The 288,358-nt window shown below is 42.5% G+C and overlaps 2 protein-coding genes and 3 long non-coding RNA genes across 7 annotated transcripts; 3 read left to right on the top strand and 2 right to left on the bottom strand.

Moving 5' to 3' along the window:
• Nucleotides 1-3,674: 3,674 nt before the first annotated feature.
• LOC121137244 lies at nt 3,675-31,100 on the top strand. Of its 2 annotated transcripts, XR_005874487.1 has the most exons (4): nt 3,675-3,912; nt 18,537-18,644; nt 28,157-28,216; nt 30,820-31,100. It is a non-coding gene; the product is annotated as an uncharacterized LOC121137244 (long non-coding RNA). The 2 variants fall into 2 exon arrangements; XR_005874486.1 differs by lacking the exon at nt 28,157-28,216.
• A 22,582-nt stretch (nt 31,101-53,682) lies between these two features.
• LOC121137170 lies at nt 53,683-64,898 on the top strand. Its single transcript, XR_005874404.1, has 4 exons — nt 53,683-53,740; nt 58,222-58,685; nt 63,967-64,111; nt 64,373-64,898. It is a non-coding gene; the product is annotated as an uncharacterized LOC121137170 (long non-coding RNA).
• Nucleotides 64,899-78,111: 13,213 nt separating this feature from the next.
• Nucleotides 78,112-83,236, bottom strand: LOC121137234. 2 transcript variants are annotated; one of them, XR_005874471.1, is made up of 3 exons: nt 83,079-83,236; nt 80,850-80,974; nt 78,112-78,937 (listed from the first exon to the last, which is right to left on the bottom strand). It is a non-coding gene; the product is annotated as an uncharacterized LOC121137234 (long non-coding RNA). The 2 variants fall into 2 exon arrangements; XR_005874472.1 differs by lacking the exon at nt 78,112-78,937 and adding an exon at nt 79,153-80,401.
• A 19,875-nt stretch (nt 83,237-103,111) lies between these two features.
• Nucleotides 103,112-236,216, top strand: Acbd6 (acyl-CoA binding domain containing 6). The gene is made up of 8 exons (XM_040737808.1): nt 103,112-103,881; nt 108,572-108,636; nt 111,236-111,332; nt 139,727-139,809; nt 153,923-154,028; nt 164,196-164,285; nt 221,955-221,985; nt 235,088-236,216. Exons 1-8 carry the CDS (start codon nt 103,660-103,662, stop codon nt 235,240-235,242), a joined length of 849 nt encoding a protein of 282 aa, XP_040593742.1. The 5' UTR covers nt 103,112-103,659; the 3' UTR covers nt 235,243-236,216.
• A 13,948-nt stretch (nt 236,217-250,164) lies between these two features.
• Lhx4 (LIM homeobox 4) lies at nt 250,165-287,539 on the bottom strand. Its single transcript, XM_040738988.1, has 6 exons — nt 287,464-287,539; nt 270,442-270,613; nt 257,826-258,028; nt 253,641-253,795; nt 253,134-253,305; nt 250,165-251,079 (listed from the first exon to the last, which is right to left on the bottom strand). Exons 1-6 carry the CDS (start codon nt 287,537-287,539, stop codon nt 250,685-250,687), a joined length of 1,173 nt encoding a protein of 390 aa, XP_040594922.1. The 3' UTR covers nt 250,165-250,684.
• Nucleotides 287,540-288,358: the final 819 nt, after the last annotated feature.

The following is a 288,358-nucleotide window of genomic DNA, read 5'->3' as shown; positions in this document are numbered from 1 at the left end:
CATCAGCGACAGCCCAAGTGTCAGCCAGTGCAGTGTCCCTTGTGCTTGTGTGTCACCACTCTGAGCTAGGAACCGCGGTTTAAAAGAGCCAGCCACACAGGGTCTTCCTCCTGCTCTCCCTTGTCATTCTGATCGTCTTACAATAACAACAAAGCGCTAACCACAATCACAATCACCATGTGAACCATGTAAAGGTACAACCTCTGCAGCTATCTGGAGCAGCAGCCAGATAGCCTCCCACACGCTGACTGCTGCTAGCCTGGGATGGGGTGGGGGGATGTTTCTTGTGCTCTAAGCAGCGAGGGAGGAGGCAAAGCAGGGCAGGAGGTAGAAGCTTGTGTTTGACAGGAGCATTCCAACTGAGAAAATCATTTCACACACTGGGTAAGAAGCAGGTGTAACACTGAAGCAGACAGGAAAGTGCTGGTGACCTCTGCCAGAAATTACAAGGCGATCAGGACACTCATCAGGAGGGGCAGTGCCCTGCACGGCAGTCTCCAGCTTATTATTTTTTTTGTAAAGAAGACACTTTTAAAAATGTACAGTTAATATTTCTACCGTTCTCTTGTCTTGTTATTGTATATTGCATGGATACTCTGTAAGGAAAATTTGATCAATATATTAGATTCCTGGCAGGAAGATTCTATCAGACAATGCATGTATGCCTTGACACAGCTCAATTTCCATCTATCCAAGAGGGTATTGATTTTCCACTCACAGAAGCACACACGCACATACAAAGAGCGCTTATGGAAGATGGGGGTTGGGCAAGCACTTATTCAAGAAGAGATAGCTCTGCCATTCCCCAAATGCAGTCGGAGTACCCTCTGGCTTGGTGACTTAACATTTGGATGATCTATATAAACTCCTCACATCAGGAATAAATCAATGGCTGATGAGCAACACTGATAATTCCTATGTGCACTCTGAATGCTAAGAAGTGTATTTGAATCAGTGACTGAGGCCCCCACTGAAATCCTGGTCCATCTAGTTCATGTAAAATGCTTTCCTGAAGTCATACCCTCCTGACACAATATAGAATTAATCCTATATCACTGCATCACATAGAGAACTCTGTCTTTAAAAAAATCAGGGGTAGGGAGATGGCTCAGTGGTTAAGAGCACTGACTGCTCTTCCAGAGGACCTGGGTTCAATTCCCAGCACCCACATGGTGGCTCACAACTGTCTGTAACTCCAAGATCTGTAGGAACACCAATGCATGTAAAATAAAAGTAAATAATTTTTTGAAAAGCAAAGAGAGAATCTAATACATGAATAAATTAAGTTTTAGAAAAGTTCATAATATCTAGAACATAATATGTAAACCTTTAAAATATCAAATATATGAATAAAATTAAGGTACACACTATATATGACATTTCAAATAATTAAGGAGAAGTGGATTGGAACAATAACTATTTCCATAAAAAATTAAATTCTAATCTTACACAAAACTCCACCTAGGTTATAAAAGTCAAATGTGAAAACAGAATTATAGAAATATCAGGAAAAATAGAGTATACTTTTGTACTTAAATTTTCTTAAGATTCATTTTATTGTGGGGTGTGTGTGTGTGTGTGTGTGTGTGTGTGTGTGTGTGTGTGTACCAGAATAGGGTCTCAGATAGCTTGAAGCCAAAATTACAGACAGTTATTAGTCACCTGACATGAATGCTGGAAACAGAGATAAGAGAAAATATTTTAAATGTAAAATGAAATGCTAGTAATTATATATAAAAAGAACCAAAGAATCAACAGAAAAGTTTGTCTCAGTCATAGGATTTTCATAGTAGGAATAATATATTTTGTCAATAAATATATCAAAAAACACAACCTCAGGAATAACTAGAGAAATAGCATAGCAGCAAGGAGCTGGAGACACTGTACCATTGGTGAAGTGCCTGCTGTACATGTAGAAGGACCCAAGTTCAAGTCCCTAGAACTCACATAAAGCCTGAAGCAGTGGTATGTAGGCAACCCTAGCACTGAGGGAGGGAAAGGGAAGGGCACAGGCAGGCAGATCCCTGGAGCTCATTGGCCAGTCATCCTAGCCAGTTGGTGAATTCTAGACTCAGTAAAAATAAGGTAGAGAGCAATTGAACAAGATTTCAACATCAACCCCTGGTCTCCACACACATGTGTGGGCACCTGCTCACACACATGCACAGCCGCACACAAACACTCACATGTAACACACACACACACACATGCACACATATACACACAGAGAGGCATATATAGCAACAAGATGCCATTCTTAACTGAGGCAGATAAAATAAAAATCTTAAAACCTTAGTAGTTTCCATAATCAACTAAACTGTAGGGAAACAGACATTTTTCTTCTTCCTAATGTTATAACTTTATTTGATAGCAATTATTATCTTTAAAAATCACAAATATGAACACTTGACCCCAAATTCTATTTCTATAAACCTAACTAAAGAAATAGCGATATATAATATTAACATTTGAATATATATCATGCACAAAGTCCCTTATAACTACTTTGTTTACATTAACCAACCTTGCAAGCCAAGTTTTTTCATGTCCCATTTTATATATAAGGAAACAAGTAGAGCCTAAGTGAGTCACTTTAGTAACAGAACCAGGAAGCAACAGTAGAATGACTCAAGTACAAAATACTCTCTTTACCCTTGTACTGCCTCTCTCAAATAAATAAGCAGAGGTACTTATTGCATTATTGATTATAACAAGTAAAAAAATGAATAAAATACAAATATTTACAGACCTGAGAAATGACTATACAACAAATTCATATCATAGAACACTAGAACATAGAAGTAATTAAAAAAGAGTGAAGCCAAAGAATTTAAAGCACTAACCACACATGCTATAGTAGTATTATTCATAAAAGCCAAAACTGGAATCAAATAATGTCCACAAACAAAGAAATGGATAAAAAAAAACTGTGGGCAATGGATATTAGCTTCTTATAAAAGGGCCAGCCAAAGAAACACACCTTGGCACTGAAACCACAGCCAAAAGTTTAAAAAGGACCCGTGAAAGAAACACAGTTTTGACCCAAAGAAACATACTCTGCCCCTTACCAACACAGTATAAAACCAACCAACCCTGAGCACAAAACCAACCAATCCTTGAGCACCAAAACTAGCCAATTTCTGAGCTTGCCTAACCCGGCCACCCCCAAGAAATCCTATATAAGGTCTGTACCCTGTTAAATTTGCTGCTGTATCTCACCTGAGGCAATCAACCTCCTGGATTCTTCCCTCACAATAAATCTTTTGAGTGAGGTTTGTTGTGTGGTGTGACAGTTTGCTAGAGTGAAGTCCAGCTGTAACAGCTTGCAGGAGCTGGGGCAGGGCTGTAGCTGCTATGTGTACAGTGACTGTGGTATTCCTTGGCTCCCAATTACCAGGATACTTTTCCATCTGAGCCGTAATGCTTACACATACAGGACATCGATGAGTCTTGCAAACTTTATGCAGAGTGAAAAAGTCAGACACAGTGGTTGTCAGTTGAGAATAGGGACCAGCAGCTAGTAGACACAAGGAATGGTTAATTTTATGTGTCAACTTGACTGGGTGTGACAGCACAGCTTTTTCATCTAGTCATAGCATCATCCTATGGCCATTCTAGAATAGAGACTTCCTCAGCCTGGTAGCCACGGCAACAAAATAAACAGAACAATTCAGTGTTAGCCAAGGCTACTGTAGAGAAGAGTCACAGGATCCTCACCTGGAAGTCCAGTCTTTACTCCCTCCATCACTCCCCTCCCAACTAGTAGCAAATGATTTTGGGAGGCTGTAGACTATATAGGAAGTGGCAGGTTCACTGACGGTGTGATTCTATGATTCAGCTTCCATGAGCCCTCAACTGTGTTGGGCTGGAACTTTGTGAAGATGCATCTGTTTTGGTATCATCCACATTCCTGTAAGTAATCCCTCACCTATGCTCCATAATAGGCACTGGTTTTAAGATGAACTCTGGTGGAATCTTTATCTTGGTTTGTCATGTCTTCCCCCCTCAGGTAAACAGAAATTTGTTCACATCTCTCAGAAAAAGTTACCACAGCACTGGTTAAGTGGTTCCCCCTGGCCTTCCTGGTCTGCTAGCTTACCGATAGTACATTGCAGGACATCTAGTTCTTCAGGGGCTTTCTGAGCTGATTCCTGTAATCCCTACATCTACCCACAACCACATCTGTGCTTATCTTATTGGTTTTGCTTCTCTGGAAAAATCTAATCACACTATGCTCTTCTTCTGGTGTGTGTGTGTGTGTGTGTGTGTGTGTGTGTGTGTGTGTGTGTGTGTGCTCAAAACGTTCTGGAATTAGTGGTACTGACTGAACAGCATACTAAAGGCCATTGATTGCTCATCTGAAAACAAATTTTATGTTGTGTGAATATGTAAGAGCCGAAGTTAACCTGTAAGTCCCACTTGTGTGAGGACAAGATAACTTCCTGATTGCTGGGAGTTGTAGTTCTTGGGAACTAATAGCCACATGGTTTCATTCCCCTAAATAAGTTTGTCTGAACCAACTATACTGGATATGAGTGATCACATGTGGGCTGTAGGTCCAGAGGCGGGCAGGAAATATATCAGGATGTATGTTTGATCCTCATTGGACCTGATGGGAAACACAATGAATTGTGAATTTTGCCTTTTTAAGACCCTGAAAAAAATGAGAAGACTCCCTGGGAACCCAAAGAGGGACCTAGCCAGAGTCCATTTCTCTGGTCAGTACTTAATTAAAACTTGCTTCAAATTTGACTCAAAATCATGGAATTGATTTTTCTCTGGAGAATCTCAGGATTAACAAATAACACCTCAATTTAAAAAACAATGAGGAACCAGGCCTTGGTGGTGCACACCTTTAATCCCAGCACTCAGGAGGTGGAGACAGGGAGTCAGGAGAGAGGGAGGCAGGGAGGCAGAGAGGCAGAGAGGCAGGGAGGGAGGGAGGCAGGGAGGCGGGGAGGCGGGGAGGCGGGGAGGCGGGGAGGGAGGGAGGCGGGGAGGCGGGGAGGCGGGGAGGCAGGGAGGCAGGGAGGCAGGGAGGCAGGGAGGCAGGGAGGCAGGGAGGCAGGGAGGCAGGGAGGCAGGGAGGCAGAGGCAGGAGGATCTCTGTGAGTTTGGGGTCAGCCTGGTCTATGGAGAAAGTTCCAGAACAAGCAGGGCTACACAGGGAGACCCTGTCTCAAACAAGAGCAACAACAGAAGAGGAATGTGACTGTGTGCTGATATAAAAAGTAGTAAATGAAGCAAGCCAGCCCTCAAATGATGAGCGCTTCCCTTTAGGAAGCTGAAAAGGTGAAACTGTAAACGGACAGGGAGACTCAGGAAGAGCACACACTAGCCCACAAACAGAAGTTTCTACTGGAAAGAAAAACAGATTTGGGAAACTCACATTTTCTCTCTATATTTCTGTTCTCAATTTTTTTTACAGTAAGAAATATATCACTTCCGTAATTTGAAATCAACAAAATGAAAACAAAAGCATTCCAACATAAATAAACTAGTGAATATACAAACTGAAAATAAACCATAGGCAAGTTTCCAGCAAGCTTAGGAGGTGGGGTCCTAGCTCAACTTTGCTTCAAGGACCCCGTGTCTGTAGAAAATCCATCTGGCATCTCTCGTCAAGAGTTTTCTTGTCTGTCAAAGGAGGGCACTGGACCACATGGCTCCACTGGGCCTCTTTCAGCTGTAAGAACTTTGGATTCAACAAGCCATTCTCTTTCCTTGTTTTGTTGCCAAGGTTACTGGCAGCTCTGTTCTTTCAGAACACATTTTAGACAAGACATCAAATATGGCCATGAATTTATACACATTCCAAGACCTAAAGGGATAAGAGCCTAACCTCCTTGCTCAGCTGCTGCTTAATTGTGACCTGTTCTGTTGTATCCATTAGCCATCACACACACAGATCATATGGCTAAAGGGAGAAATAAAATAATTCTTGGGCAAAAAGATGATTGGCCAGACAGCTCATTTTTTTTTGTTTAATACACCAAAATCTCATTTCAGAAAGCATGTTATCCTGAAATAACTTATTTTCCTTTCACCATATGCATAACCTCTAAGTTGCCTTTTCATTATATTCTGCTGGCCCTTGGTCAGATGAAGAAGATTTTTATAGACAGGGAAAATGAGGGAGGAGGATTTGCCCTAGGAATTCAGGGGTGTAGAGGAGGAGGGGTTGATTAAACACCTTACACGGATGGACAAACATGGGTGAGAAAATGAAGGACACTTCTAGTCCCTTCTCCATCAGTTTGCCAGCTGCTCTGCCTAATAGTGAGCCAGCTGGGGTCCACAGTGGAGATTATGTGTTTCTTTGAAGGGCCAAGAGAGGATCCTGCCGAAGCTGGGGTTCCTTCTCCAGCAGCTGGACCAACACCCTCAAGCACGCTGTAGATGCTCAGAACGTGTCAGTATTGTTTCTTTCTCCATGGGTAATGAGATAAATGCATGGAGAAACACCAAGGCTGCAGCCTGCAATTTCTACCTCTCTGTGCTTTCTGTGTGATCTTATAAAAGTTACCAAAAATCCACTGGGTGGTGGTGGCACATGCCTTTAATCCCAGCACTCGGAGGCAGAGGCAAGTTACCAAAAACCCAACCAGTATTGACATGAAGGCTAAGCAGAACAACATGTTCAAAATGCCCATAGCCCTTGAACCATTGCAGACAATGAATGAGAAGCATACTTGCTTTTCATCTCTGAGTGCCTTGGAATTTTGCCAGAACTAAGTCTCAAGGCTAGAGTTTATTTCTAAGAGTAAACACCCATCTTTTTTGTTTGTTTTTTTTACTAATTTCTTACTTTTAATACCATTTTCCCCCGTCTGCTTTTCAATCAAGGGTTCCTCAAGTTTGCATTTTCCCCTGGGCATCACAAATCAGCCAGTCATCTATCAGAAAGCATCAGCCTAGCTGTGTTCTTCTGAGGCCTCTTCCCTGTGCCCGAGGCCAAGAAGACTGAGTCCTGGAGTGGGTGGAAACATATCCCACCACCCATCCTCTCACAGTCAGACATCCTGGCCACCAAACCCCCTCCACTCCTTTCCAGGGTGGAGATGGTTGATGGCTGGGCTGGCACTTTGTTTTGGGATGTGTGGGTAACTTGACTGTCTTTTAGTTAGGGTTTCTTATTGCTGTGAGACACACCAGGACCACAGCAATTTGTACAAATTAAACCACTTCACTGAGGCAGCTCACTGATAGTATCAGAGGTTGGCTCCATTATCATCATGATGAGGAGCATGGTGGCGTGCAGGCAGATGAGGTGTTGGAGCTGAGAGGCCTACATCTTGATTCAGAGGCAACAGGAAGTTGACTGACTATCACTGAGGGAAACTTGAGAAAAAGAGACCTCAAAGCCCATCCTCACAGTGACATACTTCCTCCAACAAGGCCACACCTCCTAATAGTGCCACACCCTCTGGGGGGGCAATTTCTTTCAAACCACCACATTGACATTATTCATTTTTTTCACCCTTTCCTTGCAAACCTTGAACCTGTGACAAAAAAAGAATTCCATTTTAAATATCTTGTGTCTCCTTGGTATACAGAAACCCCTGCATATGTATAAGATTCTAAAGGACTTGAACTCTGTAACTTAGTATACCAGAAGTTCTAGGCAAGGTGTTGCATGTTTGTAATCTCAACACTTGGGAGGTAGAAAAGGAACGATGGTAAGGTCAGCTGGGTTGCATGGTGAGTTCCAGGCTTATCTGGACAACATGGCATACCGAGGGGAGGGAGAGAGAAGTCAGAGAGATGGAGATGAAGGAAAAGGAAGAGAAGGAGAAAGAAGAAACATTTCAGGATGCTTTCTGTGTATGTGTATATAGGATCTGATGTAGGTGCTGGAAACTGAATCCAGGTCCTCTGCAAGAGCAGAAAATCACTCTTACACTGCTGAAGCATCTCTCCAGGCCCCACTATCATCTTTTGGTATTTTGAGGCAAGGTTTCTCTATGGAGCTCTAGCTGTCCTGGAACTCATTCTGTAGACCAGGCTGGCCTCAAACTCAGAGATCCACCTGCCTCTGCCTGCCAAGTGCTTGTATTAAATGCCTGTGCCACCACCTCCTGGCTGTGCCGGGGTTTTTAACATGGGTTCTGGGAATTGAACTCTGGTCCTCATTTTTGTGTGACAAGCACTTTTTATATGGAGCTATCTTCCCAGTCCCCAGATACTTTCAAGAGTCAAGCTTCCTTGGCCTTTTGTTCATCACTTAACTCAGGAGCCACATCAGTCCCGATGGGATTTATGAACTGTGTCCCTGACTGCTCAGGATACAGGATATGGCATGTCCAATCACTAGAAGCCATGCAGGCTCAACAAAACTTTAGAACACTGTCAAAAATATGACTATTGCATTTTGGTCTTCCAGCCTGACCACCAGAGTGAACAAATCCCCCAAGGTAGGAGTGATAAATTCTGGTAAGCAAAGTTTATATCTAGACTAGCATGGGTCTGCAAACAGCAAAAGGGATCTGTGAGCTCCCTGAGTTTGACTGTACAGAAACTTTGGGCCTCTACAACCACAGGAGTGGCATTCTTAGCAAGCTTTGTGGACAGACAAAAGAAGAAGACAGAATCCCTTCAGTTCTGGTTGGTTCCTCTTCCCACTGAGGAAACCTGGTATTTCTAGGTGGTCTACGTGGGTTTTCCCTAAACAGGGAACCCTTGTATAGAGTAGCCCTTTGTCCCAGAAAAATGACAGCAGCCCCTGAGCATTCTCAGACAGTTCATCACAAGGGTTCAGCCAGGCAACTGGGAATAACACTCAGCAGTTGCTCTTCCAGGCAGGTCATGGGCCAGGAGCCAGAGTCCTGCTGCAGAGCAGCTGACATGGGTTTAACCTGTTGGAGCTTGTTAATAGTCTGGCCAACGCGTGGCAATTGAATCAAACTTCGCACTTGGCTTATGCATGATGCACCATGACCTTTTGTGTGACAGAGAGACCAGGAAAACCATATATCTAACCTCATTAGGAAAGAAACATCTGTGTCATGAGAATTTCCAGTTGTAGCAGGAAGCAGGCTGGGTTAAGATTTGGAATGGAACTGATTATGTAGCAAGCAAGGCCTTGGTCATGTAAAATAACAATTCCTACCCATCATGAACTCTATTCTCAAATTCATGTATGCTGCCTGCAGGGTACCTATGTCTTTCCCACAGTACAGAAATGAGTTGCAGGGACAGAAATATCTCTTTTATCTGGACTGCTGCAGAGTCCTAAAGACAGTGTGCCTGGGCCTTGGGCAGGCCCTGTGAACTCTGACTTTAACCATCAGAACTGAGCTGGCCAGGCTCTTAGGATCCGGTCCTCCAGTCCATAGAGCAGGGACCACCACTGCAAATGTTGAGTCTCTGGTCTCCACCAGCCTCCGGGTGCTACCCTATCATCTTGTTTCTTCTTAGGTCATTTCACCTTTCCCATGGGTGGCTGTCCAAATCTGCCCCAGCCTCCCATAGCCCATTCTCAGGAGAACCCTCACCTACAAATCTAACTCTTCCTCCCCTCATTGTCATCACTTTTGCTCTTCTCTTTGACACACTCACCTACATCCTGAAACCTGCTCCACTTTCTCTGGACACTTGCCCATCAACCCTTGCTCCCCTCTTCCATTCCTCATCTGGTGTTCCTTTCACGTAACTGGTCTCTCAAGTGGACCCCTTCTTTGGCTCGTCTTCACCGTGTGCCCTATATGTTCTCTTGGGGACCAAATATGCTTTGAGTTTGGGTAAAGTGAAGGAAGGCTCAGAGGTAGATCCTCAAATGCTCACATGGGGAGGTAATAACACATAGCATCACACATGGAACGAAAAGGGAATTGAAGGAATTGAAGGCAGTGTCCCAAGCAACAGAGGATGAGAACACGGCAGTCACATACTGTCCCAAAATGTTCTAGGCAGAGGGGGGAAGACATGGTTTAAGGATCTATAAAGACAAAAATAGATCCCAGATGGACCTGGGTGAGAGCCCCATCAGAAAGATTCCCAGCCTGCTAAAGGGTAAGGTCAAGTCTCCATTTCAAGGTGCATGACACATACCTTATAGAGAGAGAAAGGATGAGGGATTGAAAGCCTGTCTGGCAATTTTAAATTGGTTATCAGTGATCACTGTTCTATTAATTCTGCTTCTACCTTCCTACCAAGTGACCATTACTTGGCGTGTGTGTGCATGTGTATATGTTGTATAATTGTACTCTATGAGTATGTACAGTTATTGTGTCACTCAAAAAAATTTAAACGCATAAAACAATAGAACTCAGCTTTCAACTTCTGAGATACTTACTCTTTCCAAATACCCTTGTGTTAAGATACCATTACACTTACATCTGAGTCTGTTCTTTCCTAACTGTGAGACCAAGTACAGGCGTGGCTCACAGAATGGCCACCCCGGGGCACTATCATTAAGGGAACTCACTCTGCAGTGGGTTTCTCTGTCAACAGCAAATCATATAATTCTGTTGGTTTGATTTCCTCTGAAAGAGAATCGGGTTGGCCCTGATGTCTTCACATACCAGGCCCTCACTAGACAGGCCACCTTGGGTCATTGACAGGCTATTTTGTTTAAGCCTTATAAAAGCCCTGTGTAGTATCACTTACCATAATGTATTGGTTTCAAAAAACTGAAACTCAAGAGGCTAAGAATTTGTCCAAAAGGAAATTGCAAGAATAGTGGGGGAGAAAGCAGGTTCAAGTCTTTAAAATCAAGTACTACTCCACGCTGGGATAAATCACAAACCAGAAAGAAAAAAAAAACCAGTATGTTAGACCAGATATAATTAATTGAACTATACCTATCAATTAATTGTCATTAGGTACTACTGATCAATATCCAGCATATTCTAATTTGATACTTTCCTAAACAGAAATTAGATTGAGAAACAAAAATAAATATTCTTCCAAATTCTTTTTACGCATACAAAGTGCCACTACATATGTGTGGAGTCAGAGGACAAATTTGTGGAGTTTGTTCTATCCTCATCAAATGAGTTTCAGGAATCCAACTAAGATCATCAGACTTTCACACTGTGCCATTTCACTGTCCCCACAACACACGCACATGCGCGAGCGCGTGTGTGCACACACGTACCAAATGAGTTAAAATGCTCCTTGGGACTGTGGTGCTTGAAATGGGTCTGGGATCCTAAGAAGGTGACCACAGAATCCAAACTATGTCAGCATGCCCAAAAGTTTTGCTTCCGCAGAAGGGCACATAGCTACACCAAATCAAACCAGCAAGCACACCCCGCAGGAGTCCTGTGCCGCTTACTCTTAAGTGCAACCTCGCATTCTTTTTCTTTTTTTGGTTGATTTCACATCGTGAATCCTAATCCACTCATCTCCCCACCCCCTTACTTCCACCCTCTGCCCTTACTACCTCCCCACCAAAACAAAACAAATTTTAAAAATAAAACCAAAACCAACCAAACAAGAAATCTCAGCATGGACACTGTAGTGAGTCACAGAGTTTACCCTTTGGTCTATACATCCTTACTTGCACATGTTCATTGCAATGAGTCCTGGGTCTAGTTGGAGGCCTCTGGCTTCTGCTATGCAGTCAATACTGGGCCCTCACTGGGACTCCTCTTGCCTATCCTGTTGCCCTGTGTCATGGAGATCCTGCTGCTTTGGACGTGCAGGTCTGCCCTCTTTACATACTCCAGCAGACCACAGATGGGGTGGATGTTGCAGTGGGCCAACTCATAGCCCTGGTTCTGGGACTAGGAGGTAACTGGGTTGGTTAGCCCACCAGCTTCCCTCATGGTCACCACCCACTGAGCTCTCCAGCCCTGCCCTGGATAGTTCACCAAATGCAGCAGGCAGCAAGGAGCAGCAGGCTGGTTCTTCTGCTTTCACAGCCTCAGTCCAACCCACTGGAGATCACACCACCGGGCCAGCTCTGCTGTTTTGCGCAGGCAAAGGTACACGGTCCGCTCTCCAGATAGCTGCCGTTGGTGAGTGGCATGAGCAGCTCAGCACACTCAGTCTTATGCCCCCTCCAGACCAACTCTCTGGCCTGCTGCAGGTGGCTGGGTGGGGGTGGGGGACATATTTCCCCCTTGCCATGCCACCACATGGCACATGAGGTAAGGGGCAGAGACCGCTCTCTTGCTCTTATGCCAACAGAGTCAGCTCTCGTGTGCTCCCGGGTGAGGTGCAGAGTCTGCACTCCTACATGCTGCAGCAGTGCACAGCAGGGCGAGCTCTCCCATTCTATGACGGAGGTGTGGGGGGGTGAGGGGTGGGCATGGGGGAAGTGCAGGTGGCAAGGCAGAACATCTTTCCCTCACCCGTGCACCCAACATAGGAGATGGGGGCGGGAGGGAGAGGACGACGACAGGGCCAGCTCTTCTGCTATCATGCCCTGGGGACTGTCTCACCTGCTTCCTCCCCAACTGGGTCATCTAGTGCTCCCCAGGTGGGGTGCAGGGCCTGCTATTCCACTCTCCCCCGTGCTGCAGCTGGTGAGGGGCAGGGTCTCCCACTTTCGTTTTCCTGCCCTCAGTAGGTGATGAGGGCTGAGGGCTGAGAGGAGTATCTCTCCCTCATCATCGACACTGCTTTGGCAGACAGTGGGGCTAACATTCCTACTCTCATGCCCTCATGGCTGGCTCACCTGCACCCCCTCCCCCACTGGAGCCAACAGGGACAAACAACTCTACTGTTAGGCCCAGGTGAGGGGCAGAACCTGCTCTGCAATTAGTGAGGAGCAAAGCAAGTTCTCCCCAGTTCAGCCTCACATTTTTTTTTTTGCATCTTCCAACAATAGTTTTTATTAAAATTTCCGGAGAACCAAATTGCTCACATCAGGATAAATTACCACGTTGGATGATTTTTAGTGCATACATCTTCTCCATTTAAACAGGAGAGTGAGGCTGTGAATCACTGACAATCTACAAATTCACATTGAAAACAGTACCCTTAAAACACAACCCAGAACTCTCTGTGCATTTTTATGTAACAATTTATATGAGTAATGACAGTTGATTTTTGTTGATTTACAGTAGATTTATGCCAGGTTGAATATGCTTACCGGAGAAAATCATCACCATATACGAAGTTGAATGAAGTAGCCACTGTACTTACTCTTCTGAGAGCTAACAGTAGGTTCAGCTGATTCTTTAGCAAGAGTCCAGAAGTCTGTTTTGACGCAGAGAACCCAACAGCAAAAGTACATATGGAACTTTCTAGTTTCAGCATACCTACCCGACTTCCTCTCTCATGCTATGGGAAGGCCTAGCCCTACAGTTCCTCCACATTTTCTCATCTCCAACACAATGAGCAGATTTTCTAATCAGGGCTTTGGCTCCCTTTTTATCTTACTTATACATTCTAGTGAATACTATGTACTTTTCAACATCCTTTTATATTTTAAAACACTCTTAGTTTGTCTCATTTTCATTAGTTCTTTGAGAATTTTGTACAATGTATTTCAATCATATTCACCCCTTATCCCTCCCTCCCATACCCACCCAACTTTGTGTCTTGTGTTTGAAACCCATCAAGTACAGTTTGGGCTATTGGTTAACTTAAAGTAGCACAGTTGATTAGCAGAAAGCAATTTTGAGCACCAAATGCACCCGAGTACATTTTTTTTTTGTTGCTGACCCCAGAAGAATTTGAAGGCATGCAATGCAGTTTCTTTGCAATTTTTTAAGATGAAGTTTTGCCTTATTTAACCTCTTAATAAAAGACAGCATATTTGCTTCACATTTTCTACAGTGGGAGAGATGGTTCAGCAATTAAAAGCACGTGCTGCTTTTCAAACAGCCTGAGGCAGGCACGTCAGATGGCTCTCAACTGCTGTAACTCCAGCTCCAAGGGGTCCTACACTCTTTTCTGGCCTCCTTGGGTGCACACACGTAGACATAGACACATACATGCAAATAGATCTTTTTAAATTAAAAAATACAAAAGTTCCACAAACAGACTAAACAACAAACACACTTATTGTCTTAGATTTATTGGTTCTATTTTATGTGTGTGAATGTTTGTCTTGACTATTTGCATGTTCATCGGGTGTGTGGTTAGTGCTCTCAGAGGTCAGAAGATGGCACTGGCTCCCTAGAACTGGAATTATAGACAGTTATGAGACATCGGGTAGGTGCTGGGAACCAAACCCAGATCCTCCTGCAAGAACAACAGAGGACTCTTAATCCCTGAGACATCTCACCAACTCCAAGTTTATTTTTAAACAAGAATTTGTTTTTCATGAGAAACCTAGAGAAAATTCTTCTATGACATTTGCCTCTTCCCCTGCCTGGATAAGCATATACATAGTAATCATAAACATATACGTAGTATTCTTTAATGGGTAATCATGCTGCCTTCCGCATCATGTACTGTTCATGCTCCACTGGTGAACTGTTTTTTATTGAATTTTGTTAGTTCAGCCAGTTTGGTTATAAGACTAAGAAATCAGTTGACTCCTTCTGAGTAACTTTATTTTGGTGTCCTCTTCCCTTTTGGATTAGAAAAATAACAGACGTTTATTGTGAAAAAGGCAAGCATTCCAGCTGTCTTAGGAAGTAAAAAGCCCTGACAATACCACCCCCAGAATAACAGCTATTAATAATATGATGCATAGTCTTTTACAATTCCTCTACTCATAGACTAACACGCACTGTATTTCCACATATTTTATATAAATGGCATCTGCCATGCATACTATTTGGACATTTTTGTTTGTTTGTTTTTCACTTAGCAGCTCAACCATCTTTGTCAGGTCCTATAGACTGACCTCAGCTTTTTGACAGAGGAAAATACCCAATTTACAAAAACAGGATTATGTCTAGTATTTTACCAAAGAACGCCTTAATGAAAGCAAAGTCTAGGTCAGAAACTAACGCTCCTGGGGGGGTCTAAGAGATGGCTTGGTGGATAAAGGAACCTGTCTGCAAGCCTGGTAAGCTGAGTTCTGTCTCTGGAACCTGCACACACATACACTATGGCAAGCATGGGTATGTGTGCACGCAGGCAGGTACGTACGCATGCATGCATGCACACACACACACACACACACACACACACACAGTCAGACAGAAAGAGACAGGGAGGCAGTAAATAAATACCAATGTAGCAAGAATGGAAAAGAAAGTGATGGTATTGCTCTCTATTGTGCCAGTCACCATTTCTGAGGGAGGAGGCTCAAAGTAGCTAGCTGCTACCTCAACACATTAAACTGTAGTAACTAAGTCTTGGAGAACAATTAGGCAGTTAAATATGCCTTCTAAATGAATAGCCAGTGGACAAAGCTGATATGAAGACTGCTTTGGAAAACACCCTCCTGTGGAATTGCCTTTAGGTGGTAGGGTGACAGGCCCAGGCAATTTCAACAGCTTGCTATCAGCTAGAAACACGCTTCTCAACACCTCAGCCCTGAGCTGTTAAAGCTTCTCATTTAGTGAGAAACACAAGACAGATGATTCAGTATGCCCGGCAAGGCAATTCATTAACCCATCAAGGGCTTTTCTTCTTGAGCAGGGGATAACCCGTAGAGAAAAGAATCCAACCCTTAACAAGGAATGAAAACGCTGCTGTGGGGAACACACACACAGACCAGGCTTTCCTCTTTCATCTGGAGTGACCAGTTGTCCCTTGAAACCACACAGATTTCAACAAGAATTGATCCTTCCTGCCAGCCAGTCAAATAAGCCCACCCACCCTCTCTGCTGTCTTGGAAATGAGAAGCGACCGATTTGCTAGAACACACTCACAGACGGCCATGAGACATCTAGTATCCCAGAGCTTTGGACTGTCCACAAAGAACCAGAGAAAACAAGCCAACCCTTGGCAGAGCTGATGGCAAACAGAATGCAGGTTCTCAATTGAGCCACAAAAGTCACCACCAGTCCAGGGAGCTCCTGAAATCTGGCCTGCTAGCACCTCCCCAGACCTTGGAATCAGGATCTGTAATGTTCCTGTCTGCTGCTCTGGAATGTGCTTATGGGGACGCTGAAGGTAGCTGCAGGGGGGAGTTAATTTTTTGAGGCACTGTTCTATTACTATTTTCCAGAACATCTCCCCTTTCATTATTATGTTTTTATTCCATGAAAAGTTTTATATCCTTGGTTTGAGAATTTCCCTTCTCCAAATGAGAAGTTTAATAGTACAAAATATTTAGAAGCTAATTATACCCACTCATCACTAAATGTTTTGTTTGTGCCATTAACACAAGTTCCAACAAGCAGATTGCTAGAAGGTTCTTACACTCTGTCAGTACAGTTCTGTGGAAGTGAAAGTGGGTTTGGAGGCCAGAAGGGAAATACTTGAAGTTTCTTAAGCTGTTTACAGAGCCATTGGAGTTTTCAGAGACTTTTATTTTCATTAGTGTTTGTATTAATAATTATTAGGAAAAGAAATTGTTCCACTCTCCTCTACATTGTCCTGACTTATGCATGTAGACCCAGTATAATAATTAATGCCATCTACCTTCTCTCTCAAACATGTTCTGGGTTAGCTGTTATGTGATCATACTACAAAAAAAGAGCAGGGCTCATCAACATAAACCACAGGTGGAGATTAAAATTTCTAATAGATTTAAGCACTGCCTTTCATGGAAAGTAGCTGCTGAGGTAAAGAAAGTACAAAGTTAGAGATGGGCGTGGCTGCTCTCACAAGAGCAAGGCACATAGCATCTTAACAGCAGCCATATATGTGATTTTGGTTGCACTGGTCACAAGGTTTCTCACTTGATCACAGGGTTTCTCACAGGTACTTCAGGGGGAATTGAATGAGATCAGAGGTTGGTAAGGTTAAACCACAGACACTAGATTTACACAAGGGAGTTAAGACAGGACTTCATAAATATGAAGTTTATAGTGAGTGTCCTGAGATTTCCAGAATATTGCAGGTTTATAGCCAAGAAGGAATGTGGCCATATGTATTTGGGTCTTAAACATGGCTCATTGCTATTTTAACATTAAAAAATGTATTTGTGTGTGTGTGTGTCTGTGTGTGTGTGTGTGTGTCTCTGTGTGTGTGTGTGTGTGTGTGTGTGTGAGCTAGTCTGTGTCTGTTAGCTACAGAGTCATGGCTCCAGTGTCAAGGTGCAATGGTACATGTATGGAGGCCAGGTTTTCAGGAGTTGGGGCTTGCTCTCTATCGTATGCAGACAGCTTACCTTGTTTCTGCTGCTGCGCTGTGTTCTCTTGGATAGCTGGCCTATGAGTTTCTGGGCAATTCTCCTGCCTCTACCTCTCATTTCACCACAGGAAAGCTGGGTTACAGATTCACACCACTACATCTGGCTTTTTACATGGGTTCCAGGGACTGAATTCAGAGTGTCAGGCTTTTGAGACAAGCACATTTACCTGCTGAGCCATCTCCCTGGATGGATTTGAACATTCATAGTGAAACATGTAAAAGGAATATTTCTATGAAAGCAAACTTCATGGCAAATGTATTTATGATGGAATTTAACGATTTATTTTCTTGAATGTATGAGTGCTTCCCCTGTGTGTATGTCTGTGCACCACACGCATATCTGTGTATCACATACACGCCTACTACCCACACATGCATAGCTAGTGCCCACAGAGGTCAAAAGAAGGCATTGGATGCCCTGAAACTGAAGTTACTGGTGATTGCCAGCTGCCGTGTGGGACACAGGAACAGCCTGTGTCTTCTGCAAGAGCAACTCGTGTTCTTAACCACTGAGATATCTCCTTAGTCCTGGAGAGTTTTGACTTTGAGTCCATGCAAAGATCAGACATGAGTTCCTTTCCTTTCCATGTACCCTTAATTTCCTGACTTTCTGTCCTGCCTCAGATACTGAGTTGCACAGACACACTATTCATTGCACAAGACAGCACTCTGCCTTCACAACTACAGCTGTACATTGGGCTGCACATTAATAGTGTATTAAACAATGACAGTTTTCTGTCTAGACTTTAAGAATTCCCATCATTCATCCTAGAGTTGTCCCTCCTATGAGTCTAACTTACAGAAACTCTCTTTTTATAATCAGCACACACACACACACAGGCGTGCGCACAAAATGCTTAGAGGAAATGGGGAAATCTAAATGTCATCAATATAAGATGAGTTAAATGTAGTAAAAGTTATATGTAATTATCAAAGAAAGTGACTGATGAGCGTGCAGATGATGCAATGAAATGTTCAAGATACTTTTAAATAAGTCAGGCAGTGGAGGCCAACACCTTTAATCCCAGCACTCAGGAGGCAGAGGCCAGCCTGGTCCACAGAGCAAGTTCCGGAACATATGGGTCTACACTCAAACACACACACGTCTACACACACACACACACACACACACACACACACACACACACACACACACACACACACACACACACCTTGTCTCAGAAAACGAAATAAAGGTACTTTATTTTGTCTGCGGCCGTGCACCATGGCTAGCATCTTCCTTCTTCCATCATTTCCTCCAGCCGTATTCCACAAAATTATGCCAAATAAACATCAACTTAAATACTTAACTGCTTACTAGAGGAAGCAGTTTTTCCCTAAATCTTCCCATCTACCTCTCTTAATATATCTTGTCTCTTAAGCCTCACAGATACTTTCTCGAGATGCCACAAGATACAATATATCCTGTTGTGTCGTATTTATATTGGAAGAGGATTCATAAATCTGTTGACTGGGATTACTTCTGAAGAGTGAGTGTGAATGCCTTCTGTATTTTAATCCATAAGCATTTAGCATTTTAAAAATTAGTTCTAAAGGAATACATGGAGAGTCAGTTTGATTTGTGCAGTGTGTGCGTAAAGCCAGCTCTCTGGTATTTTTCCTGCATGGGTTCTTTGAAGTGGGTGTAGCATGTTCTACTTTATCTCCCAATTATCAGGCTAATTGAAGAGCGAAGCCTAAGGAAATGGTGGAAATGCAGCTTGTCTTTTCCAACCTCTTCATGGCCATTTTAACCCAATCAGTTCAACAGATACATTAACTGTTTCCTCTAAATGTCTTTGGAAGTAGATTATAAAAACATAAACCAACTACTTAACGGGGGTTGGCTTTAACTTTTTTCTTTTCCTTTCTCTGATCTAGCTTGTAGGACAAGGACAAACCAAAAGGCTAAGAAAACTAAGATTCCAGGAAATAACTGTGTGAAAGCCATGGGTCAGGTTGTACCATTTCCACTTTCAAGGGCTACAAAATGTGGCTTCCACTCAGTTCTCATTTTAGAGTAAAACGAGAAATGGAACACCAAGATATAAAAAGTAGAATTGGCTCTTCCTTCAGTGGGAACCCTAGCTGCCTGCTCATCGTCCCTGCCCCTCTAGCACCTTACAGGCTCTGTCCCTAATTATCCTTGAAGACCTCACTGCCTGCCCCTCCCTCCCTGTCAGCTTCCCTCTTCTGCATCATCCTCTGCCCGCCTCCCCTTAGTGAGGCATGAAGATAGAGGCACTCTTCCTTCTTTGTTCTCCGCCACCCTCTCACAGGACTTCATTGATGAAGATTGTGTTTATCATTTGCACCAATTCCCCTTGCTACCTAGATTGCAACTTCCCTCACAGTAGGAACAGAGCATATAGTGTGTCCTCACAAAGATTTGTTTAATGCACAACGCCTAGAGATGTCTCAATATGTCTTCATATCCTTGGATGCTTATATAAACCTTGCATTTACTTTCTGGTGTGAGATTGGGGGGGGAGATAGGAGGGGACGGAGAAGCCTTCAAATTGTTATACCAGTCCCTCAGGGAATGAATTCCCTAGCACAGGAGCGGCCTTGCTTTGAGTTGACTCAGTGGCTAGAGCTCAGAAGCTGGTCCACATTTCTGCCTCTGCTGAATGTTTGTTTGCAGAGCCTCTTGTAATTGGTTCACTTCGCAGTTTCCTTAGCTCCCTTCCTCTTTCCCCACCCCCTGCTTAACTAGAGTAGATTTTTGGGGACATCATAGATTCCACATGCACCTATTGTTATTGTTGTTTGCTTTGTTTTGTTTGCTTAGTTGTACACACCATTCTGGATAAGCTGGCTTAGGAGACATATTGACTCTTGCCATTTTTCTGTAACCAGAGTGACCTGGAGCACTTCAGGCCAGGAGGAAATTGGTTTCTCCGCTCAGTCACTCCCACGGCAGGAGTCTGGGCACCATCTCAGCATCCATCAACATGACTGAATTAGTTGCTGCTCTATCTGATATTAATAGTGATGGCGCCTGGCTACAGGCAACTTTTCCTGCTTTGCTAAAAGAGGTTGTGACCTATTCGCACACAAATTCAAGCATGTAAAAATCTGCATTTGATTGTACCTTTAGCATCACTAATTAGAGACATGGTAATGTGAACTGGGCAGCCTCTTTTAAAAACCCAGTGAGTGCGAAGCTATTAACTCCCCAAATATTGTGAATGCGTTTACTGTGTATCGGCTCCAGTTCTAACATCAAACTGATATCTGCTGGGGAAGTCAGGGGAGAGTGAGGAAATGGAAGAGTACAGGGAGTACCAGACAGAAAGTGAATCGAGACACAGGAAATTAGTTACTAAAAACCACAGCCCACCCCCCAAAGGGAGGGCTGGAGGAAGATGGGGCCATGGTCCAGGCTGGACACTTGGAGAATGAGGTCAGTAGTGGAGAAACGTTTAGTAAAGAATTCTGAAGGAATCAGAAGGGAACCCAGCTGTGTGGAAAGGGCTCCCTTATTGGGTCTGTGACCACCTAGGTAAAATAAAGAATCACCAAGTGACCCAAGATGGAAGCTACAGGAAACACTGCCAAGTATGGTCAGAATGGATGAAATTTTGGACACAAAAACCACAGCTCTCATCAAAAGGTGTCAACAAGAAAGTTTATTCCAGAGCCATTTTAGGGTGACCATGGCCCAGGATTCCATAAGCAGTTTCATAAGCGTTTTCTAGTTTTACAAAACAAAGAATGTCATAAATCAAGGCTAATTTAAAATGCATTAATTGAGTTCAGCAAGCAGAGGTGGCACACACCTTTAATCTCAGCACTCAGAGGCATGAGCAGGCAGATCTCTGTGAATAAGAGGCCAGCCTGGGCTGCAGAGTGAGTTCCAGGACAGTCAAGGTTACCCAGAGAAACCCTGTCACAAACAAACTAACAAGCATTGTGAGTACATCAGAGAGACAGGTACAACTTTTGGGTTGGTGGAAGTTAGTGGTCTACTAAATTAATAGATTCCAAAGGGTTTTTATCTATTAGTCAAAAGATAACAATTCTGATACAGAGGTGGTCAAGGAATGGCTGTTCCAGAGGGCTAAAACTAGTCCAAGACATGGTTACTAGCCTTGGACCTGTAACATTCCAACCTCTCCACAGTATTGCAGTTCCAATCAATCCATCTCTGCAGAATTTCCAGCAGGACATATTTTGTTTGTTTGTTTCATTTTCTCATAATGTGTATGTGGAAAACATAAACAAGCACAAGGGACTCAACAAAGCAGCAAAAATAGAAGGTCGAAATCTGCCTCTGGTCTTTTCTTAACCTGTATTTGTGCACGTGCAAATAAATCGCTTTATAGAATGTAAATCATATGTCACACACACATCGCCTTATAGCCTGCCATGATATATCTTAAAACCTGCTAGTAAACTGGCTGTGAACAATTGTTTGTTTGGTTTTTAATCTTTGTGTGGTGTCTGTAGACTCTGTCCTTCCCACCCCACCTGCCTGCTGGGCTGCAGGAGGCCAGTCTCACCAAGGCTGACCAGGAGTCCCTCGTTCATTGACAGGGTAAAATAATAAGGTTCCTCTTCAAACCTCACTTTGCATTTGTTGTATTCCTAAGATTGAGGCTTTTTAAGTAAGTATGTAAGATAAAATGAAATAGATTGATTATTATAATCTATATCCTAACATTCAGAGCATCTCATTTGTGAAACTAAACCATGTACTCACAGCCTGGGGTAAGAAAGCCAACACCACATGTGGACACACACACACACACACACACACAATGCTGAGACACGTGTGGAGGGAGTGATGCATTCACAGACCAAACGAAAGTTCTTGCCTTAGAGCCTAGTCTCCCACATTTCCCCTACCTTTTGAGATGGGAATCTAGCTATAGATCCCAAGCTAGGCTCGAACTCATGATCCTCCTGCTGAGCTGTAAGGATGTGCCACCATGGCCACCAGGTTTTGTTTTGTTGTGTTGTGCTTTGGAGTCAGGCTCTCGTGTAGTTTAGGTTAGTTAGTTCAGGTTAGTTTTTAGCCTGGTCCTCCTACCTCCGCCTCCCGAGTGTTTAGGTTAGTTAGTTCAGGTTAGTTTTAGCCTGGTCCTCCTACCTCCGCCTCCCGAGTGTTAGAATTTCAGACATGTGCCGCCACACCTAGCACGCTTCATACTTTGCACGTGGGTCAGGAGTACCAGTCTAAATACCTCTCCATAGGTTCTCTCTCGCTCCTCCCTACCACCACTGCCTAACTTGACCTTCGTTTCACCAGCCACCTTGTTTTCCTGCCCCTAAGGTTGTTCTCCTCTCCTCCCTCTTCCCGGTTGCAGGTACAGGAATGTCTTAATGTGAATATCGATGTCTGTTTCCATTTACAGTCTCTGTGTAACAATCCACCCTAAAACACATTGACTCAAAGCAGCCACCAGTTTGCTGTACTTGGAGATGCCATGGGCCACCAATTCTGAGCAGCTACAGCATGGGTGGCTTTTCTCTGCCCTTGGTAACTGGGCTTTGTGTCACCTGAGCTCTGAGGAGGAAGCACTGGGGTTGGATGATGCCTCTCCCTATGCTTGAACTGTCCCCTGATCTGCAATGCTGAAGTGGATCTTCAGGGACACCCCCAATATCATGGCTTCAGGGTAGTCATGTCTGTTCTGTGGTAGCTCCAGGCCTCAAGTGTCCCCCAGGGAACAAGCTGAACGCCTCACAGCCTCTCCTGACCTTGCCCCAGAAGTCACAAGCCATATTCCAGTCTTCAAAGCAGTCACAGCATGCCATGCCCTAGTTCCAGGAGAGGGAGTATAAACTCCACCCTTAATGGAAAAATGTCAAATTTTTGTTTTGTGAGTCAGCATGGCCTATTATCTTCTACTTAGTAGTTAGACTCTTCTACCTATTTGTGTAAACATGAAAGGCAGCTTAAAGGATGCACACCAAACTGCTCAGGATGAGAGCAGATGCTCATTCTTTATTCTCCCCACTTCCAAAGGGAGAAAGAAAACACAAAACAAACAAAAATGATGGGATTTTTGGGTGCTTTTCATTTTCTAAATAAAATTGCATCTAATGTTTTCTAAACTGCAAAGCCAAATGCGCTATGGTGGGTTGCGGATTGGCAGACTAAGGAGTACTAGTGGGATGCAGAGTGAGCAGAGAGGGCTGGAAGCCCAGCACCCACCTTCAGTACATGGAAGAGAAGCTGGTAAAATTCTTTGGAAGGTTTAAAAAGTCAGTGTGGGGGCTGGAGAGATGGCATAGCCATTGAGTTGTGTTCTACTTTTCGAGAATGGCATTCCTAATGCCCCTGTTAGGTGGTTCACAACCAGTAACTCCACCTCCAAGGGATCTAAAGCCCCTGCTCTCCATGGGTACATACACCCCCAGACATACACATGCACACATATTCATAATTTAAAATAAAATAATCGCACACATCCTCCAAGAAAAGTCAAAGACAGGTCCCTTACAGGGAGTGGCTTGGGGTCTACTATAACCTGTCCATCACTACATTGTCATGGGCAATACGTCCTCATTTAAACCAAATAAGGACATCTAGTGGGATCGTTTGGAGACACTGACCTGTGTCTCCTGGAGTTTGAGGGAATAGGGCTAATGACTGGTTGTCTTTAGAGAAGCTAGAACAGACAGGGCTTAATGTTCAAGAAGGAAGGAGCCCACCACAGGCCATGTAAAAAGGATATGGCCAAAGAGAACAATCCTCAGGAAGAAGCAACCTGGGAGAAGGCCCTGGAAGGTTCAGGTGCCACACCATACAACCGGATCAGTCACATGACTCCACCATTCTTCTCAATCCTTCCCCTTGCCCAAGAGACTTGAGTAGGGACAGAGCAGCTGGTGGGTAGAAGAGAAGGAGGAGAAGAGCTGCTGAGTGTCTCTTCCCCTCTTCAGGCTTCCACAGGGCTTTAAATGAATGAAACACTGCAAGTTCAACTTCACCTGCCTTTGTCAGACTTAAATGAGAGCGTTCTTAGGAGCGCTGATTTAAACCTGAGAAGCTAAGGAGTTCACATTGGAGCAGCAGGAAGTAAACATAAAAAGTTAAAATGTGTCATTTACATTCAATAAGTATGACATACATATACAAATGTATATATGTATACATATGTACAAATATACAAATGTATTATCTGTATACATATATACATATATACATACACACACACACTTTCTGATTAAAAAAAAACTTTTTGAGACATGGTAGCTGGCCAGGAACTCACAGGGACACATCTGCTTCTGCCACCCATCCTCCCAGCAAGTGCTAGGATTAAAGGCATGTGACACACATCTAGCCTGATTTTCTAAATTCTGTTTTGACCATACATTGTTCTTGAATATTTAAATGTACATCCGAAACTGGGCATGATAACTCACAACTGTAACCCTAGTATTTGTGAGGCTGAGGCAAGAGGGTTCCCGTTAGTGCAAGGACAGGGTGGGGGGTTACACAGTGGTTTCCAGGCCAATCGGGGCCGTAGAATGAGACCCCGTCTCAAGAAACAAAAACAAAACAAAGCAAAAAAACTAAGCTACATGTGGTTGGTGGTGTACACCTTTAATCCTATCATTCCAAGGCAGAGGAAGATAGATCCCATCTCAAAAATAAACACTCGAACAAACAAAACAAACAAAAAGCCCATCTAATCGAACCACATCTGTACTCAAAAACTTTTGATGTCTTTGTCTTATCCTAACGATCAAAGCTTTTTTTTTAGTTTTTATTTTTAGACAATCTTGCTACATAGCCCAGTCTAGACTGGAATTTATAATCCCCCTGCCTCAACCTCTCCATTATTCATTGTGATCCTGGCCTATCCTGTAGCCTCCTCTCTAAGACTTGCCTAGCCACACAAATTTTGTGGCCCAGTGATGCTGACAGGAATGCTCCAAATGCGTCATGGCCTCCCCTGCATTCCCTAACCCAGGCTTTTCTTCAGGCTTGGAATACCTAACTATCCTCACTCTTACCCCTCACCTAAAGGACAGGCTGCAAGCCAGCCTTCAGCTCAACGAACCATCTTTCCAGACCAGTCCTAGTCCAACAGATCCTGTAGGTCAGAGAGTGAAATTTCCAGATGAGAATCTTAGAACTTGGAACCAAGTAATATCCTGGACACTCTGCTTCCATAAACACCCCAGCATTCAAGCAGTGGGCAGTATGCAGTCAATGTTTAGTAAGCAGGAAGGACCAAAAAAGGCCCAAGAAGCATTGCCTTGGTTCATCAGGCTAAAGATGCCCAAAGGTGTTTAGATTTTTGTGCCTTCGTAAAGCAAGGTAAAATCCCAGGGAAGGTTTTGGAGACCAGATGAGCCACCAGTATTGTATCCTTCACCAGGCCATGGGCCTGACCACTTGTCTGTCCAAACAGTGACCACTCAGCTTTGTAGTTCATCTTGAAATCTGAAGGTCCCGGACCTTCATGCAGGTTGGTGCTGTTTTAGTTTGCTCTTAATTACATTGTTCTTTATGTTATGGTCTTTCTCCTGAAATTGCTGCTGTTCGTGGAGACAATTTGATCAACTTGGGGTGCTGGACATAAAGTACTGGGAACCCCTTAGTGTGCCTTGTATGAGATAATAAATGAAACAGACAAACCAAATGCCAAAACTCCCTTTGTTGAGAGAGTAAGACCATACAGTGTTTTGTTAACGGATTATTTTGCTTAGAAGTTCTTGTCACACCTATATCACACTCTTGTTTTGAATTTCAAGCCAATAAAATGTTGGTGTTCTTTTGCTGTGTTTTATGTGTTTGGTTTGGTGACTAGCCATTATTTCCTTATTAAACAGACAGTTGCTACCTAGTCAAAATCAGCCATTGATGACTTTAGTTCTAACTCAATTTGTTACAGAGTTGCCTTGTGGTTCCCTGATAAAATGAAAAGGCAACTGGGGACTTCTCAGATTCCTGGATTGGGATGATTGTAAAACATCATATTTGTACAATGCTTTAAAAGACTACTAGTCACTGGGCGGTGGTGGCGCACGCCTTTAATCCCAGCACCCAGGAGGCAAAGGCAGGCGGATCTCTGTGAGTTCGAGGCCAGGCTGGATCGACAACTTCCAAAACAATACAGAGAAACCCTGTCTCATAAAAACCAAAAAAAAAAAAAAAAAAAAAAAAAAAAAAGACTAATAGTCACATCCTCTGTATTTCACAAGATCTTACAGGGAACATAATCTTAGAGATTTTATAGATGAAAAAAGCAGTACACATCCTAGAAACCCAGCATCCGGGAGATGGAGGCCAAAGAATTAGAGATCCGCTAGCCTGGGATACATGAAACTTCAACTCAAAAACAATTATTTTAGGGGCTGAAGAGATGACTCAACAGTTAAAAGCAATGGCTGCTCTTCTAGAGGACCCAGGATCAATTCCCAGCACCCACATGGCAGCTCACAACTGTCTGTGACTCCAGTTCCAGGAGAGCCAACACTCTCTTCTGGTCTCTGAGGACACCAGGCACTTGCATGGTACATAGACATACATACAGGCAAACCACCCATACACATAAAACTAAATTAGATATTTTTAATAGTTGAAGAAATTAAGAATCCATAAGGATAGATGGTTTGTCTGAGCCTCTGGTTATTTAACAGCCACTACTAACTCTGCTGGTTCCATAGCTTTCCTCTATCTTGATCAGTACAAATCAATATCATAAGGTCATCAATAACTGACTTATAGATGATTGTGGTTAAGAATTCAGAACAAACTCAACAGTGACTACATCTCTAAATGACTGTTTCAAAGTCCTTCCAGGAGGCAGCTGGGTCCAAATGAAGTGTCTGAGAAGATAAATATTGCATCAAGAATTCAGCTAATGTATTACTTTTTTTGAAGCCCGCACAGTGTTTGGTTCAAACTGTCCCAGAGATGGATTTAAAAACACCCTCTGTATCTTTAGGAACATCTATCTACTTGCTCTCTCCCCTGGCAGTATAACTTGGCCAGTGACTATTGGAAAGACAATTGTGTCTCCTTAGAGGGTTTCTTCTAGCCTGCCTCCTGGAACAAATTCACAGGACAAGTCACAGATGATTTTCATTATGGAAAATTTGATTCATTTACTCTAATTATGTATTTTTGTTTTCATTTAAAGATCAAACAGATTTCCTCTGAATAAATGGAGCAACAGGTGTAGGTTGTTAAATATATAAATACGATTCATGTCTCTGTCCTGAAAATTTCTAGTAATAACCTTTGGTGAGTTATGAAAAGCCCCTGAGCCAGTATCTTCCCTCTGTCAAATCCAGCCTAACATGTAGATGGGCTGTGCACATTTATTATTGCCCGTGTCCATACTTCCATCTGGGATCCTCTTCCCTTCATCTCTATGTATCCCCTGGTCCGGTTGTGGCTCAATCACCTTCATCTGGGGATGTAACTCATGACAGGACAAATCCTGAGAGTCCCTGGCCACAGGGCAGTTCAGAGCTAGACCCATGACTATTTTTAATTAGAAGTTTTCTGAGCACTCAAGAGGAAGTCAAGGCCTTGAATGCTGCTCTCTGTTTCCTACTGAAACACAAACTCTTGGGAACAAGTTGGCTAGACAGCCACATGTCCCTACAGGGAACCTGAGGACAAAGCCAGCAGAGGAAGGAAGATGGATCCCAGGGATACAAGGTTCTGGGGATGTTGTTCAAGTCCCACCATCAGGAGCCATCCCTGTGTTTGGACCTCCCAGTTTGTTATTAGCCCATAAGTACTCTTTTTAATTATGCCACTTCAATTCAGATTAGTCAAGAGAATCCTGAATGGTGTTCTACACCTATGTGAGGATAAAAGGATAATGGCTTGTATAGTGCTTGGCACACAGTAAGTGCTCAATAAAAGTAGATTTGATTGTGCTTCTAATAGCTCGGTCCTGAAAACAGGAGATTCTCTCTCTCTCTCTCTCTCTCTCTCTCTCTCTCTCTCTCTCTCTCTCTCTCTCTCTCTCTCTCTCTCTCTCTCTCTCTCTCTCTCTCTCTCTCTCTCTCTCCCTCTTTTAAGATCGACAAACCTTTTCCAAGACTGAGAAAGAACTACTCTGAGAAAGAACTACTCTTCTTGGTAAGTTGAATTCTATGACATATATCTTAGATTCTAAGATGTTTCCTGTCCCCCCAAACCTTCCTCTCCTCTCCTTCTAATCTCCTCTCCCATCCCCTCCTCTCCTCTTCCCTTCTCTCTCTCTTTCTACCCCTACCCTGCCCCCTGCCAGTACTCATTGTCTTAGATAGACAAAATAACCCTAACTCTCTTTAGAGCTTTAGAGGCAAGTTTCTTCTTTTGCCACTGCACCCGTGTGAATGAGTTCGTTATTAACTCTGTTCTGGAAGGCAGATTTTGATGGTGGCCTATGATGATAACAGACTCCATAGAGAATTAAAGAGGAATATAGTCATACCCAGAGACCACAAGGCTGGAAACCCAATAATTTCCTTGCAGGTTTGTTTTAACTGCATTAGGCATCCTCAGAAGTCCCGTTCTGATGTTATAAAAGGGGTGTGACACTTTGAACATAGAAAAAGATTCTTGGCTAAAACAGCCCTGCAAACCTTTGTTAAATAAACACATCCTCTTGCTCCATCCTCCTCTGCCCAGGCATCCCCAGATCTTATCCTTAGCTGCAGTTCCAAGGGAACCAAGGACCACAGGGAAGTGGCCAGCCAAGGGAGTGCAAGTAGTCTAGTGGGGGGTGGGGGAGAAAAAACTACCTGCAGGAAAAGATGAAATCTTTTCTCTTGGATGTGTGCAAGGCAGTTAGTTACCTTGCTTCTATAAAGCAGATGGCCCAAGACAAAGAATGGAGAATTTGCCTGAACTGAGTACAGAGTAAATATTTTAAAGTTCTGTCAGAACAAGGACATATTGCTCCTGGGTAAGGGCCTGAGTCATATTTCAAAGAAATGAGGCAGGGCTTCCTAGAAACCACAGTGTAAGCAACTTGAGACTCCATTTAACTCTGCAGATTGCAGTTTCTTCCTTCTCTCCCTCTTTTCCTTCCTTGTACCCTTTTCTTCACTTACAGCCTTCGTTTTGCTTTGTTTTACGATACATGCCGCACTCTGCTATTCACTAAAGCCTTATTCTGTGGATATGAGTAGTTTCTACCCTTGAGTCACATAGACATTTCCATCTCTTTTGGGGTGCTAGCTGACACCTGTCAGGCAGCAGAGGGCCAGAGGTCCCCACCACCTATTTGCCTCAAAGGGCTCTGAGTTGTAATCAGTCAGACCAGGGCACATTGCTCCAAGGTGGGATGCTACTTGCTAAGCCTGCAACTTGGAGAAATGGATTTTTTTCTTTTTAGCCAGAGTTTAGAATGGACCAGAGAGGGTGTAAGCTTTTTGTAAATTAACATTATTTAAGTCTAAGTCTAAATACCTGCTCTACCTGAGATTATCCTGTATTTGCTTCCCATGCTCTGGGGTAAAATGCTTCTACATTTTATCTTCTACTTAATATTCTTTTATCTCTTTCCTCTATCCCGCTGCTTATATTTGAATAATTTTCTGTACACATACCCAGCTAGTATTAGCCTAATACAAATTAGCATTTCTAAGTGTCCCTATCACTATACTGCACACATGATCATTTGACAGCAAGAAAATGTATGCAAAATGCCCAGAAGCAAAAGAGAATTATTTATCATAGATACCATGGGACAGGATATTATGAGATTAAATATCAAGTTAGGGTTTTTGAGCCTGCACAAAATTGCATTCCGTATAAGACAGCTTCTGGCTCAAATTTATTAGCAACTCAATCCCATTATTTAGATATATTTTATGTACTAAGGACTCCTTTAAACGCCTCTATGAGGAAAGACATTTTTTTCGGATGTTTTTTAAGGCATGAGTAGTGACAAAGATCTGAGGACTCGAAGAAGCAGCATATCTGAAGAAAAGGTTCATGCAATCAGTGGTTTTCATTCAGTCACTGTTTATTGAGCAACTATCTACAAGGTACTACTAGGACCAGGACAGGTCAGAGGTGACTGACCCAGGTTGCATTGAGGGGATTGGGGAAGGTTTCCCAAAGCTAGAAATCCAAGAAGGGTGGGAGATACGGGGTTAGCAAGGGGACGAGGGTATTCCAAATGGTAAGAAGAGCAACTGCAAAGCCATTGAGGAAACTCAATGGCTTCTGTCAGGGTAGAGCTAGAGGCTAACTTGAAGTGGCTGGCAGTAAGCTAAAAGAGGTGGTGGAGGCCCACTCACAGAGCCATCATAGACTGAGGTACATGCTGCAGACAGCCTTCCCTTAGCCGTAGTTCCCAACAAAACTTTGGGTTTTGTTCAGATGGAGTTATTCAAGGCAAGACCACAAGTCGTAATTGGGCTAAGTCTATTGTCAAAATGTATTTTATGATGATATAACACAATACCAGACGTAGCAGTGCCTATTTTAAAAGAGAAATATTCCTGGGGCATGGTGGCACAGGCCTTTAATCCCAGCACTTGCAGGGCAGAGGCAGGAAGATCTATGTGAGTTTGAGACCAGCCTGTTTTACCTGGTAAGTTCCAGGCCAGCCAAGACTCACTAAGTAGTGAGACCCTGTATCAAAAAACAAAACCCCATAAAATTAGCACATTTTATATTTCTAGAGGCTGGGAAAGACGAAGGAGGTGGCATTTGCTTAGTGCTTTCTTTCTTTTCTCTTTTCCTAGTCTGCCTTTCAGATTCAGTTGACATGATCCCCAAGTCTGTGGATTAAAGCCACCGAACATCATTTTCTATATACTGTCAAGGGTTTTTTGAGAGCTGGAAAGATGGATTACTGGATAAAAGCCCGTGGCCATGCAAACCTGATGACCTGAGTTAGACCCCTGGACTCTACATAAAGGGGCAGCGCCACAAGCTGTCCTCTGCTCTTCATACGTTTGCTATGGTATGTGTGCACACAAACAATACAGATGAAAAGCGCAATAAAACATTTTTACATGTAAAAGTGTTGTTTGTTTAAATTAAAGCACTCAGAATGGAAGCATGGTAGGGCATACCTGTAATCTCAGCCCTTGGTGAGTTGGAGGGGAGTGGGGAGCAGGAGGGCAAGTTCAAGGCCAGCTTGGGCAACAGGAGTCTGTGGCTCAAACACTCATACACACACACACACACACACACACACACACACACACACACACACACACAGAGACAGAGAGACAGAGACAGAGAGACACAGAGAGGAGAGAGTGCTCATATACATCTTCATCTACATCCCCTTGAGTTTCCTAATGGACGTGGAGGTCTTTATCCCTAGGCTGCTACCTGGGAAGAGGGTCCCTTTGCAAACAAACAAACCTTTTTTTTTTTTTTTCATGAGGGTAAGAAACACTGGAGCCCATTAAAAGTGATGCTCTTACCCTGGGGAAAATGATGCAAACTAGGTGGAAAGCCCAGAGACTGTTGCCAGGATACATGGCTGTCAGGTAGCAGAGGTCATAGAACCACAGAGAGGGTTTCATAAATGTCTAATTTGTTTTTGTTTTATTTGTCCTTGTAAAAGGATTGCCTCAGGTTCTCTGAGAATTACTACACCTCAAATATTACTCCAGCACATGGGATAGACGCTCCCCACATGATCTCATCTAATGAGGGAGAGGTTGAGGGAGCAGAGGTCCAGACCCTGGCTTACTCAAGGCTACTCTGAAGGACCACTCCAGCCCTAGAATTCCCCCCCACCCAGAGACCCCTGCTGAATTTACATCACGATTCAACATCTTTCTTTGCCAGTTATGTCACTCTTAGAGGTACTATTGTTCCTCTGGTGATCCCAGTAGCCTTCCTGCACATATCAGAGAAAAATCAGAGCTAGACAGTTATGTGGTATGAACAGATTTTATTCAGGGATTATGTTAATGAGTAGAGGTGACAAATGAGGACAAGTGACAAGGAAGAAGGAAGAGGGTCAGTGGGTGGGACATTGTTAAGATGAAAACAGGGGCTGGGTTGGGGAAACTCTGGCCAAATCAACTTGACAGGATTTTTTTTCTTGTCTGGGGGGCAGTTGCACACATGAACCCAGAGCCATGTGACAGTGTGGGCAAGACCTGGGAAAGCTCAGGCTACATGAAATCCCAGCATGGAGTGGGGAGGTGGATACAAAGTCTCACCCCTTGCCGATTACAGCTGGTAGTTGACAGCTGCCAATAGAGGGACAGTTACTTTCCTTTAAGGCTGTGGACCCTGGTGGGTCACCCATGCTCCATTGTGTAGACATGCACCCAAGAGTATATGAGCAGGACAAACTGGACTTGATAGTTTAAAAAAGATGAAGACATAAAGTTGGATAGGTAGGATATGTGGAGTGAATCTGTGAGGTGTTACGGAAGGGATGAATACAATTTATGAAATTCTTGAAAAAATAATATTTTGTAAAAAAAATACTACCGTGTGTGTGTGTGTGTGTGTGTGTGTGTGTGTGTGTGTGTGTGTGTGTGTGTAATATGTGTAGAGGCCAGAAGACTTCTACCTTGGTGGGTCCTAGGAATTGAACGACAGGTTTGGTGGCAAGTTCTTTTATCTACTGAGGCATCTTGATGGCCTTAATTTTTAAAAATTTATTATTGGAGTGTGCATTTTCTTCAAACACATTAACAGGATTCTTCTTACTGATACAAGTGGGTGACACAGGCTTCCCAGGTAGGAACCCTTAAGTCCACAGTCCAGGGAATGAGAAAAGTGCTGAGAAGTGAGAGTGGATAGGCAAGGAGTGATGGGGTAACCAAGGAAACTGCACTGTATCTTGGTAACTGTGTCATCTGGTGGTCAGAATGCCTCTTTGTTAAACTTCCTTGAAGCTGTTCTTAGGTTCTTCCCATTATATCAGAAACTAAGGCTCCATGAAACTTTCTCAGTTGCCACATATACACACTTGCAAAGGGTCTGCATCCTCAAAAAGTTCTGACTTCATACAAAATCACCTTCATCGTGTTTTTTTAATATACCTCACCCTCTACCTATTGTGGGCCTCTCTCTCTCTCTCTCTCTCTCTCTCTCTCTCTCTCTCTCTCTCTCTCTGTCTCTCTCTCTCTCTTTCTCTGTCTCCTTCCTTCTTTCTTTCCTTCCTTCCTTTCTTCCTTCCTTCTATTCTGTTGTAGCTCTGGCTGTCCTGGAACTCACTATGTAGATAAAGTTGGTCCCATACTCCTGTTTCCACCTACCATGTGCTGAGATTAAAGGCATTTGCCACTAGGACCTGCCCCTGTTGTGGATTTTTCAAGAGGATCATGAAAAAAATAACTTTAACTAGGAATCCTGTCCAACATGACTTGGGAAGGGAAAGGGGTCAATTTAGCCCTGTGAATATGCTACCTACTTTATAAATATACACAAGAAGTTCTTTAATCCATAGTAGTACAAAACCCAGTGTGTTTCCACACATTCCTCCCACCAGCCCACTCTGATTATGTATTAATTTCCTTCATTTTCCTAAATAAATTTCTGCTGTAGTTTTTGGTATTTTTAGGACCACGTGCCAATTTAACAGGCATTTATGTACACAGGGGCACAGGTACACACACACACACACACACACACACATTTATATCCTAATGTCATCATCTTATTAGGCTTTAAAATTGTATTAATTCTCACAAAGAATGAATCTAAATATTGGTATTAACTTTAAATGCTTTGAATTAAATATATTTAATTTTCAAAAAAGCAGACTCATTAGTCAAATGAAGATTTATTGATAGTAGCTGGAGAGATGGCTTAGTATATAAAATCCTCTCCACAAAAGTGTGAGGAACTGACTACAGATTTTCAGAACCCATGTAAATGCTGGGCAGGTTTGGCAACCTACCTGAATCCCTGTAAAAGATGTGTAATAAAAGACTTAAAAACACGAAACTTTGTGAGTTCCAGGCCAGCTGGGACTACATAGTGAGACTCTATCTCAGCAAAAACAAAAACAAGAAGTAAAATATATCTTTTTTAAAAATCTAGGAAATAGATGGCTCAGCCTGGAGTATGAGATAAAACCCTGCCTCAGAAAGTCAAAAACAGAGAATAGGTCTGGAGAAATAGTTCAGTGGTTAAGAGCATTGGCTGATCTTTCAAAGAACCAGGGTTCATTTCCCAGCACCCACAAGGCAGCTCACGATCACCTGCAACTCCAGCTCTAGGGAATCCATTGCCTTTGTCTGACCAGGAATACACATGGTGCCAGAAAGCTATGCAGCCAGGGCACCCATACAAGAAAACATTTTTTTAAGAATATAGTCAAAAATAATCGTAAAACAAAGGAAGAGCAAGGGGGGAAGAAGAGGTTAGAGGAAGGGAGGGTCTCCTCCACCAGTGTGGTTGGTAGAGGCATCATCCAATCCATTAAGGCCCAAACAGAACAAAAGGCAGAAGATTGACTGCTTTCTCTGGCAGCTTGGAGCCCCTCTGCTCTCAGATATTCGTGTTTTTGGTTCCTGGGTTCTGGAACTCCAGCGTTTGCTCTGGTAGTCTCCTAGTCCTTAGGTCTTCAAATTGATCTGGATTGTATCTGTTTCTCCAGTTTGTAGGCAGCTGGTCATGGGGCTTCTTGCTCTCCATAATCACGTGGGCCAAGTCACATGATAAATATACAAATATTTATTTTTGTATTTCCTTCTGGATATGTTTTCCTGGAGGTCACTAATATGACTTATTTTGAGAGAGATATGAACGAATTAAAGATGGATGAAAGGTAGCAAGATTAGGGTTTGTACTGGGAGATAAAGGCAGTTAGGAAAATTGAACCATTCACAGCTATATCCTTTGGTTTTTTTTTTTTTTTGATGTTTTGTTTTTGTTCATTTGTTTTCTTCCATCAAGTAAAAAGCAGGGCCTTTTGCTGAAAGTATGTAATCACGGGCAAAAGCAGGAGACTTGAGAATCATGAGAGGTGACAATGGACTCAGGGGAGGAACAAATACAAGGATTGTCTGGTTATTCCAAGGTAGGAGGTAGTAAAATATTCTTCCCATATTCTATTCAAATACATGTCCCATAAAATCGTACACTACTGGAAGGTATGGCACCCTCCTCCAAGCTTCTTGGCATTTGACACCCCTCCTTACAGTTCGTATCTTGCTGTACAGCTAGAACCATCCTGCTAGCCACCTCACTCAGTTCCAGGTTTGGAGACTGGCAGAGTTCAGGAACTGATTTTCTGAGGATCCCATGTTTGGGGAATCAAGTAGCAGAAGTTGGGGTAGAGACTTCTTCTAAACATGTCAGGATACATTTGGCTCCTGAGGTTACGTAGCAAAAGTTTTGATAATGACTTTGTGAGTGACTAATACAGGTGTGTGTGTGTGTGTGTGTGTGTGTGTGTGTGCCCCTGTGTACACAAATGCCTGTTAAATTGGTGGCCGTATTATACTCTCCTGAGGACAGATCTCTTGTGTAATTTTCACATTTCTACAGGGCCTAAAGTTGCCTTTTAATGGGCTGTGTGTCCAGTGTTTGTTGAATGAATAAGTAATCCTAGTGCTTGGAAAGCTTGAGGCAGAAGAGCAAGGCCAATCTGGGCTAAAAAAAATGACTACCAGGCTATCTAGAACAATATAGTAAGACCCTGTCTCAAAACAAAAGCCCCCCCTCCCAAAACAACAGAAATATTCCACTCCTTCCTTCCCCCACTTTCCTTGGTTTCAACTAGCCTATTTTGCTCCATTCAGGTAATTTAAGGAGAACCTAAAAGAATAATTGAGACCACTTTTAACCACAATGATAATCACCTACTTTCTCTTTTCTACCTTTCCTTTTGGAGAAAAACCTGGCTCCATCTCCGGAGATGGATACTGTGGCTTATATAACACATTCTGGCTTCGAGTCAAATGGGCATTGCAGGAGCGTGTAAAAATGGCTTTGCTAACCGCGTGAGAGCATTCATTTAAGCAGCACATGGTTTCAATCTCTTAGTACCTTTTGGGAGGGTAAAGCATTAGGGGACGTAAAGGTATCATTACTGTAGGAAAGCTGCTGAATAAGGAATGCCTGCGTGGTAAACAACTCCTTGAAACTGCCCTGGTGAACGAGAGATAAGGGAGTCCATTGTTCATTGTACCTGCAACCTGTTTCCAGTACAAGGATTATACATGCCTTGCTTAAAGCAGGAACAATAATGACATGTAACCTTGCAAGAACGCTTACAGCTCTGCCACTTGTTCTCCATTTGTAACTGTATCTTTAGACAAGGCTGCAGCACCTCCATTCCAACTAAAAGATTAAAAGATTTCTGGAGACGTTTGCAAAGCCTTTGTTTCTGCATGTTTATGTTTAATTAGGCTGACATTAACACAGAGTCGGTGTCTAATAAATATTCATCGAAGGAGTGGGTGAGTAGAGACAGACTCCACTGGTAAGGATTAATAAAAACATTTTCCCAGGAGGAGGCAGAGAAATAATGTCTCTAGACTGTCTTTTTCAAGCACCCAAGAATTGTGTTAATCATCTTGGGGATTTGGAGAAAGAGGAAGAACACACCTCTGAAGATGGCTCAGGATGGAGGTTAACAAATCAAAAGTAGGTACAGTCGTATTTCAGTTCAAAACTGCTGTGTTATTATTCGTCTAGCAGTGAACAACACACCAGTAGGCAAAAACATCGGATTTAATTTTCATGCGTGCTGCTCATTAGCTGTGGGTTTTGACTCGTCCCACCATTCCGAGTCTGTTTCCCCATTTGTAAAGTGCATGTATCTCATAGGGCCTTTCTGACAATTACATACTTGGTGTACTTGGACCTTAAGTGCCTACTAAAGGTCTGTGGAAACTTTTAACAAATGAGACCTACTGAGAGGTCTTTACTAATTGGGACTGTGCCCTCAAGTGGATAATGGGACTCCTGCCCGCTGCCCTCTCTCGTTCTTACCCATGCAGTCAATGGTTTTGCTCTGCCACAGGTTTGCACTATGATGCACCACCACAGGCCCAAAGACTGAAACTCCAAAGACTAAGACTAGAGTTTGGGGCAATTTGATTGATTAACAAATGGATTGTAAGTGGGTGAATGCCAAATGCCAAATGCCATAGTGCATGTGTGGAGGTCAGAGGACAACTTTCAGGAGCCCGTACTCTCTTTCCACCTGCAGGTCCTGGGGATCAAACTCAAGTCACCAGGCTTGGCAGCAAGCACCTTTACCCCTTGAGATATCTTGACAGTCCCTATAAACCTTTGCTCTTTATAAGCTGATTATCTCTACTATTCTGCTACAGTAATGGAAAACTAACATGATGCTATATGTAAATACAGATAAGGTTGAGCCCAGCATATTCATTCACTCAATGAATATTTATGAGTCAGGTACTAGGGACACAAGAACAGAAAACACCCCAGGCCTTGGAGAACTTATAGTTTTGTGGGAAATATAAATAAATAAATGAATACTGAGGCTATTATGGATGTCATATTAGAGAAGAGGAAGAATGTCTAAATTGGACTGGTTAACTCAAGAAAACTTTTATTTAAGGAAGCGGTCATCAAGCTGAGATTTGAAAAAGATAGAAATGGGAAGTTCATTTCAGACCAAACAGCAACATGTACAGAGGTAGCTGGCATAAAACAGCTGACTATTTAGGGAACTACAGTTGGCTGGAGCAAAGGTTGAGTGTGGGAGAGAGAGAGGCAGGAGCTGGGGGGGTGGGAGGAAGGCTGGCAGAGGCCAGATCTTGAAGGGTGCTGGATGCTAGAAAGTAAACCACGAAAGGCATGCAGAAACCCTGCAGAGGGCCAGTCAAAGACAGATTAGCATTTATAGAGAACACTCTGACTGTAAGGTGAGTGAATAATGTAGGGGTTGTGGCCTGGATGTAGAAGGCCCAGTGTGAAGCCCCTAGGACAATCTAGATTAAAGAGAAACAGGACAGGAAGAAAGATTTAAAGCAAGTCTAACAGTGCATAGACCAGGCAGTGAAGAAACAAGGAGAGTCTAGAATGGTCTCTAGCCAACTAAGGGGATAGCTAGCATTCACCAAGACAGAGCTGGGAGGGGGTGAGCACAGGAACACGGCGCTTCCGGGTAGTGGGGTTCAGTTTTACAATCTGCGAGCTATCTGTATAAACATGCAGGACACCCTTGGCTGTGTGAATCTCAACCAAAGGTGTGGACAAGACTTCCTGTCCCCTTACAGATCGTCTTTGGTTCAATGGGGATGGAATTTCCCCCTTCCCTTTCCCATTTGGTTTTCTTTGCTGGCTTGCCCACCCCCCACCTTTGGTTTGTTTGCTTTTCTGGCTTGCTGAGTACATGGACATAAAATCTGTATGACCCAACTTCACTTGAAACTGGGCATGGTCACATGACTAGGATGTGTTCTAGGCAATGACGGAAAATGGAAAACCATGTGGGAAGTTCTAAACCCTCGTTTAAGGCTTGGCCCATGTGGACCCTGCCCCCTTTCCTTTGATACTTTCCCACCATCATTTTCCTGCCTGGAAGGCAGATGCTTCCATCTTAAACAATAAGGTTGAAACAACTTAAAGAGAATGGGGTCGTCTCTTGGCTCCACTCCAAAAGGAACTGGCCGTATGCAACAACCAACAGCACCTTCGGGAACTGTGGCTCATAATGAGGAAGGCTACATACAGATGCCCAGGGATTTATCTCTGACCCAATAGAATTTCGGAACTACTTGTTCATAATATTTGTTTATAATCCTTTTATTTTTTATTTAAAATTACACATATTTCTTTTGTGTGTAGACATGCAGGTCACGAGCTCTCAAGGGTTAGCACTTTACCGGGTGAACACCTCTCTGGCGCTGCTTCAAATTCTTTTGTGAGGAAGAAAAGAATTCAAGTCTTACCTTTTGTTTACATTTTGTTGTTGTTGTTGTTGTTTTTGTTTTCGTTTTTGATAGCTCTAAGGACTGAACCCAAGGCCCTACACATGCAAGGCTCCACCTGCATTGACAATCTTTTCTGAGCTTTTATTTTGAGACAAGAGCTAAATTGCCCAGGCTGGCCTTCAACTCACTCTATAGCTCAGTCAGGCAGGTCTCCATCCTGCCTCAGACTCCCCGGTAGTTAGGATTATCTGCTTAAGATTTTTGTTTTGGTTTGGTTTTTTGGTTTTTTGGTTTTTCAAGACAGGGTTTCTCTGTATGGTTTGGAGGCTGTCCTGGAACTGGCTCTGTAGACCAGGCTGGCCTCGAAATCACAGAGATCTATTTGCCTGCCTCTGCCTTCAGAGTGCTGGGATTAAAGGTATGTGCCACCAAAGCCCAGCTGCTTAAGATTTTTAAACCACCAAAATCCTAGCAGAGTCTCAGTTGTAGCAAAATCTAATCCTAAATTATTACACAGTGCATGGGATGGAATTAAAGCCACCAAAAAAAGACCAGGTCACCCGGGGATCGTATGTAGAAACAAAGAAAGGAGAAACAACAGAGCAGAGAGGGCAAGACTCCTGTCTGTGTTTCTTCCAGGTACTTCAGAAGGGCTTTTGTTTTTCCAATATGAAACAAGAATATCTTCTCTACTCACCAAGCGGTTAGGTCATTGCCCCCGCTACCAAAGGTTTTCTTCCTCCAAACAAAGAATCAGGGCTGAGTGTTGAGTGAGGAAAGAAACCACAAGGATTTCCATGGCTTTGTTGAGATACATGTCATATACTATATAATCCAATGTTTCCTTTCACTGTTGTCGTGGGGCCATTCAGCAGTCCCCACAGTCTACTTTTGAAGCAGTTTTGTCCTGCCAAAAGAAATGATATTCAGTGTCCATTAGCAGTGACTGCTACTCTATAGTAATGACTCTTTAACTGTCGTCATTATGAGTTCTCTATAAACAAGTGAGCCAATAGCACTTTCCCATAAGCATTCCCTGAGCACTCTTTTAGGTGACAGGGGACAGTGGGAGAATAATATTGTGCTCTTTTCAAGTTTTCCCCTCAGAAGTAATTTCAAACATTGCAAGAACACCTGTTTGACCGTGACCCAGATTCCTCAATTGTTAACATTTTACTACCTTTTTTCTCTGCATATTTGTGTGAATTGTTTTTCTGAACAATTTGGGAAGAATTTACAGACAGACATAATGTCCTATCATCTCCTAGAACGTTAATATACACAGGAACATTCTCGCTCATAATTACAATGCAAACATTGATACTATCTAATTCTCAGATCACATTACATTTTTTCCTAGGTATCTCCATAATATCTTTTATGGCTCCATGGTTCAATCCACGACCACACAGTGCATTTGGTTGTAATGCCTCTGCCGTCTCCTTTAATCTGGAAGTCTGTCACTCTTCCCTTGTCCTGCATATCGCTGGCATTTTCAAGTTCAGCATTTATTCTGTATACTATGCCTCAGTTTGGGTTTGCCTGGTGTTTGCTGGTAACTGGTCTTATGTCATGTGTTTTGGGCAAGAACAACATAGGGTCTTGTTTTGTTCTTCTCATTAGAGCCTGTGAGAGCTTCACCATGGTAATTGTTGTACTGATGCTGTTGGATATGGTCACTTAGTTAGGGTGATGTCTGCCAAGTTTCTCTTCAGAAAAATTAATTAGTAAGCATTTTGTACTTATTAATAAGGAAATAATAATCACAAGGTAACATACTGTTTCTCAACAAATTTTCCTCTGCTGAGTTTTAATCTATTGAGGATTCTTACCTGGATTAATTAATTAATGGCAATTTTCTAATTCTATCATATTTCAATTTCAGCATGTTTTCTATGCTTATTAGCTGGCTTTATACTGTGAGGTATATATTTTTCTTCATTTTAAAAAATAAAATTTGCTTGTTTATATTGTTTTGGACTCTTATTTATAGCAGAGAGTAATATAGTATTATTTATATTTATTTGATTCTTATTTCTCCTTGGTTGAGCCAATGGAACCTGTCCAGGTGGTCCCTGTATCATTTTGACCTTGCATCCCTGGACACTACACTTTCCAGTGAAACAAGGTGCCAAGACCTGTGTATTACCACAGATCTTGTGACTTAAAAGAATATAAATTTATTTAAAATTTTTTGTAACCAGTACCACTGGTTGAAGTTTACGTGTTGACAATGCTCCCTCCACGGACCTAACAGAGAAACTGTTCCTTCTGGAGGGTAAGTGCTGGCATCCAAAGCTTGTGACTGAATGCTTCAATCTCTGCCTCCAGGGTCACACTGCCATCACAGCCCTCCAGGGCCATATCGCCACTATAACCCTCAGGACAACGTTGTAATTACACCACTCCAGGGCCACACTGCCATCACACCTTCTGTCTGTAATTTCCCTGTACCTTTCTTACAATTTTTGAGATGACATTTAGGACCCACCCAAATAACCAAGCTAATCTCTACATCTTATGACCTTTAATTCAATCACATCTACAGAGACCTTTGTCCCCCTAAATAAAGTGACCTTTACAGATTCCAAGAATTAGGATATGGTTTATTTTTATAAGTGGGCCAGTTTTGAGCCTGTCACATCCTAGAATCAACCAGGTCTTGAAGGAGCCCTGTTTTCTTCTACTGGAGAAGGATATTTAGATGAAATGTAAATTCAAGGTATGGCCATTACCATCAGTGCCTCTGCATCCAGTATACACAGAGCTTGAAACTTACATAGATTATACATTCGTGTAGAGGTAGGTATTGTAGGTATACATCTAGGCACATACACAAACAAAACTACGTTAAATTTTCTATTCACATTTTAAAAATCAAGAGCTCACACCATTGCCTTTAACTCTAGGTCAGTATCATGGAAGCTACCGTAGCCATTCTCCTCTCCCTACTTGTAATTCAAGTTACAGAGACTCCGACAGTAACAGACTAGGCTCTTGTTCTCTCAGTGCGTGTACTTACTGGCCTGGTTCCCCTATAACCAATTTCCGACTGCACCACCTGAACCCTCTCAGTCCTAAGGAAGGGCAGATAGATAGTACAGTGCAGAGAAACGAGGCACAGTGCTATGTTATTGGAGAAATAAATTGCCCGTGCTGAAGACAGACCTCTCTGCCACTGAGCCCCAAGCACCTCCATTTGTGGTCTCACGTTTGTTATGCCCAGAGAGATGTCATCAAGTCCCAGAAACAAGAGAGTGGCTTTTATAACCCACTATCCTCAAGTGCTCCTGTGTGACTGGCTTCAGGATGACAGAGAGAGGTTTTGAAGCCCCAACATGGCTAGAATATTCACATTACGCAGTGTACTTTCTCATCCGTTAAAACATGTGAATTGCTAGACATGCTGAATTGCACATTGCTTACAGGCATGAAATGTTTTCAGTTTGATGAACACCTTAAAAACCTAGGAGCCCCCCACCCCCTACGCCCCCTACCCCGTGGGGAACAGTTTTAAAATCCACTCAGAGACAATAACAGGTGATTTTGACCCACACTAACTCTCTTTCCGCTGCTGTTAAGGGGAGGAAGGGTGGAGTTCTGCAGGATTTCTACACAAACACAGGATTTCTCCATCTACTATGGAATGGCACTGTCTAGCCTGGGGTGGTGGAAGGCTAGCCAAGAGAAATTGGGGAATTGGAATGTATTTGAATGCTGTCTCTGGACAAAGTGCTCTTTGCTTTCTGAATTTAAAAAAAATGTGTGAAGGGGGGAGTGACTCTCTCTCTTTCTCTCCCTCCCACCTCCCCTCCCCCCTCTTTGCTACTGCAGTTCTTGGACTGCTTAAGCATTAATAACGTTCCAAAAAATGCAACAGATTTTGTTTCTGCTGCTACCGCGTATGCCAGGCATCTGGGGTGAGATGGGGGAAATGGAAACCTGAAAGCCTTTGAAACTGTGATCATCATGGAAGCTTCTGGTAGCAGAGACGAGTCTCTTTTCCTGCATCAATTACAAAGGTTTAGAAATCAAAGGGGGGAAATTAAGAAAGGAAAAAGTGTATTCCTGGTTACTGTGTACCACTGTTGTGAAAGGGAGCGCTTGGATCTGGGCACTGACAAGTCAGATTTATGAAAATTAAGCTGCATTTGTAGGGCTCATATATGTAATGGGACCACAAAGCCAGGAGATTTTTCTCTAATTCTACCAATTGACTAAAATATTCAAAGGAGTAGAATCTGTTTCTAATGGACATCCAATGAACCTATATATAATTCCAAGGACAGTGTGATCCTGGAAACATTTTGGAAATATCTTTGGAATTAACTTCAGAGTCAACGAGCTGCTTATAATTTTAGGCTTGTGACTATAGCAACGATTTTCCCCCTACCCAAACTAGGATTGTCAACCCTTTATTACCCACTGTTATACCCTTAATTTGACTTTAAAAGATTTTAGATTTTTTTAAATCACTCTAGAAAATCTTTCAGTGCAATTCAAAGGGACATGTCATTAGTGATCCTTATGACACTAATAGCTCCTTACTGAGCCACCTGGGAAGTGCAGACACTCTGCATTCATTTTCACTTATTATTCTCTCTCCTTCTTTCTCTTTCCCTTCAGACACAGTCTAGGATAGCCCAGGCTGGACTGGAGCTTGCTATATAGCCAAGGATGGCCTAGAATTTTTACCTCCTATTCTACATCCCATGCATACAGCATGCGTCATTGTGCTCAGTTTTATGTGGTGCTGGAGCTCAGATCCAGGGCCCTGTGCAGGCAAGGCCGGCTCTCTACCAGCTAAGTTTCATCTCCATCCAGATCTTTTTATTTATTTATTTATTTTTATTTCCCAATAATGACACCGAGAGAGGCTCAAGGTGACAACAAAACAAACCAGACAACGCGCAGCTTGCCACAAGTCACGTATTTTAAAAATTCAGTCTTTATTTTTCTGGACTATGCTAATGAGTACCCCCACAATTGTTTTTTGAGGGATAACATTAACCCTAGAAATATGTCTTGCTGTCCAATAAGGGCATTTCAAGGCACAACGCTTATTTACCGCATGAATTTCTGTTCTGTTTGTTTAAAAGCTGTCCGTTATTTTGTTGGCCTCATCTCGCATTTTATTCACAAAGAAAATGTTTACAACTGAAATGCTAATGGAAAGTTACCCATGAGTGAGCATGGCAAGTGTTAATATTACTGTTTAGAACAATGATTCTCGGGAACTGGCGGCGGAGGGGTGGGTGTTCACCCACAGGCAAACGCTCCAGAATCCCAAGGCAGCATGGGAGGGTGGCTCTGGCCTGGTGTAAAAACAAAGCGATGCTTTCTTTTTGTGCTTTTGTGCTCCCTCATAATTCCCATTGAATTTCAGAGAGTGAAAAGAGAGCATAAGGTATTTGAAAGTTTATCACACAGTACGGGGTTTTGGAATCGAGTAAAATACAATATTCTTGCATAATCTGCTTGTGGTCTACAGCACCTTTGCTTCAGTACAGGAAGACTCTGGCTGGTAAAAGCTGGACATACCAAGGTTAAGGAAAACATCCTGTGATGTCCATTGTTTAATAATTCAATGCAAGCCCTCCTTATTATGTCTCTAAGAAGATTTTTTTTAATCATTGTTGTTCCAAGAGGAGAGCTGGGGAAAGAAGCCGTTGCCTCTGGGCACAGACCGAAGACTCAGCATGCAAGCTGCAGGAGTGCACACACCGAGCCTGCCTGCAACTCAGGCTGTGAGACACACTGAGACCCACTGCCCCAGCCCATCGGCTCCACGCACAGTTCAACCGCAGGATCTCTGAACAGATTGATAGCTACTGTGTAAACAGTCAGGTGTAAGAAACCGTTCCGTTTGCACTAGTCTATTGTTTGCTTATGGAATTTGAGTATGTGGCCTTGCACCTGACAGAGGTCAGGACATTGCATGTTGGAATAGTGAAATGCTACATTTAAAAAGCACTGATCAAATGCCCAGGGTGCTTTAGGCCCATCCTGGTTTATTCAAATATTTCTAACCCTGTTTTCTTTCATGATCTCCTCCTTTTCAATTATTCATGACTTGATGGTACAATTCATAGGCTTCAGGGACCACATCTGTTTGATTCAGCAGTGTACCCTCAGCAGACACCACAGTAGGTGGACTCAGTGGCTCAAGAAGCCAAAAGCTCCACTGTATTGGGCTCTGAGCCAGCCCTTGCCTGAAGCTCCTCTGAATTCATCAGGTTGAGTTACTGAGTGGTATTCAGGAAGTGTCACCACCTGAGGCCCATTTGGAGAGCCATGTGGGGAGAAATCGGCACTTCAACACATGACCGTGAAAGGGTTCTCATGCCACTGCTTTGGGAATGTAAAAAGTGAGTTGTTTTGGGTTTCATTTCCAGTGGCTAGATGTCTGGAGCTTGGCCTCAACACTACCACCACCACCACCACTGAGGCAGAAGCCAGGGTTGGTGCAAGCCCTGCATAGCTGCCAAAGCCACCAGTAAAGTTCTCCAGAGTCCTTGATCCATGTCACAGGAACCAGCCACTGGCATGGGCTTGAGGGGAGGAGCCAGTTGTCCTGGAGATGAGTGTGCCCAGAGCAGTGGAGCAGGTAAATGGAATCCCAAAGCTTAAGGGGGCTGGAGCTGGGGATGGAGGGACAGAGCCTAGATAGAGTACACGTGAGACACAGTCCCACACGGATAAGGAAACCCTTTTGGCCAGCTCCATCCATGTCACCATTCTGATGTAGACAGTATGCGTCGGTCATATTTTCTGGGTTGTAAAATGACATGCTATTAGCAAAATATTGGAAGGATGGAAGTCAGACAAGCTTTACTGAGAACATATCAAGGAAGTTGATTCCCGTTAAAACATACAAGTCATGTCACCTGAGGAGCCACGATCTGTCTCTAGAGGTCTCCATTTAATTGATCTGGAGGGCAGCCCAAGGCATTGGTAGTTTTTTACAAACTTCCCAGGTGATTCTAGCATGCAGCCCAGGGTGAGAAACAGCGTGCATGGGAGTCAAGCAAGGATGCAAGTCGAGCTGGAGAAGTTGTTAACCCACTTAGTTCTGTGTCCCATGGACCACTCTCACCCGCTGGTTCTGCTCATTTCAGGCCCTGGGACCTTGTCCCAGCCTATTACTAATTCAGAGAAATTTAAGGACACTGAATTTGGTAGCTCAGGTAACTTGGCTAACTGAGATAGACTCCTCTACGCTTCCCCCTGGCAACTCACCATGCCCTAAATGAATTGAAGTTTAAAAGCTATGCATTTTAGGTAGGACTTAGTGGTGTAACACAGTGACTTAACTTTTGACTGGGATTACCAACAGCAAATAAAAATACAAGATGCTTGGTTAAATTTCAACTGTGAATAAGCGATTGTTAGATTTATAGTATGCTTCATGAAATATTTAGGACCTATTTATACTAAAATGTACTTGTTTATCTGAAATCCAAACCCACAGAGCATCTGTAGTTCTTCTAGAATCTTTAGGCCTAAATGCTGAGTTCAAATTTAAGAGTATGATAGTGGGTTTTTTTTTATTTTGGTTTGTGTGTGTGTGTGTGTGTGTGTGTGTGTGTGTGTGTGTGTGTGTGTGTGTGCTGAAAATGAAAGAATTGCATTACTGGGTATGAGTTGGCAAATGTATTTCTCAACTGTCCATAGTATCCAAGTTAACACTTTACTTACATTGTGCCCCTTGCACTCTCAAAATGTTCAGTTTGAGTGACTATTTGGCGAGTACCCTAGAAGTTTCTGGTTTTCATGAGGTGGGGTCTTGAAATACCAGAATGTGGACCCCTGAGCTGCTGACCCACTGTCCCCTTCCATGACTGGATGAGGTTAACACAGACCATCTAGGAGCCCAGAGGAGGCTGGGATGACAAATCTTTTCTTTGTCGTGAGCATATGCCATACCGTGAGGGGCATGGAACACCCTGGCATGCCCCCCCCAGCTTTCATTCTGTTTGGGGTTAGGGAACTCCTCCTTGCCCTCTTGGAACTAAGGGACCCAGCAGTGGAACAGTGTTGGTGCTTACCCCTGACTGATGACTTTCTTCCTGCGAAGGGCCACTTGGAGAGATAAACCACAATATGACCTTGGTTTCCTTTGGAAACTAGGGAGCTCGTTTTTCACTAGAGGAAAACCGTCAGTGTTGAGCTGCTCTGCTCTTTGTTCTAGTCTGCTACAGTGTGTTCCTGTCACTGTAGTGGCCTAGCCATGCGTCCTGCTTCAGGCAGCTGAGAAAACTCAGCCTTGATTCGTGTTGATCCAGCTGCATCCCTGTGAGCAAATCCCATCTACCTGAGGCCTTGGTTGTCTACTCAACACCTGCTGTCTGCCTCAGCTGTCCCTTGCATTGGCCACCATTCTTTCTTCTCTGGGATTTGATAATTTGCATCTCCTTCCACAACTCTTCTGTTTAATTTATGATTATTGAAATCCTGAGTTACAACATCATGTTTAAAAAGCCCACGTTTTTTATTATATTGTGTATATATATTGAAAGTTCCGGAAGATAACTTCTGGAGTTGGTTTCTCTCCTTCCACTATGTGGATCCCAGAGACTGAATACAGATCGTCAAATTCAGGGGAAGGTGCTGTACCCACTGAGCTACCACATCAGCATCTCTTTGGAATTTTTTCTCTCAATTTTTTCCTGAGTTACAACATTCTTAAATCTCTGGACACAGAAGATATCCACCTCCCATCATCCTAGTTCCTGTGTGATGCCTCGGGACCACATACCTGAGACCCTCAGCACTCAAGTTCTGTTCCATTTACCTAGTTTCGAGCCACCTTCTATGTGGAAATGACGGTCACAGTATAGTCACAGGTCACACTATAGCCACAGTCCTCAAGTGTCTTGGATCTTGCCAGCTTTGCAGTATGATTCATAGTCACATTTCTTTCCCTGATCAGTGTGTCCGCCTCCAGGTAACAAAAGAAGAATTCTGGCGAGTCCTACCTTGGAGGCCTGTCTCCAAACCTATTGACCTCCAAAGGGCCAGGCAGCCTTGCCACCATGCTTAATGTGGGTGGCTGATCTCTTTGCTCATTCCTGGACAGTGTAAGAAGGCCATGGAGGAGAGAAGACACCTAATTCAGAAACTGTTAACTATTATAGCTATACCCACTCACTGATCTTTTACTTTCCAGAATGATTTGTGATTTCATCCTGCTGCTTAGCCCTGGAGAGACATACAGCTTTTCACACATCAGGATAGGCAGAAAAGGGGCCCCCGGACAACCTCAGCAAGGCTGACTACCCAGTCACACCATATGGCCCATGCAGGGCCCGTGCTCTGAGCTGTCAGACAACCCAACTCAGAGAAGTGTCTACATGTCTGCATCTCTATGGGTCTCTCCTTCCCCAAACCCCCGCTGTGTGCTCCACCTGCTTCCTGTGACACCACCTGTTACCCTGACTGGGGTATCCTGACAACAACTACCAAGTCCCCAGGCCCCACTTGGCCTCTGTGATCAAGGACACTCCCCAACTCGGCCCCACTCCTTGCCATATCTGCAGCTGGGACTGCCATTGGGCACTTGGTCTACACTGAAGTTTAGGTTTGGTCTTTGAAAACATCCCTCATCCGGATGTGTTCTTAGCTCCCCATCAGCCATGTGGTGGGAAAGGAAACAACAGAAGAAGGGGAGAGGGAAAGAAGGGGATAGGAGGAGGGCAAGGGGTGGGGGAAGAGGAGGAGAAGACAACAAACATGGACGAAAAGAGGAAAAGCAACCAGAAAGGGGTGCCAGGGAGAGCAGGCACATATGCCAGAACACCTAGACACTAAGAACCTTCTTTGCACCTCTTCTTGTTATCATTAATTCATGGAGGCTGGAACATAGTGACTCAGACCCCATTGTGGCACTAAAAATAGAAAAGCCAATACAGATTTTCTCTACCCTAAGATGACTCACAATATTGTACTGTTTAAAAAAAATGGCATAATGTTCTTGCAAGACCAAGTTGGGATAAGCAGATTATTTAATATAATTTAATTTATCAAAAATGTTAATGTATACACTTTTAAGAAGGTGATTAACTACAGTGCAACCTAGACACTAACTTACCTTAATGGAGGATAAAGTCACTTCTTGTAAAATAAGAAAATAGTGGATTTAGTGAGGAAAAAATGTTCTGTTAATTTATCCAGTAAAAGTATAGGTTATTCAAAATTATCCTAAAGTATGCCAAACACATAGAGCTATTTAAAACAAAAACAGCATTTTCATTGGTTTGAGGGCCAGGCCAGAAACTTATCTTCATTCTTTTCAGACTCTGGGTTGTAGCTTTATATCTAAATGCCAGGTATGTCTACATGTAGCTTCGCATGTTTCTTTACTGTGACACCTTTGGAGGAATGTCTGGACACTGGCCTGTGACTGCCTCTGCAGTCCGGATAGGTGAGACTAACAGGGATGTGATAATCATCGTTTCCTTGGAAACTGCAGTGTAGTTAAAATTGGCAAGCCCTCCTCCATGCGGTGTTTTTGTTTACTATTCTAATAGAGGGATGGTCCAAAACACTCTAGTCGCTCTGTCACAATAGCCAGGGTGACAATCCCACCATTATCTAGCATATCTACTCCAGTTCAACATGGAGGAGATTGGAAAGTAACCGTATGAGGGAATCTGGAAACTTTGGGGTTCACTGTAGGATGTACTTGGGTTAAAATGTCACTTTGTCACTCACTGTGTGGCCTGTTTGATCTCCCTGGTGGGTTTTCTGGTTCTTTGGGGATAATCCTCAACCATAGGTGATCTGAGTTTCCTAACACTGCCAGGATAGGTTGGCATGTTAATTGTAACAGTAGAAATAGATTCTCTCATAGTTCTGGGTCTCAGAAGGGCAAAATTAAAGTATTGGCAGCATTGTTCTTCCTCCAAAGTCTCTGGAAAAGAGTCATTCTTGACACCTTCTAGTCGCTGGGATTCCAGTATGGGTTGTATGGTGCCAATCTTCACAAGGTCGCTTTCCCTGTACATCTGTTGTTTGTAAAGACATTTCTCCTGGATCTGAGTTCCATCTTAAGCCAGCATGGCCTTTCTCAACTCCTATATCTGCAAAGATCCTACTTCAAATAGGTCACATTCTGAGGTTTCCGGTGAACATGATTTTGGGAACACATATTCAATATACAACAGAGCCTTGGTCTCCTAATTCCACAAAAGGTTTGTTTTCCCATTTTTCTTAATGTTATAGACAACCTAGAAAATGATGCAGATCTTCTGTGGAAGGCTTGTAGAGAAACTATGAATTATCTTTTTGTTGCAGTATTGTAGTCTTCTTCAAAATGTCCAATCTCACCTTCACTTAAGGGACTATGGGGTTATAAATGGGCTTAGGTATGGCAACTGACTGAGGGAGCATATAGAATCAGTTCTAGGAAACCAAACACTAAAGTAATGCAGCACATTCATGAAAGACCTGGAAAATGAGTTTTTACAAAAATCTAATGGCTTACAGAATTTTCCAGTATATTTAACAATGGTCCTGTTAACTGTCCATGTTGGTATGAGTATGTATGTATGTATGCATGTATGCATGTATGTATGTATGTATGTGTGTATAATCACTTTAAAAAAGTGTAATAGTTAAAAAACACAATAACAAAGAAAATAAAGAATTGAAACAGATGAATCAAAAAGGCCTCAGCATTTGTCTACCAGGCTTTCTCATATTTTACTACCCTGAGCTCCTAATTGCATTTTCCTTTATCCTGTTGGAAATCTGGATTAAGGGATATACCAGCTGGGTAGATGCCCAGAGCATCAATTAATAAGTAGGCAGTAAGACATCAATAGAATACATTGCTTATATGGTATCAATTAATGCAGGTCTTCACGAGAGAATGTTTTATACAACCGGCTAAAAGGTAATGCATTTGTACTCTCATCAAACAAGATAGCATCCTCAAATGGGAACTTAAAAAATATTTTCTCGCACTAAATAAATATTGGATAAATATTTAAAAAGCATTGATTTGAAGAGCAGCTACGTTACTAGGTTTCCGGGCCGGTCTGGACCTAGCCCTGCCTACCTGTCCTTGTTCACATCCTGCTTCTCAACTGGTTTTCTCCCTGTCTCAGATGTTCTCAAACTTGCTCTGAGTAAGCAGCCTCCTTTACTGTTGCTGCAGTTAATACTCATGGGACAGTTCAAGGAACAGACCAGAGATGATGGGATTGGCTGAGATGAGTTCACTGGTATATCCCTTTTTCCTCTTTTAGAGGGCAACAAAGCAAGTGTTTAATTGTCTTATATTATCTCATGGGACTCAGATGGCACACATACTAAAAAGCCATTAGGTAGGATTTCACATTTTTTCAGGGGCTCCCTGGGGCTTTCGATGATGTCTTAAAGCACGCCGACTTCCATTCTACTTGGGGTTTTTGTTTTATTCTGAGCTAAGGGCCAAACCCAGAGCCTTGTACTTGCTAGGCAAGTGCTCTACCATTGAACTAAATCTCCAGCCCCAACTTCCATTTTTACTGACCTATCTGAATACAGAAGGAAAGAAATCTTCCCGATTCCTGTTTCATGACCAATTGATCATGGACCTCAATGGATTGTCAAAGCTGAATGTTTAGGTCCAGTCTAAAGCCCTGTGAACAAGATCAAGAAGGGCAGACAGTGAGGGAGTGTGGTGATGTTTTGTTTATGATCTAACAAATAAAGATTACCCGAAGATCAGAGAAGCAAAACATCCAGCCACTAGCTCTTAGCTCTACCTCAGACCAAAGGGGAATCCTGTCCTCAGATTGCCGCCTCAGACTAGACCCTCAGACTGCTTCAGACTGACGGCTGCTCAGACTGACTGCCTAGACTGCATCTGTCTCTACAAATCCTAAAACTGCATCTCTCTCTTGTCTCCTCTGTCTTACATTCCTCTCTCTGCCCAGCCATATCACTCCTGTCTCCACCTCCCTAGTGCTGAGATTAAAAGCATGTGGTCCCAAGTGCTGCAATCACCTTTGTGTGAGCTCTGTTTCTCATTTAGACAGATTCAAACTCTTAGCCCAGGGTGACCTTCAACTAACAGAGATCTGTCTGCCTCTGTCTCCCAAGTACTGGTATTGAAAATGTGTATCTCCACTGCCTGGCCGCTATGGCTAACTAGTGTGGCTAGCTCTGCACTCTGATCTTCAGGCGAGCTTTACTTGTTAGATCATAAACAAAATGTCACCAGAAGGGAGCATATGACTAAGGCAGGGGTAAAGTCAGAGAAACAGAAAGGAGATGTTTCCTTGAGCCACTCTCAGATACACTGAGTAGCATAGAAGGCAGTGCCCTGACTGTGTTAAGATGTAGGAGCAGGGCCAAGGAGAAGGCTCAGTCAGTAAAGTGTTTGAGGAACATGTATGAGGACTTGAGTTTGAGCCCCGGAAACCATGTGAAATGGCCAGGCATCACGTTGAGACAGAGATAGGGAGATCCCTGGGGCTCCCTGTTTAGCCTAGTTCATGAACTCCAGGACCCAGAGAAAATTTGTCTCAGAAAATGAGGTGGGTGACTTCTGCAGTACAGCACCTCTGGCCTCCACACATAGTCACACATGCACATGTACCTGAACACATATGTGTAGTCACGCAGGTACAAACATGAATACACACATACAAAAATATATGTAGAGTAATGGCTTATGAAAAGTAAATGATGGATGCAGTGGTCTCTTGCTGGCATTAATAACATGCATCATCAGAGAGAGGTCCCGATGTCCCTGAACTCCACGTGTATGCCATGGCACGTACGTGTGTGTGTGTGTGTGTGTGTGTGTGTGTGTGTGTGTGTGTACTTACACAGGTGCAAAATAAATAAGTGTCATTAAAACATTTTTAAGTAAAAACAAAAAGCAAATTTGAAGCCAGGAGTAATGGTGCTGGCCCGTCATCACAGAACTCAGGAGGTAGAAGCTGTAGGATTGAAAGCTCAGGATTGCTATGTAGTATCTGTCAGGTCTGGCGGTGGTGGCGCACGCCTTAATCCCAGCACTCGGGAGGCACTCTCTGTGAGTTCCGACCAGCCTGGTCTCCAAGAGCTAGTTCCAGGACAGCCTCCAAAGCCACAGAGTAACCCTGTCTTGAAAAAAAAAAAAAAAAGCAGATTTGAAATTAACTACAGAGTTTGAATTTCATTAATTCTCATTTTAACTAAGATTTTGGGGCCTTTACAAGTTGTGCTTAAAATTTTTAAAAAGTGAGACAGAACAAATTGTAAGGTCTAATATTGTTATAAATGAAAATTCTCATCATACATGAAACATATTACTGATTTTGAATATCTATAAAAGTAAAATATATTTTTCTATAACCTGTGCTGGTTATTTTTTGGTTTGTTTGTTTTTGTTCTTCGATGTCAGGGTTTCTCTGTGTAACAGCTCTGGCTGTCCTCGAACTGTGTAGACCAGGCTGGCTTTGAACTCACAGAGATCTGCCTGCCTTTGCCTCCAGAGCACTGGAGTTAAGGGCATGCGCTACCACCACCTGGCTGTGCTGGCTAGTTTTGTGTCAATTTGTCATAGGGTTATCTGAAAGGAGGGAAACTCAATTGAGAAAATGTCTTTATAAGATCCATCTGTAGGTCATTTTCTCAGTTAGTGATCAATGGGGGAGGGCCCAGCCCATTGTGGGTGGGGCCACCCTTGGCTGGCAGCCAGAAGAAGCAAGCCAGGCTGAGCAAGCCAGGGGAAGAAGCCAGTAAGCAGCTCTCTGCCATGGCCACTGCCTCAGCTCCTGCCTCCAGGTTTCAGCCCTGCTTGAGCTCCTGTCCTGACTTCCTCCAATGATGAACAGTGATGTAGAAGGTAATCAAATAAACCCTTTCCTCCCCAAGCTGCTCTTTGGGAAGGGTGTTTTCATCACAGCATCGATAACTCTAACTAGGACAAAACCTAAAATGAATTGAGAGAGCAAAAAGTAGTACATTTGTGCTATGATTTAGTAGTTGCCTCAATTGGACCCTTTATAGACATCTCAGTTTTACTAATATTTACTTATTAGTTAATAGAAATTATGTACTTAAGCTGTTATCATATCAGACTGTAGCTAAAGGATCAAAGTTCAAACTACAAGGTAGATATGAACACCATTGAGTAAATAATGTGCCTTTTTCTTTTTAGGGCTATGTTTATTTTAGGGCATTCATTCATTTTGAGTCAGCCTATGTTGCCCAGTCTGGTCTTGAATTCCAATGTTCAAGAGATCCTCCTACCTCAGCTGCCGAGTAGCTGGAACTACAGAGGGCACCACACCCAGGCTAGTTTTTACTGACATGATTATGCAGCTCTTTTGTGTGTGTGTTGATTTGTTTCAGCTCTGCCTTCAGAGACAGAGTTTCCCCAGGGCTGAGAGACAGGCACACACCATGACGCCTGGCTTATGTGCAAGGGGTATAAGAAGGGAGAAAGTCCACCTTCTGCACTTCTGTTGCAACTATTATTGCCATTTGTATGGGTGTGGCACTGGAGTTTGAACACGAGGCCTTACATGTGCTTAGCAAGTAATGGGTTAAGTCCCAGCCGCTGTCTGTTTTTCAGTTCACATGTATTACCAAAACATATAAAATATGAAGGAAAGGAATGTTTAACATGATCTGTTCTGAACTTAAACATAGTTGGAATATCAAATAAACTGCTAAAGGTAAATTCAATGATAGATACTGGAAATTTGTTAATTATCCTCTCAATATATTTTTCTATAATAAAATGTTTAAGAGAATAATTATGAATGTCTGAGATGATAGATATGCCAGTTACCCTAATCTGATCTTTACACACACATATAACACTATAAATATATAATATATATACATATATACACACACACCTGCACATATAACGTACTGAACTGACACGCTGTACACCATATTATGTACAATTACTATATGTCCATTGAAATCCATTTTAAAATTTTAAATTACATTTTATTTATTGGCCTCATGTGCATGTGTGTGTGCACACAAACACACGTCACAATCCAGGTATGAAGGTCAAAGGTCAGCTTGAAGGGCTCAAGGCTCTCCTTTGGCCACACGGGTCCTGAGAATTGGGCCTGGGCTGTCAGACTTTTGCCCACTGAGCCATCTTACAAGATGTCAATGCAAGGCACAAAGTGCTTGTGTCTAAGGGATTAGAGTCAGACTGGAAAGGTGGCCGTCCCTGGGGTGACACGGTGCACAGAGACTGGACCTGCGCACATTGAAACAATTGTCACTAATGGACCTGCTTAAGGATAGGACTGTGAAGGTCACTGTCTTTCAGGGCTCAGGGATGGAAGAGACTTAATTGTCCAGATGAATTTTAAAATGGCAAAAGTAGTTTCCAGATCTTTATTACTATTGTGCATACCCTTGGGGACCCTAGGATAAAAGAATCTAAAATAGACCTCATACTAGCCAAGAAATTAATTAGAGTGAAGGGAATTATAATAATTGAGACCTACCAATAGCAGCAGGAGCTCAAGCATTCAGTGGTGGAGGAGCTTCCCCTGAGCCTGCTTCACTTAATAAGAACTTTTATTTTTAATTTTGTTCAATTCTTTTTAAAACAAAGTCGTACTCTGTCGCCCATATTGGCCTGGAACCCACTGTAAATCCCAGGATAGCCTGAGACTTACCATTAGCTCAGGTTAACCTCAAACTCAAAGTACTAAGGGCCCGGATTATAGCTGCGAGCCACTACACCCAGCAGTAAGATCCTTTATGATCACCGGGTGGTGGTGACGCATGCCTTTAATCCCAGCACTGGTGAGGCAGAGGCAGGCGGATCTCTGTGAGTTCGAGACCAGCCTGGTCTACAGAGCGAGTTCCAGAACAACCTCCAAAGCAATACAGAGAAACCCTGTCTCGAAAAAAAAACAAAAACAAAAAACCAAGCAAAAAGGATCCTTTATGGTCACAGGAATGATCAGATCCCAGTCATAGCAGAATTGCTAGATCCTCCAAGTTGAAGAACAAAGGGCCAAGGGAGTAAGGTTCACTGTGAAAGCGACCCATGTGACAGTGAGGAGTCCAGCTTCGTTGCTTCTCCCTAGAGAAGCCAGGCCGTGTGGAGTAACTGTCAAGAACCTGCATTTGCAGGATTCAGTTGCTAAGTTCAGAGTCTCCCAGTGACAGCTATGGAAATGCAGTTATTCTGTTTGTAAGAAAATAAGCTATTTATAAACCCCAATGTAGCAGGTTTCTGAGCTGCTTCCTTAGAACCAGCTAATGTTACCTCTCCTTTGGCTTCATGATTGCTTTTTTTCCTTCACGTGGTTTCTATTCTCAGGGCTTGTTTGGTTGTTGGCCAGCCCTTTGAGGGTCTCGTGCTGGCCACTCTTTCCTTTAAATTAACTAGTAATGGGCTCCGTTGTGGCATATCCACTTTTCCTTTCGGGGTCTACTGAGTCGGTTCGCTGTCTGTCCTCCCTAGAATTGTGCTTCACAGTCAAGTGAGTGTTACTCTTTCATTTGACAGATTAGAAAAGAGAAGTCCCGTGAAGCTGGGCAATTTGCCTGAGATATCTCAACAAGGTCAAGGCAGAACTGGGAGTGGGGGTGGGGTGGGGGCTCTGATCTAGGAGAGTTGCACAAACAATACTGCTGCTGCTGTGGTTCTGACAGACGGGTGCCTACAGATAGATGCTCAAACACATAGCACCAAACAATAGCTCTCTCCACAAAGAGAAATCCTGACCGGTGCTTGAGACCTCTGAACCGGAAGCATTGAAAGAAGGAAGAGCCCTAATGCCAGGCTTGGGGCGGGGGCAGGCGGAGTGGAGAGCGAGTGGACAGGGACTTGGGAGAGTCTCTGGCTCTATCATGTCCCAGCCAGCTTCTGTGGGAAGCCCTTTGGTTTCATGACACTGTTGTAGGCATTCTGAGGATTTTACATCACCCAAAGCTATAAATGGTTTTGCATGAGGGAAAAGAAGGCAAAAAAGGAAAGAAAAAAAAAGAATTACAGGTCTCCCACAGCCCACAAAAATATGCTCCACCTAAAAAGAAGGCCGTAATTTTGCTGCATCCAGCTGGGTTAAACAAAATTGGAGCCAAGGTTGTCCTGTATTGCCCCGAGAGGTGGCCCAGCATTAGCAGGAATGAGAGAAATGCAAAATTGCTCACACAATAGACTACATTTTCTTCACAGAGACGGCATAGCAATAACACAGCAAGACCTTGGCATCGGCCAGGTTGGGCCTCCTAGCTACATTAAAATCACTTCCAAGCTATTATTTATAATTTTATAGCATCTCACATTTGCAAATTGCCTAGTGATGAATTGAAGCAGCTTGTTGCAACAAGGCGAATGGGAGCTTGAGTATTTTAACCCCTTTTTATTCATACACCAAGAAATGGAGACAAACAGTATGCATCTATAGTCACCTGCATGGCCTATTTATTTTGGCTTCAGACAGAGATTTGTGCTGGGCCAACTTTAGGCTGACCAGATGTTCTTGTTTGCTTGGGATAGGGGTTTTGGGGGTAAAGCACTCTTAGTATTAAAGCTAGGACAGTACTGGGAAATAGAGAGATGGTCACACTATATACTTTATGTAGACCTAATCTTTGTCCCTATCTGTCTATCTGTCTGTCTGTCTGTCTGTCTGTCTGTCTACCTATCTATCTACATAGTTATAGATAGATTTTTTTTTCTGGAGACAAGGTCTCCAGTGCTATGTGCTATCATACCTGATTTTGGTGTGTGCAGTACTGGGGTTTGAACCTAAGGCTTCAGGCATGCTGAGCTACACCCCCTATTTTTTTAAACGTTTCTTTCTCTGTTTTATTTTGCTGTGTTTCAAAAAGCAGAACCTCAAACTGAATTTTTGTTGTCTTTAATATAAAAACACTGTAAGTGATATTAACTAGTTGACTGTTTATTGTTGTTCAATTTCAGGGAATTCATGTGCCTTCTTCTGACCTCTGAAATGTTTTTGATATTAGGTGTCAAAAAGGTAGCTTAAAGGAAAATGCAAGTAAGAGAATTTGATTTGATTTTTTTATATTAAGCAATCAACTTTGAAACCATTCTGTCTCCCAAGAATAACTTGGCCAAAGGTCACACTTTATATCTGGTTTATTCTCTTTGACAGAACATTTAAACGTATAAATTCAGATGGCCAGCAGGACAGATATAATGAAACAATTTACCTCTGGCTGAGGAATCCCTTGAGTCAAAATTGTTCCCAACTAGAATAACAGACTATTTCATCGCCAGCCAGGAGGATAAGAAAGGGGAACGCATGCCAACATTTTTATAGTGGGACGTCATAAATTGAATGGGGCTTTCATTATCCGTTACAGGCTTTAGAACCCAGAAGGGACTAAGTGAGGAAGTACAGGCACCAGCAGGGCCTGGCAGTATGAGACCTCAAGTGACAACTCCGTACGTGCTGCGGGTAACGGTGACAACTGTTGATTAGATATGATCGGCAGAACTGTTGTGCATTCCTTTGCCCTCTGGTGGGAGACAGCAAGACCTATTTTAAGAAAGTGAAGACAGCAACGGTGCAAAGAAATAGTCACACCGATACAGGACTGGATGGGAGGCTGGACAACTGCCCTAGATGCCAGTATCTAAAGAATACTTTCAAGACCAAGGAAGAAGCATGATGCTGGGCCAGTGCAACCCACATCCACACGTGGAAGCAGTGGAAGCGGAGCGCGGCCTTCCTCCAGTGAAGTACACTGTGTCTCAGAGCAAGCAAAAGCACAGCCTCCCAACAGCCACCTCCCACCAGCTCTAAGTCACTTCCAAAGGCACTGAGGTACCAACTTACTTGGAATTCCCTTATTCCTTCTTCTGTCTCAAAGTGTTTCAAATGCCAAGTACATGTTGTTCCCGAGTACCCTGTCTCTACCTCTGAGTAGGCAGTTCTTTTTAGTGAGACTGTTAATTTCTGAAGCATCTACACAGAAAGGGCTGGGATAAACACTGTGGGTCATGAGAGAGGTACTTAAGAGTTTGGACAGCCTATCCCAAGCCTAGAGGTAACTAGAGGTCATATTTTTCCTCTCCTGCAGTGTCCATCCCTGAGTGACATAAGCCTCCGTTGCCTGGGGAAGGGTGATATGAGTCCTTTTGTGATCCGTCAGAGCCAATCAGCATCCCTAGTCCAAGGCTCTTTGGGGCTTGGCACAGCTCAGGTCTTCAGCCCTCTCTCCTTTTTGTACTGGAGAGTTTATCTTTATAAGCTATTAAGAGAAATCATTTTATCTACATCACACTCAACACATAATGCCTCTGATACCAGAACATGGGACATTTTCCCTATACCAAACTCTTCCCCTGCTTCTCACCAGCAGTTATTGATTGGGTCATCTGCAGTTTCCCTCAATTCTGACACTGTCTACCTGATCAGCATTAGCTCCCCCAGTCTCAGTCACTGGACAGATGCCCTCCCCTACCCCAGGCTTCAGTCATCAGTTGGAAGTGTGGATTCCCCGTCACCCGCAACTTCTGTTTGACTTGGTTACAAGTCACAGGATCCCACAGTTCTCTTCTCAGATGGGATCACTTGCCATGATAGCTCATATAACTAAAAGGAAAAAAAAGTGTTTACTTGCTCAATCACTGTTTATTACCAAGGATAATAATTTATTTTATTTATCCCTTTATTGCTGTTTATTATCAAGAGGCAGAAATACAACCACCCGAAGAGATATCTAGAAGGGGCTGGTATGGGAGCCTCTGTCCTTGTAGAGTTTGGTTCTCTGCCTCTCTCAAGGCACATGGTTGTATTTTTGTTAGCCAGCCCAGTTCTTCAAACCCTATATTTTAGGCATTTCTATGGAGAAATTTCTGTAAAGCATGATTGATTGATTGTTATTAACTCAAGCTTCTGTGCCTCTCCTCTTCTTCCTGGAGGGAGGAGGTGGACTGGAAGTTCTAAATTTCTAATCATGGAGGGATTCTCTCTCTCTCTCTCTCTCTCTCTCTCTCTCTCTGTCTGTCTGTGTGTGTGTGTGTGTCTGTCTGTCTGTCTCTGTCTCAGTATGTGTGGATCCATCTATGTGAATATATATATACATATATATATATATACACTTACATACACATAGACATTTATGATAACAATGATAATGTCACAAAAGCACAAACTAGTGAGTGAAACTGATTGACAAACCATAGGAGGTTCCATTTTCTTATAACCCTGACTTCCTGGTTAGCATCAGACCCAGGCAGAGTCCCACAGGATGTAGTAGTTCTTCACTATAGAGCAGAGAAAGTGTGCATATACCTAAGAGCCAGGCCAAGGGCCATGGCTGCAGGGATCTGAACCAGCAAGAAGGACAACTGCTGCAGAGAAAACAAGTTCTGTTGAGTTGTACACTGCTAAATTTGACTGTGGCTGACCTGTTTGTGTCATTCGGAGTTAATGACAATGGCCAGAATGATGGTGCGCTTGGTAGGCTTGTGTGAACATGCTCCCCCAGGAAAAGAATGGGGTGATGTGATTGACAGCTTTACCAGGACCTGTGTGCATGAAGAGGGCTGAGACTTCAAAGGAAAGAGGGACCGTGTTATCAAAATATAAGGGGAACTGACATCTCTGGCTGAGGTAATGTTCTTCCGATGATCTCTCCATGGCTTCACAAACCCAGTGTTGTTGCAAGACTTTCATTTCTTGCACCCAGTACATAAAAGGACGGTGTACTGTCTCTTTCTCTGTGAAAAAAGATTATTTTATTGCAACCCACTTTCTATTAGGAATTGAACTAGCATATATATTTCATGTACATACATACACACATATATTTGGAATAGACTGCTTCCTACTCTTCTAGAAGACTCTTTGGGTCCCAGCACCCATATGAGGCAGCTCCCAACTTTGTGTAATTCCAGCTCCATGGAATCCAATACCTTCTGCTGGTCTTCATGGGCATGGTTATGTGCATACATACTCACACATAGACAGACACATATTCCACACAGAATACATGTTTGGTCATTATTTTAAAAATTCCTTAAATGTCCCATCAAAACATGGTTCTCTTACTTTCTCTTCCAACATATTTCAGAAATTCAGGGACCAAGGTGGAACATTCAGCTTAGTTGGTACAGTGCTTACCTAGTGTGCATTGAAGCCCTGGGTTTGAGCCACAGCATCACATAAACCAGCTTCCAACCCTAGCATTTTGGAGGTGGAGGCAAGAGGATCAGAAGTTTGAGGTCATCATCAGCTATTAAGCGAATTTGAAGCCAGGCTGGGATACATAAGACCCTGTTTCAAAACAGCAACAAAGAGAACAAAAGCAAAACTCAGAAATGGAGGTTGAAGTGGTACCTGAGGATGTTCTAGATTACTACGGGTGTTCCAGGAGAGAAACCTCTTGGAAGTTTTATGGATGAAAGTCCTCTTTCACTGCCACCATAGTCATCAGTGTTGCTGAGCATAGACTTGGCTGTCCTATCTGCTTACTCCTACTTGAACATTATGTTTAGAGACAGTGCTCAGCCACATTATAGAGTAGATAATGTACTAGTTTGTCTTTATCCTTCCATTTCTTGGGACCCTCTCCTGTCTCTGATTTTCCCCAACAAGAGAGAAAATAGTGTGGCTTTAGCTTTTTCTGCTTTATGGTGCTGATCCCTAAAATTGGAGTCACAGGAAGCTGTGAGATGCCATGTGGGTGCTAGGAACCAAATACGGATCCTCTGTGAGAGCAGTAAGTGCTCTTAAGTGCTGAGTCATCTCTCCAGACCCTAGACAGAATTTTATTAGGAGCCAAGACAGCCTGTTCCTAACCTACCACAGTCATAGTATGCTGATTCCTAGAAAGGATTAAGGGAGTCTTGTCATTTTAGGGCATGCAGACACTAGGGCAAAGGGAATCCTAATTTTCTCCTTACATATTTTCTGTTTCAAAAGGAAAATCTAGACAAGGACCAATTGTACTCCTCTGGAAAGAGGCTACACCATTCCTAGTGTCTTGGTCAGTGTTCCATTGCTGTGAAAATACACCATGAGCTCAACAACTCTTACATTGGGGCTTGCTTACAGTTTCAGAGGGTCAGTCCACTATCATCACAGTGGGGAGCATAGCAGCATGCAAGTAGACATGGTGCTGAAGAAGTAGAAGTAGCTGAGAGTTCTGTATCCAGATCTTCCAGCAGCAGAAAGAAAGAGACACTGGTGCTGGCTTGGGGCTTTGAAACCCCAGTGCCCACCCACAGTGACACACTTCCTCCAACAAGCCACGCCTACTCTAACAAAGCCACACCTCCTAATCCCTCTCAAGTAGTACCACTTCCTGATGACCAAGCATTCAAATATGTGAGCCTATGGAAGCCATTCTTATTCACACTACCACACCCAGGGATACCACAGGATACAAGGACCTGCACGGTACCTGAAAGCACTATATGTTTCCAATGCAAAGTTGTCCTGCTCCTTCCCTAGTCCTTGTCACATGCTAGTCTTCTCTTCTTACCCCTAGACTCCAGGGATCCAGAATTTAGTCTCACCAGAACTCATCCAGCCCAGGACATTTACCTCTACTCTAGGTTTCAGTCATCCTCATTGCATCCTTTGCTATCTTCTGAACAGTCTATCACAGCCTTGAATTTCCACTGTTGAGATCTTTTGGTCAGCAAAACCAACTTGCTCATGAAGGTCTCAGTAGAGACAGTAACAATAAACTGTCATATCCCTAGCGGGGCAGTGGTGGCACACACCTTTAATCCCAGCACTTGGAAGGCAGAGGCAGGCGGATCTCTGTGAGTTCAAGACCAGCCAGGTCTACAAGAGCAAGTTCCAGGGCAGCCTCCAAAGCCACAGAGAAACCCTGTCTTGAAAAACCAAAATAAATAAATAAATAAGTAAACTGCCATATCCCATCACCAATTTCCAGTAGTTAGGTTTCTGCCACGTTGATTTGACCTAGTACTTTTTTTTCTTCTGACTGTGTTGGAGTTTGAACCCAGGGCCTCATGTATGCTGAGCAAGCACTCTACCACTGAGCAATATGATCAAGGACTTGTGTGTCTTTTTTTATTTTTATTTGCTGAGCTACCTTAAAGCAAATCCCAGACATCACACTATTTCACCTCTGACACTCTCAAAATATTGACCTTTAAGAAAACGTAATGTTATATACCATTATCCCATATAACAAAATTAACAATTGTATTTTGGCATCATAGTCTACCCAGTCTGTAATTAAGTTTGCCTGATTGTCTCCAAAGTGTCCTTTTATAGTTGGTATGTCTGAATCGAAATCCAAACAAGCTCCCCACAATGTTTGGTTAGCATTTAAGATTTAATATTAATTTTCCCACCCTTGAGTAGTTTTGTTTTGGGGGAGAGAACTAAATAACATATTGTGGCAATTACTGATTAAGGTGCTCAGGATGTGTGTGGCGCTGTTTATTTGCTGAGATCTGAGCTAAGACCTAGTGTTGAATGTGTGTGGCAGAGGTGGAGGCAGGTGTTAAAGTTTTAGCGTCTGAAGGTACAAATGGTACTGAGCTTGTCCACAGGCCAGACATAAACATAATAATTACAGTTAGCATGTATTAGGGCATTATATTGTTTACCTGGATTTCGTATAGCTATGTCATTTTCAAAACATAGCTTCATTGGGAGGGTTTTATGGGGGTCTGCTGGGGAAGCAGAGGAAAGGTGCTGCTTGCTTTAGTTGTGGGCAAGTCACAGACTTTTATGAGCCTGAACTGTCTCCATCATTGCCAAATATGTTTTGGTCTTACAACCCTCAGGGTGGGCAAGGAGTCCTGGTGACTCTTTAGTCCTTTGTTCTGGACATGTCTGTGTCATTCTTCCTCCCTTCCCACTCTCTGTCTTAAGTCATATGTGTCTAGTTCCAAAATGTCACATTCGTGGTGGCAGGCTCCGTGATTCATCGCTAGTGGCAGCAGAAGGCTGCCTGGAGTTCAGGAGCCTGGAGGGACTTTCTCAAAGCTCTTATGAGTAAGCGGGGGTGTTAGTCACCACCTGTCATGGTTTCTGACTCCTGAAATGGGATCACAGGGTGTATTACAAGGCTTGGAGAGTCCTGTGTTGTTAAATACTGCTTCTTACACTTAAGATGCTGCAAGACCTGACCTTGAAATGATGAATAGACCCAACCTTAAACATATAGGTGGAAATCTCAGCTGGAGATATTGCATAAGGACACCAGGCAGAGGCATCATGGGAGATGGGCCTAAGCAAGGAAACTTCTGTGATTTGAGGTAAGTTTGGGTGAAGGGCTCACAGAGGACCCTAGCTATTGAGACACTGTAAAGAAAAAAAATCAGGAACAGACCAAGACTAATTCTGAAAAATGCTAGGCTGGTCCATGAAGCCAACACAGTGTGGAAGCCATCCGAGATCTGGTATCTTCTTCCTAAATTAGAACCCTGCATGTATTTTCCCAGAGTATATATGAGAAACAAGCTGGAAGAAGATCAGGAAAATTAGATATAACACTTGGGTGACACTCTCCATCATAGGTCAATTAAACACTTTCCTGTTGGGCCCTGTTGAAGATCAGAGACCTGACCTCATGGCTGGTCTGCATCCACGTTAAAGACATGCTCTCCGAAGAAAGGCCTTCCCAAGGACCTGCCTTTCTGAAGCCTTCTCCAGTCATCCTCTGCAAACTCTGCACAGAACTGAGCACTGCAGGACAGACAAATGGGTGAAGGTGAAAGAAGAGCTGTTTGCTGTCTATAGTTTCTAAGCATCTTGAATAACTGAAGGGTTAAACGAGGAGTCATCACCCAAACAAAGTATTTGGGCTCCAGCTTTCACAATTTAATGTAGCTCTAGTTGTTCTAGCCCTTTAAATGTGGAGATTTGTTGGGCTGGGAGCATGGCTCAGTGGTAGATGCCAGCATGTGCAATGATGCCCTTGGTTCAATCCCATGCACAATAAGAAAAGATAATCAGAAATGTCATTATCTTTTTTATTCCTGCTTGAGGGGAACAAATCTATATAGATATTCACAGCCAAAATAAATACAAATTTAAATCCTATGGACTTGCACTCCTAATGACCTCGTTCAGTGGTAAGAATGTTTAATGATAGTTTAGCTTATGGAAGCCCCAGCGACCAGGTTCCAAGCAGTCTCAACTGGGAAACCCAAGTCTTTTTCTTTTGGAAATTCTCAATGATAGGTTTTCAAAGTAGCTGATAAAACAGTTAATTATAGTGAGGTGTTTGGCTCCTCCGCCATAACATACACTTTCCCTACTCTATGATTGGAGCCTCTTGTCACGTTCCCTAAGCTGGGTTAGCCCGTGTTACCATCTAGTTTTCCTCCCCTTGGGTGAGAGCCTAAATTACACCATAGGTGGAACTTCAGTTCCAAACACAAAACGTAGCACAAGAACCTCCAGTTGAGCCTCTCCAGACCTCACCTCCTCGGCTACTTGCCCTCCCTCTGGCTCATTTCACTCCAGACAAGCCTGGTCTAAGCTTGACACAGGTCAACGAGACTCTCACTTTGCTTCATAGGCTCTTCAATTGAGGGAACACTGAGGTGCACTGAGAAGGCACTGCTGGGCCCATCAGAATAATAAATGCGTGTTTCTGGGGGCATTAATGCTGCAGATAAGAGTGGGGAATGGAGGCTCTCCACCTGTTTATTCTGCCTAATGGTCATCTCTGTGTGTCTGCTTACCTCACTCCTACACCTTCTGCAAGCCTCCACACAGATGTCGCCTTCTCAACATAACCCCATCTGGCCCCTCTAGTCTATATTTGCTACCTACAATCATGCCCCTGCCACTACAGATCACCCTACATACTCTGCTGTTTTCCCCTGGGCACTGGACACCTTATAACCTCCTGTGTAATTTGTTCATTTACTGCATAAATTTGTTCATTTGTTGTATTGACCAGCAGTTTCATCACCTAGAAACAGGTTTCTCAATCTTTTAACTTACACACTTGCTACATCCCTGGAACACTGCCTGATACGTAAGAGGCTCAGTGGATATTTGCTGCACTCAAGAGTCAATGCTTGCCAGGTGTGGTTTGTGGGGACACCAGACCTTGAGCAGAAACCCACTTCCCCTTTGGCCTGGGAGCAGGCAGCTGTGAGATAATGTTTACTGAAAACATGTTTACTGAAAACAATTCAGTGCCATAAAGCTCTTGTTAGGGCTCCGATAAGGGCTAGCTCACTGAAACACCATGACTTTGATCCCCCCCTACGGCTAGATGTTCCTTCCTGCTCCCTGCTGTTTCTCCTGGATTCTGGGGCCGGAGATTAAACCACCAGCCAGGAGGGTGAGAAGTCTGTGAGAGCTGTGAGAGGTGTGTGAGAGCTTGGTTGGAGAATTGTATGTAGATGGATGGCAGAAGTCTTTAAAAAGGGAAGCGTTTTTTCTTGGGGAGTTCTCCTAAACCGACTTGGGGAGCATAAAGTTTTCTTAACGCAACCGACCAGTCTCTGTGTCATCTATCCCGACCACCTCGCTACATTCTCGGATGCAGGCTGCACAGGCAGGTGCGACAGTGGTTGGCACATGCCTTTAATCTCAGCATCCAGGAGGCAGAGGCAAGCGGATCTCTAAGTCCAAGATGGCCTGGGCTATAGAGCAAATTCCTGGACAACCAGGGTTACACAAAGAAACCCGATCTCAAAAAAAACAAAAACAACCAAACAAAATGAATCAACACTTAATGCTCCTGTAAATTATAAAGGTGAGAATTCTCATTTCTTCCTGGGCTTTAGAAGAGTTGTGTTGTTGATACTGATTTTGCTGAATGTGGTGGTTCATGCCAGTAATACCAGCACTTCGGAAGCTGAGGCAGGAGGATTTTCATGAGTTCCAGGACAGCTTGAGATTTTTTTCTTATCTGTTTCTATTTTCATGCTTATTTCCTCTGCATAAAATGTTTCCCCTAGTGCTGGAATCATGGCTCAACAGTTAAGAGCACTGGTTGCTCTTGCAAAGGACCTGGGCTCAGTTCCCAGCACCCACATGGGGGTTCACAACCATCCTTAACTCCAGTTTCAAAGGATCCAGCATCCTATTCTGGCCTCACAGGAGTGCACACATGCAGTGCACATAATGCATGCATTCATACACACACACACACACACACACAAGCACACACGCACACATGCACACAAGACACACATAAGATTAAAAATAGACAAATTTTATTTAAAAATTTCTTCCTATTTTTTCTTCTTCAATTGATGCTTCATCTGTCTACTACAGCTTGATGCTTTCTAATTGTCCTCACAAACTTCCTGGGAGTTATTTTGGTGTCCCTGGTAATAAAGTCTCTGAGCAGAAACCTTATTTTGGATATACAGACAAATAGAACGAGAATAAGTGTTTGCAGGATGATGGGAAATTCTTTTCAAGCTACAACATGATGTTTCTTAAGACAATAGCTATTATGTTCACATTTATAGAAAAATGGCAATTTGCAAAGTCCTTTCATGCATAGGTCTTTTAATCCTCGTAAGAATTCTTCAAGCTAGGTAGCAAAGGTATTATTATGTTCATTTTACATCTGGGAAAAGAGAATTAGGTTAAATTTAGATAACAGTACTTGCTTCATCAAGATTAAATGATACAGTTTCTGGAAGTTTCTGGCACAAAGGTGGAACTTGAGATATGTTAGTTCTCCTTCACTTTAGAGAAGGTGCTGAGATAAATTAGCATTTGTGTTCTTATAGTGTGCCAGGGTCTTAACAAGTTTTGAGCTCTGTGTCTCTAAATCACAAGCTATTGACCAGTAGTATGCTGTTTATTCTCATTTACTGATGGGGTAACAGATTCAGAAAAGTTAAGTAACTTGCACAAAGTCACACAACTAGCAAGTGAAATCAAGATTTGAACTCAGCTCCATAATAATCATTAATTCCCCCAATTACTTAAGATTGCAATGTCTCTTTGGTAGTATTAGTCACCCTTCTGTTACTGTTACTGACTGAAAAATGAGGGAATGTTTATTTTGGGTCAAGGTGTCAAGGTCTCAGCCCATGGTCACTTGGCACAGTTGCCTGTGACAATGTAGTACATCATGGGAAATGTGCACTGAGGGAAGTGCACTGAAATGTGCATTGAGGGCGTGACCCCAATGACGTAATGTCATTCCACTAGACCCCACCTTCTAAATGTTTTAGCAAAACTCAATAGAGCCATGAGCTGGGAACCAAGCTCTCAACATATGGATCTTTAGGGACTTCAAGAGCCACACTGTAGCAGTTGTCTTAAAACACATTTTCTGATCCAGAATCCACAGCTTTTCTGCATATATCAACTACTCAATGTTATTTAAAAACTATTAGCATTAATTCTTAATTCAGCTAGAGCACTGACTCAATAACAATTGCTTGAAATCTTAAAAATCATAAAAATTAGCACCGAAATCATAAAAATTAGGGACATGTGAAAACAATTTTGTTTTGCATATAAGAAAAATGAAGTTCAAAGACTTGTTAGGCTAGGGAGAGTGGGAAAGTGAGGTGTGCTCTGGTCTCTCCATGCTCCTGGATCTTGCAGGGTGCTCCTTGAAGGCTTGTGAGTCAAGCTGGATAGACACCTGGACTGTGTCTGCATGGAAAACTGTTGGGCAATGCTGATGGTGGGGCTAACTACTGAAGCACCATTTAGTAGCCTTGCTTTGACTCCTTTAGTTACTGTTCCCATCTTTAGCCATAAACACTGCACTATGGTGAAGAAGCCTGGATCTGTATCACAGTCCAAAATTCACGTACTGAGAACTGATTGCCAGAAATAGCCTAGTATTCACTGGAGTCCCATCCAACCAGAAAACCAAGCTCAGAGGGTTGGGTCCTGCAAGGGCAGACAGAGCATCAGCAGAGAACTTGGCAGGATCCTTCCAGCAGCAAAAGCTTCATGTGCTAGTGGCATGGACGGAATGTGTGAGCCTGCAGTCTCCTAGGAATGCCTGGGACTCTTCAAGAATTCCATGGAGGAATTGTTCCTGCCAATAACCAACCAGTAGTAGATGGAAACCTGGAATCCACAACCACATGCGAGAATAGTCCTGTTGTTATTTTATACAGCACCATCTGTGCTTGAGTCTTTTATTTGGCTTTGACTTTTATAAAGCCACTGGGATATATGATGGGGATATCTTCTGTACATATGTTTCTCTTATTGGTTAATGAATAAAACAGTGATTGGCTGATTGGTCAGACAGGAGGTGACATAGCTGGGCAGAATTAGGATATAAGCAGGGACAAACAGGAAATCGTTCTCTTCTCTATGGAGAAGCTAAACAGTCATCATGTAGTAGGCAACGGAGTTACAGGTCTGACATTCCCTGGTTAGCCAAGACCACATGGAAATACATGGATTAATAGTAATGGGTAAATAATTAAGACAGAGCTAACCAATAAGAAACCCTAGCCTCAGCCAACAGTTTCATAATTAACGTAAGTCTTTGTGTGGTTATTTGGTGCTCAAGAGCGGCAGAACCCATCCAGGAAAGAAAACTCATGCTTACAGTGGTGCAAGTCTCCCAGATGAGAACAGAGCAAACTTAATTCACCCAGAGTCTGAGCTGGGGCTTGTCACCTGCCTGAACCTTTTTTAGGAAGCCAGAAAGTTCCTGGAACTCTTTTCTGACTCATTGAGAATAATCTTGGGGAATTTAAAAGCAGTGCCCCTTAAGGCTACCTTAAATGCCCTCCCCTGATAATGAGATTGATGACTACCTTATACGCCACCCTAGAACTCTCATCCAGTAGCTAACGGAAGCAGAGGCAGACACCCACAGCTAAAAACAGAACTGAACTCCTGGAACCCAGTTGCAAAGAGTAGTGATGAGCAAAGGAATGAAGACCGGGCTAGTGAAACCCACAGAGGCAGCTGACATGACAAGGGGGAGCTCATGGACCCCAGACTGATGACTGAGAGACCAGCATGGGACTGATCCAGACACCCCTGAACCTGGGTGTCAGAGAGGAGGCCTTGGCAATCTATGGGACCTCAGATAGTAGATCAGTATTTATCCCTGACATACAAATGGACTTTGGGAGCCTATTCCACATGGAAGGATGCTCTCTCAGCCTGAACACATGGGGGAGGGCCTAGGTCCTGCCCTGTAGAGTGTAGTCTTCCTTGCTAGCTGCCTAGGCCCTGCCACAGTTGCAGTCCCCAAATAACACACAAGACACTATATTAATTATAAGGCTGTTGGCCGTTTGCTTGTTTCTTACTGGCTAGCTCTGACTTAAGTATTCAACCCATTATTGTTAATCTAAGTATTTCTCTTACCAGAGAAAAGGGTCCGGACCTCTTACTCTGGCGGTCTACATCGTGTCTGACTCTGCCTCTTTCCCAGAGTCCTCCTTGACTCCTAGTCCCACCTATCTTGCTTCCCTATTGGCCAACAGTGCTTTATTCAACAACCAATAAGAGACAGATTTACAGAATGATATCTCCCATCACTGCCCAGATGATGTGACAGACTTTGAAAATCCCCCTTGGAAGGCCTTACCCTCCTGGGGCATGGAGGGAGAATGGAGTAGAGGGTTGAGGGGATTGGGGGGTAGGGGAGGAGGGAAGGGAGAGGGAGCTGGGAGTAACGTGTAAAAAGTTAAATAAAAAATTATTATAAAGAAAAAATAAACAAAAGCAGTACCCCTAACCCTTACCTCTTCTGTACTATCTGTGTAACCTTTGCCAATAAATTGGGATCTAAAAGCTGCTTCTCAACACTATAATATGTTAGTACTTCAGCTGGAGCCTGGAAGCTTGGCAGTCAATCTTGCTGATCAGGGTAGAAGTACAATGCACATTTGTTAAACAACTTCTAAAAAATAACCCCAAATTTTCCACATTTGAAATGGACACTTGCCATTAATGAAAGTGAGTAAAATAAGGCCCCTTGTTTAAAATTCTATAAAAAGTTATCTTTTATGCTCTTAGGCAAAACTCTTTGCTCAGTGTTGAGCACACAGTAGTCATCGTGCATCTGATAGCTAACAAATGAATTGTCAGAATAGACTATATTCAATAGAGGAAGCAGTAATGATATATGGCCTTGCTCTAATAGGTCTATGTTCGCTTGACATTTCCTCCTTCTCCTCCTCAGGCACATTAAACAATCCTATATCCCTTCCACACACAGCCTCTGTCATCTACCCCATGCCCTGGCACAAGTTAGGGCCACCTGAGTACTTTCTCCATGTGGATTCATGCAAGGGTAGATCCCTGCCAAATAATTACTTTCCAGGAACCATATGATTTGGTTCCGTTTTTGTAACACAGCCAGGGTGACATGCCAAAGAGTTATGTGCAAAGAGGGATCTTATTCATTTCATGTCATTGTATCAGAAAAATCCACCAACAGGCTGTTTGCCCATTAATTAAATTGCCTAGTGAGGAGGGAAAGGATTCGGCAAGCTGTTTCTTCCTGTGTTTAAATGAATTTATATTAAACTTCGAAAGATATTATGTTTTTTTCCTTCCTTAATGTTGAAGCCATTTTATGAGTCAAAAATGGAAAAGAAATGTGATTATGTGATTTCCTTTTCTATTAAATTATTTGTACTGCTATTTGTCATTCCAATATCTTCATTAAAATGTGATCATCCTTTAGAATAAATATTGGATCTTATTTCAGGATGACTGTAGAAAAGAGCACTGGCCAAAGAATCAGAGAACCTGCTGTTTCAGAACCATTTGAGGTTTAAACATGCAGTTTTTCTTCCCAAGCCAATGAGTTTTAAAAACCGTGGTCTTGGCGGCTGCCTTAACTGCCTGCCTGCCTGCCTCTGAGCCTTGATACTCCAGAAGAATGTAGAATGTAGTACATTACAACTAAGACATTTCGTTTTCTTTTTAGGAAACTTCTGAGATTAGTAATGAACATTCTATTACAAAAGGCACTAAAAACCAGGTCAACAACCTCAGACTGTATGGAGAAGGCAGAGAAAATGACGATGAGGAGGGAAGGAGACGTCAGACTGCCCCCAAGTGGCAGCCTGGGCATGACACCTGGAAGGTGGGAGGAGGGGGCCACCAGGTAACAGGACCTACAGAGAAAGAAGTTGGGGGGAGGGGGAAGGAGGAAGGGAGAGAGGGAGGGAGGGAGGGAGGAAGGAAGGAAGGAAGGAAGGAAGGAAGGAAGGAAGGAAGGAAGGAAGAAAGAAAGGACCTAAGAAGAGGTCACGATCATCTCTATAAGGGCATTTAAATACCATAGAGGAGGAACAGAAAATAGTAACGTATTTCATGCAAATTGGACTCCAGCTCATTGGCTTTCTTTTTAAGGCGTGCCACTTTATATTCAGTTCACTGCTCTGGTGAGCACAATGAAATGTTGCAATTCCATTAAAAACCCCAAAGAAAACAAACCCAGGTCCTTCAGAGTGAGCGGGAAGGCACTTTAAAAGCCTCGCACAAGCTATCATTTGTGCGTTCAGAAAACCATTAGGACTGTCTCCTTTGGAAGTATGTGTGATTCTTGTCTTCTAATTTTAAGCATTTAGATTTTCTTACAGTGACCCTTATCCTCAAGCACAAATTTCTCACGCCTCACCAGACAAATGCAATCAATTTCTAGGATGCTGAGATTCTGACTGGATTTATTATAGTAAAGAGAGACATGTCTGTCAGGAGGAAAATTAGAATTTGGAGTTGGATAACTAGGATGCATTTGAACACTAATAAATACAGCAGGGTACACGTGGGTTTCAGAACAGCTACAAGGTTGAAAAAGGAAGGATAATGGAGATGTCAGAGGACACGGCTGAGTCACACACCTCCCCTCCCCTCCCAAGACTTGGACTTGGGCATGCAGGGGCTGGAAAACCCTGGGGCAGGTTCTTTGACTTGAACCTCAACTCTGTTGCCCACTTAATGGACTTGGGCAGTCAGAGACTGATGTCCTTCAAGAAGCCTTGAGAGCGAAATTCAAGGTAACTCACAGTAAAGTACACACTCTTTCATTAATCAATACCAACATCTCCTGTTTGTGCCCACCAAAAGTGGTTTAATTAAGTTCATGAAGTTGATGTTTCCAGGCTTCCCTTATAAAGGGGAAAGTATGTTTGTACACAAAGATGAGGGATGTGGGCTTTGGAGCCAGGTTGTTGGGGTTCAACTAAATGCCAGTCCCATCACTGACTAGCTTGTGTCTTGGTCTCCTTAAGATCATTTTCTTCATCACTATTTGCAGTAGAACCAGCAATAAATGGCAGGTTATTATTTCCATCCTTGATATTTGAGATACAGTGCTACAGGGAGCCTGTCAGAGATGACCACTCCCACAGTTTATAACCAAGTCAAAGACTTTATTCCAGCTGACTGGGACTACACTCAGGTATTCAGTACCCAAATGTAGCATTTAGTGTTTAGAGCAAGGGTTTTTGTTGTTGTTGTTGTTGTTGCTTTTGTTTAAGGCAAAACCTGCATCCTTGTATCCCACTCAGCCACTGCAGGGAAAGTTTTATACAAGCAGGCAGTTTCACAGAAGCTAAGTTAGCTGGGGCATTGTGACTCAGGATCCTAGAATAGAGTTGGGTAGTTTTCCTCAGGGCTTCCCATCAAGAAGATCAAATTCTAGCTAAACCTAAAATGACCTCAGTAAGAATGCAAGATGGAGCAATGGTGCTGTATTGTCTGGTTAAGTAGAGCAAGAATCAAGTATAAACATATCACTTGGTATTAGGGACATAGCTTGGTGGTTCAGCCCTTGCCTAGCAAACAAGAGACCCTCAGTTTAATCTTCAGCTGTAGGCAGAGTTTTCTCTCCCGACCTCCCGGTCCCAAATAACCACTTAAGAGGTTTAATATTACTTGTAAATGCTTGGCTGGTGGCTCAGGCTTATTGCTAACTAGCTCTTACATTTTAAGTTTGCCCATATTCCTGATTTATGCTCTGCCATGTGGTGGTACCTTTATTAGTGTGGCATGTTCATCTCCTGCTCCCTCTGTGTTTACCAGCATCTCCTCTGAGTCTGCTCTTCTTCATCCCATTATTCTTAGGTTGACTTTCCTGCCTAATTTTATCCTGTTCAGCTATTGGCCAGCCAGCTTGTTCATTAAACCAATCACAGCAACATATATTCACACAGTATACAGCATCCAGCAGAACACAATAAAAAAAATCCAGATAGCAAAAGAAATCACTATTTGTTTAATGTCTTAAACTGGGAGGTCCTTCACAGAATATTTGGTCTTTCTTTCTCTTTTAAATTGTTTTATCTTTGTATGTATCTACATATATGCCATAAGACACATGTGGGGAGGTCAGAGGACAACTTGGATGAGATGGTACTAACTCCAGTTTTCAGGCTTGGCAACAAGCCCCTCTAGCTACTAAACCCTCTTCACAGCCTCCACATCTCTTTTTAAAGAACAGATTTATTGCGCTTGATATGGTGCCATGCACCCTTGATCCCAACACTTAGGAGGTGTAGACAGGAGGATCAGGAGTGCAAAGCCATCCTCAGCTACATAGTAAGTTTGAGGTCAGCCTGGGTTACAAGACCCTATCTCAATAAACTAAAAGCAAAAAGAATTACTGCTTTCATTAGTAACCACAAAGGTGATATGTAGCTCTGGATATTTTATATTCAAGCATATACATATATACATATATATATACACAATTCACATCTATAGTCACACATACAACACAGTATGAAATTTGAAGATTTTAGAAGAACACAGAAACAGCCACTGTTAATAATTCTATATGCAACAATCCTGAGATATATGGTTATATATGAAACTTTTGAGCTCATACTATGCACAGTTGTATAGTCATCTGCTTTCCATTCAACAATATGGTGTGAACATTATGAAATTTGTTTTTTGAAAACATGGCATCTAATTTCTGCACACATTTTACTAATGAATATTCAATAACTCAGTCAATGCTGTATCACCGAATGTTTGGATAGTTTCCAGTTTTGCCTACTATGAAGTATAATGTTTGTTTCTTAATTGTGAAAATTCCAGTAGAGGAAGTTATGAACCTTCTGAGGACTTTACTTTCTGTTGCTGGATGTCCTCTTTGAGAAGTCACACCACTTTACACCCCTCTAGGGACATTAAAAATGCCTGCTTTCCTGAGGATACAAAGGGCTCATGAGTCCCACAGGTGAACAGGAGCTCTCTCTCATCATTTCATTTCCTGGGTTTCTACTGAATTTTAAATATGCTCCATCAACTCTTGCAGTCCTTCCTTTCCTCTGTCTGTGTTGTGTGTGTATGCTTGTCTCATATGCATTTGTCTCTGTGTGTGGTGGCCAGAGAGAGCCTTCAGGATCCCCCAGTCTTTGACCCTATCCATTTCTAGGGTTACCGGTCACCATGCCTGACTTCTGAAATGTAGGTGTTTGGGGGACAAAACTCAGGTCCTCATGCTCCCATAGCAAGTATTTTACCCCCAGCCCATGAACTTTATTTACTTTTTACATTTACTCGTGTGTGTTTGTGTGTGTGTGTGTGTGTGTGTGTGTACACTGTGCATTTCTAGAGGTCAGAGGTCATAGGTCGATTTGGAGGGGTTGGCTCTCTCCTACCATGTGTTTAAACAACAATTGTAAGTTCCCAGGGGACAGGGATACTTTTTGTGAGCATTATAGTTCGAATGGAAAGGTATCCTGGTGTGAACATTCTAGTCCGGATAGAAAGGTGTCCTGGCAGCTGGGAGCCAAGGAATGCCACAACAAACCTCACACGAGAGATCTATTGGGAGAAAAAAAAATCCAGGAGGGCAGCTGTATCTGCTTGGGAGTGAAACAGCAGCAAACTAAACTGGACACAGGGCTTATATAGAGTTTCTTGGGAAGGGTGTGGAACTTTTCAGGATGGAGACTGGTGGGATTTCACATCCAGAGATTGGGCTTTTTACTCTGTAGGGTAGGGGCAGAGTCCAACACAGAGTATTCTGTAGGTGGAACCTGGCAGTCGGAGGTCCTTGGGGGAGGGGCTGGCCAGCTTTCATTTTGTCTGCCATAGTTAGACAAATATCTATAAAACAAATTATTGGAGCAATATTTTTATTTTATTTAGTCATAAAAGCTTTACTCTGGGAGAAATGTTTCTGTGTAACCATCACTGCCATCTTGACTGCTAACTGAGTCTTTGAGAAACTAGATTTTTAAAAAGTTTTTAAAAAATATTTAATACAATTTCTTTTTTGATTTTTTCACATCATGCACCCTAATTCCACTCACCTCCCAGTTCCCCCATATCCTCCCCTCACCCCTGCAGCACCCCCTGAGAAAGAAAATTTTAAAACAAACAAAAAATCAAACCAAACCGAACAACCAAACATAAACAAACCTCTCCATCTTTCCCACACCTCCATTCCTCCTAGAGGTATTGGGAGCCCCTGTGTGTCACACAGTGCTCCCTTCTGTCCAGTCAGCTCTGCTAGCAAGTGCTCATCGTAGTAAGTCGTTGGTCTTACTCAAGGCATGGGAGAAATAATATTTCATTTAGCAAAATCAAGGGCCCACTTGCCAGCCTGTTAGCATCAACTACAGTAGTGATTTTGCCTCAAATGGAAATGAGTTAAAAATCAGGCAGTTTTAGAATAAGCTCCAGATGGGGACCGAAAGCTATTGGGCATTTTGAGCACGGCACACTCCAGGCAGCAAAGCCAGTCATTGGGAGATTGGGCTATTGACTTGCCTTGAAGGGCTCCCTCTTTTTCCTGAATAACAGATCATGGCCGCCTTAGAAAAGGGCTCTGTGACATTCTTATTGATCAGGCTTCAAAAGGAGCTGGAGAGGGGGTTGGGCAGCCTCCCTCTGTTCCTCCCTGGGACCATGGAGTCTTAATGAGTTCAGTTCACTCCAGAAGACCCGGCTCATCTGACCATAATTCTCAAGGCATTCCAAACGCTTGGTTCACAGGTTCTCCTGGCTGGTGGCTCTCAGTTATTTTCTCCCTCTTCCATACCTTCTCTATATTGTCAAATCAGCTGTCATATGGGGTATAAAGTAAGCCCTTGCCTCTAAATAGAAGACACTCAGAAAAATGTCACCCCATTTCCTTCCAGGTCTTTCTAATACTTTCTTCCGTGGAGAGAATCCCAACGACAAGAACAAAGAGAAACGGCCCATTTGGAAGACAAAGTAACAGTAGAATAACCACTTTCTTAGGGTATTGATTAATGATCTGCTAATTGTTGGATTTAAATCACTTAAAATGGCAGATACAGGTGCCTTTCTGAAAGAGGCTCTGAGGCTGGGGAGATACATAGGTTGAGAAAGTGTCTGCCTCACCGGCAGGAAAACCTGAGAGAAATCTCCAGATTCTGTTAAAAAACAAACAAACAAAAAACCACACATGCAAATGGTATACACAAAATAAATAAATATTGGGAGAGAGTCTGATAAGCTGAGTTCAGTTCCTGGAATACATGTAAAAGTGTATAAAGATGGAAGGAGAAAAAAGACTTCACAAAGTTGTCCTCTTACTTCCACACATTCCTCCCCCAGATATCACACACACACACACACACACACACACACACACACACACACACACCATGAATGAGTCATTTTTTAAAGCAAAAACCTACATTGGAGATGGTTTTCAATCTCCACACACATGCTGTGGACACACATGCTGTGCACACCCACCGAGGAATAAGCTTTGCACTATCTTACATCCCCCAGTCACCTCTCTGATGTCACCTCTGTGATGTCACAAGTGTTACAGACAAAACCCAGAGGTTTACACAGGGCTTTTAGATTTTTTTATTTGCTCACCACAAGCAGCAGCACAATGGGTGTTTCCCATTCGCTTTCTGAAGGGAAATGGGGGGAGGGGGTGTCGGGTGCTCAAGGCCACCTAGCTCCCTCCCTGCACCCTCGTTTGCTCACTGCTGTTTCTGAGTGTGTCACAGTGTCACAGTTCCAGCTATGTTCTGTTGTGGGCCACAGTATGTGGCATTCTTGTGGGTAAGTTTTGCTTGCCTTAGTTTTGTACCCAGGCACCCTTTGAAAAGTGGTTTTGAGCTGGGGAAAAGCTGTTTTAATGTATTCTAGAGAGGATTAGCTAATTTTCCCTTAGCATGTGCCCATGACTTGGAGAATATAATGTCTCAAGCAATTGTTCCTTCAGTCCCCTGACAAGTTCAAGTTCTGTTTTTTCTTCCTTCCTTCCTTCCTTCCTTCCTTCCTTCCTTCCTTCCTTCCTTCCCTCCCTCCTTCCTTCCTTCCCTCCTTCCTTCCTTCTTCCTTCCTTCTTCCCCCTCCCTTCCTCCCTCCCTCCCTCCCTTTTTGTTAAAAGTATGGTATCAGAAACAATTGCCTCTCCTGCTACACTAGAGATACACAGTAACCACTAGGAAAGAGAGAAGATTAAAAGTTACTTTTGAAACAATGGTGGTAAATAAAAAAGAGTAATTCTAGTGTGAGTTAGAAACAGAAAGCCATCCTGGAAAAAGCAGTGCATCTTTGATGGAAAAGACCAGAGTGATACAGAGAAACCCTGTCTCATAAAAACAAAACAACAACAACAAAAAAAAACAGAGTGTCCCTGCATTGTCTCTAACTTCTCCCTACTTGGAGGTGAGGCTGCTTCAGTACTGGCTGGAGAGAAGAGCTCACAGCCCAGTCTCTATGAGCACATACCTGGAAGTCTGAAGAGACAGGCAGAACTCATCAGAAACAGCGCTCTAATCCTAGGAAGCACATCCTAAAACACAAATGTCATAGCAACGGCTGATGTGAAGTTGCCATGAGGTTTGTGTAGTAATATGAACAGGGTTAGTTTCTGTAGGCAAACATTTCCTGGCATCAGGTAGCTTTAAAGTATTTAAGACATTGGGAAAGTTTGTGATCAGCTAGGAGAATGTTGAAATCATCACTGATGTTCACTAATTAAAGCAAGCTTTGACCAGGTTATTTTTAGGTTTTCCTAAAGCAGAATCCAAACCACAGCATTCAATAAATGGATTTTCCAACAAGTGAGAGTGAGAATTTTGTCGGTGTTCAGGTTCATCTTCAGCTCAGGAATTATCACCTTCGAAGCCTCTGAGCACTGACGTCACGAGCGAATTTTCCAAATTGAGAATTTGGATCTCTTGTTTTATTTTTGAGGTCTTAAAAGAAGAAATGATAACCTGTTACATGCCTACTATTATGTGGCAGCTGTTGAGAGAGCAGAAAGCCAAGTGGGTGACTCATTGTCCCTTGAACACATCGCTCACATTCTCCCCACCCCACCCCCACCTTTCCTTAGGCTAGACTCCTCTTGGAGCCTGCTCACCCGCCCCACTGTTGTAGGGGACCACAGGCCATCATCATCCAGGCTCAGTTTTCTCCCAGGTCAACTCCGCTCTTCCTATGACTGCCTGGACCACTTATCATCACTCAACACTTAGAACTTGGCTGTCCCTGTCTGCTTTGGATAATTATCTTTCATATCCTATTGTTGAGTTCCATCACTGTCAGCTTGGCTTTCTCTCTTTCCTTCTTAAAAAAAGGGGGGGCTGACAGTGTGCCTCACAGCAAATAGGTATCCCCAGCCCCCGAAATCTGCTCACTAGTTTGTGACTCATCCTCTCCTGGTGCTTGGAGATAGGACTGTGTGTTCCTTAGGACAGTGAAGCTGTTTCTTCCCTCGGGTTCATACAGACTGGGTTCTTGGGTCTCTCCGAGCCAAGGTCATGCCAGAGGACCACAGTACTCTATTTGAATGTCTGCTCCCTCTTATCTGGGGCTATTATCCCAGCCAATGGCAAAGACATAATTTAGAATTACGAGGACTCAGGAAGGCAGACTGTCCCAGCTTAATGGAATGCCAAACCCAACCTTGAGAAGGTCAAGAAGAGGAAGAATATACAACTTCAGCTTGGGAGGCCCCCACCCTGCCCCAAGTGGGAGAAATACCTAAGAGATTCAGTGTGGGGTCAAATGGCCTGTGGTTGCCTTATGGATTCGTCTGCTTTTAAAAAAGGGAGCAGAACACATAGATACTAGTTCCTCAGGTGAGCTGACAGAGCAGGAAAAAGGAGAGTAGGGACAGAGACAGCTGAAATGCTATCTAGAAGAGTCAGAGAGACGCCTCTGGAAAGACCAGAGCCGGCGTGAAAGTTCTAAGGGGGCGGGTGGATTTGCCAAAGCAAAGGATTCAATTGCATGGGAGAAAATGTTAGGGGAATTTTTGCCTGACTCTACAGAAAACTTTGCTGAGTTAAGGGGTAAGGATAGGCCTGCATTCTGATGATCTAAGGAATGCAGGGCAGCAGCATAGCAATTAGAAGCAAGGGCTTGGAGAAGAAGGAGCAGGGTCCAGATCCTAACTCTGTGTTTCTGAGACTCAGTTTCCTCAACTGCAGACAAAGAATGTCTCCCACAGGGAATTGCACAGAGAGGATTAAGTGAGATACTGTAAGTGGTTAGTGTAGTCTTGCCTCTTAATAAATAGTAGCTCCATCCATAGAGACAGATGGGGTATTTCTTGATCTCTTTTTAGACAACTTTGGCTTCGCAGTGCCCTGGAGATGCCAAGGAGGGACACAAGCAGGCAGAGATTCTCCACAGAAGGAATAGCCAACGCATTTCTAGGAACAATATCATCTGATGTTAAATTTGGAATCATTTCCTGCTCTAGGCAATAATAGCTCTGTCTGTTCTCATTAGCCACAACATCTTTGGGAAAGTCTGTTATGTACAACTGCTTTGTGTTAGCGGTGTTTTACGACGGAGAGGAGACAGGCGATGTCTGTGCTTTGCCTGTGTCTCAAGTGGGAGGAAAGAGATGGAGCAGGAAGCAGCTTGTGAAAGCTGGGGTGATGGATGCACCACCACAGGCACCGTAGAGCCTGGCAAAGGGAAGCCTCTGAAGAGAAACGGAGCCCATCACATCCACAGCCATCACAGGTAGAAAAAAGTCCCGGATGCTGTCGGTTACTGAGCTAATCAGCGCAGAGCTGGAAATGGACAGAAAGTCTGTCTTGGGCTCTTTGCCCAGTAGCAGTTTATTACTTCTGATTCCGTTCAGTGACTCACCTGGAGTTTCTGTAGCACATTCCAGTTAGAATGTTTGTAAGGCCAGCAACACTCTCCTCTGTGGCTTTGTGCACTGATCTTCCTCCCTGTGACTGGAGAGTCCTCCGGTCCCCTGCCTGATACAGCTGGAATGCAAATTAACAACACAAGCATTATTTGGCTCCAGATGAGATAGTTTCTATGATGTAGCAAATATTCTTGTGCTGCGGCTGCAATGACTCACCCTGACTGGCTGCCCAAACACTTACCCAAGAACTAATTCAGTAAACTGAGGCCCAGCCACTGTGGCAACTGCCTCACTCTTGGTTTGCTTTTAGGGAACAATTGCCCTTTTACCTTTTCCCACCTCTTACATGAGCCCCACAAGTGCAGAAACCTGTCTGAAGTTTCTAGAATTTCTTCAGGTCATCTCTCACTTGCTCACTTGTGAATATCTGTTCTTCTGAGCCTCCCCATCCTCTCTCTACTCTTCCCTTCCCCTAATTTTGACTCTACATCTCAACTTCTGTCTGTGTTGGAAGGGACCCCCATCCCAGTCCCCTTGGTACAAAGATCCAGATTTTTCTCTACCCCAAACTTCTAGGGATAGACAAAAACCTGTGGAACTCTGGGCAGTGAGAAACATGAAAACTATTAAATTTATGTTTAGAAAACCAAAAGATAGCCGGGCAGTGGTGGCGCACGCCTTTAATCCCAGCACTTGGGAGGCAGAGGCAGGTGGATCTCTGTGAGTTCGAGGCCGGGCTGGACCGACAGCCTCTGAAACAATACAGAGAAACCCTGTCTCGTAAAAACCAAAAAAAAAAAAAAAAAAAAAAAAGAAAACCAAAAGATAAATATAAATGCCAACAAATTATCACTTAAAATACTTTCATGAGTGGCCAGATGTTCTTCCTGCCCTCAAATTTTGGAGGCCTAATTGCTGGTGCTGAGTCCATGGTGGTCGTCTAATGGCTTCGATCATTCACCTGTTCCCTGCCCCACGGCTCTGATCACTCACAGGGGCCTGTGGGGACAGAACAGCAGTTGTTGCCCAGCCCAGTGCCCAGCCCAGCCTGTCAGGGTGTTCTGTGTTGCCTGGGTCGGTTGAAGAAAGAGGTCAGGTCAAGATGAAGTTCGCAGGCCTGTGTGTGGCTGCAGAAAGCTGAGGCTCTGACAACTGAACCCTAAGCGCCATACAAAGATGTAGGCATTGATTGTTACACAGAGCTGTTTATGGGTTAAGTATTTCCTCATACCGAGGTGCCTAATCTAATCTATATGTCTCTCTAAAGGAGAGCACCACAAATCCACATGACTCTAGTCCTCTATTATGTATCGTTTGCAATACACAATAATCGAAAAGCCTCGGGGGCATCTTGTGACCGAAGTCATGGAAGGCTGCAACGCCCCTTCAGTAAAACAATTCAACAAATTGCAGGAAACAACCACTGTTTTCCACAAGGATGCGTTACTGTTTACCACAATGATTCTTCAAGGTCAGAGTACTTCTAGAAAACAACTATTCATTCTAATGTCGACCCCTATACAGGACTCTGCTTACTTTCTACGACACCAGCCTTTCTCTTGGAAGGGCCAGCAGAGGGGACAGGCTTCGTTCAAGCCTTGCTTTTGTTTCTTTCCCTCAGCACACCCACCTCTTCCCTCTGCTCCCATCTCCCGGGGACCTCGAGTGTGTTTGCAGCAGGGAGGCATTGAATTGAATGCTCTTACTGCTCTTCTGACACAGAAGACTAAAAGCTCTCAGTGACAGGCTACACTAGAGATGTGTGCTGAAATCTCAATGGCTACCCCTTCCTCCAGCCAGGCTCAACCCTCCAACGGAGGGTAGGGATGGTGAAAGCAATTTAAGCAACAGGCTGAGACAATTGTTCTGAATCCAAACAAATTACGCGGGTCACCAGAACATCCATCATTTCTCCCTGCCGGGTCCGAAGGCCAGTGGAGATGGTCATGCATAATTTATCAGCTAATCGATGGAAGTCAAAGGCCACGAGAGAATAACAGGACCCCCGAGGAAGACCTCTTTCTTGCCCGCCTCCCTCCTTCCTCTCTTCCTCCTCCTTTTCTTTCTTTCACTTTCTTTTTGTACAGGCGCTCTAACAAAGACTTGCTTTTTTCCGCCTTCCTCGAAGCCTTTCCTCATGATGTCATTCTTCCTGGCACAACCTTCTCGGCATTCCTTCCCAGACCGTCTTTGCAATCAAAGGCAGCTACCAGCCCACTTACGGTTCTGGCTTTAATTATCAGTTGCTCCCACCACACCCGGCCTTTTCACTGTTGTCTCCTAGGCATGTGGAGGAAGCTTGGTTGCCAGGAAGCTCAGGAATGGTCTCTGCTAACCTGAGTGCAGCCCTTCCCATCCCTCATGCTTCCTGTCACCTGCCGTTCCAGAGCCCTCTCCTAGTTTGCTTATCCGGTCTCACATCCCTGATGAGTGACTGGGTCTTGTGTTCCTCTAATGCCTCGTTTTATTTCTTGTAATTAACCGTTGATCTCTTCGTATCAATCTCTTCAGAATCCCCTGCCTGTTTACCCATGTTTTGCCTCCTAGTAGACACAGGCGCAGCAGAAGGCAAAAGGAACCAGCCAGCCTACTAATTAGAACTCCAAGAAGAAACATGTTCAGTGTGTCCTCCTGGGGATGGGTAGATACAGGAAGCAGAGCTTGTGGAGGTGAGGAATGTCACTGTTTTTTTGTTTTGTTTTGTTTTGTTTTGAGACAGCGTTTCTCTGTATTGTTTTGGAGGCTGACCTGGAACTCACTCTGTAGACCAGGCTGGTCTCAAACTCACAGAGATCCACCTGCCTCTGCCTCCCGAGTGCTGGGATTAAAGGCGTGCACCACCGACGTCTGGCAGAATGTCACTGTTTTAAGGGTGCTATAACGTAGCACCAATGGCTTCAAACAACAGAAATGTATCACCTCACAGTGCTGGCAGCTAGAACACCAACATCAAGGCATAGGCAGAGCTGGGCTCCCTTATCACCAGGAGGGGGAAATCTTTGCTGCTGCTCCTAGCTCCTGGTGATTTCTTAGCAGTCTCTAGTATTCCTTAGCTTGCCCCTGCAGCCACCCATGGAATTGTCACGTGATCTGTTCTTTATAAGTCATTCTTCACAAACTGTATCAGCTTAGGGCCCACTCTAATCCAGAACGACTTCATTTAATACCTACACTGACCCTACTTCCCAGTAAGACCACATTCTAACATACTGGGATTTTAACTTCTCTTTTTTGAAGAGATACAGTTCACCTCGTAACAAGGAGTATGCCCATTCCAAGAATAATCAACAGATAAATTTGCTGGGAAGATGGATACGAGCAGGGATGGGTATGAGATACAAACAACTTAGCAAATAAACTAATTGGAAAATAAAACTACAAACTCATTCCCTTAGTCTAATGTGCCAAAGGTCTTTATGTCTCTCAGATCAGTCTAGTACCTTATAGTCTTTTGCCATTGGTCAAAAGTAAGTGTGTTACTAGCTAGTCTTGTTGCTTTGACCAGCTTAACTGTTAGGAAAGAAAAGGAAAGATTTTTTGGGGGGGGCTCAAAGTATCAGAAGGTCACAGTCCACCATGGCAGGACAGGCAAAGCAGAGGTCTACGGTGATAGCACAAAGCAATGGCTTGTTCACGTGGACACCAGCCAAGTAGCAGAGAAGACAGGCTAGGACTAGAGTCAGCAGAACCCTCAAAGCCTCACTCTTAATGACCCCCTTCCATACTCCAGGTCCCACCGCAGAGGTTCCTAAAACAGGGCGTCCAGCCTGGGGGGAACCAAGTGTTCAAACAGATGAACCTGGGGGGGTACTTGACATTTGATTCACAGTAACAAGATAGAAAACCACCACCAAGATGAGCTCATCGTGTTCTCGTTCATTCGACACTATGTTCTGAGTGCCATGTACAAGGAAGAGTCCCGTACAGTGGGGAATATTACAGGCATGACCTCTACCATCCCAAGAAACAGCTCAAAGGGAAGTCTTCCTCATCCCCAGTCAAGGAATTGTGTTTGGAAGGAATTCCAAAACAGAGACATTACAGGCAGATGGGGTAAAAGTGCCAAAGCCAAACGGGAAATCACTTGACAAATGGAGAGTGAATGGATGGCAAGCCTTTGCAAAGTCTCCCTGTGTAAAGGCCATGCCCTTTGTGGTGTCAGGGAACCAAATCCTGCAGACTGCTAAGGCATACTTGTTATTCTTGTAATGAAAACAGAAAGCCCTGAAGTGACCCTTCTGGAAGCAATAGCCCAGTTCCCACGCCGGCAGCTGAAGTTCAAGAGACACTGGGAAATTCAAGTTATGTCTCCCTTGAATCACAGAGAACCCCACCAGGCCTGGAGAAGCACAGTGACTTGGAAGTGAGCCTTCACCTCTAATCTGGGCAGCACCCTTGTTGGGAAATTGCAGACTGTCTCCTGTTTCCATGGAAAAGAGGTGCCACTGATGTGTGACTCAGTGCCGTTGCAGTCACCTAAGTTCACATTTTCCATAATCTACAGATGGTCTCTGAAGCAGGCTGCATTTGCAGGATCTGTGTTCCACCCCTATAAAATACTGCATAGAATGACTTTTCAAAGTAAGCAGTGGTTTCAAGACATCATCCTGAATAAGGCAGCTCAGCTCTTGTCATTCATCAAGTGACTTTACCTTCGAGGGAATTTCCCTTAAGAAACATGATGTGCTTGTGTACAGTTGGGAAGAATAATAAGGCAGTGAGAGTGCCATTAGGGATGTTCCCAGCCTTGCTCCCTCCTCATTTCATGAACACAGTAGGATCGCACTCAGATGCCCTGTTCGAAGCTAGGAAGGACCTCGTCAGTTACTTGAGCTCATGAGATGTGTGTGAAAATGACCTGTGCCAACCTGACCAGGTAACCGTGCCAGCATGAGGCTTGCTCATTTCCCTTGGTTGCTTCTTTAAAGGTTATGGAAGCAGCAGTCAAGATGGGTCTGCCAGCATAGCCGACCTGCAAGTGATGAGTTGGACAAGAGTGTGGGTGAAAATCAAAGATTTGTGAGGTTAAGTCGCTGAAATTTGGGGCAGGGGGTGTTAGTGTCACAAACAGCCTTGTGCCTTGTCTTGTCCTGAGAGGGATCAGCAGTGAATTCTTGATAATTTACTTGTCCATCATAGACAGAGTTCACAGGTAGATGGAAGGTGTAACCCTAGGGGATTTTCTTGGGTGTGTACCTGCAGGGTAGATCTATCAGGAGGCCAGGATAAGGCACCAGTTAAATTGTAAAGGTTTTAGGAGGAAGCTCCTAGAATACATTTACATTCTTTTTTTTTTTTTTTTTTGGTTTTTTTCGAGACAGGGTTTCTCTGTGGCTTTGGAGGCTGTCCTGGAACTCGCTTGGTAGTCTAGGCTGGTCTCGAACTTACAGAGATCCACCTGCCTCTGCCTCCCGGGTGCTGGGATTAAAGGCATGCGCCACCAACGCCCGGCTACATTTACATTCTTATACAACCTAGGACCACCTGCCCATGGATGGCACTACCCACAGTGGACTTGACCCTCCCACATCAACCATTAGTCAAGATAGTGTCCCACAGACTTTCCTTATAGGTCAATCTGATGGGGGTAATTCCTCTACTGAGAATCCCTCTTCCAGATGACTACAGTTTGTATCAAGTTAACAAAAACAAACAGACAAAAAAACCCAACAGCAACAAACCTAACAGTACATCCTTCAATCACTATTTAGGTCTGTGAATAGCCCAAGAATCTGCCCCCCCTCATTCCTTTATCCTCTGTCATATTTCAGTATAAGGCATTCATCTCTCACTGAAACACAAAATAAAACAGGCCTCACTATAAAAAAGTGTGGCCACTTACTGTCTATAGAATAGTTCAAATTTACGATTAATAGTATGCACTTTTCTAAATGTATGGTCTATTGAAGATGGATATATCCCATGAAAGTAGATTATTGTCTGAAAGGACAGAAAAGGACAGCCGCATGTTTTCTGTTTTTAAATATCTTACATGAGAGCATGGTTCTTTTGATCATTTTCAAAGTACCAATTTAAAAAAAATTGGCAGCCTTCTAGTAAATGTCTTTGCTTTAAAAATGTAATACTGTTCTATTCATGGTTGAGAAACTCTGGCCATCCCAAAGCTCACTCTGTAGACCAGACAGAGCTTAAACTCAGAGATCTACCTGCCTCTGTCTCCAGAGTGCTGGAATTAAAGGCGTGCACCACCACACCCAACTTGTAAATTAAAAATCTTACAGCCAGTCAGACTCCAACCAGGAAAACAAATGGATGATTTAATTTTCAACTTAAACATATTTTTGGAAAAAATGATTTCATTCAAACCCATTTCAATATTATTGCCTGTTTTAAGGGTTCTATAGATGAAAGGGTTACACCTGATTATGTTTGCTTGACTAGATTTCCTTGACAATAAAAAGTATTCTGGACTTTTGATTACTGGCATCCTATTAATTCTTTCAAGAAGAAATGCCACGAAAGTAACCAAAACCATGGAATCCTCCCAAAGGATGCTCAGCAGGAGCCATCAATATCAACGAAGAAAGGACATCTTTTCTTCATTTGGGTGTGTAGGAGTCTTTTGCCTGCATGTATGTCTGCACCGTGTGCACACCTGGTGCCCTTGTATGTCAGAATAGGGCATCAGACCCCCAGGAACTGGAGTTACAGACACTTGTGAGCTGCCATGTGGGTGTTGGGAATTGAACCTGAGTCTTTAGGAAGAGTAGCTGGTGCTCTTAGCTGCTGAGCCATCTCTCCAGCCCGAGAAAGGATATCTTAACAAGTGAAAGCTTAAAAAAAATTCACCCCACAAATTTTCAGATTTTAGTGTATCCTGATGTCTGTCTTATATAATTCCTAATAAGCACCCTGAACATTTTGTATGTGTGTGTGTATGTACTTTAGAGCATCTTTTTTAATTTTAACATTCCCCCAAATGGGAGAAGAAAGTGATGCATAAGCACCTGGAAATGGCAGAATTGCTAACTCATAGAGGAAAGAGTGTCCAGCACTGGAGAGCAGAGGCAGGGGGCTGTCTGAGTTTTGAGGTCATCCTTGTTTACACAGCAATTTGCAGGGCTACACAGAGACCATGTCTCAAAAGATCAAATCAAAACAATAATAGTAACAACAAAAGGCATGTTGAAAGCAAAACCAATCAAAATGTAGATTCTGGCCTGAGTTTATCTCAGTCCACACTGAATGGCATCTGCTAGTTACTTACTGTAAGAACTGTGTTTCTGAGAACATTTAATTTTTTTAGCTAACCACAGCCTGTGTTCTTAATACACAGTTCTTAGTCATTTACATACAAAAAATAGAAAAATGTGCATGGGGCTGCTGTTTAAAACAATGATAGAACTACATAAATAACTGGTGCATTCACTATACTGTGTAAAGTTAAAGGTCAGAGTCTTTCTAAGCAAACTAACCCAGACCGCCCTTCCCAGTGACAGGACACAAATGTAGCTCTATACTGCCATCTTCTGGGCAATATTTATACTACACATGCCCTTGCCTGTGCCCATCAAGATAATGCATATGTAGAATATTTTGCTACTATTTTCACTTTACTTTTTTTTTGTAACATGATCTCATTGTGCATCCCAGGATGACCAAGAACTTACAATCCCTCTGCCTCAGTCTCCAAAGTTCTAAGATTATTAACATGTGCCACCATGTCCAGCAGTATCTGGAGTCACCAACATGGAGGACAATAAACTCTATGGAAGATGTTATATGTTTTATGACAGTATGTGTCTGTTTTCTTACCTATTTGATCTTCAGCCCAGTAATTTACACCTTGAAAAGACTATGGAAATAAGAAAAATTTCAGTTTCAAGTTTAAAGACATGTTCTTGGAAGAGCTTTACTTTGCTTATGCTTTTTTCTCCCTTGATTTTCTGTTTTTGTTTTCGAGACAGGGTCTCTCTGTATAGCTCTGGCTGTCCTGGATCTCGCTTTATAGACCAGGCTGAGCTCCTGAATGCTGAGATAAAAAGGTGTGTGCCACCCATGCCCGGCTGCTTGTTTTTCTTGAGATAGTGTCTCTATACATAGTCAAAGCTTGTTTCAAAATCCCCATCCTCCTGCCTCAGCTTCTCACACCCATCCAAAGAGCCTTCCCCGCCCCAGTACCTATACATGGTTTGATATTCTCTTCTTCCAATTGAACAGCTTCTGCCCCATCTAATGAACTCTGAGTAGAGTGTGCTAGCAAAAGCCTCAGACTACGTAGAAGATCTTAGCAAATCCACATGGTCACTCACTCAAATGCAAGACGGAAGATGAGCCCTTTGATATTTGAAGGACCTCTTCAGGAAAACAACATGCTCAACCGAGGTCTTCTATATGGAGGCTGTGTCTCTTCGACTACCCATCATTATGTGACTTCAGGGTGTACCACAGCTTTACAATCTAAATTTACCATCTCATTTGAATTTTTCTTTTAGATTTGTTTTATTTTATGTGCATGAGTGTTTTTCTTGCATTATGTTTGTGTATCACTTGCTTGCCTGGTGCTGGTGGAGGCCAGAAGAGGGCATCGGATCCACTACGACTGGAGTAACAGACAGTTGTGAGCTATCCTATGGGTGATGGGAGTCCCTATCCTCTGAAAGACCAGTGTTTTTAATCTTCAAGCCATCTCTTCAGCCCCTATTCTTAATTTTTAGTAGGAAATTCAACCATTCTTAAGAGCTAGAAAATGTGATTTTAAAAAAATAATCACAAGTTTTACTCACTTTACAGACGTCACAGACCCCACGATCTGTCAAGGCTACAGGATCCCTGTTGTGATTAGTTTTGAGAACATAACATCCCATTGATTTATTTGAAGGTGTTCTTAGGAACTTCAAGATTGTGCGAATTAGATAATACCACCATCTTATTGTCTCTACTTGTTGCTTATCTGTCCACAGTCTTGCTAATGTGTTTAATGCATTGGAGTAAATCACCATTTCCTAGATTATTTCCTAAGCAAATATTGCTAATTTGGTTTGGTGATGTAAGAATAAGCTACAGATCCATAGCAACTTCACTGTCTTAAATGTTTGCAAAAAGAATGCAGACTTTAGGAAGTGAGGTTTTCCTGTGTGGAGAAGTAGACATCTACTTCACTGGTTAGTTTATACGGGTTGAGAAAGGAAAACAAACGAATGTCTGAACCGTATTAAGTAAAGCAAGATCTCCTGCTTGCTGCTTTTTCTCTACTGTGATTCCCATACTGGGTCTAAGCCTGGTGTGCCCTTCTCCGCACCACTGGCAACATTTTATTGTCTGTATTCATTTACTGTCTATAAACACTTAATGATGACCATCTCCTTTATATATGTACTCATTTGTTGACTTAATAGAAGAGTTAACCTTGTTCCAGCTTCAGGGAATACAGCAACAACAATAAATATTCCTTTCCCTCATAGACCTTAAGAAGAATAGATGTAAGAAAGGAATGAAATACATTCATTGTACCTTAGATGGTGACCAGTGCTGACGAAGAGGAATTAGAAAGTGTTGGGGAGGGTTGCAATTTTTTATAGGATGGCCAAGGAAGTTTGGACTAATGGGATACTTGAGCAAAGACATAACAGATCATATTTTCAAGTTAACAGTGTTTACCTGGGACATCATCCAGGAAACCGGAGCCTTTAATCCAACTCTTGAGCATGTTAGCAGGACACTAGAGGCAGACAAGTAGGCATAGGAAATAAGGAGACAAGGGCAAACCCTCCTGGGCTAGAGTGGTCCAGAAAGGAGGCAGAGCCAGTCCCCAGGTATGCTGGGTTTCTTTGTTTGGCTGGGAGGATTAGGAAGTCCCTGTGGCTCAGCGGGAGTGAGAAAAGGAAAGAGTCATTTTATTCATCTTGCTATCCTGAAGAGTGTGTAAAATATAGTAAAAACGTATTTTTTTAGTGAATCCATATATATTTTGGTAATAATATAAAATTTTTACAAAGCCTGAATTGTACTAAATTATGCTTCTTCCCCCCCCCCCTTTTTTAAGACAGGTTCTCTTTATGTGGTCCTGGCTGTCCTGGAGCTTACAATGCAGACCAGTCTGGTCTCTAACTAACAGAGACCCACCTGCTTCTGCCTTCCAAGTCCTGGGACTAAAGTCGTGCACCACCACTCATGGTTCCAATTAGTTTTTTCTTTGGACAAGGTCTCGTGTAGTCCAGGCTGACCTCAAAGTCGATGCACAGCTGAGGATGACCTTGAATTTCTGATCCTTCTGCATCCATATCCCGAGTGCTGGCATTAAAGGTATGTGCCATCACGACTGACTTATGCAATGCTGGGATCGAACCCAGGGCTTCGCACTTGCCAGGCAAGCACTCTACCAACCAAGCCAAGCCCGCAACTAGTCCAGCTACTTTTATGACAATGAAAATGTTTTGATTGCTGTCTTGACTCAGTGCCTCTAAACAGATCTGCCTTTTGATCACTCATATTTTTAGATCAGTTCAGGATGTGATGTCAGAAATATTGTGCAACATTGTTATCTGTTTCTCTTTGGACTTCTGACAAAATGAACTATGGCTCATAGTGAATGCAAAAACACTGGAAAATGAAAATGCACATTTAGATCTCTGGGAAGGCTAACAGGCTCCTTAGAATCACTTTAAGAAAAGGCCAGTTTAAAGATTTATTTTTATTTTTACAACTTACCATTCTTAGTTATAACATGTCAGCATTTATTTTACCTGCAAAAGTGCCTCATTGTTTGCACGTACACACACACACACACACACACACACACACACACACACACACATACACAGTAGTCACAAGCTGGGTGGACAATTCTTCTGCCTGCTCCCTTGGTCCTCTGAAGTCCCACAATCTAGTGCCTCCAAATGTTTTTGGTTTTGCAGTGTCTGTTTGAACTCAATGCAATTGGGAAGCATTAGCTGGAGAATTATATTTTTTGGGGGCCTCCTGGTTTTCTGAGAGTCATACAAACATACAACTTTCCCAAGAAACAGAGCCTGGGTTGTAGCAGACAGGCCTAGGTTTATCCCCAGCATTACCAAAAATAAAGAAAGAAGAAGGGAAGGAAGGAGGGAGGGAATTTATGTAGGATGTGTTTCTGTACACTGTGAATATGTGTTGCTCTCATTGGTTGAAAAATAAAGCTGCTTTGGCCTATGGAAAAGCAGGATAGAACTAGAGGGAAATCCAAGCAGAGATACAGGAGAAGATGGATGGATTCTGGGAGATGCCAGCAGCCACCCAAAGAGCAACCTGCCAGAGCACCACAGGTAAGCCACGGGCCACATGGCAATACACAGAATAGAAATGGGTTGATTTAAATATAAGAGCTAGATAGTAATAAGCCTGAGCTACCGGCCAAACACTTATAGTTAATATTAAGTCTATGAGTGATTATTTAGAAATGGCTGTGGAGCTGGGTAGGACAGAAAAGCCTCTGGTTACAATACCAATGGCAGAACTGGTTACAAAGCCAGCGCCAGCTTGGGCTATATATACATTGAGAGCCTGTTTCACAAACCAGAGACTGATCACCAGCCCTGGGAGAGAAAGTGTTGTCAAATGTCTGTACCTAGCCAGAGCTCTTCAGGAACACACTGACAGTTTAGAAAGTTGAGACTGTCACTTGTTGCAGTAAGGAGGAACACACAACATGAGAGCCATGGCTACCCAGGTAACAAGGAGGATAAGAGTCAACTCATAGGATTTGAGCTTCAGTTAGTGCCTTGCAGGAGGCTGCAAAGAAGAAGGGCTTTGGTCTACATTGGCTGTAGATGACTAGGGCATTTCCATGACTGGGCATCTCAACCTAATCTCTAGGGGGAAGAGTCACATGAAAATGAGGCCACAATTTTAAAAGAACTAGTAGCTACTCATTTTGACCAAACAAAAGGGGGTTAGGATTTCGTCATCAGCAGAGTTGACTTTGATTTTGTCTGTGCTTTGACAAACATAATCAAGTGCTTAGTTTTGTCTTGTGCTAGCATGGCTTCTGAACAACTTGCCTGAGGTGTTGTTTTGTTTGTTTGTTTTGGTTTTGCTTGTTTGTTTGTTTGTTTTTTCCAAGACAGGGTTTCACTGTGTAGCCCTGGCTGTCCTGAAACTTTTTCTGTAGACCACGCTGGCCATGAACTCACAGAGATCCACTTGCCTCTGCCTCCCAAGTGCTGGCATTAAAAGCATGTGCCACCACCACCCGGCATGCACAGATTTCTTATGTGGGTTCCGCTGATCAAACTCAGGTCCTTGTGTTTGCATGGCAAACATTTTATAGACTGACCTGTTCCCCAGCTGCCCTTTATCCTCTGAATATTTTCAATAGTTCATTCGAATATACCAGAAAAGTAGATGAGTTTCAAGTGAATTTCTAGAAAAGGAACACACCCAACATGATTTCCACTCAAGAAGCAGAAAGTCATCAACATTTAGAATTCTCCTGTCTCAGTTACTGTTCTATGACTGTGATAAAATCCCATGACCAAGGCGACTTATAAAAGGCATTTAATTGAGCTTAAGGTTTCAAAGGTTTGAATCCATGATGGCAGAGCACAGACATGCTCGATGGTCCCTCTTGGTTGTCAACTTAATCACATCTGTAATTAACTGAGTCTCAAGTGGATGGGTACACCTGTGAGGGGTTTCTCTTGAGTAAATAACTTGAGGTGGAAAGATCCAGCCTAACTCCAGGTCTTTTGGAGTGGGAAAATAAATCTTGACTCAGGGCCACAACTTCTGGTGGCAGCCTATACAAAGGTCATGGAAGGAAGAAGCAGTTGCTGTCTGCCTGCTTGCCCCCTCCCCATTCTTGCTGGCAAGTCCATCCCTTCAGCTGGTGTTAGAGCCTACTTCTCCATCATTCAGATGTACACTGAAGACCGTCCGAGACATACATCCTTGTGGACGGAACAACTACTGGATTCTTGACGGCCGTATTTCTTCACACACATGTGCACACATATATGTTCACTCTTTCGATTCTGTTCCTCTAGAGAACAGCATGGCAGCAGAAGCAACTGAGAACTTACGTCTTGATCCTGAGCAAGAGGTAGAGAGAGCTCACTGGAAATGGACTAGGCTTTTGAAACCTCAAAGCCCATCCCTAGTAACACATCTCCTCTAACAAGGCCACACCTCATAATCCTTCACAAATAGTTCCACCAACTGGGGACCTAAGGGCCTACCAGAGTCATTCTCATTCGGGCCACCGTGCCCCATTTCTGTGCCTTTCAGGCTTTTGTCCCCAGGGCTGTGTCACTGTCAGACTTCTAACATCACAGATTAGTTTTGCCTAATTTTGGTCATATAAATAAATGGAAGCATGTAATGACTGTTCTTTTGGGTTAGGTTTTCTTAACTCAACAGGATGCTTATGAGGTTTGTTAATGTATAACATTTTCACGGCTGCGTGTATCTCATCTTGCAAACACATCACAGTTTACCTGTTCTGTAGATGGAAAGAAATTTGGCAGCTCGCAGTGTTGAGAGGAAGAATGCTGCCATTGACATTCTTGTCCAGTCTTTAGTGAAGTCATGGATGCATTCCAGCTGGTTAGGAGTACAAATGCAGTATGCTTATTCTAAACTCTTGGGGATAATGCCAAACATATTCTTACACTGACTGTAACCATATACACTTCCACCAGCAATGGAAGAGACTTCTGTGTGCTTAATTTCCCAAAATGCTTACACTTACCCAGGACATAGAAAAAGATGAAAGAAAAATTAATGGGTACTACTTTTATTTTTTTAACTTAAAAGAATTAAAAGTAGTCTTAGGCATTTTACTTTATGTGTTTTGCCTGCCTATTTATGTGTACATCTTGTGCCTACTTAGTACCTGTGGAGGTCAGAAGAGGGCATCATATTCCTTGGAACTGGAGTCACAGATGGTTCTGAGCTGCCATGTGGGAGCATGGAATCAACTCTGTGTCCTCTGCAAGAGCAATAAGTGCTCTTAACCATTAAACCATCTCTCCAGCCCAGCTGCTACTTCTAAAACATTTATTTATTTTGCATATGTGTATAAAATGTGATAACGTAGATTTATAACATTTAACCTCTAATATCTCCAGTTCTCAATTGAGGGTTTCTTAGATGACTCCAGCTTGTGTCAAGTTGACAAAAACAAAGCAAAATTTAAAAACCTAATCAGCACAAAGGAAATTATGTTAATACCATCTATAAATACTAAAGAAAATACTATTATTTAAAATATTTAAACACACTAAAGAAAATATTAGCAAACGGAACCTACAAATAATTTTTTTAAAAGCCAGACCAGATTGTTTATTTTAGGAATGAAAACTAGATAGTCTGTCAATGTACTACATTAAGATTCATACTGATTTATCAATTTTAATTATGACATTGCTCTTATCTATTAAATATTTATTAGTTCACTGGCATTGTGAACATAATTCATTGATATAATTAAAATAGAAATTATAATATTTTATTCAAAGATTAAAGGAGAGAAAACCTGATCTCCAGGGCTTCCAGGCGAGCAGTTGGTAACACTTCCACTTCTGATAGAGGAACCCTCCCCTCGCCCCTTGCCACCTGCAACAGGTGGGGCATCTGGTCCAATCCCCCACCAGCTGTAAGGCTCAGGAGAACAGGCCCTGGGCCTCACCTAGGCAGCACTGTAGAGTTGACCCTATAGACAGGGGCACGAGAGAGCCAGCCCTGAGGTCTTGAGAGAGACATAACTGGTGCTGCTACCCTTGTCTGCTGTGTGGTGATGGGGGCGAGGGAAAGATACCCTTGCGCCTCTGCTACTTCCTCCAGCTGTCGAGGGAGCTGACCCTCCCCTTTGCCAGCGGCAACACCTAGGGAAAGTGAGCCTGCACCTTGTCTGGGCAGCACAGTGGGGAGCTGGTCCTGTTTACAGGAGTGGTGAGCCCCCCACCCCAGAAGGTAAGCATGAGAGATCTGATAGCCTCTCATCTGCCATATGGTGGCATGGGCGGGAAGAGACGCTACTCACACATCCCTATATCTCCCACCTTCCCCCACACCCCCATGATGGAGGCAGATGGGAGAGTGGGCCCTGATGTCACAGAGTGGGAGAGCTGTCCCTGCCCCTCACCAGCTGTAGCACTCGGGAGACTGCACCTGGCACCTCACCTGGGCAACACAGAGAGCTGGTGTGGGAGCCTGGACCCTGAGGGCAGGAAAGCAGGGGAACTGGCCCTGCCCCTTGATCATCCCTGCAAAGGGTAAGCAGCTGGAGCAGTGCTGGAGAGCTCACCCTGGTGGTGAGGAGGGGTAGTGTTGGTGGGCTGACCAACCCTGCAACTACCCAGGCCCAGAACCTGGGTTATGGCTATGAGTTGGCTCACACCAGCATCCAAGGGGCTAGTCCTGTAAACCCAAAGCTGCAGGATCTCCATGACACAGGACAACAGGATACCCAAGAGGAATCTCAGTGAGGACCCAGCATTGATAGTGTAGTGTCCATGATGAGATTTTTTTTCCTTTCTTTTCTTTTTCCTTTTTTTCCTCAAATCTTATTTTGGGTGAGAGATGGTTGCAAGGGTGGAAGGCAGATATGAAGAGACGGGGAGATGAATTGGATCAAGATGCATGAGATGAAAGGCACAAAGAACAAATAAAAATTAAGGGGGAAAAATGCTCTAGAAAATAACCAGGCAGTGGTGGCGTACATCTTTAACACCAGCACTGACAAGGCAGAGGCAGGTGGATCTCTGAGTTTGAGGCCAACCTGGTCTATAGAGTGAGTTCTAGGACAGCCAATGCTGTCTTCTGTTAAAAAAAAACCAAATACATCAATAAAATAAAGATGTTAGAAACATAGATATACAGGTCTGTGTAGCTCTCCTCCAATCTACACTCGAGAGTCATAATCTGCTGTTCCCCGTGTTCAGACTAACCTCTGGCCTACAGGCTTTGGCTTTCCTTCACATGCTCTTCCACTCAAGACAAGTAGCTTTGGGTCAGTTGCTTAACCTTCTGTTGATTTCCTATGTATAAAGTAGAAGCAACAGTAGTTCTCTTATGAGGTGAGGATTAAGACTCTCAAACAGGGCTGGAGAGATGACTCAGTGGTCACGAACACTGGCTGTCATCCAGAGGGTCCCAGTTTGATTTCCAGCACCTACATGGCAGTTAACAACTATCTACAACTCCAGTCCCAGGAGATCCAATGACCTCTACTAGCCCCTGTGGACTCTATACATGGGTGGTGCAGAGGTACACATTCAGGCAAAACATTTATATGCATAAAATAAAGTAAAAATATTTTTTTAAAAGCTGGATGGTAGTAGCACATGCCTTTAATCCCAGCACTTGAGAGGCAGAGTAAGCAAGATCTCTGAGGCCAACCTAGTCTACAGAGCGAGTTCCAGGATAGCCAGGGCTACACAGAGAAACCCTGTCTTGGAAAAAAAAAAGACTCTTAAACCCTAAGAGACTCAATAAGTCATTTTGCTTAAGATTAGAAACTAGAAGTTAAAGGGGGGAAAGGTGAAACACGAGCGTGAGCACGGAGCCGAGACCAGCACGATGGACTGAGCACAGGCCATGGAGAGCACGAGCCACAGAGAGCACATTAATCATAGTTTATTAGAGAGACGGGGGAGGGAGGAGAGAGCAGAGAGATAAGAGGAGAGTAAGGTAAGAGTGAGATAAGAGGAGAGTGAGAGCTCAGGGAGTGTAAGTGGGCAGGGGTCTGTCCTTTAAAGGGGTCCTTTGCACCTGCATGCAGACTGGTTCTCAGGGCACTCTGGGCTGGCCAGGGTGCTGCCTGAGTGCATTCTGCCAGGTAACAGGAGCAGGCCAGTGTTATGCCTGAACCTTTCAGCCCTGGAGCCGTAATGCCTCAATAACGGGCAACTCAGCTTATCTCCCACCCTGGTGACCTCCAAGCCCCACTCCAAAAACTGATTCTCAGACCCTGCCCAGTTTTCTCTGTTTCCTTGGATGCTGAGTCACAGGGTTTAGGGGCTAACCTCTGAGACCAGTGAAGTGTGCTCTACCATTCTACGGTAGACCTGAGTTCTTTCATTTTACTCTGGTGTGGACTGCATGGCAACCATTGTTGCTTGACAAAGTTCCATAATTCTCTAGCATCTTTTTACTTTCATTTTCAATGATCCTCACTATGTATTCCTTTGGGAAGTTTTGTAGGGGCTCTCGTGAAGAATGAAAATGTATAAATTGGAAGCCTCTTTAAACAAAATAATTATCTGGGTTAAAATCCCCACCACTGTGGGACCATACAGTGTGAAGACTCTGCACACAGGAATCCCCATAGTGCCCTCCTGATTACACCAAGAACAGGAAAGTTAGAGATTTACTGGTTTGGTGCACCACATGAGAGGCCACTCTTCTTTTTATTGCTGCCTGGGGAGGGGGTAGTCTCCAGACAGCACAGGGCTTTAAAGAAATCCATGGCTTTGGCGTATACTAGACGTTTTTATATGAGGGGGGAGTAAGGGAAAAAGACACTCACACTCTCTGTTGATGGTTCCCTTCTTTATTCTCTCTTCCTCCTCCTCCTCCTCCTTCTGTGTTCTTTTCTACTGTATACTTTTTTCCCTACAGCTTATATGAAGGGGGATGTCCTTCTGTATATATGTTTCTCATATTGGTTGATAAATAAAACACTTTGGCCAATAAGTGGCAGGAGAAGGAGTCGAGAAGAATTCTGGGAAATGTAGGCAGGAAGGGACCTTGAAGGGACACCATGTAGAGACCAGGAGGATAGCATGCACCAGGCATTCTCTGGTAAGATAAGACCATGTAGAAATACATAGGTTTATAGTTAGGGTTAATAATTAAGACAGAAGCCGGGCATTGGTGGCACATGCCTTTAATCCCAGCACTCGGGAGGCAGAGGCAGGCGGATCTCTGTGAGTTCGAGGCCATCCTGGTCTACAAAGTGAGTTCCAGGACAGCCTCCAAAGCTACAGAGAAACCCTGTCTCAAAAAAACCAAAAAAAAAAAAAAAGAAGCCCTAGTCATTGGCCAACCATTTTATAATTAATGTAGTGTTTCTGTGTGTTCATTTGGGGCTGAAGCAGCAGGACCAGGTGGGTCTAGCAACACTTATATACCCCAACAAAGTATTTCAGGCAATATAGAAATTACAGTGTGGAGTTCCAGGACAGCCTCCAAAGCCACAGAGAAACCCTGTCTCAAAAAAAAGAAAGAAAGAAAGAAAGAAAGAAAGAAATTACAATGTGGTTACATTCTGTTTTCAAGTGAATGATTGCAAGGAATAAAAGAAAAACAGTAAAAAAATAGCATGTTTTCCATATCCCTTACATGATTAAATATTTGATATTTTCCAGGTAAAAAAACCCAAATTATCCCGAGAACCCATGTATATTCATACCCAAACAACTTGTTATAGAATAACCATGTGGGCAAGCAAGGTATTCTTAGTCAGGTCTTTTATTGTCAGGCCGCGTTTTGCAGTTACAAAGAAAGGGTCCATTACTTTTTATTACTTATCTTAAATGGTAATCTTATAAGGAATCATAAGGGAATCACAAATCTAAACTTTTATATATGAAAAAGAATCAGTCAACTCTACTTTTAACCTTTAGGGTGCATACTCACTCATCAATAGTTTTTTTTAAATATATATATATATCAGGAGATTGAGAGCAGAAATGGGTACAAGGAATCATCACCTCTGATCAACTAACTCTAGCGAGGAAAGTATGTCAGCTAGTAACAACTGGGCTGCTTTATATTTTTTACCTCAGCTTTGTTCCTTGTGAACTTTAGATTGTTTTCTAGGATTTTTCATCTTAAAACGATTATCATAGCATCTGATCTAAACTCAAGTTATTTTAAAGCTTTGTTTCAGCTCATGATGCACAGTGAAACCTGTGACAGTGTCTTTCAGCATTAAGATGAAAGGAATTTGAGCCAGATTGGCTCCTCGGACTCAATTGTTTTTCTTTTTTCTTTTTTTTTTTTTTCCGAGACGGGGTTTCTCCGTATTGTTGTGGAGCCTGTCCTGGAACTCGCTCTGAAGACCAGGCTGGTCTCGAACTCACAAAGGTCCACCTGCCTCTGCCTCCCGAGTGCTGGGATTAAAGGCATGGGCCACCAACACCCAGCTCAATTGTTTTTCTTAATCATTAATTTGAGCTATGGTCTATGCAGCTCCTTAGATGAAACTCTTAGGCCCTGGCTGTGTGGCATTTCCTTATATTTATTTTTATTCACCAAAACTATATAAGCTATCATTATTATTATCAATTAGACCAGACAGTACAGTTTATAGAGGAATCATCTTCATGACAATCCACAGATAAAAGTTCCCAATAGATTGGGACATTTCCATTAGATAAACACACTACATTATAGGCAGTGGGGGGTCTCCTCACATCCATTCACACCATGCCAGATACCAGAGAAAGATGGCAGCAGCAAACATGTAAAGGCACAGCAGAAGCAAAAGACAATCCCAGGTCTGTGGTCTCTGTGACTTGCCTGTCCGAGATTGACCCATCAGAGCTTCCTTCTGGTGGGCTGACACCTTGAACTTCAATTGTCACCTGGTGCTCCTGTAACATGGCCACCTGCATCTTTTTATCTCCCTCTCTGCCAGACAGACTGAATTTTGACTCGGGTAAGTCACTCATTTCCAAGTCATCACCTACAGAGGTCCAGGACCTTCTCCTAGTCAAGACCCCGGGGTTCCCACCAAGCCTCAGCTGCACTGGGCAACCCCGATCTGTTTCTAGAGCAAAGACCATCTTTGTTCCATGGGTCCTTTGTGGAGGGGACATTCAACCCCAAAGGCAATCCCACCCCCACCCTCACCCTCAACCCCAGGCTATAGCAGTGGGTAAACTGCTCTAGGCTTCCGTCTCTGGCATAGGCTTGTAAATGGGCAATTGTGGGTCTAAACTCGATTCTCAGTCACCCCTGGGGTGTCTCCTGAAAAATTTGTCCAAATTGGGGCTGTCTCACAGCATGTGACTAATGGGTTGAGCTTCCTCATCCAGGGTTTTGAGCTTTGCACTCCCACCCTGCCTCTTCCCTGTTCTCCATGTGTCTGTCTTCTGCCTCTCATGTCTCTGAGGTGGCCTTTCACCCTTCCACTCTCCGTGTCCCCAGTAAGTCTCTTGCACTAACCCTGTTGATCCTGGTGTGATCTCTTAGTGGCATACCTTGGCAGGGCCCGCCAAAAGGTACCCAACTTTGCATTTTACTCACTAGGCTCTCCTGGCATTTGGTCTCACCATCCTGGGAATCTATCCACCCACAACAGATCTGTTCTCTTTTGCTGTTTCTGTCTGCTCTCTTACTCTAAACTGCATAAATGTTGAGTCCTTGTGTTTGTTACAACGTGGGAGTCAGAGCCGGAGAGGCTGGCTGCTTTGTGCTCAGCACATGCCTGTTCTCCATTACAGCGCCTTATGATCTGGCCCTCAGTAAGGTGTGTACAGATCATTTGTCTGTGAATTGTCTGTATTCCTTCCAGTTATCATATTTTAAATATATATATTTTCCTTGTTATTCCTGTTGAGGAGGGACTAATAGTGGAACCGCTGATTCTCTATTCTCAAAAAATGTTGAATTCAGATCCAAGCCTTTTACCTTCTGTTTCTCATTGTTTGCTTATCCTGTCCAAACTTCTTTTAAAGCTTAATCCCGAGTGGTCAATAACCGTTCTTTGCAACTAGCCTTTATGCTTATTGGTGTTTTTAGTGATAAATGAATACATGCACATTTACAACATTTGGAACATATTAGCCACTGTTGATGCAAAAACCACACCCCTCATTGTCTTAGTGTTCTATTGTTGTGAAGCAACACCATGGCAACGGCATTTAACTGGGGCTTGCTTAAGGTTTCAGAGGTTTAGTTCATTATCATCATGGCGAGGAGCACGGCAGCATGTAGACAGACATGGTGCTGGAAAGTAACTGTGAGTTCTACATCTGGATGTGTATTGGTATGCAGCAGGAAGAGAAAGTCACTGGGTCTGGGCTTAGGCCTTTGAAACCTCAAAACCTAACCCCAGTGACAGACTTCTACCAACAAGGCCACATCTACCCCAACAAGGCCACACCTCTTAATCCTGTTCAAGTAGTGCTACTCCCTGATAACTAAGCATTCAATATATGAGCCTCTTATTTAAACCACCACACTCATCTTAAAGGGAATAGTTTATTCTGGAGTCACTTTGAGTGACCATGACGTGGGGAACGCAAATTTATGTTACCCCAAATTCCATGTTCCAATGTAGAAGTAGTTTTACAGAACAAAGAAAGTCACAAATCAAAGTAAGCTTAAAATACTTTGATGGGTACATCAGAAAAGCAGTAAAAATGAGATGGGGGAAGCTTTTCTATATCCAAGAAAGTATCTGATGACACTCGGTTTTGGGATTGTTGGAAGTTTTTAACTACTACTGCTGCTGCTGCTACTGCTGCTGGGTGTTGGTGGCACACACCTTTAATCCCAGCACTCGGGAGGCAGAGGCAGGCAGATGTCTGTGAGTTCGAGGTCAGCCTGGTCTACAAATCGAGTTCCAGGACAACCTCCAAAACAATGCAGAGAAACCCTCTCTCGAAAAACAAACAAACAAAACCCACCACTACTACTTACTACTACCACCTTCTTCTACATACACACACACACACACACACACACACAGCACACACACACACACGTACACACACACTTATATGAATCACCTAACAACTGAGAGCATTCATTTCAGTGAGGTTCTCAAGTCCCTGCATGAGAGAATACCAAAATGGGGCTTTTCTAAAAGCTGGTAGCAAATGTGTGGATAGGTGTAATGGAATTTGTGTGTCCGTGTAGTTTTCATTTTTGACAGTGTGCTGAACACAGAAAAGATCTGTTCCTTTAGGGCAGAACCATGAGGACTTCTGGATTTCACTTTAAGATGTAGGAGAAGCATATCAGCCAAGTATGAGATGAGATGATGCTAAAGTAGGTGGGACTGGGGCCCTGATGAGACCTTCTTTCTCTCAGAGCCCTGGGAAAATGAAGGATCAGCAGGTATGGAAAACAAAACATTGGGGAGGGGGGTAATTTGACTATTTAGACACACAGTGGGGCAGTGAAGGCTCCATCAGCCGTTCACTTGGTATTCAAAACAGAGCCAAGATATTGAGGAACAGATAACAGAGGGTTTGAGGGAGCCTGGGTCGCACTGACTTGGGTGGTTAGGAGAAGGCGGAACTTTCGTCCTCAGCTCCCTGCTTCCCGCTACGCCCCTTCTGCAGTTACACCACCTAATGGACCGCCTCTTTCCCCTTCCCCGGGGGCCTATCCGCGTGAGTTCCGGAGTTTGTGACTCCGAATTATCTCCAGACCACGAGTAAACTCCTCCGCAACTGAGGCCGGTCTCTCCCACTCTCAACGCGCCCGCCAGAACCCACGATTCCCGTCGGGGAAGGGCAGAGGCTCGCTCGGGGGCGGCATAGCCACGGGCGCGTGCCCCGGAGCGCGTCCCGCCGAGCTCGCGCCCCGCGCTTCCCCACCTAGCTCCGGTGGCAGCTGGCCGCCGCGCGCCGCCGGCTTCCTCTCGCCTCCCAGCCGAGGTGCCTGCTGATCCCTGCGCCGTTGGAGCGACCCGGGCGAGGCCAGGCGCTCGTTCCGACCGAGGGAAGCCGGAGGAGGGCGGGGCGGCCCGGGGATCGCAGCGGGGCTTCGCAGAGGCAGTCACCTGAGAAAGCCTCACAGCTAGCGGTGTCCCACTCCTGCCCGGGCTCCGCACCCAGACTCGTGGTCCAGGCCCCGGAGTCGGCGTCACTCTGGTGAGGACAGAAGCACATCGAGCTAGTGGACATGGCCACACCGTTCCTACCCGCGGGGGCCACCACGGGCGACAGCGGTGGGGAACTCAGCTCCGGGGACGACTCCGGTGATATGGAATCCCCCCAGAACCCCGAGATCGAGGCGTCCCGGAGCCTGGCCGAGCAGTTTGAGAAGGCTGCCGCCCACGTTCAAGGCCTGATTCAGGTGGCCAGCAGGGAGCAGCTCTTGTACCTGTATGCCAGGTACAAGCAGGTAAAAGATGGGTGGATAAGACAGGGCACGGGCGTCCTCCTCCAGAAACCTACAGAGGTGTGCCGGGCTAATGGTGGAGTGTAATGAAGTGTGCGTGCGTGTCTCGTTTTGTTTGTGTTTTGACGCTAGAAAATAGCATCATTCCGGACATGGAAAACATCTCCCTGCTATCCTACGAATGATATTTATTTGGCTGGACACTGGCACTATTAGTGGCCTTGCTCCTGAACCTTTACAAAGCAAGAATGATAAAATAAAATTTGTTATTCGTTGTTGCCAAAAGAACATGTGATAGAAAATATGGTAATGTTAATAAATTTGAGATTTAAGAGAATATTACTATATATATAAAACACACAGTACACTGTTACTATTGCGATTTTTAGAGACTCTAAATATAGTTGACATGCTTTTGGCTGAATTTAGTTCTGTAAGATATAGCCCCCCACCTCTTTTTGGAAAGGGTTCCATGTTGACAACATGGGGGGCCGGTGATGAACTCTTGACTCAGCTTCCAGAATCACTTTCTTTTACAAATACACAACAAAAACCCAGGGGAGTAGGCAACCCAGAAGGTTACATGGATATATTAGAATTAAAGTAGTTTCTGACTCATAAGACTGAACTTTACCTAACGGTAAGGAACTATATGAGTTACATATGTAAAACTAATTTATCATTCAAGGTTAGGTACCAAAAGGAAAAAAAAATTGCTTTATCACAGTTAACAGATACAGTTGAGCAGAACACTAGATGTCATGTCTACAGAGAATGCAAAGATGAAAGAACATGACACTGCCCTTCAGAGGCTTACAGGATTCCTTAAGGAATCTAGATGGAAATGTGAAAAACTGGGGATGACTTAAATAGCAGCTCAGGAAAATCCCAGCTCTTTGAAATGTTGAAAGAAATGAAGCTCTGGATAATAGCTTCTTTTATTTTATTAGAATTTTAAAAATGCCTCTTGGTATCATTTCATATATTTCTCCCGAATTCTCTTTTTTAGGTAGGTGTGAGGACCCTGGTGTATTTCTTTCTGATTACATTTTTAGTGTGTGCACAGGTGTGTGACAGTGGAGGTCAGAGGTCAACCTGCAGGGCTTGGTTCTCTCCTTTCATCACAGGGGCCATCAGGCACAGTGGCAAACATCTTTACCTATGGATGGAGTGAGTATTCATAATGCTGATTATGAATACATGTTAATAATGATGTGCCCCGGGAGAGATTGCTATACAAGTCTTGTTGAACATTTTGTGCCATGCCAGGTGTGATTGTGCAGGCCTTTAATCCCAGTGCTCTGGGGAGGTAAAGTCTGTGTTTGCTGTTAGTTCAAGACCAGCCTGGTCAACACAGTAAGTTCCAGGTCAGCCAGAGCTACACTCCGTCTCAAAACAAAGAAACAATTGTGAGATGGGAGAAACACACAGACACTTCTGTTACGTACCTGATTATATTGGTGATTTTGAGGAAATTGGGGAAAAGTCATAGCTATAATTTAGTTACAAACTTAACTATGTTCTTTTCCCATGGGACTTCATTTTTACTTATCGAAAACTATATAAACTTTGTTTGGATTTGGGTGTTTAGCAGATAGTTTCTTGAAGATGAAAGAAGTAAGCCTGGAAAACACCTGTAAATATTTGTTGCCAATGATAATATTTGAATTGTCAAATGGAAAGTAGAAGTTTGGAAAAAATGAGGTCTGCCATTATTGGGTTGACAGCTCTCCAGTGCTTACAAAGTACTCTTCCTTCCTGACATGGTGGCAATAATGAATGTGAAATTTCGCTCATGTATAATGCAATGTGTCAACATTTTGAAATGCTGAATGATTCAATAGGATCTTTTCTAAATATTTCATGGGATAATGTTAAAATCAGTGTGAGCAAAAGTTCCAACCAAAATGAAAATTCTGAGGAGTGGTTTTCACTATCACTGTATAAAAAATTCATAGTAAGTTCAGATTCCACACCGTAGCTAATCTTGGAGAAACTACCATTTGTTGAGTTTTGTATCAGAGAATACCCATAGTTGGTGGGAATGCTATACAAATACTAATCTCTAGCAGTGTATCTATGTGAAACAGAAACTGCTTCATGGGTTCCGTCCAAACCAACATACAGAGAGAGAGATTGGATGCAGAAGTGTGACACTACAAGTATGTTAGATAGTGAAGAGATTTGAGAAAACTGCAGAGCCATTTTTCTGTTTTCTTTTTTGTTTAGAATGTAGTAATTTTTCATAAAAATTTACATTACCATGTACTAGATTTATTTTCAAATAAATGAATGTTTTAAAAATCTAATTTATTAATTTTTCTTGTCTGTATTCATATGTGTGGTGTGTGTGTGTGTGTGTGTGTGGAGGCTGGAGTTGATGGTGAGTTGATATCTTCCTCAGTGGCTCTCTACCTTATTCATTGAGGCAGAATATGTCACTGAACTCAGTTGCTGACGTAGCTAATCTGGGTAGTCAGCCAGTCTGGCATCTCTAAAATCATACCAACTGCTGGACTCTGCTACATATACAAAAGGGGACAAACTACACCAACTGTAGTCTATAAGCCATGCAACTTCTGCCTACTCCTAGGACTGGATGTTTATGAAAATTATAGTAAAATATTTTGCTTAAAAACAAAGAGGTGGGGGTACTGGAGAGCTAGTCCAGTGGTTACGAGTACCTGTCACTCTTGCGGAAGATCTGGATTCAGTCCCCAGGATCCACACGTGGCAGCTTACACTTGTCTGTAACTCCATTTCCAGTAGATCTGATGACCTCTTCTAGTCTTGGCAGGCACCAGGCATGCCTACTCATATAGAAATGTTGTAGGAGGTGATGAGTTAGGGCAACCAGTGAGACAGCTCAGTGTGTAAAAGCACTTGCCCAGCAGGCTGGACAACCTGAATTCAATCTCTGGAACTCTTGGCAGAGGGAGAAAACTGACTTGAAAGTTGTCCTCTGACTTTCATACACACTGTGGCTTGCAAGTGTCTACAAGCACAAGTGCGTGTACTCTCTAAATAAAATAAATAAAATTAAACAATCAAAAAACAAAAGGTTCTTTCTCCTTTTGCTTTGCCTGAGCTAGTATATGCATACTGATTTTGAGCTTCTCTGGCCATGAAAGCAAAACTTGAAACAGGAGTTCTCAAACTCTGGTTATATGATTCCTGTGATTTCTTTTGCCTCTTAGAATTAAACTCTACAAAGAGCTTTAGTATGTGTAGACTTTATCTGATATATATATATATATATTAGATCTTGGGGTTGGTGGTGCATGCACACACCTTTAATCCCAGCACTTGGGATTAACCCCAATTTTGAGAGGTAGAAGTAGTGGGTTCAGGAGTTAAAACAACAGCAGAAGCCGGGTGGTGGTGGCACACGCCTTTAATCCCAGCACTCGGGAGGCAGAGGCAGGCGGATCTCTGTGAGTTCGAGGCCAGGCTGGACCGACAGCCTCCAAAACAATACAGAGAAACCCTGTCTCGTAAAACCAAATAAATAAATAAATAAATAAATAAATAAATAAACAACAACATCAGAAGTATTGAAGACATAGATAGCGTCTATATTATTGTTGATACTCTAATCCCTGCCCCAGCTTTTGACATCTAAATTTATTTACTGTGGTGCTTTTTATTTAGGTTCTTGTTTTGTTTCGTTTTGAGACAGGTTTTCGCTGTGTAGTCCTGGCTGTCCTGGAACTCACTCTGTAGCCCAGGCTGGCCTTGAATTCAGAGATTGCTGGGATTAAAGGCATGCACCCTCATGCCTGACTAATGTGGTGCTTTTAAAATAGTACATTTTATCCTGGATTTGCGGAGAGATAAAATGCTAGTAGAGTCATGAAAATGATCATGACAAAAACCCCATTATGAATTCTGGAAAATAAGCTTTGAAGTTTGTTAGTTACTGGTGGAATGACCGCATGTAAAGCACATGTTGTGGAAGCCCGAAAGAGGACCTGCACGATGGAGTGGTCCTCTGACCTTCCCCGCCCCTGGTGTGCACACATCACACACAGTAATACATTAAAACTTACAAAATTATATTTTTGGTGGTGGGGTTCAAGACATGTAGCCTTGGCTAGCAATCCGCCTGCCTCTGTCTCCGGAGTGCTGACTAAAAGGGTGAGCCACACTGCCCAGCATAAAATTCTATTTTAATGACAGTAAAGACTAATTTTATCTGTAACTTGTGTTATAATTAGTCTGCTAGTTTAGAAACACTGCTACTTGCCACCCATTTTTTTTTTTTTTTGGCCTGTGTTATAGTATTATCAGTTACTTTATATAGAAAGCCAAGGTTGCTTAGGTGGTGTTTTCATATAATTAATTAGTTAATTTAGACAGAGTCTCACTGTGTAGCCCTGCCTGGCCTGGAGTACATTGTATAGAGTAGGCGGGCCCTGAACTCGTAGAGAACTTGGAATGCACAGAGATCCACCTGCCCCTGCTAAAGGTGTACATCACAACACCTGGTGCTGCTGGTGTTTTCAGTTTGGATTATTTGAATTTTTTGACTGCTTTGCAGAGAATGTTAAAATTGTTATCCTATATATATCCAAATGTTTTCTAATCTATATTTATTAAATATATGTAATAAATTTGAAAGATAAAAAGTCTGTATATATTCCTTAGAAAACTGAAATAAATTCTTGTTATTTTTTTCCCCTTCCTCTTTTAGGTCAAAGTTGGAAACTGCAACATTCCTAAACCAAACTTCTTTGATTTTGAAGGAAAGCAAAAATGGTAAGGAACATTCTTGGGATCCTTAGTAAGGTTGTTGGAAATGACTTAGGGTTTAGGAATTAGAAGGGGTTAGCAGATTAAAGAATTCTTTCTATGTTAATCTCTCTGCAGTTGGCTGCTAGTGACAGGCAGTGGGATAGGGATTAAAGCAATCTGCTTTATCTAAGTCTAAAGGAGTCTTTGTCACTGGTGTTAGTATATAGGTAGGCAGAGCAGAGGTGCACTTCTGAGAGAGCCCTTTATCTTCTCAAGGTTGTTTCTGGTAGATACTCTGTAGGGAACCACTTCCCACATAGAAGGAAGGGAAAGAACAAGATAAATCCCCACTGCCTACTTGTCTCTGCCTCTGACCCACAGAAAAGAAGTGCTTGTCACAGTTTTTTAGAAAGAATTGTGGAGAAAAAAAATGTAAAACCTGACATAGGCTCACTCTATTCTGAATACATTTTTCACCTATAATTCAAAGAGTCACATTATTTTTTCCTTACCTGGATCCAGTGGAAAAAGAGAAAGTGTTAAACAATAGTGAACATAGTTAAAAAAGGAAGACTTTTGTGCGTCAGCCCCAGTGGTAAAATTAGTGTTGAGGGTGGAGTTATTTATTGCTTTGTGATCAGTATGTTAAGGAAATATTCCTACATTTCAGTAATTGCTGCAATTTTAAGCATGTGAACATGACTTTAAACACACAGTTAAAGCTGTCCATTCTAATTTGGCAACTGTCAATATCAACCACAGTCTTTTGGAGTCCAAGTCACGTGGTTTCATGCAGGACTATAACATATCCGAGGAACACCTTTCTGTTTATTTTATGTTAATTACTTCTTGTATTAAAGGTCTTTTAGGATAGAGTTTTCTGTTGTTGTTTTGTTTGTTTTTAGATTTATTGATTTTATTTGCATGGATGTGATGGCCACTGATATCAGAAGTTCTTGGATCCCCAGAACTGAAGTTACAGATGGTTATGAGCTGCCATGTGGGTGCTGGCCAGGAACTGAATGTCTGTTCTCTGCAAAATCACCAAGTGCTCTTAACCACTGAACCATCCAGTCTCAGGGTAGAATTTTTTTTTTAAATGTGGTGGTAGAGAGAAAAACAAATGCTAACCCTTGCATTTGATACTATATCCTAACACTGCCCTGCACCAAATTTCCTCTGGATGTAGTCCACCTGCCAGCATTCACCTGTGAGGAGGGGCGAGGCTTGAACTTGGATGCCAGTCACTTAGGCTGCCACCACACTCTTGACTTCATAGACCATCTCTTTTTTCAATTTGTGGTACATCTTCAGTGCTTCCTTTTACATTTTGTTACAAATTATCTGTTGGTGATAAACAGTTTCTCAAATTTTAGTATCTAGAGAATGTCAAATGTAACTTTTACTCTGAGCTTTTTTGTCTTGTGGAATTTATCACTTTATTATTTTCCCTTATTCATTGCCCAGTTCTCCATTGTTTTCAGTGATTCTCTGCCCTCCAAAGTTTATATTTTATAGCCACTCTTATTAATTGATAAAGTAGAAAACTGTGAGATACTGCCATTACCAATTCATCAGTATATTAGCTGTGGGACAGACTGGCATCCTGTGTCCTTACTGTGACCCATTGTAAAGGACATGCCACTTACATATTATTCTTACCTAAATGTTTAATCTAATTTTAATCATGATTTTGACAAGAACACTATTTAGGTGAGAAAACAATTAGACAAATTCAAACTGACTAGTATTTTGTAAAATAATTGTTTTTGACTCTTAAAAATGTCAGCATATGAAAGAGAAAGATAAGTGAAACTCAGTGCTGTGTGTGAGGCTTGATTCATTTCTGGTCTGGAAAAACAGTCATACAGGGCATTGCTGTGACAACTAAGGAATCTGAAAAGATTGTTTCCATGTTATAGAATTGATAGTGATTCCCAAGTTTGATATAAGCTTATGTATTTAGGGGTGAGGTGTTATACTTGTAAGTAACTGTCAAGAGATTCAGAGAAAATTGTAGAAAGCCTCAGAAAGATCTTGCTTTCTTCATAGGAGCAGGAGGGTAGTGAGAAGAGGACTGGATTCTCTATAAGATTATAGAGATACCTGCTTAAAAGTGGGAAGACTTGGCTGGTGTAAACCAAGCAGCCTGTCCTGCTAGCCTGAGCAATTAATTTGTATGATGGGAAGTACCTTACTGGTCTATGAATGATGCAGTCTCAGTAATGATGAACATTGGATTTAGGGAGACTAAGTAAATCTTAGATTACTATAATTTGTGTTATTTCAAAGTTCAACAGGTAGGCAAAGACATCTGTGTTCTAAAATTTCATGAGAGAAGGCAGTTGGGGGAAAATTTCCAAAAGGTCCTTGAGGTAGGTTAATGAGCTTTCTCCTTGTCTTTCAGTGTAAAAGCGTAAGTGGAATGCCTCTCCTCTGTGTGGTCTATCATTGTGTCCTCAGACCCTGGACACATGGTGTGTGTAAAATATTAGACATACACTAGCTGGATGTGACATGTGAGTTTAAGGTCAGCCAGGGCCGCATAGCAAGATCCTGTCTAGAAAAGGTGCTGTTGGTGTTTTGCATCATTAATGAAGGTTGTGGCTATTGTGTATTGTAGGGAAGCGTGGAAAGCCCTTGGTGACTCCAGCCCCCACCAAGCAATGCAGGAATACATTGCAGCAGTTAAAAAGCTAGATCCAGGCTGGAATCCTCAGGTAAGACTTACTAAGTGTATGTAATACTTTCTATGAAATGTCAAAGACTACGAGGTAATAGTAATATTTATCTGTGAGAATGGCTACTTAAAGGCTGGAGAGTTGACTCAGAGGTTAAGAGCACTAACTGTGCTTCCAATTTCTACAACCACACGGTGGTTCACAACCACCTATAATGAGATCTGGTGTCCTCTTCTGGGTGCAGGCATACATGCAGGCAGAACACTGTACATAATAAATAAATCTTTAAAAAAAGACTATTTAAATATTAATATGACCAGCAGCTGATGGAGAGACCGCCTCAGAGTAGTAGAGAGTTTTTAGAAGTATAATTTAATCTTACAAGAACAGAATTTATATCAGAATTTGGAATTTATCTGGAGATCATCATCATCTTGGGAAAAAATTTCTTTCAATTAAAACAATTTAGATTTATTTATTTTATATACCTGCATGTATTGCACTTTATGAGTGCAATGCCTTTGGAGGCCGTAGATGGTATCTATTTCCTCAGAAATGATGTTATAGTTGATTGTGAACCACCAGGGGGTGCTGGGAACCAACCTGAATAAGTGTTCTTCACCACTGACCTAACTCTCCAACTCCTCTTTGATGGTTTTGATGAACATTTACTGTGCAAGTTTGAGATACTTAGAAATATAAGGCAAATACAAAATTATTTCTTCCATTATATAGTTTAAAACACGATAAGGATGATAAAACACCTTAAGATTTATGTTCAATAATATGTAAATTCTAGAGAATGGCATGGAAAAAAATGACTACAGGTGTTATAGGCATTGGATAATGTTCACAGACATGAATCCTACCTTTCTAGGACACTTATGGAGAATGCCTCAAAAGACTTTAGTACCAATGGGGTTGTTATTTTGTTTTGAAATATTTTAAAAGCCAATTAAAAATATTTTCATGTGTATGCTTATACCATGTGCATTTGACAGTCAGAACACAACTTACAGGGGATGTCTTTTTCCCTTTACTGTGTGGCTTTCAAGGATTGAACTCAGGTAGACAGGGTTGGCAGCAAGACTCTTTACCCACTAACCCATGTTGATGGCCCTTGAAATATACATTCTTAAAGATTTTATTTATTAATGTATTTGTTTTTTTGAGGCAGGGTTTCTCTGTATTGTTTTGGAGGCTGTCCTGGAACTCGCTCTGTAGACCAGGCTGGCCTTGAACTCATAGAGATCCGCCTGCCTCTGCCTTCAGAGTGCTGGTTTAAAGGCATGCACCACCAACGCCCGGTTGCTTAATCTTTTGTAAAGCAGCAGTATGCACGTGTCACAAATGTCCTCAGGGCTCCAGATCTGAGGCTCAGTGGTCAAATAGATGCCTCCTGAACTGCATTTCTAGGTCTTGGCACTGTGGTGCTTGGTGCTTTCCTGCTGGTGTACAGTTGGCTACTTCTGTCTGGCTCATAGCCTTTGAAGGCATTTGAGTATATAAATTCTGGTATATGACTGAATTTGTCATAGTACCTTCAGTACCTACTATGACTCTTATATTTGGGTGGTTAGACAATTTTTTCCTTAAGAAATCTTTATTTAATAATAAAATATGTCTCTCATCTTAGAATAATTATGAAATTTTACTTTTTTGTTGGTGGTGATGGGGATCGAATGTAATTCCTTTAATGCATTATTCTAAAAATACTTTAATGTTGCCAGGCAGTGGTAGCGCACACCATTAGTTGTAGCACTTGGGAGGCAGAGGCAAACATTGTCCAGCAAACAATTATTAATACAATTAATGCAAGCATAAAATATAAAACATAAACGTGTGGGAGAGTATAAGATGAAGCTTTAGAAAGTCCCTTGCAGTGCGCACTCATACGTCAAGGCCTGTTCTTCAGAGTGTGGCTCCAGGTGTGTAATTCTGAAGAGCTGCTTCCACGACACTCAAATGCTAATGTCAGCGGAGCAGGAAGGGAGGAGAGGTACAGGGGAGGGTGGTCGGTAAGCATCTGCAAATATTAGCATAAAGTATGTGTTTGTTGTTTTCATAAGTGGTAAATCTGGACAGTTCTTGCATTTCTTCATCCTGTACCGTTTTTCCGATCACACCTAGTAAAACCTCTTGTGGCCACCAGAGGGAGCAAAGCTCATAGTGAATAAGATGAGGGTTTTATTATGGGAGTTGCCAGGACTTTCAATGAGTTTCAGTGCTCTTGTTGATACTTTAGTTTTCATTAATCATTCCCTTTTTCTTAAAAATAAAAAGCCAAAAAACAACCTTAGATCTTGATGTTTTCTCAGATATCGTTAGTAAGGTCCTTTCTCTGTGCCTCCCTAGTCTGGTGACTCTTACATCCATTTTTATTTTACCTATGTATAATCTAGGACGATAAATAGCATAATGGGAGAACTGACAGTCTCCTCTCCTTTGTTCCAGTAGCCAAATAAAGTAGTTGTCTAGATGCCCAGTAGCTGTCTGGCCTTGGCAAAGCTACTGTTCATCAGCTTGGGTAGCATCGTTTACTTGTCTTTTATCTGCAAATAATTCATTAAAAACCCAGGCATTGAAGCAGATGTCTGTCATCCAGCTCTGGGGAGGTGGAGGCCGTTGCACATGAGCGTCCTCTGTAGGGAGCTTCAAGACTAAAGGCACGCAGGCCGCACTGCAGGTTCCTCAGATGTGCTGGCATCTGGTGTTTATCTTTACATGCCCCCCACTTGACGTGCAGCCCAGGGCTGCTAACGCTTCTGCCCCATGCGCTCTTTCCAGTACTAGTTGAGTTGCTCTTCCCCTGCAGGGACATTCTCCTTTCCCCTTGAGTCGCCCTGGAAAGCAAACACAGACCGTTTTCTGTGGTCCCCTTTTCTGTTGTAGTTGCCACTTGGAATTGAAGTTCTCTTTCTTTCCTGTTGTGCTGCAGACATATCAGAATTCAGGCTATCAGTATTCACAGCACCGCAAACAGAGCTGTGTGTTAGTAACTGATTGAGCTGAGGAGCTCGTCTGGCAGTCCTGTCTGTGGTTTGCAGCACAAATGTAACGAGAGGCTGAGGTGAAGAGGTAAAGCTCTTGCCTACCATGCACGAGGTCTGGGTTCCTTCCCTAGCACTGGAAACACAGTCTTAGAGAGCAGAGTAATTTTGCTTCAGGAACAAGACTGGCAGGAAAATTCAAAATTTGTTCGCTGTACCAAATTGTGTTAAATAAATTCAGTTGTCATTTAAAAGATGTCCTATAGAGGGCAGTGTTTCATAGTTGACAGTGCCCTGCCTTTTCTGTGAACTACATACATGTGCTTATTTTGTGTGTTTATTTCTTTTGTAGATACAATAAAATAACTATTAGAAATTAAAATTTTAAAATGTAATTAAATTTTTAAAATAAATTTGAATTAAGGGTCAAGATGATATTTTGATTAAGAAAGAACATTTTAATATCTTTGTATCCAGTCTTGTATTACTAGGTGAAAACCACAAAGTAAGAAAAGGTTTTGTTTTCCTATGTAGTTCATGTAAGTTAAGAAAATTAAACAGTACAAATTTCCTGGTAACCTACGTTTATTGGTAAGTTGGATCAAACTTGTGTTCTGTGCAACTCATTTATTGTAAAATGGATGAATGCTTGCTTCATTTTATTTGTACAGTAGGATAAAATGTCTAAGTAAAACAATTGCACGTTTAAATAGACTAGCTGAATCCTCATGTTAAAGCCCCAAATGATGTAAGAATAATTTCTGTTTAGTTTAAGAAATAATTTTTAAATTTACATTAGTGAAAAGGTAACCAGAGTATTTTAATTAGAATCATCACAAGTTATAGAGAAATTATTTTCTCTACTACAAAAGCATTCTAATAGGACACTTTTATAACATTTTCTGTTATTATATTAGAAACAGAAGCCAATTTATTTTGGATCAAATTTATTCATCTCCATATACAAGAGACTAATATCTGATATAGAAAAGCATGATGTCCTAGTAAGAACACAGAATGGTCTACTATATTGCTCTTTAAAGGGTAAAACAGTTTTTAGAACCTGTAGAATTCTTGCTATTGGTGTATTACCAACTTAATTTACTGGAACCCTGGCTTAAAAGGGTGGAGTTTTTTGCTTAGCTTCCAGGGGAACTGGCGAGAAGGGCACGCCTGACACTCCCGTCGGGTGTTTTTATGTTCCTTCTGTGCATGCACGCGGCTGAGCTTTAGGCTTTGCCTGTCTTGTTTGCCACTTGAGGGAAGGAAGTAATTTGTTAGCCTATATTTGTGTGTTTGTATAAAGGACAGCTTGATTCTTCACCTAAAATGAATGCAGTGGTATAGCTTAAACAAAACTTGTGACCGACTTTAAGGCTTCACATCCCATCTTTAAATGACACCACAGTTTGCACTAGTGAACTCATGTAAGTTTAGGTTGGGATAAACGTCTGGTGTTCACACAGGGACTGGTGAGATTAGGTTACTTGGAACTAGATTCGGATCTTAAGTGATAACAACTGTCAATTGAATATTCCTTTAGGTACAATGACTACTTAATTATATAGATATAATACATGATATTTGGAGTTTTTCAGTTTCTCCTTAAACTGAACTTTTAACATATTTGAATACATTAGTAAAACTCCAAATATTCTGTCATTTTGATTCATATAAAGAGGGTTGTAAGCTTAGGAAAGGTGGCATTCTTTTCTTCTTAAATAAAATGTATATTTTATAATACATATATTTTGCATAGCATTTTTCTATCACATAGAAATTTTTTGTTCCACATTTATTTTAGAAATATGGAGAAGCAGGCAGATCTCTGTGAGTTCAAGGCCAGTCCGGTCTATAGAGCGAGTTCCAGGACAGCCTCCAAAACAATACAGAGAAACCCTGTCTCGAAAAACCAAAATAAATAAATAAATAAATAAATATGGTAACATAGAAGTAATGGAATTATATAATACAAGTTTGGTGAATGAATAATTATTTCTATTATAACATTCTGTGCTCAAAAACCTTGCATCTTCATATGATGCTTTTAATGTATGTATTATGTGAAATTCATAGCCTTTCTACTAGCCTTTCTGACAGCCCTAAAGGGTAGGTATAATCCTTGCTTACAGATGTGGGAGCAGGGTTCTGGCAGACTAACTAATTTATCCTGGAGGCTGAGTGAGTTCTACAGCCAGCAGGTACAAACATAAGGCTCTGGATGGCCTGCCTCAATTAGTCTTGGGTTATTTTTTTCATACAACAGTTACTCAACATTTAAGATATTCTAGCTTTTTTGGTGTGTGTGTGTGTGTGTGTGTGTGTGTGTGTGTGTGTGTGTGTGTGTGTGTGTTTTATATTCTGTTTCCTTAAGAATCCTGAGACTTTTGGTCCAATTTTATTAGAGCCTGCTGACCTTTCCCAGGACTGCCATTGGTATTTGAAGCTGCTCTCTCTCGTGCTTCTTTGATAACGTCTAAGAGAGAACTGTGTTGCAGATCAGTGAACTTATAGCTATGTGCTCTCCCTTGTATCTCCCAGAACGGAAGTGAATATCAGCAGAGTAAATAAATTAAGAAGTGTAAAACCATAGAAAATTTGTCTTCTCTTTATTTTCTATTCTTAAGCTAAAATTTCTATAATGATCTCAGTATCATTATGTGGTATTTGAAGTATTTAGAAATGTTACTTTATATTTAGATTTACACTGTGAAATTTCAACGTGGACTGAATGTTACAATTTCATAATTTTAAACATATTTTGTATAAGAATAACTAAGGTTGTATGTATCTGTAATGTATAAGCAGATAGTGATATGGACATCACTTTAATTTCTAATATAAATAAGAAGCTTAAGTGTGTATTAAGCAAGTGAGTCTAGAACCACTGCTTTGCTGGTGTTTTGTCCTTTTCTTTGCATATATGTGAATATACTTTCTCTTATTTTCACTGCCTGCTATACAGCATTCAGTATTGGCTGTTTCAGCAAAGGGAGTTTGATATTATTGTCAAGAAATAAGGTATATTAAAATCTGAAGTAGCCAAGCTGTACCTCTGTCACTAGCATCTCATTATACTTCTGGGTTATTACTTAAAGTTTTTAAACTGCTTTGAAAGTTTTTTTTTTAGTTCTGAACATTTGGGAGTTTTTAAACTTTGTATGATGAATCTAGATGGAGAAGCTTTGAGGTTAATTTTTTTTCTGTGCCTATCCCCTGTCAAATTTGGTTCATGGCCCAAATTTTATATATTGAGAGACTGAATATTTCAAATGTCTGATGTTTGTACACTAACCAGTTAAATAGTTTTCACTATTTAATCTTGGGTTTTTTTTTGTACATGCTATTTTTTTATATCCCATTGAGCATTTCTCTTGGATGTGTTTTATCATCCTGAATTCTGTATTATTGATTTCTCTAGAACTCTGCTAGATTTCTTTCCTTCCAAGTGCTACAGGTTTTTTTTAAAAAAATATATATCTATTTGTGTTGCAAAACTGAGGGTAGCTATGTTAAATTTACCTTTGGGGATTAATTCAGTTAAGATTTATTGAGCCTTTTCAGGCTGTATTAGCATAAACTAATGCTGGGATCCCATTGAAATCTTATAATAATAATAATGGCAAACTATATGTCATCTTCTAAATTTTTGCTTAGTTTTTGTTTTTCAGAGATAGGATCTTACTTTGATAGCTCTGGCTGTCTTGGAGCTCACTCTGTAGATCAGGCTGGTCTCAAATTCACAGAAATACACCTACTTCTGCCTCTCAAGTTCTGGGATTAAAAGCATGTACTTCCTGACTATCTTCTAAAAATTTTAAAGAATTTATTTGCTTTCTAATGTGATTTTCCAAGTAAGCTAAGATTCCAAACTACTCAGTTTTTTTAGCTTCTTCTACCGTTTTTTGCTGATCAGTGTAGAATCACCAAATTGTATAACTCATACTTTGTCTGTTATGACTTTGTATAATTTTTTCAGCTGTTAACTCTCTTTCTCTCTCTCGTCTGTCTGTCTGTCTGTCTGTCTCTGTTTCTGTCTCTCTCTCGTTCTCACACACACACACACACACACACACCCTCTCTACTGTTACGTTTGTAGTGGTTTCCATGGAGACTTTAAATTAAGGAAGTTTCTTTTTAGAACACATCTAACCTGGTTTGCTTGGTTTCAGGGCATGCTGACAGGGTGCTTCAGCTGAGCTGTTGTCCTGACCCTCTGCTTCATCCCTGTCTGTTAGGAAGATGTGCTCCTTTTTTTCTGTGGTCTAATTTTTTGCCAAGTGTCACCCAAGCACAAAGATCATCTTTGAATAGTGAAATAATGGGAGAATTAACTCATTGGGTACCCAGATGATGCCAGTGGAACATCACTAACTTAAAGGGTGCTGTGGTGAAGCTGTCTGAGATAGACAACGATGGGTCAGCTCTGGAGTTTAAGTTTCAGCACGTCAGAAATGACATCAGTAGATAATAGCTTTAGTAATTGGAGATATATGTTTCCATGTTTACAGATGTGCACACATGTGTGAGAGAGATGTTTTTGAGGAAATACACTGACATGAACCTCTGCTGAGACAGAGAACATGTGTCTTGAACAGTTTGCTGTTATCAACCATGCTTGCTTTTTGGTTGATCATTTCTATGCTTGGATAATACATGAAGTCTTTCTATTCATTACCTTGTGCCCAGTGAAAAAAAAGAGTCAAGTACCAGTTACCTTCTGTCTTCTAAATTGACAAATTTGCCTGAAATACCAACCATAGAATGAACAGAACAATAGATATGTAAGTTGCCAGTTTCTACTTATATTTTGTTATTTCTTTCATCCATCCATCCATCCATCCATCCATCCATCCATTTATTCATTCTTTCATTTTTGAGACAGGGTTACTCTGTGTAGCCCTAGCTGTCCTAGAACTTGCTTTGTAAACTAGGCTGGCCTCAGACTCACAGAGATCCTCCTGCCCTGCCTCCAGATTGCTGGGATTAAAGGCCTGCACCACGCCTGGCTTCCTTACACTTTATTAACAAGTTGCTGCAGTGAGCTCTGAAATATGGAGAATGTAGACTGTACTTCTCTTCAAATGACATTTATCCCCCCTGAGACATGTTTCACTTTTTGCCCAGGTTGGCCTTGAACTTGTGATCCTCCTACCTCCGCCTCCTAGGTTATGATAGGATTGCAGATGTGCACTGCAGCACCCAGCTTTAAATAGTACTTTTTAAGGAATTGATTTATATTGACAAAAGAAATAGAACAGTTAAGTATTTTTATCCATCTTGACATAGTGGCATTTGGTTTAAATACCATTTAATCATGTCTTGTAAAAAAAAATCAATTCAACTTAATTTCATGTATTTTAAATATAACTTTATAGTGTGATAGAATGTGGATTACCACTTGTGTATGAAAACACTAAAACAAAACAAAACCAAAAAAAAAACTTGCCAGTGTTTTTAGGCCTTTAAAAATTTACTTGAGTTTCTTGTTAGTGATGTAAATATAAAATCATGGGAGACTTGAGGTCTTCCAGGCATTGGGAATTGTGTAGTGTGTGTGTGTGTGTGTGTGTGTGCCCAAGCTCAAGTGTGTGCTGTTTTACAAATCACCCTCGTTTCATAGAGGCCTGTATTTTAATAGCTCACATCATTGATATTCCAAGTCGTGCCTTATACTCAAACACTTGAAAGGTGATTGACTTTTTCCCATAGCTTCATAATTTATAAGAAAACATAAAATGAAAAGACTAGACTAACATGATTTTGGTACATGGTTGTAATCTTAATTCTTTGTGACGTTTAAAAGATCAGATATGTTTAGAACAGAGTGGCCTAAGTTAACTTTTCAGTTTTTAGTTCTGGGATTTTTTGTTCTTAACTTAATTTGTAGGTGTTGGGTGTCTTTGATTTTATGTCTGTTGAGAAATTTATGATCAAGTACTTTATTTATGACATTATAGCCTCAGCTTAGGCAATTGATTGAAATACAATATAGGGAAATTTAGTATGCATTTTTAAAAGCTCAAATTGGGAAAGTGAACCAATGTGGATTTACTTTAGGGCAAGAGAAACAAAGGCACAATAGGTCAATTTCTTTGTATTTCTGTTAGCGTTTTTTTGCTAAAATCTTATTTATAATATTGACATGTTTGCCTTTTGAGCTTAGCTGTACATTGTCTTGTTGGATAGTTGATAGGACATTTTAACTCATTGAAATTATATACAAAGAAAACAGTCTATAAACTAGATACAATTGTAAAGTTTTTGTTAATGCCTAGTAGAGATAAGATTTTACTAATAAATGTGCTATCAAAAATAAGTAAGATTCAGTGCTAGCGCTGCCAGGGATATTAGTGACAATGTAACACTCAGTGGGTTATTATGAATAAATGACCAAGTTGAAATTATAAAAGGGAGCAAAAAAATAAATAAATATATTTGGTTCCTGTGGCTGTTCATTAGCAAACCGTAATTCTTACATAATCTAAGTCATATTCCTTTGGAATTTGGAAAATAGTTTTTCTCTAATTTGAATATAAGCTGAGTGAATTAAGATTTTATTAACCACATAGAAAATAAATGCATTTGTTGTTTTTGTTTTCTTTTTAATATTACAGACTTGAGTTTAAAATATTGTTAGAATAACGTTTCTGGGTACACTGTATAGTATCCCTTTTCTGAGGACAATGCAGTTTTATTTATTTCACAATCTGGATTGGGACCTTCTGATGCTTGACATAATTTTTAAGTTTTAAATATTTATTTGTATTTTAAATTATGGGGAGTGGTGTTGTGTGCATGTGAGTTCGGGTGCCTGTGGAGATTAAGGTGTTGGAACCTTCCGAAGCTGAAGTTATAGGTGACTGTGACCACCTGATCTGGGTGCTGTACACCAACTCGGGCTATTAGTGTGCACTCCTAACCACTGAACCATCTCTCCTGTCCCCGGTGTTTGAGAATAAAAAAATAGATTACTGCTTTATGGCTCTACAGTCAAAGCTGTAATATGTTTGTTAGACTCTTATTTTAGAGAATGGTCGAGACAGAAGGGGAGAATTAGGTGAGTGGATTGAGCAGTAGGTCTAGTGCAGAAACTGAATCTAAAAGAACAATCAGATTGTTTTTTTTTTTCAAAGAAAGGGGGAAAATCATAATCGGAGAAAAGAAAAGATGTTATAAGTACATGGGGTCTGAATTTCCCAGCGTCCATCCTTGTATGGAAAAAGCTTTTGTGTTGATAAAGGTGGTTGTCTGTGGTCAGAACCCTAGAATGTAGAAGAAACTTGAATCAGACACTAAGCAACTCACCTTGAGTGGCTCATAGACGTCTGGCAAACAGGTGTTCTGTTTAACCTTCATTAAGTCATTGACTTAGGGACAGCTATGGGGAAGTCCAGATGTTTCTTACATGTTAATGTTTTCCTGACCTTGCAAAATTCGATTCTACAACCTGGGGATAAGTTAGTTGTCATGTTTTTGCCATGTCCTCTTTTGCTACATCTGTGGGCAAGATAACAGATTTTACGGAGCTGTATTCAAACTGATTGGTTGCCTTAAATGTCTGATTTATAAGCAGCCTGAAATAATTTTAGGAAAGAGGACAGCACTGAGTGTGGCAGAGTCTTGTCATTTAATTATAGAACTGTGATAGAAAAGCACATCTGAAATTTATAAGAAACAAGTGCCAGAAGCGGGAAGAGGCGCCTCCCCTCACTAATACTCAGCTGTGGAGTAAAACTGTGTTTGACTGAATTAGGAAGCTGTTGGCAGAGCAAGAATAGGCCTGCCATTTACCATGGTAGAAGGATGGGTAGAACCTTGTAGAATGCACTACTTTTCGCCTCTTCAAACTGTCTGTCACTTGGCCTCCTTTGAGGTGAGGTTAGGCTTCACCAGCACCTCCCATGACTCCTACAGTCTCAGGTGACAGTGAAGGAGGTATGTCTTCAGTAACTACTAAGAAGGCTTAGATAGCAAGCCCAGACCTTCAGGGACCCACATGGCCAAGCAGAGGCAGAAGGCAGGGGAGAGACGGCAGGTCTTCTGTGTTGCAGTTGCAGGTTATGAAGGTGCATGGTGTGAACTGGAAACACCTGTGAGAACTAGATCAGTGGAGCCAGCTTTTGTTTGCGTTTCCTTGGGGGCCTCAATTTCTTTTCCTTCTCATCATCCAGATACTGAGATTTTACGTCCCAAGAATTCCTCATTTTGGAAACATTGCTTCCATTCCAGTTCTTTTCCTTAGGGAATCCTGGGCAGAAGCTAATGGTTAACTGCTGAAACCGAATTAAAATATCTGCAAGTTCTGGAAGAGATGTGGATGTATATGGTAGCATTGTTTGCATTGCTAAAACATTGTAGGCAATCAACAGGGAAGTGGTTAAATAACAGCAGGTTATACAGTGGGATTCTCAGTGACGAGGTGTCATACAGAAAGTTGACTGTGTATGATATGTTACGACAAAAGGCAGGTATCATCGTGGAAATTAAGCCCTTAAATCTATGAGATGTATGCACCCACACATGGGCACAGGTGTGCTATTGAGAGGAGTGATGTGGACCTGGGGAAAAGTAACAAAAGAGGGTTTTTTGTTTTGTTTTTGTCTTACTTTTTACTTGTAGATTAAAATTTTCACATTGAACATCCAGTAAAACAATGGAAAATAATTTATTTAAATGATAGACAGTGAGATAATGATTTAAAACGAAGAACAAATGTTTAGGAAACAAACATACTAGAGTGCTTCTAACTGATCTTAGCAGAAGTCATGCTGTTAGGGCACTTAGTTGAACCTGAGCTTGTGCTGATCATGCTCTATACTACAAGCTATCACTTACCCCACCCCAGTCTCCAATCATACGCTTTTTATAGCAACCCAATCAATAGCACTGATTGAAAATGACAGTATTTTTTAATTGTTAACATTTTTGTGTTTAGATTGTGAAATTTTCAAATTCACATGTACACATTGCTGGAATTTTATTTGATTTTTCTCCATACATGTGGTTTTTAATGCCTGCATGGTATTCTGTTGTTTGGGCAAGCCTTGACTGTATTCTTGGGATATTTAGCTGCTCTCTCTCTGTCTTTCCCCATCTGTCTTCTCTCTCCCTCACTCACTCCCTCTCTCCTTCCCTCTTCTTTTTCTCTGTATAGGTAATGCTGCAATAAACATCTTTCTACTTATATTTCTGTACACTTATCTAATTATTTCTTCAGGATGAATTCCTAGCAGTCAGTGGCCAAATTTTATAGTTTCAGTTATTGATTGATGACTTAGACTCATCAAGTAATGCATTATTTGTCTAGGAAGAAATACAGGCTCATGTTTTCTATTAGTCATTTGTGACTTTTCATTAGTGGTTAATAATTATTGACTACTCACAATGGGTATTGAGAACCACTGTGAACATGACACCAGATTACTAGGTCAGAACTTTGCTCTAGCTAAATCTATGCAAACTGAGCCAGAGCTGATTCATAGCAAAGGATGAAAATGATATATGAGAATATTACTGTATAGGATTTAGAAGAAAAAGAATGAAATTTGGTTTTAAAACTATGTATCATATTTTCCTTTACATAATATTTTATCTGTTTACATTGCAGTTGACTGTTTACTTGCCTCTCAGCTCCTTTAAACTTTAAGCTCCACAAGAAAACATATCAGTGTGGGTTATGAGTATGTGTCCAGGCAGTAAGCATCTGTTGAGTTATTTACTAAATGGGAATGGCATCTGTTTCCAATATTGTTTGCAGAAGCATGGCTACCAAGCTTTTGGGCATGTGTTATGATGTTGCTAAAAATAGTGTTTTCAAACTGCATAGAGGAAACCACATTCTTTCTTTAATTGAATTGCATCATTTTGTGTGTTCATACCATTTCATAAAGAGAAGGTGAGCCATTACTCTGCTTCCACATTATGCAGCCTAATTGTAAACACAGGGTCAGACCTCTATACCCAGAGGCAGCCGTTCAATAAGTCAGTGTTACAAATGATATGCCCCAAAGGAGTATTTACTGGTTACTTTAGCCAACTTATAAATGAGTAGCTTAAGACCACAAGTAATTAGATGGGGTCAGGAGTAAAGAATACCTATAAAGTGGATGTCAAGTTTTGCCCTATTCTTTGAGGCTCATTACTTCTTTTATGCTGATGATTGTGTTCTAAATTATCATTGATATGAGATGTTCCAGTTTATGCCTTTCAATAGTAAAATGTAAATAATTTTGATTACAACCACTAAGGGACAAATGAGTCATTGAGGAGCATAGAGCTTTCTGGACCAGTTAGGAATTGTTCTTAGGTTTTGATGCTCTTAACCCAGTCAATGAGCACTCTGTTCATAGTAAACTAGTAATTGTATCAGTTTCTTATCATTCATTGTGTGTGTGCATGTGCAAACAAGTTCATGAATGCACATGTAGAGGTCAGAGGTCAGCTTCTGAGTGTTCTCTCATTCCACCATGTGGGTTTTGGGGATTAAACTCATGTCATCAGGTTTGGCAGCAACTGTTGAGCAATCAATCTTGCTGACCCTGGTAAACTATTAATTAGAGGTAAATTTTATGCAGATTATTACAATTTATTTGTAATAAAGTTTTAAAAAATTGTAATCTAGTAGTATATTAATATCTTTTTCAACAAGTCAAGAGAACTAGCAAGTGTGGAGATAATGTTAAGCTCTTATAGAATGAGCATTATGAACAAACTGCCATATTACCTATAAATAGTAAATACCTATCAAATACTTTTATAGGACTCTGATCATAAATAGTCTCAAGACATCCCTCTCAAATATATGATATAAGCATTCCAAATGTCATGTTCCTGGCTTACTGCTTCGAACTTGAATGTAATTAGAATGGATAAAACACTAATTTTTGAGTCCCACCTTCATCTCCAAATAGTGTCTTAACTAAACACAGTATTTCCCAGTTTTAAATGTTTTCTTAATGTCATATGTGTTTGATTTTTCCCTTTGTGAAATTTGGCAGTGTTGCATAAGTACACCTAGATTGTGCAGTATCTGTTCCCGTATCAGCAGCCCTCATTTAATATAGAGCTCTAGTTCCTTTTGCCCGTACCCACCATCATCAGACATCATCAGTTACTTGAGAGCTATGAGTCCCGGCTCTTTGAGTTCACCTCCTTAGCTACTAGGATTGAGTATTCAGTCTGCCTTTACCAGCTGTTCACATGTAAAACTTGTAACAAATTGTAGACTATATTTGGAAGAAAAGGATAGAGCTAGAACAGTAAATTATACTTATGGAAAAAGTGCAAAAATACTAATTATTGAGCATGATGTAGAAATTAGCAGTGTGGGGCTAGAGAGAGAGATAGATAGTGGTTAAGAGCATTTGCTCAGTTCCCAGCACACAGGACAGCCCACACCATCTGTAATGCCAGTTTCAGGGGATCTAGCACCTTCTCCTGACCTCCATGGACATACATGCAGGCAAACATTCACGAGTACACATACAATAAATAAAAATTGAAAATTCGAAAAATATGGTGACTGAAGCCAAAATGCTACAGCTTTAGAGATTTCTCTTGAACAACTAGGATATTTTTTTCTGTTAGACTGAGATTATATGACAAACTCATCACTTTCAGTATCTTAGTGTTATAAATAATATTAGTGTTTTATAATATGCATTATTTTTAGTGCTTTATTCTAGTGAGATTTTAAAATGTCACCTTTATAAAGATTCTAATAAAACATCCTAGTAGAACTTGGAAACTATGTTTGGGGGAGGGATTGTGTGGATACGGGAGTGTGCGTGCGTACGTACATGTGTGTGGCAGAAGCCAGAGATCAACTTAGCTATTGTGCTAATCCTTGTTCGCCTTAAATGAATCCATTTTTCTTTGTCTATTTATCACAGGTTTCCATAGCAGTTGATGTAACTATTAGAATGTTTTGAACCATAACTGACAGGCAAAGGATGGTATTGTTTTCTGTTGGTCTTGTCAGCTAGTGAGCTGACAACATCTGATCACCCCACTAACATGAGAATGGAATGAGAGACCTTTCTTTTCCTAGGACTCAATAAATAAACACCAATAAAAAGTAGGCTTTCCTCTAATACAGAGCCTGGGGCAGTCAGCCTGCCAGCATGGTTTAGTACTGCCAAGTACACAGGCCTCACCGTGAATAAGAACCACTGTTCAAATATGGCACCTCTCTGCTTGCTAAGGAATTCTTCCTGTGTTTCACTGGGTGGCAGGGCCCTTTGAGGTTCCCGCCTTTGGACCCAAGAATCTCTTCCCCAATTCTCTCCTTTCAGGTATACCAGCGCTGTCTTCCAGGCCATTTTGGTTGCAGAATTGCTCTAGAGTGCTGGTTGTCCTGGGGAGTGGGAGCCATAGTTGTAGGTTTAGACTGTTCTTTTCCTATCATTGTTTTTTATAAAAAAAATGTTGTTTCTTCTGCCTTATTGATGCTAGATTTCTAACATCTTTTATTTACTTGGCACTATTTATTTTTGAGCACTTCAGACAATATTGGATCATATTCCTCCCCCTCTTCCAGATCCTTCCCTCCCTCCCCACCCAACTTCATGATCTTTCTCTCTCTAAAAACAGAACCAAAACAAAACAAGAAAAAGCACCAGAAAGCACAGAGTCCTATTTGTTTGAAGGTCTTGTATTGACTGTTTTGTGTGAGTACCAAGTCAGCTTTTGTTATATTGTAATTTTATTAAGCATTATTTAGTTGATCTCACTGAAGGTCAACATTTAGTCACATTTTGTGATGTGGAGGGAGAAATAGCCTTTTTAATTATGTATTAGTTATATGTACTTCCCGCTTTGTCAACTCTCTGAACCAAGGGTTATTATTGTGTGTTTGCTATGCTTTTGCCAGCGTGCTCACACTTTTCGTGTGCTTTCCTGGGGTAGAGGTCCTGCATCCCATGTGAAATTTGCCAGGGAGTGCCTTCCAGCTGACTTCTGATAGTACCAGAAACTGGCAGATTAGTCATTACACATACATCAGTGGCTTTAATCTCCAAACCTACATGTAGTTGCTGCTGTCAGATATACTTACTGTCTGCCCATGCTTCCTTCCTTGGGGACAGTTGTGCCCTGCTTTGCTAAATAGTTATAAATTAAGGGTTTCTGAAACTTTTTGAAGGTTCAGAACCTGTCTGCTTTAAAAGTTTTAAGCTGTAAAGTTATATTGTCTTTTAAATATTTTATAAAACTGACCTGAGTAAGTTTGACAGTAATAAGAATAACAAAGATTTGAAGGCTCACTGATTATAATTATATTTCCAAATTAATTATGAATACATTCCCTTTATGGATTCGTGCTATATTGGCCACAGTTCAATACATGTAATTCTAAGCTAATGTCACTTTTCTTTTCAAATATATATGTACGTAATTCCCTGCATAATGTAGAATTAATTCAATTTGTGACTCTACTGATAGGACAGGATCTTACCGAGGGGTGCTGGGTTGAAGATTGCCTGTTAGAGTAATGCCTTCTCTATGCCAGATCTGGAAAATGAATCACAGTTATATCTTGACTAACAACAGGATCACAGTGTAAGAAACATGTCATTAGATGACTTTGTAATTGTGTGAACATCAGAGCATATTTACACAAACTAAGACAGTTCTGATGATAGTAAGTAATGTGGTCTTGTGATTATCATGTGGTCTCTCTCCACAGGGCTGTCTTCTATGCAAGTGGACTTTTCAGCTAAGCAGACATACTCTTTTAAGTATCTAGCCACTTAAAAAGATTTTCAGTGGAAATTCCTTCTACTGGGATAATAAATTTCTTAGAATCTTTAAACATAATTTGCTAGACACATGATTTCATTTTTCTTCTCAGGGTTATCAAAATAAGCATGATAAGCTTATAGGGCAATTATGGTATAGATTGTCTCTGTCTAGTAATCTAAGCTTTGTACTCACTTGGGGTACTGTTATAGTTTGAATCAGAAATGTCCCACAGCCTTGTGAGTTTTTTGTTTGTTTCTGTTTAAGATGGATCTCACTGTGCAGTCCTGGTTGACATGAGCACATTATGTAGACAGGCTGGTCCGGAACTCAGTGATCCACCTGCCTTTGCCATCAGAGTGCTGGGATTAAAGGTGTATACCACCAGACCAGGCCAAGTGCAATGTTTTGAATACAGAACCCTCAGCTTCAGATACTATTTTGAAGGGAGTGGCACTTTTAGGAAATGAAGCCAAGCTAGTGTAAGTACGGCACTAGGGGTAGTCCTTGAAGGTGGCCCTCAGTCCTGGTTCCGCCTATACATGCTGCTTTCTGATCTACCACACGAGGATTCCCCACTGTACATGCCCAATGCCAAGAACTCTGCCTGCCTTCCCTGTGATAGGAGCACACAGCTTCTCCTTCTGTTAGATATTTCAGTTACAATGACAGTGAGTGGCTAATGCCTGGACTGTGCAGATTAAGATGTGGTACTCTACGGTTCGCCCATTTAAACATTCAAATGCACTTTGTTGAGCATGCTAACAAAGTTGTACAACCATTGCAACCTGTTTTCAAGCTTTTCAAAACGAAATGCTATAGCCTTTAGCTGTCATTTCCTAGTGCTAACAATAATGTAAAATCTGTTTCCATAGATTAGCCGGTTCCAGACATGTCAAATGACATAAGAATATATGGCCACTTAAGCATGCTTCTTTCGTTAATATGCTTTTTAGATTCTTCTATATTGTAGCAGTACTTTATACCTATGTGTGTAGGGTGTAGTCTTCCTTGCCAGTCACTTGGGCACTGTTGCACTGTCTGAACCCTCAGATAACACACAGGACACTATATTAATTATGAAGCTGTTGGCTGTTTGCTTGGTTTATTACTGGCTATCTCTGACTTAAGTATTTAACCCATAATTGTTAATCTAAGTATTTCTCTTACCAGAGAAAGGGGTCCGGACCTCTTACTCCTGTGACGGCTACATCATGTCTCACTCTGCCTCTCTTCCCAGAATCCTCCTTGACTGTTAGTCCCACCTATCTTGTTTCCCTATTGGCCAACAGTGCTTTATTCAACAACCAACAAGAGACAGATTTACAGAATTACATCTCCCATCGTGTGTGTGTGTGTGTGTGTGTGTGTGTGCGTGTGTGTGTGCGCACTCTCACACATGCATATGGAAGCCAAATGACAACCTCCATTGTTGTCAGTGTCGTTTCTCAAGAGCCTTCCACCTTCTTTGAGACAGGGTCTCTTACTGGCTTGGAGCTCGGTACGTAGGTGAGGCCAGTAATCCCCAGGGATCTTCCATTTTCCACCTCCCCAACACTAGGATAAGAAGTGTATGCACTTGGCTTTTTGTGTGAGTTCTGATGATTAAACTCCAGTGCTTAAGCTTGCTTGACAAATACCTTACTGACTGAGCTCTCTCCAGCCCTGTTACCTTATTCACTTTACAGCTGAATGATGTTCTCCTGTATAGATAACACATTTTGTTCATCTGTTGTTGCACTATTGGGATATCTCTACTTTTTAAAATTAAGATGTATTTATTTGTATGTATTTGAGCATGCGTAGGTTTTTATGTACCATGTGCATGCAGGAGGACAGAAGAGGGCATTGAATCTAGAGTTACAGGTAGTTGTGCTGGGAACCAAACTCTGGTCCACTGCAAGAGCAGGAAACACTCTTAATGTTAAGCTTTCTTCAGACCCCACACAGTTCTCTTGAATAATACTGCTGGAAGCATTTGTGCGCAACTTTGTATTGGACACACATATTCATATAAGATGTAAACCTAGGAGTAGAGTTGTTTGATCAAAATGTGAGCATAATCATAAACACAATAAATCTTAAATATTGAAAATTTGAAAGAAAAGAAAATTCTGAAGATCATAGTCCCAAAAGATTAAAATCCTGAATGTTGAAACAGAGATAACCAAGATTATAAAAATTAGAGTTCCCTTTCAAAAGAAAATGCCACCAAAAAGATAGAAGCTGGTCAAGCACAATAGCTCATACCCATAATCTCAGTGCTTGGGAAACTGAGGCAGGAGACTTACTGAGTTCAAGATCATCCCAGACTTCTACAAAGGAACTTCCAGGTTAGCCTGAGTGAGGCCCTTTCTCAAACAAACAGGTAGAAGCTGAGTTTCTGGGTAACAGACTGGTTGTGGGTAGGACTTGTGTTGAGTAAGTGATGTGCTACTCCTGCCCCTTTAGACGGTGCTGTGCTTGCCTTTGAGACTGCCCTTCCTCAGAGAGTGCCAAGAAGTGGACGAGCCAGTACCCTTCCAAACCAAACATGCTTATGTTTGACTGTCAAGGAAGATTCACTGTTTACATTTAACCACCCAGTCTAACCTACAAAGACCTGTGCATACTTTACTTTGGCTAGTTGATGGTATTTTCAAAACTGTCCCAGTGTTTATTTGGTTATGTTTTTTAAATCAAGTATTTACAACTCATGCCCTTGTGTGAACTGAAAATTTGGAGCTCATCCTCTCATTTATGTATTGATGACTGGGGAAGGTGAAGGACTTTAGAGTCATTTATTTGGGGAATTTGGCGAACCTTGCAGTAGAAAATGGGTTTCAATTGAATCCCCAAACCATAATGATAGATTTGAAGTAGGGTGTGACTGAGGCTTCTGAAGGTTCATTTTAGGGTTGCTACCAATAAAATTCCATTTGACCCAGTACATTTGATGGAAATTTTTGATGGATTGGCCAAATAATATGGCAGTGTCGATTTAAAAATGCACCATTTATCTGCATTGGAATAACATCTAGCTCATGAAATTCTAGAAGTGCTTAATAAATTAAAGTCACATTTGTCTGAAGTACCCATTCAGTTGTTGATTGGTTTGAAAATAATTACATGCAGAGCAGGATACGAAGACCCCATCATGTCATTGCTTGATCAACGACACTGTTCCCATCAACCTTGAGGAGTGCTTACCTGTAACCTGGATTTCTACATAGCATAGCAGAGGTGTGGTCTGAATGAGAAGCTAGAAAAAGCTAATAGAGAATGACAATGTTTCAGATCCTAGAAGAATTGGGAAAAGAACAGCAGCATGTAGAAGGTGAATGTGAATATATTCTCTGAGGAGAGAGAATTCATGTAGTATAGGGCTTGGCAATACAATTAATAATTATGGAAGTTAGCCAGCTCTGTGGATTACCTCTATTCAATTGCCCCTAATCAGTTGCTGCAGTATTCTTTTTTGTATGTTTTCCTGTTAGTTTTTTTTTTAGTCCTCCACCCCTTTTAAGTGTTGGCACTTTTTAAATAATTTGTTATGTTATATATTTCATCTTCACATCATTTTCAATACTGGGAAATCATAACTTTATAAATTATATAAAGATTTATAAGAGTTCTGACTCATTTAATGACTTTTTATTGTAAAATGGACTCGACAAAAGAGTGTTATTACCATGTTGAACTCCTACCTCAGGAGAGGTGTCCTTTTTTTACATATGCATTTGTGCAACATAAATTTCTTACTACATTGGCCTTTTGGGTGACCTATTTTCAGTGGTAACTCCATCTATTTCATTGTGTGTGTGTGTGTGTGTGTGTGTGTGTGTGTGTGTGTGTGTGTGTGTGTGCCTGCAGATGCCCAGGGAGACGAGAATTTCAGATCCTATAATTCTGTTACAGGCAGTTGTGTGCTGCCTTTTGTGGTTGCTGGGAAGCAAACTCTAGTTCTCTACAGGAGCGGTACCTGTTCTTAGCCACTAAGCTTTCTCTTCAGCTGCCTTCCCTCCCCCACATTCCTCCTGTAAGGATGGATATGGATATATATATGTGTGTGTGTGTGTATGTGTGTGTGTATACACACTTTTTTTTTTTTTGGTTTTTTGAGACAGGGTTTCTCTGTGGCTTTGGAGGCTGTCCTGAACTAGCTCTCGTAGACCAGGCTGGTCTCGAACTCACAGAGATCTGCCTGCTTCTACCTCCTGAGTGCTGGGATTAAAGGAGTGTGCCACCACCACCAGGCCTAAAAGTATATTTTAGATGACAACATTTATAAAGCTGAGTGCACATTGTTACCAATCACAAAAGGAAAAAAAGGTTCTTTGAAAAGATTAATAAAATTCTAAAAAGAAAGAAAAAATAGATTTTGAAGGCATGAACAGGTCATGGTGTGCAGCTGAGGATTGACACTATGTAGTGAGGACCTGGAGTCCTGAAGAGAGGCTGAGAAAGGTCATTGGTGTAGGTGCAGCCTCAGTTTCAGTTGAAGGGGCACCACGTGACAGGGTCCCTTATTAGAGCCTGGGAGAGGGTGCTGGTGGAAGTGCAGACTGGATGAAGCAGGAGATCCTGGTGTTCTGGAAATGGGAGTACCCATGGATACCAAGAACAACAGCAGGCGTAGAGTGGAGCTGGCCTGAACCTGTGAGACAGGCTGTGTGTGCTGTGACAAAGCGGTTTAGAGTCTAGAAGGTCATAGGTTCAAGAATCCTGACCCTGAGTTTTATGCTGTTGAAATTTGGTTTTGCTTTGATTTGATTGTGACTGTCCTGGTTCTTCTTGTAATAAAAAAGTATTTAACATTTTTAAAAATAGGAACCTATAGTTATGAGACCTTGGATATTTTAGGGAAGTTTTAGAATTTTAGAGACTTTGGATATTTTAGAGAAACTTTGAACCGCGGAAGAGAGTTTTAAGGGTTTGGAGTTTTGGAGACTGTGGAATTTTTAAAGTTTGGAATGTGTTTTATATTGATATTAATATGACATCTTGGGACAACAAGAAAGGAAAGGTTATAACCTTTAGTTTAACAGTGATGTTTGGGTCTCAAGTTGACAAGAGATCAATTGTGATGGTTAGTCTTATGTCAAGTTGACATTAGATAACGTCATTTGGGAAGAAAGACTCTCAGTTGAGAAGATGCCCCCACTGGATTGGCCTGTGGTACATTTGTTGTTGTTGTGGTTGATGATGATGATGATTGATGTGGAAGAGCCCAGCCCATTGTGGGCATTGCCACTCCTAGACAGATGGTTCTGCCATGTAAGAAAGGAGCAGCACTTCTCCATGACCTCTGCATCAGCTTCTGCCTTGTTCGAGTTCCTCTCCTGACTTCCCTGGATGATAGTTTACAAACTGTACGATGAAACAAATTGTTCCCTCTCCAACTTGCTTTGGTTCATGGTGTTTTGTCATAGTAATATAAACTATAACTAAGACAATTTTATCAATACCTCAGCCAAATAGATTATGTAGCAGAAAATTTGTGAATTTCTTAAAAATACAGTTTACCCATACTGACAGATTAGGAGTTAGAAAATCTGAATAGTAATGTATTTTCTGAAGAAATTAAATCTTTATAAATTTTACTGCAGGAATTGAGGATGTTCCTTAGTGATAGAAGTTTGGCAATGTGGCCAAGACCCAGAGATGGAACACAGCACCACCCACTGATACCCTCTCTTCACAAGAACCTCCAGACCACAAAACCTTACACAAAGAATACCTGAGGTTAAGCTGTCTTAGTTGGGGTTTCTATTGCTGCAACAAAACACGATGACCAAAAGCAAGTTGGAGAGGAAATCATCGATTATCATCATCAACAACAACAATCCAAATGGCGTTATCTAGTGTCAAGTTGACATAACCCTAACCATCACAATTGATCTTGCTTCCACATCATAGTCTATCATTGGAGAAAGTCAGAGCAGGAACTCAACAGGGTAGCATCTGGTGCAGAGGCCATGGAGGGTGCTGCTTACTGGCTTGTCCATCATGGCTTGCTTAGGCTACTTTCTTGTAGAAACCAGGACCATCATCCCAGGGATGGCCCCACCTACAATGGCCTGAGCTTTCCCCCACTGATCACTAATCGAGAAAATGCCTTACAGCTGGATCTCATGGAGGCATTTCCTCAACTGAGGCTCCGTCCTCTCTGATGACTGCAGCTTGTGTCATGTTGACACAGAACTATCCAGTGCAGATCTATTTTGTGGTATATTCTTCAAATTGTTAAAGGAAGATATAACACCTGTCATGCCCTCCTAGAGAATAGGAACATTTCCTGCTCAACTTTGTCTTGTTTTATTACAGGTTATAGGCCAAGCTGACCTCAAACTCATAATATCCTTGCCTTGACCTTCATAGTGCTAATGCCACCACAATGTGTTCCTTTGATCCTGGGGACAGAACCCATGACTTTATGCTTTCTAGGCAAGCACTCTGCTAACTAAATTGCACCTTCAGTCCAAGACAGTGCACAATTTTACTGATAGTATTGTCATTGTTTAATAATGGTCTGCATTAAGGCTTGGAAAAGAATATAGTTTTTCATGGAAATGGCACAAACTTTGGCTGTCAGAGTTCTTTGGGTTGAGAGCCACTATTCCACTTATTATTTACCTCTCTTCAGGTTCCCAGTCTGTCAAACCTGATGGATTTCATCAAATCTAAGACAGACATTTATTCAACTTTCTAACATTTCTGAAATCTGACTGTGTCTTGAAATTGATGGTAGATCATAGTTATTGACTGGTTTTTCTTTCTTAGCATTGTAGAAAATAATGGCGCTTCTCGTAATTGCTGCATCCATTAAAAGCAAGACAGTGCCAGGCTGAGCTCTGTAGTCTTGTTCTGAAGTTGAGCTGGAGTAATATGATTTTATGGAAGATATGTTCAGATACTAGTTTTCCTTTTTTTGTTCTCCATTTTCCAGAAGAGTTTGCCTAAAGTTGGCATTATTCTTCCTCTATCAACTGGAAGAATGTGTTTGTTGTTTGGTTTTGAGAGGTTTGCTGATAATGTTAGAAGAGTTAAAAGTTTAGAGCCATTAATAACAACCAAGGCTACACAGAGAAACTCTGTCTCCAAATATATATACATGTGTATATATGTATATTATATATGTATATGTATAATTTTTTACAGTAGGTATGTTAACATCTTTGGTATTTTAGCATCTCTATCTGTGATGGTGTGAATGAAAATGACCCCCATAGGCTCATAGGGCCTGGCACTATTAGAAAGTGTGGTCTTGTTGGAGTAGATGTGACCTTGTTGGAGGAAGTGTGTCATTGGGTGCAGGCTTTGAGGTTTTCGATCCTCAAGCCAGGCCCAGCGTCACTCTCTTCCTGCTGCCTTTGTATCCCGATGTAGAACTTTTAGCCACTTTTCCAGCACTGTCTTCCTGCATGCTGCCATGCTCCCTGCCAAATGATGACTAAACCTCTGAACTGTAAGCCAGTCCCCAATTAAATGTTTTCCTTTATAGGAGTTGCTGTGGTCATAGTGTCTTTTCACAGTAATAAAACCCCAACGAAGACACTATCATTTTTTAAAAGATTTTTTTATGTTATGTATATGAGTGTGCTATTTGCATAAACTGTAGGTGGCTGTGAGCCACCACGTGGGTACTGAACTCAGGACCTCTGGAAGAGCAGCCAGTGCTCTTAACCACTGAGCCATCCCGCTTCCCCAGACACCATCATTTCTGCATCCACTTTTATTATTCTTCTGTTCTCATGGCTATTTTCTGTGTTTTTTCTTGCTTTCTTAAAAGACTTCTACTGCAAGTCACGCATTGTAAACTTTACATTCCTTTTTGCCAGATCTTGTTACACTACTTTCCTTAGGTTGGGCTCTGTTTTGGCACAAGTTAACAAAGCTACCTGAAATCAATCTGATTCTCTTGAGACTCACTCATAACCTCACTGGTGAGAAACAAAATATTCTTAGAACTATGTCAGCTTCAGGAAAATGTCTACCCACTGCTTTCTAGTGTGCCTTTCCCTGGGCTATCAGTTTCCTTTCACACATGCACCTGTCAGTATTCAGCCAAAGGGATATATCCGAAGGTCTTTGGAACTCTAGGCAGGAATGTCCTCTCCAGTGCCCTTTCAAAGTCTAGCTCAAATCAGGGAATCTGCTCAGACAGACTTTGTCCTCCCCTCATAACAGCTCAGATGGTGCTACCAGGAAAGAAACCAAGCTTGGTCATGGCTTACCTTGCTTATTTTTATATGGAGAGGCAAAAGTTCCACAAACAATTCTAAACCCAGTGCAAAAACTTTAACAGCAATGGAACATACTTAACTAACATCCAGCAATTGTATGTTTAGGCTGTTTACTCACAAACAATGATATAATGAAAATCTGTGTGCATAATTAGATGTGGCTTATTCCAAATAATTTCCTTATCCCTAGCATTGCTCTTTCTAAAGCAAATAGAACTTGCTTTGTAGACCAGGTTGCCCTTGAACTCACAGAGATCTGCATGTCTCTCCCTCCTGAGTGCTGGCATTAAAGACTTGTGCCACCACGGCCCAGCTTGTAAATATGTTATTGCATGCTGTCATATGTTACATATAAATTAATTTTCAGGGTAGAAGAAAACATGAGCATCATATAGAGTGACATGAAGGCCACATAAATACTATATAAAGGGTGGTGAAGTATAGATCTACAGTGAAAATATGCTAGACAGGATCAATAGCTTATTAGACATTGTGTAATGAAAGACCAGTGGACTGGAAGATGTGGCAAAAGAAGTCAGTCACAATGAAGCAGGGAGCATCAAAGAGTGAGAGAAGACAGGGACAAAATACATAGCTGAAATTCTTAACATTTGCTGAAAATTGCAAATCAAACTTTCAACCTTTAGCCTGGTATTTGGGGCCAGAAAATGTCTCATTGTGAGTGCTGTTCTGTTCATCATAGGTCACTTAATAGCAGCTCTGGTCTCTGTTTGTTAGGTGTCAGTGCCATTACTGAAAGTTACCTCTGCAAGCCCATAGCTCTAGAAACTCAATGAGCCCCATGCAGAAGAAAGTTAACAAAATTGTACTGATAGACATCAACATCAAAATTTTGAAAAAGAGAGAAAAAGAAATATCTTGGAAATAGCAAAAATGAAAACATGGTACAGAGAAGCAAAGGTGGAGAGAATGACCAACCACCTACTTCTTCCAGAAGGGAAAAATGCCAGCATGACCAGACAGTTGACATAACTTTCAAAAATGAAAGTGAATGTTGTTGAAATTTTCATATTCTTTGTTTGTGTGATCTGAGTGTTGTCCTTTGTCTTTGAGACTTGATATTCTATCTTCTGTTGAATCTGTTCTATTTAAAAGACTTTTTCCTGAGTTTTCTAGTTCAATTATTGAAGGAATTTTTGATGGAATTATTGGAGTTATTTGATGGAATTATTGATAGAATTTTTCCAATTCCATCTACATTTCAGCCTGAGTTCTCTTCAGTGTTTCTATTTCTTACTGAGTTTTGTGTTCAAATCCTAGTGTCTTTCTCATTTCCTTCAGCCTATATTTGTGTCTTCAGGGCGGTACTAAGGTATGTATTCCCTTTATGTTATTTCTTTGTGTCTTCTCTAAACTCCTTGAATGCTTTGATGAAGTTCATGATCCTTCTTTCAAGGTCCGTACCTTAGGATTCAACCAGCTGATTCTCATTGGAGCACTTAGGACTGGTGGATTTTGGATTTTTATTGTCATACTGTTTGTGGTTTTGCAATAAGACCTGAGTGTGCGAAGTTTTTGTTGTTGGTTTTGTGTCTGATATGATTACAACAGTTTGGGTTTCACATGGTGTCTTATTCCAAGCCTGGATGTTGGGAAGGTGCATGCAGGCATCCTAAGATGACTGGGGGACTGGGCATGGGATCTGGGTTCCATTTAAGAATTGGGGTGAGTGTCGGAGGCTTGGGGCACACCTGGCTGGGCTGTGCCTGCTATGATGTGCCATGGAATAGGTTTTGCAGACTGAAAGTGAGTATTTATAATATGATAGTGAACGTTTATAAAAAAACGCACATTGCATCTCCATGGTAAAGATGAAAACTTTCCCTTATGATCAACAAGAAGGCAGGTTAAATATGTCACCACTGAACTGTAAATCCTACTGGCCTTCAACAGGAAAAAGAGTAAGTCACACCCAGATTGGAAAGGCAGAAGTAAAATTATCTGTATTCAGAGGTGATTTGATCTTATATTTGAAAATTTCAAAGGTGAACCGTTTGAATCCATACCTCCCTGGATGAGTTGCTGAACTTCAGCCATTCTAGTAAGCGTGGCCTCCAGTTTCCTTGATATTATTAGGCAGCATGACCTCCAGTTTCCTTGATATTAGGCATCTTGTCATCTATTTATTTGCCATTTGTATATTTTCTTTGGCACAGTGCGTTAGTTACCTTTCTCATCCTGTGGTGAAATACCTGACTGAGCAACCAGGCTTCAGATGGTGAGGGCAGCACTGGAGCAGCTGAGGCACTGGGGGGCGGGGTGAAGGAGTTCCGAAAGCCATTGCAGGCAGACCATACAGGACAGAGCAGTCCCCAGAGGCCTGCCCAGTGGCCCGCTCACACTAGCCAGGGTCACCTCCTAAGGTTGCACAGCCTGCCCAAACATAGTAATGATGTCTGTTCAAACCTTTATCATAATTTGCTTTCTTATTATTGGCTTTTAAAGATTATTTGAATATCTAGATGATGACTTCATTTATTGATAGGTGTTTTGCCAAGATTTTCTTGTTTGAAGCTTCATGTCACATCAATGTGTTTCACAAAGTACAAGTTTATAAACCTTAGTAAAGACCACTAACTTTTTTCTTTATGAATCATACTTTTGGTTTTATATCTAAAAAAAGTCACTGCCGCCGGGCGTTGGTGGCGCACGCCTTTAATCCCAGCACTCGGGAGGCAGAGGCAGGTGGATCTCTGTGAGTTCGAGGCCGGGCTGGACCAACAGCCTCCAAAACAATACAGAGAAACCCTGTCTCGTAAAAACCAAAAAAAAAAAAAAAAAAAAAAAAAAAGTCACTGCCAAATCAGAGGTTATAGAGGTTTATAACTCTTACCTCTAAGAACTGTTTGTTTCTAAGAGACACAGTACTTTCACCCCATCCCCTCCCTCCATCTTCTTCCACTCTTCAGTTTTCTTATTTTCAGCTTCATTTAGTTTGCGTTTATTTATTTCTTTATTTCTATAATATGGGTGTTTTGCTGGCATGCCTGGCACCATATGTGTGTCCAGTGCCTGCAGAGGCGAGAAGACGACATTGGATCGCCCTTGTCAGATGTGAGCCACCATGTGGGTGGTGGGAACTAAACCTGTGTCCTCTGGAGACGTCTCTCCAACTCCTAGTTTGCATTTAAACACCATGCATGTTCCAACTTTATCCTAACAGTGGGGCTGAAATTCAAAACATAGAGGATTAACTAAGTAAGTTCTTATTTTGCACTTTTTCTTGTTTAAAGGAAAGTATTCTCAGACTGATATGGCAGCTGTAACCCCAGTACTCAGGGGGCTGAGGCAGGATTGCCATGAGTTTGCATTTATTAATCACCTTAAAAGTATTACTAGCATTGAAGAATTGGTTGAGAGTAAAATTTTAGTATTCTTAGCAAAGTAATATTTTATAATTTTTAAATACATAATGCTTTAGTCCATGTCCTTTTCCATTTCTCTTTTTCTTCCATAGGTATCAGAGAAGAAGGGAAAAGAAGCCAATAGTGGTTTTGGTGGGCCAGTTGTTAGTTCTCTATATCATGAAGAGACAATCAGGTAATTTCTCTTCTGTTCTTTGACAATAGAAATATAAATGCATACATACATGCATATGCGTTATATGTGCATATAAATGTCTATGTATTTTTACCTGAAAATAAACAGTTTGTGAGACATTCCCCCTCCCTTGCCTTTGCTTTTTTTGTTTGTTTGTTTTTGTTTTTTGAGACATGGTCTTTCTCTGTACCCTGGCTATCCTAGAACTCACTATGTAGACCAGGCTGGTCTCAAAGTTACAGAGATCCACCTGCTTCTGCTGGGATTAAAGGTGTAGATCACCACACCTGGACCAGTCATTCTTTTGCTTAGATTCTGGGAATCCAAATTGAGTGCTTTTACTATTTGTAAACACAATTAATATTTTTAATGAATATATCATTTAACAGAGCTATTAGTTTTTGTGCTGTGTTAAAAATGTTATAGTCCTTTTCTTTTAGCATTGTGTGTAAATCAGTAAGAGAATCCTGTGCTATTGTAAGAAGCCATGACAATTCTAAGATTTGTTACTTTACAAATATAAAGGGGGGATGTTTAATGCTTTTGATCTTTTTAGCTACCCATACATTGCTTTACTTTCTCTTTAACATCAAATATCTCAAATTGGCATCCCCACAATTTGCTAACGTGCAGTATGACCAGATAGCATTGGAAGTTACTGATTCTTGAGTCACAACTTGAAATGCTCACTGTTTGCAGCTGTTGACCAGGCTATCAGTAAACTCTAGGAATCTGTCTTGAATCCATTTGCATGACAAGCACACCATTTTACTTACTATCTTAGTTAAGGTTCCTAGTGCTGTGAAGAGATACCATGATCATGGCAACTCTTATAAAGGAAAACATTTAATTGTGACTGGCTTACGGTTTCAGTAGTTTAGTCCATTTGAAGCATTCAGGCAGACATGGTGCTGGAGAAGGAGCTGAGAGTTCTACATCTTGATCCACAGGCAATAGGAAGTGAACTGGCATGCTTGAGCAGATATGAGACTTCAAAGCCAGCCTTCACAGTGACACGTTTTCTCTAACAAGTCCACACCTCCTCCAGCAAGGCCACACCTCCTAATAGTGCCACTCCCTATGGGCTAAGCATGCAACACGAGAGTCTGTGGGGACCATAAACATTCACACCACTGCACTTGTAGTAAATTTTTATTTGAGATGAGGTAGGGAGAAGCTCATGGAGATTGGTGATGCCCTTTGCAGCTGTCACTGGCCTGGAGTGCATTTGTTTCCCGAATTCCTGTGATGAACCCTGAGCACACTTAGTAACAGTTTTGAAAGTATATTCAGAATTTAGCCCCTCCCTTAAGTCTTACATATTTAGGAAGTGCTTGGGGATTTTTAATTTGTATTATCTTTAGAATTGAGACAGGTTATAAATGTTCTCATCAAGTCTGGACATCTTAGAGGCATTTTTCTAGATAAGAGAGTAGTGACTAATTTCTTCTTTGTTCAGTGTTTATACTTTTGTTACAGTATTTTTCACATTATATGCAACCTTTTAAAAGCTCCCCTGTCCCCACTTAGATTTAATTTTAAACACAAGGATCGATCATATTTTATTTGTTTGCTTATTCTCATTATCTGAAGAGAGTCTCCAAACTTGGTAGAAGGCCTGGTTAGGATGAACTGTCAACTTGGTACAGCCCAGAATCACCCCAAGAGTGTCAATTGAGTGATGTCAGGCTGGACTGTAGACCAGGTAGGCCTAGAACTCAGTGATCTGCCTTTGCCTCCCAAGTGCTGAGATTAAAGGTGTGCTCTACTGTGCCTAGCTATTAAATAGAGATTTTAACTCAGCTCTATTTTTATACAACTACTGTGAGATATTGCCTTTCAGTTTCTTCACTTTTGAATATTGTGTTCTTAGTACTTTGTTTGCTTTTTGAGACAGGGTCTCTATTATGTAGCTCCTGCTGTCCTAAAACTCACCAAGTAGACCAGGCTGGCCTCAAACTCACAGGGATCCTCTGCCTCCCAAGTGCTGGGATTAAAGGTGTGCACCTCCATGCTCTGCTATTCCTAGTACTTTTGTTTCTTTGTTGTTATTTTGTTGGGTGTTTTTTTTTGTTTTGTTTTGTTTTGTTTTTAAAGACAGGGTCTCATTCAATCCAGGTCAGCCTTGAACTCACTACTCCTGACTTTCTTGTTTCTGTCTCCTGAGAGCTAGGATCACAAGTGTGTGTCACATTTGCTTTTTATTAGTACTTTTGGCATTTTCATCTATATATAATAATTATTCTTGAGCAAAATAGGAACTTTTTCTGGAGGTAAACCTGGTTAGTTCACCAAGTCATATAAATATTAACCGGGTGGGGCATGTGTGTACCATAGCATACATATGGAGAGAAACATGGATGCTAGGATTCATTGAAAGCCCTCACGTTATTACAATAGAAGCATAGTTTCTCTTACTACTACAGTGGATGTAGGAACCAATAATTAGTTATGCTTACATTAGGAAAACTCATTTTACTCGTGTTACAACTCTGTTATAGTAAATTTAATCATAGTAATTTTTCCTGTACTGAAGTGTTGGATTACTGCAGTGAAGTACCAGTACTTCACTTGGAATTTCTTCAGATATATCAAAATGTAGTTCAGCAATGAAAACAGGCTATTTTCTGAAGCTTATGTCATGGGTATTTGGGGGAGATATATGGTACTGTCACTTTTCTAAGCCAATTTGTGCTTTAACTGATGTTAATTACAAATTCTTGGCAGAATTATGTTCAACTGATATGAAAGCAGAAATGCTTAGAATTTTAAAAATATCAAATAAGCAACCTGGATGAAAGGAAAAGTCTTTTTTGTATAATCATTGTTTTTTAAAAAGGACATTAAATGATGTATTTTGTGGAATTTTTTGTTTTGTTTTGTTTTCAAGCCAGGGTTTTTCTGTGTATCCCTAGCTGTCTCAGAACTCACTTTGTAGACCAATCTGGTCATCAGCTCACAGAGATCTGCCTGCTGCTGCCTTCTAAGTGCTGGGTTAAAGATGTGTACCACCACACTCGTCTTTTGCAGATTATTTTTGAGTACTTTGATATGTAAGTTTGTCAAGTTTCTGCTTGATTTTTACTCTAGATGTCAACATGTACAATGAGAAATTAGGGTAAGAATTAAAAGTAGAATAGATGAAGGGTGTTATGCCCACTCCATCCTGCAGTAAGGTTTGGTCTTCTCTGGTATATTTTGTAGTTTGATGCCTTATAATCTGCTAGAATTTTTAATTCCACTTACTCAGGCAGCCATCTGGACCTTCTCTAAGCAAAACCAGTCTAGTATACAGCGGAAATGATTGATGGGCTCTGGAATTGATTAGTTGTTCTGTGAGACAAATGAAGTGTTTTGGCAGAAAATACCAGAGGTCACTGCTGTGGTCAGACCAAAAAGCTTGTAGAATTTCAAAGAGATGTTTTCATTGTTGACTTTCAAAGTTTCCATTTTTAAGCACTAGTAACATTTTGAGACTATTCTGAAAAATACCTGTTCATTGGTTGCTAGTTGCTCTTTAGTACTGATTATAGAGAGGAAGAATGTAGAAAAAAACTAGGATAAAATGAAAACAAAAAAAGCATAAAGCTTTATTTTCTTGATCAAAATAAAAACTAGAACGAAAGCATAGAAAGCCTGACACTGATACAGAAACTGCTGTTTTTATTTTTATTTTTAAGCAATATGTGATTGGATAAAAGGCAGCAGCACAACATAGTCTTATTACTATTTGGTAACATCTGATGGTATAAAATTCTTAGGGTTTTATTCAAAGCTCCACCTTGTTCTAAAGTGACCTGGTTTTAGGAAGTCTGCTTAAGGACTCTATTAAACATATTTTCTGTTTTGAAGATGGAGCATTTGGGCTCTATTGCTTTCATCAGGCTAAGTCATTATGAAACACCACTGTTGTTAGCACTAAGAGCCTCTATTTGGCTGGTGGATGTAATCCTTCTCTATTTTACTGTTGCCTGTGATCAACATGGTGTTAACACTTTGGTGGTCGGTGATAAATTAGATGACACATGTCTTGTTACAGTCTGGTTGTTCTTGAGGATACACAAGTGTGTACAGGCAAATGGGCAACTCTCTAGTGAGGATCTGACTGCTCAGAATGAACTTGAGCTATGGATTTATTCAGCCTGTAAAACCTCAGCTGGCATAAATAATTGAGAAAGCAAAGGTTTGCCTGTGGTGCATACCTCAGGGACTCATGGCTCCCTTCCTGCTCTCTACCTCCCTTTCTTATGAAAATGATCCCAGTTGCACTCCCAGATAATAACACACCAAGCAATTAAAAGCCATGGGTGGCTGGAGAGAGGAAAAAAGGTTTAGTTAATGAGCTTTTCCTCTTCCAGTGCCCATGAGAGCCTCAGGAATGACAAGGCGATTAAAGCAAAGAGATAATTATAGATTATGTGAAAATGGGTCCCTGGGGACAAGCAGGTCTTGACATGAACAGTAAGTGTTGTAACAGTCTCCTGGCTCTCATATTCACCCTTTTCTAATGTGCTCCATTTAGCTCATGTGTGCTCAGTGCCAGGATGCCAACCAAGCATACAGGCAAATCCACCTGTTTGCAGATCAACAGCCCTTTTGAAAAAGGGCTGTTTGCCAACCAAAGCCACCATCCCCCCTATCTCCATTTCTCGTTCCCTTTTCTTTGTTCCCTTCTTTTCCCCCACTTTGTACTTTCCTGTGCAGTTCTTTAATCTCTGTCTCTCCTGTACCCTCATCTTTAGGTAGTGACTATGAAATGCTAACTTGTTTACAAAGTTGCCTGTGTGTATATGTACATGCATATTAAAGGATATATATATATGTATACATATATATATATAAAGTAGTTTTGAATATAGTTATGTTCATTACAGTTTTAAGAGAAAATACGTCAAGGCTGGAGAGATAGTTTAGCAGCCAAGAGCAGTGTCTGATCTTTTAGAGGTCCCAGGTTTGATTCCTCGGATTCACACGATGACTTACAACCCCAGTCCTAAGGGATCTGACTCCTCCTTATGACCTCTGAGCACCTTTCACATATGCCACTGAACATACATGTATGCAAACACCCATACATACAAAATAAACTTTAGAAATTAAAAAACAAGAGAGGCCTTATATGTATTATAAGTAGTGTGTCTGCTTCCTAAGTGGAGGTGTATGTTCATGTCTTCAGTGCCATATTCTGAAGTTAATATAATGAAGTTGTCAACTGTTAACTCTGTACTCATAATCATATTATGTTAAATGAGCTATTTCACTTAATCTTCATAGTGGCCTTATTAAATGTAGATGTTAGTGGTATCCCTGTATTTCAGATGAGGACACAAATTCAAGGTTAGATTTCTTGTCCAAGGTCAGTGTGCTTAGTAGCTCCCTTCCAAGTACTGTGCCCCACTGGATCCTGAAATGATTGAGGAGACAGTGTAATTCCTAATTAATGAAACAGAATTTGACAGTTAATATTGTATTAGTATAGTATCTTCCGTTTAAGAAATGAAGTACCTTTGCCTTCAGCATTCTTAAGAATGTACTTCCCTGCTAAAGTTTGATGCTAGTCTCTCATTTATCACTATGCTGATGATGCTTCCTTTGGATTGTTTTATTGATTTTAGACTCAATTTAATGGTTGGGAATGTTAACTGGCCCTGTAGAGAAGTCTTTTAGCAAAGCAGGTGTGTGAATTTTTCTGGTGTGTGCACTGATTTTCCAGGGATCGATCAGAATTAGGCATTTTTTTTCTTGGAGACATTTTAAAGTATCAGCAATTTTCCTTCAAATTTGTTAAGAGTTAGGCAGATTCCAAAAGGTGGAGTGGATCTTCAGTCATCAGAGTCTTTATAAAGTCATAGTTAAATAACTCTTCCAATATAACTAATTATCTTTAATCAATAGATAATTTCTAGATGTTATTTCACAGGCAAGGTTTTAAGAACAAGTTACAAAAATGCAGATAGTTGTAAGTGCTTTAGTCTTAGGGTAGTATTCCTTAAATGTGATTACTGTTCCAACAGCGTTTGCCTCCACTGAATCATTGCCTTTGGTCTTATAAACCAAAGTATTTCAGAAAGGAGCTATGACTTACAGGATTCTCCTGAGGCCCACAGTTGGTAAAATTAAGACTCACAGTCAGTGATCTGTAAGGCGAAATTAACATCTAAGATTTTAATTACATGTTAAATAGAAACAAGATTTTTTTTTTTTTTTTTTTTTTTTGCTGTCCTGGAAATCATTTTGTAGACCAGGCTGGCCTTGAATGCACAGAGATCCATCTGCCTCTGCCTCTCGAGGACTGGGACTAAAGGCTGAAGCTAGAACTTTTAATGTGCTAAATTAATCCTTGAGTTAGGAGTTGACTTCACCTGACCAACTTTACTAAAAGCCGTTAACAACATTCTACTTTCAGAGAAACAACTGTAAGTAAAATGCCTGAATATCTTGTCAGTTATTGCCTTTTGGCTATGGATTGTTGTTGGTTTTTGTTTGTTTGTTTGTTTTTTAAGACAGTAAGGTAAATATCTAAAGCAAGGGTCTCCTGAGGCATCTATGAAACATTGTTCCCTTCTGTTAGTCCTCACCTCACTTATATAGAAGAACAGTGTTATTTCTCTTTACCTCTGATGCCCAGGGTAGGTAATCTTTGTTCTTCCCTGACTAACTTGCTACATTAACAGCATGTGCTGGGTGGGCTCTTAGTGATGGTTGTCTTGTCTGCTCCTCTCCTGTTACCTCCTGACACCTTGTCATGGACAGTTGCTTGTAGTTTGCCTGAGCAACTTCCTTTGTTCAGCTGGTCTTTTCATTTTACTGAGTCCTTTGTATAATGTGATGCCATTTGCAAGCTCACTTTCTAATGCTTTTTTTGACCATCCTTATTGTTAATTTTATTTAAAATTCACAAGAAATTATGTATGTATGCTTATGGGTGCATTGTGTTATCTTGATTTGTATTTACATTATAGAAAGAGTCAAACAGGTTAATGTACCTGTCACCTCACAGATTTATCACCTTTTGTGGTGTAAACTTAAAATTCTAGTGATTTTATAATATAGAAGAGCTTATGTAACTGTGGTCACCCAGCAATGCAGTGGGTCACATATTTTAATGTTCCTCCATTGTAACTGAAACTTTGTTGCTTTGACCAACATTTTCCTTTTTTACACCCCTCCCCTTTCCAATCTGTGGTAACCACTCTTCTCACTGTATTTATATGAAATTTACCTTTTAATATTCTACCAAAAAGTGAGGTTACACAGGATTTTTCTGTGCTTGACTTCCTTCCCTAAGCATAGTGTTTTAGTTATGTATCTGTTGCTGTGAAGAGACACCATGACCAAGGCAATGATGGGGGAAGACCTTCTGTGTATATGTTGTCCTATTGGTTGATAAATAAAGCACTGTTGGCCAATAGGGAAGCAAGAGAGGTGGGACTAGGAGTCGAGGAGGATTCTGGGAAATGTAGTCAAGGGTAGAGAGCCGCTATGTAATCCCTGGAGGAGAGGACACATCAGGAGGGTGTCCTCAGAAATATAAGTCCTTATAAAAATATATTAGTAATTATGAGTTAATAATTAAGACAGAGCTAGCCAATAGAAACTGTAGAAAACGGCCAACAGCTTCGTAATTAATATAGTGTCTCGTGTGTTATTTGGGGGCTGAGACAGGCAGCTGGCGGGAAGAAATCATGTTACAAGGCAACTTGTAGAAGAATACATTTACCTACAGTTTCAGAGGGTGAGTCCTTGACCATCATGGTGGAGAGCATGGTGGTAGGCAGACAAGCATGACTCTAGAGCAGTAGCTGAGAGCTTAAATGTTGAAACAACAACCAAAGTGGGGGAGGGGGAGCACCAACTGGAATGATGTGGGCATTTGAAATCTCAAAGCCTACTACCAGTGAAACAAACACCTTCCTCAACAAGTCTGTGCCCCCTAATCCTTCTTAGCCAGTTCTACCAACTGGACACCATGCATTCAAATATATGAGACTATTTGGACCACATACATTTCCCTCTCGTTCCACCTGTGTTGTCACAGATACTAGAATCACCTTTTACATTGCATTGTGTATGTCATGTTTTCTTCACCCATCTTCCTTGATAAACACAGGTTGCTTCTATATCTAGGCTTTTTAAATAATGCAGATATAAACATGGAATGCAATTATCCCCTCACAATACTTATTTCAACTCCTTTAGCTATGTACTCAGAAGTATACTTGCTGGAAAACATGGTAACTCCTAATTGCTTTTTGAGCTGCTACTATATTTTTTCAAAATGTTATCCCTCCATGTTCACCAGCACTTATTAGCATATACCTTCTTAGTAATGACTAGTAGGCAAGAGATGGATTTTCATTGTGGCTTTAATGCACTCTTCCCTTCTGATTAGCAGTCAAAGTTTTTTCATAGCCATCCACATCTCTTCTCTTTTTTGGAGAATTGTTTATTCAGAATTTTCACAGTTTTAAATCAGGGCATTTTTTTTCTTGCCATTGAGTTTTTTTAGTTCCTTATACGTTTTGGACATTTTTTATTTGAGTAGCTGACTCCTGGCTTTTGACCACTTCTGTACAGAATATTGGGTCAGAGCAGTGGTAATGAAGCATCTTTTTATAGTGCCTAAGAAACATTTCCATTGTTTAATAATTGCAAAATATATGATTTTACTTTTTATAAATAATGAAATTTTAAGATAAACTTCACTTCAAAAATGTACCTAATGGAATTTAAATAAAATAATATAATCCATCAAAAATACACAGCTTATCATTTAAAAAAACTGGAAAAAAGGTACATAAGTTCATATTTTTCTAATGCGTTAGTCTTCAGTTGTAATGTGTAGCCTTCTCGACAGCCACCTGGGCTCTGCAGAGCTGTCTGAACCCCCAAATAACACAGGATGCTATATTAATTATGAAGCTGTTGGCCGTTTGCTCAGTTTCTTATCGGCTAGCTCTGGCTTGATTATTAACCCATAATTACTAATATATACTTTATAAGGACTTATCTTTACGAGGATACACTCCTGTCACATCCATTCCTCCCAGGAGATCACTTGGCGACCAGTCTCTTTACTACATTTCCCAGAATCCTCCTCGATTCCTAGTCCCACCTATCCTGCTTCCCTAATGGCCAACAGTACCTTATTGACGTATATACAGAACTTCCCCCATCATTGTCATCCCCAAAAGTTAAAATAATATTCTGATATTGGTTAAAAAGTATATGAGTGAGCTCTCTATAAAGAAAAATGTACATCATTTTTCCTATTTTTCACTTCCATTTTTTGTTTAGAAGTAATGTGCTTCTATGTAGTCATCATACTCTCATAGTTCTCTATAACAAAAATATGTGCATGAGTTGAAGTTCTTCAAATTGTGTTTTCTGTGACATAGGTGTTTTAAGCATTTTTTTTATGTGAGCTACCTTCACAATATCATCTCTATACATTTGATCAAAATAGCACACATTATACATTTTGGTAATTAACTGTACATAAGTAAAAAAACCATTGGAAATACCTCTGAGATTAATGAGCTTTGAGGGGCATTTGAAATGTTTCCAGTGGTGGGTATTAATCAGAACCTATGGACACTTGCCCAGTGCTCACCACTGAACTGCATTCAAGCCCAAGTTATGCTTTGTGTTTGAAAAAATAGTGTTGAACATCAAGTCTGTTGTCAGTTTTGTTTCATTTTCTACTGTCAATAATGAGTAGTGTCCTAATACCAGGTTTCACCAAAGTGGTCTGTGTTTTTAATAGAAAGGATTGTTGTTTCTTGGGGCACAGCAACCTAATGAAGAGTTTTGTTTAGAACTTTCTTAGCACATCAAAGAAATTGTTTTCTAAGCAGAGGAGTAAAAGATTAATTGAATTAAGAGTCATTTGCTACATCTTGGTCAAATCTTTTGGTTGTGTATCTTAGAACTGTGACACAATGCCAGAGGCAAAGGTTTGAAGAAAGACCTGAAAAGGTGGAATGGTGAATACTTAGTGTAGGACATCCTTTGGACAGACGAGCACAGGAGGAAGGTGTCTGCTTAGGAGGAGAAGCTGGGGAATGGGCTCTCTTCAATTTAAATGACCTGTATCCAAGCATCCCCTTGGAGGTCTTTGCATACTCCTGGGCCTCTGCTTTGAAGAATTAATGGTGTGTGTTTGTATCTTGGATATAGTCTTACTTTCTTTGGGTTTTAATTCCCCAAATATCTTCCCATTGTCTGTTTACGGGAATACTGTGTTGCATATCTGTCTCCATTTGCTTAATAAACATTGTGAGCTAAAGTGAAGCATTTCCTGAAGGCTAGACTTCTGAGCTAGCACCATAAATATGTTTTATGAGATAGATGAAATAAGAGTCACATGGGCCGGGCGTTGGTGGCGCACGCCTTTAACCTCAGCACTCGGGAGGCAGAGGCAGGTGGATCTCTGTGAGTTCAAGGCCAGCCTGGTCTACAAAGTGAGTTCCAGGACAGCCTCCAAAGCTACAGAGAAACCCTGTCTCGGAAAAAAAAAAAAAAGAGTCACATGGAGTTGGGCAGGAGTGGAGCATGCCTTTAATCCTAGCACTCAAGAGGCACAGGCAGAGGCAGACAGATCTTTGTGTTTTCCAGACCAGTCACACAGAGAAACCCTGTATTGAAAATAAAAAAAAAAAAAGAGTTACATGGAATTCATGTTTTTCACTGTGAAACATACTTGAAAGTATCCTTTTGATAGGAAAAGACTTTGCAAGAAATGGTATAACTTTAGGAATTAACATAACTCTCTTCTCTTGTAATTAGGTAAAACAGCTGTGTTAGTCTGTTTTCCATTGCTGTAACAAGATACCTGAAATTATTGAAGTTAAAGGAGCCAGGTTTTATTTTGACTCACTTTCAGAGGCTTCAGTCCATGATTAGCTTGCTCCGCTGCTATAGATCTGAAGCTGAAAACCCTGATAACAGGAATGTGTGGCACAAGATACTGTTTACCTCATAGCAACCAGGAACAGAGAGGGAGGCAAAACCCAGGGTCCTCCAAAGACATCTACTCCCAAGTTCTTCCAAGGAGCCACGCCTCTTAATAGTCCACTCAGCTTGAACTAAGCAATGGGTCAATCCACCGTTAAAGATTAGTCCCCTCATGATCCAAGTTCCTCTCAAGACCTCCACCAGCCAGAAACAAACCTTCAACACAAGAGCCTTTTGGAGATACCACATATTTAAACCATAATAGTAGTCATGTTTTAATACCATTCCTCTTTCCCAGTAGGGTGTGTCCTTAGTTTTAGAATGATCTTAGAAGACACTTTCTGTCTTGTGCTAGGAAAAACTCATTCACTAAATAAAAACTATAAGAAAAAGGGAAGTAAATCAGAAGGCATACTAATATTCTTAAGTTCTACATTGTATCGTAGGGCTTAGTGTCATAGCACATGAAATCTCATTTAAGATTTAAGCTCTTAGGGAAGGCTGAGGCAGGAGGAATGCAGATTTGAAGCCAACCTGATCCACATAGTGAAATCCTGCCTCAGGAATCAAAGGGGTGGTGGGAAGGAGAAAATGGTTTGATTTGTTCACCAGTAAATTAAGTAGTATTTTGGTGTGAGAATTAATATATGGATATATCTGATAAGTAAGACTGGAAAGTATCCTTAATTTTTTTAATATTAGACACACAATTTGTAGTACATTGGCAGTGCTTTTATTAAACTTTTCAATTGTATCCTTTACCCTGTAGTATTATTTTAAATGACTCTACCTATTTATTAGTAAAAACTGCATATTACAAACAGATACTAGATTTTAGAATGTTGACTGGTCTTTAGATTCCGCATACCAAAACAAATGATTGGTATAGGTAATGTGTCTTAGAAACATTAAAAATGTATTAGGCAAGATAACAGTGGTTATCCTTAATGCATAGGTGCAGGTGTGTGTGTGTGTCTGTGTGTCTGCGTGTGCGCGCACGCGTGCACATGCACGTCCTGTGCTTGTCCTTAGTACTTAGGTGCAGGTGTGCGTGTACATAGGAAACATGGGCTCTGAACGGAGCACTCCAAACACCCTCTCACCTCTGCATAGCTTTTGAGTATTCCCGGGTGTGGTGTCCCTCCCGAATGTCCTCCAGTTTTCCTCTCTGTTCCCCACCACCAACTCTGTTATTTCCCAAGTAAAAGCAGTTGTTCCAGATAGTACTTTTTGTTATGACTTAAAAGGACAATCCTTTTCTCTCACAGTTGAGATTATTGCCTCTTGAATTACAAGGATCCCTGTTATTTCCAAATTCAAAATAGCAATGTACTTTTAAACACAAATAGTGTTGGCATTGGTAGCTAATTATACCTAAAAACAGTAGTATATGCAGCCCTGATTTGAAAAACCAGACTTTTCTAGGGTTTGACCTTAGTTTTTCATTTCCTCCTGGGATCTAAAGGACGCTTTTCATTTCTGTCAAACAAGACATGATTTCTTCCTTAAAACTGAGTTCATTTTCTCTAGCTGGAAGCAAGCCATTCCCTCTATTCTCCCTCAGCCCTTCTCCAAGGCCAGGTTCTGGCTCATGTTAGTAAAGTTTAGACTTGATCGTTTCAACTGTAGCATCTGTATTAAATGCAGACTCCCTTGTTTAGCTTGTACCTGCAATTAACTAATTGTGACTTTTGGGTGATTGCTGCTCAACTAAATACACTGGATGTCTCACAAAGGCTTTGAGTGGTTAATGCCAAAGTATTGTGTTTTAAGATCGTTAGCTATGATTGCAGTAACTTCACACCACATCAGTTGTTTAGATTGTCTTCTATGGTAGATGGACTCTGATGGTTTTGATTTTTAAATGCATAGATAAGGTCTTGAAGATAATAAAATACATTAATAGCCAGGCAGTGGTGGTGCACACCTTAATATCAGCACTCAGGAGGCATAGGGAGATCTCTGAGTTCGAGGCCAGCTTGGTCTACAGAACTAGTTCAAGGATGGCCAGGGCTACACAGAGAAACCCTGTCTTGAAAAAACAAAACAAAAAACATTAAATTAATTTGGAGAATATAAAAAAGTATTCTTTTATACCTGTCCATAACGTTAAGTCCACATATTAGAGACTTTAATTTTCATATTCTATATTACCTATTGCCATTTTATGAGTTACTGATCCAGAAAAATGCACAACAAAAATGTGTTACAGGATAACTTTATGTAATATTTTGTGAGATTTTATTTTATTTTATATGTATATGATTGCCCCAATGTGTGTCTGTGCACACATGCGTGCACTGCCTGCTGAGGGCAGAAGAGGGTTTTAGATTCTTTGGTACTGAAATCCGAGACAGTTGGGAGCCACTATGTAGGTGCTGGGAATTGAACCCAGGTCCACTGGAAGATCAACCAGTATTCTTAACCGATTGACCATCAGTCCAGCCCCAGTTTTATGAGAGGTTGTAGACTCTTACTAAAAGTATCTGCTATAAATTCTAGAATGGACTGTGGCTAACTAGTGGAGGCACATAACATAATGTATGGTAAGAAAATGTATGGTATATAAAATCACATGACCTGAGTGAATTCTAGCTTAAAAATATTTTTTAACTAAACTTGGATCCTTTGCAAGAGCTAGCAGTAAGCACTCTTAACTACCATTCAACCCTCTCTCTAGCCCAGTAGCTGAGGTTTTTGCTTGTTTGGCTTTAGTTTTGTTTTACATTTGATAAATGTGCTGTCATTTGCAAGGTTATTTAAACTCTCTTTCCTGTAAAGTGAGATTGTTATGTTAAAGACTGGGAAGATGGCTCAGTGGAGAAAGTGCTTGCCTTACAAGCATGAAGGCTGGATTTCACCTTCCAAAGTCTAGGGCAGGTGTGGCTGTAGTTGGAGAACCCAAGAGGCATGATGCTGCTCTACTATGACGCTTGCAGAGCAAGTAAAGGCTTTCCTGTAAGGACCACAGTTGCCTTACTCTTTTAATCTTTTTAGACACTGGATACATTATGTCTGCTGGAAGTCTATTACTTTTCCTGTCACTTTAAACCCATTAATGTCTATGTCAGCAACAAACAAGTTATGCTAAAAATATTTAACTTTTGTTTTTTTAATCCAGTAAGACAAACAGCTATTTTTTTTTCACTTTAATTAGGGAAGAAGACAAAAACATATTTGATTACTGCAGGGAAAACAACATTGACCATATGACCAAAGCCATCAAATCGAAAACTGTGGACGTGAATGCGAGAGACGAAGAGGTATGGAAAACAAGCCCCATTATTTCCGTTTCTGGTGAATGGATTCTTGGGCTGTAGGTTAGTTTTTCTTGTGTTTTTGTTGTTCCACCCCAATGTCATTTTCTAATTGCTGTGCCTCTCAGATCCCATCCCAAGTGAGAGTGTGGCTGAGGGTATCTCAGAGAGCGTCATCCTGGGTGAGGAAACTGTCTATTTCCAGTGCAGATTTACATTGTAAAAGTTAGGAGCTGAAACTTGCCATAGCCAAGTAGCTTCCATTTTCTGTAATACAAGGAGAGGAGACCATCAGCCTGGTGACAGCAGAGTCTTGCTTATTAGTGATGTCTTCTGTTACACTGTATACATGTATGGGCATGTGAATATCTTTGGAAATCTGTTGCAGTAATTTAAATGTTGGCCCACTATTTAAATGAACCCTATACTAAATTATTTTGTAGACTTTATTACTTTGCAATTTTTTATGTTTAAAGTTGCTACACACTGAATAATTGAATTATGACTAACAAGAGAGTAAAATTTGCTAGTAAACTTTTAATGACTTATTGTTATTTTATGGATCTGTAGATGAACATGGAAATGGTCACAGGGGCCCTGGAGGTGTGGTGTGCTCAGCTGTATAATTGTTTATCTAGCATGTACAAGGCCCTGAACTTCATCCTTGGCACAACAAAACAACAAAAAGGGGAACCTAATACGAGATGGCTAACACATGATCATTGTTAGGGAGCCAGTGTCCACAGGTGATCTGTTGAGTGTGCAAATAGTAATTTGTATATAATTAGGAATTCTTTATGAGGGATAGTCTTTGATAATGTCTCACCTCTAGGAAACAGCTTCCCTGTACTAGGTTGTCCATGACTTCTGGAATTGAAAGTGTGAATTAAAATACTACATTTAGTTATTGCTCACTAGAGGCAACACTTTGTATTATTTTAATAGCTTCTTTTGTAACCTAAATACATAATGCTAAATAATATACTTTTGTCTTTATTTTTGAGTTCTTTCAGTTTTATATTTATGCTTACCTGTCTTAATCATTTTCCTCTCTAGTTTCTCTGCCCTCTTAATATAGTTATGACACAACTTTAAATTTCAACTTCTTGATTGAATATTAAATTGGTGCTTATTATGCTGGTTGTTGAGTTATAGACTGTACTATGTGTATCAATCAACTTTTGCTACAGTAACAAACAGGTCATCAGGTTCAATAGCCTTGCTTATATCACCATCTTGTCATGGACAGTAACATTTCACATATTTTGATATCCTTTTACTTTGTTTCCTGCTTGATGTTTGTCTTTCTAATATTTCAGAAGGGCCTCTTGCTAGGTTCTGCTAGCTTTCTTTGGGACCAGTTCCTTTTGATTTCATTTTTTTCCCCCAAAGGTAAAAGATCAGTGAATTAGATACTCTTGGTATATAGAAACTAAAGCTAGGCATAACCAGCCATGCATACACCAAGTACATTAACATTTTCTTTTATTAGATGTGATATATATCATATCAGCCTACGTTCCTTTTGCCAAAACAAGTCCTAAGACCAAGGCCTTTTTTTAGTAAGTTGTTTATTTTGCTTATGAACAAGCAAGGCAAAGGTGGAAAAAAGAATTAAAGATTATATAACTGTGCATAGTAATTTGTTTTCCTTACAGTCAGTAATTACTTCTATATTTGTTTTTCACTGCCTTAGTTTTCTCTGTTCCTACCATAAGTTCTCCCCTTGAGTTGCCCAAAAGAATTAGTAAACTCCCCTTGGTGCACTACCAGAGATTGATCATGCCATTTATCTTAGAGCTGTACCTTCTGGGGCGCCCCTTCCCTCTTCATCTCCAGTCTGTACTAGTTGATCTGTTGTGTGGATGTTATCCTGGACTTCTTCTTTGTTATTGTTTTGAAATTTCTCTTCTCTCTTTGCATGGCTTTATCTGTTTTCCGGTTCTTGTGACTTTTTCTCTTACTGTTTACTTCCCTGATTTCCTAGAGCATCTCCTACATACCTTTCTTTTTTATTTTTAGTTTCCTATTTTTGTGGTGCATTTCTTTTAGTATCTTCATTTAAAAAAAAAGTAGAAATGACTTGAGATTATTGAAAATCTGTCAAGATTCTCAGCATACTCCCTGATTATTTGATGAATAAATGAGTAGGTAGAGATGGTAAATGCAGTAATGGAAGCCCTGGCTCTGCCACTTCCCAAGCTGCATAACCTACGTTGAGCTTACTCTGCCTCCGTTTCCTAAGAAGTAGATGGAGATAACAGTATGTGCCCTGGGATCTTTGAGTGTTCGTAAGTTAATATCTGTGTGTAAATCGTACCTAACAATATACACTGCATGATTTTCAGCTTTGTTAGTTATTCTTAATAGGAATGAAAAGTGGGAGTAAAATAAAGAAATACATGAAGAAACTAACTTTTCAAGATCCATTTTCCATTGGAAAGCATTAGTGTACCGTATGACCCCTGTTAATATTTTTATCTTTCAACTGACAGTACTTTACACAGTGTCTATTAGTTTGCAGAGCACTTTTGCTTCTTACTCTACCATGGTCATAGGAATCCTTTATGGTAGATTCACCCTAATTTCACAAGTAAGAGCTAACATTCAGAGATGTCATTTGCTTTTCTGATACAGACAGCTGCCAAGTAGAAATTGGGTCCAGCAGGGCGTTCTCACCTGTGCATTTAGGAAGGATAAACAAAGCAGAAGGAGAAGTTAAATCAGGGGCCCTGCTCATCTTAGGGTTTGCAGCAACAGCAGCCATCCCTCCCTCTCTCCTCCCCTCCCTCCCTCCCTCCCTGCTTCTTTCCTTCCTCTTTTCCTCACTCCCTTCTTCCCTTCCTCACTCCCTCCTTTCCTTCTTTCTTTTCTCTCCTCCTCCTTTCCTACTCCCTTCCTTCCTTCCCTCCCTTCCTCCCTTCCTTCCTCTCTCCCTTCCTAAATAGTTGTAGAGGTCATATCCATATGTGACCTCTGCAAAGATTATTGGGTAGTCAGAATAAGTGCCTAGAACACTTATATCTACTAAATAACATTTTTGTTGGTGAAACTAAGCGAACTTGGAATCTGTTGCTTGACCACGCAGTGTTTGATGCAGCATTGCTGCTCAGCTCTTCTGGTTTGCTTCCCATGCAGCTGCTGTCCCCTGAGCCTGCCAGAACGTTGTATTTCCATGAACACATTAAGTGCTTACACATTCATAGACTGAGACGCCAAGAATTCAGTTGGGTTCTCTCATTGCTCCAAGCAGATTTCTGCCTTCTCAGCCATGACAACGTGAGCTGAGCTTTGAATACTGATAGCAAACCCTTTATTATCAATCAGGGATTTGTATGAATTAATTTAAGAACATGGGGAGCTGGAGCTTAAAATCGGAATCAATTCTGACATCCTAAATGAAATAAATTATAGTGCTTCATGGCACTTAAAGCTCTAACAAGTAGAACCATTTGGAGAGTCTTGATAGACTAAACGTGAGTAACCTCAAAATTGTGCTTCTGAGTTGAGAAGGACGGTTAGTGGTGAAAGGACAGCCTGTTTATGTCCCTAATGTTTGAACTTCTGTACAAATTGTGTAGGAGATCTTTATCATTTTGAATGAAAATATTCACCTAACAGGTTCAAACAATTTTAATCTTGCCCTTCTGTGACTAAGAATTATATTTCTTATGTGTAAAATTTGCTGTGAGCTATATAACCTTAATTATAGTCATAAAGTGAAAAGAATGCATAATGTGAACTATCATGCATTAAAATGACACAATAAATTGTTAAATTATTGTAAATTTATTAATCATTTTCCTTAGCTGCACATATTTGAACCTGACTGTCATAATGTAAGAACAGATATATGTGAAATGCCTTTTAAATAAGTGGTGTTTGTTTCTTTTCTTATACTTTTTTGTTTTGCTGTGTGGTTGAATCTAGGACCTCGTATGTACTACACTTAGGGCTACACCTTCAGCTCAAGGTATACATTTTTTAAAACTATTTTTATTTTATGTGTATTGATGATTTGCCTGAAACTGGAGTTACAGACGGATGTGAGCTTCCAAGTAGGTGCTGGGAATTGAACCTCAGTCCTATGGAAGAGCAGTCAGTGCTCTTAACCGCTGAGCCATCTCTCCAGCCAAGGCATACATTTTTTCCCAAAGACTTTTTCTATTGTTTGAGAATTCCATACGTGCATAAAATGAAATATGATCATACCTACCACCCAAAGCATAACTTTCTTTTTTTTTTCATTTTTATTTTTTGGTTTTTCAAGATGGCTTCTGTAAGATGTAATATAACATCTTTTTCAAGATGTAACTTTTCTGCTCTGGCTCTTCTGGAACTTGCTCTGTTGACCAGGCTGGTCTTGAACTCTCAGAGATCCTTCTGCCTCTACATTCCAAGTGCTGGGATTAAAGGCGTGTGCCACCACCACCCAGCCAAAGCATAAATTTCTAATTTGAGAGAAATAACATGATCTTTGTAATTGACATAATTAGGTGATAGTATTTTACATAAGAAAAAAGGTCTTGTAGTTATTCCTTCTACTCAGGAAGTTTTTCTGTCAGGTGTTTCGAGCACAAGCCTATAACAACATGGGCTTTAACATTTAAATTGTAAATTTTACTGTGATTTTAATATCTGGAAATGTTTGGAACTTGAGAATAGAAGAAAACATGGAGGGGGTGAATGTCATAAGACTGGTCTTCATTTCCTGTGCTGGCTCATGTTTTGTGTACAACCATATTGTACAGCCCTTCACACATGCTAAGTATTCAGTTACTCCAAGAAAGTATCTTATTTTCCACAAAGATTTACTTTTCTTTTTATTTATGTGTATGTGTGTCTGTGTCTATGTGAGTGCCTACCATATGGATAGTGATGTCGTTGGAGACCAGGAAAGACCATCAGATCCCCTGGAGCTGGAGTTACAGGCACTTGTGAGGGTACAAGGAACCAAACTTATGTCCTCTGGACTCAAAACAAGCAAACAAAGAAACCCTTTCCCCCCTCAAAAAAAAAAAAAAGCCTCTTTTCCATGCTCTATCTTTCCTGCCTCTCCAACACCTCTTCATTTGCCCTGGTGACATTGGGAGTTGCAGTGTGTCACACAATATACCCTTCCCTCCAGGCAGCTTTCCTTGCAAATGTTAATTGCATGGAGGCACTGGTCTGGTTCAAGGCCTCTGGTTTCTGGTACACTATCACCACTGGATCCTCACTGAAACTCCTGTCAGCTCCTGCAGGTACCCTTCCACAGGAGCAGTCAGTCCCTTTACAAGCTCTAGGGTGGTCCTAGATAGGGTAGATGTTAGGGTGGGCCAATCCCAGGCCCAACTGGTCAGTCTAGGCCACTGGAGTCACCCCATCCCAGGCGACAGGTTGAGCCAGCTCCCTTCTGCCGTCAGGGTCAGCTTGAGGACCCAGGCTGGACTGTGGGTGGCTTGCACCCGCCTGAGCTGAATCAAGAACAGATATTTTAAGGGGGAAAGAAGGCGTAAATAATTTGTAAAGTATATGTATATGTATAGTATAGTATAAGCAGATTATTGTGAAAATGGGCACAACTTATATAATCCTTGTCTTTCATATTATTTCTCAGATAATTTCACTGATGACATCCAATAGTATTTCAAATCTTTACAGTAATTTGAGTTTAACTTAGAATACAAGTAGTGTTGTGCTAGCAAGGCAGAGGACATTTTCTCAGGGCAGGTCCTGCATTAAGCCCTTGAGCTCACAGTTCTTGATTTTCTGTACTTTCTCCAACCTGCTGTTTAGTGAAGTCCTTCCCTTCTGACCTTCAAAGCCATATTGATACCATTAGCTACTTTCTATATATCTTGATTCTTTTCAATACTTTGAAGATCACCTTTCTGTTGGCCCCATTGTTCCCCCCTTGCTTTATTTTAAATCTGTGGCTCATGGCATAATATAATATAACATAATATAATATAATATACATTTTTGGCTCAAGAAACTGCTTGAAAACTATGGTTAAACTGGCAGTTTTGACCCGCAGAGAAGTAAAGACTTAAGGAGCCTTTGTACTCAAGCTGAGTTTACGCTTTTATTTAAGATTCATAAAGGAAAGGAAGAAAAAAATACATGTAAAAAATTTGAAGGAACTTCTGTTTTTCACACTGATTGAGAAATTTATTACTATCTCCCTAATTATGCATATTTGTATTGATACAGACAATGGCATTTAAAAATCAGTAGCAATAATTTTTATTAGCAAAATGGCTACAGTCATACATCAGAAACTCATACTTAACACAGAGTCAGAAAATGGCAAAAGTTGCTTAACTCATATAAACTTTGATATCTTATTTCTTAAATTGTAATGGACTACACAAACACAATTTACTATTTCTGCTGTTTTTATGTGGATAGTTCCATGCAGCCATCACCTTACCCATCCCCAAAACTTTTCAGTGACTTAAACTCTGTATGCACTAAGTCCCTATCTGCTTAGTTTTTATTACTATTATTATCATCATCATCATTATTATTATTACTACTACTATTATTATTATTATTATTATTATTATTGAGACTCTGTATCCCTGCCTGTGGACCAGGTAGGCTTCAAACTCAGAAATTTGCCTGCCTCTGCCTCCCAAGTATTTTTTTAATTTTAAAAAATATTTATTAAGAGTTACAAAAAAGACAAGAACAAAGCTTTCACTTGCTTTATTGAGTCGGAGACAAACATACAGACTAGTATGCTATAGTTAAGAAATCTTCTTGTGGAAGAGAAGTCACAAGGTAATTCCAGGAGCTCTCTTCAGTGGCACTTACTACTCTGGGACTCTGGGCAGTAAGCAGTCAGCCCCCACAAATGCAGTGAATCCTCACCTGGTTCCTATTATCAGTACACTGTGCAGGAATCATGGTTTGCAAAGCCACCTGTGTCTTCATCCTGCTCACCAGCCTAGGAATCCAGTTTTCCTGCAGCAAGCCTCTCCTGGACAGGTCTGATTGTTCCGTCCATTTCCTACTGTCTGTAATGTGGACGTTCCTGTTTACCACAGGAACAGGACCCGTTCCTGTTCCTGTCCATGTCCAGAGACCATGTCGGACAGCAGTCTGCCCTCAGGACACTCCCCATTCTCTGTATCAGTATTCTGTATTGCTTATGCCACATCTTGTCTGCTGCCTTTTGTCTGGCTACTTGTTTACAGCATTTCATCTGCTAGTTATATGGAACCCTACCATAAATATTTGATACAATGGCAAATATAGCAGCTTCATCATGGTGTGTGTGTGTGTGTGTGTGTGTGTGTGTGTGTGGTTTTTAACCTGTGTAGATAGTGACCATATACGTTGTATCTGATCTCCAAATACCATAAAGATTGCCCATTTCTTAATACAGTATCTACATTTAATTTTGCGGTGTCTAGGAAAAAAATCTCTTTAAAAAATTCTGTATGGTTTAGGACAATTAAGGAAATCAAAGAAGCATTTAAAATGTTAAGACCCACTCTGTTTTCTAGAAGGTATGAAAGCAATACCACTTAATAGGTTAGTTGCTACTCTGCACTTCTGAAGCACTTTGGAGTCATTTGTCTGTCTAAGGGAGGGCATGTTAGCACTGTTGGTTAATAGATGAGAACTTTCCCTCCCTACACTTACTGTATTTGAATTACAGAATTTACCCAGAATATTCTGAGGCAGCAGAATCCTTTTTAGTAACCTCCTCCTCTCCTAGGTATTACTAAGATATTTTTTTCTAGTAGAGTTTTAAAAAGTAGAAACAAAGGCTTGTCATATCTTGTATTAGCAAGAAATATACTTAACTCAAAGATTTGTAAGAGGTTATATTACTCATACAGAATTACAGAATAAATTTGGAAGAAGTTTTTGAGCAAATGTAGCTTTAATATGAACCTAATTCATACTTTTCTTCCTGAAGGAGAGCCTGGGGACTCTTGTACCCACAATAATTCATTTGCTGCATTCTGTTGGCCTGTGTGTGATGTTGTTAACCAAGAAAAAACAAAGAACCATGGGTGTTTCTCCCCTGAGCTTGTCATAATCTGCTTTGAGGCTGCATCTCTGTATTACTGGTTATGTTATTACTGGAAACTAATCTAAAATGAGGGCATGTTTTCAGAAATGTCATAATTTTAGGAAATAAATGGCACAGGCATCTTTCTATCCTGATCTTTATTCATTTAATATTACAGTATCATGAAGGTGACAGTCCCAAAGCCTGCTTTGTTTTGTCTGTTTGTAAATGTTTATTCCTATTCTTGTTTTAGAGCTTTTTAATACTGTATAAAGTATTGATCACTAGGTGGTCTTAATGTGGATCTCTCTAGCACTTCTACAAGGTCATTGTCAGAGAATTTATTCTAATTCAAGGTTAATTAGTGTACCATTAAAATAATGTGTTACAAAAATTAATTACATTGCAGGTCAGAACGTGTTAAAAAGCATAGTGCAAATGTCTGCGAGTGCATCATCTTTCTTGAAACATGACTGTGTGCCATCTTTCTGGAAAATGCATCCAGAGAGAAACTCGCCCCTGAGGCCCAGTCACAGGTGTTTCCCCTAAAGTAAATTTTGGCACCACATGTGACAAATTTAAAATATAACCCCAATTAACGATGAAAGTGCACGCTCATTTACTCTGCCATCAGAACAGCTAAGGATTCATAGTTTAGCATTAGTTGGTGAAACATGATTGGGTCAGACTTAAGGAAAAATCAGGAGCCTGCTTGAGAAGTAGAAATTTCTACTCATTTTGTTGTAAAAATATTATGTTTTCCTAATGTGATACAGTTCTCATTATGCATGTCACACATTGTAATTATGTATAAAAGTACGTAGTATTAAGTTCTCCTACTGTAAAGTAGTTCTCATATGTACACTATGGAAGCATGTCACACACTGTAATTATGCAGTGATTCTTATTAATAGTTGAACTTTATAGCTATTCTAAATAAAGCTAGGACTCTTCTTCTTCCTCTTCCTCCTTCCTCTTCTTTATGCTCACCCTCCTTCTCTGTTTTGAGACAGGTTCTCTCTGCATAGCCCTGGCTGTCCTGAAACTTACTATGTAAACCAGGCTTGCCTTGATCTCACAGAGATCAGGCTGCCTCTGCTTCCCTAGTGCGCCACCATATAAGGTTGATTGGCCCACATTTTCAAACTTGTTTCCCTTTTTTATAATTTTATGTGTGCAAAATTCTTTTAGGATTTTGTGTAAAAAAACACAGGTAAATAAAAGAAAATTAAATACGTGAAAACAATAAAAAGGAAATCTGTAAGGAAGAAGTTGTTCTAGCTATTTATTCCATGAGTTGAACTAATAGATGTATCAAGAGAGTCTAAACGATAAAAAACAGTGTAGGTGGGTTTTGAAAATTGCCTTGGGAGGTGACTTTTAAAGTCATCTTTGTCCCAACAGTGATAGTCAGGGGTTTCAGATTAATGTGGAAAAGCATTTTATTCTTTATAAGAACATCACTGTCACTCTCAGAGTAGAGTTTATGCCATGCATCTCCTATTTTTTCAGAAGAATCCTGCAACTTTGGGGGCTTGTCTATTTGGAGGGCCAAGTAGGCTTCATTTATTAGGTATACCATGATTTTCAGCCAGTCAAAAACAGGAATAATACAATAATAGTAATTGTAGGTCTTTGATATGTAAAAGTCAAAAGTAGTGTGTCATGGGCTGGAGAGATGGCTCAGCAGTGAGGTTATTCATTCAACAAATATATTTTCTGATTTGTGCATATATGTGCACATGTATGCATCTGCACAGAGACCAAAGAACAGCTTGCCACAGTCAGTTTTCTTTCATCATGTAGATCCTGGAAATGGAATTCGGGTCATCAGGCTTGGTAGCAGGAATCTTTATGGGCTAAGCCATTTTGCCAACCAAACTCATATTATTGATTTTATTGCTTATATTACCTTTTTCCATTCTTCAGATAAAGAAATTGATTATACCAAAGAAGTTACTGGGCTTGTGTGTGATATATCAGAAGTAGAACTTGGGGATTCCCATTGCTTGTCTATTGCTTTCCCATAGTGCATTTTATATCACCCTCAGAATAATTAATCTACAGTTTTATATATCTCTTTCCTCATCTTTCTTGGCATATGAACTCTATATGGCCCCACACATAGATTAACAAGTTCCTTCATTGTCTCCTACTTGTAGGGCAGAGCTCTGCTCCACTGGGCATGTGACCGAGGACATAAGGAACTAGTCACAATCTTGCTACAGTATGAAGCTGACATTAATTGTCAGGTAAGAGTAGCTTTTAAATGAGCTTGCTTTTCTTCTTTTTAATTAAGATTCATTCATTTTTATTGTATGTATATGGGCATTTTGCCTGTATGTATATGTGTATGCATGTATGGTGTTTTGCCTGTATGTATGTATGTATGTATTGGATCCTCTGAGATAAAGTTACAGAGGGTTGTGAGTCTTGGGAATCCAACCGCTGTCCTCTGAAGAGCAGCCAGTGCTCTTAGCCACTGAGCCATCTCTCCAGTCTCTAAAGGGAGCTTAAAAAAAAAAAGCTGGAGTAAAATTCTCATAAGAAAATGTTTGCATATATCACAGTAGTCCCTGCTATAGAGCTCACAGTGTTGCCATCGTCCAGTGGGAAACCCTGTAGCACTTACACAGTTGCTTCTGCTTTCCTCCAGCCCCAAACATAGCAGCCACTAATCTGCTTTTTTTTTTTTTTTTTTTTTTTTTTGAAGACAGAGTCTCTCTGTGTATCCCTGACTGTCCTGGAGCTCACTCTGTAGACCAGGCTGGCCTTGAATTCAGAGATCCACCTGCCTCTGCCTCCCGGAATACTGGGATTAAAGGTGTGCACCACCACCACCTGGCACTAATCTGCTTTTTTCTGTGTGGTATTTCATGTAAATGGAATCATGAAATAAGTGCGTTCCTGTTTTGTTTCTTTCACATAACATATTCTCAAGGTGTGCTTCTGTTAGGGCATGCCACAGGGCTTCATTCGTTTTTATGGCAGGATTTTAATTCCTGAGCATCCCATGTTTTCTTTATCCATTCATCAGTTGATGGACAGTGTTTTGACAGTTGTAATAATGTTACAAACATTTGTGTTTTTCCTGCTTTTATGCTTACTTCTGATGTCTTCTTTCAGTTACTCTGGTTATCTAACCTAAGGGTAGAATGCTAGAATCTTATGACAACTTTTTTTCAGATTTATTTTTATATTACATGTAAAAGTAGTTTGCCCACAAATATGTATGTGCACCAAGTGTGTGCCTGATGTCTTTGGAGGCCATTAGATCCAACTGTAGTTACCAACAGTTGTAAGCTACTGTGTGTGTAAGCTGAGAATTGAACCCAGGTCCTCTACAAGAGCAACAACTATCCCCATCTGGTAAGCTATCTCTTCAGCCCCAATCTTTTGGAAATTTTTTTCATACTTTTTTGTTTGTTTTTGCTTTTCGAGACAGGGTTTCTCTAAGGCTTTTGGAGGCTGTCCTGGAACTAGCTCTTGTAGACCAGGCTGGCCTCGAACTCACAGAGATCCGCCTGCCTCTGCCTCCCGAGTGCTGAGGTTAAAGGCGTGCGCCATCAACGCCTGGTTCTTTTGGAAATTTAACATGTAATTTTTTTTATGTGTAACTTTTGGGGAATTTCTGTTTACACCTCCACCACCAGTGTTTGAGACTTCCAACTTCACCTATTCTTATTTTCCCTTCTTTTTAAAATAACCATCCTAGTGGATGCCTCATTATTATATGATTTTGATTTACCTTTCCCTAATGACTAAACGGTGCTGAGCTGTGTGTGTGTGTGTGTGTGTGTGTGTGTGTGTGTGTGTGAGAGAGAGAGAGAGAGAGAGAGAGAGAGAGAGAGAGAGAGAGACAGACAGACAGACAGACAGACAAGACAGACAGAGACAGAGACAGAGACAGAGATTTCTCTGTGTAGCCCTGACTATCCTGGAATTCATTCTTTAGACCAGGTTAGCCTCTAACTCAGAGATCTGCCTGTCTTTCCCTCCTGAGTGTTGGTATTAAAAGCTTGTGCTACCACTGCCTGGCTTTTTTGGTATATTTTAAAATTTATATTTCACTTTACAAACTATTTGTTTATGTCTTTTGCCTAATTTTTATTAGATTGATCATTTCAAAAGGTTACAGAAACATTTTATGTAGCAAGACAAAGTTTTAATGTTAAAACTGTTCCTCATGGTTTCTTCTGGAACTTTCTCCCTTTCATGGTTTCTTTGGGCCGTCTAGAATTACCCTGTGTCTTGTATATGTTAATAGAGATTTTATTTGGTCCAGATGCCTAGCAGGTTGTTCCGGTGCTTTTCGGATGGTCATCTTTGCGTCTTGTGACTTGCGGCATCTTCCTTACCATATATCTGGTCCTCATTTCAGTCTGCTACTGGGCCTGCCCTTCCATCTCATTACTGTTTTTCTGTGTGTTCTTAGGCCACACCCTTTAAAGAGCATAGCTTCAAGTATTTTAACATTGCATAAGACAGTTTCTTCACTGTTGATTCAGAATTTCTTCTACAGTTTTGCTTCGCTGTTTGTAAATGTTTGGAGTTGTCTTTCTGCTGCTGCCTTCCTGAGCCACTACCTCCACTAGGTTAGAGGGACAGCAGGACCCTGTGGGTGCAATCAAGTCTTTACAGGACTGTAAGTAATTCAAGGGTATTTTAAAGGAAAGTGTTCCCATGTTAGGCATTGTCTGAGGTTTTTTGCCAGTTCTGTTGTTGGAGTAGTACAAAGCAGTTCCAAACCCTGCCTTGTGTGGCTTCCTAGAGCATTTCAGTGCAGAAATGAGGTTCCATATGGGTTTTAGGACAAATTGGTTAGGATGGTGTGTTGCCTGACACAGTGTTTTCCTTGCCCCCTACATTCACGTGGTCATTTTATGTTGCTCCCATCCTTTATAAAACATTGTTCTTGATGACTATAATCTTATCTATCTAGTGCCAGTTAATGGGAGTGCTCTTGACTTTGTCAGTTAGAGTTGATAACATGCTTCCAAGTCAGAGGGCTTCTGCAGATTAGGTCTCAGGGTAGCTTTCCCACTGTTGCTTCTCTTTTTGTTATTGAAAGTGCTTTTCAAATATAGACAATGCAAACGTAATAAATGGAAGGAAAGGTTCAGCTCTCTCATGACTCAGTCTTTCTTAAACAATATTATTATTGACTGGCTTATTGGTTGCCAAAAAGGAAAATCAATTTTATTAGAACTATTTGCTTGGCCATAGATCTTGGTACTAACCCAGCACAGGCAGGCTGATGTTATCAACTATCTGAAGAGTCACTTTTACTGTGAGTCTAGAATGAAGAATTAGAGCTGTGTCGGGTCTACTCTGTGTATCATTGTATTCTTCAGTCTATCTCTTAAGTCCCTGTAGGGAACTGAAGTAGCTGTGTTCCATGGCACGCCGAGGCTGAAACTAATGTTTATTTCTAAGAAAGCCTTTATGATTTCGTCTGTTAGCCATGTACTAACGAATATTTTGTTTCTTCTACTTAGTTTTGACTTTTGGTTCCACTTTGGAAGTTAGGTTATTGTCACATTTGGTATTAGGATAAGTGTATGTGTGTGTTTGTGTGTGTGTGTGTGTGTGTGTGTGTGTGAGTGTGTGCACACTCCATGTGCTCTTCTTCTTGAGTCATTTTCAGTTCTTGAAAGTATCCCACAAATATGTGATCTTGATACCTCTGTTGCTGTAGTAAAACACTCTGATCAAAAGCAGCGTGAGAGGGGAGGGAAGAGGTTCATTTCAGCTTAAACTTTCAGGTCCCAGTCCATCCCTGAGGGGAAGCAGGGATGAGGGACTAGAGGGAAAGCCACGAAGGAATAATGCTCAGCTAGCTTTTTTCTATAGTCAAGGACCACCTGTGCAGGGGTGGCCCCACCCACTGTGGGGTTCTCCCCATCCTTCATTAATTAAGGCAGTCTTTCCCAGAGATGGCCATGGGCCAGAGCACTAGATCATCAAGTTGACAATAAAATAACCAAAGCAACGTTAAAAAACATTTGGATGTCAAAGACTTAATGGTAGGTAGTCTCAGATTTGAATAAGGTAGTATCAAGGCAGTAAATGGATAGGGGAGTGTGAGTTTCTGTGGGGTGAGAGTATTCATCTGTGCAATGGGTGTAACAGATCAAAAGAGAAACATTTTGCTCAGGGGAATAGAAGTGTTTAAGGACTTCTTAAAATTTGTTTTGTTTTGAATCACAGTTTCTCAATGTAGCCCTCTCTGTAATGGAACTCACTATGTAGACTAGGCTGGCTTTGAATTACAGCCGTTCTCCTACCTCCCCTTCCCAAGTGCTGGGATTAAAGGCCTATGCCACCACGCCTAGCTGGGACTTTAATCATATATCAATTACATGGATTGTGGCTTACAAATCAGCACAAGGGCAGTGTGCCCTCAGTGAATACCTTGTTGCTAACTATCTATTGTAAAAGGCTTCAAAACTGTGAGAAAACTACAGAGTAGTAAATAAACCATTGGTGATGCTGCTGAATGTGATGGTAGCATGAAACCTTTCCTGGTGTTTACCTGTGCCCTGTGTTTGTGTGAGTTGTCTCTTAGGTCATCACTGCAGCCCAGTAATATGCACATACTACTTTCTCTGTCCTACTGATGCAGAAAACAAGAGCTTAGAGAACCTGTGTGAGAAAGCCAGAATTGAACATCTTCTAACCAAACCTGGACTCTTAACCTCACCACTGTAAAACTCTTGCCCTTTGTTCATAGGTACTTTTCCTTCATTTAAAATTATTAAAGCATAAATCAGATTCAGTGCAGTACATTATACATAAATCCTAAGGATGCAGCTCTGTGTGCATGTGCACACACACACACACATACACACACACACACACACACACACACACACACACACACCCATGCACTGGCCCTTGTGACTATCTCCTATATCAAATTGCAGCATTCCTGAACTAGGGAGGTGTGCTCCCCTAAGCTCCTCCCTGTCACTCTCCACACTTCCCGTACCACCCTGAAATGACTGTTACTCTGATTTTTATCATCACTGATTACTTCTAGCTCATTGTGAAATTTGAGCCTTTGTAATAGTATTCATTATACAGTATATGATACACAGTATAGTCATTTGGATATGACTTGTCACACTCAACATATTATTTGTGAGGGTCATCCCTGTTGTTACATATACTATTATTTTTATTGCTGTGTAACATTCCATTGTATGCATATACTGCAGTTTGTCTCCCTTCTGTTGGACAGTTAGGGTTTCTTTTTTCTCTTCGGTTTTTGTCTATTATGAATAAAACATCTGAGAACACTGTTGAATGTGGACACACACTTACACTCATTCCTGTTTTGTGTGTTCCTAGGGTAGGGGTAGAATTGCTGGTTTATATAGTAGCTCTGTGTGTGACTCTGAGGGACTACATGTTTTTTCTAAGAGCAGTACCATTTTACAATCACACCAGCAGGTTATGCAGGATCTAGTTTCTACATTCTTGCCAACACTTGTCTTTTTATTATGCCCATCCTAATGTATAGGAAATGGTGTTTCATTGGAGTCATGATTGTCAGGAGGTGTGGTAATAATTTCAGTTTCTAATCATGTACGTATGGTTGTGGGGAAATTTTCTATTCAGATACCATGTCTTAATCTCTTACATTTAGATCTTTGGTTTCTTTTTAATGGTTTGTAATAGAGTATGAAATAATAGTTCAACTTCATCTTTTTATGTGAATTCTAGTTGTTTAATATTTGTTAAAAAGTTTGTTCCCACTAGGTGTGCTGGCAGTAGTGCACACCTTTAATCCCAGCACTCGGGAGGCAGAGGCAGGTGGATCTTGAGGCTAGCCTGGTCTACAGAGACGACTACACAGAGAAAACCTGTTTGGGGGGGGGAATAAAAAAGTCTATTCCTTCTTCCATTAAACTCCTGTAGTACCTTGTCAAAATAGTGACCACAAAGTGGAGAAATCTATTCTCAGACTCAGCTTTCCCCTACTGTTGTTAAGGAATTAACAGCCTGATCTGATGGGCTTTCCTTGGGGTTCCCGCCTCCCTTTCCCTTTGCTCCTCCCTTCCCCCCTTCCCCACCTCCTCTCTTTCTCACTCTCTGCTTTCTCATACTGGGGGGGGGGTGATTTTCACAGTTTCCAGGTTCCTGACCCCATCTAGCCATAATTCCCTTCTTTTTTTATTCCTGAGACAGGGTTTCTCTGTATTGTTTTGGAGCCTGTCCTGGAACTCACTCTGTAGACCAGGCTGGTCTCGAACTCACTGAGATCCACCTGCCTCTGCCTCCCGAGTTCTGGGATTAAAGGTGTGCACCACCACCGCCGGGCATCATAATTCCCTTCTTAAAGGCCGTTCAGGTGTTGTTATATTGAGGATAATAGTCTCAATATACAAATGTGAGTTGATTGGGTTAGCGGAATCATCAAGTTCTGGGTTGAGTGGAGGCCCTGCTTGGCAGGTGCTCAGGAACACATCTGATATCTAGCTCTGACCCCCACACACATGCCTGTCGACATACACACCGCCTGTACACATGGCATTCCCCCCACCCACCAAAATGCTATGAGAAAACTACCCCAATTCATCCTCATCCATTCTCCTTAGAACAAGATTTTGTACCTCTTTTCATTTAATGTTATGTAGTGACAATGTTTCTGTGCCATTTGGTATTACAGATGCATGGCTGATACACATCTAGAGGTGCTACAGATCATCAGAGTTGAATTTGAGTCTCAGAATTATAATAGCAGCAGTATTTGAGCTGAGGTGCTCTTATTGAAGTATGTTAAACTACCACATTTTTTTCCTATTTTTTATTGTTTTTTTTTTTTTTTCAAGACAGGGTTTCTTTGTGTATCTCTGGCTGTCCTGGGACTCACTTTGTATTCCAGGCTGAACTTGAACTCAGCTATTTGCCTGCCCCTGTCTCCTGAGTGCTGACATTAAAGGCGTGCACCACCACCACCATCTAACTACATTCCCAGTTTTTAAGTGGAGTTTGTAGGCTAGAAAGATGCAGCCTATGATGCAAGCCTGTAGACCTGAGTTCGATACTGAACCCATTAAAAGGTAAAAGGAGAGAATTGATGCCACAGAGTGCAAACGTGTGCATATATGCAAACAAGTGCTCTCTCTCTCTCTGTGTCTCTGTCTCTCACACGCACATAATTAGTTAGCTAATTAAGTATTGAATTTAAACTATCACATTTAATCAATTTTAGATGAGTTTTTTTCTTTTACATTTTAGCATCCTGAAATTTAGAAGCACCTTATTATACTCTCTGTTAACTGAATATTAAGTTGTAATGGACTGTGTTTGAGAAGAAGTGGTCTTTGTCGGTATTGTCAATTCAGTTTAGTACATCCACTGTTAGGTTGTTTTTGTTACTTAAAATATTTTCAGAGGGGCTAGAGAGATAGCTCAGCAGATAAGAGCACTTGCTATTCTTAGACGATATGAGTTTGGTTCCCAGTACTTATATTAGGTGTATCACAAGCACCTGTAACTCCATTTATATGCACATTTCTACAAAGAGACAGATACATAATTTAATTAGCCCGAGCTTCAAGACAAACTGTGTATGTTGTGGTTGGCAGAGCCAGAGAAGTATGATAATCCAAGTCCCAAATGTTGGATACTGAGTTATTTACACTGTTAGAGTTTGGCTTTGATTTGATTGTGACTGTGCCCTGTGTTAAGGGAAGGATCAGTATAGTATATCTACTGATATCAAGGTCTCAATATATCCCTTTAGAGATCCTCAGAGAGAATCCATGGTTGGGTCCTCTTAAGTAACATCAAGAGGGGGGAATGAAGAGCCCAGGCCCTTGGCATTCTGCTGCCATGATTAGCTGCAGAAAGGAGATGTAGGCCCCTGACTCAGCAGGATGCACTGTACTCCTGACCTTGACCTAGTTAACTATGAAGAAACCGAAAGATATCCCCCATATGGTAAGGAACCAATCAGAAGTTAGGCTAACAGGCTCTGGATGAACTTTGCTAATAAGGATGGAATGCAGTAACAACAGCAACCTCCACCAGAGACAGCAACTTCCCTGAAGCTATAACTAACCAGTCAACTTTTTTTTTTTGTTTTGTTTTGTTTTGTTTCACGAGACAGGGTTTCTCTGTATTGTTTTGGAGGCTGTCGGTCCAGCCTGGCCTCGAACTCACAGAGATCCGCCTGCCTCCCATGTGCTGGGATTAAAGGCGTGTATCACCACTGCCCTGCCTAGCCAGTTAACTTTAGGGCAGGCACCCCCCCCCCCCCGCTCAGAAGTACACCAATCCTGACTCTGTTCCTATGCATCTATAGGCCCCTAGACTCCTCCTTGCTCTACCCCCAATAAATACCCTGCCCTATTGTTGTTTGGGGTCTCTTCTGCTCTGTTGGATGGTTGAGTGACCCAGGTTCCAACTGACAATTAAAAGACTCTTTGTTTTGCATCAGATCTGGTGTCTTGGTAGTCTTTGGGGGTCCAGACTTTGGGCATAACACCCTGGTTCTTCCTTCTTGGAATAAGAACTATGTAACCTATTTCCTATATTTTTATTTTCCTGGAGCCCACAGATGAGAGACTTTGGATTTTTAAAGAGATGATGGATATTTTATTAAGTTATTTGTCATCGTGTGTGTGTGTGTGTGTGTGTGTGTGTGTGTGTGTGTGTTGTCTGCATGTATGTCTGTACATGCATGCCTGATGCCTGCAGGATTCAGAAGAGGGCGTCAGATACCATGGAACTTAAGTTACAGATGGTTGTGAACCTTCATGAGGTGGTGGGAATCAAACGTGGGTCCTGTGAAAGAGCAGCAGTCTCTTAGCCAGGGAGCCATCTCTTCAGTACTCCCATTCTTTTATCAGCTAGTTTGCTATTTAAGATGTTGACTATTTTTTTTGAAATTTTTAAAATTTATTTTTCAGTTTAGATTTAGATAAGAAACAGGGTTGCTTCACAAGTCAGGTCCAGGTCCCTCTCCCTTTCCCTCCCTTCCTCCCATGCCCTCCCCCCAACCCCCCCCCATTATCCCCTCATTTCCCCAGGGAGGGTGAGGCCCAAGGCTCAATAGAGTACCTAGGCCTCCTCACTGACACCCACACTCAGGGGGTCTTGATCAGTCCCATGCTGGATTCCCAGGCTGATGCCTGGGATGTTGACTATTTTTAAGAGACTGACTTTTAAAAATGTTGAAAAATTTAAAGACTGGCAACTATCAGGGGATGAAAGCTGAAAGATCAGAGAAGCAAAACAGCCAGCCACTAGAGGGTTCTTACCTCTATCAGTGCTCAGACCAAAGATCCTGTCCTCAGACTACATCATCAGACTGACTGCTTCAGACTAACTGCTCAGACTAACTGCTCAGACTGCTTCCTCAGACTGACTTGCACTCCTGTCTCCTCCCACCTTATTATATTCCTTTCTCCTCTTAAGCGTATCTCTTTCTGTGCTGGGATTAAAGGCTGTCACTCCAAGTGCTGGGATCACTTTTGTGTGAGTTCTGCTTTTCTTTCTTTCTCTCTCTCTCTCTTTTTTTCCCAGACAGGGTTTCTCTGTATTGTTTTGGAGACTGTTCTGGAACTCACTCTGTAGACTAGCCTGGCCTCAAACTCACCGAGATCCACCTGCCTCTGCCTCCCTAGTGCTGGGATTAAAGGCATGTGCCACCAACACCCGGCTCTGCTTTTCTTTTATACTGGGTCAATTTTGGATAGCCCAGGGCAGCCTTGAACTAACAGAGATCCGTCTGCCTCTGTCTCCTGAGTGCTGGGATTAAAGGTGGGTACCACGACTGCCTGGCTTTTGTCAATAACTAGTATGACTAGCTTTACACACTGATCTCAGACAAGCTTTATTTGTTTGATCATAAACAAAATATCACTTTGATTAAGTTATGCCATGTTTTATAATGTGATAATAGCATGAAATATTGGGGATGAATAAGAAAGGAAGGGCCTAATAGTGATGTGGTTATATGTCAGGTTGACAAGGGTTCAGTTGTGTTGTTTAGTTTTTGTTATTATTTTGGTTTTGATTTGTTTTCTGTTGTTGCTGTTGGTTTTTGTTTCATTGGATTTTTTTGTTTGTTGGCTTGTTGAGACAGGGTCTCTGTATGTAGTCCTGACTGTCCTGGAACTCACTATATATACTGGGCTGACTCACAGATATTTCCTGCCTTTGCCTACCAAGGGCTGATTCAGTGTGTGCGCCATCACACCCAGCTGCTGGCCATTTTCTCAATTAATAATTGATGTGGAAAGATACAGCCTAGTGTGAGTGCCACCCTGATCAAGTTGTCCTAGGTTATGTAGAAGAAGCAAGCAGGATCTGCCATAAAGACAAAGCCAGTAAGCTCTGTTCCTTTATGGCTCCTGCCTCCTTGCTTGAGTTCCCACTCTGACTTCCCTTGATGTTGGACTGCAAAGTTGCTTCTGGTCATACTATTTGTCACACTCCAATAGAAAGCAAACTTGGACACTGTGTTTACATGTGTCCCTTCTTTCTTACTTTATTAAAATTTTAAATTATACAATATATATTTTAGATTTATTTTAAGTTGTATGTGAGTGGTTGTTTGTGTGAGGTGGGGTGTATGGGTGCCGGTGGGGGCCGGAGGTCTCAGATCACCCTGTAACTTCGGCTATAGATCTGTTAGCTGCCTGGTATGCATGCTGGGAACCAAGCTGTGGGTCCTATTAACTGCTGAGTCATTTCTCCAGCCCATAAATTATGTATTTAAAGAAATTATTTTGTATTTGTGTGGGTACACATATGTCACAGCACCACATGTGGAGGTCAGAGGACAGCTCTTGAGAATTGATCTCTCCTTCTTCCACCATGTGGGTCCTAGGAATCCAATTCATGTCATTTGGCTTGATGGCAAACACCTTTACCCAACATTGGTCAATCTCCTTTCTTATATGAAAGGTATACTTTAAGGACTGTGACACACACACACACACACACACACACACACACACACACACACACCATACACATAATAATCATTTTTAAAAATAAACTATTCTTTTGCAGTTCGCATAACATTATATTCTACAAGCTACTCCATCTCATTTCCCCAAGTGCTTTCTCTTTTATTTGTACATTATGCAGTCTTAGCCTTTGTTCATGTAACATAGTTTATTCAAAGCCCTTTCTCCTAGGTATGGCATGTATGTTGTTTCCAATATTTGGCAGTTAGCAACCTAATGCATATGTATTTCCCTATTGTTGGAATTATACCTTCAGAGTAGAGTTCTGAAAGTGGAATTAGTGGGTCAAAAAGTAAGTGAGTATGTAACTTGGTAGCTGTTGTAAGGTTTACGTTTGCACTCTCCCAGCAGTGCATGAACATGCCTGTTCCCCTACAACCTTGTGTTGTTTACACTGGGCTTGCAGTGAACTTGTAAATTAGAATTAATGTCCTTATATGTTGAGTTACTCTGTCCAAGCCAAAACAAAACAAAACAAAAACCATCATCCAGTTTGATGATCTATTTTTACATATTTCAGGGGTCTTTAGAATTTGCTTCACATAAGTTTTGCCCATTTTTTTAAAATTTGTTCTAAGTATTTTTGTTGCTCTTTGTTTTGCAAAAAGGGAATTTTAGATCTCTGATGTTTATACTTTGTAATTTTATTCCATTTTGTGATGTTAATGTTAAGTGTCAGAGATAAGTTCTGGGTTTCAAAGAAATAGACCACCATTGCCACCGACATGTCTGGACCAGGCAGGCTGCACTCTTGATCACGAGGGTGTGTGTGGGGAGTGAGCACACAGGCAGGAAGTGCATTTGGGTCTATTCTCCCTCAAGTGGGGACTGTGTCTTTTCCCCATTGGCTGGCGTCCGGTCATAGTCTTAACTCAGTTAGCTGAAAAGAATGGAGCAGGAAGTGAAGGAGGAGAAAGATAACTGCTCCAAGGAGAGGTGAAACTTGGAATATGGCAGAAGACCTTCGTGTCAACAAAGGTTTTATTGGGTGGAGGGATTAAAATGTCTGCATAAATATCTGGAGGAGTCAGAAGATTTGAATTTCTTGTCGTGAACACCTCTGTTATGGTAGTTAATAGAAAAGACTCATATTTGATTCTTTTTTTTTTCCCCTCAAGACAGGGTACCTCTGTGTAGTCCTGGCTGTCCTGGAACTCTCTTTGTAAATCAGCCTGGCCTTGAAGTCACAGAGATCTGCCTGCCTCCATCCCAAGTGCTGGGATTAAAGGCTTATGCCATCACTACCTGTGTCTTTCATATTTCTTACATTAAATCATTGTCAGTATTTAAAATAATTCACATGTAAGTGAAGGTGTTATGCCACTATCCTAAATTTTACTATTTTCTCTCAAATATTTTCCCTAATTAAGGAGTCATTGGAAAAACCTGGGCTGGGGAATTGTTGTTATTCCATGAAGAATATTGAAAGTTAATGACAGCCAGGTGTGAAAACAGATGCTCAGTGCCCAAACCCTGTATGTCTGTCATTTGATGTTTCCTGGAGGTGGGGAGCACGGTGGAGGCAGCTTTCCTCTGAAAACTATTTCTTAATGATTCTTCTTAATACTTCCTGCGCATTACGAAGAGACTAGTCAGTCCTCATATAAATTTTACTTTCTTCTTATATTAAATGTTTTAGATGTTGAGAAAGAAATGTATATATCCATGAGGAAATGTAAAACTCTTCACCAAAATGAGTGCTTTGTGTTTTATTCTGCAAAGCTCACATGGGGTGTGCACAGTCCACACAGGTGTGCACGGTGCAGTGGGAGGGAGGATGAGCAGGTGGCCTTTAGATCTAAGAGCTACACTTTTACAACTGTCGTTCTTTGACTTTCTGTTACAGACATCATTTTGTAAATGCCATTTCCTTTCTACCGTCTCTTGACAAGAACAATTCCATCCTTAAAGGCTTTCATGAGGCATTATTATTATATCATTTCTTATCTTTTATATTAAGGATGTGCCTTCCAAATATACTCGCAGTTCTTAACAAGTGGAGGGTGAAGTTTAGCGCTTTAATTTTGCAGTGATTTTAATACTAAAATAATGCCCAACTTGGTAGCTCATGGCCTTAATCCCAGCAGCACTCAGGAGGCAGAAGGGGATAGATCTCTGAGTACGAGGACAGTCTGGTCTACCTCTGTGAGCTTCAGACAAGCTAGAGTGACATAATAAAAACCCTGTCTTTAAAAATAAATGCATAAACTGGGGCTAGAGAGATGGCTCAGCAGTTAAAAGCACTTGTTGATCTTCCATAGGACCCAGGTTTAGTTCCCAGCCCCCCACATAATGGCTTAAAACTGTCTGTAACTCTTGTTCTGGGGAATCCAACACTCTCTTCTGACCTCCATGGGTACCAGGAAACACATAGTGTCCATACATGCAAGCATACACATAAAATAAATGTTTAATCTAAAAAAAATCACTATTTCATTTAACCTGAGTAATTCCCTTCTTATGTTCCTGAGAGCCAATCAAAAATCAGTATTTCAGCTGGGCAGTGGTGGTACACACCTGTAGTCTCAGCACTTGGGAGGCAGAGGCAGGTGAATCTCTGTGAGTTTGAGGCCAGAGTGTCTACAGAGCTAGTGCCAGAACAGGATCCAACGCTACACAGAGAAACTCTGTCTCAAAAAACAAACAAAAAACCAGTATTTCAAGAACCAAAGAAGTAAATGAGTTAAGATTCTCTTTATACTTCATAAAAACTGATCAACCTAAGTACCAAATACCAAAAACTTTATACCACAATATTAATGTTCTTATATAACATTCTTTACATAAGTTAGAACAGTACAATATATTTAACAAATTTTGACTCATTGATTAGAATTCCTATTGGCCAGCTTGTTACCTGTCCCATTGGGCTGAGGAATTAAAAATACATTTATTTGCACATTTTTACTGTTTTTAAACGTGGATATTGCTGTCTTGGCAGTATCTTATCTGTCTACTTTTCATGCACCTACTAGCTGTATAGGAAAACTTTAGCTAATGGCTGGTTCTTTTCCTGAAGGTGGGTGGGTGGATGGTGTGTGTGTGTGTGTGTGTGTGTGTGTGTGTGTGTACGTACTCCCGTGCGTTCGCATGCACATATATATGTAAAAGTGTGTATGTTTGTTGCTCTTTTGATGCATTTATGAAACGTTTTTTCTGTCTTATTATTTATTCATGCAAATAATTGCTTTAGTGAGTTACTGTCTAGTGAAACCCTAAAGTAGCTCAGAGTGCTAACATGACAAGTACTTGGGTTTCTCTGCCCAGAGAACCTGTTTAGAGATTGAAAGAAAAGACGAATTTACAATGAACAAAATGAAATAAAAAGTAAATGAGATAATCAGAGTCAGAGAAATTGGTATTGGCAGGTTGTTCCTAGATGAGCAATCTTTCAAAATACTTCTTGTACATTGCTGCTATTCCTTTATTTATTATTAAAATAACATGATCCATGAGGAGCTTGGGGTGACTCTCAGCCTAGCTAATTCTAATTAATCCAGTCAGAGAGCAGTAGGGTAAGTGGAGCAGTCTATCGGATTGAAATTCATAACTTAATTGAGGTCAAAGTCCCGGTCTGGGAGAACAAAAGTCTTTTGCTGGGACCAGGCAGATCAATAGCAATAAATATCTGGCTTGGATACAAGTAGCTTATAGTGACAGATTATCTGACACTGGCCAAGAGGTCTTGGTTCTCTTAAGGGCAAAGTCTTGAGCATGCCATGGTTCTTGCTGATATTCAGTCCATACCCATGACACGTGGAAAGAAGTAGTTCTCTCAGGAACCCTTGGGGTGTCTTATGGAAGCAGTTTGCATGAACTTCCATTTGGTTTGTTATTATCAAGTGAACATTTTCTAAAGATACATTTTTTTAAATGATAGAGTGTTTCTATCACATTGTTGGTAAGACCAAAGGATTTACAATGTTGATTAATCTTGTTTTCAATGTGTATTCACTACACAAAGTAATGGATTTCATTGACAGTTTCCTACACGTATACCAGATTTACTCTCGTCCCTGTTTATTACCTTTTCTCATTACCACCCTCATTCCATTTCTCTTTCCAAATAGTCAAAGTTGATTATTGTTTTAAAAGTGTGCACATGCAGGTGCCCACAGAGGCAAGAGGGTGGTGTCAGCCCCCTGGAACTGGAGTTACAGGCAGTTGTGAGCCTCCCTACATGAGTGCTAGGAACCAACTTGGCTCCTCTGAAGAGCAGGAAGTGCTTTTAACCACCAAGCCTTATCTTCAACTTTCCCAATGCTAATTCAAAGTAATGTGCAGAATTGTTTTCAAGCAGGAACATAATAAACCATGTTGCCTTTGTTTATGTATACTTGTAAGAGTCAAAAGGACAATGTAAAACAAGCTATCTAAAATTAAAATAATAAAAAAAGAGTCAAAAGGACAGTGTGAGTTTACACGGAGGAGTTGGTATTAATTAACCTGTTTATATGTGATAATGGTATTGTGGTTACATAGGAATATATTTTTGTTTTTCGGTCTGTACTGATATATCTAGAAATAATGATTATAATGCCTATAATTTCCTTCTTAAGCAAGAAGATAAACATGAAAAATTATAATGAGTCTCTACTTTCCCATACATATAAATATTTTCATAACAAAAAGTAACAGCTCCGGTGCTGGAGAAATGGCTCAGCAGTTAAGAACACTGACTTCTCTTCCAGTGGACCTGGGGTCATTTATTTCCCAGCATCCCTATGGTGGCTAACAACTAACTATAACTCCAGATCCAGGGGATAGAAACTCTTCTGGCTTCCATGGGCACTGTATGTGCATAGTGTACAGACATACATGCAGGCAACACACTTATGTACATGAAATAAGAGTAAATGAAACACAGAAAACCTTTTTAAAGTAACAGCTCAGGAGCATTACAGTAAAATCTCTGGGCTGTTATGCTGGGAGGAGCAGTCTCACTCTGTCTCATTCTACTTATGATTTTCAGTCCCTAAACATCAAAAGCTTGATGTTCTTTATCCAGAGGCATCACTACTATGACTATTTAATTAGTACAACATTTTGATACCCCACTCGTCAATTAATACGGTTGCCACTCAGTTTCAATTACCTTCTGTGAGAAAATAAACTCTTAAGGGTGTGGAGAGTTTCACATTAAAAAGCATTTTTCTAAAGTCACAATCTCTAGTAAATTTTCAGTTAGTTCATCAAACTAAAGGGAAGAAACGACTTCATAAGGAAGATGTCTTTACCAGAATGAAAACAGGGCAATATGGTGTCATGTTACTTTTTTTTAGCATATTTTCTATTGAAACAGTTACTGCCATTTATTTACAATGAGACCTACATATGTTTTCTAAGTTTACATGCATACCAATAACCCCTCTTATTCCAAATCAGGAGAATATTGGTAGAATTTTTAAGTGGGTTTGTGAAGGCCAAATATAGGCTAAGTATGAATACCTTAAATTTGAGGAAGCGTAGTAGAAAAAGCTTTAATCGGATGAGTTAAGAGGAACCTACGCTCATTTGAAAATGTATAGACAGGTCGTATATATTTACAAATACAACTTTGGGGCAATGTCATGTGCTTTTCACAGAGAACTTCTGCACAGTCAAGCTTCAAACTCAAGGTTCACTCTTAGGCCTCCTTTAGGGTGGTGTTCCTGCACGATCCTTTTAAAATTTTGTCTTATTTAAAATGTCTTCATTAGATTCTGGATTCCTTGTAATTGGAAACTGGTAATTTTGCTGTCCTTAAAGCCTAGTAGATTAGTGGATATATCACTTAGTATGTTAAATTCCAACAAGCATCAAACCTTGAGTAGAAATAATAGTACATCAAATAAATAATATGTTTTAGAAATTTAGGGAAAGGGAAGTAATTTGTGTTTTGCTGCTGTTGTTGTTTTGTTTTTGTTTTTCAAGACAGGGTTTCTCTGTATAGCCCTAGATGCCTTGGAAGTCACAAAGATCCACCTGCCTCTGCCTCCTGAGTGCTGGGATTAAAGGCACGAACCACCATCACCTGACCTTATTTTTATCTATATACCCATGAATGGGGATGTGATATGTGAGTGGTGTGTGCACACGTGCCTGTATGTGGAGGCCTGCATCAACATTGGGTGTGTTTCCTTGATTGCTCTCACATCGTCAGTTTTTGAGACAGCATCCCTCAGTGAGTCTGAAGTTTAATGGTTTGGTTAGGCTGGCTAACCAGTGAGTTTCAGGTATCCTCATGCTTGCCTGGCAGGCACTTTGTCAGCTGAGCCATCTTCCAGTCCTAGGAAGGGAAGGATTTCTATTAGAAACGCTTGACCTCGTGCTACTGCAGTAGTTCATGACTTCCTTCACACACCTGGTTAGTATGCTTACTGCTTCTATGGAGACTGACTTAAATGTAGTGGATCCAAGCAAGTACGGTATAGCATGTGTAAGGGCCATCTTAACAACAAATGCAAACGACTTTGTTTTCAAGATAAATTAGACATTCTCTCTTTTTTAAGCTTTTCTGTGTGCATGTGTTTGTGTGCACATTTGTGAGGGTGAGTGAAGACAGGTGTCAAGGTCACAGTTCTCTCCTTCCTCTTTGAGACAGGGTCTCTTGTTCTCCTGTAAACCAGGCTAGCTGGCCAGTGACTCCCCAGGGGTTCTCAGTTCCTGCCTCCCAGCTTACTGTAGGGGTACTGGGATTTCAAATGCATGCTACTATGTATAGCTTTACATGAGATCTGGGGATCTAAACTCAAGTCCCCATACTTCCAGGGCAAGCTTTTTACCCACTAAGCCAACTCCTCAGTGCCAGACATACTTTTTTCTTTTCTCTTCCTTCCTTCCTTCCTTCCTTCCTTCCTTCCTTCCTTCCTTCCTTCCTTCCTTCCTTCCTTCCTTCGAGACAGGGTCTCTCTGTGTATTTGCTAAGAATAAATGCCCAGCTATTCAGACAAACTTTTCAATGAAGTTATAATACTGTACTATCTATTTTTAAATGATTATTGCTCTTGACATTGGACTGATTTTTGTTTCATGTAGCTGCTACTTGACTCTTTGAAACATTTTAGAAACCTATTTTCTTATTTTAATATTTTAACAGTGTAAATTAATTGAAGAAAGTATAAGAATTTCCTTAAACTGGTAACTGCTAGAAGGTCTTAGTTTGTGGCTAGAACAGAAAAAAGAGCTGAGGTATCAGATAAAATTGTTTCTCTTTTACTTCTCCCTTCTCAGATGTGAAATGTACATCTGCTTTTCAAATATCTAACAGAATTGCAATGGTTTGTATAGGGAACAATTCAAACTGCACAGCTCACTTACTGGTTCCATCAAGGGCAGATCTTGCTGCTGGTATATGTGCCCTTGGACCTGAAGAGCGGCCGGAGTCAAGTAAATGAGAACTGCAGGAATGGATAAAGTATGGACTGGGAGTTGCCATGGCTGCGCTCATGTAAGTGAGGCCTTTTATTTTGTGAGGCCTCAGTCTGTACTTTTGCTGCAGACCTACACAAATGTTGGGGAGATCGGCCTACCACCTTGGTGGTTTCAGAATGCCTTGTAAGTCTCCACAGAGACCTCAAGCTTCCCTTCTGTACCTGTAACTTTACTTGTTTTCAGATTAGGCTTCTGAAGAGATTTAGTTTTTTAAAGGGACTCCTATAAGGAGCTCTTTAAGATTACAAAGGTAGCCGGGAGGTGGTGGCGCACTTCTTTAATCCCAGCACTCGGGAGGCAGAGGCAGGTGGATCTCTGTGAGTTCGAGGCCAGGCTGGACCGACAGCCTCCAAAACAATACAGAGAAACCCTGTCTCGTAAAACAAACAAACAACAAAAAGATTACAAAGGTAGAGTCAGGAGTGGTGGTGCACGCCTTTAATCCTAGCGTTCAGAAGGCAGAGGCAGGTGGAGTTTGAGGGCAGCCTGAGTCTACAAATTGAGTTCCTGGAGAGCCAGGACTGTTACACAGAGAAGCCCTGTCTCAAAAGAAAAAAGAAAAAAAACAACAACAACAACAATAAAAGATTATGGGAGTAGAGACTGGGCCTCGTCCTCACTGTGCACCAAGACTTAGAATTATTTCAGTCCCAGAGTTTTGGAAGCATTTTGTATTTCCAAATTGACTAAGGGAGTAGATGTAATCACTTCAGGACACAAGGAGATCTCTATACTGGAAAAGTACAGAGTTATCTTAACAAGTATCAGTTCCAGGAAGTTGGAGAATTGTAGAGAAAGGCAATTAAACTGATACTTAAAGATACAACTTTTAAAACCATTTTCTATTCTGTAAAATGAATCTATTATATATTAGTTCATTTTTCCTTTTAGGCATCTCACATAGCACACTGTCTTTATTTTATAGTTGAAAATGTGAGTCAAATTATGTGAATTACTCAAAGACACAAAGCTAGTAAGTGAGATAACCAGTTCATGTATTTCAGTTGAAGGTCCCATGCTTTTCCCTCAGTACATTAAGTGCCTTGTACACCACAGCCTTCGGTGTTTTTCTGGGGATATAGTAATGAGCTCTTTGTGTGCTTTGTCTTTTCTCACTCATAATGCAGTTCCTGAGATTTTAGCAAAGGCACACAACTTCCTGGAAGTAAGCCCTTGACCAAGCAGTGGCCCTCCTCTATCAGGAGGATCATTCAACTAAACGTGCAGCTGTAGACGAATGCACATCAGCCCAGTGAACCCTGGGGACCAGTGGGCTAACTGATAGCACACCCCGATAGCAATCTTAAGTACACACCATACACATCAGGCTCCCCCTTTAATAAGTCATTTTTGTCATTTTTATGTTTAATAGTCACTTCTGCTAAGTTTGGATCAGAGGATGAACAACTGGCTCACAGAACACTGGGAATCAAGTTCAAATTACTTTGAGTTTAGAGAACACCCAATGTCATCTTATTTTTACATCTAACTGAATTATAGGACACTGTCCAAGTGTCGTGACCTTATATAGTAAATTGCACCTTCTTAATAGTCCCCTGGATACATTCTCTCTTGCTGTTGCTAAAAGCATGGAGTTGTTGTCATCTCACATTCCTATAAGCTTGAAAACAAAAGAATTGGTTTTTATCCTGCTCCCAAGTAATCAACCCTCTTGACCTAGAGATTCAAAGCACCTTAGCTACTTCCATATGAATCATACTGTCTTGTAGTACTTACAGCTAATTCTAGCCTGTGACTTTTATTGATTCTATAATTCTCTGACTTTTTAAGAACTCTGGAATAGAGATTGTGCAGAATCATCATCAGAAACTCTCATGATCATAGTTAACAGTTCATGAATGAGACAATGTAGTGCTGATCTTACAAAAGGTAGCAGTTCAGCCTGCCACGTAGAACAGAAATATTATCTGTAAAATCCACAGCAAACTCTTAATATACAGCATTAGTCTTTATACTGTTTGTATTCCAGAAAAGACATGGATAAATCCGAACACTCTAGAATAACATCTTTAAAAATTTCTAGTTTGCATATGGAATTTTTTAGGTGTAGCTTGTGATCATTTAGGTGATGTCTTCTTGTTTGAGAGATCTAATGTCATCTTTTTTTTGGTAATTAATTCCAGTTAATTTCACACAAAAGTGCAGAGTTATGGCACCCTGGCACATGCTCAGATGGCACCAATCAGCCAGAACTGGGTCTCTGCTGTCCTCTGTTGACAGCCTCCAGTTGCCCACAATGCAGTATTCCAGTTCCTCACAATCAGCTTCTCACTCTGACCCAGGTGACCTCACTGCAGTGGTTTCTGCTTTGTAACCTGGTGTTTAAGAAGAGCAGGCTTGCAGTTCAGATACCTGGTTTCCAGTTTCTGTTGTGCCACTTGAATAAATCATAATAGAAAAATTCTGAAGGGGTGCGGTGCAACATCTAATCTAACATAGACATTTCACTGCTCAACACCCAAAGGTGCTTAGGCCAGCCAGCCCTGGAACATTTCTTTTTAACTTAACAACATAGCCCATGCCTTTCTGGAGAATTCTAATTGTGACAGATTTTTCCTTGTATGCTAGATGCAAGTCTCTCTCTCTCTCTCTCTCTCTCTCTCTCTCTCTCTCTCTCTCTCTCTCTCTCTCTCTCTCTCTCTCTCTCTCTCTCTCTCTCTCACACACACACACACACACACACATACTACACCCGTGCACAATCATAAATCTTTGGGCTCAAATCAGAAAACAAAGCAAATCTCCCTCTCTCATGTGACAACCATTGCAATATTTGAGAACAGTAGTCATTTTTTCCTAACTCATCTTCCAAACTAATTTCACCATTCCACTTACATATTGAATCAGTGCCGGCTCTTAAACATGTATTTTTAAAATACTCAAGTGTATAAGGTGACTTCCTATTTGCACGGCACAGAGTAGACTGTAGAAGTAGATAGGATTCAAGCGGACGATTTCTGCTTTTACACTTGGTCTTAAAATTTGCTTATGAAGAATTGTACTTAGTTAATTGAATTAATGGTTTTACAGCAAAACATTACACAGATGTAGCATGTTAGTGTGATGTTAGCCCAACCAGTTATAGAGTTTCATTGTAGGCTTTGCAGCCAGCCTTTATTGTAGCTTTATTTAAACTACTTGCCATCTCTTAAGACTAACAAACAAACTTTTAAAAGATTAAAGAAAACACAGATCTGAATATGGCTTGTATTCTTATTGGTGTGCTGGTATTTGTCAGTGTGGTCATACGTTTTAATTTTCTGGGACTTGCAGACTTAATCCCATGAGCTCACTTCTAATATCAGGAAAGGGTATGAGCTGTTTGTGTGGTTCAAGATGCCACTCGAGGGCTTCTCCTTCCAGTGGAGCCTTCTAATGGAATTCAAGGTTCTCTCTAAGGGTGACCATTATGGAACCTTCCCAGGCTGCTGTGGGAGGGATTATTCCCTGGGTTCAAGGACATATGCAAGGTTTAATGTGCACAGGCATGCCCCTGCTCTTCTCCCACTCCTGCTTGCTGTGATTGGCAGGGTTAACTCTGAGAGGCTGCAGCTTTTTAGAGTGATTTGATTAGACTCACCACTTTGTTCCTCCCCCGCCCCCAAGCACCAAGCCACCACCCTCTTTGTCTTTGCCTTGCCGGTTTCCTTTTTTCTCTCCAGCTCATTTTTAAGTCAACTTTTGATATTATGTGAAGCAGAATGAAGAATTCAGAAATAAAGTAACTTGCCATACTGAAACTTTGGCGTGACCTTCATTTTGACTGATGGCATAAAAAAATACTGGGTCATCATTTACATTAGCAATTCACATAGATTGACGGATGTCATTTCACGTACCTCCATCAAGACTAGGTTTGTGCAAATGAGTATCCCTCATGGGCAGAGTTTTAAAATACTTTTAATTATAAACACCTCAGCAATGTACAAAAAGAAAGGTAAGCTAATTGTACTTGAACATATAACCTTCATCTAGTTTTATTTACTACCAGTTTTTGACCAGTCTTGTTTAATCTTCCCTGCTGTCCTGCTATGGCAGTCTTAAACTTTAGAAAGAATACAAGGAAATCTGTGGACACCAGATGTGGGGGAAAAATGCAAGTTGAGATTTTTCAAGCAGTTTTGGTGGGTTTACATATTTGGAAATGCTATCCCTGGCTGACCTGAATGGAACTTGCTGTGTAAACCTGGCTGGCCTTGAACTCAAAGATGCACTTGACTCTGCCTCCATAGAGCTAAGATTAAAGGCTTGAACTACCACACCTGGCTAGAGAATTCTTTTTAACATGCTCCCTTATTTCCACATTCATCTTCCCTCCCTCTGAGTTGCTTGTTACTTTCTTTTTAAAGATGATGCTTTTTACCAATGTTGACACATTTGGGAGGCTTTGAAAGTTTCAACTTAAAGGACCAATAACTTAGAGTCTCATCTGGAGCTCCTAAATTGTAATTGCTCGCAGCAAAAAACAAAAGCCACCACCCTCTATATGAGATGGCAGAATGAAACAGTAGTTTCCAGGAAAGACAATACTGGTACTTATTTAGATAGTAATTCTAATTATTTCTAAAGCCTACCTTCTGAAGTATGAGAAGAACTGGTTGTTCCTGACCACAGAGCAATCTTTCCCAGCATGCTTAGTCACCTCCTTTGTCTGCTGGCACTCAGTCTAATTCTGGAACATCTGTGGTACAGGCAGTAAGCCACATGTGCTGGTGTGCACTTGTAATCGTAGCAGGTGAAGGCAGGATATCCATGAGTTCTGAGCCAGTCTGTGCTATATATCAGTACCCTGTTTAAAACAAGCCAAAAAACAAACTGGGAAATGGTATTAGCAACCTCAAGGATTTCCCCACAAAGTCATCCGATTGATGAATCGCATACTGTCGAGCCCTTATGTAAGCGAAATGTATTTTAAGATTTGTTTTATTATTTTTTGTTTTTGTTTTTGAGACAGGGTCTCACTGTATAACCATGGGGGCCTCAAACTCTTAGCCATCCTCCTGCCTTTGCTGGTTGAGTGCTGAGGTTGATTTATCTTTATTTTAATTATGTTTATGTGTGTGTGCCTGTGTGGAGGTATATTCATGCAGTTGCCCACAGGGGCCAGAAGAGAGCATCAGATTCCCTAGAGCTGGAGTTACAGGTGATTGTGAGTCACCTTGTATGGGTACTGAGAACTGAACTCAGTTCCTCTGCAAGAGCAGTATGTGTCCTTAACTATTGAACCATTGCTCCAGGCATAAAATGTAGTTTTTAAGTAGATAATGACAAATAGTAATCTAATTCAATTTTTATTTCTTAATACTAGATATTTTGTCTTTTGTCTTTGGCATGGTTTCTCTCTCTCCCATTCTTGTGGAAGGCGAGGCAATAAAGTAAGATACAAGCCTCTCACTTGGATGTCGTCAGAATATGCCCTTTGAGCGTGGTAGCCTCATATCTTTCATAAAAACAAAAAAAGGACTTTTAAAAAGTTCTCCATTTTGGTAGTCTCTTCATAATCCCCCTCCCCCTTTTTTAATGGCTGGAAATGGTTTTAATGTTTTATTGAAAACCGTGGAGGGCCCCAATAACAACAAGTGACCTAGAAAGTTTAATGACTATTTGACAAATAGATGACTCTAGAAGGTCAGTGTAGACCACCGAGTCACCCTCTCTCTGTGAGTGAATGTAATCCATATGACACAAACCACATGTTTGTTAAGTGGTAGTCCCGTGGGACTTTGAAGTTGGAACGCTCAGGTGTTTACCCTCTGTGTGTACCACTTCCCTTCCTGCCTGAGTAGGGCATACACAGATCTGTCTGTTGTGTGGTGTCCATAGGCTTGAAGCTGTTGAACGTCCAGCTGTCCTGTTCTTTGAGGTTGGCTTTGCTCAAGAAGTGTCACTGACAAAAGTCACTAGCTATTGTTTTCAATGTACCTTAAAACTTTTTTTTGTTAAAAGTAACCATAAAAGTTGAGATGTTTTATAGATTCAGCTATGTTTTGTTATTTGAACTGAATTGCTTGAGAGTGTGCTCCATACAGAGAAACCTAACTGTGCCCAAGCACCTGTTTTAAAGGGGAAAAGTTTCTTCTAATGAAAACTATCCCCATCTACAATTTATTAAACCTTGACATACTACATTACTTCAGAGTTCTCAGAGAAAATTAAAACCCTTTTGACTAGGTTTTGCAATGCAGGGAAATTTTTAGTGACATTTAAAAGGGTTCTCTTGTGTTCCTCTAATGGGATAAATAAAAAAGGCTTGTTTTAGCCCAGCAAATGGGGGGACAATCCAATTTCCTTGATTCCATCAAGACACTCTTAAAGCATTAGCTGTGCAGTTAAAAAAAAAAAAAAAGAGCTGACCCCCTTTGCCTGATGGCTTTGAAAAGTGTCCTGATGTGTAGGTATTTGCTCAACACAGCATACTTGGTTATTGCTCTCCCAACACATCCGTTGATGGAGAAGTCTTATGTGAAGCTCCAATAAATGTCAGTTTATGTTATAGAACTATAAAAACAGTGCATAGACTATAGTGGTCCCTGATCTGCAGCCTCTCACATGAAGATGAAAAGAAATCCTGTCAAGTATGCTTAAATTAAAGAATACAATAAATCATGTAAAATAACAGTTCAGGAAACCTTGGTCATTTTAATGACTTCACACGGGTTGATATTTACTTTGGTTATTCAAAAGATGGAGCTGGTTCTCACAGTCATAGACCATGGTTCTCACAGAAACAAGGGGTTTTGATTCAGTCAGGCTGAGGTGGGACCTGAGAATTCAATTTTTTTTAAGATTAAATCATGATGTGTGCTTATGTAAGTATGTTTTTAAATTAAAATATAATTACAACAATTCCCCCTTCCCTTTCCTTCCTCCAGCTCCTCGCTCCACCTCCTCCCATGTCCCTGCCACTCCTCCTCAAATTGATAGCCTCTCTATCTTTGATTTTTATTATAACATAGACACATAAGTATAAATATACCTACTTGAGTTCATTTAGTGTGACTTGAGTCTAGGAGCCACAAGGCAATAACAGCTGGGCTTGGGACTTGCATAAAGAGATAGTGGCCTCTAATTATGGTTCAAGTTTTCAATCAAATCAATTACTCTGAAAGTGTTTAACATCTGAACATGCCTTAATGTATGAGAAAAATGTGTGCTGGTGGATATCAATACATCTTGAGTGAACCAGCATTTGTTTCACATTTGACAAACTTTAAGTAAATCAAATCCTCAAAACCCAGTGTTAAAGGGGAAATAGCAAGAAGATAGAATATTGCCTTCTCTAATTATATCAGCAGTGTTTACTACCAAGGACTGAAAACTGCTGTATTTGTCTATCTGTACTCCAGAGCGTAGAGATTAGGCACATTTTGTTCATCTGTCTCTAAAGTGCACTTGTGAAATGTAGAGGAGACAAAAACATTAAACATGTTTGACAAGAAGATATGTACTCCAGATTTGCTAGCTTATCCAGAAGTCATAGCAGGGAAACCTAAACTGGAAGAGGCTTCAGAACTGTGGGGCTTATGGGTCTGGCAAGCGTTTCCATTGTCTGCTGGTGGAAGAATGTGTTGTTCTTGTCCCTTGACTGTTTAAGTACTCTGGAGAGAGGCACAATGTTAGACACAATGTTCCACGTCACTCTTCCGGTTTCTTCCATTAGTACAAGAAATTACACCCTAGCAAACCCTTTGCATAGGATAATAAATATTTGGATAACCTTGTATTTTTAAGTGGAATCTTATGCACATTGATTTCACATTATCCTCTGACTAAAGTTATCGAAATTCTGTGGATAGAGGTGGAGTACCAGAGTCCTCTCTCCCTGGAAGAAACAAGCAGATATTATAAGTAATCTTGTATTACTAATTGGCATTGTCACCTTCTAAAAATATTAGTTGAATTTGTGACACGTTTTGAAGAGAGATCCGGTGTGCTGCTTTGGGGGATAAAACTACAATCTGCATCATTTAAAACCCTGTTTGAAGATAAAGTTGACTTTGGAACTGCCATAGGTTAAGTGAACGAAGTCAGGTGATCAATACTCCTGGGAGCCCTTTTTTTTTCCCTGGAGGTCTCCAAGCCCTGCGTCTTGTGATTTCCACCCAGCCCCAACTTTTTCATCTGCCCTTTTTTTTTTCCCCTGGCCAAGGAGAGGTAAATCAAGTTAAATGATAATCCTGTGCATCGTAGCAGGTATTTTTATGCTGAACGTCCCCTTTGATACAGAGTGCTGAAGATGGAGCCCAGGGACAACAGCAGAGGTCAGTGCTGAGTGGTGGCAGTTAATCTCTGTGCTGCTCTGATATCCGACAGCTGGTCTGATGTGGGCCTGGTGCCAGCAGTGTCTTTACAGGCTTTGTACAGAGATTATTCAAAGGAGATTAATTCCTCTAAACCCCTTATATTTTAATTATTTCTGTATGTATTTATAAAGCCTGCAGTCTGCTAGTTTCAGAACACAACTGTCCAAGACGTTGTCTTTAACCTGGTTTCCACAGTCGGGAAGTGCATTTTTCTTACCACAAAAGATAACATGATTGATTTGCTTTTCTTTACCATTAAACTTGTTTTTATTTTTCCTTTTTTTGTTTTAGTTTTCTGTTCAGTGTTGGCAACATAACTTTGTTGTATAAGGGCTAGCCAGCCCAGGGCTCAGGGATCTTAAAGGAAGAGGCAGAAAGATTGTCAGGGAGGATAAGAAAAGCAGTACCCTCTGGACGCAATGGGGCCTCTGCGCTCAGGAGCTCACCAAAGCTGTGCGTACACAAGATCTGCCCAAGACCAAGACAGTCAGCACCCAACATGGAGTGGGTAGAGGCTTGCAAGCCCTAACATAGGAAGGAGCTATTGACAGTTGATGGCTTCTGAGGGAGAAGGAGAGAGTCAATTTTCTTTAAGGCTGGGATCCACTTTCTAGTGGATGGCCCCATGACTGAGTATATGGGTAGTACAAAGTGGACTTAGTGGGTTATTTTAAAAAAAAAAACTTAGTTAAGTGGGGTAGGAGGTGGAATTGTAGATCTGAGAGGAGCTGTGGGAGGTGAATATGATCAAAGTATGGTACATGAAAGTTTAAAAGATTATTAAAAATAATAACTGAAGTTATGGTTTACATTAAAATGCTGTTTTGTGTTACATGATAGGAGTGTGGGGTTACAGATTCAGAATTCGGAAGCCCTCTAGTTATTAAACAATATGCCTTTCTGAGTTTTTAAATTTTGATTCCTGTGTCTTTGTGTGTGCCACATTTGTATGGGTCCTCTCAGTGGTCGGGAGAGGGTGTCACATGCCATGGAGCTGTACCTGGTATCTGAACCCTGGTCTTCTGGAAGGCAGCAGGCACTCTTAGTCGCTGAGCCATCTGTCTGTCCCCACCTCCCACACACACCCCCACACCCCCACCCTCCCAACGAGGATTGGTAAACATGCCTGCTGTGCTTCCCAGCGTTGCCAGGTAATCTTACATCTAACCAGGCTTCCAGAACAGGCTTTATTGAGGGTTCTAAGACTTTCCCCATGTGTGAGAGTTCACATGGTATGAAAGAACAGAGAACTGTGGAGGATCTTGAAACAGTGCTGCCACCAGAGTGTCAGATTTCATGGAGGTGCTGCCATGTCTTTGATACAAATGGAAGCGTTCAGCTCTGTTGCCCCCTTTACACACTGATAAGACAAGGGTTTGGGGGTCTTCTTCCTTAGCTCTTCAGGCTTCTAGGAGCCTCTAGTAAGACCTCTATTCATCCAGAATGTCACTATGATAATTGTATCTCCCAACACCTGTTTTAGATAAGTGTAGCGTTGTATATTTTTTAATGATTTTTGTATCGTTTGGTGGGGGTGGGACATTGCTATAGCACATTTGTAGAGATCAGAGGACAACTTTATGGAGTTAATTCTCTCCCTTCCACTTTTATGTGAGTTCCAGAGATGAAGCAGGTCACTGGATATGCACAGTAAGCATCTTTGCCAGCTGAGCCATCTCTCCAGGCCTGCAGTTACCCTTTTCAGTCCCCAAGACTACCCTTGCTCCTCTTGTATTTCTCAGTAATTGCTGCAGCACATTTGGGGCAGGGTGGAAAAGGATCTCAGTTAGCCAAAATAGCAGTAAGTAAGGTTTAATACTCCACATTCAGTGGTGGCTTTTTCTTCTGTTCTATAAGCAGGAGTAAGACTCTTATCTCATAACCTGCTACTTAGCTGTTATACACTAGTATAGTGTCAACAACCTAAGTTTACATTATAATCCTACACTTCCACTTATTGTATTGTATTGTTTTAGGCAAGTTACTTAACCTTGCTGATTTGAGTTTTCCTTATTCATAAAGTGGAGTCATAAATAACTGCCCCACTTACTTCAGGATGCTAGTTGGAAATAAATTGGTATATATGAAAGTATTCTATAAAATAACATAAATGTAAGGTTTTTTCTGTTTCAATGCTTTTTCAGAATAGCATGTCTGAATCAAGAAATAACATAGAATGTTGATTAGTGTAAAGAATCTTCACAATTGTATTGCAGTTATTTATCATTATTTAAGTGTATGTGTAGGGATGCGCGCACACACTACATGTGGAAGTCAGAGGACAACTGACAAGAGTCAGTTTTCCCCTTCCTACCTATGGGTCCCAGGGATCGAACTCAGATACCAAGTGCCTTTACCCACTGAACCATCCCACTGCCCCCCTAGCTAAAGCTCTGTTAATGTCCTTGTCTATTTCAAAGCAGTATAATCATTTCTTCCCAATGATTGTTAGTTTTGGAAAATGTCTTTTAGCATGATGGCTACTACAGAGCATGACCAGAGGAATTAGATTATAATCTGATATAACAACCTATGTTGCTCATACAATTTGAGCTGATCTAAACTTCCTCTTCATGCATTCTCAATTGAGTGGTGTGCCAAATTCTAATCACAGCTAGGGAAAACTATAGAAACGTTTATCTGATTTGAAGACAATTAAAATATACTTCAAAGCTATCAGTGGAAATTTTCATATTTAGGAAAATCCTTACATAAGGAAGGAAACTTATGAAGTATTAGGGATGCTCTTGTAGGAGTTGGTGGCTGCAGATGCTAGGACCTGGGTACTACAGGATTCATTACTGTGGAAAAAGAAAGAATTAGAGACAGTCCAGGAAATTTCAGCCAGCCTCACATCAGGAAAGACAGAGAAAAAAAATCTATAGGGGTAGGAGTTGAAGATGACTTCAAAGTCATGAATGAAAAATGAGTTTTGTTCTATCATGACTAATTTGCAGGATCTAATGTGGGATCCTTTAGGAAATGGCCTTAAGAAAAAAGAAAAGTCAGGCTAAAGAGATGGCTCTATTAGTAAAGCCCTTGCCATGTAAGCATGAGGACCTGATTTCAAATCCCCAGCCACTGAATAAAAGTGTGGTGGTACATGTGTAACACTGGTGCTGATCCCAGGATCACTGGCCAGCCACCCTGGCCAGATCTGTGAACCCAGGGGTCAGTAAGAGATCCTGTCTGAAAAAAATAAGGCACAGAACAATTGAGAGAGACACCCAACATTGACCTCTGGCCTCCACATTGTACGTGCATGCATGTGTACACACCCACACAAAGATGTGTATACACATAATCACATATAGAGATGCAAAGAAAAGTCAATATGAGACATTCATGGAGATGTTTTTCTTAAAGGTCAATGACAGATTCTAAGAGAAAAGTGAACCTTAATACCTCGGATGCTGAAAAATCTCCATGTAAACATGAAAATACAAGGGTGGGGGGCGACACATGAAATCCCTGTAATGTTTGAAAGCATAAGCTTTAGAGCCAGGCACATAATTGAAGTTCACTTTGCCACCTGCAAATCATATGACCTTGGCAAGATAGAGCTCAAGTCTTGTCATTGTGAAAGGAGATAATGTAGTACCTGCTTGTTGAGTGGGTTAAATAAAAGAACATATGTAAATTGCCTAGTGTGGTGAGCAGCATTAGCCACTACTATCATTGCTTTTACTTAGAAAACATGAAAACTTGTGCAGGTTTTTGTTGTTGTTACGGCAGACATAATTATAGTATCCACAAAAATAATATGGAATAGAAGATGGTGTGCACATCTTCAGTATGGAATTCTAATGCATAGCTGGCTCGGATGAAGTGTTTTGTTCTTGTTTTTAAACTATATCAAAAATAAGACATTTTCTTTGTTTCTAAGTTGTACAACCAAACACAAAAGTTATCAAATTACATAAGGATATGAAGAGGTAGAGTGGAGGAATAAACTAAGGTTAACATTTACTGAAAATCTATTCCCTTTAATACAGTCATTCGTTCCCTTTAACAAATTCAGTTACTTATGCCAGAAAATGTGGCTCCCAACCGTTGCATTTTGAATGTGTGGTCTTTGTTCTTTTTTCACAGACTATGTGCCCTACTTTTTACTGGGTCCCAAGCAAAGCAGATTAGTTAACATTTCTTTAGGAAGCCCAGGCAAGGATTTAGACAAGACTAATGTGGACAGTAAAAATTAAACATCTTCCTTTGTTTGTAAACATTTTGAAAAAAATTCCCTAAAAGAAAGAAAGAAAGAAAGAAAGAAAGAAAGAAAGAAAGCTGGTGAATTGTGTTAAAAATCATAGTTGTTAATATTTGTAGGCAAATGGTTCTGAAGAAATTATAGGACACAAAAACTGGAAATTGTAGCTTGAAGGCACATTGAGGGTTAAACCTCTGAGCTGTAGAAGCAGATTGTGTTTTCCTTTTGTGATCTGGTCTGACAAGACATCAGTATTCTATTCATCTGTTGGGAATTAGGCTGTTAATCCAATCAATGACTCTTGAGTGAGCTGTGGCCTGCCTCCCCCACTGGGGAACGATCGGATCAAACTGCAGATTGTTTAAGAGCACAGTGCTGTCCTCATGTCAGGTGGAATTCTCAAACGTTCCCTGGTGAATTGGGGATAGGGAAAGCTGTCTTGGCCCATTTATCCTGCTCCTTAAATACCCAGGTATCTGCCTCATCCATGGGAAAGCATTTGGCAGTAATGACAGCAGGAGTGCCATAGAAATCCATTAACCTTAACTCACAAAACGTGGGTGAAAGAAAGGAATGTTTCAAATACCACACAAAGCAACTTATATAAGTTTTTTTTTCATTTTATTCATATATTTTTCTACTCCTCAACCTTAAATCATTTTCTTTGCTGGACTATTACTATTATTACTATTAATTGTCATTTACTCTTTGATGTCATTGAATTTTGTTAGCCACTGCCAGCTCTTATGTATTTTTCTTACCCTGCATGTATGCTTGTGAGTCAGCAGGTTACAAATAAATTTTAATATAGATTATGGGAACATTAATTAAATAAAATTTTAATTTAAAAATATCTTTCTCTGAGGAATGCTAATTAAATAAAATTTTAATTGTAAAATATCTTAGTCTGAGCATACATAATTTTGCCATCTTTTGCAGCCTAGGAAAATTTGATTTCTAATTACTAGTGTAATCGTCCATTAAGTACATTTGGAAATTATTATTGAACTGGCTAGATAGAGGCTGAGAGTTACAGTTATATTCTATAAAATACTGCCCCAAAGTTTTCCTATTAACCAGTAAGATGACATGCCCTATTAGGAAGTAAATTATACAAACTAGCAAAGAGAAATTCCATACAAGGAAGTTATTTATCTTCCCAATCTTTGTGTTAATAAGCTTGTTATATTTCCATTGTTTTTCAACTGGGTTACATTAGCATACTGCGAAGACTTTTCTAAATCGGGCAAATTTATCCATTCACTCTGTAAATGTATAGTTACTGCCTTTTGTGTTATCCAGGCTCCTGGGCCTCGAGTTAACACAGTGAAGGACACAAAGTCTATGCTCCTGGCACAGGAGTTCCTAGTGAGGAGAGGGCGACAAGGTGCAAGGGATAAAATGGTTGGGTACTTTGAGCCGTGCTCAGACAACACATATGCCAAGAAGACAGCCAAACCCAAGGTTAAATGAAAGAAGTCATGCCACTCATCTGCAGGACAGGTGGTTTCAGCCCAGTTAAAGCATCTTCATTTTCTTTTTTTTTTTTAAGATTTTATTTATTTATTAAGTATACAGTGTTCTGCCTGCATGTCTGCCTACAGGCCAGAAAAAGACACCAGATCTCATTACGGATGGTTGTGAGCCACCATATGGTTGCTGGGACTTGAACTCAGGACCTCTGGAAGAGCAGCCAGTGCTCTTAACCTCTGAGCCATCTCTCCAGCCCCGCATCTTCATTTTCTTAAGAACTTTGTAAAAATAAAGAGACTCCCTTCCTAGAAATGCTAAAGGCACGAGGCTGAGTGAGACAGCCTGTCCATACAGTGCTGTGACAGTGTCAAACATCTGCCTTGGCACTGCCTGTCTTCCTGCTTTTTTCCTTACTTGAAAATATTTACTTTGCTATTCACCACACAACCATCACCTCTTTCTCAAACGCTCTTTGCAAAAGTTGAAGCCCCATCTTAAAAAGTCAGTTAAAACTACATGTAATTATGATAGAAATAACATTTTTAAGTTGGTAAGTATGCACTCAGAATTCTGCTGGACATCTATTTCTGTAGCAAATTAGTAATGTTCTTTTTTTACACAGGAAATAATATGGCCATTTCTTGATTTTTGTGTGCGTGTGTATTTTCTTTGTTTAGCAGGAATGAAGATCCCAATGAAGTCCATGCATTCTATTTCTATTGTTTTTCTTCCCTTTGTTTTTGTTTTAAAGAATCATTGAGATATATTGGGGAGAAAGAACATAAAATCCGGAACATGAGGTGGGAGGTGGTGGCACACACCTTTAATCCTAGCACACCAGAGTCAGAAGCAGGTGGGATCTCTTTGAGTTCAAGACCAGCCTGGTCTACAGATTGAGTTCCAGGACAACTAGGGCTACACAGAGAGAAACTCAGTCTGGAAAAACTAAAATAAAATAAAATCTGGAACTTGGTAAGGAGAAAAAGAAAGAAATTAAATAAAATACAAAATCTTTATAGGTGTTGAATCTGAGTGATGTTCAGTGGAAGTTCATATTTTCTATTTTTGTGTATGTGAAATTTTTTAATTGCAATCTTAAAGGAACATGAAATTTTTGTGTTTTTCTGAAGGGATCATAAATACTTAAAAGTTGAGAAACAGGGCCTTTGCTTAGTCACATTATAAAAATGAATTTTTAAAAATTTCAGAAGTGTTGGCATTTCCCAGAGTGTTTAGACTGCAGTGTGTCTCATCTTCAGGAACAAATCTGGATCGTTTACATTTTATTTGTTTGTTTTGTTCCATTGGAAAAAATCCACTTATTTAGTTTCTCTAACTCAGAGAACATGCACCTTGTTTAGAGAGGTGTTCACTACCAGACCCTAATTGAATGAAGTTTAGCTTCATTTTTTCATTACAGCCCAACTTCACCCTAATGTTTAGTGAAGTGGGAGAGACAGATAGAGGCTGGTGTGTTGCCTTTTGTAAACCTAGTGGGAGTAATAATTTCACAGTCAGTGAAAAATTAAGCCCGAGGTCATTATTAACAGGTAGCATATGGCTTATTTTCAAGAACGCTAAGGTGTCTTACGTAGCAAAGGAAGACAGACACCTGTTTCCAGCTGCGTTAATACAGACAGCTCATATTTGACCCAAATGTGAAAGTAAATTTACTTTCAGGGACAGTGGCTCTTCCCAGTAACAATAAAGGGGCATAAAAGGAAGGAAAGGGATAGAAAGTACACCTTAAAAATGGCATCTTTTAAGGATTATATTTATGTCCATAATTAGATCATTTTTTTATTGTGGTAAAATTTGTAGAAAATGAAATTTAGTATTTTATCTATATTTTTATGTTAATTGGAATATAATTATTATTACTCCCTCAAACCCTCCCCATGTCCTCTCCCACACCCCCTCATATTCATGGCCTCTTTTTCTTTTATTATTAATGTTGCATATATCTGCATAATTATATAACCACAAGCTGCTGAAAATTTATTTAATGCTGCTTGTATATATGTGATTTCAAGGCTGATCACTTGACATTGCAAAACCAATTAGGGGAATTAGTCCTAATTAGGGGAATTAGTCCTAGGAAAGACTAATTTTCAACACTCATTAGTTAGTTGTAGTTCTTTCTCTAGGGGTGGGACCCATGAGATTTCCTCCTTCTATGTTAGCATGTCTCTTGGTGTCATCATGGGGGGTCTTGTTTAGGCACCTGTGTTGTTGAGGTATTATGGGTATAGTTGTCTTCATTTCCAGAAGAAGCAACTTCATTGCCAATTTCCTGGCCCTGGCCCTTAAAATGTTTCCACCCCTCCTTCTATTACACTCTGAGCCTTTGGTGCACGAGTTGTGTTGTAGATGTATCCACTGGGGGCTGGACGTTCCATATCAGTTGGTCTCTGCATTTTGACCAGTTGTGATTTTCTGTTTGTTATAAGGATGCGTTTCAGAATGTAGTTAGGAATTACACTGACTTAGTGAAGTGCTGGTGGGTTCTTTAGCATCAGTGGCCTCAATAGCTCCAGGTAATTGGCTAGAACAGACCTCAAATCTACCTAGACAGCTATTGCTTATCACTGAGGTCTGTGTGTCACTGTTGCACCTTAAGGCTAACATACCATGCTATTGTGGTTCGTGGCAGAACTGGGTAGAGTCATTGATTCCTTTCCTCTCTTGGTAACTTTTGCATGTCACCTTCTGGTACTATGAAAGCTAGAACTCAGGAGGAGGTTTTCATATTACATCCAGTTTGAATCTTCCAAGTTCTGTGTGGGAAGTATGTGTTGCCTTCATCAATAGGGCTTTATCTTCGGCCTGTTTTCAACAACTGACGGTAACAGCAATAACCTATAATGTTTTGTGTGTCTGACCAACAACTTGAAAGGTTTCTCATGTATCATACTGGGGTTCTATTAGTCTATTGGTATTATTAATCTGTTGTTCTTGAGGGGAGTATATCAGCCCAAGAGTCATAGCTTTATTTAAATTGTGTATGGGTTACATGTGTGCATTTACATATTATATTGTACATGTAATTTTAAGTAAATAAAAAATAATGTGATTTCTTACGGCTTGGTGTTAGTTGTCCCTTCTCCCTGCTTCTCCTTCTGTATTGACCTCCTTCCCCATTCTCTGTTTGTCCCATGTGCCCTCTTTACAGCTCATCCTGCTAATCCTGTTTCCAGCCCTTGCCCCTCCCTCCCACATGATTCTTTTATACTACCTTATTCTTTTTTACCTATTATTATTATTTTAATTTTAAATAGCTTGTTTTACATGTCAATCCCAGTTCCCCCTACCTCCCCTCCTCCCGTACCCCCCACCACCTTCCCCAGCCTTCCACCCTATCCCAACTTCTTTCCACATAGGGGATATCTAGAGTCTGTCATTTCACTCAGGGCAGGGTACAGGCACCCCCCCTAAGAGTCCAGGCTGAGAGAGCATCCCTCTTTGTGTTATGGACACACAATGTCTGTTTGTATGCCAGGGATAAACACTGATCCACTGCCCAGGGCCCCATAGGTTGCCCATGCCTCCTCACTGACTCACATTCAGGGAATATGCATCAGTCCCATGCTGGCCTTCCAGCTGTTGGTCTGGGGTCCAAGAGCTCTCCCCTGTTCAGATCAGCTATATACTACCTTATTCTATATGATATTTTCTATTTCCATCCATTTGCCTGCAGATTTCACAATTTCTTTTTTCTTTATAGCCAAATAAAATTGTATAGTATATATACACCACATTTTCATTATCCATTTATCAGTTGTGGGACATTTGGGTTGTTTCCATTTCCTAGCTATTGTTAATAGAGCAGCAGTGAACATAGCTGAGCAAGTACCTATGGAATGGGATGTCAGGTTCTTTAGGCTTATAACTAGGAATGGTATAGATGGGTCATGGTAGTTTTTGTTGTTGTTTTTGTTGTAGCATTTTAAAGATTCTCCATACTGATTTCCAGATGGCCCAAACCAGTTTGCACTCCTAACAAACAGTGATTGCTGTCACTTGTTTGTTTGTTTTGATCTGAGTTAACAATGCAGTGACATTAAGAATGTTTACATTGGGGACTGGAGAGATGGCTCAACACATAAGAACACTTGTCGCTCTTCTAGAATACCTAAATTCAGTTCCCAGCACCCTTACAGCAACTCACAACCACTTGTAATTCCAGTTTCAGAAGATCTGGTGCCCTCTTCTGGCCTCTGTGGGCACCAAACACACATATGTTACATAGATATTCATGCAGGTAAAACACCCATATACATAAAAATAATAAAGATTGCTAGCAAATAATATAAGTTGTGGAATGGCATCACAATGTCTAAATAAACCTTTATATTTTCCATTTTGTATGGGAATATATAGCTACAACTAAGCAAGATTTCAGTTTATGGAACTTTATCAGAATTAAAAGAGCAATTGCTAGAAATGTAATCTATAGAAACCCACAGAAATCAACAATGCAAACATAACTCTTAACAAGTGGGCAATTGTTAGATTCAGCCTAAATATTCTAATTCACCACTTAATGACCTTGATGTGCCAAGACACTAGGAGACACAAAAGTATGAATATGGTCTCTGTCTTCAGGTCATTTAGTGTCTAATTAAGACAGTAAGAAGCTCATTAAACAATTGGAAAACAATAGCAGGCCAGTGTGTAGCCAAGTGCCATAGTGAAAGATATGCTGGAGGTGCAGAGGTGATGGGAAACTGAGAGAAATCAATAGGGACCATGGTAGCTAGCGATATCCTTTAGACTGAGTTGTGGCCTGTCATGGACTGTAAAGGCTGGGTGAGCCTTGATGGATGCTGACATGAGGCTACAGGTAGGTAGCAGAAACAGCTGGGCGTGCATGCCAGCTTGCATGTTTTCAAAACAGAAATGTCTGTCATGTTAATAGGTGTCCTTTCTTTAAAGACACAATGAAGAAAGATCCCACATCTTCCTATGACATCTTGTGGCCTGGACTGTTTCTGGGCTTGTAGATCTATCATTCCAGTCCCAAGCCATCTTTTTAGGCTTATATTAAGAAAAGTCCTTAGAAAACAATTATAAAATGTATTTTCAAATTTTGAAATTACCAGATTTTTTCAACTGTCTGCTGCTATAGTCACATATCTTTGAGGCAACACATTCCAAGCTTAGAAAAAAAGCATTTAAAATTACTTAAAGCTATTATATAAAAATTCAAAATTTTTATCACCACATGTATTTCCTTTAGCCAGTCCTTTTAGCACCTCCTTTATTATACGTGTGTTTTCACAGTCTCTTCCCTCCGTGTGTATCTGTGTGTTTAAGATGAGGATAAAATGAGATGGGTTTTTAGCACATGGATGTGCAGCATTCACTTATCAGTGCTCAGGAGGAGGGGAGGAACACCTTTGAGAATGCCATCGTGTCCCGGTGGGAATGGATAAAGTACTTGCACTTGGACAGACCATGCCTGTTGGTTTCACGGACTTGAATAGTCTCTGACAGATAAGAGTGCCGGAGAAAGTAGTAAAATTAGGTGTTGTTCCAGAGGATGGCTTTAGCTCTGCTGCTGTTAGAGGCTGGTTGACTATATCAGAGATACACAGAGGACAAGAAGAGTACAGATGTAACAACGTGCTCTTCCTACAGACTAAGCACTTCAGAAATAACAGTTTTATGGTCACATGCAGGGAAACACTGTAGGAGTGATAATTTAATAAATGATGGTATAACAAAATCTGTTGACAAATAAGAAGTAAAACCTATTTTTAAAGCTGACTTGTTAAGAAAGATTAACTACCTCTAAAAGAGAACAAGGTTTTTAGACAAAAGAGTGGAATCTTCCTGAAGGTTGCTCACGAGGGACTTGTCCTGTCTCCTGTTCACTGGGGAGTGGACCACACTGGTCTGCCATCTGTTTCTTACCAAGGTGCTCAGTGTAAGTAGCCACAAACAGTGGGATCGTGAATTGAAATCTCTGAAACTATGACCCAAAACAAATTCTCCCTTTAAAAAAGCACATTGTCTCTGCGGTGTCCTAGTGTAGGCTAAAATCTTTGAAAAAAAAATTCGCATCTGCAAGTGATATAAATAACATCTTTAGTTAACATGCATGTTTTTATTATTAATGGCATTTCTTTTTTTCTTTTTTTTTTTTTTTTTTGGTTTTTCGAGACAGGGTTTCTCTGTGGCTTTGGAGGCTGTCCTGGAACTCACTCTGTAGACCAGGCTGGCCTCGAACTCACAGAGATCCGCCTGCCTCTGCCTCCCGAGTGCTGGGATTAAAGGCGTGCACCACCAACGCCCGGCTGGCATTTCTTCTGTTAACTTGAGAACTGAAAAGTTAAAAAGTGTAAGGACAAAAAGAAAAAACCCAGTTTGAACATTACCTCTTCATATATTGTTTAATGTCTTAAGTTTTTAATGAAAGCAATCAAATAAATTTTGTAGCAGGCTTTCCTTTGGACCGCCAATCAGCTCCCAAAACATGCCACAGAGACTTACTGTTAGTTATGAATGCTCATCCTGAGCATAGGCTTATTTCTTGCTAGCTCTTATAACTTAATTTAGCCTGCTTCTCTTCATCTATATTTTGCCTCAGAGCACTTTACCTTTCTTTCATTCCCCATGTCCTACTCCGTGGCTGGCTGGCTGACCGTCAAGGTCTCCCCTCTTTCTCCCTTGGTCTCGCTCCCCTCTCATTCTCTCCTCTTCTCTCCAGCCTAGATTCCTGTTCCTACTTATTCTCTCTGCCTGCCAGCCCTGCCTAGCCCTCTACTGCCCAGCTGGTTTCCGTGCTGCTTTTTATTAGATCAATCAAGTAACTTGGGCAAACAAATGCAGCATAAGCAAATGCAACACACCTTTGCCTAGTTAAACAAATGTAACCACCTTTACATAGTTGAAGTAATACTCCACAACATAAACAAATGTAACACATCTTTACATGGTTAAGTATTCCACAGGTTTTAGAACTGTTTAGAAGGTTGTGGAATATGGCTGACAAGAAATATGCAGTATTTGCATATAAAACTTAATTACACCATTTAAAAATGGGGGCTTTTGATGCTGGGTTCAGGCTTGCGGTTCCTCTCTGTGATCCATCCTGTGCAGTCTATGCAGACACGCATCTTCATCTTGGTCCTGGTTTGTGAAGCACACCTCAACTCTAGCTACATTTGTCCTTATTTCAGTTTAGTTCACATGTATGCTAGTGTGATTGATCTTGCTTCCTGTCCAAACCTCAAATACTGATCACTCTCGCGTGTTACCATGTTTTCAGTTAGTTCCTCGTGGTCTACTAGTTTGTGGTGCTGGAGCTCTGAACTGGATCCTTAGCATGCCAGGCTCTACAACTGGGTTGTTAACTCACTAATGTTTAGTGTGTGTGTGTGTGTGTGTGTGTGTGTGTGTGTGTGTGTGTGTGTGTGTGTGAGAGAGAGAGAGTGTGTGAGTGTGATGGAACTCACTATACGGTCCAGTCAATATAGTGAGCAACCCTCCTGCCTCAGCCTCCCTGTTACACAGGCATTTGCTACTAACCCATCTCATTAACTCCTAATATCTCCTATTTTCTCTGCTCTCCTTACCCTACACCTCTTGCCTTTACTTAATGTGGCTTTCAGCCCATCTGAACCCCAGCACTAATCTCGTCTCTTCTTTTGAGGGTTTGGGGAGAGGACTTAGAGTGGCCGTGCCAAGACTGGAGCTCACAGTCAAGAGTTCCTTCCGTTTCCAGATATTGACTTATTTTCTGGAAAAGACGAGCTGCTGCCAGCATTATTACCGTCAAGGTTTTATTTTTAATTTACCCAAAAAGAAATATTAAACGATTAGTAGATTCTGGCATTACTTTTCATCACATTTATTCATTCAACAGATATTTACTGGTTGCCTACAATGTAGGCACTGCCTTTTTACAGTGAACACAGAAAATTTGTCTTTGTATACACCCAGTATTTAAAGTTGTAAATGCCTATGCGAGAGACTACATTAAGATTATTATTCAGACCGTCTAGAAATGTCCTAGTGTTCTTCCTCCTATGCCTACTAATCAGTCATCTAAGTTGGAAAACATCCTGGGAAAGGGAAGTCAAGGACTATTAGGGCACCCATTTATTTTATGTTTGGGAAGCGCTTGCTGGTTGCTCTTTGATGTTTTAAAGATGATTGGCTGTAGTTTTCTGTTCCTCTTGGTGCAGTATGTAACCATTTCCAGGCAATCCTGATTCCTTCATTCAGATAGTTTCTCTTTTGCTGCTTAGTCATTTCACTGTCCAGTTAGAGCCTGCCTTAACTGGGGTTCAGGAATGGAGCTGTGTTGTTGTCTGGAGATAGCACACCTCTTCAGGTTCTTTCTGATTCCTGGCAGAATTCAGTTACTTGTGGTCTTAGCGCAGAAGCAGTCATCTTGAAACCATGCATTTTCTGTGGCAGGTCTTAACATAACCACATGGCCAACAGGCTGTCTGCTTCTTCTATGCCACTGTAGCCCTTGGTCCTAGAAGTGTCATCCCCTTATGTTCACGGGTCCGGAGGATGTAGATTACTGAAGGTCACCTAGGAATCCTGCCTATCTAAAGGCACTAATCCTTGCCTCACTCCGTCATTATCCAGTTGTTAATACATTTTAAAAATATATAGTTTTATTAATTCTTTGAGAGCTTTATATAACATATTTTGATCACCCTCACCCCCACCCTAATCCCAGATCCACCCTTTCTTACCTCTCTCCCTCTACTTTGGTTCTCTTTTCCCCCTTTATTTTAAGAAGATAGTATTTTGAAACAGATGCTGTGGTCCTCTGGCTCTTTCTATTTTTATGTGTCCTCTCTGGCTCCTCTGAGCCTTAGGTGTAGGAATTGTATGTATCGAACTGGGGGGGGGGGGACAGGCACCACAGTGATGAGTGGTTCTCTGTATTTTGGCCCATTATGGCTTTTGTAACAGTCTCTGTCTCCTGCAGAAAGAAGCTTCTTTGAGGGGTGAGAGCTGCACTTATCTGCAAATACAAAGATAGTGTTGAGAATACATAAGAAATTATACTGGTTTAAGAAAGTTGTAATAGAAGGGCCTCCTTTAGGGTCCTTGACCTCACCAGCCATGGGTAGTTGGGTAAGTTTACTGTATCATGCATGAAGTCCTTCCTACTGAGTGGGCATTAAGTCAAATTAGGAGTCTGTTGGTTATCCCCACAATATAAGTGCCACTATTGTTTCTGGTCTTGTCCTTGTCATAGTTTATGAGCATTTATAGTTGAACAAGACTTATTGATTGCTCTTCTCTCTGGGCAGCTTGCATCACTCTTGATACTGTGAGGGCCAGTCCTCAGGGAAGAGGCTTCCAGGTCAGATCTAGATCGATTCCTGCCAGTCCTATTAAGTCTAAAGTATGCGGTGTTTCCAGCAATAGGGATTTACCTTCCTCTTAATTCCTTTTTTAGCAGTATGTTGTAGTTGAGAAACTTGTTTGTTTTTCATGTCACAAAGACCCTAGGACCTTGGACAGGTAATGTCTTTAAGGACCATTTTACTCCACTTGAAAATGAGAATCGTGGTATTTGTGTAATAGGATTTTGTAAGAATGGGAAGGAATAATGTTTATAAAACTTGCAGCTGATGGTAGCCCTTCAGCCAGTGTTTATTCCTTTTTGTTCGTTTTAGTAAAATCTCAAAAGATCTACACGGAAAACATTTGTGTTGGTTTCAAATAACCATACAGTTACCTTCTGTCCTCTGCTGTGGGTGTTTGCAGATGGTCTGAGTCAGAAGGCTAAAGCTTCACTTTCCTTCTTGGATTGCTGAAATCTCCTGGCTGACATGTGGCCCAGCCAGCAATGGCTGCCTATTCTCTGGGGTTTAAAATGACTGCACCTTGCTTCTCCCAAAACCACTAACTTCTACTAGCTGCTCCCCTGCTCCTTCTAATTGCCACTGGGCTCTGCTGCCCTCTTGGCCATGCTTGCTCTTGGGTCCTCACTTATCATCTTCCCTGTGCCTTCTGCCTCTAGTTGCAAAGTTTGCCTTCTCGGCTCAGCTGAAATTCTTCTATAAAGTAAGCAATTAACTCATCTTAGCATGTTTGACATGGCTCTTCTCTGCATTTTTTGCTGTACTCCAGACCCTGTGACCAGGTACTTACTCCCAAAGCCCCCCCCCAAAAAAAACCCAACCATATTGGTTTTCTTACAATCTTTTATTATGTGAAGAGGTTTGTGAAAGAAATTGTGGTCTATGGAATTAGTGTATGCCATGTCCTTCACCTCCAAAGAGCAGAAGATGGCCTACACTCACAAATAATACATAAAAAGATGAAGATTGGCGGGGGCGGGGCTAGTGCTGGATGGAAAAAGCATCAAGATTCTCTGTTAGTCTCTAAAAAAGTTGCGGCTGTGGTGTTCTCTAAGTGTACTGTGGCTGTGGTGTTCTCTAAGTGTACTGTGGGTGTGGTGTTCTCTAAGTGTACTGTGGGTGTGGTGTTCTCTAAGTGTACTGTGGGTGTGGTGTTCTCTAAGTGTACTGTGGGTGTGGTGTTCTCTAAGTGTACTGTGGGTGTGGTGTTCTCTAAGTGTACTGTGGGTCTAGTGTTCCATAAGTGTACTGTGGGTGTAGTGTTAGCTCTAAGTGTAGGTTTAGTGGTCTCTAAGTGTACTGTAGGTGCAGTGTTCCAGAACAGAGGGCAGCCATACGAAAGGGACTTCCATGATAATGCACCATTTTAAAAGTGATGGTAAATAAGAACTTATGCACATTGGTGGGTGCATTTTTTTTTCTTTTTTCATTTGGGAGTATGGGTATATAAAGTCTCTATATTATTTTGTCATTGAGTTATGTTCTATGTGGGTTTTATTTATTTGGACATGTTATGGAGGATATATGTAGAGGAAGATATGTGTGCTTTTCTACCTTTATAGTTTTGATTTTAGGCATTGGTGAATTCTGATTCATTTTAACATTATTCTGTTATTTTGTTTTCTTTTAATTCAACTGAGTAGTTTTATTTTACCCTAATGTATCATCCGTTACAAAGATTTCAAACACATGACCAATTCTAATGTATTGGAGTAGATTTGGCTGTTCTTTATAATAACTCCATATTTATTAAATTTGAACATTTCCTTTAAGCTAAAACAGAAAGGAAAAGCATAAATAACCATGACAAACAGCTTTCTTCTGGTGTGGTCATTTGAAATGAAACAACCAAAAAATTTAATCAATTTAAATCTAGAAAAATTAGCTGATATAAGTTGTAAACCAGATGAGTAAAAGCTTTCACTTACTCATTCTTGACATTCAATTCCATTTATTCTTTATAATATATTTTAAAGCAGAATGTCTGTAAAGGCCAATGTTTGGGTTGCTGGTTCCTTTTCTGAGGTTACCAAGAAATAATGCATAAAGTCATTCTCATGCTTTAATCTAAATTTCATTTTAACACGTAGATGTGAGTAATGTTTTATTTAAGCCTCATAATTATAATAGTGTGTTGTGGCATCACTTATTTAAAATAATTAATAGTGATTTAAAAAGTAAACAGGCTTTGTATTAGTGGGTCATAAACATTCCTAATAAGTTCACAGAAAGATTATATCTTGAATGCTTATTGTTTGCTAGGTATACAAAAAATGGATAAAAGAACTGTTTATATTTGAGTCCCTAAAGACAGCAGTTAAAGATAAAAAATAACAAAATAAGTGTCTTTCCTTTGTTTCACCCAAAATACCTATGTCCTTTAGACATAGGTGCTGAGAAGTCCAAGCAATTCAGAGTTGAAGAAAATTCTTTTTTTAAAGACTGCTTCCTTTTTCTAATCCTCTTGGGAGGCAGAAAATAGAATTAGAAGACGGCCTAGTTGGCCTCCTGTCTTTCTCTTCCCCCTTCTCCAATCAATTCTGTGATGGGAGTCATGGTTCTTATGTTCATGTCCCCACTCTAATTGATTTCTAGGTGGACATATGCCCTAAGTTAAAAGAAAAAAAAATCTCAATATTTCGCATTAAACACCAGGACACTTCAACCTGCAACATCTGAACTCAAAAGCCTCAAATTAGGCATGGTGATCTACGGGACCCATCAGACAAGGGGTGGGCATGAGGTGGCATGCGTGCAGTCATTAATTTACAAACAACCATCATTTTAACTGGCTCTGCTAGTTTGTATTAGAAATAGCTAGGTAATAGTTAAATAACTGAATCATAATTTTATGCACATATACATTGTATTCAAATTCATAGAAAGTACAAATGGTTTTATAGTAACTTTCAAAATCGATATGAATAATTTTACAGATAACAAGTATCAAGAAAAGTTTGTCATCCATAGTCTTAGCCCCGAGATAATCTGTCATTTCTTATCCTTTCTGTTACAGGAACAAGCACATCTTAATTCCAAATTGGGATCATTCTGTACATGATCTCATAGCTTACTTAAATCACAGCTTGTTATATACATATATCAATAGTTTCTGGTGGGGCTGGAGAGATAGCTCAGCTGTGTTTTTAGAGGACCTGGGTTCAGTTTCCAGCATTCATAACTCCAGCTTCAGGAACCTAACATCCTCTTCTGGTTTCCAAAGATACCCATACACATGTGGCCTATATTCACACAGCTACACTCAAACACATAAGTAAAACCGCTGAATAAATTTCTGATGGTTTCCAGTTATTCTGTAATACAGACATTCTTCTTCCGGTGCAGCCAGCATAGCTAGAGAAACATACAGTTGTACTCTCCTCAGGTGATCTCCTCACTACCCTGCAGTCACACATCACTCTGTGTCCTTAGTTCTCCCGCTCTGATAGATTCCCCTCAGTGCTTTTTCCTCATCTTCAGTCTGTGCTAATGACCTTTCTTCCCATCCGAGGAAATGGCAGCCTAGAAGCAACAAGGGAGGAAGGAAGAGCCAGTGGCCTAATAATCCCCTCAAGGGCACACCTCAGGTGACCTAAATTTCCTCCAGTAGGCCCTGCCTCCTAAAGTTTCTACCTGTCACTATCACCACAGATGGTGACATTAAGAGTGACCAAGCCTCCAAGTCATGTCTCTTCATTGTGACATCTTCACAATGTATACCACGATGTTCTTTGCTCATATCCATCCCTCCATTACCCTCTCATAGTCCACCTGACCCCTACTCATTGTTAGTTACCAGTTTCCCCCTGAAAGTCTCCCTTCTACTTCTATGCTATGCTGTGTGTGGCTCATCAGGTAGTCACATGCCACCAAGCCTGGTGATCTCAGTTTGGTCTCCATGACCCACAGGGTATTAGTAGAGAACAGACTTCTGCGAGTCATGCTCTGACTTCCACATTACACCATGGCACACACATGCACCCATGCCCAAAATAAATAAATAAAAATTAAATTTAATCAAAAACATACATTTGTCTTTCTGTGTCTGGCTTATTTTGTTTACCATGAGGATCTCCAGTTCCGGCTGTTTTCCTGCAAACGACATAATCTCATTCTTCTTTATCATGGATTGAAATTCATATTATATATGAGATATATTGTGTATCTATAATACATATGATATATGTAATATATGAGAACATATAATGTATGATATGATACATTCGCTAATTCCTCATATATATTATATGCATTCTCATGCATAATATAACTAATATATAGTATGCATTTCATCAAAAGAACAAAGAACATGTTCCACGGAAGAAATTCTTGTAGTCAAAGTAGGACAGGTAGAGTTGACAAAAGCCTGTGCTGTTCTCATTGTTTCAAGATAAGCTTCTAAATAGAGGTTCTGACTGAGTGAGTAAAGGCCATATTATGTGCAGAATTGAGACCTTTTTGCTGCTGTATCAAACCTGATCTTACATTTAAATGTCTGAAGTCCCTGTAACCTTCTAAAGTAAGAATAATAATTACATTATTAAATAATCGTATTTATGATAAATGAAATCCCTAGTTGATCAAGTAATCTAGACTTGGAGAAATTACAAAGTAATGATAAATACCTAGTAGAGACATTGCATTTTGGACTGTGCTAAGTTATTTCTTACTTTTTTTCAGATTTATTTAATTTGTATGAGTTTTCCTGAATGTATATATGTATACTATGTGTGTGCCTGGTGACTAAGGCCAGAAGAGGGTGTCAGACCCCTTAGAACTAGAATAACAGATGGTTGTGAGCTTTCATGTTGTACTGGGAACTGAACCCAAGTCCTCTGCAAGAGCAGCAAGTGCTGCTAACTGTTGAGCCATCTCTCCATGCCCCTGAGTTACTTCCAATCGGCATATCCTGTGTGTACTGTGTGTAACCTGCTAGCTACTGTTGCAAGATATGTCTGCCTGTGAGGCAGCAGGGCATCTAAACCATGCCTGGACCTACTGGTAGGGGTTTCTTCTCCCTAAGCTCTAATTCCTGCAGAGAAGTGAGCTCCCCAACAGCTGGGACTGGTCATGTGAATTACTGTGAGTCTGACTGGTTCCTGGTTTGAAACTCTTGGATAACTGTTCATGCTGTGCCTTTTAGCACTCTTGTGGGTCTGAATGACTAGATGGACTCAGAAAGAGTGCCTGTGGACACTCAGCACACGACCGTCAGTCTTGGGCTTCGGCCCTACTCTGCCCCTTTCACTCCAGTCTCCCTCACTCCAGCAATTTGGCAGGCATCATCTGACGTCAATGCAGTCTTTGCAGGTCTCAAAACAGACTTGTTCTTGGGGACATTTATGGAGATGAGAATCTGTTCAGTTGCTTTAAAAGGATGAGTAATGAGTTCATGCTGCCTTGCATGGTTTTTCCTTCAGTCATTTGTCTGTCCTGTTTGTGATGGTTATTTATCAATTTGCATATCATCTACTAAGCTATTTTACTGTTATAGTCCATATAGAAAAAAACTGCGTGTCTGTAATGAAAGTGTAGTGACACCAAGTAGAGCTGAAAATGCCCAGCTCTCTATGTGGTCACAGTTGTGTAACTGCATTCAGATAACGTTTTTTGGAGAGTTAGTCACTGCTTCTCCATTGAGAAAGACTTACAGAGAATCAAGTCTTTTGTATTTTGCTCTGTTTTGTCAGCTTTTCCAAGTATATCCTCTTGTTCTTGTTTTTTATTCAGAGAGAACTATTAAGAAAACTCATGCCGGTAGTGGTGGCTCACACCTGTAATCCCAGATACAGAGGCAGGCAGATCTCTGAGCCTGGTGGTCTACAGAGAGCATTCCAGGACAACCATGGATACATAGAGAAACCCTGTCTTGAAAACAAAAAAGTGGGGGGAGGGAAGAGAGAGAGAACTCATAAGGAAAAGTTGTCTTAAATTATTGACAAGCTGATTTTTTACTCAATGGAGGATTAGACAAAAGTCTAGAAATAGAGCCAGTAAAAATAACATAAAGCATTGTTATCCGGCATCCTTAGGTCTCTAGAAAGTGACTTTGAAATTGCACCTTGGGCACCCCTTCCACCCTCCTGCTGATCGTGCTGCAGCTGGTGGAGGCAGGCGCCAGAGGTGTAGACTGGGTCTCTGCTCCCAGCCAGAGCAGTCACCTTTGCATTTAGGTCACTCACCACTCTAGGGTCCACGTAAGCAAAAGCCCCCAGGATCTTATTAAAAACATACAAACAAAAAAAAACCTATTCATTGTAAGAATAGAGTCTACAATCACGGTGTCACCAACATGAAAATAAAACACAAATCCCTGGGAACCCATCTTGTGGGACCACCACCAAACCTTCACCCAAGTTTCCTAAGACACAACCTGTAGAACATTCTCGTCTGTTTTCAGCCTCTAATGGATGAAAAGTAGAATATGTAAAGTATTTGGGCACACTGACAGTAGTAAGGGTAATTAACAATCTTCTGGCTGAAGAGATGCTATTTAAGAAAAGAGCTAAAATCAAACCCTATTAAAAAATAATAATTTGCAGCTACTAGTTGAAAGGCCAAATCACCTTATCTGCCTTGATCCCTCTAATGGAATCATTTTATTATAGCATATACAATAAAAACATTATGTTTTTGTTCACTCATTCTCCAACATTTGCTTGGTGCTAGATATTGAGGAACATGGTCAGATTATTATTCTAACTCTGAGTCATCAAGAAAAACTTTAAATGGTCTCCCATAAGGTAAAAAAAGAAGTAAAATACTTGGAAAAGAACTATATGCAAGAGATACCTGCCAAGCATGGAATGTTTAGCACTCGGAGACAGAGCAGTCAGATTTCTGCGAGTTCTACATAGTGCATTCCAGGGCAGACAGTATATAAAGGAACCCTGCCTCAAAAAGAGAAAGAGTGAGTTTATGGTGTCCAGATGTTTGAAGGTAGCATTCCAGTTATTTTAAAAAACCTGCTGGCATAAGCTCCCTCGTTTCCTAAGGATGCCAGTTAGAATGGGGTAGTCCTGTACATACATTTTCTTCCCAAGAAAGACAGAAAATGCCCAGAACCTTCCATGGAAGGCTTCTATTAAGAAAAGTTCTTAGAAAAATAATAAGATACATTTTCAAATTTCTAAATTGCTAGATTAATGTGATCATTTTTTGTTACAGTCACAGACCAGAGAGGCAGTACTTTTCAGAGTTAGACATAATTTAAAATTACAATTATTGAAAACTCTCTATTTAGTTCTGCAGCCCACTTTTTAATTGGGTCCTTTGATGTTTTGGAGACTTGCTTCTTGAGTTCTTTGTAAATTTTGGAGATCAACCCTCTGTCAGATGTGGGATTAGTGAATACTTTTTCCCATTCTGTGGGCTGCCTTTTTGTCTTGCTGACTGTGTCCTTTGCCTTATAGAAGCTTCTCAGTTTCAGTAGGTCCCATTTATTAATTGTTGATCTCACTGTCTGTGCTACTGATGTTATGTTCAGGAAGCTGTCTCCTGTACCAATTCGTTCAAAGGTACCACCCACTTTCTCTTCTAAGAGGTTCAGTGTGGCTGGATTTATGTTGAGGCCTTTGATCCATTTGGACTTAAGTTTTGTGCATGGCGATAAACATGGATCGATCCGCATTCTTCTACATGCCAGTCTCCAGTTATGCCAGCACCATTTGTTGAAGATGCTTTCTTTATTCCATTGTATATTTTTAGCTTCTTTGTCAAAGATCAGATGTTCGTACATGTGTGGGTTAATACCCGGGTTTTCAATTCGATTCCATTGGTCTACCTGTCTATTTTTGTGCCAATACCAAGCTGTTTTCAGGACTATAGCTCTATAATAGAGCTTGAGGTCAGGGATGGTGATGCCTCCGGATGTTTCCTTGTTGAACAGGGTTGTTTTGGCTATCCTGGGTCTTTTGTTTTTCCATACAAAATTGATTATTGTTCTTTCAAGGTCTGTGAAGAATTGTGCTGGGATTTTAATGGGGATTGCATTGAATCTGTAGATTGCTTTTGGCAGGATTGCCATTTTTACTACATTGATCCTACCTATCCAAGAGCATGGGAGATCTTTCCATTTTCTGAGGGCTTCTTTAATTTCTTTCTTTAAAGATTCAAAGTTCTTACGATACAGGTCTTTCACTTGTTTGGTTAGCGTTACCCCAAGGTATTTTATGTTGTTTGTGGCAATTGTAAAGGGTGATGTTTCTCTGATTTCTTTTTCAGCCCTTTTATCATCTGTATATAGTAGGTCTACTGATTTTCTTGAGTTGATCTTGTAGCCTGCCACTTTGCTGAAGGTGTTAATCAGCTGTAAGAGTTCCCTGGTAGAGTTCTTTGGGTCATTGATGTAAACTATCATAAATCGTCTGCAAACAGTGAAAGTTTGACCTCTTCCTTCCCAATTTGTATCCCCTTGATCCCCCTTTGTTGTCGTATGGCAATAGCTAGAACTTCAAGTACCATGGTGAAAAGGTATGAGTCTAAAATGGCTGAGAGGCACTTGAGAAAGTGCTCAACATCCTTAGCCATCCGGGAAATGCAAATCAAAACAACTCTGAGATACCATCTCACTCCTGTCAGAATGGCTAAAATCAAAAACACCAATGACAATTTATGCTGGAGAGGATGTGGTGAAAGGGGGACACTCCTCCATTGCTGGTGGGAGTGCCAACTGGTTCAGCCACTTTGGAAATCAGTATGGAGATTCCTCAGAAAAATGGGAATAAACCTACCACAAGACCCAGCAACTCCACTCTTAGGCATATATCCAAAAGATGCCCATTCATACAACAAAGATGTCTGTTCCACTATGTTCATAGCAGCTTTATTTGTAATAGCCAGAACTTGGAAGCAACCTAGATGCCCCTCAACCGAAGAGTGGATAGAGAAAATGTGGTACATTTACACAATGGAGTACTATTCAGCAGAAAAAAAACAATGGAATCATAAGATTCGCAGGCAAATGGATGACACTAGAAGAAACCATCCTGAGTGAGGTAACCCAGTCACAAAAAGAGAAACATGGCATGTACTCTCTCATATATGGATTTTAGACATAGATCTGGGGAGTGCCAGCCTACAATCCTATGGCCAGAGAGTCTGGGAAGCAGAAACTTCATTTAGTGGCTGATCGAAGAAGAGGCAGACTCCCTCTGTTAAGTACTGAGCTGAACTCAAGAAAGCCAGTAACAGAGAGGGAGGACTGATGATCAAAGGGATTAAGACTGGGCTGGTTTAACCCCCAGAAACAGCTGACCAGACAAAGGTTAACTCTTGAATCCCAGGCATCAGCCTGGGAATCCAGCATGGGACTGATCAAGACCCCCTGAATGTGGGTGTCAGTGAAGAGGCCTAGGTAATCTATTGAGCCTTGGGCAGCAGATCAGTACCCATCCCAAATATACACATGGACTTTGGACTCCCATAGAACAATGTGATGTGCACTCTCACCCTGAACTCTTGTGGAAGGGTCTAGGCCCTGCCCTATATGAAATGACAGACTATGGACACCCCCATGGAGGGCCTCACCCTCCCTGGGGGAATGAGGGGATAACGGGGGGGGAAGGGGTTGGGGGAGGGCACGGGAGGAAAGGAGGGAAAGGGAGAGGGACCTGGAACTGACTTGTGAAGCAACCTTGTTTCTTATCTAAATTTAAACTGGAAAATAAAATTTTTAAAAAATCTGCTAATAAAAAATTACAATTATTAACCCCAAATTTTTTTATCATTACATCTAATTTTTCACAGCCAGTTTTTTTTGTTTGTTTTTTGTTTTTTAGTGCCTCCTTTCTTATATAGTCTCTTGAAACACAATTTTTAAGTGTGAAACGCTGAGCAGAATTTTAAAAATCTCATTAACCATATCATGGAAAAATCCAGTCCCTCTGTAGTATTACTGTTCTTTTATTTTTTTTAAGATTTATTTTTGTGGGTGTGCACGCGAGCACGTGCATGCAGGCACCTGTAGAAGTCTGAGGCTTTGGATATCCTGGCGCTGGGGGACCACATGGGACTAGGAAGCAAACTGGGGTTCTCTATATGAGTGGCACGAGCTGTCAGCCACTCATCCACCTCCCCAGCCCCTTTGTTATTCCTGTCATGGTTCCTACTGCATCCTTAGGAATAACAGGAGAGCTAGATTGAATGAGAGCATCAGAATTGTTGTGACTGTGAGAAAAGAAACCTGTAACACTCAACTTTTTTGTTCATAACAAATAGCTTAGAAGCATATAATCTCCATTATTATGTACACATGTAAATGATATGAGTGTATATGAGAGCTATTTAAAATGACTAATATATGTATGTATACATATGTGGGTATATATCTTGGAAATAAAGCTCTTGGTTTAGTTTTATAAAACATATTTAGCAATTAAAAAATGAAAAATACTACAGAGTTTTATGCCTAAGAGAAGGCAATATTACCAGTGGTTTAGCATTAAAAGGATAAAATGGTATTTTATATTAATAAGTTCTGAATTTAGTAGTTTAATGTTTTCATCAACACTTTATTTAGAAAAATAACATTCATTTGACATCTAACCTGTAAACAAAATAAAACTGAGTCCATAAAGAAGATAATTACTAGTGGAAATATGATCAGAATTTTAAAAGGACTACTATACAGTACATATGAGAGAGAAACAATATGCGCAATTTAACAGTTTGTGTAGGAAGAAAATGGGGTATAGTTTATTATTTAGACCGTCACTAATATGCTTCACACTAGGAAATACATGGGAAGTTTTTCAAAAGGTTTCACATGAAAGCACAGTAGATCAAATTAAAGACTAGCAGCAATTAGTTTACTTGAGTTTAGTGAATGAGCCAATGAGAAATGATTGAGGCTCATGAGACTCATTGTGTCTTTCCACACTCACTGATCACACACTGGATGCAGGACTGGGCAAGTTCTGGAGATGTGTCTATAGGAAGCTCACAGCCCTGAAAAGAGGGGTGCTAACCCCAAACAAGAAGGCAGTGGCTTCCCTGAGAAGGTGACCTGAACTGCAAGATCTCAGACTAAATAATACAAAAAAAATCACTATATATAACTCTCAGAACTTTTACGTCCTTTAATACATAGCCAAGCTCATAAAAATGACCTTTCCAAAAGCCAAAACAAATACAGCCATAAGACAGAAAAATAAACTGTAAGATAAACTTTTAAAGGTGCTTTCATAAGAATATGATAAACTTAGACAAACCCTCAGTGACCCTGAAAGAAATGACCAGTCTCAGTGCCCACAGGATGCTATCTTAGACACCACCAGTCACTCTCAGAGTAGACCTAAAAGCTTCTGCCCACCAGCGGAGATGATAGGAAAGGTTGTCTTAGCCTGTGCTGTAAATCCAGGGGTTATAGTGGAAGTGAGAAGTTTGCACATCTTATGGATTTTAACCTTCCCCAAGCTGATAACCTCTACAGTACGTGCCCAAAACAATGGCAAAATCACCCCAGAAGGACAGACTGGCAGCAGTGAGCATAGCACTCAATTTCTCACAGAAAAAAATCCATTGAGCTCCTGACCCAAAATTATAAAAGCACACAGAAGTAATCTACTTGAAAAGTGTTAGCCAGAATGACACATCACACTCACCCTCACCCCCTTCCCTGAACTCATACAGGGATTCTGGGTGCAATTAATGCTCAGATAATACAGGGCTGGAGAGATGACTCAGCAGTTGAGAGCACTGGCTGCTCTTTCAAAACCCACATGGTGGCTCACGGCCATCTGCAGCTCCATTTCTGACACCTTCTTCTGGCCTCTGGGGGCACTGTACACAGTGTGGTGCACAGACGTACATGCAGGCAAAACACTCATACACACAAGATAAAAATAAGTAAATCTTCTTAAGTTCAAATATGCTAACGAGACTGTTAAAGTACAGCAGAAAAGCGTGCCTTTGTCTGAAGAGTTTGAGGGTAAGTTTTGAGCAAAGCAAAGGGTGTTTACAGCCGTGCAGTACAGCAGGAACTCCTACTAGGAACTGGCAATTACAGAATCAAGAGAAAGACGGGAAAGGCTTGGGTCCTAAAGTAGATTGCATTCTGTATTAGTCAAGATGCTCAGAAAGCATGAGGAGGGCAAGCAGGGATTGTTAGAAGGACAGGATCACAGGCTGCTTCTCACGCCATTGCCTGGCTCTTTTGTGATTATACCTTCTCTTCTACTGCAGTTTTTCTCCCAAAGTGAGCCTTGCTACTTGTTCATATCCTTTAATTGTTTGTAGGAAAATCATGCAATGAGATTTATTATTTATGTTTTGAGATAGGGCCTCTTATTAGCCTAAGCTGGCCTTTAATATGCGGATAGCCAAAGATGACCCAAACTCCTGATCCTCCTGCCTCTTCCTCCCAAGTGCTGGGATTACAGGTGTGTGCTACCACACCCAATTAAAATTTATCATTTTAGCCACTTTTAACTGTCCAGTTCATTGGCATTAAGTATGTTCACACTGTTGGCAGCTGTCACTATAACCTATCTCTAGAACTTTTCCTGTCAAAATGAAATTGTACCCACTAAACACTAGGTCCCAGGGTTCCCTCCTTCTTTTCCCCACTTTTCCCTGGGAATCTGAGTGCCTTAGAGACCTCGTATAAGCAGAACTGCCTGTCTCCTTTAGTGCCACTCTGGTGTCACTATGCTTTTAAATTGGCTCAGGGAAAAGGACCTCCTTTAGTAGACTTCTGCCCCTCACTCCATTTGAAAAATCCTTAGAGAAACTCTTAGGCGTGGCTTGGTACATGCTTGCTTTCGGAACAAGACTACAGGTACTGTTTGCTACGCTGGGTTTCGTGCCTTCGTAGAATCTTCCCCAATGCCATCTTACCCTCTTCCCAATGCTGTCCTAACATCTTCCCCACCCCAATACCATCTTCCCCAATTCCCTGGTCTTTTAAATGCCCAAAATAGCGCCCACCACACTATGCTACTGTCTTGTTCTGCTTTATTTTCTTCAGAGCACTCATCGTGTGTGTGCACATGACAAGGGAGGAGGGAAAGGGGTTGTATTGCTACATTACCTAAGCTAGTCTTAAGTTTGTGGACTTGAGTGGTCCTCTCACCTCAGCTTCCTAGGTGGCTAAGGCTACAGCTGTACATCACCATCTTCAGCTCACTGACTGTTGATAAATATATTTATTTGCTTATTGCTTCCTCTGTCACTAGAATATGAGATTACACTCGGGACTTTTTCTGTCTCATTCACCTCTGTGTTCCCAGTGCTTAGAACAGGTCCTGGGCCATAATAGGAACTCAGCACGTTTTTAATTAATTAGGAATTTTGTCTGTGGCTACCTCTTTACATTCATTGGTAAAAGTGATTAAAGAAAATTAATTCTCGATTCCAAGTGAGGTAAGGAATTAGAAATTAAGAGGGACAGAGCTCTTGGCATGTATGAACAGAATAAGTAAACATGAAAGTTTATCCAAATAGCAAGATAATGTTCTCTCTTTATTTTAATTCCCAGGAGTTGTATTGTGTGGGTGTGTGTGAGTGCATGTGTGAGTCTGTGTGTTTTGGCACAGGGTCTAACTATGTAACCTTAGCTGACTTGGAACTCACTACGTAGACAAAGCTGGCCTCAAATTCGTAGAGAACTGCCTGCCTCTGCCTCCTGAGTGCTGGGATTAAAGGTGTGTGTGCACCACCAAACCTGACATATTCCCAGTTTTTTGACGGAATCTTGTCATGAAACCCTGACTCATTTGGTATTCACTGTGTAGCCCAGACTGTCCTGACATTAAAGTGGCCCTCCTGCCTCAACCTCCCAAGTGCTGGAGTTGCAGTTTAATGCCACCCTGTCCAACTGAGAACTGTACTTTTTAAAGATGAATAATTGTGGAAAATACAATGATGGAAAAAGTAAAGTCCTAAGATAGTAGTAGACTCAGAAGCCCTTTCTGGAATCACTTTGTTTTTCTGGACATTTGTACGGAGACTGTAGAAGTGAGTATAAACGTATAAACCCACCAGGCCAAACACATACATACATCTTTGCCGTCTAACACTGAAAACTAGCAAGGTAGATGTGGGTCTTGAGCCATCTTGACCAGTTCTGCTCTTTTCATTTGCGCTCAGCCGTATTCAGACCAAATTCTCTGGAGTGAGACTCACGATGCTGTGACTCCTACATTGACATCACTCTGATCCCGTTCAAAGCTACCTCAGCTCTCCCCCTCTTTCTCTCCCTTTATCTTGGGGGCAAAATGCGACAAACGAGGAGTGAGACAGAATCTGTGCCTACAAACTAGTGAGTTACTCCTCCATTGCTGTGATTAAAGCACCGTGACCAAAGCAACTTAGAGAAGAAGGCATTTATTTGGGCTGATGGTTCCAGAGGGTAAGAGTCCATCATGGGGGTGGGGCGGCAGAGCAAGTGTGTGGCATCTGGAACAGGATGCTGAGAGCACATATGCTTTACCATAACAAGCATGAAGCAAAGGGCATACAAAGGACATAAAGATTTTTTTATATCAAAGCCCACATGAACTCCAAGCAGCAGCACTAACGGAAGAACCAAGTGTTCAAATGCCTGAAACTATGGGGACATTTCTCACTCAGATCACCCCAGGACCACCTGTGGTTCCTTAATTGTGGAGGCTGCTTCCTGTCTTTTACTTTTCTTAAATTGTATTATTTTTATCCTTGCTGATGAGCATCCGGAACTTAGCCACTGTGGCACCCAGCTAAATGTACCCTGTCCACCCTCTCCCCAGTTAGTAATACTTTTCCTGTTTTGTCTCACTCAAATCACATACACCTCGCCTCTAAATTCTATGAGAAGCACAATTCCTAGTAGGAAAACAAATTACATTGCCTCATGCTTGCTCCCCTGCCTCACCAGCTGCCGTCCCTGCCAGGATTCTAGGTTCCAAAAGACCTTAATGACTTTTTTTCTTACTCCCTGTCCGAATCAGAAAATAATTTCTCTGTGGCAGCTTCTTGTTTTTTGTTTTTTGTTTATTTAGAAGATTAAATAGAGATGCCTGTTATGATAACTCTTCCCATCAGCCTGGTTCCAGAACTGTGTCAGTCCCAAATGAACACGCAGGATGCTATATTAATTATGAAGCTGTTGGCTGTTTTCTGTGGTTTCTTATTGGCTAGCTCTGACTTAATTATTAACCCATAACTGCTAATCTGGGTATTGCCACATGGTCTTCTTTTGCCAGAGAAAGGGTCTGGACCTCTTATTCCTTGCATCCTACATGGTGACTCTCTGCTCTTGACTGCATTTCCCAGACCCCTCCTCGACTCCTAGTCCCACCTATCTTGCCTCCCTATTGGTCAACAGTGCTTTATTTATCAACCAATAAGACAAACATATACACAGAAGGACTTCTCCCATCAGATGCCCTTAGCCAAAAGTCCTGGAGCCAATCCTCATCCCCACAGTAATGGGAAAACAGATACAGGGTACTCAAGAGCAGTTTGATCACAGTCCACCCTCCATCCTTTATTACAGTGGCCTAAGGTGGTCATAGCACAGGCTCCGTGTTCAGGGTAACTGCTAAATTCTGTTCTTTCTTGTGCTTTGTATAGTTTGTTGGATGTATTCTGCCTTCTGCTTTCAGTTTAAGAGGTAACACTGCTTAGAAGTAACAGTCTGTTTTATTGTTTTACGTCTGTGTTTTAAAAGAAAAAACTAGAATGTTGAAATTTCCTGGGTAAACTATGAGAAGACTTGTTCTTAACTACTGGAACTTTGCAGATTTTAAATCACCTATCTCTATGATGTTTGATCTGGTTAGGAAGCCTAGCATCTTTAGCCTGGAATTTGGAATCTTACAAAAAGACATTAAAAAGTTGTTAACTTTTACTAAAGTCATGGATTCCTTAGATTTGGAGGCAAGCTTGGAGATCAGTATCTACTGGTGTCCAGGGTAAATACTATGTGATAGTTTTTCTTTCCCTAATGCAGTAACCAAGCTGCTACATTTGCCTGGATTCTCCATAGATCTGCTTCTCCTCTCCATCTGCTGTAACTGCTGCCATGCGCTATGACAGCTTGACTTAAAGTGACTATGAGGTGCAGAGAAGCAACAGCTATTCCTGTGTCTGATGATCCTATGGAACTTTGGTATCCTGTGTGTTTGCAACAGTGTATATACGTAAACATACTTACAGACCTTTCCTAAAGTGTATTGTTTATGTTCTTTTACAGGACAACGAAGGTCAGACAGCTCTTCATTACGGTAAGCTATTTCTGAATTATTGGTCACATTTGAACATTTTGTCTGTCTAAGCCTATGTGGTAGAGCTAGTAGAAATGCAATAACTGTCATCAGCAATAGCAGCTGCTCCACCCACTGCTGGAAATTCATTGTTTCATTTTTGGTACTGCCAGGGACGAGCAGGGTGCTGATCTTTGTTATTATAGAATCTAATCTCTCCCCTATTTAAAAAAGAAAACAAAACAACAAAGCTCTCCTGAGGCTGGGGAGATGGATCAGTTGTAGAAGGCTCACCATGCAAGCATGAGGAGCTGGGTTCAGGTCCTAGACCCCACATGAGAGCCAGCACAGTGGCGTGCATCTGAGCCTGGGCAAAGGCAGAAAGGTCCTAGGGGCTCGTCAGCCATTCAGGCTAGCCAAAATGGCAAGCTCCAGGTTCCCAGAGAGACTTTGTCTTAGAAGATAAGGTGGAGATCGATAGAGGAAGACACACAATGATGTTGACCTCTGACCTCTGCATGCACACACTGGGCTGGCCCTCCTCACACATGCATACACTACACATATGAAAGAAATACTTCTGATGAGCCCCTAACCTGCGGTTTTACTATTTGTAGTTTTAGTTGCCCACAGCTGATTCTGATCCAAAGATATGAAATGTCAAAATTCTAGAAGTAGACAATGAATAGATTTTAAATTGCATGCTGTTCTGTGTAACATGAGGAAGTCTCATGCCATCCTTGCCCCTTGAATCCAGAACATGACTTTGGCGTGTCTCAGTTACCAGAGAAGCTGATCACAGTGCTAGTGTCCAATGACCCTTTGGTAGCAGCCAAACAACTAGGTCATGATGCCTGCATCATTTCCCTCACTTTGTCTTACCACATGGACGTTGAGTCATCTCATATCATCACAAGAATTGTGAGCATAGTACAATAAAATGTATACAAAAGTTTCTGTCCCACCTGATTCCACAGCCTTTCTGTCCCAAATAAACACACAGAGTCTTACATTAATCATAAACTGTTTGGCCAGTGACTTTGGCTTCTTATTGGCTAGCTCTCTCTTAATTATTAACCCATTTCTATTAATTTATGTATTTCCACATGATCTTGGCTTACCGGATAATGCCCGAACATTCTATCTTCCTGGTAGCTACATGGTGTCTCCCTTTAGACATACCCTTTTCCTGTTTTCTAAAAACAGTAAAATATAGACTAGTATAACTGAAGAAAGAAAGCAAATTCAATATTTAGATCATTTTGTCTACTAAATGATTATCTTTACTTCACCAGTCTAAAATATAGAGTAAAAATGATCTGTAAGGCAGAGATAATAGCATGGCTCTCAGAGAACTATTAAATAAATTCAGTGTAATAAAGAGATATTATAAAATACTAACATAGAATTCAGAGATTGTTTGTGTACGAATATTGTTGAGTAAAAGTCAGACATCAGTGTCTAAATCAGGTCAACCACCTTGGGTCATTTCAGAAAGGAACACACAGACTGCCTTGTCAGTCTGAACAATGCTGTGCTGAGGGACCGAGATGCCCACAGCTGAGCATATATTTAGGTGTGATGAACACTGGATTACCTGGGAGTCTAGACTGTTGGACTGGCTGTTTGCCCATGTAAAGCAGCCTGATAATGAAAATTGAAATGTCTCCAAAGGCCTGCCCCAACTCACTCACAAGTTACTGGTATTATCTGGAGAGTAAAACCAGCAGGAAAACAAGAAACTTGGGAGTTCATTTCACTTTTGAACATATGCCAGAATCCTAAGGAAATATTAGCAAATGAAACCCATACTTTAGGCAGAAAGATATCTCATAATCCAATTGAGTTAATCCCAGACATTGAAGGTGTACATTTTAAAATTTATTAGTATGATTTTCTATGTTTCCAAGTTAGGTGAAATACCTAATTCAGTAATTGAGATGTGAATAAAAAGCTTGTGAGAAAAGTCACCACTCAATTTAGGAAGTTTAGTAAAGTGGTTCAGACCTCTGGGTTTAAATGAGACTTGTGCTTGACATCCTAGTTCTCCGCTGACAACACAGGCTGTTCAGTTCACTATACTTTAGTTTACACTTGATGAAATAGAGGCCATTGCCTCAGACTAGCTATGAGAATGTAAGAAGTTAATTTATGTAAAGTGCTTAGGACAATGCCTGATACCTGCTGTGTATGCATACAATGTTAGCAGGTTTTTTTATTGGCTTTTTTTCTATAAAATCCTTGGATAAAATAGATATACAACATTAGGGTTGCAGCATTAGTAGATAATATTCATATAACACATCCACTACCAAAAGAAGGTCAATAAAAGAAAGCTATATAGAAATAATATTTTCTTATATGACTGGAATTTAGCTAGTTTAAATATGAAGGTGATTCTACTAAGTGTGCACCAAAATGGTAGCATAACAAAGAAAAAATGAAAAAACATTTAAAAAATTAAAACACTACATTAATAGTGTAGAATGCTGTCTGCCTGAAACAAAATCAAAGCAGCAAGACAGGAAGTACAAGTATAATAGCAAGTGTGACTCAGTGAGTGAGTAAGGAAGGCACCCAGTGCTGTCCTCTGGCCTCCATATGTGCAAGCACAAGCATGCATATTCACTTGTATGCACATGTACCCACATACAGCTATGAACACACAAGTGCCCATACACATAATGTATTGCTATGATAAAACACCATGACCAAGGCAACTTATGGAAGAAAGTTTATTTTAGGCTTATAGAGTCCATGATGGTAGAGCAGAGGTAACAGATGGCAGTGGCTGGAGCAGCCACTGAGTGTTTACATCTCCAACCACTAGCAGGAAGCAGAGAGGGCTAACTCAGAATGGCACACATCTTTGAAACATCTTATGCATATATGGAAATTATTAAAATTATTAAAACTGCTTTTTATTCATGTGATTTTGAAATTGCATAGAAAGCTTATCTTATAGATATATCATTAGTCCAATCATAACTTTAATTTAGAAATGCATTTCTACCAAAAGAAAGTTTAGAGTCAATTTCACTCACATTATAGGAATTGGGTATTAAAAGAAAAACAAATCTTGATGTTTTCAGTATTTCTTGATTTCATTTTTATGGAAAAATTAAGGATGCATACATACACACACGTGTGTGTGTACACATACACATATATATCTTTTAAAGTTTTAGGAACATATATATTGTTTATTCCCCGCATAGAACATTTTGAGTTCGGGTATTGTTTTTAGATTAATTAATTCAAGTATGCTTTGTTTTCAAGTGAGAGTCCATTAGCTTCTCTCACCAGATCGTATTTTTTTTTCATTAGAAAAACACTTTAAAAAATAAACATGTGCTAGGCTATGGTGGTGCATGCCTTTAATCCCAGCACTCCCAGCACTTGGGAGGCAAAGGCAGGTGGATCTCTGTGAGTTTGAGGCCAGCCTGGTCTACAGAGTGAGTGCCAGGACAGGGTCCAAAGCGACAGAGAAACCCTGTCTCGAAAAACCAAGATAGATAGATAGATAGATAGATAGATAGATAGATAGATAGATAGATAGACAGACAGACAGACATGCTTTTTTTTTAAGATTTGACTTAGTCTAACAGTATAAAGAAGTAAACCAGATTATCTATTTCAGATCAGTGTCTATTTGGAGGGGGCAGCCCCATTTCACACAAACTTAAAGTTCAAATTTATATTCTTGATTGTTTGGGAAATCATCAGTTAAGAAACTAGTCTTGTTTTTACTCTCCTACCTCACTCACTAAAGGAAGTGTATACTGGACTTGCTGCACCCTCTCTCTATCCACACCTCCCCCTACCTCTGCCTCTGTGTGTGTGTGTGTGTGTGTGTGTGTGTGTGTGTGTGTGTGTGTGTGTGGTGTACAGAGTATATACAGGGGTGCAGTGTGTACAGGTGTAGTGTTCACAGGTGTACAGAGTATATACAGGTATACAGTATTCTACAGTATACAGTGTGTGTGCACAGGTGTACAGAGTATATACAGGTATACAGTGTGTATAGTATTCTACAGTGTACAGTGCGTGTGCACAGGTGTACAGAGTATATACAAGTATACAGTGTGTATAGTATTCTACAGTGTACAGTGCGTGTGCACAGGTGTACAGAGTATATACAGGTATACAGTGTGTACAGTATTCTACAGTGTACAGTGTGTGTGCACAGGTGTACATGGAGGCCAGATGCTGATGTTAGGTATCTTCCTCTATCTCACTACCTTATGTTTTTGAGTAAAGGTCCTTCCTGACCTAGAGCTCACCAGCTGAGCTGAGCCAGCTGTGGTCTCCTGTCTCTGTCTTCCCTGTGCTGGGATTACAGGCACACACCAATGCCCCCAACTCTCTTGCACAGATGCAAAGGCTCTGCTCAGGCCCCTTGCTGTGCAGAATGCATTTTACTGACTGAGCCATCTTCCTGCCCCTAAATGCTAATCTTTTTCTAAGAATACATTTTCAGTCCAGCACTCTAAGTTCCTTAGAGGAGAATAAACCCACAATTGAGCATTACAGACTCCAATCACATGCACATCAGTGGGTGAGTAAATCACATGGTTCCCTTTTTTTCACTCTCGGTACTTATTGGGGGAGGGTATGCACATGGCACAGCACACATGTGCAGGACAGCTTGAACAAGGTGATCCCCTTCCTCGGCTATGTGGGTCTTGGAGATTGAACTCAAGTTGCCAGGCCTGGTGGCTATGCCTTTACCGCTGAGCCATCTCACCAACACAGGGTTGCATTTTAAAGGACTTCAGTGTAACTCTTGAATAAGAGTTATTAGAACAAGTTTGTAGAGTTGGGGAATCAAAAACATGAGAATGAATTTCACCAAAAATGAACAGGCATGTATAAAAGAGTGTCAACTCTAGTTTAAATAAAAATTTTAAAATACAGCAATTATACTATGGCTAGGTTAAAGTATGCAGTTAGCACAAGTAATGGAAGAAAGAAAAGAAAATGGTGTGTTGAAAGCTGTGTGTAAGAAGTCAAGAAAGAGCAGGCCAGGAAGGGAGAGAGAAATGTGGTAGAGCCTAGCGCCTAGTAAAAAGCCAGAAGAGTGGCTGGGGTAGAACACTTGCCCATGCTTTGACCTCTGCCACCATTCATACTCATTCTCCCTCCCTCTCCCACCCTTGACTTATTTTTATCTCATGAGCATGGGTATTTTTGCCTGCATGTATATATGTACAACATGTGTGTGCTTGGGGCCTACAGAAGCCAGGAGAGGGTGTGAGATTCACTGGAACTAGAGTTACATATGGTTGTGAGTCACCATGTGGATGCTGGGAATTGAATCCCAGGCCTCTCGAGAGTTGCCAGTGCTCTTAATCACTGAGCCATCTTTCCAGTTCCCTCTACTACCAATTTTGTTACTGTTGTTTTTTCGAGACAGGGTTTCTCTGTAGCCCTGGCAGTCCTTGAATTCACTCTAATTGGAGGGTGACCACGAATTCAGAAATCCTCCTCTCTGCCTCCCGAGTGCTGAGATTAAAGGCGTGAACCTCCTTGGCCTAGGTATTTTTTTTAAGAGGAAATGGGAAATTTCTTGTAGAATCAATATATAAGAATATAAACTGGCAGGGTGTGGGTTGTATGCCTTTAATCCTGGCACTCAGACAGAGAAAAGAAGATCTCTGTGAGTTCAAACCCAGCCTTCTATATTGTGAGTTCCAGGACAGCCAGGGCTACATAGACAGACCCTGTCTCAAAACAAACAAGGAAAGATTATTTACTCATAATTCCTTGAGCCAGTAAAGTGCTAGACTCTTCAGATCCAAGAAGTACACGGCATAGTTGTGGCAATCTGAAGTATTTTCTCGTCAGGATGCTGTCCAGCAGTGAAAAGGAGCCCCAGCCACATGAACACAGTGTGGAGCTCTTACACCCTGAGCTCAAGACGCTGAACCCAAGAGTGCATGCAGTGTACTTTCCCTATATGAAAGCCAAAGGGTTATTAACTTGGCTTGTTGGTAAAACTAGGGGGCTAGGAGGTCTTTCTGGGATTCTAATACTGATATGATGCATGCATAAATTACATGGATAGATTTATCTTTAGAAAACATGTATGTACTTTATAGCCTAATATGTCCTACACACACAGCGGGGATGGGGGGGAAATAGGACATAAAGTAGTAGTGTTACCCTTTCTGTGTCCTAGTCTTTACAACAAATGCCCAAGCATAGATATTCTTTCCCTGCTTGCAGATGAAAATCTGGTGGCCAGAAATGTTTTGCTAAGGCCTTTACAGCGATACAGGCCACTGCACAGGTCTTCTGACTGCACATCCACTCCTGCTTTCTAATACCATACACAGCCCCAGTGTCAGGTAGAACTCGCATTTCTTTGTAGAAAATAACTTGAGAGAGGGAGAAAAAGGGTGTTATTTTGTTTTTTGAAACAAGATCTCGCTGTATAGCCAGGACTAGCCTGGAACTTGCTATGTAGCCCAGGCTAGCTTCACACTCGTAATACTCCTGTCCAGCCAAAATACTAGGATGACATGTACTTTACTAGGTATGCACATCCAGCATGGAAAGTAACCTTTTACAGGAATAATTAGTAAAAATGGGGAATCCCTTCCTACTGGCCTCTTTGGTCAGTGAGGCAGAGCAATTTCCATGACTGTACCATGAGTAAACACATACTGATACTGATGTCCTGTATGTTTTTATAATCTTTTTCTGTTCACTGAGATATTAGACATTAGTAGAAACTGTCCTTAATTCAGGAATCTCACCCAAAATTGATCTACTGAAACATCCTCTATTTCTTTTTCTCAGGTTATATTAATCTTTGTGGAAAGAACCAAGCAAATAACTATACATGTTATAATCAAAGTAATTAAACACTAGCATAATATCATTAGTCAGAGGTTTTGGCATTGCAGATACATAGCACTAAAATGTTCTGACAACTCAGGAATGTTTCATGAGAATTAATATTTTTAGATTAATAATCACTTAGAGTAATTCACTTTTAGTTGTATTTCTTTACTAGTTTACTGGAATTTTGGCACTTTTTAGGATAGTCAAAATAGTCTTAAATGTAATATTAGTAATAATGATCATTTATTAAGCACCTATTATATGCCTAGGAGTCTGTTGAGCATATTTTATTCATTTAGTCATTTAATGTTATTTAATCCTTTTTATTTGGTGGGTGCTCAGTGGCTACTGATTTAATTTGATTTTAGGGTGTTAACCTGTTCTTGGAATTTTCATAAAACTGTAAGTATGGTTAAATACAGTGAGCGCAGACAGTATTGGGGAGGTCTTTGGGGGCTTAGCTATTACTTTTTATGAATTACAGTTGAGCTTGACAGCTGTCCTTGTGTTGACAGCTCTTCTGATTATAGCAGTTGTCAAACTCCATCCTTAAGCAGGTTGTAAATCCTGGCTTCTTCCGATTAAAACTGGGTCAGAGCCAATCGCAGGTTAACTAGAGGCCACGATTGTGCTACTGCATGTCCTTACTAGTTTGTTTTAGATACTCTTTGTGTGGAAACATATTAAAACCCTATTTCCCCACATTTTACCTGGTGTTTTGAGTCTTCAGCTACTGGCCCTCTTGTTATTTTGTGATTAAACGTGCTCCTTGCTGGGGTATATTGGAGTAAGTGTGGTCTTCCTTACAAATGGCCTGTTAGCTTTCCCCTCCTCTTCCTCCACTGGGAATACTAATATCATTGCATCTGTGTCTCCCAGGGGAAATCAAGGCTTTTCCTTGCACGTGTGGTCATGTGATTGCCGAGTGGGCTGGCTTTGTATCCTCATGAGCCCTCAGGCTTCCGTGGAAAGCGCCATCTGTTCTGTTCCTTACACACTGTTACAGGGCAGTGGGAGGAGGCATTCGAGTGAAAATAAATAAAATAAAAAAAGAAAGAAATTCATCATCAAAACCCCGAGGATTAATGGAGTCAGAAGGCTCACTGCTCTGAATGAAAATTCATCTTCACCTGTGCCAGTGTCAGGGCTGCCTGTGTGGCACTTGACAAATAGAGGTTCCCAGGGTACCATAAATTCAGCAACTGTGCTGGTCCCTGTAGACTGGCTCGGGCTTTTCCAAGATGGGCTTCTGACTGTTTTGTATTTCCCTGAGCATTGTGGGCACTGATGTTGCCCTCGCTAATTTGGTGAAAGTTAGCAGCGGTTCCCCTCTCCGTTCTTCTCTTCTTTACTTTCTGTCTTCTTTGCCTTTGTTTTGAGAGAATGAGAAGATCACACATTCTGGCTTGTGACCTGTGACTCACTAAAGATGCCAAAGGCAGGGGAATGAATTCTGAGCAAATTCTACGCTGGATGAAAAGGACACAGATAAACAAACAAACAAATAACTATCATGCCCGGGAGAGGACATGAAAAGAAGCAAGCATGTGATTGGAGACCCAGCAATGTGTTGGGCACCTGCTGGAGCCAGTCTCCCCCAGCATGCCCCCCATAAACCCTCTTCTGATCAGCATAAAACCCACTTGTGCAGCTTTATAGACAAGATCCCCTCATTTTAATCAGTCTGTTTCTTTCTTTCTGCTAGGACACCCTGCTTGTTTGTGCTTCCATGTGGGTCTGTCTTGGTATGAACCTCAGGTGCTTTTTATTTGTTTTTTTGGTTTTTTACGAGACAGGGTTTCTCTGTATTGTTTTGGAGGCTGTCGGTCCAGCCCTGCCTCGAACTCACAGATATCTGCCTGCCTCTGCCTCCCGAGTGCTGGGATTAAAGGCGTGCACCACCCCCGCCCGGCCCTCAGGTGCTTTTTAATAAAACTCTTTATATGTATATGCTGTACACCCCTGCTCTGAAATATTGTCAGTTAAACCTCACTCTCTTCCCTTCACTGTGTCATGCTAGGGGACTGTTAGACAACGTAAGTGCTGTTTCCTTAGTTGGGTGGCCATGGAATTAAATTCTTAAGACTGCTCCTGAGTTGAACCTGAGACTACCATACTTCACTACTGGAAAGCTTGCTTCGTGGTACGGCACATATGAAACTACCACTTTGCCTGAGAGGCAACACTCTGTATCTTCAGCACACATAGCCTCATCCTCCTGCTTAAGGGTTGGATTAGAAGAAGTGTTAGATCACAATGGCTATCCTGAATTACCCTGCCCGTTTATATATGGAGTTTGTGACAGACAACATTAAAAAGATCCCACTGTGAGGAGCTAACCGAGTGCTCCTCCCAGGGTTTGAGGCTGCTGCTGGTGAAGCCCCTACTGAGTGGCTGTTGTTTTGCTGCATATGTTCTGTGAGTAGGTTTCAGCATGTGTCCTCCCAGCTACTTGAGCCCAGTGAATCTTTAGCTTGCTTCTATCCTATGAGACTGTCTGCATTTCAATCTACGTGGGTATACAGTTATTTGTGATTAAGCTCCAGAAATTCAGAGTAAAAATGTTGATTGAGATTATTTGAGGGGGCAGTTTTAAATTCTCAGTGTCAGTTGGTGGCCTGGTCATATGGCTCAGTGGTAGAATACATGCTTAGAATGCATGAGGTCCCAGAATGGCAAAACAGAATGGTGCGGGGAGATTCCAAAAGGAGTGTTCTGATTTTAAACACTTTGTGTGATCTTGGGCCTTGGCAAATAGCCCCGTCTCTGCCTTCCTCCCTATCGGTGCAGTTCCTCAGGAATACCCCTCGTGTCTCAGGATCCACACATACACCAAGCAGCAGTTTTTCTAGGCATGGAACATACTCCCTGTCTCCATCCATTCATTCATCAGATGCTGCCTTCATTTGGAAGAGATCCCACACCACTGAGGGCAGAGATAGGGTTCCCAAGAGGTCTTATTTTACCTCAGGAAATGCCCATCCTCCACTCTGGTTCTCTTAGAGCCAGGTTCTCTCTGTCTATGGACAAGAGTTTGGTGACCAAGTAATCAGGATGGGAAGTAAAAAACCATCAGAGGCCTGGAGAGATGGCTCAGCCATAAAAAGGCAAAGCTCACAACCAAAAATATAAAAAGGCACCAGCGCTACCCCAGTTTATAACCTTTTGTTCAGCAGCTCTTTCCTACTTCATAGCATAAAATCAGAAAGCTGTAAGCTGGAGTCACCAGCCTGGGAGTGAAGATAGTCAGGCCCTTTCATTATTACTACCAATGGAGCAGGGTGGTACACACACACACACACACACACACACACACACACACACACACACACACACACACGAGACAGTACATACACACCACACATGTGCAAGAAAAAAATCAAGAATGAGACAATGACCTTATATTGTATTGCAAAGCAAACAAGGAAACATTATGAACAACTTCCAACCAATAATTAGAGAGCCCATATGAAATGGAAAGAGTTCTTAGAAGGTATTATCAAAGTTCTCTTTCTCCAAGAAAGGAAGGAAGGAAGGAAGGAAGGAAGGAAGGAAGGAAGGAAGGAAGGAAGGAAGGAAGGAAGGAAGGAAGGAAGGAAAAGAAATTTCTGTGGTCCTACAGCCATTAAAGAAACTGGTTTGGTAGCTTAAAACACCCTCAATAAAATCCAGGCTTCCATTGCTTCTGATGTTAACTTCTGCAGATGTTTATGCATAAAATAATACCAGTTCTGCACACAAACTGTTTCAGAAAATAGAAAACACTTCACAAGATTATTAGCAAGTAGAACACAGCCAAATACACATGAAACAATAAACCATGGTCAAATAAGCATTACCTAGGCATGCAAGATTGGTTTGACAGTTTGAGATCATTGTATCATAGTGATCAGACAAAGCCTGTGAACATCTAACATAGGTAGAAAGGGCTGTTAACAAAATTCACTCTTCTGTTGTGACTAAAATAACAAAATAGAAATCCTGGTTGTGTATCCCTTTCTCTATGAGTTCAAGACCAGCCTGTGTACATAATGAGTTCCAGGTTAGCCAGAGCTATGTGGTGAGACTCTTTTTTTAAACTGCAACGTAGGGAATTAGCAAGCTAAAGCCATCTGCAGTGTCAAGAGGCCAATTGCTTTCCTCCGTTTCCTCCCCCTCTGCCGTAGTGCTGTGTATCTGCCACAACACTTACTCTTTTTGACTAGAGTTGTTTGTTTATAAGAAGTTCTCAAAGCGGAATCTCAACTGTATCCTTGACAAGACTGCTGCAGTATTGGCTCACAGCAACAGCCCTGGGATCAGCCTCCATAGTCGTCTGTGCCTTTCCTTGGGAGGCATTCTGTTGTTGCAGGATGCATTATACCACAAAACCCCTGCAAAATGTGTGAGCATGGCAAATCGCCGCTTTAGAAATGTCTCTGCTCCCTAACTTGAGAACTAGGACATTGCAGTGCCATCCATGAGCCCTCGTGTGTGCCAGTCACGTCCTTCTTTTCGTGCCCCCAGTAACTGTGGTAATTACCACTACTGTAGTTTTGTTTTGTTGCAACAGGGTCTCACTGTATAGTTCCAGCTGGCCCAGAATGTACTATGTAGGCCAGGTTGGACTTGAGTTTATCATAACCCTCCTGCCTCTGCCTCTCAGATGCTAGGTTATAGGTGTGTGCCCATTTTTATTACAAATTTTATGTGAATGTTTTCTTTTATAGTTTCCACTATGTATCTGTATGTCTAAGCAATAATGTTTAATTTTGTCCGTTTTTTAAGTGTTTCCTTAGATAGAATCCTGGTAAATTGTGTTCTGATTTGTCTTTTTTAAAATTATTATTCTTCGACATTCTGTGTTTGAGATAAACCCATGTTGTGTGAAGTTGGAGTTCCTTAGTTTTTACTGTTGTGTGGGATTTCACTTCCCGACGAAGTGTTCTGTTTCTGCACATTACTGGTCATGAACATTTGAGCCCTCTGATCTCTGCATTTGATGCCCCTTAGGAATGGTGCTGATGTGTACAGTCTTCCAATACCTGCTGGAAAACACAAGCAGAAATCTCTGACAGTCACTAGAAACATCTTTGGGGGAGGGGGTTTAAGGAAAGCCTGAATGACAAGTTATTGTCCAAAATGACTGCCCGTGGAACATGCTCAGGAAACTTAAGGTGCCTTCCTTCTAGCAGGGTTCCTCTGCCTAGCATTGTCATTGAGTCTGTATTCATCTCTGTTTATGTGAGTAGTGACGTGTAAGCTGCTCACCTTTCCTGTGTTGTTGCTGTTTGTTTCATTTTGTGTGAAATGCCTGTTTTGCCTTCAACCCAGTCATCTCAACGCCATCTAATTGTTAGAACCTCCTTAATTGTAATACTGACTTTGGCATAAGTCTGACTGCAGTATATATGCAGAAGATAGATAGATGGCTCTCTGCTCTAACCCTTTGGTCTGTTTGTCTTTCCTGGGGAAGTAACAATGCCATCTTCATCACAAGTCTGGACATCTGTTGGTCTCTATGCCTTAGACCTAGTGCCCTTTCTCTCCTTTTAAGATTTGGGGGGCTGGGGAGATGACTCAGTGGGTAAAATATTAGCTGCATAAGCATGAGGAGATGAGTCCAGAGCCCCATCACACACACATAAAAGTCAGGCTGTGCCTCTGTAACCCCAGTTCTGAGGGATGGAAACAGCAAGATCCCAGGAGCTTGCTGGCCAGTCAGCTCCAGATCCTCAGAGACCCTGTGGAGAGCAATGGAGGACACTTGATGCTGACCTCTGATCTCCACACACTCACACACAGGTGAGCACACCTGCCCATATATGTGAACATACAAACCCACACACAAGATTTCACATAGTGATTGATGTTCTAATTACTAGACCAGGGTTTCTTTCTATGTAAATTTAATTATATCCATATACTTCCTCTTCAAAGACAAAGCAGAATGTTTTCTTTGATGCAATACTTTTAGCCTTTTGACATAGGTTACCCACTTATCATTATTTGAAAATGTAGATCAACATAAAATACTTAACCACTGTGTTTTTTATTCTTTGCTTTCATTTTATCCCTGCAAATAGATCAAAGCCTCACAATTTTACAAGTATGCTTGTATGTTTCTATACAAGGAAAAAAAATCTGATTTTCTTAAGACCTGTTCTCGCTGCAAGGCGGGGTCATCCTCAGCCACCACAAGGGTGTGTGCTGTTCTGCTCGCCCTGGTAGTTCCTGCCGCACAGGAGTGATTCCCCTGTAACCTCATTTTCATGTTTCTCAATTTCCCTTGCAGCTGCTGCCTGCGAGTTTTTGGACATTGTGGAGCTGCTGCTCCAGTCTGGCGCTGACCCCACTCTCCGAGACCAAGACGGCTGTCTGCCAGAAGAGGTGACGGGCTGCAAAACGGTTTCTCTGGTGCTGCAGCGGCACAGAGCCAGCAAGGCTTGACCCAGAGACTGGAAAACACAGTCTCATAGGACAGGACTTCAGGGCGAAAGAAACTGCAGAAATGATACTTCTTTACCACCCGTTTTTGGTATGCATTGGCTAATAAAATCAGTTCTGAGGAACTGGGATTTTGACATATCAGCAATTCATTCTCCATGCATACATTCTGGGGTGTACGGTTTTGGTGATGAACATGTGTACTGTGCATAATATAATCCAATTCTGCCGAGCGCGCTCTGAAATTTATCACTGCTCCAGAGGGTGGGGAGAGGAGCAGACAGATCATATTTCACAATATTAAACATGGCTGTGCGTCTGTGCTCTCTATCTATCTATCTATCTATCTATCTATCTATCTATCTATCTCTCTTTCTCAATACAGAAGCAAAATGTGCCAATCGGCACTACAATTAGGGAAGTTCCATGAAATCCCAGCACAGTAAAGCACGAATGTCCCTATGGCATCTTCACACCTGATCTGCATAGATGGTGTGAACAATGGCTGTTCTGTAAAGATGAACTTGAGAACAAATTAAAGAAAAGAAAGCAAGAGGGAGAGGACAGGATTTTGTCACCTGGGCCATGGACGTCACATCACCAGTCAGTTCCTGAAAATGAAGACCTTGAGCATTTCAGTGTAGTACTCAGCAGCCTCCCTGAGGACTGGGACACGGGTTCCGGAGAACACATTAGATCAGGACTCCTCAAACACAGTGCAGGGAAAGAATTTCCCTGAGGACTCAAAATTAGCTACAAGGGTCCTTGCAGAAGTAACCTAAAAAACCCAACTCAGTCCTGGCCTGCATCCCCCTTGGCTGTTGGCTTGCCGAGGTGTGTTACTATTGGAGTTGTTTCTGGGTACTAGAAGAGCATCTGTTTGGTTTTAGAAGCATAAGTAGGCAAGTGTGCCATGGTTTTTTTGTTTGTTCGTTTGTTTGTTTGTTTTTTAAATAAACAATTGTACCACTACTGAACCTGACTCCCTATGTTTTCCCTTTTAAACCTTAAGAACTCACCTAAGGAATTCCTTGATGTTCTTATTGCATAAGAAAGATAATAGAAATGAAAGAAGAAACTAGTCGTGGTGCAAACATAGCCATTAAGAGATAACTTTCTAACAGGCGTGACTGTTAAAATAGCATGCACCTTGCTTAGTGGAACCCATAGCAGTGCATACTGTTTTTGTTAGCTTGAGCTAGCCTAGCCTGGAGCAAACCCCTCCACAACATATGGCATAGAAGTACTGCTTGTTTTATGATTTTTATAACTTTATACATTCTGAGATGCAAAACCAAATCATTCACCAAGACTAATCATTTTTAAAATAATTTCTTAGTTACCTGTGGAAATGATATGTCCATTGGTGCATACTGAAAGGTTAGTGTAATTCTCTATTCTTTGTTCTTTTATTACAGTCTTAGCTGTGTTGTAGTCTACCTTTAACTTAAGTAATTTGTGGTCCACATTGTATCTTTAAAAAAAAAAAGCTGGCTATGGTGGCACATGCCTTTCATCCCAACACTCGGGAGGCAGAGTCAGACGATTATCTGTAAATTTGAGATCAGCCTGGTCTACAGAGTGAGTTCCAGGACAGCCAGGGCTACACAGACCCTATCTTGAAAAACCAAAAAAATAAAAATTATACATTGGTTACAGTAGAAGTGACTGAGACACTATGTGCAATTTTTTTTTTTTTTTTTTGGTTTTTACGAGACAGGGTTTCTCTGTATTGTTTTTTGAGGCTGTCGGTCCAGCCCGGCCTCGAACTCACAGAGATCCTCCTGCCTCTGCCTCCCGAGTGCTGGGATTAAAGGCGTGCGCCACCACCGCCCGGCCCTATGTGCAATTTTTAATTGACATTATTTCGTTCATCCTTATGGCATTTGCAAATCAAGTTATTCACTTAAATTTTAGAATAATTCTCTGAACAAGAAACTATCCAGGAACTTTTCTTCCTTCCTTCCTTCCCTCCTTCTTCCTTTCCTTCCTTCCTCCTTCTTCCTTTCCTTCCTTCCTTCCTGTCTGTCCATCCGTCTGTCCATCCATTCATCTATCTTCCTTTTGCAGATAGAACTCAGTATTTCTTAGACACGTTTTTTAAATGCTTGTTCTGCCATATTTAAAACTATATAGACTCTTTAAGCAAAGATATGGCTTGCTTTACTTTACTTTAAAGATCTTAAATTCAAGATTATGAGAACAAAACAGTTATCAGTGAGGCTGAGTGCTGTGGCGCCCATCATCCCAGCACAGAGGAGGCTGAGGAGGAGGGGTTACAAGTTCAAGGCAAGCCTTAGTTACATGCAAAACCTCATCTCAATAAATAAAAAGTATATGGAGGGGGATATCATATCAGTTCAATATTTTCAAATCTGGTGAATTCTAAAATCAATTTCCCAAATTTCTATTCTTTTGTTCCCAATATCTGAATTTTCAAAAGCCTTACTACCCCATAGCAATCTATGGATCATTTTCCTGGGTCTTCTATAGAAGATTTCATCCATAAATGTCAGTGAACACTGAGCCATGGTTTATTTTCATCCCCTTTAAATTATTGAATTATTATGCTAGCGTGTCACATACCGGGCAGACCCTGAGTTCATTACCAAACACTGCAGTTCATCAACAAAGGACAGTGCCCTGAAGCAGACAGCCAGCCGACTTCCCTGCTCCATGGTGACTGTGTTTCCATGTACTCCAGCAGGCTAAATGAGTAGCCACTGTAGCTTCATGCTGGTCATGTATAAGGCAGCTGCTTCTGAGAACGTGACATAGGAAGCCTTCAGCCAGGAGTCATCTCTGCTCATACCTCAGCAAACACTTTAAAATGTCCAGCTTCTTTGCTTTTAATGTTTCCCAGTGAGGATTTATTCACCTCTCCCTTGCTTTCTGCTTTCCGATTCGCTATTTCTGCTGCATGTGAGCATGTTTAAAATGGTTACTAAAAGCTGCCTGGCAAGAGGACTGAAAGTGGTGGTATGGTGATGTACTTGGTTGTTGCAGCATCTCCTTCAGTGTCTAGACTGTACGTGCTACCATCCTGTTCTGACTGCAGTCTCGATAGTATAATTCTTTTATTGCCGTCCTGAACACCACCTCCATAGTGCACCTATGTATGAACATGTGTTAGACTTATTTCCTTATGTTGCTTGGGGGGGGGGTCTGTGATCAGAACACTGCTGCTGTCTTTCCGCATTTAATATTTATTCATGGTTGTCATTTACTTTGTCCTCTGTCAACTGATCTAAAAGGCCCTGATTGCCTTTACAGTAGTCTCATGCATTCATGGTAGTTTTGGTGAACACTGGTGAAAAATGAGAAAGACAAAGCCATGTCAGCAAATATCAGAGAGCAGGCAAAGGATCTGGACTACTTTGGCTTCAGAACCCTGGCTGAGTTTGTGTGTGTAAATAGTTTAGAGACTAAAGGCAGGGCCTCGTGCCAGCTAGGTGAGTACTCTGCTCTAACCTACACCTGACCTTGCTGAGCCTGTCTTCCAGTTTGGAGCTCTTAAAGGTTGAGGGAGTTTCAGGTCACTCTGAAAAGCTGGAACCTCCTGCCTTGGGACAGTGCTGTGCTTGGAACAGAATTTTGAGGACCTAAAGCCCATGCATTGTCACCATTAGATCTTTCAGAGATACAGTTTCTGGTTCCTGTCACAGGCAAGAACCTTTGGTTGGCTTCTACCAGATAGTATACATGGTGTTGCTATGCCTTTTAGAAAGAACTGAACAAGAGTTGGTGGTGATGGTGATGGTGGTGTGGGTGCTAGAACCCAAAAGCCAGGACCTTGGATTTGCTAATGCCTATCACCATGGTTTTTTGTTCAATTTTTTTTGGTTTTGTTTTTCTTTTAAGTCATTGACCAAGAATCCAGCTCTAATACAGATTCATATGCATATCCACACTTAGCTACTGCACTAGGAGTCATTCTGGCTAAGAAGTTGAGCTCTGAATTATTTGGCTCCAAGTTTGTACAGCAGTGAGCCCACTGATGACTTGTATGTGTCTGGTGAGATTTTAGCATGTCTATTTAACCTTGTTTTCCTTTTCAGAATGATGTCATAGGCATTGTTTAACCTGTCATCACTGCATAGTAGCTCTGTAAAGCCGACTTTGTTAGTAAGACAGTGTGAGGAAAAGCCGGAGTTGGTGATAGAGCCGCTGTTGAGGACATGTCTTCTGGGTCCCATTTGCTCTTGTTAGACCCAAAGCAGGCATTCCATTCAAGCTATGGGTATTTCTCAGACTTACTGACAGTCCAGTCCAGTGACACATGGCTTTCCATCAGCATGGGTGTTAAGAATTAACATGTTTTAGGATTCCACCTAAGATATCTAGAAAATCATGGATTAGCATCAGAAACTGACTAAATTGATAATAATCTCTGTAATATTGAAGAGCAAGGAGTCAGCCAGCTGGTCATATGCTGCTTGCTGTCCCTCTGCTTGTCAGGTATAAGGAGAACAGCTGAAGCACGATCTCCGGAATTCTGGTCTGTGTTTTTTAATGTTTCAGCAGTTTCCTGTTAAAAGGTTCCTATGATCCAGTGACCCCTCCTGTTAAATAAGAATTTCATAGCTTCCTGCCAGTTTTAACTACTTGACTATAGGTTATTATTCTATATGAAGTATATCATCTCCGAGATTAATGAATAAAATGTGTGACTGGCAGAGTTAGCTTGTTGTAAAAAGGTTTCATGTCTAGAAAAATATGTGCATTAAGACTTTTAATGTGTATTCTTTTTAGTTGAAATACAAACGATAGTCTAAAACTTTGAGTCCCTTAAAAAAATCATTTTACAGATCTTAACACTAAATGTGTATCTACCAGATTCAATGCATAATGAAAATGCATTAAGTTGACATATTAATAAATTTCAAATCCTAGCTCCTAAGGTGGTTTAGGCCAAATGTTTTCATAGTAATTAAAATACTAGGCTCTAGTCTGAGGCAGAATTCTCACATTAGCATTTCCAGAGTTGGATGTCTTACATCGTGGTGGGTATGGATCCTGTTATGATTTGGGTCTGAAATGTGGTCCCATAGTTTGTGTTTAATGCCTGGGCCCAGCTGGGAGTCTGTGGAACAGTTTGGACTTGGGGCTTCCCTGGCAGACATAGGGCAGTGGGGGCAGACCTCAAGGGTCATAACCTGCCCAACTGTGTTTCCTCCACCTCTGAGGTGTGGAGTCCCAACACACACTCCTGCTGCCTTCCCCGCCATGGTGGACATGCCCTCATACTGTAGGTCTTCTCCACAGCCACAAAGCAACAGCAAAAGTGACTCGTGGAATTTAGTTGTCTCTTGACCCAAGTGATGTGTAAACTAACGTACCTTACCATCATTGATACCAACCACAGTTCCCTTTTATGCAGGGTTTATTCTTAGGACCTTAATTTAACCTAAGAATAACTGCAAAGGTAAGAATAATTGTCATTTTCCCGAATCTACAAAGGAAATTGAAACTCAGAATTGAGCTTGTCCAAGGTCATATAAACTAGGAACAGTAAAAGACCCATTTAACATAAGCTTCATGATACATAATATATACATTATACATGAGTATTATGTCTTTGAAACCTCAGGGATTTTTCCAAGCCCTTTCATACCAGATCCAAAAGTTTTCCTTCAGTGATATTTTTCAGGATAAGCAAAACCAGCTACCTTCAACAGTTGCATTATGGGGTATCTTAGTGGATTTTGTATCTATCCATTTGGGCTGTCTTTTAGAACTCAGAAATTCCTTAATTCCGTCTTGTGGTCATGTGACTAAAGGTGTGGTGACCCTGTAGAGCTTTGCCTTGAGCAGGCATCTGCCTGTATTCCTGTAGCCAGTCACAGTCCTTCGCCAGAGAGGTTTTGGTCTAAGGTTATCAGACCCATGGAATCGTCACTTCTTGTTCTTATCAGTTAGCATGTATAATACACCAACCGTGCTCAGATTTTCAGACATGTAATTAAAGTCTAAAAGCAGCTAGAAACTCTGTGGTGCACACCTGTAGTCTCTGCACTTGGAATGCTGATACAAGATGTCCAAGGCCAGACTGGGCAACACAGCATGATCCTGTCTCAAACCAACCAACTGAACAACCACAAAAAGACGAAACCAGGAAAATCTGTCCTCCAATGTGCATTTGCCTCCAAGGAACCGTAGTGTTTCCTGTGGGTCTCTCTCTTAGACCAGAAATGACCATTTGACCTTGAATGCTGTGGAAGCTGGACCTGTGGGTCCATGAAGACAGTCACCTGCGTTCAGCGGGCTGCCCTCTGTGGCACAGCTATCGTCTCCCCTGCAGCCAGGTCTATTGTTTTCTCTCACTTGTGTAGCATCCTTGGTTCTGTTTTAATATTTAGCAGGTGAGTTCATTTGATGGACACTTTGTGGAATAAAAAGCCATTTTAAAGTACTCACACTCGGGATAGAAAGTGGCACTCCAGTGCGGTGGCTTCCACAGAGCACATTTGTGGAGCCCAAAGCTTAGTGCTGGATATGTTTATAGCACTTTAGCCCTGTTTGTGAGTTTGGAAGCCTTCCAATAAAAGAAGAGAAAGACATATATTATTGTTTATAATCTGCTTTATCCCGCCAAACCTTGACTGAACAGACTTGTGGATTGCTGTTTAAATCCCTCCGTGCCTTTAACTACCGATACCGAAAGTGGTTAATGCGCTGTCTAAACGAAGCTTGGCATCCACCGCAGGAAATCACTTTAATTGAGGAGCATTAAATGTTAAAATGATTTTCTAAAAAAGGAAAAAGCCAGCACACATATTGAGTATAAAACTCCTAGCCCACCAGTAATAGAGTTTCTTGGTTGTCATAGGCCTCTAGCCTGGGTGAGCTCTCAGCCCTACAGTTGACAGGTGTCGACAATGTAACCTGAATTCCCTCGGTCGGTCACAGTCTGCAGCCACCCACCCCTCAGCCGGCCAGTGAGCAGGCAACTTCAAGGACTCCTCCTCGGAGAAGAGGAGGGAGCTGTCAGCTTTATGGATGTTTGCTTTTCTGCAATAATAAACTAGTCCCAGGTGACTAAAATATGAGATTTAACCCCAAAGTCCTTGCCTGAGCTTTCCATTGCTGTGGAAAAGCCATCTGTTAAAACCTATTTACCATTTTAATGGCTTAAAAAAAACTGCTTATTTCCAACTGGAAGGGTATGCCAAGACCACTTTTTTCAGTCTGTATTTTATCTTTTATAAAGCAGCCCCCCCCTGCCTTTCACAGATCCCCAAGCCCCTCCCAAACCACAAGAGATGCTGGTCCAGACTTGGCTAGCAAGAGGAAGATAAATCTTTAGTAATAATAGCAATGACAGCAAGGTAGCTCAGCCAGTCAATTAATGCCCTTAACCAAGGCTACCACGCTGACTTTAATCCTTAGGACCCATACAGTGAAAGGAGAGAACCAACTTGTGCAAGTTGTCCTCTGACCTTTGACCTCCACATGTGCACAGCGGCATGTGTGCAAGCACACATACACACACACAAATGGATTTTAAAACTTAAGAAATAATACGTAAAGCTAGGGGATGGTAGCACACGCCTTTAATCCCAGTACTCGGGAGGCAGAGGCAAGCAGATCTCTGTGAGTTTGAAGCCAGCCTGATCTATAGAGCAAGTTCCAGGACAGCCAGGACTGTTACACAAAGAAACCCTGTCTTGAAAAACAAACAAAATAATAATACATAAAATCCTCTGTCAACAGCTCAGCCTCATGGCCTTGTGACCTCTGGCCACTCCACCTGTGCCAATCACCACTCGGAAACTGTTTTGACCTTAGATTTGATACTTGAGACCTGGTGGTACATACCTGTAACCCTAGCTCTTAGGCACAGTGAGTTCAAGGCCTGCCTGGGAGCCCCGCCAAGGCCAGCCTGTGACTTGCTTAACTTAATTATAATATTCAGTTTGTGTATGTCTGAGTCCAACCTTTGGTGAGGAGAGGAGAAATCACTCTGAGGACAGGTAAAAAAAGAAAGAAAGAAGCAGACGCTTCATTGGGAGTGCAGTCCTGCCTTCTCATCTTCCCAGGACAGGTGCTGATCATTTAAAAGACCTTTACTTAAGTTTGGACAGCCTGCTTTCCTGACTCCTTTCAGAAGGAAAGCTTCTTTTCCTGGTGATCCAGCCCATGCTACAGCAGTTTTCCCTGTTCCGAAAGCCTAGTGTTTCCCTGACCACAGGTTTCCACCCCACAACAGCAGGTCATGATCATCCAAACTGAGCTCACTCACTGCTCAGTGGGCAGCAGGCAGAGCCTCCCTGTGAAGAAAGGAGCTCTGAATGCTAAAAAGTGTGGCCAAAGGCGGGGAGCAGTTTTCCCTTCGTGTGTGCACTACATTTTGTATATGTGTGGGATTTGGAGGGGTTGTTGAGACAGGATTTCATGTAGCCCAGATTGGCCTTGAACTCTGTGTAGCTGAACTTGTGTCTCTACCATATGGCATGGAACACCACATCTCGTGTGATTTCGAAGGGAGCACACTGAGTTAGGAGGAGGATCATCTCTCTTGGTTTGACCGCTAGTTCAGCAGTTGGCTAGAACTCACAACATGGCCTTGGATCTCTTTATCCCGTTGTAATTTTAGCTCAGTAGAGTCACAGGCCCAAGAAGAAAGATGCTAGCTAGGAAAGCAATGGGGACGGGGATTGAGCTCCCACTTGTTCTCAGAGGGCTGTGTGAGTGTGTGCATGTGTGCGTGCGTGCGTGTGCCTGTGCGTACGTACCTCTATCCATGTGGACACATGCATGTTTGTGCAGGTGGAGGCCAGAGGTCAGCTCCAGTGTTATTCCTCAGGAACTGTGTTTCTACTTTCAGGACAGGCAGGGTCTTTTACTGGAACCTGGGGCTTGCAGATTCACCTAAGCCGGTGGAACAGTGAGCCCTGGGGATCCTCTTGTCTCTGGCTCCCCAGTGCTGGGATTGTAAGAATCTAACGCCACAGGATTTCTATACTTTCTATGCTTTCTCCATGAGTTCTGGGATAGAAACAAGTGAGGCATCTCTGCAGCCCAGTAAGTTTTGCTTAGTGCTCTCTGTCTGTGGTTTCTTGTCTGCATTTTGTTTGTTTTCTGAGTCAGTGTCTCTCTGTGTACTCCTGGCTGTCCTGGAGCTCACAAAGATCTGCCTGCGTCTGCCTCCCAGGTGCTAGAACTAAAGGTGTGTGCGATTTTAAAGTCATGTATATGTATAGTGGCAGGGAAGTATGTTCTTGTCATGTGAGTGCGGTGCCTACAGAGGCTAAAGGTGTTAGATTCCCCTAGAGCTGGAGTTACATGCACTTGGGAGCCACTCGACATGGGTGCTGGGAACTGAACTCAGGTCCTCCTGAAGAGCAGTGTAGTGCTATTAGCCACTGAGCCATGTCTCCAGTCCCCACCCCTGTTCCTTCCCCTTCTTATTTAAGCAGCTGCCCTTTTGGAAAGCTGTGGCCCCAAACAATATCAGATTTTTCAGGAGCCACTTCCCAGTGACAAAACCAGAACCAGGGTGATAGGGACAACCATGTCCTCTCCAATAATTCCAAAAGGTTGGCACTGTGGCGGGAGCTGTGTACACTACAGCGCAGAGTAGGAATGACCCCACAGGTTTCAGCCTGCTGTATTGAGGACAAGCAAAAACTCATAAGCTGGTGACGGCGAACTGAGATCGGGGACAAATGAGACTGTCCACAATGCAGCATGTCCCTGCTCGGTCCCAGCATTAGTGCTTCGGGAATCCTTAGGTAAGTCAGCAGCTGGGGGCAGAAAGAAAAACCTGCTTCCAGTTGATGCCTTCGTCTTTTCTACCTGTCTTTGATACATAAGCCAGCAAGATCTCTTACCATGCTTGGTGATGAGTTTGGCAAAGGGTATAACTCTTCTTGATAGCAGACATCAGTGTGCCTAAGACTTTGATCACGTCACAGCATCCCAATGGCAGCATTAGAGACTACAGACCCAGAGTCCAGCCAGCCTCCTAGCCTGGACCTTGAACAAGACGTTGAATGTCGTGCTCTGAACAAAAGGCGTGTAGCCAGGAAAGAGGAGAGAGCGCACAAAGGATGGCAAAAGTTTGTATTTCAGAACATGCAGTTCCAGGTATTCCAGGCTGGCTAGCAGCTAAACATGTGACAAATGAGTTTTCTCTGCCCATTCTCCCCAGCCTGGCTTTATTAGCGCTGACTGATGGACCATGTCTGCAATGGGAGGAACTCTTCCACCTGCATTGTCCTAATCCGGCAGCCACCAGCCACTGTGAATGTGACAAGAGTGGGGGACTTTCAGTTCTAGCTCCAATTAATCAGTTTACATTTAAATAGCCCGTGTGTACCTTGTAGCTACTGTCTTGGACACTGCAGATGTCCGGGTCATTTCTTGAACCAGACAGAACTAGTGACTTCAGGAAAGGCAATGCTCTAGTTTTTCTACCATGAGATCCCAACTCTGAACACATACTGTGACTTCATTGTCTTGGAGGGCTGTTTGTTTGGTTTGGTTTTGAAAGATGTGCTTTTATTTACATCTCTGGGTGCACATGGGTGCTCGTACCTACAGAGTTCAGAAGGTATCAGATCCCCGAAAGCTGGAAGCACAGGAGTTGTGCTTGGAACTGAAGAGCAGCAGGCACTCTTAATTGTTGGACCATCTTTCCAGCCCCTTGGTTTGTTTTTGTTTGATTGGCTAGTTTGGGGTTTGCTGTTGTTGTTGTTTAATGAGAAGGTCTATTGCTCTCTTCATTCTGACTAAACTTCACACTAACATGTCCCCTGCAGAGAAAAAAACCTATATGGAAATTTTCCTAGAAAACAGTTGTCTAAGAGCAAGAGTCCTGGTCCCTCCCTCCCTCCTGTCTTCTCTTACCTGAATATAGACATTGCAGACACTTTGTACAGGAGAGATTGTAAGGGTGAAAGACTATAAAAATGTAGCACAGTCACTACAAATTATGTGGTCAGCCGGGCGGTGGTGGCGCACGCCTTTAATCCCAGCACTCGGGAGGCAGAGGCAGGCGGATCTGTTGAGTTCGAGACCAGCCTGGTCTGCAAGAGCTATTTCCAGGACAGCCTCCAAAGCCACAGAAAAACCCTGTCTCAAAAAAAACAAAACAAATCAAATTATGTGGTCAATAGATTTTTTTTCTACCTGTTTCCAAAATTGAGGGGGCAGAGGATTGTGCCCCCAGGAAATTTCTATTTGAGAAACTAAAGGGGGTGGGGGGCTTGGCTCAGTGAGTGAAGGACCTGCTGTTCAAGGATGAGGACCTGAGTTTGCATCCTCTGTAAATCTGAGCTGGCCTCAAGAGATGGCGGGCAGGCACAGAGACTGGAGGATTCCACTGAGGCTTGGTGGCCGGCCAGCCAGCCTGGCATTTCCTACTATTCCGAGGCTGTAAGTGATTTTTGAATTCAGAGTTACGTTTTTTGTTTCCTTGTGGTGATGACAGGCTCCTGCGTCAGCTTGGCTTTTTATGCTGTCTATGGCAAGAAAGCGAATCTCCAGAGAGCCAAATAAAAAGCAAGGCACATCAGTGTCTAAAGAATTTCCATCTTTATTTTACAGTTTTACCGAACACATCTCATGCCAGCACACAGGAGGCATATACAAACAAACGCACCGTCTCTGCTCGACAGAGTCACGTGGCAATAAATAAGGGGTGGGCGCTTTTTTCTCTTTTTCCAGGAAAATGCAACTTCGCTTCTTAACTGTACAAAATTTACAACGTGAAGGATGGGGGCAAGAATCCAAAGCCTAGGAGATTTGGGGCTTTGAGGTCTGAGTGTGAGTTCAGAGGGGCATCCGGAGTCCTGTGGCCCTGAATCTCCTTGTGGGGCCGAAGACGGCCCTCGCACGGGAAAGTCCGGTGTGACCCCTGCCTGTAGGCGGCGGTGGTGGCAGGTGGGAGTAAGGTAGCCTTGCTCTGTCCACCTGTGCTCTGTCACTAAGCAAAGGAACGCTTGGCGCCCCTCCCAAACCTGCAGCTGTCTCCTCACCAGAGCTAGCAGCGGGAATCTGTGCTTTTAGTGTGGTCCTACCAAGCAGAGTGGGGGTGGGATGGCTTTGCTGAGCTCTCTCTTTTTGGCTCCAGTCACTGTGAGAGCAGTTGGAGCAACTACTGTAAAAAAAAAGGGGGGGGGGGAACCCGACACTTGACCAACCCAAGAAAGAGAGAGCCAGTGGTGTGCTTTTGTTTAGTTTTCAGCATGCCCAGAGCCCTTCAGCAGCAGGCAATAAAACAAAACTCATTTCCGCTTAATTGAATTTTTCTTCATCTCACCGTTTCCAATTTTTAAAGTGCACTGTTTAAAAATGAGTCTGCAGACCCTGCTGGCTGAGGAGGTGTGGTCATCATTCCCATGTTAGAGCTAAGGGGTCAGTGGTAGGCTGTGGGAGGGGCTCTGAGGATGCAGGATGGAGGGCTCTCATACAACACACAGTTCAGAAGCCTTGAACCCTTCCTGCCAAGAGGCCCCTAGGTCACCAGCTGGGAGCTTCAGATGTGGGGTTGGCTTTTGTCCTGCAGATTTTTTTTACATGTCCTTAATGAAGTGCTAAAGCCCTCAATTATCTTACTAGATTTTATGTTTCATGACAGCACAGGATACCTTTCAGGCCACTGCCCAGGGCTTTTCCTAGGTCTTAATTTTGTTCTTTCCCTGTGGTTTCTTTCACTGTGTTAATTTTCAGGAACAATTTTCTCAGTAAGGTTGCTAGTGTTCCCCTTACACTGTAACCAGTAGAAGAAGCAGGCTGGTGTTCTGTCAGGAGAGGAATGTGCCAGTGTCCACAGTACTCACCAAGAGGTTCTGCCCAGCTGGCTGGCATCCCTTCCTTGGGATTGATGTTTCCTCCATAGCTATGTCACTTTCCCACAAGTCACTCTGTTTCCACCCTTGCCACTGGAAACAGGGATATTTGTTTGTTTGTTTGTTTGTTTAACTTAATTTTCAAATTTGCCCCAGGATTCAGAAGTCTGCTGGATACACTCTAACATAGGTGTCAGTTAAATGTTCTCTTACAGGCAAAACTGGACCCAAATACTGTAAATGCCTCTAGAAGTTTACGTTTCAGCTGGGTGGTAGTGGGGCACGCCTTTAATCCCAGCACTCAAGAGGCAGAGGCAGGCGGATCTCTGTGAGTTCGAGACTAGCCCAGTCTACAATAGCTAGTTCCAGGACAGGCTCCAGAAGCTACACAGAGAAACCCTATCTCGGAAAAACATAAAATAGTTTACACTTCATGTTTTGAAATCACCTTTGCCCCTGGACAAGGAGGAAAAGAACTACCAGAGGGTACTGGTATCCTAGTGTAGGCTTCTCACGAGGAAGCATCCAGTTCTCCATCTTGAACCATGGGCAAGTCAAAGAATGGTCTCGCCATGCAGTGCCCATTGGGACACCAGCCCAGCCACAACAGAACTTGCAGGGAGATCCACTAAAAACTGAGCCCCTTGTGGCTGTGCTTCTAAATGGGCACTTAGAGTATGCTGCCATCTAGAGAGCTGGCTCTGAACAGAACTTAAAGTCTTCGAGCCTCCTACCCAGTGCTCTCCTAAGAGCCCTTCCAGCTCAGTGCACCCCCAAAAAAAAACAGCCACCAAAGAAGCTTCTATCAACAGCACTGCAATGCCCACCATCTCCCTCAAGATACTCACAGTGTTAGTGTAAGTAAAAATAGCCTCCTGCTCTCCCACTAGTGAGTTGAGAGTACGAGTAACTCATTCTCAAGACCAAAACTCAATTAACTTCAGCCAGTCGTCAGTAGTGCTATATAGGATGTTCAAAAACACAAACCCATGAGACACTAACCAATAGCCAAACTGAGGTAGTGGCCTAGCTCCAGCAGCTTTCCAGTTAGATTGCCCAGCCTGGCTTTGTGTGTTAATGGGCAGCCTGCTGAGGTTGGGGTATTTAAGAATCCGGTCTTCACATTGATGCTTTCCATTTCTTTCACATGGCATATAATCTTGCATCTGTGTCTCCATCGTTACCCAGCATTCACATTGTTGGGAAATTCCAACAGTACTGAATAATGAATGTCATCTCTGGTAGACATGAGATCTCAAGAAAGCAGTCTATGTTTGCACTCTCCAAAGCAAAGCCAGGCCAGCTGCAGCCCACCAAAGCATGTCTACAGAACTGATCGGAGAACTGATTGTTTCTTTAAGGAAGGTTAACCGAACTTAGCTTTGAAAGAGGCTTGCAAAGAAGCTAGCAGCCAAAGAGGAAATGTGTCCCTCCCTTCCATCTCGCCACCGTGGCTGGTCAGGGAGCGGGGGCTTTATGGGTGCTGAAGCCTGAAGCATGGCACAAGTTCAGCCAGCAACCCCAAAGAGCCCAGCTGTTTTCCAAACCAGGGTAAGGGGGAAAGAAAAAGCGTGGCTGGTCCCTGTCTTTAACTGAATCAGCTAGTGAGGCAGAGGAAGCTTTCGTTTCAAAAGAGGAGAATAGCCTTGCAAAGTCATCAGAAACAACCCTCTCAGAGTACAGTGAATGTTCCAGATTTCATTCCTCCCCGTCACGAGGCCAGGGAAGTTGGGGAGACCAGCATCTGCCAGTGTGCATGTTTGGAGTCCGAATGTGTGTACAAATGTTTTCACTGATTGTCATTCTGGTCTCTGCGTGGTTTAGCTTTGATCATTTTGTAGCCCTCAGCCTGTCTTGGGTAGGAAATGATATAAGCAAATTAAAAGGCACTGTGCACCAAGGGGACTCATAGACTGTGGGAGAAGATCAGAGTCACTCGGCTCTCGTCTCAGGGTCACTTGCAGAGGAAGCCACTTCTTGCCATCAGGGGTTCAGCAATACAGGTGGGATTTTTTTAAACCCAGGCTCACTCTGGGACCCACTTGCAGGTAGGAAAAAAGTCAGAGTTTCACCGCAACAAACAGAATGGGATGGGGCCATATTTTTTTTTATGACAAACTGTGGCCATTGGTGTTTTTTAACCAGCCTTTAATAACTGACTTTACTTTGAAAATGAGGGTATAATCAAAGTGGTCCAGAAACCATTTTATTATTCTCAAGGGCCATGGTGCCTCTCCCTCAGGAATCCTGGTTCTGGTGAAAGTGGTGATTTAGGAGGCAAAGGGTGACATACACAGGCTGGGCCGAGTCCCCATAGGCCAAGGTGGCCTGCCAGGTCACCTTGTGCTGTCAAAGCACTGAACAGCCAAAGCCTGGAAGCAAGGTGAAAGGGGAGGGAGCCAACAAGCCAGCGGCCCAGAGCTCTAGGCTGTCCACCCCTGTGCTGTGGCTGAGATGAGGTTGCTCTCCTGCCACCTCCCAAGAAAGCAGTGTCCTAGTGTGGTCTCAGCCTTCTAGGAGCATCGGAGGACTTCCATTGAAAATAATGGAAATTCACATTGGCGCACTTTTGATCCTTAAGAGGCAAGTCTCTTTTGATCCTTGAAGATATTCTCTCAAGCCAAGAGGTCAGATAAGGTGGGGAGGAAAGTCTAAAAAGGAGGATGGTCCATTTCATCGAGCCAGGAGGCTGGGCTAGTTGGAAAATCAGGGTAGCCTACACTGCTTCCTGTGGAGAGGTCAGAGGTGGGTCCCCCAGCCATGGCTCTCAGTGTCTGGCTTACTCCCTGCCCTGCATGCGCAATGATGCCCAGATTACTGTCCACTGTGTAATCCAGCCCATTGAGCAAAGGAGCATGGGATGGCAGGGATGATATGGAAGATGGAGACTGGGGGATTCCATAGGGGCTCCCATCCCTCAAGTCCTGATAGGATTGTCCTGTCCCATCCATGGAGAAGCTCCCATTCATTAACTGTCCGCCTGTAACGTCCCCCACGTTGCCATAAATCCTATTGGTGTGGCCAAGCTCTGAGAGAATTTGATCCTCTGTGGACAAAAGAACGGAGATATATTGTCAGCTGCCAGGACTCTGGTGGTCCCTACTTTTCATAACCAGCAATACAATGACCAGGAAGGATGCCCACGGGCAGCAGCTGCCTCCCTGCCAAGCACAGGTCAGACACCAACATGTCAGCCTAGCATCCAGAAACCAACCCAAACCAAAGGGAAAACAAGAATCGCCTGTACCTTCATGGGCTGGGAAGTGTCTGGTGGACTTACTGATCTAGAGTAGCTCTGAGATCCCCTGGTTACACTGAACAGTATGAGTGCCTGGCTTTGGTGGGTCACACTGTTTCACAAATGGAAACTGCTGATAGGGTTTACTCTGAAGGCTTTCAGACCAAGAAAACTGCTCGTTCAGGCTGGGTGGGAAACAGGCCTGTATGATAAAGGTGCTGGAAACCACTCTTAGGCCTATATATAAAATCCCCATCTACCCAAAAAATGGAGTTCAGTATCAAAGAACTCAGCTTCTTTCTGTATCCAATAACCTACTTACTGAGGGTAAAGAATGACTTGATTAAGGCAAATGGACCTTCTGGTTTCTTGAAGAATTTCATTAAGGGGATCTAATGAAATTTGCTGGAAGAATTTCTCTCTCCAATAGGAGTGAGCAGGTTTAGTCTTAAGAATTACAAGAATGTGTGTTACCCAGAGAGAACATGTTATACCCAGAGACCCACCCTCACCCAAGAGAAATGAGCCACAAAACCAAGGATTGGTGTTCCTGTGTCCCCAGTATGGATTTGAGCAGCTCAGATGAGAGTAACCGGTTTCCCCAATCCTGCCAAGATGCCTGGGAAGTGGGCATGAACCTCCTTGGCCTCTTTGGGTCTATGAAGGCTGAGTTTGGGCTTGGCAGACCCCTGGGCTGAGGTCAGAGATTTTGCAGCTTTGTGCTCATGGTAACTTGTTCCAATGTCTTCCTTTCCCTTACTACCTGGGCCTACATACTGATTCCTACAAAAGGCCACTGTGACTAGACCTCAACACCCTATCTTTCTGATCCCCACATTCTACTCACAACCATAAAAAAGGGGGGACCGTGTGTTGCTCAAAGGGAGCAGGAAGCTGAAGACTAGACTCAGCTCCACTTGGCCCTTCATCTGGTACCTGCTGTCGTCCCCTGTGACAGGCTCCCATGGGAAAGACCCCATTTGTCCTCGTACACACAGGTCTGCTTAGCTTTCCCCAAGCTCATCCACAGTTGTGTTCACTGATGCCCATGACAGCTCTGTGAGATGGACAGGATATGGCTCTCCCCACTTATAGAATGAGGCTCGGGAGAAACAGATGGCTTTGACAGAACTATACTAGAAATCAGGTTTCTGAGCCTCAGTTCCAGATCCCTCCCTCCCCAACCCACAAAAAAAAAAGGGGGGGAAGAATCTTCTGTATTTAAGGGCTCAGTGAGCAAGAACAGTCATGGTTATTTGCAAACAACCTGAGGATCCACGCATGCGGTAATTTGCAGTTTTGCTGATGCACAGATTTGAACGTAGCGCATGCTGCAAAGCTGGTGTGCGGAGGACAGGGTGGAGTGAGTGGCGGGGGGAGGGGTTTCAGAACCGCAGCCAGTTCCCCATCATGCACTCACATTATTGATTTCCCCGGAAAAGGCCTGTTGAGCATGTCCTCCTGCCACCAGGATTGGAGGAACGGCTTACTCTAGGGGACCGTGGGAGGAGCTCAGTGTCCCTGCAAAGGGGAGAAGTGCAGGAGGGCTGGGGCAAAGACTCAGACGGGGCCGTCCTGTGTTCACAGCTGTGTGCACTGGTGAGGGGCGCCTCTGGGCCAGGACAGGGCTAGGCTGGGTCCGGGGGACCCCAGCCTCTGAATGTCAGCAACAGCTTTCTCTTGCTCTCTACTCCTCACCCCTTCTGGAAGGGCCACTAACACCCTTCCCACTCTTTACTGAAAGTCTAGGAAAACCCTGTGCCCAGGAGGGTGCCATCAGAAAGATCCCTCCTGTTGGCAAGCATTAGTGTCCCCCAGGGCCTCGCCTAGGGCCTCAGCCTCACCCCTGCAGCCCTGCTCACCTTGGAAGCTCAGCTCACTGTCACTAACCCCACAGTCCTCTGCCGAGCTCTCCTTGCCCTGCTTGCTGCCTCCCCGGCTCCTCTTGACGCTCTTGTAGAACTGCCCCCAGCGATGCCGCCCCGCATCCTTCTTCAGCCTTTTCTCCTTGGCCCGTCTGTTCTGAAACCAAACCTGCCGCAGAGCACAGGGAACACATTCAGGGGCTACCTGAAGACCCCTGCGCACCGCTCCCTCCAAGCACCCATGAGGTACCTGAAGGCCCTGGACCCTCAAGCAAGAGGCTGGAAATGGACCAAAGCTTCGGTAGTGTGCCAGAACAAAGGGCAGGGTGCCCATTGTCGCCTCATGCCCAGGGTGGTGGCCCTGAACTCCGCTTCCTGTAGACTCGGTCCCACCCACCCACCAGATGACGTCACTCACGTTCCCAAGCTTCCCTTACTTAGGTGGAGGGCACAGGCCTGCCCTGGCCTGGATCACGCAGGATCAAAACAGTACAGCTGCCTCACCTGTACCACCCTCATGTCCAGGCCTGTCTCGGAGGAGAGTTGCTCCCTCACATGCCGGGCAGGCTTCGGGGAGTTCTTGTATGCGTTCTTTAGTGTCTCCAGCTGCTTTGCTGTGATGGTGGTCCGTGGCCGCTTAGCCCCAGCCTCCGAGTCATCTACAATGAAAACCACCTTAATGGAGTCAGCCCAGATGAAGCGGCTGGGTTTCCTCTGCCTTCTCCCCCAGCCCCACCCGAGACAACTGGGTGAGGAATAGGCAGTGTCAGGGATGCTGACACTGGCGAGCATCAGTTCATAAGACCCACCTTCCCATCTCCCCTCCCTGGTCGGTTCAGCCACACAGAGGTCTGTCACAAACAGAAGACAAATAATTCCCCTATTTCCCTGTCCTGGGGAATTCTCCACTCACAGTCAAAGGAAGGAGCCGAAATGTAGTCTGCCCGGAACTTCCTCAGGCAGCCTGCCCCCTCACCTCTGGAGAGCCTCCAGAGCAGACCCACCCTGGGCAAACAGTTTGTCTCCCAACACTTAATCAGGTGGAAGCCAAGAATAAAGTTGGCAAAGCGTAGCATGGCCCCCAACTTCTCTGGGCCTTCACCTGTGTTCTTGTCTTCCTGCCTACCTTCCCCCCGCCCTTCCTTTCATTTGAATAAACAGCCCTCATTTAGGACCTCAACACTGACAAGCATTTACTAAGCACCTACTGTGTATGGCTTTGCTATGAGCTTTACATGCATTCAGTCCCTGGTTCTGGAAGATGCTGGGAATCCACACATGGAGTCGGGCCTCCCTGGTGAGTGACTCTGGTGATCAGTGTCTAAAGCTGGGAGCAATGCGGCCTCTCCACGCTCTGGAAATTCAGCCCACAAGGAAGGGTGAAAGCCTCAGTGTCCTACCCTCCTCAGAGTCGCTGTCAACTCAGAATTGCTCTCAGCCAATTTGGCCAACAAGGAGCAAGGTACAGAGTCCCTAGGCAGATCACCTTAACTCTTCACTTTAAGTGTGGTAGTGAGGACTGGGCCCTTTCTGCCCGCGTTTATAGACCTCACAACGTAACTGTTTTACACAAACCTGAATTATATAAATACGAAACGATGTGCTTTCAAAATATGTAGATAGTCTTTATGCACAAACTTCCAAATAATGAAACTTGAAAAAGTAGTGTAATCCTATATAGTCCAGCTACTCTAGAGGCTGAGGCAGGAGGATCACTTGAGCCCAAGAGTTTGAGGCCAGCCTGGACAACACAACCTCTCACTCAAAAGAAACAGTGTGTATGGCAGGGGTGTGGGAAGTCAATTTCAGAACAGGTTGGCCAAGTTAATCAAAAATCCTTTCTTCATGCCCTGTCACAATGGTGGTGGCTGGTTGGTACATCATGTGCTCATGTGCACAGATTTCCTTCATGTGATTATGGGAACTATTATGCTGTTATTTTAACATTCACTGTTATTATAATTTAAAATCTTTTTTATATCCTAAAACAATGTCATCCAAGTATTCATTAAGTAGCGGTGGCAGTACTCACACTGAAAAATGTGCCCAAAAATCAATAACTTTGGTGCGGAAGTTAAATGTGATAAAAACACTATGAGGAAGGCCAAGCAAGACCATGACGCCCTGGGCTGTTAATTTAGGAGAGAGCATTCAGCAAGGTACTAGATAATGCTGAGAAATAAAAAGTAGCATTAAGGAGAAATACACTTTGGTTATGGGTTGGTGTGACTACAGAATACACCCCCACAACACACACTTGTAACACTAATTTCCATGGAAAATTAGCCTTAACATATGTTCATTTTGAATTATACAGTGTCTCCTAAAGCTTGTCTCTGGCATAAAATGCAGCATCGTTATGTTGAAAATGAAAATATCGAAGGAGATGAGATGAATGAGCAAAATCATTCCCACTAAGGTGCAAATAGCTGATATTAAACCCTTTGTTTAGCTCATAATTCCCTAATTATGAGCCTGGAAGAAGGTTTAGAGCAACAAGAAGGAATGAAAGCTAACAACAGCCAAACGTACTATAGCAGACAAATGTCCCCAACGGTGCCAAGGATCTCTAGGATTGCACAGAATGGAAGGGACAGATAGAGTCAAGGGACACCTAGGGGACAAGCACAGATAGCTTCAGCTGCTTTTAACCCTTTAGCACACTCACCTCCTGTCTGCATTTCTCTCCACTAGGGCCTCGCCCTTAGTTAGTATTCCCTTGTATAAGCATCATCCTAGTTAACCTTGGGAAGCAGCAGTGTGGCAAGGCTTCCTCAACCTGCCAGAGAAACTCCAAATCTGTAAGCTGCCCACCCAGCCTTGGATGCCAGGACCAGTGCTTTCCATTGTCCTACTCGAGGCTGCAGTAAAACAACTTCTTCCATGAGATGACAAGCCCTTGCCTCCCTTGTGACATTACTACTAGTCTCCCTCTTCTCTGGAATTATCCATAGTACCAGAAGATTCTGGACTACGAACACACAAGGTCAACAGGAGGTCTTTGACACTAAGACCCAGCACAGGCCCAGGAGAGGCGTGGCTTCGGTGAAAGTCTTGTAGGGTCCAGTTCTAAATTGTCTTGGTATCTCTAAGTCCACCTGTGTTGACACCCCGTTCCGTGATTTCAAAGCAACAGCAGTAGTTCTCAACATGTGGGTAGCAACCCTTTGGGGGTCACCTAAGACCATTGGAAAGCACAAATATTTCTATATGATTCATCACAGTAGCAAAATTACAGTTACGAAGTAGCAATGAAAAAAATGTTATGGTCAGGGTCACCACACCATGAGGAACTGTATTAAAAGGTTGCAGCATTAGGAAGGATGAGAACCACTAAAGTCGAGTGCATGAGCTCATCAAGGCAGAGGTTTTGATGGGATATACAGAGGTCTCTGGTCCCTGGGGGATGAAGGCCACAAGCCCTTGGTCCGCTAGTAAAGGCCAGAGCTAGGAGTCCCCAATAGAGATGAGGCCCTGTCCCAAAGCCAAGGTTGGAGCAACTGGCTCACCACAGGGCCCCCCCACCTCAGCCTGCTCCCCACCATGAAAAAAACTAATTTCTCTGTGTATTAGATCCAGGTAACATGGGTAAGTGAACCCAGGAAAGAACTAGAAACAAACACATGAAATGATTTGTCTTTATATTTGCTTCCGAGTCCAGACTCGTCAATAGAGCTGCCTTCTTCAGAAATAACTAAGCTGATTAAAGTTCTTGTCAAGGACAAGATGTTCTGGGAGTTGTGGCTTAAGAGTCTTAGACTGGGTTTGGTCAGACTCTGAATTCAGATGCAGGATGTGATACCCTCACCCTACTGCCAGAGCTGTGAGTGAGCAGTGGAGAGTGGGGCTGCTTCAGGGAAGTGAGTCAGGACTGGCCTTCCTGGGTGGCACATGGGGAACACACTGAGCCTTGTGCAGAGAGAAAAGCCTCTGCTCTGTGAGGCGATGCCAAGGAGGGCAAAAGCAGCAACTTCTCAGGCTGCCCAGCTGAGGCCAGGTTCCCGGGGTGGCTGGGAAACAGGTGGGTGACATCAGTCTGCACTGAGCTTGGAGTTTCAGCACTGTAGGATGGGCTGTGGCCTTGGGGTCAGGTAAGGGCCATCATACTGTCTAGTCTCCCTAAACACGGCTCCTCCCAGTCATTGACTGACTGTCTGACTGTCTGACTGACTGACTGACTGACTGACTGACTGACTGACTGACAAGACTTGCTTACTCCAGCCTCAGGACTTTCAGGCACTCAAAGGCCAGTTCCCCTGAGCCCACAGTTCGAGGGCAGACAGGAGACAACTGAAAACAGGTCAGCCAACCCTGCAAGCCCTATGGCTCTTGCTGGTGGCAGCCTGTGAAGCATAGGACGATGAAGAAGTGTGCACCCCAAATGTCCCCAGTCAGCCAAGCTCACCAGCCATGCTCCAGGCAGAGGTGGTGAGTTTGCTACCCCATGAGGGCCTCGGTAGCAGTCAGTAGCTGCCGCTTTATTAACGCTTTATTAACGCTTCACAGAGCCAGCAAGACCCAAGGGCTTGGGGGTGCTCAAGACTAACTCTCCCCGTGGAGCTCTGGTTACAGTTCCCTGGGGGAGGCTGAGTACAGGCTGCACCCCGAGGGCTGGACGGGAGGGGCCCCGGGAAACAGGCACAGCCCGCAAAGCACTGGAGGCAATCGTGCGGACGCCGAGCCGCTCACCGTTTTGCTTAGCTGCCTCATAGTCCTCCTTGCACACTAGCCGTCCGTCCTCCATGAGGTAGAACTCGTCCCCCGTGGCCAGCTGCCGGTTGCAGATGATGCAGGCGAAGCAGTGCAGGTGATAGACGAAGTCCTGGGCCTTGCGGACCACCTGGGTTGGGGGGATGCCCTGCTGGCAGGCTGTGCATTTTGTGCCGAAGCGCCTGTCAGGGCAGCAGTAAAGTAAAGTAAAAAAAGGGGGTTGTGGTTGGATTCTCCACCATGCATCAGCCCTCTCCTACCCCACCACTCCAGTGTCCAAGGACTTCCAAAGCTCAGCGTACCTGGGCCTCCTCCTAGCTTCGTTGCTCTCTGCCCCGGGTGCTAGTACAGCAAGCAAAGCGATTGGATCAGAGCTAGAGTCATCAGTTCCCGGCCGTAACTGACATCCCAGGGATACACAAGGACACCCTCAATGCACAGTGGCAAAGGGAGGGCTTCTAAGTGGCCCCAGAGCAAGGAGTCACCCGTCACCTCCTGCTTTTCTCATCCTTATGGTGCTTTCTAAAAGACCAGCCCAGCAGGGAACCATGTATGCTGTGGGCAGCTCAGTCTAGCATGCAGAGTCTTCAGCAGTTTCCCATAGGAGGAGGCCCTGTGCAGCCGGCTGGGGGACAGCACATGCCCACATCCACAGTGGCACTCAGGAGAAAACACACTGTCAGCAGAGTGAGGCTCTCTCTCCTGAAGGCTTCTCCTGTTCCTTCTGAGTCCCCCCCCCCAAAAAAACGTGCGCACACACACGTATTGAGCACACAGAAAAGCCCAAAGCTCTCCATGCAGCCTGGGATGGCACCATTCCAGGAAGGCCCAGGAAGCCATACTGTCAAGCCCTTGCTATAGTCTCCAGTAAGGAATCTGTGGATGTCACTTTGGAAGAGCCTGCTTTCAACAGCTGTCGACTGTAGTCCTTTTTGGACTGGCACCAAGGCAGAGGAAGCCAACCACTGCCATCCTTTACCAGGGCTAGCAAGGGGGGAGAAATGCATTGGAAGAAGTATCCAGCAAGGTCCTTGAAGACCATCTCTCCATCCCAGACACAGAGGCACACAGAGCGGTAGCAGTGGCCACAGAAGCAAGAGAGAAACCCTAGAGTGGAGGGAGCGAAGGGGGTGGTTGGCCACAGGTAATTCTTCCCCGGCCTGGAAGGGAAGGAGGAGGGAGGCAGGAGGGGCCGGGAAGCTGGGGCAGAGTTTAAAACAGCAATCAACCTAATTATTCATGACACTTCACACAGCAGAACTTCATCTTCTTCAGGGTGAGAGACTTCGCCTAATGGATCTGGGGAAGGTTTGATTTTAATGGTCCTTTTAACTAATGCTTATAGGCAGCCTGATTTCCCCTGAAAGGACAGTACATATTTCATCCACATTAATACCAAATAAATTAATTATGGTCATGGCTATCATGATGAATCCCAGATTAATGCGGAATGATGGGTCTCTTTGCAGCAGTGATACCTGCTGATGGAGGCCGTACGGCCTGCAACAGGCATGGACAGCTGTGGCTTCCACAGCACCCCCCACCAGGGACAGAATGTCCTGGAGAGAAGCCGGGGGTCTCCGCATCAAGAGTAGCTTCCCAACAGCCAGTAGTACGGTAGGGAGACTGCTTCTCCGAGACCACACGAGAGAAGGGCAGGTATGAGGGGCTGAGAGAGATGTGCCTTACTTTAGAGAAAGCTAGCCCCGTAGAGCAGGAGTTTGGGACCTTATGAGCCCCCTCCCCCAAGTGGTCAGGATCCTGCCACAGAGGGACCCTGCTTTTGTCAGATTTTCAAAGGGATGCAGATCCCGGAAGAGCAGTTTCTATTTGCTGAATAACAAAAGTAGAGGATGTTCACACAGGGCTGAACGTGAGTGTGGAGATCACAGTGCCAGTCTGCACCAGCCTCAACTGCCCAGGGCATGGGTGATGCCCAGGCTGCCTCCACACGCAGCAGCTCCTGGTTTAAATGGGAAGGCAGGACAGCTCTGTCCTACCTGTGCATGCGCATGTGTGCCCCTGTGTGCATGGGAGTGGGACACGGAGGCAGACAGAACGGAACCCTGTATCCGTGCCACTAGAAACTTCTAGAGAGTGCAGGATTTGCAGAGAGGGTAGTGCCTACACATGGCAGATACTTGATGACAACACTTAGGAGGTGCTGCCTGGGAAATCATGTTTCCTAGCTAGTGTCCACCTCCTCCATCACCCCAGCATCCTTCAAAACCAGTCAGACTATTGCTCAGACTATTGGCTCTCTATGTAGCAGCCACGTACAGAGCTTGAATTTGTCTGGGGTCCAGGGATTTTAAACATGGTCCTGTGTTGTATAATGGATGGCCACATGGCAGCTGTGTCACCTGCTTCTTCATCTGTGACTATGGCTGGTCTGAGATTGGACATTCTGGACCATTGTCTTCATCACATACAACCTGGCCCATCCTAACAGCCTAGCCACTCATTCTGGGACCACTGGCTGTGTGACCAGAGTGCTGCTTGGGGCCAGGACAGGCAGGAAAGCTCCAGGACCAAGGCAGTGCACAGAGTGCCCCTGGCAAGGACCCGGTTGGCTATACTTCAGGAGAAAAGGTATCAAGGGGCAGCTTCCACTTACCACTGGTATAAATCCCACAATCAGGAAAATTGCTTCAATGGCTGAAAAAATGCTAGTGGGCAAGTCCATTTATTTTTCATTTTCCTTGTGCACTTGCACCCTCGGGCATGAATCACTGTCGGGATGAGATTAAATTTATCCTGCGTTATCTTTCATGGCTCTTGCTCGAGTCAGCTGGGCTTCTGGCTATTGAAAGCCCATCGGCTTTTTAGAGACCGGGAGAAGTGGCTTTCTTGTGAGAGAGGCTGCGTGGAGTCTTGCTCAGCTCTGAGGTCTCCCCTCAGCCCTCTTCCCCTGGGAAGGCCTGGCATTAGAGACACCTTCCCTGGAGAACCTTCTGCCCAGCATCTTCGGCAGCAGGTGTGGATGGACTCTCCCATTCCTTCTGGAACTCCTTGGAAGGGTTTGTAGTGAGCATAGTGGAGGCATTGTTCATAGTGGGTGGGAAGGGTGTAGAAGTTTCTCTCTAGAAGGCCATTCCTGCCAGCTGTGCCCAACTAAGCCTCATCGGCCAGCCAGTTTCCCATAGGCAGCAGCTAGAGCACAGAAGAGACTGGACTTAGGGGCAGAGAGCTTGCCTAGCATTCCCAAGACACTAGGCTTACACAGTGAAGACAGATGATTGCAAGGAAGGACTTGCTGGTGGTTCTAGAACTAGGGTCACAAGAATCCTACACTGCAGACACCCACACTTGGACAGTTTTAAATGTTGCCACATGACACGGTCCACACACTTGTTCTGTGGTCCCTGAGACATCAGTAAGTGGCCCCATTCACCAAGCTCCTACTGTGTACCCTGCATGGCAGAGCCTGTGCGTGCACCAGCCACCATTCCTCACAACCAGGCCCTCACCTCATCATTCTCATCTTCCCGGTGGCACTCACTGCCACCCCAGCACCCCCTCCTCAGTCCTTGGTGACTACAGCTCCTAGCTCAGCATCTGGACCAGGACCTCTCGTGACTTCACTACACAGCCCTCCTGCTCTGCCCGTTCTGATCTCCATCTCCTCCTGAAGGTCATAGCCTTCACCCTTCCTCAGATGCTCACACTGATAGTCTACCCAAGACCCTGTCCCTAGTCACCCACCGTGGGATGGCAGCTCCCTGCCCACTAAGTGGACACTGTGCCCTCTAGCCCTGACTCCAGGACACTGTGCCTTCGTTGTCCCTGCCTCTGCCTCTCACACCGCAGCCGCGTGGCCTCAGTTTCTTCCCTACCCAGCGAAGATCCCACATCCACCTGACTAACCCTTCCCTCACGCCCTCTGGCTTCTCTCCACCTTCACCTTTCCCCCAGGGGTCTGGACAGAGCTGGGAGAAAACACACCACCTCTCTGCTTAGATTTCCTTTAAATAATAATCATACCTCAAGAGGACCCCAGAAATCAACACAGGCCCAGTTCCCGATTTTCCAAAGAGTAGCACTAGGGGTAGACCTACCATGTGTTACCCCAACCCATCCACTCACCCACCTTAGTGCCAGGAGATTTCCCCAGTCCTGGCTTCCCTCAGGTGGCCTGATTGGATCCCCCTCTGCCTTCCATGTCATTTTGTTTCCTTGACCCTTCCCTTGAGCACACAGGACACATGACACGATTTCTGATGTTTGACTCCGCAATCCCTGTCTACCACCCACATCTCTGCTTCCTTCAGAGAAAACTCCACGCCCCACCCCACCTTCCAAACAGCTCCCTCCTTCCTTTAGCAAGCTCCTCAGAAGAGGTCTAGAATTGATAGCTCCCGTGCCCGTGGGCCAGGTTTCTCTCGAAGCCAATCTGTCAGTGTGCTGCCCAGACAATCAAGCCTGCGCCTGGCAAGTCATGGCTAGCCTCCTTTTGCTAAGCCCAGCAGTCAGCTCTCATCCCGCACGGACATCCTACGTCTAGAGATGAGTCCCCTTCCCAGAGTAGGGCTGGGATCCGAGAATTCATGGAACAGCCACACAAGCCTGTTGCAGATGAGAAGTGAGTAGGGTTCCTCCCCCTCACAGCAGAGAGCCACAGGGATGGGGTTGGATCCTAGAGCCTTCCTTGGGGCTCCTCCCTCACACTTGGCTGCTGGAAGGCGATGGGCACCAGGCCAGGCCCCAGTTCAACCTCCCATGAGCGGGGAGCTGCCACCCCATGATGCACCATCCCAAGGAAACAAAATACTGCCTAAGTTGATTTTATGCTTTAATTGCTCGGCGGTGATTTATGGCTGGCTGTATATTTTTTTCTCGGCTGACACTTCCCTACGTGTATTTCTTTTCTCTATCACCACACTTGACAGGTGAGTTGCTGATATTTACTGTTACTGTATGTACCAATATTTCCAACATATATCACCACCCACTCTAAGGCCACAGCCATGTCACGGGCATGTAAAGCTCTGCCCACTCTGTGGTCAGCCCGCTCCACACACAAAAAGGGGGTCCCACCTGGAGAAGGCTGACACCAGAGTACAGGAGAATCTTTGGGATGGTGACATAGCCCCACTAATGGCTTGAAATCAGCGTCACATTCCCATGATGCCAGGATCGCTCCCAAGATCTCATTTTTTAATGTGTATATGCATATGTGTATGCATGTTCCAGGGGAGTGGTCATGCAGATGCTGCAGCATGTGTGTGGAAGTCAGAGGGCAGTCCTGGATGTTGATCCTAATGTGAGGCAGGAACTCTTATTTTTATGGCTTTGTATGCTAGGTTGGCTGGCCAGTGAGCTTCCAGGGGTTCTCGCCACAGGTGCACTGGCATTATGGTATGCCCTACTACATTTGGATTCTAGGGATTTGAACTCAAGTCCCCATGACTGCACACCGAGCACTTTATCCATTGAACCTTCTCCTTAGCCCACGATCTGCTTTTCATTTCAGTTTATTATTGTTGCTGCTGTTGTTGTTGTTATTTGGTTTTTCTGACACAAGGTCTCACTGTGGAACCCAGGCTGGCATTGAACTCACAGAGATTTGCTTGCCCTCTGCCTCCCAAAGTGCTTGGATTAAAGCATGTGCTACCGTGCCTGACCATTATCTGGGCTATTAATGCGATACTTTAATTTTCTTTTCTTTTCTTTTTTTTTTTTTTTTGGTTTTTCGAGACAGGGTTTCTCTGTGGCTTTTGGAGGCTGTCCTGGAACTCGCTTGGTAGTCCAGGCTGGTCTCGAACTCACAGAGATCCTCCTGCCTCTGCCTCCCGAGTACTGGGATTAAAGGCATGTGCCACCAACGCCCGGCCGATACTTTAATTTTCTACAAAGAGCATGCATCATTGTTGTTCTGAGATGAGTGGTACTTGAGAAGGCTTATCCAGTAATCTACCTCCTCACTTAATGGAGAAGGAAACTGGAGCCCAGAGATGGGTAATGACTTGCCCAAGACCACACAGCTCAGCTAGTGAGAAAGGGTTTGGAATGCCTGAGTTGATCTCCATTGTCCATTTGACTAGACTTAGAACCATCACATAAGTAGATGTCTGGGTATTACTAGGACAGTCTTTTTGGAAAGGTTTAATTGGGCAGGGAGGCCCCACCCTGAATGTGGACTACACCCTTCTATCAGCTGGAGTCCCAGACCAAGTAAAATGGAGAAAGTGAGCTGAGCATCAACATCATTCACACACACACACACACACACACACACACACACACACACACACACACACACTACCTGACTCCGGACACAATGTGAGTATGAGCAGCTGCCTCCTGCTCCTCCCACCATGACTGTCCTGCCATGATGAACTCTTACCTTTCCTCCTCAAGTTACCTTTATCGGGTATTTTACCACAGCAATGAGAAAACTAAGGACTATGGAGGCCACATGTCCTCTCTTGCCCTGCTAAAGTCAGATGTGCTTCCTAAGAAGCAATGGGACACAGAGGACCTGCACCCCAAAGCTTTCAGAAGCCGATTCCTTCCCCTTGTGTCTCTCCAAGTCCATATATCCCTTCCTGCCATGCCAGCATCTGGTCACCTCATCCCCATCGCCTCCCGAAACTTCCAAGCTCAGCATTCCTGGTCCCACCGTCTGGCTCCCCTTCATGTCCTGCTGAGTCTCTGGCCAAGGTCACACTATGCTTGTCAGAGCCAGTGTCTGGCCACTGCCCATGGACTATGCACCAAGAAATGTCATTTAAATAACCCATTAAAGCTCTCAATAGCCCTTGTAGGTAGATGTTATTATTATTATTATTCCTGTTTCATCAATGCCAAGAGACTTGGCACAATTGGCTGTTTGGTCCACAGTAACCCTTTATCCCTCCACTCATCTTCTCTATGCCTAAAAGACCCTTTTCACTCCAGGTTAGTCAGCCTTTGCCAAGGGTTGGCTCAGCTGTTACCAACAGCCCTAGGCAGAAGATTCACCTTGGAATGTGATTCTCGGCCAGGGTCCACGCTGTGATCAGGCCACAGTGCTTGGGCATCTGTGCATAAATAACTTGTCTCCTGCAGCAAAAGATTGCTGATCTCGGAGTCCCAAACTACAGTGGTATGGCAGATACTGGCAGACAGTGGAAAGGGAACTTGGAGACAGAGGGCCACCCAGTCCCTCAGGGTTGTTTTGTTTGTTTGTTCTCTGGTTGCTGCTAACTCTGAATCCAACCCTCATCTGTTTCTCCCTCTCAAAGTGGGATCCTAGGGACATAGAGAGTTCTCTGGGGAACAGAGTCACAAGTCAGAGACCGACTCTGACAACCCTGGTGTGGCTGTGGCTGGAGATTGGGCAGCAGACGCACAGAAGCCGGACTGTAGGACCAGGCATGCCAAGCTTGGAAGTCTCAGGAGGTGGTGGGGGTTCGAGGATCCGAGAGGGGCCTGGCAGGAAGGGGTGGGTGGGCTGAAGGAGGTGCAAGGGGAAGGGTGGCTGTCTGAAAGCATTGGTGTATCAGGGACCTGTGGGACGGGGCAGCATGAAGGACAAGGAGGCTTTGAGGTGGACCCAAATAGACAGGATGAGAGTGACGGGGAGCATAAAAAGGCTTGCCTGTACTCCTGCTGGCTTTAATGCTGCCCACAGCTGCCACTCCTGTGTCACCCAGATCCACTACGCTTGGGGACCTGGCTTCCTCAGCCCAGTGCCATCTGCCCCCCTGGGCTGATTTGCAACTGTTTAGTTACAGGGAGTCCCCTATGGCAGGAGATAGATCCCAGGATGTGATCTCTGCAGATGTCAGAAGGCTGGGCTCTGGAGGGTGGACATAGGGCACAGCTGAACTCAAGGGCTCATCACCACCTGATATATGGCTACTGGTCCCCAGGGAGGCCTGCTGGGCTAAGTAATTGCTTCTGTCTTGATTACTGGCTGTCACAAATGACTGTGGCTTGTTCCCTCCAGTGTGTTCAAGACTCACAAATGTCCATGCACACAAGCACTATCAGGACCATCTGATCGTTACCTTAAAAGGTTTAATTTGTTTAGCAAGGGGATTAGGCTATAAACTATTCAGAAATTATGGAAAGTCACATGTCAAAGAGACCCTTCTGCATTCAAGCTCCTCAACTCTCTCTCTCTCTCTCTCTCTCTCTCTCTGTCTGTCTGTCTGTCTCTCTGTCTCTGTGTGTGTATGTCTGTCTGTCTGTCTCCTGCCAAGTATCTGTGTGTCTGTGTGTCTGTCTGTCTGTCTGTCTCCTGCCAAGTATATAGTTATCAGAAATACAAAGTGACTGAGCCAAAGTCTAGCCCCAGGCTGCATCCACAACCATGGACCAGCCCCAGAATGTTCTCAGCCTGGAGCAACAGGCTCCCAGACTACTCCCACATCAAAACTGGATAGTTGCTTCAGTAGCCTGACCTACCAGGTTCTACCCAGAGCCCTCTCAGGCCCCAGGCTTTTTACAGCCTCAACACCCCAGCCTCTGACCCTAGGACAAGCCTTCTTTCTTCCTTTCCTACCACTGCATGGATCACTGCCCTGATGAGAATGGCTCGTGGGAGCTAGCTAGCACTTGCTTCATCTTATCCAACCCTAATGGTAACTCAAAAGAGCTGACATTCGTATTCCCACTTTAGCGATGGCAAAGCGAGGCTCCATGAAGTCTGATGTTTCAAGTGCACACTGATCCCGGGTTAAAGCCTAACTCCTGCCCCTTCTATGAAGCCCATCAAGGAGATGCCAACCACGTTTCTTGAAGACACATCCATCTTCTATGGGTCTCTGCCTTCAAATCAGATAAGGAATAGAGAGGTTATGTTCACTGAGGGACTAAGCTAAGACCTGTGCATAGCCTGCAAAGCCACCCTGTAACAGCCAAATAGCTAGCATGCTGCAACACAGCGTCCTGGACTGCAGGGATAAATCACACAGCCCCAAGGACGCTGCCTACCTGCCCTTGGCTGACAGCCACCTGGAGATTGACTGGCTGGGGGAAGGGCTGGCAAGGCAGAGGGAATGCTCACCCCCATAGCTTCCTGGAGCTGTGTCCAGCATCCCTTGGGAGATCCCCTTAACTACCTGTCAGAGTGAAGGCCACAGGACCAGGGAAGCACCCCCCAAAAGCATTACCTTTCAGATAGTAGCCCTCTAGTATCACAGTACCCTAGGAAGCCTGAGCATGTCTCCCACAGCCCCTAACAGACCCCTAGTGGCCCAGGGTAGCCTGAAGCTCTGCATATTCTGGAATGACCTTGAAGTCTTCTTCCCTTTACCTCACAGCCCTCCACTCCACAGGCATGCTTGTTCTCCCATCAGAAGCATCGTGGTTTCTCTTTCAAACCACATCAGTCAACAGGACCAGTTTCTCTGTTGCTTAGCCCCTGGCACACTGCTAACACCCTCCACTCCCCGCTGCCCTATCTGCATGTGAGCCACTCTAGACAGTTACATCTCTACCAGACGCTCTCAACGCTGGAGGGAGAATAGGAGGGTGGGAGCAGCTCTGGCCCTGGAAGAGGGGGCTCTAACAGCCATACCCCCCACATCAGGACCAGGCACCCAGAAATAGTCACAAAACCCCCTAGTGTCATGTGGACATGGTTACCCACTACCTTTCCCCCTCTAGAGGTCAGTGTGTGTTCTTCAAAGGCAGAGAAAGGCTGGGTACTTGCCTTTTTTTTCCTAACAAGTAGCTAGTAAAAGATAGGGCAGACACCACCAAGTCCCATCTGGGGTCTCCAAACTGCTTCTACAACTCCACTTTGCAAAATGACATCAGAATTCCTGCTTTTCCTAAAGAAAGCAACGAAGTCCAGAGATGCTAAAGGATCTGGTTAATGGCACCAGTGCAGGAACCCAGCTCCCAGAGCAAGGAATCCACCCTGGGTGCGCTGTGCTTCAGCTGGGGCTCCCTGCCACCTTGATGGCAATAGAGAGTGGACTCAGAAGGACTCCCAAACCCCTAACCTCCTCAGGCCCTGGCCCTATTACAAGGAGGTATCATTGAGACATGTTGGACACATGGTCTGGAAAGGACTTGCTTAACAAACACAGTGCAACAGAGTTTAGGATGCATTCTGCATGGAGGGTGGCTCTCCTAGCCCCCCCCCATGGGACTCAGCAAATTACACAGCCCTGTTACTATGTATTAGTGCCTCTCCACTTGGGCTTGAAGATTTTATCTCCTTTGAAGAAGAGAAACTAAAGATCCAGAAAGCAAAACAGCAACAAAATAAAAAAATCAACCAGTGTTACTGAGCAAGTCAGAAGTCACCGACACCATAAGAAAAGTGCACCACAGAATGCAAACTCCAATTGGTCATTCTTCCTTTGGATTTACAACAACATCGCCCCCTGCTGCCTATATCCAGTATTACCATTGCCCCTAGTGGAAGGATAGCCAAGTCCTGACCGACGTGTGACTCTCGGCTGAGATAGTACACACTTCCAAGGACACACGCTCTTCACACCACATTTTTGAACTTGCTACCTAGAATGCAAGTGAAGAACGCCCCTGCGACTGTCCGAAGCAATAAAGTAGTTGTCTGTCCCATGTTGTGGACAAACAGATTATTCCAGGAACCACTGAGGGTCAGCAGCATAGGGAAGTCCTATCCCTGCCTGAGGGCAGGGCTATGCAGCAGCTGCCAGGAAAAAACACAGTTTTCTTCCTCTGTCCCTTCCACAGAGAAAACACAGTTTTCTTCCTCTGTCCCTTCCACAGAGAAAACACAGTTTTCTTCCTCTGTCCCTTCCACAGAGAAAACACAGTTTTCTTCCTCTGTCCCTTCCACAGAGAAAGGATGTTCGCTGGCTCTGACCACACCAGAAGGGCACACTGCAGCCCACAGTATGGAATGTGATTCTTCTTGTAGAGTCCCCAAAGGCAGCTAAGTGTGATGAGAGGACGCTTTCCTGCCACACCCCTAAGTTTCTCTTGGCAGCAGTTCCTTGCAAGGAAGCAGGTGACATTTAGTGCGTTATAATTAGGAGCAGGTTGTCCTTGAGTCCCAGATAGGCAGCAGATCCTAAAGTACCAGGGGATGGGAAGTAAAGTTCTGATTGAGAGCCTGCTCCCTCCCTGTCCTTTCCAGCATCATCTCGTGCCTAGGAAACCTCAGTCCCAGAGAACTGAGCAAGGTTCATACATCAAGTCTCCTCACTGGACACTTGGAAGTTGCCAAGTTCCCCTCTGGTTAATGGCCTTGACTTTATAGTTCCCTCCACACAGCACCCCTCAAAGAACTAGCGGACAGCTTCAGCACTGAATCTGTGGCCAGCTCCCTCCTCGCTGCCCCTGACCCAGCTCAGCAGAGCAGTCTCCCAGGAACAAAGGGAATAATTACAGTTGTGTTTCTCAAGATACCAAGAAAAATACAAGAGAAACTGTTCACTAACAGTAAACCCATTGTGCAATTTACTGCTTGTTTCTCAAGCCCAGCAACAGTCTGTGGGCACGGGTTCAAGGGTTGGGTGTTTATGTGGCAGAATAACACAGGACCCCAGCCAAAAAGGAAGATAAGAGAGGCTCAGGAGGAACAGCCTGCCTGAGTCAGCCATGTAAGAGAAGGGGAGGGGAGAGGGTGTGATGCCTCCCTGGGTCTGTTCTCTGAGGAGAAGCAGGGCCGGACAGGCCACCCTTAAGAGTGTAGTCATCCTGCCCTGAGAAGGAAGCTGCCTAGGACACCACAAAGAAGCAGTGAGAGAGGACTAGAGGGAAGCACTGGGCCCAAGTCTCGTGAGAGTGCCACGGGGCGGTCCTGAGAGTGCCACGGAGCAGTCCTGAGAGTGCCACGGGGCAGTCCTGAGAGTGCCACGGGGCAGTCCTGAGAGTGCCAGGGGGCAGTTCTGCAGGTAAAGGGCTTGGTTTTCCTTTGGTTGGATAGTCCATGTTGACTAAACCATCAGCCTTAGAAACTGAGTCACTCAGAAAATAAATTCTGGGAGACTCTCCCTGACTCAAAGGCCCAGCAAGATTTTCCTGATGAACTCAGTCCCAGAATGAAAAGTCCAGAACAGCCTTGAGAGCCAATGTCAGGTGACCTTTCCTCCCAAGAACTTTACATACATCACCCCATTTAAAGCTCTATTTGTAGCCCCATTTTACAGGTAAGCACATTGAGGCACATCAAAGTTAAGTAGCTGACTAAAAGAACAGTAAGTATTTTCACACCCAGACTGCCTCCTCGTGTATTTCCATTTCAGACAACAAAACCCATGGAGCCTGGCTCAGATCCCTCAGAAGCAACCTTCCCTTGCCTCTGAGGCATGGAAGCAGCCAAGGAAACGGCTATCAATGCTCTTCTAGGGTGTAGGGCACAAACTGGACACACCTACCTTGAGAGTCCCCCCAATTATTTGACAAACCCTGAGCCCAAGTCACTAAGACAGAAAGAGCAGCCCCTCATGTGAAGCCTGGCCTGTGGCTCACTGCCACACCCCCACTCGGAAGAGCCCCAAGAGACCAGATGGTAGCAGTGGGATTTAAGGGGACCTCAACAAGGGGGTGTCACCAGGATTCATTAAACTCCTCAGGGGCCAAAGACCCTGCAGTCTCCCTGTCCTCCCCACTGAGGAGAGGCAGAGGCAGCCGAGTGAGGAGCACCGGGTGGCCTGTGACTCACTTGAAGAAGTCCTCCTTGCAGTAGACGCTCCCGGCCCTGGAGAAGCACCTGTCAACCAGCTGCATCTGGCAGTCTGCACACTTGAGGCAGGAGCTGTGCCAGTGTCTGTCCAGGACCTTCAGGATGAACTTATCCAGGATGTGCTGGTTGCAGCCAGCACACTGGGGGATCTCTATAGAGAGAAGAGAGAGAGACAGGGTGAGCCTTCCACAGCCGACCAGGTCCTGAAATGGATGCCTCCTGCGCCCAACCCCAGGCTGCCGCGTTTTCACTACTAGGTAGAAGTTGTATTAAAAAGCATCAGCCCGCTGGGCGTTGGTGGCACATGCCTTTAATCCCAGCACTCGGAAGACAGAAGCAGGTGGATCTCTGTGAGTTTGAGGCCAGGCTGGTCTACAGAGTGAGTTCCAGGACAGCCTCTGAAACAATACAGAGAAACCCTGTCTTGAAAAACCAAAAGCAAAACAAAACAAACAAAAAGTCAGCCCAAAGTGAACCGTGCCTAGGCATGGATTGAGACCATCTGGCCCAAGAAGCAGATGCTATCAGGAGTGGGGGTAAGCCAAAGTCCAGGCCTGAAGATGCCCAAGGGAATCTCAGTATCTTCCTGAACTGAGAAAGATGCCATGACTGGCTCGAGCCACGTGTCCCCTGGTGATGTTCTTTCCTGTGCTTCTGGAAGGAAAGGCACACATTGGTTTTCCAGACTCCCTTCCCAGCTTGAGTTCTGAGCCAGGGGTGGAATCCAGGGCCTCACACATGCTAGGCGTATATTCTATGATGAGCCACACTCCCAACTCCCAGCTTGTGTTTCTGAGTTGGTCGAAGTCCACCACTCAGAGGAACTGAAAGAAACTTACATTCAGAACTGAGTCAAGTGGATGACAGCTAAGGAACAGACTTGCCTCGTACTGGTGTGGGCCTTAGAGGCAACGAGGACCTGTGGCTGAAAGGCCCTGAACAATCATAGCGAAGGCCGTGATGGAGGGCGTTATCCCTGGAAGTGAGCTGGCTCCTCCAAGATGACAGTCACTCCGCACCTGGTAATGGACCGCTGTCCACTACAAGGACGAAGGTAGGTTCTGCTAGCCGCAACTGAACTCTAATCACTGCCCCATCCTATTCCTTAGTGATTCCTGGTCTGCTTTTCTGACTAATCCTATCAAGGGATTATTTGGAGGTTTGATAATATCTTGGACCACTACTTCAAAATCTGTAAAATGATCAGGTTACTACAACAAAATTGTGGAAGAAATTATGCACACTAGTGTCTCTAGTTATTTCCCCTCTACTCCTACACACACACACACACACACACACACACACACACACACACACACACGGAGGTAACATGCATTAGACTAGAAGAACAAAGGTCCAGGCATTGGCTTCCTCTAGTCTCCTCCAGATGGCACTCATAGGGTTCACAAGCATGAGTTTCCCTTATCTGTTATAATTAATTTTTGCTAATTGTTTGCACATAGTTACTCGCACTGGAGAGAGGGATCCTTGGGGCAGGAGCAGTGTTTCTCCCTCACCAGTTAGCAGTTGCCCATCACAAGAGGACAGTTTCACAAGGTTATCTACTAGACAGCAACTGCTCCAACTCTCACTACCAGCATTCACTTGAGACAGTTCCTGTGTGCTCTCCATGCTCCGCAGGGTTGACAATAGGACCAAATTTGAGCAGAATACTGTTTCTCTATTCATGCCATGCTCAAGAGTGAAATACAAAATTTAAAATGCTAGCATGGGGAAAACACTGAGAAAAAGCCAACATTCCAAAGTCTACATAACCACTGAGATTTCATCTCACTCTCAGTTGAATGTCTTTCTTGGAGCAAACAGACAACAAACGTCAGGAAGGATGTAGGTGGGGAGAGAATCCTACATATTACCAATGGGATTATAAATTAACGCAGCCACTACGGGAAATCCTGCAGATGTTCCTCAAAAACTAAAACTGAAACACCATTCCTGAGTATACATCCTAGGGAACCCCAGACAGCATACAATAGAGACACCTCCTGCACACCCATGGTTAGCACAGCCCTATTCACCATAGATGGGTTGTGGGATCAGCTGAGGTGCCCATCAGTAAGTGAATGGATAAAGAAATGGGCCTAGAGACATGGCTGGGCAGTCAAGAGCATTTCCTGGTCTTTCAGTCTTTCAGAGGATGGAAGTTTGGTTCTCAAACTGCCCATAACTCCAGCTTCAGGGGATCTAAAGCCCTCTTTTGGCCTCTGTGGACACCTGCACACATGTAGTGTACACACACACACACACACACACACACACAGACACACGACACACACACACACATGCACGCACATATAAATAAATAAATAAAATACTCATCTAAAAGATAAAAGAAGATGGAGCTGAGTGTGGCGGTACATGCCTTAAATCCCACCTCCCGGGTCTCTGAGTTTGAGACCACCCTGAGCTGCATGTTCCAGACCAGACATAGCAGCACTGGGAGACATTGTCTCAAAAAGGGGGGTGGGTATAGTTACATAATGGAGTTTTAATTTAGTCATAAATAATGTAATTAGGACTGAGAAGATTCTAAATAAAAAAAGATAGCGCTGGAGAGGTGGCTCAGCAGTTAAGAGCTCACAGAGGTCCAGAGTTCTGTTCCCTGCATCACGGTGTTCCACACCCACCCTTACTCTACTCTCAGAAGATCTCACGCCCGCTTTTGACATCTGAAGGCACCAGCCAGGCTCAAGGGACACAGACACCATTCAGACAAAATACTCATCCACATAAGAAAAGAAGGAAGGAAGGCGAGAAGGCAGGCAGGAGCAGGAAGGAAGGGGGGAGGGAGGGAGGGAGAGGGGATGGAGGGAGGGAAAAGAAAGGACTGTTTGGCAAAAGAAAGGGGGTATGGGAGCAGGGAGCTAGAGAGATACAGGAGCAAACATGTCATCAAAATACAATGTATGCACGTATTAAAAGCTCACAATGAAACTCATTTTTACGTACAATTAATGTATGCCAGCAAAAATATCTTGCAAGCATCCACGTTCTGAGAAAGCTTTCTTAACTATCAAGACACTTATTTGAACTTAGGATATTGGCTAAACATCAGTAGTCCTGTAACACCCAAGTGGCCACCTTGAATCCCAACTTCCCCTGTCCCTTTCAGAGCTGAAGTATCCCCAGCATTCACTGAAAATCGGATCTGCTAGTCTATGCCTTGCTGCTTGACTCCTTTCTCAAACACCAGAAGTACAAGGGAGAGACACGCAGGCTGGGCACTTGCTAATTACCCCGGTTTACACTATAGGGCTTCTCTTTTTCTTTCTACTCCATAGATTCCCCCCCCCCCAAAGCCAGGAATGTGACACACACCTGTCATCCCGAATGTGACACACACCTGTCATCCCAGCACTTAGGAAGCTGAAGCAGGATTGGAAGCTTGAGAAACCAGGCTATATAGCAAGAACTTGTCTCAAACAAAATTGGTTTTCCTTTGTGGGAAAAGCATTTTTTAACTGGCACGTTCCTGTCGAGGAGTCCTGATTGCCCTCTATAGCGACTTAGCAAGAGCAACGGGAAGGACACAGGGTTAACTGCCTGAGTTTGAACCCTGGCTCTGTTTTTTCACCTTGGACAAACGACCACTCTGCCTCAGCTCCTTACTTGGAATACTGGGGTGATGAGGCCAATACTCTCCTACCCCCACCCCACCCCACACTCCAGGATTATCACTGGTAATGTCTGAAAAAGTCAGGAGAGGGCAGGGTACACAAACGACATCCATTGGGGTTCTGTGGTTGCAATATAGATGAGCGCACTAAGGTGTGGAAAGTTCTGCCAGGGTGTCTGCCGGCTTCATCTTTCTGGGTCTTGATGAGCTTTTCTCGAACATAATTCACTGCGCTTCAGTGCAGATGCAAAGAATGGCCATCCATCGTGGGGCAGCCCCGAAAGGCTTGAGCCTTACCTGCCTGCCTCAAAGTAAGTGGTCTCTCTCTGGGGTTACTAGGGAACCCCGGCCCCTAGAAGCGGGGTGGGGGTGGGGGTCAGGAGAAGGCTTGGGAAAAGTGCTGGCAAGGAGAGACTGCAGAGTCACAGCACCGCGGAGGAGAGCCAGGTAAAGCCAAGCCTCCAGCAAGGGACCCTGAAGTGGAGGGTTTGGGTTCGAGGTGAGCAGCGATGGTTGCTCTCATGTATCTGGCAGAGTAAGGCAGATAACTCAGAAGCCTTCCAGTTAAGAAAGCGAATCAAGGACAAAATGTGCAGAGCCCGGAAGCTGAACGAGGATCCTGCGGGTGCAGCCACTTGACTGCAGTGTTCGCTGCCCCAGCCACCTGCCACCACTGTTTGTCACGATGCCTCACCGGTGACTTCTTTGTGGAACCAAGCGGAGCCAGCCGCTGGATTCTAAGCAGGGAAATTGAGTGTCACAGCGGGACTCTCTCTTGGCTTCCCAGGGCCACAACCTCATCTTACCCAATTGTTTGGTCTGCTCTGCGAGGAAGGATACGACTGTATTTCTCCTCCAACCTACAAATGCATGTGATGAGGACGAGGATGTATGGCCATAAAATTTATTTCGAGCAAGGTAGCTAGCAGGAGACTTAATATGATGGGTATTCGAGAGAGAATACATTAGGGCTAATGTATGCAGGGAGCCGCGCAGGAGCGGGAGAGCCCAGAGCACGCTGCCCAGGAGGAGCACTGAAGGCTGACCGGCAGGTGGGCGATCTAGTCTGCAGCTAGGAGACACCACAGTTGGTCAAGCTGGGACACCCAACTAGAGGTGACCAGGGAAGGCCTGGGAACCAAACTAGACCCTTGGGTTTGGCACAAATGTAAGGTATATATTAAGGGCACATTTTATGTTCAAAATCTTTCCAAATGTATCCCACTATCAACTGAGAGAGATAACAGAGACACAGGAAAGGGGAGATTTTAAAGTAAAAATAAGTTAGGGATCATTGGAGAAAGACCCAGGATGTGCAAAACTAGGAACAGTAAAACCAAGCATGGAGGGCCTGTTGTGAACTGTGGCAGGTCTCAGGTGGATTTCAACTCCATGCTTACTCAACTAAGCAGGGAGGGTTGAGTCACGCCCACTTCACAGAAGAAGAAATGCCTACAGAGTTGGCAGTGTGCCCAGACTCCATGAGGGGGTGGGGGGTAAGGAGTGAGCCTAAGTCTGGCGGAACTCTCTAACCTGGGCCAGTGCTGAAGGGGACTGACCACCCCACCACCACCTACCTTACATTTCTAAACAGGAATTGTACTCTTGTGCTACCTAACATTTGAGCAAATGCAGATATTCTAGACACAACTTTAGGATTTGTGTCATCATGGGGTGGATGCCTAATGCCAACAGGAGGCCTGGGAGCCAGGAAGACCCTGAAGATCTCTTCAGCTGGGGGAGGCTGGCTTGTTGATGGCACCTGTCAAGTTCAGACCCATCCCTTCCCCTCAGAAGGTGTTGATCTCGGCTATAAAACCCCATTTGATTATAGTAACAATTGAAAATTATCTGGAAAATTTTCAAACAGCTACAATGTATTTTTGATATATTGAATTATTGTTATTATTATTGCATGCCAAGAGAGAGGTCATGTAACCTTCTCACCAAGAATAGAGCTGCACACACCATTTTAGAGGCATGAGACTTTCCATCTCTCTAGTAAGCTCAACTTTTTAGTAACATCACAAAGCCCTCCTTTGGAAACTGGAATTTGGAATTTAAGAAGCTCCTTGGAGTCATGATTCCCATCTGTAAATTCAGCTCCCAGTAAGAGAAGCCATTTCACCTGAAGTGGAAGTGTTGGTCCTAGCTCAGACTCAGTGTCCAGATGGTAATGGTCTCTGCTGAGGCTCTGCAGACAGTAAACTCAGGCTTGGCAAGACAGCAGAAACTCGGGTATAACCAAGGAAGGAAACAGTGATGCTGAACACACACCACAGATTCCCACGTCCTGCAGGGTGGCATGGCTCAGGCATGGACTCATACACATGGGCACCCTCACTACCCACGCAGACCTTGTCACACACAGCCACACCCTCACAGTCTCAATAGACAAAGATGTGCGTGTACACACAGAGAAACACAATCACAGATGAACAGACACATCCTGAGACACTTGCACATATACCTGGCTCGATCCTGTCATTTTACAGAGGGGAAATGAGGGCGGGTGTGTGTGTGTGTGTGTGTGTGTGTGTGTGTGTGTGTGTGTGTGTCTCAAAACTGATTTTTGGGGAGTGATTAGGAAATAAATGAGCCACTGGCTGAAAGTTGCACACACTTAGTACATATGTACACCACAAACATTCACAGATACTTAAAGATACACACATATAACCCAGATGCACATGTGTACACAGGTGCAAACAGGTCACCTGTTTCGCACAAATGTGCACACATGTGCAGCAATGCACATAAACATCACATATACATAGGTCAAGGCATTGTAATTTCAGCAAAAAGCTAAGCCTGAAGTGAAGCTTGGTGAAAGAAATTCACTACTGGTCTGAGGACACTGTCCAGCCTGGGTTGGCTGTGAGAGTGTGCATGAATGACATAGGAAGCTACTAGGGAGGAGAGACAGAGGTAGATGTAGATGGATAGGTATAGATAAATAGATAGATAGATAGATAGACAGACAGATAGATAATGAGAGTTCAAAACTCCTGGGTGAATTTGGAAGATTTTAATGCTGCATTAAGCTTGGACCTCCACATCCTTAGGTCTACCCTCCTGCTTGGGGACTGGATCCCAGATGTGGACAACTGCCTTTCTTTGAGCTTCGGTTTTCTATGCATGAAATGGGAGAGATAAAATGGTACCTGTCTGTTATTGCCAGATTGTGATCACATGTGCCAATGAACATGAAATACCCAGCTCTACACCACCATTGCCCAATAGTTAGTTCCCTTCTCCACGGTCTCGTAGCCAGTCATCAACAAGGTGAGTACATATTTGGGGAGAATCAAGATGGCTTCAGAACTGGGGCTGTTTCTCAGTAGCAGAGCATTTGCCTAAGGTGTATGAGCCTCTAAGTTCAACCTCAGGTACTGTCAAGAAAAAAATATTTCCTATTTCACCATTTCCCCCAATATATCTTCCTTTCTCCCTTGCTTCACTAACACACTCAACACCCTCCTCTACTACCTGACTTCTGAAACATCCAGATACATACACATCTTTCAAAATGTCATCCTAGAGGATACATGGAAAACAATGCAATTGCAAGACTTTCATTTCCTTGGGGCAGAGAAATCTCACAGGCTCCTCCCTAGAGCAAGGGCAAATTTGCTCACCCTGGTAAAAAGAAAGATGGAGATGCACTCACTGTGCCATTGTGTAGATGATGAGAATGGAAGAGGTCTACAGAACATGTGAAGCTCCTAACATTATTCTTAGGGACATCTAAATGACCAAAGAATCTTCCCTGGGACCACAGTCATTTCTTCACCAAGAGTCCACAAGACCCACAGTCTGCTCTCAAAGCTCCTGGAATGTTTGTGGGAGGGCCAGGTGAGGCTTAATTTTCAGACTGGTCCAACAACAGAAAGCAGGTTGCCCTTTTATTACCCCTGTTCTTCCATCAGGAGTTTCAGGAAGCTGGGAAGTGGAAGAGGCCAAAAGATCTGATGTGCCAGGGCAGATCAAGTCATCTATGTCCTCTTGCGATATCTAAAGAGCACTGTCCATTTTCATTCCCTACCTGTGTTTTTTTTTTTCACTTCCAAGAAACTGCTCTCAAGGAATCAGAGCACAAGAGGGTATGTGTTTACTCGATCGATTTTAATTCTTCGAAAAAATGTTGTTTTCTGTCTCTTTGGTCACAGAAGGTCAACAGGGTAGAGGGGGAAAAATCACTAAGGAGACTACAACACACCCACCAGTGCCTTCTAAAACGTACTTAAGAAAGTGCACCTTCCTGGGGAAACAAATGACATTTTCAGATGTTTTTAGAGCAAGTTAGTTTGTGCTGATAGGGATAATGTCCATTTGACCACGCTCTTTCTGATGCCAGATTAACATTGGCAAAATCTCAACTTGTAGTCTTTATGGAGCATTGCTTTTTAACTATCTTTTGGATGGGCCCAGCAGTCTGATGATCAGAAGGGGATTTCTCCTAGCTGCTCTCAAGAAAGTGCTATGTGGAAGATGCTTCCTTGGTTCCGTTTGTAGACCTCACAATACTGCTCTCACTCAGTTTGGTCATCTTCTTGGGATATCAAGGGGTGCATTCAGCCACTCTACAAAATGAGAACTGTGATTTCTAGTCTCTGGTCACCTCTAAACATTGTCACATACTTTTGTGGTCATTCATTTATTTCCAGACACCATTTGAAGGAGACCACTAGAAGGTTGTAAGAATAAGGGTCTTCTCTAAGGGCATGCACTTGGGGACTGAATCAGGGTTAGGACTTTCTTTGTCTCCAGGACAGTTTCTGGGACTGACTCAAGGCCATGGTTTCCATCTTAGCACTAAAATCACCTCTCTCTGAAACTTTTCTCTTCAAATTCTTTTATAGGTAACTCCACCTGAGTAAGTAGTTGGTTGAGGCAAGTTTCAAAAAACTCAATTTGTTTCTTTAAGTTTCTTTGCTAACTTTTTAAAATGGGCACAAAGGACACTCATTCACAACTGAATTGTGAGCTTGCTTTTAAGGAGGGGAAAACGATGATCAGAGATGTTCCCTAAGAACAAAGCAGAGAGCTGTTTCTTGGTTTGGGGGATTTTCTGTTTTGTTTTTGTTTTTTATTTGTTTTGTTTTTTAATTCTGGGCTTGGGAAAATACAATATGGAGGCTAATTGGTTCACTCTGGGAATGACCAGTTTTAAAGTGTCCCCATGAGCTAAGACAGGACATACCAAATGACAGCAAACTGGGCTAACTCATCCTTGAGTTCTGAAACATCTAAGTCTTCTAAGCATAGACCAGGGATAAAGCTGTGTTGAAATTAAATTATAGCTTTCTGCCTGGACATTTGTCTCAAAAATAAACTTTCCAATTCAAAGGTGTCACCATTACTGCTGGAAATAAAATCTTATTTTCTGATCACATGCTCTCTTTCAAGTTATCTGATAATTGTGACCTATATAACCAAGGGCTGGGTCACCCAGCAATTTACAATAAGGAACCCTAAGACCCAGGGTTGAGTCATATGAGACAAATTGCGACTAGATGCATGTGGCATTCCCCACCTTCTTCCTGACTTTGTTACTGAAGATGTTTTGTTCATTTTTATTGAGCAATTGATAGTAACTTTTCAACATTTTATTTATTCTAGTGTGTTCTCTAAAATGTCATAAAATCATAAGTGATTTTTATAACCTAGTTAAAAATCATCTCAATAACAGCATTACTAGAGCACAGAACGATGATATTAGTTATTTTAAAACAAAGACAAAAGATGCATTGAACTCCATAATATTTGTGGTGAGAGACAAAGGGCAAGCCACAAAAATATTGGTGGGAGGAAAAACCCAATTTAAAAGTTGGCACCGCATTTGAGGTAATCATATTCTCTAGTTGATTATATCCATTTTCATGCTTGAAATACATTAGTCTACAAGCATTTTTGTTATCTAATTCCTACATTCCCCCCTCCCCAGTTTGTCTCAATGAATTTCTTACCAACTCTGAGAGCTAGGCAGCCCTGGTGCCAGAAATGACCCTATCACGGGGTCCCTCCCTTGGTTGCCTTCATTCCTTCCAGGTCTCTTTCCCAACAGATCTTATTTGTTTACTTGACAGTCTGAGGCCTTTTTGAAAACCTCCTTTGTTCTGTTTCTGCTTGGACAGTTAAAAAAAACCCTCAAAACAACAATAACAAAACAAAACAAAACCTCAGCCACCTCTTTAATGAAAGAGTGAATTCAAAACAGTTCTAGGGAATCGGTTCTACATTCCCATTTTAAAATTGTAATTTTGATAATATTTTCATATGAGTCGGGCAGCAAACAACACTGGAATGTTGTGTGTATGACATTATCTTCCAGGAGATAGACCGCTGTGGAATTAGTATCCTTCACTGGGATATAAAATATTCTGGTAACTGTAAATAAAACAGAAAAATACACTAAACAAATCCGTGGCTGTCTGGGGTTGCTGTAGATACATCCCTATTTCTATTCCCCTTTCCCATCTAATCATGGCTAAATCTCCACACAGTATTTTTCTGATGTCACATTCTGTAGCAATATCCCATATGTTTGGCAGCCTCTCTCTCATAAGAAGAAACTTCCAATTAATTTGGCTGTGAAGTTTTGCTCTATTTGTCTATCCACAGAACCAATCCCTTACCCCCCCAACATCATAATTAAAGCAAATTATAATTTAAGGGCATCTGGGGGTGAGGTGCTGCAGTAAAGCATCTGTGGTTAGACCCAGCTTGACAGAGAGAAGATAACGGGAAAATAGCAGCAGGAGGAGGACTCACCTCACAAGATAACCATCCAGTCTGCCTCTAATACAGTTAGCTCCAAAGAATACTTCATAAGGGAGAATCAATTTCAATTTTGCTAGTTAAACCCAACCTGCTACCTACCACCACCACCAGCATCAAAATGGTTGTTGATACATGCTCCATTTTGATGATGCCCCCTATAGAACCGAGAACTACCGAAATAAATAAATAAATAAAGCCATGTCTTTGCATCTTTGCAGTTGATTTCTTTTGCCACAAACGACTGTGGGAGCCAGCACCAGGGGCAGCTTCTGTCATACACCTGGCACTTGGTGTTGTGTTGTGGTTTCTGAGGACAAGACATGGGTCTTACCACCCTGAAAGCTGCTGGCAGACCACCTCCAAGAAAACCCTTGTGCTGTGAATTTCAGCTCACATTCCTGCAAAGATTTCACTAAGATTGGGAGAGGTGGAACAAGGTAGGGAGGGGAAAACCCAAAAGGAAAATGACTTTTATGCCCGCAAGCCAGGCTGGGCCCTGTCTGCACACATCTGCATTATGGGCATTGCTGATATTAATCTCGGAGAAAGGCAGGGAGAAAGGGCAGAAAATCATTGCAGAAAATCGGGCCCTATTCACACCATCTCCAAACCGGCAGTGCCTACAGAGTGTGCCTAGTGCAGCCATGCAAGCTTAAGTGAATAGCATCACTCGCTACTTCCTCCTCTCCGCTCTGATCTTAATAAATTTTCCTAATTGCAAGAAATGACACAGGTCTCTTCATCCAACCCCACCCACCCTCCCTCATCCACAACTCTTCCATTAGAAGGGCACACGCGCGTTTCAGCCAGAGAAATCCACCAAATAGTCACCATGTCAGCCCCCAAAACTGGAGTCTCAAAGGACATTTCTTAACGCAACAGAAAATACCCTTAATCCCAGTTAATTAATTGTCCATTCCTGCAGAACTGCAAGCTCCTGCCCTTGCTCCTGGCCTCCGCCTCCACAGCACTGGGCGCTCTCAGGCTGTCTAGCTCGTCCGCTAATGCGGGTGGTAAGTAATCGCTAATTGACTGTACTGTGGAGTGAAAGCGCACTAAAATCCGAAGCAAATGGGAAATCGGGACAATGCAAATATTTAGGACTTGAGGCTGTCTACACCTGGTCAGCGGGGTCATCAGGTCACTGTTCAAACGCTGTCACCCATGTTTTTGTCTACTCCCACCTCCCCCGGTTCCCGCTTCACCTGCAAAAAGACTGGGTCTTACAATCATTCCGGAATTTGCAGTCAGATGGGCTCAACGACGTCTGGAGGGCTCCCGGATTCCTAATCCCCACCGTTTTTCGGCCCACATTCTTGCTTTAACCCCCTTTGTCAGCCTGGAGGTGGCCCAGGCAGGCTCGACTGCCTGCCCTCCCCTAACTTCCTGCGGTTTTACCCTGCGCCTGCTTTCTTAATAATTCTTTGTCATTAGTTGCACTCTCGGATCTCTTTAAACGCGTTGCCCTTGCTGTATAAAAGTAATTTTAAAATTTTCTGGTAAAGTCCGGTCTAGGAAAAGACAATCCTGGAGTGGCACGGAGTAAAGCCTGTCTTAAGACCTTCTGGAAAAGTGTCTGTCGCCCACAACCGGTGCGGGCTTGCCTTCCAGGGCTTGGGGTTACCACCTGGCCGGCCACAGGATGAGCATCACCTACTGTCCACCTACAGTCTTTGCTTTCCCTCGAGGTTGCGAGGTTCCAGCCCTTTCCAAGTCCCCAGCAAGAGGAGCAGAGACTCGAACCCTGCCTGCGGATCCTGCCACCCGACGGGCCGCCTCCCTGCTCCTCAAGGAAGCAGTGGCTTCCAGAAAGCGAGGGGCGCTTTCCGAGGACGGCGACGTCCTGCCGGAGCCCCTGGCCGGCCGCGCTTCGGTTCGGTCTTTCCCGGAGTTGGGCGCGAACTGGGCGCGGGCAGCACAGGAGGTCGCAGCGCTTCCTCTTTGGCCCGGCGCTCACTGTCGCTCGAGCGCCTGCCGCTCCTCCGGCCACAGCTCAGAAGCAAGAAGAGCGTCCCAGACTCCGCCACCTTGTCGCACGGGTTCCAGAAGGAACCCAGAAGAGGAAGCGCGCGCGGAGCCGAGGGTAGAGAAACGTGACCGGGTGCGCAACCAGGCCCAGTAGCCTCAGACGGCCCCGCCTTTGTCCCACTCAGGCCGGGGACCTCGACCTCCAACTCGCTCTACCGGACGTTAAGTCTGCAAGGACAATCGCGGTGGCACCTGCCTGCACCTACGGTGTCCCCAAACCCAGGCGCAAGTGGAGCACACACATTCGAGAGCACGCGCCGCCTGCGGGTGCGCGGGAAGGAATCCAGTTCTGTCGCCAGGCCACCCAGAGCCACGGTGCCTGCGGGGCGGTGAGAGGTCACGCGGATCGTGCTAACGGATCCCAAACACGCAGCTCCCGCCTAACACCACTGCGGCCCAGCAAATTAGCCAGCGCCGGATTAGAGCCCGGTTCCTTGCCTCACTCCCCGACTCTGCAACTTCCCGGGACAATGAGGAACTGCCGGGCGCAGACCTTTGCCCTTCATCCATTTCACCGCTCTGCCTCCGCGTCCGTGATGAGGGTTAATCGTTAAATCTACAACCCGGGAGGAAGGGACCGCGTGACTTCCCAAATTTCCCTCCGCTCTCACTGCCACCCAAAAAGGGGACTGCCAAAGCCGGTTCGTCCCCTCATGCTCTGGGACACCCATTGTCCTAACTTAGATCTGCTATGGTCACTCGAGTTTCTTCGCATTTTCAATGTCTGGCCGAGGGCTGGACAGGGTTCAGTGGTTAGGGAAGCAAAACACAACTCCCCAGGCTTGAAGCGCCAGCAGGGACAACCAGCCTGAACAGCAAAATAAAATAGGCTCATCTTGAGTATTTTTGTTTGTTTGTTTGGGGGGGCTTGTGGTGAGAATGAAAGGGAGGTCTGAGCCGCACTGTACAGGACTGAAATTCTGTATCGCAATCTTGACTTTCTCCCGCGTCTACATTCAATTTTTGCGGGGTCTTCCTCCCACCGGCAGACAGCAGAAATGGGGGAAGAGGTTTCCGAGAGAAGCCCTGACTGGAAAATGAGGTCCCTCACCCCAAAGCCGGCAGTCAGGATAGTAAACACAGATGGAGGGTAGGATTCCTGACTAGACCGGTCAGGGCAATATAGCCGTGAACCTCTGAGAGGCTCTGGGAAGCCACAGAAAGCAGTGGGGGCCCTTCACTCAAGAGCCCACCAAAATGCAAACAGGAGTCGCCTCTTGCCACTGCTTGGAGATTCTAGAGAGCTTACAGTCATTTTTTTTCCAGAGAAGAAGGGAGGCAGGGTTCTACTCCTGGTTTACCACGGCCGCCACTCGGGACGTCTGGTCCTTTCACTTCTCAGGCAAGGTAGCCCCACTTGTCCGCCAGCAATCCCCAGGTCGCGGGGTCCATCGCCTTTTCCCTGGATGCCGAGCAAGGTATGTGAAGAGGGACTAAAACCCAGGACAAAGGGCAGACAGTGCTCCTCACCTTCCTATGCATCGGAACTTTTCCAACTGTCCTTAGTGCATGAGCGGAGCCAAGCAGACCCAAATGCGTGGCTCTGGGAACTGAATTCTGAGACGGGAAGCGCTTGACACACCTGAAGGTGCTGCACGGGAGATGCCCCAAACCCATCCACACCATCCCCGGAAAGACATGGAACCCTTTCAAAAGGGTCCAGGAAGTGTCCTCTCGTGGGTGTCACCAAAGGAACCCGAAGGCCACCCACCTTAAGGAGCTCCGATTTCCTTAGAAGGGAAACTGGGACCAAAGGGAGATCTAAGCAACCCCAGGCTGCTTTGGGCATCACTGCCAGCCTCCTCTCTCCGGAATAATTTGTGGCCAACATCTGTACAGCCACCGGAAGAGGCACAATTTATCAGAGAAGGGCTCTGGGAGGTGAAGCACCAAGGTTACACTGTATAAAGAGGAGCCTACCTAGGGACTGACCTGTGGCAGAGCAGCACGTAAGAGCGAATGTGTTTTTACCAGTCCTCAAACAGACACCGCCTGCCCCCCAAGAACCCTGGATTTAAAGTCCTAAAATGTCCCCATAATCCAGGGCATCAGGGTACCTAGGTTAGGGTTCTATACATTGCTGCCAAGCACTCAATTTATGGTCATTCTGAGAGATGGAAATGTAGGCAGCATCTATGTTGTCTACACACTATGCTATCTACAACCCAAACTTGTTTGGTCAACTGGAGGGTCCATCTCCTGTGAAAAACTCTTTCTATGCTACATCTTTTCCAGGAATTGAGAGTCCATAGGCTTGGGTTACCCTTATTTTTCCACCATGCCCAAGGATGTACCCCTATTCTTCCAACAGCTAGCTCTTAGATCATTAAGCCCTACCACCCAGGGAAGAGGAGGCTACCCCTCCCCCCAGTCACAGTTTAAAGATGGTGGGTAAATCTGCTTGTGGGGCGAGACATAGGGCTGAGAGAAAAAAAATCCTGAAGTTTTCAGGGATTGGACCCTTAGGTCTTGGCTGATGCCTCCTCCAACCTATCCTTTCTCCCACAGAACCTGAGAAAGACAAAAGGAAGGGTTGACCGCCCCCTCTTGTTGGCTTTGCTACTCTAGAGTAAGGGTACTCTCTCCTCCTTCTCTCTCTCTCTCTCTCTCTCTCTCTCTCTCTCTCTCTCTCTCTCTCTCTCCCTCTCTCTCCTCTCTCTCTCCTCCCTCTCTCTCTCTCCTCTCTCTCCTCCCTCTCCCTCCCTCCCTCTCTTTCTCTCTCTCTCTCTCTCTCTCTCTCTCTCTCTCTCTCTCTCTCTCTCTCCCCATCTCTTCCTCCTTCCTTCTTTCCCTGCCCAAAGTTCTTTTCTTTGCCTCATTAAGCTTTCCATAGTGTGCCCCCAGACTCAGAGCCTTGTATGACACAAAGGTGATGTCCATGCCTTTTAGCAAAGTGAGTTCCTGACATTCAATATCCCTGAGCTAAGGGAACAGGCAAGACAACCTAAATTTTACACATGCCAAAAACACGAACCATCAACAGGAGAGCCCAGAATACGGACAGGACATCTGTGGACCAAAGGCATTAGCTCACAGGTGCATTAAGTACAGCGGACAGGAGTCACACCCACGCATCCTTTTCCATTCACAGACCGCTCTTACTCCTGCAGCACAGCTATAAGAAGTTTATGGATTTGAGTACCTTGGCCAGCGTTCACCGTTCTGTTCGTGCAGGCGTGGAGAACACACAGGGAGCAATCACTAATACTGCCTACAGAATATTTCAACAGTAAACTCTTCATTGTGCAGCGAACTTTGAAACTGTTTGCCAACAGGTGACACAAAAACTGTAGGCTACAATCGAGGAACAACTTAAAACAAGCTAGAATGAAGCTATCCATTCCAATTTCTTCTCCAAAACTTTCCGATAAAGCTCAAGGCACTGCCTGGACAGCCTGCTAGGAGGAGTGCTGGGACAGAACCACTGCGATGGAGAGCTGGGGCGCAGGAGGGCGCGCTGCAGCGCCCTAGTCATAGGTAGTCTCCATCCCTGGGTGAGCCCGTTCTTACTTAAACCCCTACTGCACCACTAAAGCAGTCTCTTAGCAAGTCCAATGAGGAAACCCCCATCTCTCTAGGGTGCTCGGGGTACCTAGTCTAATGCAGGGGTTAGTGGGTCAGGACTTAACCAGGAGCCCGCAAGCACGCGCTAAGCTTGAGGACCTGTTCAGGTCTCGGTACAGATTCTTTCTCTTTGGCTCTCTGTCTAGAAGTCAGAAACACCAACAGATTGCCTCCCGGATAATCTCTGCCTTGCACGCACCGTTACATATGGAAAAACCTGGCGAGCAACCCGTCCGAACTTCTTGGCCCCTGCTAATTGCAGGTGCTGGAAGAAATCGAGAGAGCAAGCAAAGTGCCCACACATCTGAGTCTCTCCCTCTTGCAAACCCGCGCCGCGAAAATTGCCTACCCTCGCCTAAGCAAAGGCTGAACTTCGTTCCAGAGCTCGCCGCTGCATTCCTCGGCTAGCTGGAATGTAGCGAGTGCATTCGCTCACAGGGAGCAGTCTGTCCGCGGCGACACAGGCGGCGGGCGCCTCGGGCAGCAGCTGCTGGGGACTCAACCAGGTGCAGAAACTGCTAAAACCAAGTGTGTGTCAGGGGGTTTCTGCACAACCAGCCCTGGGGACCCGGGACGCGTTCTCCAACTTCCCGCCAGCTAGGGTGAAGTTGCATTAGCGGTTCTCCGAGTTTTGGTCATTGCCCTGAAGGATAATCATTTGGGGGGGGGACCACTTTTGCCCTCGGGCCTGGCCTATGTTGTTCCCAGACAGCATCCTCCCCAGGGTTCCCATAAGAGCCAGGGGCCGAAGATGCTACTTTCGGTACCGTTAGGCCCTCCACGAACAGTATCCGGGAAGCTTCTATATTCAACCCCAAACAACCAAGAGCCAAGCCCTTCAAACGTTGACGGGTACCCCTGCTCTGTGACCGTCTTTGAGCCCCGACCCCTCCCGGTCAGTGCCACAAGCGTCCGGCCTGCCCGAACCTGCTGAGGCTGCTAGCTGTCTTGTTATCAAATTAAATCAGCGAGAAAGGGGGGTGTCTTACGTTGCATCGGCACACCGAGCATCTCCGGGAGCCCCTTGACAGCCCCCTCCGCGGGGACAGCCGCGCTCTGCATCATCTCGGAGACAGAGGCAGCAAGTCGCAGTCTACCGAGATCGCTCGCTCTCTCCCTCTGGCTGGATTCGGAAATTTGAAAATAATAATAATAAACCCAACCAGGCCGCTGAAGTCACAGTGGAAGCCGAGCCCTCCGCCTCTCCCGGAGGACTCCACAGGCTGGCCGGCCCCCTCCCCCCCGCCAGTCCTCAGGCTGTTTCAAATCCCTTTGATCTCGCTGTCCGGGGCTGGTGCACATCCCGGGTTGAGGAGACGCTGTTGCTGCAGCTCTGGCTTTTCTCCCCTCCTCCCTCCCCCTCCCTCTTGCCTCCCCCTCCCCCTCCACCCTTCGCGTGCCGGCTGCCCGGGAGGCCGCGGTCACCCAGGCATTTTGATTCATTCACACTGCAGGAGCGGCCGTGACGTCGCTCTCCGCAGGGAAGCCCGCCCTCCAGCCTGTCCTCCCAACCTGGCAGCCGGCGGCAGACCCTCGGCTGACCAGAGTGGGGGGCGGGGAGGGGGGGAGTCCGGTAGCCCCCAAGTCAGGTCGGAGGCGCGGGAGGGCGGGGCCGCGCGCAGCGAGGCGGGGCCTCGCAGCCCCTCCCCCACCCCACGGTGCTGGCGCGGGTCCTGGTATAAATACTGCGGCGGGCAGGGCCGCGGCAGCAGGTGGTCCCGGAGCTCGGCGTCTGCGCCCCGCAGGTTTCTGCGGGCGTTTCGGGGATTCCTGGTTAGTCCTCAGCATCCTTCCTGTAGGATTGAGGGGAGGAGCGAGATGGGGCAGGGCCCCTCGGACCCTCGGTTGGCTCTCTGGGTTCCCAGTTTCTCCATCCGATAGAGC

Source organism: Mesocricetus auratus, unplaced genomic scaffold, assembly GCF_017639785.1.
Source record: "Mesocricetus auratus isolate SY011 unplaced genomic scaffold, BCM_Maur_2.0 Super-Scaffold_100676, whole genome shotgun sequence".
NCBI classification, from domain to species: domain Eukaryota; kingdom Metazoa; phylum Chordata; class Mammalia; order Rodentia; family Cricetidae; genus Mesocricetus; species Mesocricetus auratus.
Note: the sequence above shows the minus strand (reverse complement) of the source record. Positions and strands in the feature narration are given on the sequence as shown.

Excerpts from the sequence above, each read along its gene's own strand:
- Acbd6 (XM_040737808.1), top strand. The coding sequence starts at position 103,660 with ATGGCCACACCGTTCCTACCCGCGGGGGCCACCACGGGCGACAGCGGT. Across the intron at positions 108,637-111,235 it reads TTTGAAGGAAAGCAAAAATG|GGAAGCGTGGAAAGCCCTTG; the intron begins GTAAGGAACATT and ends TGTGTATTGTAG. Across the intron at positions 139,810-153,922 it reads TATCATGAAGAGACAATCAG|GGAAGAAGACAAAAACATAT; the intron begins GTAATTTCTCTT and ends CACTTTAATTAG.
- Lhx4 (XM_040738988.1), bottom strand. The coding sequence starts at position 287,539 with ATGATGCAGAGCGCGGCTGTCCCCGCGGAGGGGGCTGTCAAGGGGCTC. Across the intron at positions 258,029-270,441 it reads TGCAAGGAGGACTTCTTCAA|GCGCTTCGGCACAAAATGCA; the intron begins GTGAGTCACAGG and ends CTGCCCTGACAG. Across the intron at positions 253,796-257,825 it reads TGAGGCAGCTAAGCAAAACG|ATGACTCGGAGGCTGGGGCT; the intron begins GTGAGCGGCTCG and ends TTTTCATTGTAG.